Genomic DNA, 288,358 nt, shown 5'->3' with positions numbered 1-288,358 from the left:
AACACAAAAGTTCAATTATTCCAGGTGGGAGTTCATTAGACTTCACCAAAGTCATCAAATAGAGTCTCAAGTGTCAAGTTTTAGGAAAACATACCGGGAGGTCCTGGATTAGGGACCCGGAGGCCTGGTTCTGACCCCTGCCAGGGCCATCGCTTACCTAACTACAGCACGTGACTTTGGACTTAACCTCTCTGTCTCCGACCGAATTCTCCTTTATCGGAACAAGGAGGCGCTGAGCGGCCTGGGAGCGTCCCTCCCCTCTCCCTCCTTCCATCCTGGACACATCGCCTGAGCCCCTCCCGTGGGTCAGCCCCTGGGGTGGGCTGAGGTCATAAGGAATGGCTGATGGAAGGAAGAGAGCGTCCTTGTTTCTATTTCTGGATGTAGCAATGGAAACTCTCAATACGACACAGATGTTCTGGGAGATCAAAGTAGGAATCACTGTTAGTATTTTCCTTGTCCCTGCTTCCAGAAAGGCAGATGGGGAGGAGCTCACCAGAAGGGGCTTTGTCGCGAAGATGAATCAGGACCAAAGCAGCCTGGGACTGTTCTGATTCTCAGAACTCGCAAGGCCGCGGTTGTGGGGAGAGGTAGTCAGCACGACTGACAGCCGTACGGTGGGGCCTATCTGAGTATCTCAGCATCCACGTTCTGGTACCGAATGAGGCTCTAAAAAATTTATCTCGGCCCAGTCGCGCCGCCAGCAGGCTGAGGGAAAGGAGCAGGTATGGGGCCCGAGAGCAGGCTACAGGGGGGACTGAAGAACACGCCGCCCCTCCCGCCCCCCTTCCCAGGGCTACCCTAAGAAACAAGCCAAAGTACACATGGTGGAGAGTCCCAAATACCACTACGAGTAGGGAAATAAAATAACCAAGGTCTCAACAAGAGACACCGAGAGATACCATTCAAAGAACACTTCCTGAACAGACAGGCCCTGGACAGTCAAAGAGCCTCATTTAATACAGCAGTACTCACAGGTGCAGAGTGAATAACAAGCTTTTAAAACTAACAAGAGACAGAAAGCTAGCCAAAATGACAAAACGGAAGAATTCTCCTCTAAAGAAATTCCAGGAAGAACTGACAGCTAAAGAACTGCTCAAAACAGATATAAGCAACATAACTGAACAAGAATTTAGAACAATAGTCATTAGATTAATCGCTGGGCTTGAAAAAGGCATGGAAGGCATCAGAGAAACTATTGCTGCAAAAAAATTTATCTCAAAAAGAAATAAATATTTCTCTCAAGTAACTTCTTAGTCTTATAACGGAAGAAATAGCACCACTCAATGCCCGGAGCTGAGATTTAGACAACAGCCTTATTCCTTTTTAGTATTGTTGTTAGTGTGGTGAAATATACATGGCATGAAGTTTACCATTTTAATCATTCGAAAAAAAATTTTTAACCATATATATATTTGGCTCATGACCTGAGCCAAAACCAAAAGTCGGACACTCATCCGACTGAGCCACCCAGAGGCCCCCAGCCCTTTCAATCACTTTTAAGTGCACAGTTCAGTGGCATTAAGTACAGTCGCACTGTTGTGCGGCCATCACTACCATCCACCTCCAGACTTCGTTCATCACCCCCTGGAACTCTGGAACTCTGGAACTCCGTGCCCACGAAACTAACTTCCACCCCCGTCCCCAGCCCCTGGCAATCCCTGTCCCGGTCTCTCCGACTGACCGCTCGAGGGACACATGGCATTTGTGCTGCAGTAGGCAGGAAGCAAGGAGAGCAGAGGTTCCCCGGGGGTCAGAGCCCAGGAAGGAACCCACTGGGAAGGAATGAATAACTGTGCGAAGGCCGCCCGTACACCCACAGTGTCATCACAGAGAACCCCCACGGGACAGCCTCAGGGAGGGACGGCTGTTTTGCCCCGGTGACCCCGTGCAGGGGGTGACCTCGGCGGTCCTGGAAGAGAGGATTATGGGTAACTCTGGACCTGGCAAATGCTCTCCTTGGTGACTGGGCCACGATTCAAACCTTCAAATCTCCAGTCCCTGCCAATCTTTACAGCTGCCTCTCGGGGCCTGTCTCCTCCCAGCACACCCTTTCCTAACTACTGCTCTGCCCGAGAACTCCTGGCTTAGTGTCTCTTCCTCCTGAGAGCCCGTTTCCCGCCGTGGAGACCCAGCCTCGAGCTTTCGTGGTGTCTCAGAGCCGTGTCCGTGGGATGCCTCACTCTAACCTCTCTTAGCTGGTCACCCACCTCCCAACTGACTAGCAGCTCCTTTGGGCAGGGACCACTCTGTCTTCGCTGCTGTATCACCACTGTGCCTGGCAACGGCAGACCCCCGGGTGGGCACCCAGAGACGCAGAGTCTGAGGCAAGCACTGCACTGATGGCGGAAGAGCTCTCAGGGCGAATCTACAGGGGGTGCGGGGGGGGGGGTGAGAGAGCCGAGGCAGGAAAGATGAGAGCAAAAATGTGGCTTCAGTTGAAGTCCGGCCTCCGTCCGCCCCCATGGAAAGTTCTGAAACATGAACACCGCCACAAAGTTATCCTACTGTGTGTAAGGGGGCAAGGCTCTTGTATGAGTCAGTCAGTCGGTTATTTCCAGGTTCCCTTCAGTGGAGGGCAGTTCCCTGGTGGGGGGAGCAGCCATGTCAGCCGGCGACACACTCTCGGGGCGCTTGTGCGGCACCCAGAAGTCCTACCACAGAGCTGCGTGCTTGTTGAGCGAATACTTGTTGACTGCAGTGTAGAGAACAACATTAGTTGCCTTTTGTGGGACAGTGGCCGTATGCCAGGCACTGTGTTCTCTGCCTTTCACCGGCACAAGCTCAGTCTGTCTCCGCAGAGACCCTGTGAGGCAGGTACACCTGGTGAGACTGACGTCCGGCAAGGTGAGGCGACTTGCCCCAGACACACAGCTAGGAGGTGACAGCATCAAGGCTCAGACCTAGATCTGCCTGCCTATCTCCCAGGTGATATGCACATAGAGTTGTCTGAGACACGCGGGACTAGACAGTGTGCGCTAAGACTTCTCTCTCTCTCCAATTTTTATTTGCGTTATTTCCTCTCGCCAGCTTGCTTGCCTGAGATCTGAGCCCACGCTAACAGGCAAGGCGGTTAAGCCGGCAGAAGCATTTCAACGACGCCTTGATCAAAGGCCACCCCCACCCCCTGCCAAGTGGCCTCCACCATCCATCTAGCAGCGCTGTCCCCCCTCAACCCTGGAGGTGTCAATGGCTTCAGAACGATTTCCTCTTCAGTCCTGGCCCTTGGGTCCTCGACAGCAGTGAACTCACGATTGAGGAGAGAGGACCTCTTGCGTTCCGGGGCCGCTCCTCTATTTCCTTACGTCAGCCCATGGAAACATCCATGTCAACACGCCCTCGCCGCTATATCTCGCCCAGGCCCCAGGCCACAGCACTATTTGTCCAAATTAGAGTCCGTTTACTTTGCAAGCCACACTCGAGCTCTCCGAGACACTGAGCAGCTGCTCCCCTGGCGTCCCCACCAGAGCCCTTGTTTGCACGGTGTGTTGTCAGCAAACAGACCGCCCTGAGCGAGCCGCGGAAGACGACTTTCCGGCCCGGGCCCCGAGCAGCAGGCACACGGAAGGCTTTCCTGGCTTCTCCTTATCAGACGGCCACTCGGTACAACATTTGAAACACATATACCAAGACACAAGGCATCACACGAAAGTGCCCCAAAACATCTCCACACGGTACAGAGCACAGTAACATAACTGCGGTCGTAGGCACCTGGGCCTTGTTCTACCCAACCTCCCTCTCTTTCTTGGCGGAAAGATGTTTACCACAGTCTCTCAGCAAGGCTTCTGTATTTATATCCCCTGCGAGGTGACTTAACATCTCTGCAGCTCAGTTTCCTCACCTGTACAACGGGGCTCTTGTTGGGAGGATTACGTAAGCTAAAATATAAGGTGCTTAGGACAGAGTCTCACACACAATCAATTCTCAGTAGATGTTAGTATTTAGTTGTCTTTCCGCAAGCTAACACAGCACCGAGTTGTGAGGCTTTCGGTGGTGGTGGTAGTGGTGGTGGTGGTGGTGGTGGTGGTGGTGGTGGTGGTGGTGGTGGGTTATTTACAGCTTCAGTGCAGGACACTGGCGGCCATGTCAGGACTCTACGCAATAGGCGTAGCGGTTTGGTTGGAGCAGCCCTTGACCCAGAGGGGCTTCATAACAAGATAACCGGCTGCCAGCCTTCTCGTTCTGGTCTCATTTCTGTTGCATTTAACCCCGTTGAGTATCCAGCATGGCCCATCGCCCATCCCCACCACACCCCAGGGACCTTTCTGGTTTCTCATCTGAAGGGGCTCCTGTGGAAACAGACTGCTTTCCGGCCCAGGGAGGGTAATGAGTGTCTGGATTTCCGATGACTCTTACATTTGTGTAGCTCCTTGGCGTTTACAAAGGTTTGTCCCCCCTTGAAAGTACCAGGCAGATATTTTTGTGCTAAGCTGGGTCTTCCTGGCAGACTTCCAGGGCTCCTGCCCTCCGGACAGCAGGCAATGCCTTCGACCGTCGCAAAGCTTTAATCAGCCTCATGATAACATAGAATTCGTTGAACAAGGCCCACGAGGCTGGCGAACTCCTCCTCAGACTTGACTTGCCTGCAGGGACAAGTTGCATCCTGCAGGCCCTTCCTCGGCCGTCCTTCCCTGGGCTGTGAGGTCCTCCGGAGGCTGCGCACCCATGGGGGGAGCGCCCTGCGGAGTTCTGACTCGGCCGTGGGGCAGGCAAGGGAGGGGTCGGGAAACTCCCCAGTGAACCTTCTTCGGAAAGGAGTGGAAGATGAGGGCACACTGTCGGTGAGCAATAGGCTTGTCACACCCGGGTTCTCAAGGCTGGCCCTAGACATTCTGGTGCCTACAAGTGCCATTTCCTGGCAAAGGTGAAGAGAGGGCTCGTTCCTACCTGCAGTGGCTGATTCAATCAGGAGCCCACGTGAGCAAACACACGGCCGGCCTCTCTGGCAACAAGGGGAGTGTTCTCTCTGACTCTAGCCCAGACCGCGCTCTGGCAGAGTTAGCACCTGCTGCGAGCCGCCCATTTGGTTTGATGGCTTCCATTTGGTAGGTATTTATAGATGCAGCCAAGTCCCTGGAGGTATTATGCTCACAGGGTGCAGAAAAATTAGTCCAGCCGCCCTCACTTCTCTATTTCTCATGGGCTCAGGAATCAGCGCCTTCTCGTCCTTACTTTCATTAGGCTTTCTGTATTCCTGCAGTGACCAGGAGGGGGCGCTGTGTAGCCGCTGTGTAGACGCATCTTCTCAGGCACCTGTTGGAACGGGTTCCCCCTCCCCCCCATCTTCCGCGACCAGGCCGTCCCTCTACCTGCAGAGTGGTGCCACGCTCTGTCGACTCCCGAAATCTAATCTACCTTTTACCTGGACCAGAACATCTTGATGAAACTGCTGTGTAACAACACCACCTTCACAAGGTCACGGTAGCACGTTCAGCAGGATCTTTTCTGGTTAAAGCGACAGATGACTTGTTCTTTGGGGGCGGAAGTGACGGTGAATGTATGGATTTGGATAGAATCACCGAGGGATGTTGAGCCAACTCTTTATACTCCTGCAGTTTCTCAATTAATTTGAAAATTGGTTTGTTTTCCCATAGAGCATAAAGCTTTAATTGCATGTGTGGGTGTAGGTACTGTTAGGAAGAAAAAGTATACTGTATAAAAACAAAATATCTTGTGGGCATTAAAAAAAATCCAGATTTATTGAAGAAAAACACTAGAAAGCAATATTTAGGAGTTTTGTGTCTAATTTTTATAGTGGCCTAACACGGAATGGAGTAAATTTTGGTAAGAATAACAATAATATTTTGTTTATCAACAACAGAACAAAAAAAGCTTAAAAAAGGGGAGGGGCTGTGTGGTGAAGAACTAACTAATGCAGGGGTGCCTGGGTGGCCCAGTCAGTTGGGCTTCTGATTCTTGATCTGGGGGTCTGGAGCCCTGCACTGGGCTCTGCATTAGGCATGACATGAAGCTTACTTAACAAAAAATAGGGGTGCCTGGGTGGCTCAGTTGGATAAGCATCCGACTTCAGCTCAGGTCATGATCTCATGGTTTGGGGACCCGAGCCCCACGTCAGAGCCTGGAGGCTGCTTCAGATTCTGTGTCTCCCTCTCTCTCTGCCCCCTCCCGCTCTCTCTCTCTCCAAAATAAATAAAACAGTCTTTAAAAATTAAAATAAAATAAGAGAGCTAACTAATGGGCTCAGTGATGCAAAACAAATGTTAGCAGAAATGAAATAAAGTTAGGTATGTTTTGCAAACCATAAGCTGATATGCTAAGACCAGGAGAGGCGAGTGGGAGTTGAAGCAACAACGCTTTCTAAGAAAAAAGATAATCCTGAAAAATAGCTTTTTTCCAATTTCTCTGAGGTTTATGTCCACATCTGCTAAGGGCCCTTGGCCGTTCCCTGACAGCTCTTACCACGTCTCCCCACCAGGTGGCTCTACTCTTCTCTTCGGCTACAATTTCTTAGACCCCTTTCCCTTCCTTTCACCCTAGATTCGCCGCCCCCCTCCACTATTACCGTCACAGAAAAGGATTTCCCGTGCTTGTCAACCATCCAGGCTGTGATCTAGCCATGAAGGTTTTGGGGAGCAACAGAAGAAATAAAGCCCAGCCCAGCAACACCACTGTAATGAAACTGTTTCTGTGTCTGTCTCCACATTCAGGGGAGGGGGTAGGAGTTATACTTTTGTGTATTTCCAATGTCTAACACAGTGTGATAAATCAGAGGCTGTCCACAAGTATCAGGGACCTCAACTAATTTGGTTGGGTCCTCCAAAGAAACGTGATCAAGGTTGTGTGGAAGCAATACATTGAGAATGCACTTGCTGATGGATTTGGAAAATTTAAATATCACACAAGAGGAGACTCAGCCATCAGGTTTGACAGCACTTTTTTTGGTATTTGTTTTTATTTTATAACTCTTTTCCTTTATCGTAACACAAAGGAGTGCTTGGCAATAAGTCATGCCTCTCTTAAAAATATTTAAATCTATTTTATACATGTTTAAATTCTATGTATTTTACATAACATGTATTATATATTTATTTTATATACCAATTATTCAACGTTCTTACTAACTCTGTAAGATATGTTATTGGCCTTATTTTGAAGAGGGAACTAAATTTCACATAAATAATAGCACTGAAAACCACGAGGCATAGAAGTGAATATTTATTTAGAATAAGAAAAGAAATCATAAAAATTGTAAGAGCTGATACCGTAAAAACTTCAAAATCCAGGAAAATAACATAATGTTTAAATAAATGAACTAAGATACCTCTATAACACCTCTTCCTTCATTTAAAAAAAATTGTAGGGGCGCCTGGGTGGCTTAGTTGAGCGTCTGACTTCAGCTCAGGTCATGATTTCACGGTTTGTGGGTTTGAGCCCTGCATTGGGCTCTGTGCTGACAGCTCAGAGCCTGGAGCCTGCTTCAGATTCTGTGTCTCACTCTCTCTCTAACTCTCCTCCGCTCTCTCTGTCTCTCAAGATAAATACACTTTTAAAAAATTGCAGTAATAAATACACAAGGTAAAATTTACATTTTAACCATAGCTAAGTGTATAGTTCAGTGGCATTAAGTGCTTTCACATTGTTGGCATCTGTCATCACCATCCATCTCCAGATACTTTGGGTCTCTGTGAATTTACCTCCTCTAGGGACCTCCTAGAAGTGGAATCCTACAGTATCCTGGCCTTTTGTGACTGGCTTACTCCAATTAGCAATAACGCCTTCAAGGTTCATCTATGTTGTAGCCTGTGCCAGAATTTCCTTCCTTTTTAAGGCTGAAGAATATTCCATTGTAGGACTGTCTATCCATCTATCCATGGACATCTGGGTTGCTTCCTTTCAGCTGCTGTGAATGATGTTGCTCAGGACTTCGGTGAGCAAACACCTGTTCCAATCCCTGCTTTGACTTCTTTTAGGCGTACACTCAAATGTGTAAGTGCCGGATTGTGTGGATCATAATCATAATTCTACGGTTAACTTTCTCAAGAATTATCATGCCACACCACCTTATATTCCCACCAACATCACACAAGGTTCCCAGTTTTCCCACACTTGTTTTGTTGATAATAGCCATCCTAATAGATGTGAGTTGCTCCCTACATTTGTTGACTTCGTACTTATTGATCTCCCCCCTATCTGTCACTGATTTTGTTTTATCATTTTTTTATAGAAACACAAATCAGTCTCTTCTCTAGCATGGTGGTTGGGATCCATAAAATATGTGACTTCACACAGTCACTGCGCATAATACTGCTACAGATTTATGTCCTAAGTCCTGATAAACCCTTCATTTTTATTAAAAAAATATAAATGATGCATTCAGTTTATAGTCTGCGTTGTTGGGCATGTTCCTCAGCATAGAGGACTTTTATTAGGCTCAGTGTCTCTGCGAACCAACTCCACTGAAAATTTTATGTGCCTGGTGGATGTTTCGCTTTTGTGTCTTGATGCTAAGCATGTAAATGCAGTGGGAAGGGAACATATTCCTAGAAGCCATTCTTGCACCAGCCCCATACACAGTACTGTGCACAGACGGGTGCGCAGAAGTGACAGCGAACCACAGAGATACATCTGGTAAGTCCAAATGAAAGGTATCCTTGCTCAACTTCTCCTTAGCAGGATCCCCAAAGTGCCTGTCCCTATTGCAGCGCCACGCATCACTAGGGGGCCATATGAATGCTCTTTTACTTGTTGATTTGTGGGAGCTCTTTACATATTATGGATACACATTCTTATCTGTTATATGCTTACAGATATCATCTTGTACTCTTGGCTTGTTTGCTTTTTCACTCTCCATTATGTTTTGATGAACGGAATTTCTTAATGTTAATACAGCTCAACTTATCTATTTCCTTTATGGTTCATGATTTTCCTTTAGGGTGTCGTGTTTAAACTTTTTTTTTTTCCCCAAGCTCAAGGTCAGGAAGGTATTTTCCTGTTTTCTTCTAGAAACTTTGTTTTACTTTTCACATTTAGACAGTCAGTCCATCTGGAACTGATTTTTGTGTGTGGTGTGAGATGGGAGCCAAAATGTGTTCTTCTTTTTTTTTAAATATAGATACCCAGTTGCTCCAGTGCTGACTATTGAGAAGACCATCCTCTCCACTCCTTTGTGCCAGACCTTTTGACGTAAATCCAGTGTCTGCTTATATGTGGATATTTTTTGGACTCTATTCTGTGCCATTGGCTATTTTTCTATCTTCGCATTAATACCACATCATCTATAAATACTGTATGTTTGTAATAAGTCTTGACACCTGGGAGTACAGAAGCTCCAATTTTGTTCTTTATCATCGTCTTAGCTATTTGGGGGTCTTTATATTTCCACATGAACTTTGGAAGCATCTTGTCCATTTCCAAAAGAAAATGAACCGCTGGCGTTTTTATTTAGATTGTATCGATCTACAGATCAGTTTGTAGACGAACTCATTTGCCTAGACCCCCTTCTATAAAACAAAACAAAAACAAAAAAAGACAAAAATACAACTACTGTAGAAATGCAGGACTTTTGTTAGACAAAGTGAAGAAACCCGTACAAGCACTGGGGCAAAGTCGGCCTTCATCGGTTTGAAAATGTTGAAGCAACTCAGGAATCTGGTCACAGGTGGGCTTCTCACTCAGGGGCTGGAGTTCAGGGACAGGGTGAGAAAGGGCTGCTGAGATTTTGCTGCCCCGGTCCCTCCCTGCCCCCCCTGAGCAAATACCTCTTTCCTTACGACCAGGGTCTGTGTGTTTGCCTTCTCACCTCTTTCACTGCACTGAGGCTAGAATCACGTTATGATTTATTTTTCAAATCCGGTGCCGTGTGCCAGGTCCCATCCAGGGTACATGTGCCTTTGCACGGGTTCCGTGTAGAAAGTCACACTCGGAGACAAGGGAACCCGGCCCTGCCTGTGGGGAAAGGACTTTTCCTGCGGGACTGTCCTTCTTCTGTTCCCTGGAGCATGTTCTGAGTTGAGCAGCGACCCTTTGTGTGTGTTTGTGTGACCGGGGCACGCACAACACCACCCTCTCTCTCAGAGTCAGCTTGTTTAGAAAACTCGTGAGTCTGAAGCCCCCTCTCCGCACCCTCACAGCCCTAGACCCTTCCTACAAAGGCTTCCTGGGACTCTCTTGAACAAATACTTTCTGCCAAAGGGGAATCCCGGGCGGAGACAAAAGGAGGTGGCTGGGCCCCTGCAACATTTCCTTTTCATGGGTCATTGCCTTCCCTTCCGGCTGCACCTTCAGGGCCCCGGAGGGCGCCCCCCATGGGCACCTCTGGTGGGAGGTGTCCCCAGAGCCACAGATGTCACCCACCACGGCCAGCCCGGGGCCACTCTCCCAAGTGCTGCTGAGCCCCGTGACCCTCAGGGAATTTCCACATCCTCAGACCCTCAGGGTCCCTCCGAACCCACTGTCCTTTCCACGTCGCCAAGGGCCAGCCCCGGCAAGGGGACTTAGCATTGACCGGACAGAAAGGGTTGGCCGGTTCGTGCCAAGAGAGAAGGATGTCTGCTTGGAGCCAGTTTTCAGCCCCCTGCCCGGGGAGCCTGCGCCCGTGTCTGCACCAGAGGCTGGGTGTCCCCACGGGGGGCACAGTCCCCAGCTGACCTTGGGGCAGCAGCTGAGCGCAGGGTGGGTTTGCAAGGATGGCTGAGGGGCAGGATGGGCTGGGGTGTCTGTTTATGGCAGCAGGCTGGGCTCCCCGGAGGCAGCGTCACAGAGCTGCAGGCCAGAGGTCCCCCTGACCTGGGGGGCGGGGGGGTCAGGGTGAGCCGGAGCCTCGGAAACACTCAGGCTCTGGGTCCTTTCATCCCCCACCTCCTGTCAGGCCTGCCAGCCCGCAGCTGAGGGGAACCAGACGGGGGACGCGGGAGCCCCTGGCCACCAGCTGCTGGAGGCCTCGCCTCGGAAGACCAGGGACCTGGCGCTGGGGGGTGGGGAGGAAGGAAGACAGTGAGGGGAAAGTGAGACAAAGGAAGACCACCATAAACCCAGCAGCACGTCTGTAATCAGAGGGCCCTTTGTTTAGAGCTGGTTTAAACAAGTTGTGGCCCCTTGGAAAGAGGGGCCATAAACTGAAGTGAAAATAAAAGTGTTTACAGCGCGGGAGAGCCGAGGGCCGCGGGCTTTCGTTTGGCCCCGACCAGCGGGGGAGACGTGGCCCGGCGGCCTGGCCTGCGCCCGGACAAGGGGGCCCTTCCAGCGTCACACACGGGAACGCAGATGCAGGGGGGCGGGGGGCGTCCCACATCTCCACCTGGGGACAGAAGGGAGCAGGGTGCCGGCCTCCATGACCTCCAGAGCTCAGCCGGCCTCTCCACTCCTCCAGGCATTCCTTCATAATGGACTTGGGGGGCTTCCATTAATAAGAGGGCTGCAGGGCAGTTCTTTCTAGAAAAAATACCTCCGGGGCCCAACTTATCAGCCTGGAAAGGTGTGGCCCCAGGCAAGGACATTCCTCAGGGCAGTTTCTTGGAGGCGGTGGGCGGTGAGGAGGAAGACAAGTTTGTTCAGGTCAGAAGGCGGTTATGCCTAAAAAGTCCCAGGGCCCCAGGCCCAGAGCAGGGCTCTGCACACCTTTTACCGCTTTCCACCCCCCCGGCTCTGTGTAATGGGTACAACACACAAACATCTCAGAGCCATTCATTCGACCAATGTAATGAATGGCGCACTTACGGGAGGCCAGGCAGTCAGGGCAGGGCCATCCAGGATAGGACACGGTCCCTGACCTGAGGCGGGCCATCCCATGCACGCATATACCCCCATTTTATTCGCCCCAAGAATACATGCATCCAGGTAATGTCACTTTTGGGGAATGGTAGTGCCGAGTAAAGCTAACAGGATTCTTGGCAGTCCGCCGTGTTGTGAGGAAAGAGTGCCCGACTCTTCTGCAAAAAAAAAAAAAAAAAAAAATTCACACTTAAAGGGGCGCCTGGGTGGCTCAGTCGGTTGAGTGTCTGACTTCGGCTCAGGTCATGATCTCGCTGTTCATGAGTTCGAGCCCCGCGTCGGGCTGTGCGCTGACAGCTTGGAGCCTGGAGCCTGCTTCAGATTCTGCGTCTCCCCCTCCCTCTGCCCCTCCCCTGCTTGTCCTCACGTGCTCTCTCTCTCAAAAATAAACAAACATAAAAATTTTTAAAAATCACACTAAGGTCCCGTTCATACTAATAAGGAAAATGAGGCACCAGGCGCACATAGAAGATGCATCAGGTAGGTCCTTTTCCCCTTTAAACATTTGTTATAACCCTTCCGCTGACAATATTTGTTGAAATGGGGTCCCCCCGGAGCAAGAGGCCGGCTGGAAAGGTCTCAGACACTCGTGTGCTTCCCCCCCCCCCCCCCCCCCCCCCCCCCCCCCCCCCCCCTCCCAGCTCAGTGCCGCCACTTAAGGAGAAGAGATTCCTTCTGTGACACTCAGCAGGCCGTCTTCACCAGGAGAACAGGTAAGGAAGGAGCAGCGAAGCCTGTTCCGTCTGTCAAGTGCCTTCCTTTTCCAGAATTTGATTTCGAACACCCCCTACTACAAGCTCAGTCGCTCTGGTGTGTCCCCTAGGGTGGCCTTCTTATTTGTCAAAGTGGCTGTTTTATGATCTGTGAGCTCCCTTCCAGGAAACCACCAAACTGAACAAGTTAGATTCCGATTCTGAGTCATAAAGGAGCGGGATTAACAGTACCCCCCATACCGTGGGGATCACGTGGGGATCACGTGGGGGTCACATGGGGGTCACGGTATGTCCCCCTGTCGGGAGTGCTTCACGCCCTCTGGCCATTCAGTACCGTAACCATTCGTGGGGGCCTCGTGGAGGGGATGGGTCTCCACGTCTCGGTGCTTGGAATTGCCCTGTTCCCCCAGAGGTCAGCTACCTGGGGGACAAGGCCCCCCGGCCCCCCCTCCCTGAACTGTGAGGTCCAAAGGCTGCCAGCAGCTATCTCTCCTGGGGACACCGTCCGGGGGACGTCGCGAGGGGAGGTTCCCGCGGGTCAGCGCTTTGGTTGAGCCTTCACCCATAATGCTGAGTCACCGGGGCTTCCTGTGAAAGGTGTGCAGGATCCAGGACCAGGTGGCTCAGGTGGAGAGCCACCAACCGGGCAGGGGTGCCACCATCACGAGGACCTGATGGAGGTCAGCTCACCCAGCCCAGGTGTGAAGGGGAGCGAGGCTGTGCCCCACCCCCCAACCCCGTGCTGACAAATCAGGTCTTTGTCGGAGGAGAAAACAGAGCAGGGGAAAGTGGGGGGCTTTGAAATCAGAGAGCTGGTTTTGAATCCCATCCCCTGGACGAGTTACTTAACATCACAAAGCCTCTGTTTTGTCATCTGTAACATGGGGACAGTCATACCCTCCTCCACAACCCAAGATCTTGTTATGACGATTACCTGAGATGATGTAGGTGAAGCTTCAGGCTTCATGGCTCCCCCCTTCCCCCTGGTTCCTTCCCCCCCCCCCTTCTCCCCAGCAAGGGAAAGCTTAGCGTCTCTCCCCACAGCTTCTAAAAAAATGAAACAATGATGGCAAAGAGCAGCCTTTCTTGTTTCTTTATGAGCAGGTCACATTCCTTCACCAGTGAGATACAGTTTCATCTCCCATATAATCTGAATGGGTTTGGTGTGGGACTTTGGTACCTGCCTGTGCTGGCCCTGATGTAGAAAATGGAGATAGGAAATGAATGACATGGCCCCTAACCACAAGACAAATGACCACAGAAGCAAATTTTATTTTAAAAAATTGTTTTAACGTTCATTCATTTTTGAGAGAAAGTGAGAGACAGAGCAGGAGTGGAGAGGGGCAGAGAGAGAGGGGGACAGAGAGTCCAAAGCAGGCTCCAGGCTTTGAGCTGTCTGCACAGAGCCCGACGCGGGGCTTGAACCCCTGACCCGTGAGATCATGACCTGAGCCGAAGGCAGAGGCTTATCCAATTGAGCCCCCCAGGCACCCCAACAGAAGCAAATTTTAAATGCACGAAGGATTTTGGAGGAATGGAGCAGAGGGCCACTTTTCCTTGTTTAGGGGGACACCTGCGGGGAACAGAGTTCCCGGTTAGGTAATCTGGAGAAAACGATGCCTTCCATACAAACTAGGTCTGTAGGGACTCCTGGGTGGCTCAGTCGGTTAAGTATCTGACTCTTGGTTTCGGCTCAGGTCATGATCTCTGCGCTCACAATGCAGGAGCCTGCTGGGGATTCTCTCTCCTTCTCTGCCCGCCCCCTGCTCTCGCACTTGCTCTCGAAATAAATAGATAAACAAATAAACAAACAAGCAAATAAATAAATTATTTACCTTAAGAACAAAATAAATCTAAAATGTCAAGGTATGTCAGCTAAATATCAGCAAGAGTAACATAGGAACACTTATTGGGAAGTTGAACAGGAATTATTTCAGTGGTAAGTTCTCTTTACAAACGTTAATTGGAGTTCTGTGTTTGAAACTGCCCAGATGTGGAGACACAATGCAGAAAAAGAATAAGAAGTGACTTTTTTCTCATCAAAGCTTGAGTACTGATGAGTAAGTAAAAAGCCGACTGGCGTTGTGCTAGAGGCACATAAAAGGTATGGCGAGAACGTGTGGCTTTTCATTTACAAACCCCCTAGTTTGAGAAGCCACTAAATTCCTTTAGGGGGCACCCCTCTTCGCAGGTCAGTATTCCTCCCTGTGCTGACCCTACATCAGGGCTACAACATGTGGGCCTGGTGAGGCAGCAACGACATTTCTCTTGTGAAGAGTTGGACCAGTGCTTAGCAGAGTACTGAGACTCTTCCCACAGCATTGATTGGGGAGTGGGTCCAGGATAATTGAAAAAATTTTTAAATGTTTATTTATATTTGAGAGAGACAGACAGACAGACAGATGGACAGTGTGCGAGGGGGGAAGGGGCAGAGCAAGATGGAGACAGAGTCCAAAGCAGGCTCCAGGCTCTGAGCTGTCAGCACAGAGCCCAAAGCGGGGCTCGAACTCACACGCTGTGAGATCACGACCTGAGACAAAGTCAGATGCTCAATTGATCGAGCCAGCCAGGCCCCCCTAATATTCTTCTTTTTAAGTTTATTATTTATTTGGGGGGGAGGGGGAATAGGCATAGAGAGAGGGAGAGAGAGAATCCCAAGCAAGCTCCATACTATCGGCAGGGCTCGAACCCACAAACCCTGCGATCATGACCTGGGCCAAAGTTGGATGCTTAACCGACTGAGTCACCAGGCGCCCCAACTTTTGGTATTCTTCAGGAGGCTCGAGATCCAGAGGTAATCCCTCATGTTGGCTAACTTTCTACCTACCACTTTATATACGTGATGATTTCTTTTCTTGAGCCTCCTCTGAGTGTCCCTGCCTGATGGTGCTTTGACCTCAGACTGAGCTCCAGGGGAAAGAGAAAAATGAAGAGATTCAATATTTGGTGAGATCCAGTCTTTACCTACTGCAAGCCAGATGAGATCCCACGTAACTGTCACATGGACCCTGGCAATGGGTGTGTCCTTCCTGCAGTCAGGGAAGCTGGGACGTGGAGAAAGCTGTCCCCAAGACCAGGTGTGCGAGGGGCAGTCTGGAAACCGAGCCCAGATCCTGCCTGCATGCTCTGCCCAGTGCCTGTGCTTCCTGAGCGAGCACTTCCTACTCTTCAGGACATTTGCATGGCGGGGTGCTGTGCCAGGGACCCAGAAGCCCACCGGCTTATGAATTCCAGTGAAAGATTTTTCAAATGAACTTTTGATCAGTTCTCTTTTCTTTCTGGCATATTACATAAACTTAAATTTTATACTAAATCAAACATGAATATAGTACGGACTAGAATGCCGCACGAACGTGGCTGTTAAAAATGAAACATAATCTTTCAAAGACCCTTCGAGTTTTCCTGGAGCCCTCTCAGGCCACATCCTTCTTGTTACCCAAAGTGCGTTCCTGGTCCCCACTCTGGGACCTCTGAGTCGGAGCCAGAGCCCACACACTCAGGGTGGCTTAAGCATCACAGGACATATGCATCAGCAGGCATCAACCACGTGATCAAGCGCGGGATGATGTGACAAGCATTAGCAACCCCCAGGGGACTTTGGAGAGCAAGAGATCTGGAGGTCAGTCATCGTCAGAACTCTTCCCAGGGGAGGGGGGTGTGATTCGAGGAAGGGGACGGGCCTTCTGGGCTGGAGGCAGCATTCTCATTGTGTGATGTGTGCAAGGGACAGTGAGAGGCAGGCTGCAGGGGGAGAAAAGGCTGTTTTGCAGGGCAGGGGTGGGTGGAGATGAACGGCTAATGGCAAAGCAGGGGAGCTGGGCACGGAGTTGGATTTGGTGAGGGCGGCAGTAGGGAGCCACAGCTGGCCATGGGGAGTGGCGAAGGGTTGGGAGCATGACCTCAGGAACAAAGCCCGGTCCAGGAGCCCAGCCTGGACACTGCATGGAAGTTTACCGAGTTTTCACCCGCAGTCGAAATAACACGATGCGCCACTTGTTTCGTATCCACTTCCGAGTCGTGCGTGGTTGGAGTGTGGTTGTATTTACCTGCCGGGGCTGCCAAAACAAAGTGCCGCAGCTCGGATGGCTGAACAACAGATGTCTGCTCTCTACACAGTTCTGGGGGCTGGAAGTTCAAGATCAAGGTGCTGGCACACTCTGTGCATGCGAGGCCTGTCTCCTTGGCTTGTAGATGGTCATCTTCTCACTGGGTCTCCTGTGATCTGTCCTTGGCTCACATTCGGGGGCCCCTCGTGACCTCATTTAACTCAGTCACCTCCTTAAAGACTTATCTCCAAATACAGTCACATTGGGAGATACTGGAGGTTAAGATTTCAATGTCCGAATTTGGGAGGAGACGATTCAGCCCATGTAACCGTGAGCTCTGTGAGCTGCAGCCACCAGCGCGTGAAGATCGAGGGGCTGGGGCCGGAGGGTGGGGAAGGCAGTGCAACATGGGGGTTTTGTTTCTTAAGCTGCTTTCTGCCTCTGCCCCACCTGGCCGGGCTCCTTCTGCATGGACGGCAGTGGGTGCCCGTGGCCCAGAAGCCAAGTGTGGCTGCGGGGACATGTCCTCAAGGCCTCATGCTGCCCTTGAGGCCCACAGGGTTAAGCATCTCCCGGAGGCTTTCCTGATCATTTGTAACATGCCCATCGCAGCTGCAGTAACACCAGCAGCTCTAAAAAGTAAAGAAAAGGAAATAAAAACCATGATGAGATACCACCTCACACCAGTCAGAATGGCTAAAATTAACAGCTCAGGAAACAACAGATGCTGGCGAGGATGCGGAGAAACGGGCACCCTCTTGCACTGCTGGTGAGAATGCAACCTGGTGCAGCCGCTCTAGAAAACAGTGTGTAGGTTCCTCAAAAAATAAGGGGCGCCTGGGTGGCTTAGTCGGTTAAGCGTCCGACTTTCACTTAGGTCATGATCTCGCGGTTTGTGGGTTCGAGCCCCGCGTCGGGCTCTGTGCTGACTGCCAGCTCGGAGCCTGGATTCTGTTTCAGTCTGTGACTCCCTCTCTCTCTGACCCTCCCCTGCTCACGCTGTCTCTCTCTCTCTCTNTGTGACTCCCTCTCTCTCTGACCCTCCCCTGCTCACGCTGTCTCTCTCTCTCTCTCCTAGAAATAAATAAAAATATTTAAAAAAAAAAAAGAATAGAACTCCCCTAGGACCCAGCAATAGCACTGACAGGAACTTATCCAAAGGACACAGGAGTGCTGATTCATAGGGGTACATGCACCCCAATGTTTATAGCAGCACTATCAACAATAACTAGATCATGGAAAGAGCCCAAATGTCCATCGAGTGTTGAATGGATAAAGAGGATGTGGTTTACACACACACACACACACACACACACACACACACACAGACACACACACACACACACACACACACTGGAATACTACTTGGCAGTGAAAAAGAATGAAATTTTGTCATTTGCAACAACGTGGATGGAACTGGAGGGTATTACGCTAAATGAAATAAGTCAGTCAGAGAAAGACAGATATATGATTTCACTCATATGTGGAAACTGAGAAACTCAACAGAAGAACATAAGAGAAGGGAAAGGAAAATGGGAAAAATGCAGGGAGGAAGGCAAACCATAAGAGACTCTTGAATACAGAGAGCAGGCTGAGGGTTGCTGGGTGATGGGCATTAAGGAGGACACTTTTCGGGATACGTAAGAGATGAATCACTGGGTTCTACTCCTGAAGACTACATTGTATGTTAACTAACCTGAATATTTAAAAAAAAGGGAAAAAGAGGGCGCCTGGCTGGCTCAGTTGGAAAAGCCTACTCTTGATCTCGAGATCTTGAGTCGGAGCCCCACGTTGAGTGTAGAGATTACGAAAACAAATAAACTTAAAAATACATAAAATAAAAAAGGGAAAAGGAGGAAAAGGGAGATCCGGAAAAGGAAAAGGAGACTGTGCTTTGGGTTTGTTGGAACTACAGCTTCTCCAGGGTCTAAGATACGTGCGCAACCGGATGCCCGTGCTGGGTGGCCCGGGAGCCGTTCCTGGACAGCAGAGTCCCTGCCTTTCATCCTGGATCCTCAACGACATGTTCTCAGGAGAAACAGATACACAGAGAGAAAAAGACCGAGGAACAGAGACTCGCCCTCAAATCTGTAAAAAAAAAAAAAAAAAAAAAGGTGCTTGAACATCTTTCCCTGCCCCCACCTTGCTCAGGACCGGGGTGTGGAGGAAGGAGGGGAGGGGGCCGGGCTCTGGTGCCCTTGCTGCTGTGGGGAAGGGGTGTGAGGAGAGAGTGGGGGACAGAGAGAGGGGAGAGGGGAGGTGGGGGAGGGGGGGAGGAGGAAAGAGCGGGGAAGAGAGAGCGTGGGGGGAGAGGAGGGAGGGAAGATGGAGAAGGATTGGGACTTGGGGGGAGGGGAGGGGGAGAGGGAAGTGGGAGAGAGGAGGTGGGGGATGGGAAGCACAGCTGGAGCAGAGCCAGAAAAGTGCTGTTTCTAGCCCATAAAAAACCAAACTGAGTTTTTGGTATCTGTTTCTAAGGCAACTTTGACCTATTTTACTTCATCTGTAATCAGCTCTGGTATCTAAATAACACATCTCAGTGGCTGAGCTAAGATCCTTGTCCAAGTAGTTAAGATCTGTTATCTCTTGATTGAAATATGCTAAATGGGCTTCCCATCCCCCCCACCCCCCTTGGTACCTGGTCATCCCTTCATTCAATTATTTGTGTGTATGTGTATCTATGCTGGGTCCCAGGGAGCTCATCGTCTGTATTTCTAAATCCCAAAGACTCTCAAAGAATATAGCTACCATAATATACATCGAAAAAATGAATAATACTCCCCCAGGATCACTCAAATACGCAGTCAGTGTTCACATTTCTCCGACCGCTTGAAAATTCTTTCCCAGTTTGTCTGATTTGGGATCCATGTGAGGTCAGTGCACTGAGATGTCTCTTGAGAATCTTTTCATCTGCAGGTCCTCACAGCCTCTCCTCCCGTCAGGAATTAACTTGTCCCAGGGCGCCTGGGTGGCTTAGTCGGTTAAGCGTCCGACTTTCGCTTAGGTCATGATCTCGCGGTTCGTGGGTTCGAGCCCCGTGTCCGGCTCTGTGCTGACTGCCAGCTCAGAGCCTGGAGCCTGTTTCAGTCTGTGACTCCCTCTCTCTGACCCTCCCCTGCTCATGCTGTCTCTCTCTCTCTCTCTCCTAGAAATAAATAAAAATATTAAAAAAAAAAAAAAGAAATTAAGTTGTCCCTTCCTTGGAGTTTCCTACAGCCTGAATCTTGCTGATGGAATTCTTGCCATGTCCTTTGACATGCTCTTCTGTCCCTTATATTTGCAGATCTGAGGGCTTGGATGGGGGGAGGGGGTCCTGTGTGTGTGTGTGTGTGTGTGTGTGTGTGTGTGTGCGCGCGCACGCGCACACGCAAGGCTGTTTCATAGGCGGTGTATATTTCCATTAGCAAGTATGCAAGGTCCATTTTCTTCTTGTAAAATGTCACTAAGCATCGATGACCACTGTCTAGATTTATTAATTTGGAGCTGCGAAATGCTGCTATTCTAATGCTATCATTCCCTCTCCATCTCTCGGCCGACATACTCGGAAGTAAAACCTCCCTCATCAACTCTGTGGGTATCCTGAAGTCCAGATTAAATAGGAGGCGGTAGGAAATAAAGGACAGATGCTTGGTTCTTTCGGGGTTCAAAGGTGAATGAAGATTTGGTTCCTTAACATCATCCAAAAGTAACCACGTGAGTAGTTACTGCTTTGGGCTTTTGTAACTCTGTGAGCTCAGGGACTGAAACAAATGGACTTACTTCAATCCACTGCACTTCTCATCCTAACCAAAAATATTTAAATCGTCCGATGTTTGGCCAGTGAGAGCCTTTTCAAGCTGGTTCCGAACACTTTGATGTCACCTGAGTAGACTTGATTCTGTGCTTTCTGTTATGAAAGAATATGGCATATTTTCTGCCCCAACCCTGCAGTGGGCCACTTCTTCAAGGATTCGTGATTATTTTTAGTGGATGACTCTACCTAGAGATCATTGTCTGAGTGCCGGGAATGCTAATTCCCATGGGGGAGGCCTTTGTGTCCAGGCCTTCCCTATGGACAGAGCTGGAAGACTCAGTACTCTTTATTTAAGATGAATCACAGGGGCGCCTGGGTGGCTCAGTTGGTCAAGCTTCCGACTTCAGCTCAGGTCATGGTCTCGCAGTCTGTGGGTTCGAGCCCCTCACTGGACTCTGTGCTGACAGCTTGGAGCCTGGAGCCTGCTTCTGATTCTGTGTCTCCCTCTCTCTCTGCCCCTCCCCCGCTCGTACTCTGTCTCTCTCAAAAATAAACATTAAAAAAATAAAAATAAAGAAAGATTAATCACAGGCGATTTTCTGGTACTTCAGTTCAGACCTGGGATTACAGGGATTTGACTTAACGTCATCAACCACGAAAAAGTCATGGAAGCCACCAGTGCACTTATGCATTTGATTGAGCCCACGGCACAAGTCTCAGAATTAACAATATGAAGACGACAGTCAACAGCATGATTCCTGAAAGCAATTTAAGGCTTTGTTTCCAGTTCTTTCTGTCCTTGGAGTATATCCCACTAAGAGTGTAGCATCAAATGATGGTGCTTAAGGGGCGCCTGGGTGGCTCAGTAGGTTAAGCAACTTTGTTCGGCTCAGGTCGTGATCCCGCTGTTGGTGAGTTCGAGTCCCGCGACTGGCTCTGGGCTGACGGCTTGCAGCCTGGAGCCTGCTTCGGATTCTGCATCTCCCTCTCTCTGCCCCTCCCCCACTCATATTCTGTGTCTCTTTCTCTCTGACAAAGTAGATACACATTAAAAAGGTTTTTAAATGAGAGTGCTTAAAAGCCACCTGCAGCAGCTCCTGTGGTCCCGGGTGGCACACCCTTTGGCTCACCTGTTCCCTTTTACTTTCAGTTTTCAGCATTGGGTTTTGATTTGGTTCGTAAAATTACATAAAATACTTATAGCTCCAAAATAGATTTTGTAGAACCTGGTGTATGAAAAAAGTCGACCTTTATCCCTGCCTTCTATAGCTGATCCTCTCCCTTCCTCTCTTTGTAAATATTGACCATTTATGGCTTATTCTTCATTAAAATTTTTTTTAATGTTTATTTATTTCAGAGAGAGACAGAGCATGAGCAGGGAAGGGGAAGAGAGAGAGACACACACAGAATCTGAAGCAGGCTCCAGGCTCCGAGTGGTCAGCACAGAGCCTGATGTGGGGCTCGAACTCACGAACTGTAAAATCATGACCTGAGCCGAAGTCAGATGCTTACAGACTGAGCAACCTGGGTGCCCTGTTCTTCTATTTTTAAACGCTTTCATATATATTTTTTTGTAAGAGCTGTATTGAGATATAATTTACACACCACAAAGTTCATTCTTTTATGTGTGTCATCTTTTCTTAAGCAGGGGCATAGAATGAACAATTCTTTCTGCCTTGTGTTTTTGTGTGAACAATACCGCCTTCTGGGGCAGTAGGTACAGAATTTCCTCTTTCATTTGTGCGGCTGCGCGGGCTCAGGGTACCATAATTCAGTCAACCAATCGCCCACTGGTGGACATTTGGGTCATTTTTAGATTGTTGCTATTGCAAATAGTGCATATGTATTTTTGTATTTTGGCCAGTCTACTCTTGGGATAGATTCATAGAAGGGAAATTGCGGGGTCAAAGTGAATGCATATCATTTCCCCCCACCCATTTTCCAATCTCCCTCCCCCATGAATGTATGAGAGGCTGTTTCCTCACAGCTTTGCTGGCTTTGCGTAGTGTCAAATGACTGTCTGTCTGCTAACCGGCTAGCAGAGAAGTTATATCTCAGCACAGCCTAACTCTGAGGTTCTCTGCATACGAGTGAGGTTGAGGGTGATGGGTGATGGAGTGACTTGCAGTTTGTGGGAAACATTTTCTAATATCCTGTCCATTTTCCCCCAGACTTGGCCTTTCGAACCCTCTGTGATGTCGGTGCAGATGTTTTTCCTTTTGTCTTTTTACTTTATAATAGGGAGTCGGGCGATGTAAAAAGTATTTTGTTGTTGTTGTCCTGTAGAAGCAAATTTATCAATCCTCTGTTACTTCTGGGTTTAAATAATCACTAGGGAGCTTTCTCCCATTTCTGCCTTGTGTACTTGAGACATCTCCATCACGGCTGACTAAAATCTCATATGCAGTTGGATCCATTTCTGAATTTTCTTTCTCACTCCTTTGGTCTGCCCATCTATTCTTGGCCCACGTTAAAACTGTTTTATTATAGAAGCTTTCTAATATACTCTCATATGTGGTCAGACTACCCTTTTCTTCTCCCTAGTGTGGTTCTTTCCCCGGGTTCTCCCGGTTATTATTGCTTGTGCACAAACCATATTTTTAAAGTTTTAACAAGGATTTGCATTATTGTAACACATGGATCTTGGTTAGACCCTCACTCAAACAAAAAATTATTTAAAATAAAGGTTTGTATCAAAACCAGGGAATTGCCCATATCCTGCATTTAATGAAGTTAAGGAGTTATTGTTAATGTCTGTGTGTGTGTGTGTGTGTGTGTGTGTGTGTGTGTGTGTGTGTGTGATAATGGTATTGGAGCACCTGGGTGGCTCAGTTGATTGAGCCTCCGACGTTGGCTCAGGTCCTGATCTCACGGGTTTGTGAGTTTGAGCCCCGCATTGGGCTGTGTGCTGACAGCTCAGAGCCTGGAGCCTGCTTCGGATTCTGTCTCCCTCTCTCTCTGCCCCTCACCCTCCCCTCGCACACATGTTCTTTCTCTTTCTCAAAAATAAACATTAAAAAAAAAGGTAATGGCATTGAGAAGCTATTTTTTCAGTTCTTATCCTGTGATGACAAATTAAATCATGATTTAGATTTGCTTCCAACTAATCCTGGTGGTGGTGAGAAGGGATATAGATGAAATAAGATGGCCATTAGTTGATACTTATTGAGGCTGAGCGATGGGTACTTGGGGCTCATTTTATCATCCTATTGACTTTTATGCTTGTTTAAAATTTCCCATAACAAAAAGTTTTAAAAAGAGAAAGGGGTTTCAAGTTCTAAATGTTTTGAAACATGGAGCAACATAAGACTTTTTTAGGGGCACCTGAGCGGCTCAGTCGTTTAAACGTCCAACTCTTGGTTTTGGCTCTGGTCGTGATCTCACAGTTCATGAGTTCGAGCCCCACATCGGGCTCTGTGCTGACAGGACCCTGCTTGGGGTTCTCTCTTTCCCTCTCTCTCTTCCCCTTCTCTGCTCATGCACACACACTCTCTCTCCCAAAATAAATAAATAAACTTTAAAAATATATAAGACTTAAAAAAATCAGATTTACCAAAGAATGGGCACTTTATCTAAGGAAAGTTGCAGTCAGAAGTGGGTACAACAGAAGTCACAAGTAGAGAGAAAATGTGTTGCAGCGGGCAGAATACTAATGTGGCTCAAGACAGGTACATTTGCTAGTCATTCTCACCATTAAACATTCACCTATAACCCAACTATATCCTTTCCTGGGTCTTAAAGGTCCAATACAGGCATGCCAGATTTACCCACCCAATGAGTTCCCGAAAAGTTGGGTTTAAATATTCCGTTGGCCTAACATGTTGTCCCGAATTTCTTTTGGGTGGTCCTTGAAGTTCTTCAGTGTTTCCAAAGTACAGAATAAATAAGATGTCACACGTGTCATGTTTATCAAACCCCTTTTACTTCTGAGCAATGTATTTTCTTCGAAACAAAGAACTATTACAGATCGTTAGATCATAGACCTCCTAATTCATCCTTTCCACACGTCAGCACTTAGTGAGGTGATTTTTGGTCAGTGTTTCCTGCTGATCCGTACCCTCTGTCCTTTGCACAGTCTGAGGACTGGGAGATTGAGGTCTTTGCTGTCTAGAAGTTAGCACTTTGCCCGTCTTTTTCAAAACTTAAGAGATTGTGTGAGAAAAAAAATACAGATGGAACTCAATGGCTAGAATTAGGGAGGAGGGAATCATTGTGGCACGTGGCCACAAGTAGAATAGAATGTGCTAGCAGTAGCTTCACAACAGCCAGATACTGGAAACAATACAAATGCTCATCAGAAATGAAAAGGATAAATACGTAGTTGAATATTGATGTATTGAATGATCATACAGCAATGAGGATGAATAGACCGTGGCTATCATGAGTAACACGGATCATTAGTACAAAAGTAACGTTGGTAGAGGAAGTAAGACAAACAAGAATGTAGTTATATTATTTATGGACTAAGTTGCTAGTGGATGCACACGCAGACATTACAGTAGAGAAAACAACAATTGGAATACTGAAGAATAAAAATGTGTTAAACTCTATAATTAGCTACAAAGAATGTGGTCATCGCAGAAGACAGGATGGTGGTTGTCTTGTGGGGAGGGGGAAATAAATGAGAAGGGTCACATGGACACATCTGGGGTTCTGGAAAGGTTCAGTTGAACATCCCGGTTGGTAAATGCATGGGTGTACAATGTAAAACAAGTTATTAAACTGAACACTTATTTATATGCACCTTTATGGATATGGTTTTATATCTCTCAATTAAAACGTTAAAGTAGGCAGTAGGGGGCCTGGGTGGCTCAGTTGGTTAGGTGTCTGACCTCAGCTCAGGTCATGATCTCACGGTTCGTGGGTTCGAGCCCCGCGTCAGGCTCTGTGCAGGCATCTTGGAGCCTGGAGCCTGCTACAGATTCTGTCTCCCTCTCTCTCTCTGCCCCTCTCCACTCACACTCTGCTTCTCTCAAAAATAAATAAACATTAAAAAAAATTTTTTTAAGTTACAAAAAAGTAAAGGAATCTCTAAAAAAGTATGGAAAACATAATCAACACGGTAACATAACCTAATACATAATAACGTAAACATTGTTTATAAATAATACATCACTTATAGAACCGTCACTGTGCTCGAAATTGTCACAAAGTCACTAAACTTCTGAGTCATATAAACCACACTTACACAGTAAAGCATATTAGCGAGAGCAGAAATATGTAAAGGATGTAAAACATCTAAATGTGTGAACAACGGTGCATTTTGCGGAATTAACACTTTGGAAATTTGCATCTCCGTGTCCAGCTAAAATAATGATTTGTAAAGAGAAAACAGAAAATGGAAGCAAATAGTAAGTCACAGAGGTAGACTGAGATATTTAAAGGAAAAATCCCCTGAAATATACTGCTTTTTGTGGGGACAAGGGCTTGGGATGAATCCCCTGTTTTTGGCCGTGTGTGTGTGTGTGTGTGTGTGTGTGTGTGTGTGTGTAGGGCAGCGCACAGGGGACTGTCTTGGAGTAACGGGAGGAAGTGACTTTAGTCTTCTTGTCAGGGCTGCCCCTGGAGGCCTTACGGATTTGCCAGCAGCCAGCAGGGCCCTTTCAAGAATCAAATTGTCCCAGCGATCGGCCAGTTAACGGCTCAGTGGAGGATGCATGTCTACATTTGAACATTGGCTAAGACAGTACCTAGTCCCTGAGTGATGGATCATTACAGGGCGATGTAGCCTTTCGCACAATTTTTGACTTGAGAAACGAGAGCAAGTGGCAGAAGTCTAAGGAACAAGTCCATGTATTATCGGCATAAGTACCAGAATCGCTCTGAGCAAAGAGAAAGGAGAATGGGAGCGTGTAATCTGTACGGCGCGCCCGGTACCACGAGCATGGCTTTCCATGCCGTCTCACACGCTCTTCCTGGCGGTGCCTCCCACAAAGTACGTACAAACTGCAAAGGCTGGATGGGTCTCCCCCCTTTCACACGTGAAGAGACGGGGACCCAGACTGGTAAAGTGACTTGCGCAAGGTAAGTGTCCGGACCCAGGGGAAAGTGTGAATGTCCATTAAAAAGCACAAATTGTGCCAATAGACAAGATGTCAAGAAAATGTCATTGCTTTAACTGATACATTTCTTATGAATGAAGACTGAACACGTAGGTATGTAAAAACATTTTCAAAATGCAATTCACTGCAGTCTTCCTGATTTCAAGGCTGGCTATCCAGCTACGATAATCAAGAATGTGACTGGGGCGCCTGTTGATTAAGTGTCTGACTTCGGCTCAGGTCACCATCTCCCTGTTCATGAGTTCGAGCCCCATGTCAGGCTCTGTGCTGCCAGCTGGGGCCTGCTTCAGATTCTGTGTCTCCCCCTCTCTCTGCCTCTCCCCTGCTCATTCTCTGTCCCTCTCTGTCTCTCAGTAAATAAAATGTTATAAAAATATAAAAAAATAAATATTTATTTATTGGTGGAGGGATAAATACTTAGCTCGATGGAACAGAATAGAGAACCAGTAAATAGACACACACAAATACACTCAACCAATTTCTTTCTTCAGTGTTTATTTATTTATTTATTTATTTTTTGAGAGAGAGAGAGAGAGTGAGAGTGAGCACGAGAGAGGGAGGGATGGAGAGAGCAGGGGGGTGGGGAATGGAGGATCCTAAGTGGGCTCTGTGCTGACTGCAGAGAGCCCAATGCGGGTCTCAAACTCCCGTACTGTGAGATCATGACCTGAGGCGAAGTGGGATGTTTAACTGACTGAGCCCCTCAGGCACCCCCCAACTAATTTCTGATAAAGGACCAAATGCAATTCAGTGGAGGAAGAATAGCCTTTTCAAATAATGGTGCTGGAGCAATGGTTCATCCTTCTATAAAAGTTAACTCAAGTGGAAAATGAATTTAAATGTAAAATATAAAACTAGGAAACTTTTAGAGAAAATGTGGGAGAAAATCTTCAGGATCCAGGGCTGGGCAGAGTGCTTAGACTTGACACTGAGAGCATGTTCCATAAAAAGAAACACTGATAAATTTGACTTCAAAATTTGAAATTTTGTTGGCGAAAGACACTGTCAAGAAGACGAAAATGTCGGGGCGCCTGGGTGGCTCAGTCGGTTAAGTATCCAACTTCGACTCAGGCCATGATGTCATGGTTTGTGAGTTTGAGCCCCGCATTGGGCTCCATGCTGACAGCTCGGAGCCTGGAGTCTGTTTCAGATTCTGTGTCTCCCTCTCTCTCTGCCCCTTCCTTGCTTGTTCTCTCTCTTTCTCTCTGTCTCAAAAATAAATAAACATTAAAAAAAACTTTAAAAAAGAGGATGAAAATGCTCTCTCTCAAAAATAAATAAACATAAAAAAATTTTTAAAAACAGGATGAAAATGCTCTCTCTCAAAAATAAATAAACATAAAAAAATTTTTAAAAACAGGATGAAAAAGCCAGCTACAAAGTGGGAGAAAGTATTTACAAGCAACATATCTAAACAAAAGACTACTATCTAGAATATATAAAGAACTACAACTCAACAGTGAGAAAAGCAAACAATCTCATTAAAACTGGGGCAAAAGACACTACACTGAAGACAGGCAGGCGGCAAACGAGCTTCTGAAAAGATGCTCAACATCAGTAGCTGTTAGGGAAATGCAAAGTAAAACCGCAGTGAGTTCCCACTCTGCATTTACCAACATGGTAAAAAAGAAAAGCAGTGCTAACACCCAGTGCTGACGAAGTCGCAGAGAAACTGGATCACTCTTACAGTGCTGGTGGGAATGCAGAATAGTACCCCCACTCTGGAAACAGTTTGGCAGTTTCTTAAAAACGAAACATGTAACCAACATATGACCCAGCAATTGCGCACCTGGAAATCTATCCCCGTGCAATAAAGACTTACGTTGACACAAAAACCTGTATGCCAGCGTTTATCTGTAACAGCCCCAATTTGCAACCGACTGGATGTCCTTCAATGAGCAAACAAGCAAACCAGGCACGTCCACACCGTGGAATTCTACTCAGCAATGAAAAAGGAACAAACCACTGAGACACACAACAGCTTGGTCATCTTTTTTGGGTCAGCGACTTACCTTGCTCTTTGCCGTTTCCCTGGGCTCACCGGCCTTCTATAGTTCTTCTTCTGTGCACGTGACATGTCTCTGATCACAGGCTTATTTTAAGGCTTTGGCCTTGGTGAGCCTTAGGGAGAAGTTTGAGGAAACATCCTATTCTTTCGTCCACAGCCTTAAAAACGGAGATCTAGAGCAACGAGCAAGGTTTACAATGAAAGGCTCTCAAGTCTTTCTCGTGCGGCGGCACAGAAACTACTCGGTCTTGGGAACCCTCGAGATCCCTAAAAGTTACCGGGGACCCCAAGGCAGTTTTCTTTATTTGGGTTCTGCCTACCCATATTTACCGCATTAACACAAAAACCAAGGCATTGACAAAACATTTTATTAATTTGCTTAAACATAACAGTAATAAATCCTTTACACGTTAGCATAAATATTTTATCAAAAAGAGTTCCATTGTCTGAAACAACTTGACATTCAGCAAAAAGAGAAGCAGTGCTTTCCGTTTTCCGAATCTCCTTAAACGTCTTGCTTTCTAGTTTGCAAATGTCTAACAGCTGGATTCTCATGTCTGCTTCCATCTGTTCTAACCTGTTGCTTGGGTTGATATTTTATGGAAGAAAGCCCGACCCCCCACTGCCAGGCAGCTGGAAAAGGGGGAAAGCCTGAAGGACCCCCTGAAAGTGAGGGCTCCCCCGAGGATCCGTGGACCGCACTTTGAGAACCGCGGATCTAGTGGATTTCCACAGATCTCATTTATGTTTTTCTTTCCTCCACGTTGCAGAATGCGCGAAAAGCTTGACGTTTTGTCCAAGTCTTTGGAGGACTTTGTCCTTGTAGACGACTTGGGGCGTAGTACGCTGCAAACACGGGGATGAAGGAACGTGGCACTTCCTTACGGCTTTTTGTAGGGAGAGACTGGGATGTCTGCTTTTTTCTTAAAAAGAATACTCTGGAGACAGGGTCTCAGTGAGCCCGCGAGGCCCCAGCATTTGGCCAAAGGGAACAATGCAACAAACCCAGCCCGAGCCCCCGAGGATGCACAGGTGACCCAGTCCTGGGAAAACGGGGCGTTTTAAGCAGCTATGTAAAAACAGCGTCTATCTGAGCTTTCCTTTTAACGAGATTAGTCTTGCTTTTCCCCTTCTCTTTATTTCACTGTCTGCAGGCCACCTCTTGGCTCTCACGGTAATGTGATTAGCTGGCCTGTGGCCCACACCGAGACCACTGTCACAAAGATCTCTGCTTACTTGAGTGCACCTCTTTCCTGAATGCAACATCTTGTGTTTATAGTCGCAGGGGTATTGTTAACTCTTGGATTCCAATAGAATGGGATATTTACGACCTCCTCTTACCTCCCCCACCCCCATAAAAGTTGATTCAGGGAGACATTTAGGGAAGAAATAGACAGAAGACAGATGTGTTTCCTTCCCCAGATCCTGAGGAGCCTCAATTGTTCTGCATATGTAATGACTTTTTATGGCTCCTTGCAAATGCCTCTTTTGACTTTTAAAAAGGTGCCAAAGTCAAATATAGGTAGTTACTGAGAACATTTTAGTAGTCTCACCAGTCGCTCCAGCTGGCTAGAAACCCTCCAGCTGAGGATATATAAGAAGCACATGCGTGCCTTTCACAGTTTACGAATGGTAACCGTGATTTCTTTGCGTTTATATTTAAGATCAGGCACGTACAGACAGAAAGGTACAGATATCTTTCATAGACAGTAATGATTCAGTAATTGTTTTAAAAGCAGTTTAAGTAATTAAGGCAAAAAAGGAAATGAAATGAATGAAGAATATGGACCCTCGCTGTTTTTTTTTTTTTTACAAACATGTTATTATCATGTTTCTGATTTTGTATAGCGCATTACAAGGTACAAAACTCTTTTGATGTACAGTCAGCTCACATGATCTTTGCAACAGCACCGTTTGGAAGAAACTTCTTTTCTCTTAATGCAAATCATTAAATCCGATCATCTCTGCAGGGAAAGTGTGGTTTTAGTGATTTTGATCATTTAGATTAAACGGAACCGAGAACATCCGGGAGTGGGAAAATTTTTCCGTCCAGAGTGCAGCATCTTTTTTTTTTTTTTATTAGTTTTTGCTGGGTTTCTCTCACCTTCGAGATGGTCTGCTCCTAGTTTAAAGCACTTGGTTTGATCCCAGCACACACGGTGATCAATATGCACTTCTGACTTGATTTCAGAGGGACACGTACAACAGTTTTGGGTGCTCCAAGACCTATTCTTACTGTCATTTCGCCTTCAGAGCCCAATCAATCAAATCCATGATTGATGAAAAAAAAATGGCAACAGAGAGCAGAGTCCGTGAGTAGATTTCACCAAGTACGCGCATCATTCTGCCTACAAGACGCAGTTCAAATATCTTCTCATTGGTGAAAGTCCCCAATATCCCCCCGTCCAAAAATGCTCTTTTCTGGGCTCTTCCTTCATTTATGTGTGCTCAGTGGTAGGCTGGCAAATGTGTAACAACCAGCTCTTGGCGGTGGTGTTGGGGGGGTGGGGCAGAGAATGAGCCCTGATGTGTAGTGTTTGTGATGCTTGTGGAATAAACCCTCTGGCTGACTTCATACCACCACTGAGACGTCACTGAACCCAGAGCCCACGCCCTTGCTTCAGCACCCTTCTGCGTGCCCTTCTGTTTCTTCTGCCCAAATTATGAGTTAGATGCCCACATGTTCATCTCTCCAGAGAGATTTATAGCTATGGTGAAGGCAAAGAGAGTGCCCTATGCTTTTACGTGATCCATAGTGCCTGGCACAGTGTCCCGCAATAAAAACTCCCTCTAAGTTGTCACTTAATTGCATCTTTACTGTTTTTAGTGTTGCTGTGGTTATTGTGACTTAATATGTATTGAATTTAAATTTACTCTTACAAGACCTTCATTAGTATTATCTTATTTGCTGCTGATGCACATAAAGATGTATGAGAGACTACGAAAAACACTATGGTCATTTCTCAGAAAATTAGAGATAGATTAACACTACTGACCTGTACACTTAGAAATTGTTAAGTGATAAATTTTCTGTTATGTTTTTTTTTTTTTTTACCACCAATAAACATTTTTTAAATAGGATTTCCATATGATCCAGGAATGTACTTCTGGGAATATCCCAAAAGAATGGAAAATACAGACATGAAACAAATATTTGTACACCCATGTTCATAGCAGCTTTATTCATAATAGCCAAAAAGTGGAAATAATTCAGTTGTCCATTGACAGACGAACGAATAGACAAAAATGTGGTACATATACAATGGAATATTTATTATTCAGCCTTGAAAAGAGAATTCAGACGCATAGAATCTCATGGATGAACCTCAAGGACATTATGCTAAGTAAAATAAGCCAGTCACAAAAGAACAAATCGTGTGTGATTCCACCTATATAAGTATCTATCTATCTATCTATATTTTTAAATGTTTTATTTATTTCTAGGAGAGAGAGACAGCGTGAGCAGGGGGGGTCAGAGAGAGAGGGAGTCACAGACTCTGAAACAGGCTCCAGGCTCTGAGCTGGCAGTCAGCACAGAGCCCGACGCGGGGCCCGAACCCACGAACTGCAAGATCATGACCTAAGCGAAAGTCGGGCGCTTAACCGACTAAGCCACCCAGGCGCCCCAAGTATCTATATATTTTTTAATGTTTATTTAGTTTTGAGAGGGACAGAGTGTGAGTGGGGGAGGGGCAGAGAGAGATGCAGAGGGAGACACAGAATCCAAAACAGGCTCCAGGCTCCAAGCTGCCCGATGCGGGGCTTGAACCCATGAACCAGGAGATCATGACCTGAGCCGAAGTCGGACGCTTAACCAACTGAGCCACCCACGCACCGTGTGATTCAATCTATATAGGTATCTAAAGTAGTCAGAAAGTAGAATGGTGATTGCCAGGGGCTGGAAAGAGGAGGGAAGGGAGGCGCTTAGTGTTCAAAAGATATGGGGTTTCAGTTTTACAAAATGAGAAACTTCTGGAGATGGTTGGTGGCGATTATTGCGCACGATTGTGAATGCACTTAATGCCACCGAGCTGTACGGCTGCAAATGATTAGGATGGTAAATGTTATTTGTATTTTACTACAATTTTTAAAAATAAAAAAAATTATAGGATGTTTTAGAATACATGTATTTGTTGAAAGAGCTGTTTTCAAAAATATACTCATCCAATGTCCGGAGCCCAATACACAATGTGTATTTCGGAATCTCTCCTCCTCTTCTCTTCCCCACTCCATGGAGCAGTTTGTCCCCCCTTCCCAACCTTTCCCAACCTCGTCTTCCACAGCCATTGCTCCTCTCCGTTCCCTGTTATATGCGTGCATATATGATCCTTCACAAATACTTCTCAGTCATCGGAGTGATAACGTTCTTCATCTCAACTACAGTGATCAACGTCTTCCTTCTGCAAAAACCCGTCTTTCATGGCTTCCATTTCCAGGAAGTCAGGGGGCAGCCACAGAGCTGTCTGCAGGGAATTCCACTGCCCTCCTGGCTGGGTCTCCCAGGATGGCAGACACAGGATAAGTCAGACGGGGTGTGGGGAAGGCCACGTCTCTTTCGGGCCCCCACCAGCCTGTGAAGGACCTCAGGGGAGTGCTTTTGAAGCACCCCCAAGGTTTCTGTGGGCACAGAGCGGGCAGTTCAGCGAACTGGAAGCCTGGAGATTTGGGTTATCGTTTCGCCTCCACCACAAAATGGTGTGTTTTCAGGCAAATAATTTCCCCTATTTAACATTTAAGAAAACCTCCATATCTGAACTTATCTATGAACTGGGAATCATACATGTTCTCTGGTTTTTTGATAAAATGCAAATGTATGAGGTTGTGCTTTAAGTAAAGCGTGATACACGCCTTCATATGTAGAGAGCGTGTGAGCCCTAGAGTGTACTCTGTAGACACACTGATAGGAAGTATTATATTTCTTCGGAACTTAAACCGGTGAGCTCATGGCTGATATAGACCTATAGGTACTTTACCATACTGATCGAAATATGAAAACACTTGTTATCATTAGCATGAAAAATGTTTATTAAATATTTATTAAACTTCCATTTTTGTTGCGTGTTGGTCCTTGGAGCCCGGGTATTATTAGAGTTGGGGTGCCTGGGTGGCTCAGTCAGCTAAGCATCTGACTCTTGAGTTTGGCTCAGGTCATGATCTCACAGTTCGGGAGTTTGAGCCCCGAGTCGGGCCCTGCGCTGACAGTGCAGAGCCTGCTTGGGATTCTTTCTCTCTCCCTTTCTCGCTGTTCCTCCCCTGCTTGTGCACACACTCTCTCTCTCTCAAATTAAAAAAAAAAAAAAAAAGAAGAAGATAGTGAAGAGCTATGCGACCAGGGATCATAATCCTACTCAGCGCTACCTATTCCTAACGTCGTAGTAAATGCTCTCAATTCCAAGTCCTGTAGGTGATGGTCATCAATTTTTTTTTTATTTAAAAAAATCTTTTTAATTTTCATTTTTGAGAGAGAGAGAGAGAGAGACAGAGTGTGAGCAGGGAAAGAGCAGAGAGAGAGGGAGACACAGAATCCGAAGCAGGCTCCTTTTCCGAGCTGTCAACACAGAGCCCGACGTAGGGCTGGAACTCATGGACTGCGAGATCACGGCCTGAGCTGAAGTCAAATGCTTAACCAACTGAGCCACCCAGCCAACGAGTCAGCAACTTCTTGTTAAACAAATGACATTTTAAGATTCATAGCTAGTCTTCCCAAAGCACTGCTAGTAGACTGTCTCACTCAGTTCCACAGCTCAGAAAAGAGTCCCACCTTCCCCCTCCTCCTCCTTACCCACCAGCCTCAGAAGGGAACTTGACTTCTGGTCTTTGAGGACAAACATACTGGGGCACCCAGGTGGCTCAGTCAGTTAAGCGTCCGACTTTGGCTCGGGTCATGATCTCACAGTTCATGGGTTCGAGCCCCATGTCAGGCTCTGTGCAGACAGCTCAGAGCCTGGAGCCTGCTTCAGTTTCTGTGTCTCCCTCTCTCTCTCTTCCCCTCCCCCACTTGTGCTCTCTTGCTCACTCACTCTCAAAAATAAACATTAAAAATAATAAAATGAATACATAAATTATTAAAAAATAAAGACAAACATGCTAAGTGTGGCCCCACACTGGACACCTGCATAAGCTCATAAAAATGTCTTGTTCGCATAGCTAGTTTTATGTTCTTGGGTAGTTGTAGAATGCCGCCCCCACCTGGGCTGGGGCTGTGGGGAAATTGGAGCCTGGCATGTTCCAGATGAGGCATGCTCACACACCCTGTCCTACGGGTCTCTCACAGCCTCTCCGGGAGCAGGAGGGAAGTGACTGCTATGTTAAGGTGCCCATCAGACAGATGTGGAGGTGGAGGTACAGAGGGGGCAGACCCAGGTGGGTGGAGACGGTGAGCCCCAGGGAGATGTGGGCGCTTTGCAAAACCCGGCACTGCCTGTCCCCTGTGCCTACACGCTGGTCATTAACAACAGGACACGAGGTGAGAGCTAGATTTACTAGGAAAAAAGGGGACATTGAAACCTCATCAATTAAGCCCAACGAGGAATGCTTCCTCCTTCGAAAACTCAAATGCTTTTGTCGTCAAAAGACCTTTTCATTAAAGCGGTTATGTCAATACGCTACCTGGGCACAAAGAAAAGAGTTCACCTGAATGTACGTAAACGCTATTAGTGTTACAGTTATTCAGACTGTAGGTGACAGTTGTGTTTCAGCCAGGGCTGCCTGCATTCCTGCCTCTCCGGGTGCCTCTTGGAAACCAGATCATTCTATCTCAACATCGCCATTTCCCCGGACTAATAAAAAAAGGAGGTTATGAGACTGCCGACTTTTATCTGGGTTCTTGGGTCAAGAAGAGTTTGATCTTATTTTTGTCTTGTTCTACCTATAAACTAAATATCGGTTCTGAATAGAAGGTGTTATAGAATAAAACTGCTTCTTAGCATGAGTGTTTCGATGTATTTTTCCAGTCATGCCTTTCACAGAGCAGATTTTCGTGTTCAAAACTCTAGGATGGCTTCCAGATTGAGAACTGGCTTTCAATCTTTTCAATTTTTTCTCCCCAGAAGGTCAGAGGTGAGGGTTCTTCTGAGAAGAGAAGAGTTTCAAAGCCTAGGACACTTCCTTACTGGAATGGGGGTAAGAAGGGAGGCAGGGAACGGGTCTAAAACAGCCCCAGGCAGGGGCGCCTGGGTGGGTTAAGCGTACGATTTTGGCTCACGGTTTGTGGGTTTGAGCCCCGTGTTGGGCTCTGTGCTGACAGCTAGCTCAGAACCTGGAGCCTGCTTCAGATTCTGTGTGTGTGTCTCTCTCTCTCTCTGACCCTCCCCTGCTCACGCTGTCTCTCTCTCTCTCTTTCTCAGAAATAAATAAAACATTAAAAAAAATTTTTTTTAACAGTCCCAGGCAGCAGGAGGGCAAGGACACCACTTCCACTGGCATCTCTAGGACCCCCATCCAGTTCAACAAAAAAGCAGGGGTGAGAGACGGAGAAAAACGTTTTTGTCTTGTTATCTTTTTAAACGAGTGGACCCTTTTCAAAAGGCATTATGAGGTCTGTCGTCACTGAGAATTAGATATTGTGAGAAAAAAACCAAAACATTCCACACTTGACCGATAAAAGTGTGAATACGTTATTCACACGGGGTAAAACAAACAAATAAACAAACAAACCAAAAACCAAAAAAACATTTTTAGTGATTCGATAAAACATTCCAATATGTGGGAGTCATACATGCATATCCTTGGACATTCCATGTCTCCTGACATTGGAATTTTGGGTTTTACAATCTGCCTGTAATCCAAGTTGCTGGTTAAGTTTTGAAGGGGGAGAAAATGAAACACTTTAAAAGCCAACACCTTGCTTCTCAAAGACATAACCTGGGGCAGATTTTTATGGCTGCACTAGGCTTTTTAGTCACTGGTTGGCACTCTCTTCCTAATTCTCAAACTGCTCCCAGCGCTTCCTCTTTATGGTGGGGGGCTGGGTTTCCGGCGGGGCAGGGCGCCAGAGCAGACCTGCCCGGGCCCATCTCCCTGCAGAAGGGCAGCCCCTGGTGGGGGAGGGGGAGGGCACAGGGCCTCCAGGTGAGGGGCCGATCCTGAGGGTGGGGGGTGACCCCAGGCCCAGCTATTGGCCACATTATAAACGGAGGGACGTGAGAATGGGAAATACGATCACTGTGTCTGGAAAACATGACCAGCCTTTCTTAAATCACAGACATCTTCGTGCCGGACATTCCCTGGTGTGCCAGGGCGGCTGGTACGGGCTCGCAGGAATCTTCCAGTCATTCAGCCCATCGCTGAACATCGCCATTATTGAGAATTAAATTAGGTACAAACCAAGGGAAAAGAATACTCAAAGATCATCACTTCCGGATTTGCTTTGACTACATTTATTTCTTATCATCTCTGCCCCCAGGTTATTTGGGTCGGGTGGCAGTACCAGAGTCACACTCTCAGAGGGTGGATGGGGGGGCCTCTTCCCACCCGCTTGTCCATGACGTCACCACAGTCGATCGAAACCCGCCAAGGTGGGAGCCGCTTATGGCACAGAAGTCCGCTAAATGCTATAAATCAGGGCTCGGTTTATCGTTTTGTTGATTGTCCAGACTTAAGAAACTGATTGAGAACACAGTGCCGCAGATTAAACTTGAAAGCATATCACGTTTCTGTGGATAGCTGAAAAATGGAAAATCTATTCTGGCATTCGTAAACATTATCTGACTTAGCAGTCACACACAGCCTTGGTAAGTGACTGACGCTTTGACATGGTCTTTGTTGTTTTACTCTTGTCCTCAACCTGTCTCAACCTAACCCTGTCTCAACCGGGGGCTCCTGGGGGCTCAGTCAGTTGAGGGTCCCACTTCGGCTCAGGTCATGATCTCATGGTTCGTGGGTTCGAGCCCCACGTCTGGCTCTGTGCTGACAGCTCAGAGCCTGGATCCTGCTTCAGATTCTGTGTCTCCTTCTCTCTCTGACCCTCCCCCACTCACACTCTGTCTCTCTCTCTCTCTCAAAAATAAATAAACATTAAAACAAATTAAAAAAAAATCAACCAACATTTGTGTCAGAACCACATTTGTTCAGTTACAACTATAGTTTGAACAGGAGTTCAGCCAACATCCACGGAAAGCTTTCTGTGAGAATCCATTGGCTGCGTGGAATTTCCAGTGAGAGTGCCGTGTATGTCCTTCTTGGTACGGTGCGTGTCACACATCTTCAGCATCAGCAACATTTATCTGAAGCCGTATGTTGAACATATACACAGACGCACGCGCACACGTGCGCACACACAAACTGGTTGCTAAGTCTACTAGCACACTGTGTGACTACGCACTTCTAGAACGGTGGCTCGAGAAACTTTGGACAGCAGCCCACTTTGACAAGTGGAAATCCATGGCCTGCCTACTTCAGACAGTTTCTGCAAGGTAGAGGGAAAGATCTCCTCAAGTCTGCTCTGCAGAATTACGCGCATTTTCGATTTAGTAATCAGGGCATGGATGGTTAACATCTGAACCTCAGTGCGTTGACGTGTGCACATGTAATTACGGGGAAACTAGAGGCAGATGCTGAAATACACCCACTGCACATGGCGGGGCTCATCAAATGGCCCACAACAAGCTAAATCGATAGTAAAGAAGCGAAACCAACAGCGAGTTATAATTTAAAAGCAAGAAAAGGGCCGCAATTGTAAAGCCCGACCACATCAGGTGGTGCTGATAACCAAGTGCGCCTCCCCCAAACTGCAGGAATCCCAGCTATGCCGCACACCCCGGGAGCTAATCCCTGCTCGGCCCCCAGAGCTCTGGGAAGGAACCCAAGTAGACCTGTCAGTATATTCCAGCCCGGTGCTAATTTTGGTTCGTGGATAATGAACGGTGTTGACTCCTCAGGACTCACTGCTTGGATCCCAAATAATTACACATTAGTCATCTATAAAAATGTAAGTGTCTGGAAGGGCCTGTCATTTACCAGTGAGAAAGGAAGGGAGGAAGGACCTGACCGGTCCCCTCAGTTCCCGGCCCAGAGCACAGGGCCGTGTGACAAGGTAAGCCCAGGCATCCCAGACGTTTCCCACGTAAATGCTCTGTCCACCAAATTTGACTCAGACTTTGGAGCCCTGGTGCTACTTTAAGATCCTTGCTGGTAGTTACTGGCGGTGAGTGGGGATCTCTGTGGAAGCATCGAATCCTTCAGGTCATCAAAGAGTCCGTTGGTCCCAGGGCCAAGTCCATCACAGAACGTCTGCAGTTAGCGCGAGGCTACCTTCTTCCCCAGGAGGCCGACGGGCTTCCTTCCCTCCGGTCACTACAAAGGCCCGAGTCCGGGCCAGGCGCTTAGGCAGACAGGCCCCGATCAAATGAGGGCTGAGCGGCCGGTTATCTGCACTTGAGGAATTCTGGGTCTGCTTAGCGGCGCGCTGTAAAGAGCTTATCTTTCTGTTTATTTGTTTTCCTGGTGGAAACCGCATCGGCCCAGTGACAGACGGCACCCAGAACTGACCCAGGGGCCTGGTCTCCTCGGCCTCGGTCCAGGGTTGATTTGGGGGTTAAAGGTTATACTTTTTGAGAAAGGTAGTAAACCATTAATGGTGAGTCAAGTTCTTTCTCTTTCGCCCCGTAAGGTAACTGGGTGATGCTGTTTGCTCTGTAAAGTGAACTGTATTTGCCAAGGGGGATGTGAACCCTGCAGCACAGATGACCCTGACTTCCTCCTGCTGCTGTGTCGAGGTGAGCGCGGCAGGGTGTTATCAGGTGGCTGGAAACAGCCCCATGGCGCCCAGGACCACTGTAATCCCGTCCCCCTGGTGGGACAAACGCTGCGTGTGAGAACTGCGAGGTTGGAGACCAGAGTGGCCACCATGTTAGCAAGGCACCGGCTTCCCAGTGCTAAAAGCAGAGCCCGGGGCTCAGTGAGGATTGGGCTAATGACCAGATGAATCCTTGCACTTGTTTCACACTTGTGGCCACCCCTCCCCACCGCCATTGCGGGACCCTCCCCGCCCCCTGGCAGACATGGGTGTTAGGTGGCACTCTACGACACGATAAGCTAGCACATGGGCTAGGCTGGCACGCCTTGGCGGGAAGTCATCGGGCTCAGAGGCTCTTCAGGGCCAAGGGCAGGCGCCTCCGTGTCTGCTGGGCAAAGATCGGGTTGGTGCGAGGTCGGGGCTGGATGAGCTGGATGAACAGAAAATACCTCCTAGGTTGCCCTAAGGAGTGAGGAAAACTGCTAGTTTTGAAAATCGAACTGAATCCTGTCTTTGCTGACTTCAAGGGCATGGCCAAAGCCATTTCTCAGGGACCATCCGCCGCCTGGTAGGAGGCTGTTCCTTCGTGCCCGGAAACGTCTATCACCATGCTGAAGCTCGGACCATTCTGCTGATTGTGGTCCTGAGTCCTGGCCGTGCTAAACACAGCCCAGAAGGCCTCTTCCCAGCGCTGCGCTGAGAGATCGCCCAGATCAGCGCGAGCATGTAAGCAAGGTGAGACAGACCCTTATCGGTCATTGCATTAAGAAAAAAAAAGTCTCTCTCTTATAATGAGTATCCAAGATGGGAGCATCTCCTGAGTTAGGCAGGAGGCTGTTGGCTTCCAGGGGGCCTGAGGTTTGCATGCAGACAAGCGCATGTACATCAGCTGTCTCAGCAGACGACTGGGGGAAGCTCTTCATCACCGTCCAGGCTGTTCATAACGGTCCTGGAGATGCAGGGGAGACCAGCCGCCAGCGACCTGGCTTGGGAAACAGCCGCTTGGCGGTCCGCACTCCGGAAGGCTGTCCCAGACGCCTGATGTCAAGCTCCACGCGGTCTCAAAAGGTGGCGTGTGTCGCTGCTGTTCGCAGCGTGCTAAAAGGCCTGCATGAAACGACCGATGCGTCCAGAGGGGGCGACGGGAATCCACGCGGCACACGCACCGATTTGTCTGCGCCTTGCACCGTCTCTGACAAATTAGGCTTATCCTTGGCACAGACGGGTGGCCGCCTGGCGTTTGGCAGTAATCGGACTCATTTCTTATTTTCTAACAATATAATCATCAAAACCACATAATTGAGGCAAATAACAAATCTTTCAGGACCGTGATTACACCACTTGGCTGTTTACTTTAATCAAATCACAAACTAATGATCAAATTTGGATTTGATTATGTGCCTATAAAGATAACCAAGGAGCCAATGTAAGTGACTGTAATTCAAAGGCTTTTCAGACAATGGCCGGCCTTACAACATGCCAATTACATTTTTATCAGGTAGTTAAGATAATTACCTGTGGTAAATGTGTTAGCAGCACAAGTATAGATTGCTGTAAACATTTGCTGACCACTTTAAAACGCTGCCTGGCCGTATGGGAGGAATCAAGGGTACAATAGTATGCAGATGTATTTACACCGGCTGATGTCATAAAATCCAATAAAGTTCTCATCCGGAGCCTGTGTGTCTCTTTTCCACCACAAGATGGCTCTGTACCATTTCTCCTTAGAAGCAACGTGGGCCCCAGGGCAAATGCAGGTGTGCAAATCGTGCAAGCCCTGGGCGGTAGGGGCCGGGTGGGCACCATTATCAAAACGGGACAGGCAGCTTGAACCGGCGACTTCAGCTCCCTTCCTGGGCCAGTGAAACCCCGTCATCTCTCCCTCTCTCCTGTCCCTGATACCCTGGGCTTTTCTCCATCAGCCTCCACATGGGGGTGCACTGCCTGAAACCCGCCCCTCCCCCACCCCGGGTTGGTGAAACTTTATCTAATTTTTAATATACAACTTACTCCCTTTGGCTATTTGTATGAAGATGGTCCTTTTCCCTACCCCCCAAACTTAACGTGATATAAACTTGCTTTCCATTAGGAATGTGAGCCAAACCCCCTCCTTTTTTTTTTTTTTTAGGAAGTCTGTGGCTGTATCTCATGATCTCCAACGTACTTTCTTTTCCTCTCAGCCTAAGAGCCTCCAAAATGGCTTTACTGCATTTGGCTGGTCTGAGTGATTTCCATGTATTAACCCATCTGATTTTCCCTTTGGCTTCCTGACTCTGCTAAATCAGTTACCAGCCACACTTCCTGCCTTGCAGCATCCAAAATTTTGCTTCTACAATCTTGTTACTTGTTTCTTGTCCTTCTGGGGTAATATGCTTCTGGAGGGAAAGGTCCATTTTTATTAGGGTTTCAGAAGCAAGCAGTAAATGCTCATCCTTAGTCACCATCCTTATTAAGAAGCCCAAAGTGAGCCTTCTGCATGTAGGAGTTCATGTACTGATCATAATAACCCTGTACTGTTAATATCCCTGCTTTTCAGAGGAGGACACTGAGGCACAGAAAAGTTGAATAACTTGCTCAAGGTCACACAGCCAGGAAGTGGAAATGGAGCCAGAATTAATCCCAGGCTGACTTTGTAGCATTCATATCTACCTTTGGAAGGAATAGAAGAACTGACCAACAGTCTGTTTAAGAAACAGTCAGAGCAGGGCGCCTGGGGTGGCTCAGTCATTTAAGCGTCCGACTTTGGCTTAGGTCATGATCTCATGGTTTGTGCGTTGAAACCCTGCGGCGGGCTCTGTGCTGACAGCTCATAGTGGAGCCTGCTCCACATCCTGTGTCTCCCTCTCTCTCTGCCCCTCCCCTGCTCAAAAATAAATAAACATTAAGGAAAATTTTTAAAAATGTTAAAACATGGTAGCAGAAAGTATAAACACATAAAAATAGGGCAGAAATTTTTAAAAACTCAACAGACAGTTTAGAAGATAGAGGTGGGGAACTCTTCCAGAAAAGAGAGCAAAAAGAAAAAGAAGTGAAAAATAGGAAAGAAGAGGTGAGAACAGGGAGGCATTCGAGGGCATCATTTTGGAAGTGATAAATGGTCCAGTGGTGAAATAGGCCACAATAAGACACAGCACACTGCATATCCCTAGAAAGTTCCAGAACACTGAGGGGAGGAAGAAGAAGAGCCTAAAAGTTTTGGAGCACTTGAGGAAAAACAAAATCCATGCATAAAGGATATGTATACAGTATACGTATACGTATATGTGTATATAATATATACATGTATCACATAAAGGATCAGGAATCAAAATGTCTTCAGACTTTTCAGCACAAGGCTAGAGGCTAGAAGGCAATGAAGCCAATGTCTTCAAAATCCTGAGGAAAAAATATTTCCAATTTGGAATTCTATATTCAGCCAGATAGTATAATATGAGGTTAGACAAAAGATATTTTTCTTTTTTTAATTTTAATTTTTTTTAGGTTTACGTATTTATTTTTCAAAGAGAGAGAGCATGTCAAGCACAGGAGGAGCAGAGAGAGGGAGACAGGATCTTGGGCCGGCTCTGCGCTGTCAGCGCACAGAGCCTGACGTGGGGTTTGAACTCGTGAACCGTGAGTGAGATCATGACCTGAGCTGACATCAAGAGTGGAGGCTCGGGGCGCCTGGATGTCTCAGTTGGTTAAGCACCCGACTTCGGCTCAGGTCATGATCTCACGTCCGTGGGTTCGAGCCCCACCTTGGGCTCTGTGCTGACAGCTCAAAGCCTAGAGCCTGCTTCAGATTCTGTGTCTCCCTCTCTCTCTGCACCTCCCCCGCTTGCTCTCTGTCTCTCAAAATAAAATAAATATATAAAAATTTTAAAAAAAAAGAGTGGAGGCTTAACCAGCTGAGCTACCCAGTGATAAGTTCTATAGAAGAGAAATCTAGTACTGTTACTTTATAACCTTTCAGGAGAATGGAAGGAGGAGTGTGTGTGCATGAGTACGTATATGTATTAACCTTCATATTCCGTTTGGGGAAATCAAGAGTAAAGGAAACAGCCCTGTAAGACGGTGGTTGAGAGATATCATGTAAATGAACATACCAAAAGAAAAAAAAAAAGCTGAGATGAATGTGGAATAGTTGCTTCTGGAATACAAGAAATTGGAGGGAGCCGGGGGTTGGGCAGGCTTTTCCATGCCACTCAGAGGCATGTTGCTCTGTTAAATGCAATCAGCCTTGTTACATGATTACCTCTCGGTTCCCCAGAAACAGATGGTGAGACGAGGATTTGTGCACAGGATTTAGCAAGGAGCCGCTCCCTGGGGAAATAGCAGGGCAGGGGGCAGCTGGGGCCGGGCTCACTCTGCCCCTGCTTCAGGCAAGATCGCTGGGCGTGCCTCTCCCAAACCTCTGGCTGAGCTCCTCCCCCAGGCCCATGGTGGGTGAGGAGGTGGGTGCGCCTCTGGAGAGATTCCCGGCTGCTGGCACCCAGAAGGATGGTGTCAGGCCTCAGAAATGTAAAAGGACCTGGGTGGTGGCCTTTAGATAGCTAGAGGTCCTAAAAATAGAGTTCACAGCTCTCCAAGTTGTATCTCCAGCCAGACTTTTCCAGACTTCACTGGGACGGGCAATAAACCCACTTGTTCAATTACGGGGGCTCTTGTAGGTCTGGGGCTCGAGGGTGCTGAGATAGCCGTCTCCCAGGGAACATTTGTTTGTTTGTTTTTCACGTACTCAAATGCCTCAGGGTATACTTTTAAGCACGGGGTGCAGCTCGCCCTTGAACCCCTGAAATCACTCCAGGTAGACGGCTTTGCTTTCCTGGTTGGTCTCCATGCTGTGCATGGGCCGCAGCTCAAGAAATGTATCCTTGTTATTTTTAATTTTTATTCTTTCTTTCTTTCTTTTTATTTTTTTAAATACATATTTATTTTTGGGAGATCGCAAGCAGGGGAGGGACAGAGACAGGCGGACAGAGGATCTTACAAGCACAGAGCCGGACGTGGGGTTCAAACTCACGAATTGCGAGATCGTGCCCTGAGGTACAGTCAGACGCTCAACCGACTGAGACCCCCAGGCGCCCCAGTTTATCCTTATTATTTACTGTCATCCCCCTAAAGCAATTTAAATAGAAACACCAGCGCTTAAGTAAATTTTAGTCCAATTATAATATTCAAACAACACTTTTCGGCAAATACAACCAGAAACCCCAGGTTCTTAATGGCTCAAGCTAATTTGAAAGAAAAGAAACCAATCCTTCAGTTTGCTCCAGAGGACACTGAGGACCCTACTTCCGGATTTACATACTTTCATTGACTGCTGAATAGAAGCTTAATACAAATTTTGTGTGTGATGACATGACTAAAACTCACAGTCTTTTTTTTCCGCAGCCTGGCTGTAACCAAGGGGAGATCTTAGGCCAATGTTTTTATACTTTTTACCATTAAATGGCACTGGCCCAGGTGGCCTGGTTGTCAGCTCCAAGGCTCCATGGGACACCCCCAAGCATCTCACATGGAGATCCCCAATAAATGTCTGAAAGAATCAACCTGAAGCCAAGGTGCCTGGGTGGCTCAGTCGGTTAAGCGTCCGACTTTGACTCGGGTCATGATCTCAGGGTTCGTGGGTTCGAGCCCTGCATTGGGTTCTGTACTGACAGCTCAGAGCCTGGAGCCTGCTTTGTATTCTGTGACTCCCTCTCTCTCTGAACCTCCCCTGCTCACGCTGTTTCTCTCTCTCTCAAAAATAAATAAAACGTTAAAAAAAAAAAAAGAAGAATCAACCTGAAGCCATTCTGAGCAGGCTCACTCTTGTTACTGCAGATACTATAAACATGTGTCGCTCTGTGGCAATGGAACCGTAAGTAACAAACAGTAAATCTTTGTGGGAGGGGAAGGAGCAAGCCACTCGTTTATGGTCAAGATTTGTCGTCACATGCAATGGCCCAGGAGAACGTGCTCCCTTCTAGGCTGACGGTGTGCCCTTCCTCCTCTGGGATGTTGGAGGCCGCCACTGCGCTGGAGACGACCCATTCGAAATAGTCGCTAACTCCAGGACTTAAAAATGATGACGAGAAAAACAAGGGAAAGATCTAAAATTCTAAACCAAGTTGCCGCCTCTAGTTAGTTTCAGCTGCCCTGAACGTTTCTTGTGGAAAATCTCTTTCTACTCACCCTCTGGAGCAAGACATTCTCTTTTTTTAAAAAGTTTATTTGTTTATTTTGAGAAAGAGAGAGAGAGAGAGAGCATGTGAGTGAGGAGGGGCAGAGAGAGAGGGAGAGAGAGAATCTCAAGCAGGCTCTGAGCTGTCAGCAAAGAGCCCGATGTGGGGCTCTAACTCATGAACATGAGATCACGACCCGAGCTGAAATCAAGAGTCAGACCCTCAGTTGTCTGAGTCTCCCAGGCACCCCTGGGACAGGAATTCTGAATGTGGGATCCAACTCCGTGACTCCATGAGATTGTTGGACAATTTTTTTTGCTTAGAGGTGTATTTTCTGGGGACGGGACCCTGGAGATGACCTTCGTGTTGTAGGGGTGGGCAGGCGGGTGCCACAGGGAGAGCTTTCGGTGTGCAGTGGAATATGTTCTTGTACATTTGCTAGAGGAAATACCTGTATAAATCGGCTTCCTTAACCTCATCTCCACTGGGGGAAAGAATGACAAAAGACTGGGAAAAGCCAAACAGAACCCCTTCGTCCACTCTAGCTGCGAACGGATGACGGCATCTCTCTTTATATAGGGACAGGGACTCATGCAGGAGAGGTACAGCTGTTCCTACAGGTGCTCAGATCCCTATTTTTGGAAGACTAACATTTCAGACCAGCTATTTTCTCTTCTCCCCAGGTAAAGGAACATTAACAAAGGTCCCTGTCAGGTTCCGGGCCAAGTTTGTATCATCCCAGACTTTGGAATATTGGTTTTCCATGATACGTCCTGCACATTCACAAACACAGCCCCAGGTGCCCCAAGGAGTGGAGACCCTTCGCCCTCCCACCCCTATCTGCATAGCTGTCCACCTGAAGAGACATGGCTCCCATCTCTGAAGCTGGCCCCAGAGAGCAGCGAGAACGGATGGAGCGAGGCGGCCCCTGTGATTTTATCACTGACTTTTGTCTTGTGCTGCTGGTCAGACCAACGTAGAGGCTGGGCATCTCTTGAAGATGAACTTTGGAATAAGACAAAGCCAATAGTTTGAAAGCTCCAAGACAGAAAGAACCTGCCTCCACTTTATTTTTTTTTTTTAATTTTTAATGTTTATTTTTGAGAGAGAGAGAGTATGTGTGTTGGGGGGAGACAGACAGACAGGGAGACACAGAATCTGAAACAGGCCAATAATGATTATCTATTTTTGAGAGAGAGAGAAAGAGAAAGCACATTCACATGAGCAGGGGCAGGGGGCAGAGAGGGAGACACAAAATCTTAAACAGGCTCGAGGCTCTGAGCTGTCAGCACAGGACTCGAACCCACGAACTGGGAGATCATGACCTGAGCTGAAGTCAGATGCTTAACCAACTGAGCCACCCAGGAGCCCCTAATAAATCTTTTATGAGTAAATGGATGCCCTAGAGAATATTTTAGAAATTGCCACACACCTGCTCTGTGCCGTGAGGTAAGAAGTACAAATGATTGATTCTCTAGCCTCGAGAAGGGTGCAGGCGCCACTCTAAAATGTAGGTGATGAATAAACATGCCCACCTATGAGTAAAGGGGCTACTGAGGCAGGACCCCGAGGCTTCCTCACTGGCGAGTGGGAATAACAGTCTGCCTCACGGACACAGGGGATGGATGAATGAGATGGTGTATGTGGAGCACTACAGAAATGGGCCAAAACTTGACCTCAGTGATTGAGAAGAAAAGGGGAAATGGTTTTTCAAAGTCAATTTATAGGGTCCAGGGAACCCATGAAGCAAGTGAGAGAAAGGCAGAAGATCAAAATGTCAGCAGCATGCTAGAAAGCGATAGTTCTATCTTTTGTTCAAGGCAAAAATGAATGTTTCTATGAAATGCTTTCTGGACCGATACCTGTTCAATGGAGTGAAATGTCACAAAAAAACTCTCACTGTCATTTCCGCTGCTTCTTGGCAGTAGTGGGAAATACAGTGATTTGGCTCAGAAGTATTTATTGGCATCTACCATGTGCCCGGCCTTGTGCTGAATGCCGGGGTCACAGGGGTAAACAAGGTCCACAGAGCCCTCCAGAGCTTGCACGCTGCTGGGGAAGGTGACTTAAAGAATTTCAGTGAGGTGTGTCCAGTGAAGAGAGTGGGGACTTGCCAAAGACTGGGCGGCACGGAGCCAGTGAGAGACGGGCAGGGGTGAGCAGTGAAAGAAGCTTAGCTGGGACCGAACGGAAGTGGTGAGAAATAAGGCTGGGAGATATTGCTGGCTTCTCTCGCAAGGTCTAAGGCATTGGGACTTTGTCGTGAAGGGACACCATGGCAATGCCTGGCACGTGGGAAGGACCCGTTGGCAGTCATGCAGAGAAAGGGTTGGAGAGAGTGAGCCCGGATGCAGGATGCACCTGGAGATAAGGTGAGATGATGGTGGGCCTGACCTCGATGCTGGCAGTGCGGGTGAATGGAGAGGGATGGACTCTGCCCCTAACGTAAACCCCAAATCCCTAAATGTGCTTGCTCACCTCTGCCGGGGGTGTGTCTGGTGGCTCAGGGAAAAAAGCTGGTGGAAGGATTTATCAAACACAAAAATCTTGCATTGGGCGTTGGGTGGAAACTGCTCCATTCAAGCACCTGTCCCCGTGGGTACTCAGGGAGCAAGTAGGTCTCGCTCGTTAGATGGAATCCGGCCACTCCAGACTAAAATGGATTTGAAGTGAGAGGGAGTGATTAGGCCCAGCCTGTGGCGGGACCCTGGCGGGTGGGTTACAGCTGCAGGAAAGTCGATGGTCAGACCAAAGCTGGAGGAGGGCTAACTAGAGACGCCAGGTTGGAAACGCATGGTGAACAGACAACCAAGGAGAAGGTGCTGGGCTTAAGCACCGTGCACGGGACGATTCCAGGGGAGCGTGCAAAGAGCTGGTGCTGAGGGGGAGCTAGAAATCTGCTGACACAGCCCAACTTGGAGCAAGGACAGGTGACAGCCTGGGGGCCTCTTTTAACTGGGCAATGAGACAATCAGTGACTGAGGAGTCGGGCGAGCATGTGGCCGAGGGGCGGAATCTCCCTTGCTCAATCCAAAGGCAAAGTGGCGGGAACTGTACCTAACCATTGACTTCCCGCTTACTTTGGGTTGACCTTGGCCAATGTAATCACGTTCAGCCATTCATCCACTTTTTGTTTGAGCCAATATTTGAGAACCCAGCGTCAGTAATAGTCTGCGGGTGTATAGCACTTCATGGTGTTCACACGGATCGCAGTGATGATGGCGACGAGAGCTAACATTCACTGAGCAATTCGGAGCCACGCGTTTTGCTAGGTGCCTTACGTGCGTTTTCTTGCTTACTCCTCACAGCCAGCGAGGTAGGTGCTATTGTCCTTAACTGACTGATGAAAAAACTCAGGGACAGAGAGGTCAATTAACTTGCCAAGTTCTCCTTACAATAACTCTGTGAGGGAGGCAGGGCAGGGTCCCTTCTATGTTATAGATGAGGCAGAGCAAGTTGGGAAGAGTTTTCCAATGTCAGACTTGAGTCATTAGTTGTGATGGTGATGGGGACCCAATCTAAAGGTCTTTCTAACCACATGCCCACAAAACAAAGAAAGAGCATGTTGTTCTTCTTCTTTAAGTGAAAGGTGTGTTTGCCTGATCCAAAGGGCAATGGCTCGAGCTAACCACCTCGGCTGTGCTGGACCAACCCAAGAGAAGTAAACCCTATAGACAAAAGTAAAATTGGGGTGAAAGGGACCACATACTGAAGGTCTTCCTGAGCAGGACACATTTGAGCTATTTTGTCCAGTTATCACCACGACTACACCAATTCTTGTCACCACATGCATCTGACTTGGTTAGGAAGAGACTTGTCCAATGGCTGGGCGCTGTGTCAGGGTCCCCTTTCCTGTCAGGACCGTCTTCGTTCAGACGCTCTCTCCTTAGTGTGAGTTGAAGACCACCAGGTCTAGAGTAATCTTGTGTCATGAAAGATTCTGACTCTATGTGTTGGTTATACTGCATAACAGATTACCCCCAAGCTTAATGGATTAAACCAACACATATTTATTACCTTACAATTTCTGGGGGTCAGGAATCTAGGCAAAGCTTTACTAGGTTGCCGGCTTCAGGGTCTCTCCCAAGCTCCAATAAAGGAATCAGCCAGGGTTAGGGTCTCATCTGAAGGTCTGACCAGAGAAGGATCTGCTTCTATGCCCATATGGTTGTTGGCAAGATTCAGTTCCTATTCAGTCCTGTTGGATGGAGGTCCTCAGCTCCTGCTTGGCTGTCGGCCAGAGGTCACCCTCAATTTTTTCTGTAGGCTTCTCCAACATGGCAGCTGGTTCCATCAAAGAGTACAAGCCAAGAAAAGGAGGGGGGGTCTGCTGGGAAGATGGAAGCCCCAATATTTTGTAACCTAATCATATCCCACCACATTTGTTTTATTCTGTGAGTCAGAAGCAACCCACAAGGTCCAGTCCACACTCGAGAAGAGGCGTAACTGCACAAAGACATGAATACCAAGAAGCAATGACTACTGGGGCTCTCACAGAGGCCCGCCAACCACAGGTGTGACTTGAGAGCAAAAGGCATAAGTCAGCAGAAAATGAGGAAAAAATCAAAGGCTGCTAATTTTTGATGACTTGCATGCTAAGCGAGTTCTAATTCTTGCTACCTCTTGCGTGCTAAGCAAGCTGCTAATTCTTGTGCTGAGCACCACGCAAGAATTAAATGCCTCATATAATTCTCACAACAACCCTGTGGCATATGTATTATTATTCCCATTGTACAGATAACACAAAGTTCAGAGGGATTCAATAACTAACTTAAGGTCAAATAATAAATGGTAGAGCCAGGATTCAAAGCTAGATCTGCCAAACTACAAAGTCCATCCATCACCGAGCTGCCTTTTTACCTGCGCACTCAGATGTCTCCTACTTGCTTCCTTCTCTCTGGCCCCATGGTCACCCCCTTGAGCCCGGACCTCCCACTCTGTTGACAGTAACATACCTAAGGGTGTACCTTTCTGACTCCAGGGCTCTCTCTTCTAATCCTACTCTCTTTTCCTTTAGTGTCCTATTTGTTAGTGTTAGAGGGTCTCAGTCTTACTGCAATAACTGAGGGAGCACTGGGGAGATCTGGAGCAGTTTTGGGGAAGATGGCTCTGAGAATTCTCTCCACATGGTTGGGGAGTGGCCTCATTTGACCCCCAAACACCCCTCTTCTGATAGAATCGTAGTTGACCATGGCAACTAGAAGGATCAGGGCCTCCGTTGGCTGTAACTGAAGATGGGAAGGTGCCATCAACTTTGACAGGCCTTTTAATAAACGCAAGGATGGGGCACCTGGGTGGCTCAGTCAGTCGAGCACCGGACCAGCTGAGGTTATGATCTCAGTTGGTGAGTTCGAGTCCCACATCAGGTTCACTGCTGTAAGCCTGTCAGCATATAGCCTGCTTCGGATCCTCTGTACCCCTCTCTCTGTCCCTCCCCTACTTGCGCTCCCCACCCCCACACACATAAAAATAAAATAAAATAAAAAATAAGTGCAGGGAGTGAGAGAAGGGAAGAAGCCATGGGTTCAGTCAGCTGGGTGGGTGGTGGTCCCATTCACTGGGACCAGAAGACTCTGGAGGCAGGGGAGGGGAAGAGGAGAGAAGTTTTCAATAGGCTGAGTGTGAGGGTCTGTGGGTGTTAGATGATTTTAAGGATCGACTGTTCATTTTGCTGGGTATGATAATAGAATGAAGATATAAGTATAAAATTATAATTAGCTGGGCGCCTGGGGGGCTCAGTTGGTTGAGGGTCCAACTTCGGTCAGGTCGTGATCTCGCAGTTTGTGAGTTCGAGCCCCACGTCGGGCTCTGTGCTGACAGCTCCGAGCCTGGAGCCTTTTTCAGATTCTATGTCTCCCTCTCTCCCTGCCCGTCCCCCACTTGTGCTCTGCCCCTCTCTGTCTCCCCAAAATAAATGAGAAACATTTTTAAAAATTGTAATTAGCAGTTAGAGCTAATTCTCCAAATGAGGTGATGTAGGAGACTACTTTAAAAGAGTCTAGTGAAGGGGCACCTGGGTGGCTCAGTTGGTTAAGTGACTGACTCTTGATTTCGGCTCAGGTCATGATCTCACGGTCGTGAGACTGAATCCCATGTCAGGGTCTCTGCTGACAGTACAGAGCCTGCTAGGGATTCTCCCTCTCTCTCTGCCCTTCCTCTGCTCTCTCTCTCTCAAAATAGATAAATACACCAAAAAAAAAAAAAATACTCTAGCAGACTCTTAAATACAGAGAACAAACTGAGGGTTGCTGGAGGGGGTGTGGGGGGGTGGGCCAAATGGGCAAGGGACATTAGGGAGGACGCTTCCTGAGAGGAGTGCTGGGCGTTACACATAGGGGATGAATCACCGGAATCCACTCCTGAAATCACTACAGCAGTAGATGCCAACTAACTCGGATATAAATTAAAACATAAATAAACAAATAAAAATTTAAAAAGTAAAGAGAAAGTAAAGAAAAAACACTAGCAAAAAAAAAAAGCACAGGGAAGGTTGGGGATGGAGGAAGTTAGAACGGCAACAAACTGATAGTTGTGGCAGCTGGGTGATGGGCCCATAGGGTTCTCTGTACTCTTCGCTCTATTTTTATGTAGGCTTATAATTCTGATGATGATGAAGACAATGACTATGGTGGCGATGCTCAGGGAAAGAGGAGGAAGGGCACAGAAGCTGGCTGTGAAGGAAAGAGGTGAAATTGTGCCATGGCTAGGAGAAGCAGAGGGACATAAAGGAATTTTGTGTAGTTGGTTTTGTTGTTTTTAAAATAAATTTTTAAGTGTTTTATTTATTTTTAAGGGAGAGAGGCACAGCGCGAGTGGGGGGAGGGCAGAGAGAGGGGGGAGACGGAAGCGGAAGCAGGCTCCAGCTCAGAACCTGCTGTGGGACTTGGACTCACAAAGGGTGAGATCGTGACCTGAGCTGAAGTCGGACATTTAACCCACAGAGCCACCCAGATGCCCCAGTTTTGACTTTGGTTTTAAAGACGAGATATTGGAGCATGTTGATCGGCCGAGGGCCAAGCGCCAGTGAAGAGAATGTACAACCCAGCCATTGCCCCAGAACCGCTGCATGATAAGGTGTCCTACAGCACAATGGCTCGCAGTCGTTTATGGCCAAGATGTATAGATAGGCACAGGGTTAGCTGATAGGCGGATCGGCGCTCCGCTCGGCTGGGATGACTCAGCTTTGTTCTTCCTGTCTCCCTTCCCCCTTGCCAGGCTAACGCAGAAACGTCCTTGTGGCAACGGCGGAAGCCTACGAGAGCAATACACAAGGTGTCTTGTGTCCCAAGCTTGGAACCCTCACACTGTCACTTACAACTTCCAAGGCCAACGCAAATCACACAGCTAAGCTTAGTGTGGAGGAGAGAGAAAACATCTCCAGCCCCCTTCATGGGGGAAACAAAGTCCCATGGCAAAGAGTGGATAAAAAGCAGAGGCTGGTGAATGCCATTGTTTAGCTAGAACAGGTATAACAGGTCTCTGCTAACCTTTCGGCTTGACCTACAAGGTACATCTTCTTATCCCTTCCAGGCTGATGCTGTTTGGGCTTGGGGGGAAAGAGCCTGGACATCAGGCGGACCTAAGATTCTCTTTCAGGAGTAATTAGCCATGGGGAGATAAAGGGCCGGATTATGTAAGGTCAGGGCTGCTCCTGTTGAGCCAAAGCTTTTGGAAAAACCTCAGGTAGAGGGGCAGAAGCTCAGAGTCTTATAGAAGAGGTGATCTGTAGAGAAGAGTGAAGAGACATGTAGCCCAGAGACCTGGGGCTGAGGGCATGAAGCCTGGGAGAGAAAGGGGAAGGGGAGGGAAAAACACATGCACACGCAGACACGTAGATACACAGGTGCACACACAGGCACACACATACACGGGAAAGCAGTCGTTTGCTGGAGTAGCCTGAGAGAGGCCTGGAGAGGGGCTAAGGAGGAGAGCACACCCAAGGAGCCACAGACTGAGAAACAGACGGAGATGGTTGTAACCTTAGGAGGTCTTTCTGCAGTCAGTGCAGAGAGATTCCCTTGAACGCTTAGCCTACATCTCTTTTCACATAGATTAGTTTGAGTGGGATTACGTTCCTTGCACAGAAAATCTCTGTGGTGAAAATGTTCGTGCCGAACTTTTAAGATTTCACATCGGGGCGCCTGGGTGTCTCAGTCGGTTAAGCGTCCGACTTCAGCTCAGGTCATGACCTCACGGCTGTGAGTTTGAGCCCCCCGTTGGGCTCTGTGCTGACAGCTCAGAGCCTGTAGCCTGCTTCGGTTTCTGTGTCTCTTACTCTCTCTGCCCCTCCCCTGCCCACACTCTGTCTCTCTCAAAAATAAACATTAAAAAATTAAAATAAAAAAGATTTCACACAGTGGTTCATGGCTGTGCTCGTGTAACTAACAAATAACATTAGCACTCAGCATATGCAAGTCACCTCGCTACCAAGGATTCAAAATATGATCCAGACTCTGCCCTTATGGAGATGAAATCAAGATGGGGAAACAGGAAATTATATACCTGAATAGTTCCAAGATAGTCCAGCCCATTTGAAAACTGTCTACTCAGTGCTACAGAAGGAAAGGGTTGGAGAAGCTCAAAGGCAGAAAAGGTGGGTGGGGGTTTCAGTAATTAAGGAAGGCTTATCGGGAGAAAGTAGAACCTTATCTGGGCTGAGAGTTGTGTCCAGAGTAGGAAGGTGATTGGCGAGGGGCTGAGCTCAGGACCCCCATTTCCCACCTGCGTGCTGTTACCTGAATTGCAGGCATAATTGCTAAGAGGACAAAGAAGGCTTTGGAATCGCCAGTCTTACACATTTAAACTCGCAGAATCTCAGATGGTTTAGGGAGATGATGCTGGCAGCCGCACGAGAGGCCGTTTCGGGTGCCTAACCCAGAGCACAGAAAAGCCAGACAGAGCATGAGGGGAATGGACATGGTGGGTATACAAGTCAGCGAGGCCAGTAACGGGCAGAGGAATAGGAGGACCCGGGACTCTCATTTCACAAGTGTGGGTGGGGTCTGGTAAGATTGTCTGACTGCTTGATGTTAAAGTAAAAAAAAAATGCACTTGTCTTTTGGAAACGTGGGACGTGGGAAAAACACACTGGGGAGCAACGGATCTAGGTGTTCACAGGAAAAAAAGAGAAGAAATAAAGGCACAGCCTGGATCCTCTCAGCTGCTTAACACCCAGTGTTGCTGGGAAAACTGAAAGTTGGTGGTCAACGGGCCTGGCACAGGGGCATGTAATACATGGGACCGTCAGTTCATGCAGCGTCATGCATTCCAAAAACGACGGTAATAGGTGGGTATTAACAGTCCACTTGAAAGGTGAGAAAAGAGATTCAAAGAGCCTTATGAATACAGTTGGAATCCAAAGTTAAGTGACAAAGTCAGGCACAGTGGGCCGCCCTCCTGTCACAATACATCCCGGGCACAGGGCTGAGCACGAAACCGTGGGGGCGGAGCTAAGAAGGTGGGAAGAATAAGAGAGGTCAAGGTCAGGAAGGCAGGAGAGCCATGGGCGCACCTTATGGGGTCAGGAAGGTACCCACGTGCCTGTGGCACACGGGGGTGGGGGGTGAGGGGCAGAAAGCCAGAAGCAGCACAAAGGAAACCATGTGAGACCCTGGGAGATGGCAGACCCAGGGACTGTGTGGCCTTGTCCCATGGGGCGGGGCCAGAGCGCAATCAAGAAAAGCAGCAGGTGGACCCGCTTCCCGGACGCCCTCATACAGTCCTCACGACACCGAGGCAGGCGTTAGGATCACCATCTTCACGGCAAAGACGGCGGACCGAGCTCAGGCGTGGTGAGGACCCCAGCTCAGCGCCGGCCCGCGAGCCCGGAAACCGCACTTGTCTGCAGAGACCCGTCGCCACCTTCTGAGAAGGACCTGCTCAGGGATTTGCAGTGATGCGCGGTGTGAACATCAGACCATCCCTCCTGTCCCTGTTACCCGCATCCAAGGACACCCTTTAAACATGTGATCCTGGTAAAACCTGGACACCTGTAGCCGTTCAAGCCTCCGAACAGCGCTTCTCAAATCTGAATGTGCGTCACTCCACCCGGAGACGGCTCCGGTTCGGGGAGGTCTGTGGTTCTGACTGTATCGGTGCTGCGGGTCCGCAGGCCACACTCGGGGCAGCAGGGCCTTAGGGCACTGGTTCCCAGTTTCCTGAGCCCCCGGAACCCCTAGGGGGTTCCCAAACCTTCTCATTCCTGTTTCCCGTCCCCAGAAACTGTGGCTTATCTGGGCCGGGGCATGCTCTGGGCTGGTGATTTGTAAGGGATCCTAACGTGCAGACGAGATTTGGAACCAAGTATGCAAGGAAATCTGTCCATAAAAACGAGAAACCAATAGTGTAATTTAACTTAGGCACGGCTGGTGCTTTATGGAGTGCGGGGGGGACGGAAAGCTGGTCACACGGATCAGCAGCACCGCGCTGCCTCCGCCGGGAGGCCGGCTCCTCCCTGCCGTCGGGCAGGAGTGCCTTTTCCTGGGGAAGGGAAGGGGTGGGGCCCGTAGGCCCCGCGCGCACGCCCCACCCTAAGTGGGTGGGCGCGAGCCGGCGAGCACGGCTTCCCGGAGCATGCGCAAATGCGGCAGCGCGGCGCGGGGCGGGGCCTGCCTTCCGCGCGCGCGCGCGCCGGCGCTGCAGTCCCGCCCCTCCTGCGTCGCGCTCCCGGAAGTACGGCGAGGCCGCGCGCGGGAGGCTCCGGGAGTGGAAGGAGCTGGGCGCCCGCGGCGGCGGCCGCGCGCAGCCGTTCGTCGCACCTGGCTCGGCACGTGGCCGAGCGCCGGCCCAGGCGTCCTGGAGCCGCTGGCGTCCTGGAGCCGCAGGCCTCGGTCGCCGAGGCGGTGTCGTCCCTGACCATCGCCGACGCCTTCACCGCGGCGGGCCAGAGCCCCGCCCCGCCGCCCTCCTCGCTCAATAGGAGGTTCATCTGCTCCTTCCCTGACTGCAGCGCCAATTACAACAAGGCCTGGAAGCTAGACGCCCACCTGTGCAAGCACACGGGGGAGGTAACGGGGCGCGGGCCGGCCACGGAGGGTGTGGCGTCCAGGCGCAGCGGCTCGGGACGGGGTGGCCCGCCAGGTGGGCAGCGCCCCCGAGGCCCGGGGCAGCACGTGGCTGCACCCGCCTTTGCAAGACAGACACAGTCTTGGCACCCGGATCACAGGGGCGCACCAGCTCCGCCTGAGGTTCGGGAGGGGCTGGCAGAGGTAGACAAGTTCTAAGACCGAGGCGGCCTTGCCGCGGAGCACCCCGAGCCGCTTTGATCCTTTGCCGCTTCTCCTTTGATCTTGAGTCTTGGTCTGTCACCACCTCCTGGAAATCTTTTTTTTTTTTAAGTGGGTTTTTTTTTTTAATGTTTTATTTATTTCTGAGAGAGAGAGAGAGAGAGAGACAGCAGGGGAGGAGCAGGGAGAGAGGGAGACACAGAATCTGAAGCAGGCTCCAGGCTCTGAGCTGTCAGCACAGAGCCCGACGCGGGGCTCGAACCCATGAACCATGAGATCATGACCTGAGTCGAAGTCTGACGCTTAGCCGACTGAGCCACCCAGGCGCCCCTTGAAATAGGGGCGGAGGAAAGATTCGTTTACTCGCATGCTTTCTACGCCCCCCACCCCCAGCAGGCACCTGCCTTGATCCCTGGGCTCCTGGCACGGGCCTGCGTTCATTCAGTCATAATTCTGGAGCGAGAGTCGTCAGCCAAACAGAAGAGGTTTCTGCTAACCCGACTTGATCCTTTAATTGGGACAAAGGAAGTAGGAATGAGACGCAGTAAATCGAGGGCTCCAGGAAAGGTCTCTTTTGACCTGAATGAGAAGGAAAGTGATCCAACCTTGCAGACTCAGGGAAAAACAGTCTGGGCAGAAAAAACTGCCGAAGGAGCTGGTGATTGAGCGTGATTGGCCTGTGATGGAATGTGATTGAGTTGGGGATCGTATAAGAGGAGATCTGAGAAGCAGGTCTGGTGGGATCATTTGTAGGCCAGGGTCAAATAGGGCTTGGAGTTTGGGTTTTATTTTGAGGGCAATAGGAAGCCTTTGGAAGATGAGTAGGGGCAGGGAAGGAAGTTCATGGAGGCCAAGGAATCTGCCCGGTTTCCCAGGGTTTGGCAGAGCCTGGCTTGACCCTGCCTCAGCTAAAGGCCCTTTAATTCTTCTTCTTCTTTTTTTTTTTAATGTTTATTTTTGAGAGAGAGAGTGTGATCAGGGGAGGAGCAGAGAGGGAGGGAGACACAGAATCCGAAGCTGTCAGCACAGAGCCCGACTTGGGGCTCGAACTCTCAAGACCATGACCTGAGCCCAAGTCTGACGCTTAACTGACTGAGCCAACCCCCTGAAGGCCCTTTATTCTCAATCCTGAGACCGGCAGCCCCTGCCTTTGCTCCAACACCTACCTAACTTCCAGGCTGTTCACACTGCTCCTCTCTGCCTGGGCTCTACCCATGCCCCCAGCTGTATGGCCGGCTTGCCCAGGGACCAGCTCCGCTTAGAGCATCCAGTATGTTCTGCTTCCCTGTCCTCTCCCTTGCCCATCCTGCCCCTCAGCTTCTGGGTTCTGAAGCCAGGAAGGCTGGTGAGAGAAGCCTGTGGTCACTTTCATGTCCCTTCCTGAGGACCCCTGGGGCCACGGGAGCCTCCTCTCCCTTCTGTGGGTTACCCCCAGAGCCATGGCCCAGGGGAAGGATAGATTGTGTCCTTGGGGTATGGGAGCAGTCACCCGGTGACCCCGCTCTCTCAACTGCACCTCTTGCAGACCATAAATTGCACTCCTTTTTATTTTTTATTATTTTTTTAAATGTTTTAATTTATTTTTGAGACAGACAGAGCATGAGACAGGGAGGGGCAGAGAGACAGGGAGACACAGAATCTGAAGCAGCTCCAGGCTCTGAGCTGTCAGCACAGAGCCCGACACAGGGCTCGAACCCATGAACGTGAGATCATGACTTGCGCCGAAGTCGGAGGCTCAACCGACTGAGCCACCCAGGCGCCCTTGCACTCCCTTTTAAACAACAACATCAAAAAAAAAAAAAAAGAAAGAAAAAAGAATCACAAATACTGTGCAAAGTTCTGTGGCTCTTCGGCTGGTAATACAACTCTTCTGTCTGCCCGCCTACTTGCGCTGCTACTAGTACTGACATTTGAGGCCATGGTACCTCCCTCCCAACTGCCGGGGGGCTATGGTTTTCATAGTTAAATACACAAAACTGGTTATTTGGGGGATGTGTTTTGACTTTTCCTATAGGTTCAGAGTGGACACCCCACAACCCCCTTCCCCCCACTACCAACTCCGGGGTCCCAAGCAGGGGTTACGGTGAGGCTGTGAGCATTTTCTGTAGGGGGCCGGGCACTGTGTTAGCACCGACTCTGGGTGGGTCCGGGATGAGGGAGCCCACACGTTCGGTGGGTAAGAACATCTCGGTGGTGGAGATGTGTGCATATCGGCCAGAGCGGACAGGTCACCTCTAAGGGTTGCTGTTGGCGCTTGCCATCTGGGTGGGAGCCGGCTACTGGTGCTGTTACTGGGAAGGCCACCCACTCTCACGTGCTGTTCACAGAGCAGAATCTACGGCATCGACTTCGTGGGGATGTTGTGGCATTTGTGTAACTTACCGAGTGGAAGCCGTCCCTGCAGAGCTAAAACGTCCCCTCCACACTCTACGTCTTTAAATAGGACCAGAGACAGTAGCGAGGACAGGATCAACGTGTTTTTTTCTTTCCTTCCTGCTAGCGACCCTTTGTTTGTGACCACGAGGGGTGCGGCAAAGCCTTCGTCAGGGACTACCATCTGAGCCGCCACATCCTGATTCACACTGGGGAAAAGCCCTTTGTGTAAGTAGAGGACAGTTTTTTGGCCTTTGAAGGGGTTGGTTTCGGCATATCGACCTGGGAAGAAGATGCACTGTCAACGTCGTGCGGTCCAGAGTGCACAGCGCCCTTCATTTGCACCTCCTGGTATAAGAGGAGACTGGGGTTTGAACGTGGGGAAGAGAGGAGGGGCCGGTGGGTCATTTCGAGGGCTTCAGGAATGAGCTTATCTGAAGGTCCCAGCAGTTTGCATCGTCTCCTCTCCCTTTAAAGTACGTACTCAGTGGGAGACGCACCTCGGAAAGCACTCCGTTCAGACCAGATGGGGTCGTGGCTCCGCATTGACCGGGGTCTTTATGAGCCAGTAAGCGGCTGGGATAAGAGACAGAAGCATACAGAGGTAGAGCTTTTGAGAATTTATCTTGTATTTCTTCAGAGTAAGCCGCTTCACTTCTCGCATACGAGGCTTAATTTTATTTCCATTGGAGCTGCTGCTGATCTAAACGGGTGGAGGTATTGCTTGTCTTAAATCAGCTTCTTTAGATGCTTTCTTTTTTTAAGTTTTTAAACATTTTTTTTTAGTTTTTACTTTTTTACATTTGTTTATTTTTGAGAGACAGACAGACTAAGCGCAAACAGGGGAGGGCAGAGAGAGAGGGAGACACAGAATCTGAAGCAGGCTCCAGGCTCTGAGCTGTCAGCACAGAGCCCGATGCGGGGCTCAGACTCACAAATCGGGAGATCGTGAATGAGCCTCGTTGAAGTCAGACTCTTAACTGACTGAGCCTGCCAGGCGCCCCGGAATTCATTCTTTTGAAAATTGCCATGTTTCAGGCCTCTGTGGTAAAATAGATTTTTGTACTTAAAAAATTTGTTTTTAACATTTTAATTTATTTTTGAGAGACAGAGACAGAGCACAAGCAGGGGAGGGGCAGAGAGAGAGGGAGTCACAGAATCCAAAGCAGGCTCCAGGCTCTGAGCTGTCAGCACAGAGCCCGCCCGATGTGGGGCTTGAGCTCTCAAACCGTGAGATCGTGACCTGAGTTGAATTTGGAGCTTAACTGACTGAGCCACCCAGGTGCCCCTGAATCAGCTTCTTTAAAGCAGTGGTTCTCAAATGTAGGGAGCATGAGAGTCCCCTGGAGAGCTTGTTAAAAAAATACAGAGTACTGGACCCCACCCCGGAGTTTCTGATTCAGTAGGTATGGGGTGGGGCCCGAGAATTCATATTTCTAGAATTTGCTAGAACTGCAAATTCTCAGGTGACGTTGATGCTGTTGGTCCGGCTTCCACACTTTGAGAACCACTGAACAGAATGTTCCGTGAAAACACCGAGGTTTCATTGAGAAAAGAGTAATGACTTAATGGATACCCAGTGCCACATCGAGGAGACCATATGGAGAAATAGCCGGGTGACACGTTTTGTGGATGTCAGAATTTGGTCTCGTAAGCCTGTTCTCTGTGACAGCTCCTCGACCAGGGAGGTTTTCCATGGATCGGAGATGATTTCTTTTAGTTTTAAGATGATGATGATGAATGTGAAGTGTCTCAACGTCTCACTTCTAAGGCCCAAACAGTGTGAGGAAAGTGAGATGTCAGTTGTTGGCACGGGATAATCTTCACTGTCCCTGTCCACGCAGAGAGCCACCTCCATGTGACCCGCATGCCAGCCGGTGTGAACAGGGCAGAGAACCTAGGGGGCAGGTGTCTTCAGTCCCTGTTCAAGCACTGAGTGTATCACCAGAATCCGTGGCCCTAAGGGAAGCCTAATGTATTTCAAACTGTAGTTCAGCTGGCCTGGCACAGCGTAACTGAGCGCGGTCGGGAAAATGGGGCCTGATATAGGCTTCGGCCTGGAAGCTTCGCTTTGGGGAATTTGTTCTGCAGACGCACTTGTGGCTGAATGAAAGGCCGGGACAGGGTTCTGTGCAGAGCATTGGAGTCAACCCACGTGCTCGGCAGGAGGGACTGAGAGGCAGAGCAACGGCGCACATCCCCAGCGGCTGGGAAAGCAGGCGCGTCTGTGAAGCCGTGAGCGGGTCTGCGGGCGCATTGGGCAAAGGAAGAGCGTCCAGAGGGCTGCCTTTCCCTGTATGAAAAGGAGCACGAGAAGGTTGTGCACTTCGATTTGCTCCTGTCCGTAGAGAGGCCGCCTGTTCTGACTGGGAGCGGCAGGGGTGAGGGGTGGAAGGAAACACGCAGCTCTTTGGTGTCTGAGCTGAGTTGCTATATACTCTTTCAAAAACTGGACCTTACAAACGGGGGCTGGATACAGACTCCCAGGGTGAACTGGAAAGGGAGGGCTGTTCGCACTGGAACAAGGCAGCTCTGTGGTCACTGCTTCCGGCTCTCGGCCCCAGGTCCCCAGCTGGACAGTGTGACGTGGCTGTCTCTCTGGCCTCTTAAACTCCACGTGGCCAGAGTCTCTTGAAGTGCAGTCGAGCTCTGCTTCCTGTGGCCTTTCCCTCCCTCGTTCTTGTCGCTGGCATCCCTGTCCACCGATGACCCGCAGCAGAGGCAGGGCCGCCTCCGCGCATGCCCCGTCCTCCTCTCCAGTCCTCTCGTCCGTCCCCTGCGGGAGGCGGGCATCAGCTTCTGTTACTTCCCGTCGGGCCCCTGTCCCCCTCCAGCCGCCACGGTCGTATTTCCGATGCTGACGCCCACCTGAGCGGGGTTTGGCGTTTCCTCTGCCTCCAGACCGCCTCCCTTCTTCAAGCCGTGCAGGCCTGAAGTGTTGCTTTCATCACGAGGTCCAGGATCTCGGACTTTGTTACAAAATATTGCATCAACAACCTCTGCGATCTGGCCTTTCTGGGATCTTGCCCTGTTTGCTTGACCCTCAGACATAAAGTGTGGTCCGTGCACCACCCTGCAACTTGGTCTTTGTTTTCGGTCCCCCTGTACCTGCTCGGGGCTCCCTGTCAGGACATTTCTGGGCCCTGTCCAGTGTCAGGATTGAAGTCAAGAGCGACAGGAAACCCAGCACGACAGAGGCTTACACAAGACAGTCTCCGTTTCTCTTGTGTGACAAATGCAGGGATGGACAGTCGGGGGCATTTCACAGTCAGTAGGATTGGGCGCCTTATAACTTGCCGCTGCCTCCTCATCTTGGGGCTTCAGCGTCGTGGTCCGAGATGACCATTGGTGTTCCAGCTGTCAGAGGCATTCCGGCCACCAGGATGGGTGAAGGAGCACGAGAGGCGTGCCCCCTTTGGGACACTTTGTGGTTGTCGAGCAGCTTGGGCCAGAGACAGCTATGTGGCCAGCCCTAACTGCAGGGGAGGCTGGAAAACGTTCTATTTCTGTTGACCATGTACCCAGCTAAAACTCTGCCTTCTGCCTCTGGGGTCAAAAACAGCACCTGTTGCCATCCATCATGTTCTCTGCCCCGCAGCCCGCCTCCTGTGTGCTCCCACTTCCCCTGCGCATGGTCAGTCCCCTGTAGTCGGCCCAGCACCGCATGGTGTTACTCAGTGCTTACTGGTGAGTGATGGCTAAGGTCATGGAAGTCCTGCTTTATCCCTCAGGCTGAGCTCTCTCACAGAAAGAGCACACATTTAAAAAACAACTTGACGGGCGCCTGGCTGGCTTAGTCGGTTAAGCGTCCGACTTTCGCTTAGGTCATCATCTCGGGGTTCGTGGGTTCGAGCCCTGCGTCGGGCTCTGTGCTGACTGCCAGCTCAGAGCCTGGAGCCTGTTTGGGAGTCTGTGACTCCCTCTCTCTCTGACCCTCCCCTGCTCACGCTGTCTCTCTCTCTCTCTCCTAGAAATAAATAAAACATTAAAAAAATAAATAAATAAAAAATAAAGAACTACTTGACAAAGAATTTGGATAATTCAAGGCCAAGATCGGAAACACTCTTTAAGGAGAACCAGAATGGCTTGGTGATAGGCCAGAGGGCATTGTGGTTTGTGGTTTTGCTCCAAATATCTGTTTTTACCTCTGAACATAAGCTAAAAGTAGTGTTTTGAGGTCTTCTTGGAAATGCAGTTTATTGTGACCTTTCATGGAAAATTAAGGTTCTCAGATCCTAAATTAAGAAACAATTTAGCTTCAACATCGAGTTAAGCCTGAGCAGGTTTGGGCGTTTGAAAGTAATGTCTTCACCTCCCGTCTGCCCAGCTCATAAAGGATGTGCGATGTACATGCCTGATTTCAGAAGCCATACGTGAAGATGCATCCTTTCCACGGTAATCCCATCAGAGGGAGAGGCTGACACTTGGGCCTAACGCTGTGGAATTTGTTAGAATCTATTTTACACTGTACCTTGGACAGCACTTTTATAAAGGAGGAGGACATATATGTCTTAAAATTTTTCCCTCGGTTTGTTAATATTTTGATTTATGCAATTCCTTACAGTTGTACAGCTAGTGGCTGTGATCAGAAATTTAACACAAAATCAAACTTGAAGAAACATTTTGAACGCAAGCATGAGAATCAGCAAAAACAATATGTAGTAAGTATGAATGATTTTCTATGCTTCCACCGTCTGCGTAGTTTGATGCTTATTGTCTAATATCCTTAAAGTGCCCATCAGCCAGATTCTGTCTATCGGATACCTGAATTTGGCCCGACTACTAGCTATCATAATAATGGCTTATTTTGAAAGCGTACTTTCTTGTGTGTATGCTAATGAAGTTTATGATGGTAGACCGCCCCCAAATGGGACAGTTTTGCTGTGTCAGATATGTTCATCTTGAAAGCTTCCTGGCATAGACTCTGACTGTCGCTCAGTGGGAGCAAGGAGCGAATATAAATCGTCACGGTGTGTTTATCTTGAGGGACTTCTCTTGTGAACTGTTCTTTGATCTGTCTGAGGACTCATGAACCTTTATCCAACAGTGCACTTTTGAAGGGTGTGAGAAGGCCTTCAAGAAGCACCAGCAGCTGAGAGCCCACCAGTGCCAGCACACTAATGAACCACTGTTCAAGTAGGTGCTTCACGTGGGCGAGGCCTCTCGTATTTCAGGTGGGGGGAAGGTCGACGTGCAGGGGCTCCGGGGGGCTCAGTCGATTAAACGTCCGACTCTTGAGTTCAGCTCAGGTCATGATCTCATGGTTCCTCATGGTTCAGGAGTTTGAGCCCGTCCAGGGCTCCATGCAGAGAGTGCAGAGCCCGCTTGGGATTCTCTCTCTCTCTCTGGCCCTCCTCAGCTCATGCAAGCATTCTCACTCTTTCTCAAAATTAAAAAAAAAAAAAAAAAGATTGAAATGCAGAGGTTGGATGCAAGTGTTCTGAAGCTATGTCTTAACATCGCTCTATATGGTGAGTGGCCGTATATATATGGGGGCATTTCAGGAGTTTGATTTTGCTTTTCTTTTCTAAAGGAAACAGCTGATGTGTTTCAGAAGGATTTCTGAGATTAGTACAGTGTGGCAAAGCTTGAGCGGGGAGCTGAGAAATGACGTTATTCATATGCCATGTCATTCTGCAGACACAAAGCAGCCCCTTCCTCCAGAGCAAGAGCGGCCGGGCCTGTCGGCTTGCATTCGAGAGGCCTTCAGGGGGGACAGGGACGGTGGCCGGACACACGGGGGTGGACTTGGAGAGGGCGCAAGGAGCCCCGGCCGCCTGCTCCGCTGTGGCCTTGACGACACGGGCTGGCGACCACGCGTCCCCACGGTGCTTCTGGCCCACGGGGTGGGGGGAGGGGAGGGCGGCCGCGCTTTGCCCGGAGTCACCACAGGGCCGGGGCCGTCCTTGCCGGAGGTGGGACGTGCGGGCCCCCGACACTGCTTGCCCGCCATGCCGTCCCTGGGCCGCAGCCGTGGAGACCCGCAGCGCAGGTGCCGCAGGGGTCTGCCTCGGCCGTCTCGCTGTCACTGCGAACAGTGTCTTTTCAGACGTATTGAGATGAAAACTATTTGATCTGATCACATGCAAAAAAAAAAAAAAAAAAAGCCAGTCCTGGCACTTTTCTCTCAGTATGTCTGGTCTCCAGGCTGGTCCAGTCCCTTGAACTTCACCTGTGATTCAGTCTCAGTTGGCTTGGTTGTGGGGTGAGCCTTGGGTAGCCGGAAGGGACAGTCACGCGCGCCCCCCCCCCCCCCAGCGGATGCTGCACAGAGACGGATCGGCTCACGTGTCGTGTGTCGTTCACGCAGGTGTGCCCACGAGGGATGCGGGAAGCACTTCGCCTCCCCCAGCAGGCTGAAGAGACACGGGAAGGTCCACGAGGGTGCGTACGGCCGGCCCTGGTGGCGCCAGCTCTGAGGGGACACTCAGCGTGTGTCGGTCTAATTCCTGGCCCGCAGAGTGCGTGCTGTTCTGCTCCACGGCCGTGCTGAGAATCGCGACACTGTCTAGGCGGGGGCAGCACGCTGGCCGTGTGTCGAGGTGTCAGACTCCCGACTGGGCCCTGTGTGTCGTCTGTTATCGCACTCCCCCCACCCCCTCCCCCTGTTGCCACCCAGGGCGAGCGCCTTGGCACCTGCCGCAGGGGCCTGGCCGGTGTCCTGCCCGAGCGTCAGCATTCCCGCCAAGCTTGGCTTCGTCACCACCATCGAAAGGCCATTCTCCTTCCTGGCGCTCGCGGGGCTGGGCGGGCGGTGTGGGGTTCTGGCGGAATCGGCCCGTGACTTTGCTCAGAAAGACTAGATTACGTTACTTGACTCTGTTCTCTGTTCCAGTGAGGGATTTTTGTATCTGTCTTCCAGTTTTCTGAGTACAGAGTATGGTTCTGGTTTTTTAAACCAGAGACCCGTAGCTGAAGGCCGAGCCTCGTTCCCTCGAGTTTCACTCTGGCATCTGGTTGCTGAAGTCCAGGTGGGCCGGTGCACTGCCTGGTTCTTCACTTCCGGAGCTCTGCACCGTGTCCGTCCTGGTCCGCAGGACCACCTGTTCCTTCTGGTTCTTAGGTCCTCCCGTAGCTGCACCCCGGGTCTCTCGTGCAGGGCGGAACCTACCAGAGGCTAAGACCTGAGGAGGCCGGGGCGGGCACACAACCACCGAGACTTCGTGCTGGTGGTTCGCCGAACCCAGAGGACCCCAGGGCTCTTACACTGAGGGAATCCAGAAGCAAGCAGGAAGCAGGGAGGGAAGGGGCTGCGGGCCAGCGGCGGGGGAGTGACAGTGGCCAGAGCCCCCATGTGGGCCGCCCAGCCTACCAACCACCGCGGGGGAGGGCGCCGCATTCTTCCGCGGAGGCTGCTCGGTGGAACCCTGTGCGCAGTGAGCACCTTGCTAGTGCTCATTATTTGGCTTTACTGTCAAACAGAACTTCCTTAGTGTTCGTTCCACCACTAGAGGCTAACAGCAGAAGGTTCTTGGGAGGTTGGAGGGCAGTGCTGTCGGCTTGTAAGCTTCCTTTCTGATTACAGTTGGTGTCCACACCGAATATTCACAAAGGGCAACGCGCTGATCTGTTTCTCCCGAAACAGGCTATATGTGTCAAAAAGGATGTTCCTTTGTGGCAAAAACATGGACGGAGCTTCTAAAACACGTGAGGGAGAGCCATAAAGGTAAGGCAGACGCGCACGGCGCCGTGTCAGCTTTGCCTCTGCGGTTTTGAGGAGGGAAGTACTCGCGTGTGCCCTAAAACATAGGCCTTTCTGTGACGCGCCGGTCCCTCCGCCGCCGTCGGGCAGCTGCGCACGGGGAGCCGTGGGCCCGGGTCGGCGGGGCCGCGTGGGGAGCCGCGGCGGCGGTCAGGGGTGGGAGCTCTGGGGGACGGTTCGGGAGGCGGTGGCCCAGGTGCTGGAGGACAGGGAGGGACACGGGTCTGCTCTGACTTCCCCCTCGCCCGCGGCCGCCATGTGGGGACCCCCGCTCCCCGGGCAGGGCACGGAAGGGCCTGATGCCATACGGGGCCTGGGGGACCTGGACGGACTTCCGGACAGTAAGAACCGTGCTGGCCTTCTGGTGTGTGATCATCAGGACCTTTGTGGCCTCAAATCCATCACTCGCAGCCCCCGTGGGACGTTTTCCTGCGTGGCCAGCCCCGGGGGGCCTGGCTAATGTGTCTGTCTGCCCCGCCAGAGCCTGTAAGGTGCGAAGTGTGCCAGAAGACGTTCAAGCGCAAGGATCACCTGAAGCAGCACGTGAAAGCGCACGCCCCGGCGCGGGAGGTGTGCCGGTGCCCCAGGGAGGGCTGCGGGAGGGCCTACACCACGGTCTTCAATCTCCAGAGCCACATTCTCTCCTTCCACGAGGAAAGGCGCCCCTTTACCTGTGAGCACCCTGGCTGCGGCAGAACGTTTGCGATGAAGGTAAGGCCTGGCCTCACGGAGGCAGTCCTTTAGACGTGCGGCCTCGCGTGGGGTTCCCGGGAGGCCCGGGTCCCAAGGCGCTGTCCCAGAGCGTGCGGAGGGGGGAGCGCGCTAGCCCGGGCTTTGCACTCCTGCTTCCGCAGCACCGGTTCTCAAGTCCGCACAGCAACCCGATCTGCCGATGCAGCGGTTCTCCAGTGGGGCCCTTGGCCCAGGGCAGCAGCATCACCACAGAACTTGCTAGAAATGCAGACCCGTAGCCCCCCCCCCCCCCCACTACTGAATCAGAGACCCGGTCCTTTGTGTTTTAACAAATCTTCTGGGTGATTCCTACGTTACCTAATTTGAGAACCAGTGGCTTTTAGTGGTACCACAAGAGCAGGCTGCTGTCCGGGTGCCCCTGAGACCCCCATCTGGGGACTGCGAGGACTGGGGTCTGGTCTAGATCCTGCTGTGGTGTGGGCGGGTGAGAACGCGACACTCCATGGGGGCCGTCAGTTCTGCGGACTCTGGCTGGTGCTCTCCCAGGCGCCATGGGGCGGGCGCAGCGGGGGTGCGGGCCGTTAGCCAGCGGCTCCGAGCTGCCCGTGGTCCTCACTGCTGTCATCCAGGACAGCGGGACCCGTCAGGTTTCCACTGGTGTCTGGGAAGGCCACGGACTAGTCAGTTACAGGAATGGCTCACCCTCAGCTGGTTCCCTCCCCTCAGGAGCAGCTGCGGTGCCCCCGGGGGTGAGACCGTGTGACTCCCTCACCGGCCCCCCTGTGGGAGAGGCAGTGACAGGTCTAGGGTGCGAGGGGGACTCTGCCCTGGTGGGAGAGCCTTTAAGCGGAGGGCGGGTCCCCCAACTGTGTAACAGAGACAGGGGTGAGGGTTTATTTAAATAACTCATGAGGTTTTGTATTAAAAGGCACCAAAATTGCAGCTTTAAAAATACCACCTTTTCTTTCTCCCCTGTTGCAGCAGAGTCTCAGCAGGCATGCCGTGGTGCACGACCCCGACAAGAAGAAAATGAAGCTCAAGGTAAGTGAAGTGCGGCGCGCTGTGAGCGAGAGAATATTAAACCGAGAGTGCCCCAGCGAGGAAAGCGATCGCTGGACGTCACTTTCTCATAAAGGGGTGCAAGTGGTGCTGGGGGCCCTCAGGGGCGGGCAGTATCCCGAGTTCTCACTGTCCTGCTCTCTCATTTCCAAAGGTGAGACGATCTCGCGAGAAACGGAGTTTGGCCTCCCGTCTCAGTGGATACATTCCTCCTAAAAAGAAGCAAGGACAGAGCTCGTCCCTGCCTGAAAACGGAGAGTCACCGGGCTGCACCAATGACCGCGTGCTCTCGACGGTGGCAGTGCTTACCCCCAGCTGAGCGCCAGGTCGCCTGGTCCAAAGGACGACACACCAGCCAGTTACCTCCTCTCAGAGGCACATTTCTCTTTATTAAAATCACGGATGCACAACATCGGATTCTCTGTCTTTTCTGTTCTCTTTGTTCAGAGTGTCCTCTTTTGGGGTCCCGTGAGCCTCTCTGTACGCATGCTCTTCCTTTTTGCTCAGAGGACGCAGAACACACATTACGGCCCGCCCTCCCCTAACAGGCTGTGGCCGGGTCGAGAAGGTGGCTATTCCGGGCACGGTTTGGAGTATCTGATGACACATCTCCTCCTAGAAAGGGAGAACGGCCAAAAATCAATTTCAGCCCACAGTCTTCGCTTCTTTCTAGTGCTAATGCGCTAATACCCATCCAAATCTGCATTCTTGGATTGCTGTTATTTAAGCGATTCACTAAATCAAATGTGCCTTTCTGGTTAAGCTCGTACGATAACCAGGCAGTTTCACAAACTCCATGTAACTACACTAATGCACGAAAAGTCGACAGTTGAAAATCCCCACTCGTCAGTGGCACCGAGGGGCCATGCTTGGCTCCAACTACCCTCTCGGAGAAAAGAAGTACAAAGCAGTGGGTGGCGCATCGGCGGAGGACCTCCTTGTCCCCAAACTGTCAGCCCTGTGGGTTCCTAACACTCGTCAGCAGAGTCACTTGGGGTGAGTCGAAAAACACACTGAGTTCTCTAGAGACGCAGGGTCAGCCGGGCTGGGTCCCACGTCTCAGTGATCCCAGCGGAAGGAGGGTAGAAACCACTGGACTTTCGGCTGCTGAGTTCACGGACTCTAGAAGCGAGTGGATCTTCTGTAAGCTTACCCTGGGAGTGTAAACTGACACTTTTCAGAAAGCCCGTTTAACTTTATCTATAAGAATTCTCAGAGGCATTTATAAACCAGAAACAGACTGAAAAAATGAATCTCTGTTTTTCTGTTTGAACGTTAGGTGCTGTAAAAGAAAATTTGTAAAAGAAGAGGCTACATTACTCTTAAAATTACGAAGTGCAATGTTTTCACATGACAAAATAATTGTTTCAATGGAAAAAGTACGTGCAGCATATGCTTCCATTGTGAAGAACGGATTGGAAAGCTACTGCCGGCACTGGGTAGAATTTGCCAGTTCCTTTTCTTTGCCTTTATCTTCTCCAGATTTTCTACAACCTTATTTTTAGAGCAGAAAACAAGACGTGCAATTACTCCTGCCTGCTTTTACTTACCATTTTATTTTCCGGCTCCTCGACGTTCTTCCCTTTCTTTATGGTAATTTGAACTTTGTATTTCTTCTCAAGCCACTGCTGAATCTGTTTACTCTTTGTGTCCAAATCATGTCGTCCGATATTTGAAGAAAAAGTTAGTTCCTTTGTCAGCGTAGGCACTAGTGTAAAAGAGAGACCTGGTGACGGGACTGCTCACCAGTCCCTTCGGGGACCTGAGCTGGGTCACGCACACTTCGGAGATGTCCGGTTGCCTCAGGGGCCCGGATGCTCCTCTCGCCTGACTTTGTTTCACGGACCAGGAAACACTTTTTTAAATAAGGAAAATAGATAGACATAAAAGTACCAATTTTTACCTATTAATAATTTAGATATGAAATGCTCCCATTTATTACCCTCATTTGATGAAAGTACAAAAGAATGGTCCTTTTAAAGGAACAAGTTTAGCTTCACAATAAACTTAGCCTTTTTCTTTCTGACTGGAGCAGCGTTTAGGAAGTAGTCTTAAAAAACACTTTTTTTGGGGCGCCTGGGTGGCTTAGTCGGTTAAGCGTCCTACTTTCGCTTAGGTCATGATCTCGCGGTTCGTGGGTTCGAGCCCCGCGTCGGGCTCTGTGCTGACTACCGGCTCAGAGCTTGGAGCCTATTTCAGAGTCTGTGTCTCCCTCTCTCTCTGACTCTCCCCTGCTCACGCTGTCTCTCTCTCTCTCCTAGAAATAAATAAAAATATTAAAAAAAAAAAAAAACAAACACTTTTTTTGTTTACTTTTGAGAGAGACAGTGTGAACCAGGGAGGGTCAGAGAGAGAGGGAGACACAGAATCTGAAACAGGCCCCAGTCTAGGAGCTGTCAGCACAGAGCCTGACGCGGGGCTCAAACCCATGAACTGTGAGATCATGACGTGAGCCGAAGTTGGACGCTCACCCAACTGAGCCAGCCACCCAGCTGCCCCTGGGAAGTAAGTACTCCTCTCATCTGACTCCTTTAGTGGTGCCCTTCTAGTGACAGTGGGGTCACCCAGACTGCATCAGACGAGAGGGAGTTCTTGACATGCTGTATCCAGCAACGGAAATCCTGACTCAGAAAATTACAGGGAAGGAACAGATTCCCTAGTAAAAGTGATGGGACACTTCAGAGTATTCATATGGGGGGAAAGTTAGGTTTCAACCCACACAACAATCACCTGAGGAGCACTGACTGACTGCACGTGAAAAAAAACTTTAAAATAGAAGAAAAGAATGGATATACTTGTGACCTCAGGATAGAAGGATTTTGTCAAGGGGCGCCTGGGTGGCTCAGTCGGTTGAGCCTCCCCACTTTGGACTTCGGCTCAGGTCATGACCTCATGGTTTGTGAGTTCAAGCCCCGCATCGAGTTCTGTGCTGACGGCTCAGAACCTGGAGCCTGCTTGGGATACTGTCTCCCCGCCTCTCTGTCCCTCCCTTGTTCACACTCTCTCTCTAAAAAGTAAACTTTTTTAAAAAGACGGATGTTGTTAAAAAATTGGTAATTGCCTCTATCAAAGACACTATGGTGTAATTCTGAAAAGTGCAAGAAAAAGAAATCTAACTAGGATAACGTATTTTGCGTCACCCAGAGAACCTTACAAATTGAAGGGGGCGGGGGCGGGAGTGGGGGTGGGACCATGCGAGTAGAGGAAAAGGGACCATAAATAGGCAATTCACAGAAGAGGCAACTCAAATGGGGAATGAAGTACAAATGCGTAATAAGACCGGGTTTCTCACCCATTAGCGTGACAAAGCCTGGATGGGAGAACCCAGTGTGGTGAGGGCGCACAGGAAGGAATGTCATACTTGCTGACAATTTGCCCCATGGACTCTGACAGACCTGTTCTCTGGTCCCAGGATGAAAGGCTGGAAACAAGCCCAGGGTCTATGGAAAGGCACTAACAAATCCACGGTATATGGATATTCTCAGGATTCCATTTAGGGATTCCAGTAAGTTAGCTGCGGCTGTTATATAAGCATAGCTTCGGAAAACAGCACGACGTGACTGTCATGTGCACGAGACCACGCTCGATACCGTGTTACGTAACCGAAGTTTAACAACGCAGCTCCACGCCCGTGTCCATGGCAGTGGGGAGGGAGGACTTCAACTTTCCTGTAATGTCGTACTTTGTTCAGAAATCTGAAGTACAACAAAGTTAACGCTTGTCCATTGTGGACGGTGGGTAACAGGTGTTTCTATTTCCCTGTCTGCTTTCTAGTTCCCCAGGGAAATTTTTCTAGAAAAACTCCTTGGATGAACACCCCCTGGCTGCCTCTAAGCTCCTGCAGCTGCTCCTATGTCTCTATCAGAACAGAATAATGCCTTTACCGCCTTCGGCCCCCATCTCTGCAAACAGCAACGCGTCTTCTCCGAGCTTCTCGGGGCTGCTCCCTGTTTTCTCTGCGATGCAGTTTGACACCCTCCCCACCCCGGCTGGCCTATTCTGAAGATGGTTTCTTTTCCGGCCAGTACTTGTTGAATGTGGTGCTACAAAACCGAGCCACGGAGAGCGCGTGCCTTTCCTGAGACACGTGACCTCATGGTGGCAGCTCTGGGACTGTCTGTTGCCCCCACCCCCGGGGCGTTTTCCGTAACACAGTCTTTCGTCAGGATCAGCACTTATTAGGAATCATGAGAATTTTCACCCCATTTCTAGGTCGTGGCTCCACAGACATAAAAGACAAGGGCGTGCAAGTGTGTCTACGAGCGTGACTACCATCAGGGCGTGCGGGGCACTCCATGAACCGCCTCGGACACGGGCAAGTGCTTCCAGAAAGCTGGCCGGGCACGAGGGGGAAGGAGGGGGACGTGGACTCGGTTCCGCCTCTTCCGAGGCTCATCTCCTTCTGGCTGCCAGCGGCCTTGCCACCCCCGGATCAGACCCAGAGGAAAAGAGGTCCCGTCATTTTGGGGGGCCTCCCTGGTTTCCCCCTCACTGTATCCAGGCCTCGAGCAAGAGGAGCAGACCACGGGGCATCAAGGACAAAAGACCAGAAGAGGGACGGAAAGGAAGCGAGAGCTGGAGACAGGTGTGGGCAGCGGCGGGGAGACCGTGAACTTCCCCGCTGCCCGCAGCCCCGCAGTCGTGAGGCCCCAGCCGCTGGTCTGTGGCCCCAAGGGCTCAGGGAGCCAGCAGCAGGCCACCTACCGGGTTTCGGGTGGGCCTTCTCCGACTCCCGAAGCCGCAGGCGCTCCTCGTGAATCTGCACCCCCGTCAGCAGCTGGTACTGCGGGGGCTGCGCGCCGCTGTCCCTTTTCACGAGCCTCAGGTCGCGCTCGTTCATGAGCCGGATCACGTCTGCTCGGTGCATGTGCCCCAAGTCGTTGCCGGCCTCATCCAGCACGTGGATAACTCGCTCGTGAATCTTCCTTCCGATGTTGCTGAAGTCTGAGTCATTCTTCTTTTTCTTCTTCCTTTCGTCCTGGGCGTCCGCCACGGTGCCGAGAGCTTCTGTGTGAATCGGGCAGGACGGCGTGGGGACAGAGGCTCTGGGGGACGGCAGCGCTGGTGCGGTCCTGTGCAGGGCGTATGTACCAAGACGTGTGACGCAGTTATTCTCCGTCTTCACGGTTTGTAACATCAGCCTCCTTAGGAGAAGAGCGGCCATCCTAAAAAGCAGGGAGAGAGGTGTGTTACGCTTCAGTCATTTCATCCCCGTGGCTGGATACCGTGGCACGTGGAGCGCGTGTGTGAGGCTGCAGGTCACCTGTAAACCTTGTGGATCCATGCGTGGGAAATTTACACCAACGACACGGGCTACCAGGCGACTGCAGTCGCACCGAGTCCTGGTGGTACCGTCTCCAGAGCAAGTTACGGTCAGAAGGAGCCATGTTTGCACAGTGCTTTCGTCTTCCATCGTTTCTTCCCCCATTACTACCTCCTTTGATCTCTTTCCCAAGGATCTCCTAGTGCCGGCTCCGAAAGCCAGTATCATCCTACAGGTTTATTTAGGAGAATGCGGTACATAAAGTCCTTGGAGATGCATAAACACCGATTTATTAATTTCTAAGGCGACCAGCGGTTGACAACTTGTCATCAGTGTGTCTGGTGACAAGAAAGAAGGCTAAGGCGCTATTCTGGGAAAGCAGGGAGCACGAACGGAGACGCTCGGAAAGGAAAGCTCCCGACAGGAATCAAAGTGCCGTCCTCGTACACAGAACGGGTGGCTCACAAGGTGAGGCGTTACGACCAGGCGCTCACCAAGCGTCAGACACGCGTGGTGCTGGTTTACTGCATGGGAATAACCACTGCTCTTATGAGCGGCATTCTGACTTCTGACTTGCTTCTCTCCCCCAGCACGTGGCTCTCCCCTTCTACTCGCACGTTAGGCAGAGCCTAGAGGTGCAGGCTGGGGGAGGGATGAGAGGACCCACTCGTGTCATCTGGGGTTTGCTGAGCAGCACAGGAACACAGGGAGGTGGCCCTGTCCATGACGAAGAGAGGACGCGGAGCCTTCAGCAGTGCTTCTCAAAGAACGGTCCCCGGGTCCCTGCATGAGCCACCTGGGTGTTCGCTACGACTGGAAGTTCCCTCTGGCCGCTAGCTCTGACCTCACTGGGCCGCACCACCACCGATCCCACCCCTCCCACCACCCCTCAGGTGACGAGTGATATGGGGAAAAAAAAAAGAAAGACAGTAAACTGGATGGAACGTGAAGGAACGCACACAATCCCGCTCTGTCCTTGCCCAGCTGGGGAACGCCTGCATTTACTGCGCTGGCTCCGGCCTCTCTCCTGAGTCCCAGACTTGAGCGTTGACTGCGGCCCAACCAGTCCACTTAGATGTCTCACATGTCCACCCCCGAACTCTCCCTCTTCCGCCTGCGCTGGCTCCTTGTCTTCCCTACCTCGTATAAAGACCACGTGCCCCTCCGGCCGCTCAAGGCCCCAAAGAGCAAAGTTATCCTTCCCTGTCCTTTATCTCTTCGCGATTCATCAGTCCCTCGCTGTTTAGCCTCTAAAGTCGCGCGGGACCCAAGCACTCCTCACCTCCCGCGCTGTCACCCCGCTCCACAACTATCATCCTGTCCCCTGCTTTACATCATGGCCTCCTCTCCTTTTCTGCCCTTACCCCCTATAATCCCTCACCCACGGGGCACACAGCGACCCATTTACAATGCACTTGGCAGATGACGCCTCTCCCCTGCTCGTAATCCTCCACTGGCTTTCATCTCCCGAGGGCTATCAGCCAAGCCCACCAAGGGGCCTACGGTGCCCCCCCGTCCCGCCCACAGCACCTGCCCCGCCTCCTGGGCTCTGTGCCAGCCTCACCGGGCTCTGGACCCAGGTAGCCTGGTAGCTCCCTTCCCTCACACAGCAGAGGGCCCGGCTGGGGGGTTCCTGCCCAGCGTGGCCTCCCCGTCCACTCTGTAGAGTACTGCACGCTCCACTGCTCTCAAAGCCATGACCCTGCCTTTAAAAAACCCCACCGCCCAATACACTGTATATTTATTTGCGCACATGTTCATCATCTTTCCTCGCTAGGATGCAAGCTTCGTGAGAAAACCTGATCGTGCATTCTGTTTGCCGCTGCGTTCCTAACGCTACAGCCTAGAGCCCAGCTCGGCAGGGATGTGCTGAGTGAATGAGACCAAGGAAACCGCTGCGAGGGGGGCGGGGCTGCCGGCATCCGACACCTGTCCTGCATCATTCCCTCCCAGTGTGCGCACAGGCGGGTGAACCCCGGGGTCACATTCCGGCTGGCACGTCCCATGTCCGCTGAGCTGAGGAAGATCTGCGCCAGACGGTCCCCCCCAGGGAATGGGATGCAGTCACTCTCTGTCATTACGTGGTGGCTGGAAGCTCCGCTGTACTTGTGCTAAAGGCTCTAAGACGGGAGCAAACTGGATTTTAAATAGCTGCGATAGTGCTGTTTCACCAAAAAGCTGGGTATTTTTCAGTGGAGGAAGCCCCCAAACCAAAAAAAAACAGGGCGGTCTGAAGAGACCAGAGACGACTTGTTTTTCCACTTATCGGCAGAAAAACAGCAGCGGCACCAACTGTGCAGTGAGTTGGGGTGGCTCTAGCGTTAACGGGCGGGAGCGGACCCGTCCTGTGTAATGGATTCTCGACACAGTAAAGCAGATGATATCATTTCAAAACGGAGGCAAATAAATAACAGGCAGGGCACAGGAAAAAAGAGGAAAAGAAATCTATGGAAACCCTGGTCGTCTGTGGTTGAAGATACAAATGATGGTTTTGCTCCCATCCTTCTTACCATTTTTTCTCAATCTTTTACAGGGAAGAAGCCTTTCTATTCTTACAGGGAAGAAGAATAGGCTCCACGCCCAAGGTGGGGCTTGAACTTACAACCCTGAGATCCAGAGTCACATGCTCTACCCACTGAGTCAGCCAGGAGCCCCTGTAAGAAGTATTTTTTATACTAGCACATTTATTTACAAATTAAAGACTATTTCTGAATAATGTTGGCAAAAAACTTTTTAAGGCTTCAAAAAACACTTTCCAAGAGGAGGAAAAGGTAAAGAGCGGAAAAATACCACAACTATGTTTTTCTTTAAGTTCTTTACCATTACTTAAATTTTAAAAAGTTTTAAGTTTCCTTGATTTCCACAGCAATTAAGCTCCAATACTGGCTCAATTTTGGCTTTATGTCAGCAAAGCTGAACGCGTACATACTTCCTTCAAAATAAGCTTTTCATAGATAAAAATATAAATACACAGTTAAGAAAAAAGCTGTGAGATCACGAAATCTGAACTGCAAATACCAACTTACATTCAAATAGTTAAAAAACTTCCCACTAGGAAAAGTTTCAAACATGTACTGGAAAAATCACATAGTAAAACCCTAAGCATCCTTCATGCAGCTTCATAATGAATAGTGTGTGGCCAAACTGCTTCCTCTCTCCCTCAGCAATTCCCTCCACCCCCCTCACCGCCAGCCGCCATGAACTATTTCAAGGTAAATCCTATCTTGCCAACAAATATTTCAGTATGTTATCTCTAGGAGGTTAGGACTCTTTTATCTGTTTTTTAACTTTATTTTAGAGAGGGGCACCTGGGTGGCTCAGTCATTTAAGCACCTGACTTCAGCTCGGGTCATGATCTCATGGCTCGTGAGTTGGAACCCCACGTCGGGCTCTGTGCTGACAGCTCAGAGCCTGGAGCCTGTCATTGGATTCTGTGTCTCCCTCTCTCTCTGCCCCTCCCCTGCTCACAGTCTGTGTGTGTGTCTCTCTCAAAAAATAAACATGAAAAAATTATTTTAGAGAGACAGAGAAGTGCAAGCAGGGGAGGGAGAGAGTGGGTGGGGGAGAGAATATCTTAAGCAGACTCCATGTTCAGCACAGAGCCCAATGTGGGGCTCAATCCTAAGACCCTAGGATCATGACTTGAGCCAAAATCGGGAGTCAGATGCTTAACTGACTGAGCCACCTAGATGCCCTTCTTTTACCTTTTTAATAACCATGATAACATTACCCCCACTAATAATCATTCCTTCAAACATCCAGTTTTCTGATTTCCCCGGTAGTAGTATAATACTGTTTGCTGACATGTCATTCACAGGTAGGCAGCATGGAGAAACCCCCAATGGCCGAATGTGTGGTAATTTCAACGTTAAAGAATAATGGCTGAAAGTTATTTTAACACACTGAATACGCAACCATCTACCCAAAAGAAAGATCCTTTGCCAGAACTGTACGTGACCATCACCCTGACTCCTGGCTGTGAAAATCGGTCCAGAAAAAGAACTAAGCATCCATCCTACCTCTTTAGGAAGAAGTGCAGCCGGTAATCATCCCCAGTTGGTGAAGGAAAAGCTCTTCGTTAGAGGAGAATGCCGGCTAACAAATGGAGAAGAGAAGGAGTTTAGAAATCACCGTATTGCCACCTTCAGCCAAATCATGGGTTCAGGTACAAAAATCATGAGCTAAAAAGCTAATGAGGAAACAAGGTGTTCGTATGGTGCCGGGGGGGGGGCGCGGGGGGGAACGCGAAGATCACCTGCAGATGGAAATGGGGAAGACACGCTGTGGCTGTCGCCCTGCCCACCCAAAGGTCACACTCAGCATCCCCGCGCACGCCTCCTCGCACAGTGCGCCACCTGCTCGGCCCTTCTGCGGGGCGGTCCTGCCGGAAGAGCTTCAGGGACCCGGTCCGGCCTCTAGACCTAGCCTCCGGTTTCTGGGGAACACAAGGGCCGGGCTCGGAGAGGAACAAATCAGAGAGATCCAGACTGTGGGACAACTGGCTCGGTGTCTTAAAAAAAAAAAAAAGTGTTATAGGGAGTGAAGGGGGGGCCCTAATCTTGATAAAAAACACAGAGGATGGGGCGCCTGGGTGGCTTAGTCGGTTGAACGTCCGACTTTCGCTTAGGTCATGATCTTGCGGTTCGTGGGTTCGAGCCCCGCGTTGGGCTCTGTGCTGACTGCCAGCTCAGAGCCTGGAGCCTGTTTCAGTCTGTGACTCCCTCTCTCTCTGACCCTCCCCTGCTCACGCTGTCTCTCTCTCTCTCCTAGAAATAAATAAAACATTAAAAAAAAAACATTAAAAAAAAACACAGAGGAGACACGATGATAAAATACAGGGTGTTTGGAAAAAAAGCAACTAAAAAGGAACATCGAGATACAGGGGACAAGCTGGATGTGGAGGAGATTCCTGACGGACCGGATGCTATCAGAGGAGTACTGTGCATGGCCTCGTCGACAATGCCATTCTTGGGAGGGGACTCGGTTGTTTTCGGGGTAGAGTGACATCTGCCACTTAATCTGACAAGATGTGGCACAAAACATACGTGCAGTGTGGCAACACCTGCTGAATCTTCATTATGGCTACACGGGTGTTATCAGTCTCACAACTTATCTGTGTGGTTCATTTTGTTCATCATTAAAACGTTTTTACGGGCGCCGAGTGGCTCAGTCGGTTGAGCGTCTGATGTCGGCTCAGGTCATGATTTCGTGGCTCATGAGTTCGAGCCCTGCGTCGGGTAGTGCTGACAGCTCGGAGCCTGGAGCCTGCTTCGGATTCTGTGTCTCCCTCTCTCTCTGCCCTTCCCCTGCTCATGCTCTTTCTCAAAAATAAACATTAAAAAAATAATAATAAAAATAAAAAACTGAATCAGGACCCCCTCAAAACAAGACATAAGAAAATAAGTAATAAGACATTATTTCCCTATTTTTTAAAGTGTATTTATTTATTTTGAGAGAGAGACAGAGAGTGCAAGCAGGGGAGGGGCAGAGAGAGAGGGAGAGACAGAGAATCCAAAACCAGGCTCTGTACCGTCAGTACACCCCATGCAGGGCTCAAACTCATAAACTTTGAGATCACGACCTGAGCTGAAATCAGGAGTTGGACACTTAACAGACTTAGCCATCCAGGTGCCCCACTAATAAAACATTATAACATTAAGTGGGTTCACATAGTTTAAGCTCTGATGTCTGGGGCTATGAGAACAAAGTTAAGAAAACTTTCAAGGTGGATGTAAAATAGGAAGACTTGCTCTCTCGTGAGAGATTACATGTCTTTATTTGTGTGTGTGTGTGTTTTTATTTCTGAAAGAGAAAGAGACAGCATGAGCAAGGGAGGGTCAGAGAGAGAGGGAGACACAGAATTTGAAGCAGGCTCTGAGCTGTCAGCACAGACCCCGACATGGGGCTCGAACCCACAAACCGTGAGATCATGACCTGAGCTGAATGTCTTTGATACCTCTGTCAAACCAACAGTAGGCAGAATGAGCCCGTGGTCTAAATCGAAATAGAAATGCTTAGGTTCTCATGACAGTATTGGTGCATTTAGTCACTTACTTCCACAGTTATCCCTTCTGAAACATCCAAAACTTCTTTTTATTTTTTTTATTTTTTATTTATTTCTAGGAGAGAGAGACAGCGTGAGCAGGGGAGGGTCAGAGAGAGAGGGAGACACAGACTCTGAAACAGGCTCCAGGCTCTGCGCTGGCTGTCAGCACAGAGCCCAACGCGGGGCTCGAACCCATGAACCGCAAGATCACGACCCAAGTGAAAGTCGGACGCTTAACTGACTAAGTCACCCAGGCGCCCCCATCCAGAACTATTTTAAAAGCCAATGATCTTAGACTCATCTACTTAAATCACACAATTTTATAGCATGAGGTATCCATTTCTGGTCTTGTGGTAACTCGGACCTTACCGAGATCATCTATGATCCCGCACCATAGATGGGTAAATCTGCCTCTACTGGTGGTTTTTAATTGGGTAGCTGGGGTTTTAATTGGGTACATCTAGGGAAAAAAGTATTTCTTTCTTTCTTTTTTTTTTTTTGGTTCCTTATTTACTCAAGATTGGATCGCTGAAAACATATCCTGCAAGCTCTGGAGGGTAAACTGACAAGTGCCCTCAAAAAGCCCCTTCACTGCTACTAATTTCAGTCCTCTCTCCACTGCGGGACTGACTTCACCGCCATCACTAACCTGCCTGGGACCCTGGGAGAAAAACGACAGCTGCATTAGTCCAAATGCACACAACGCAGAGTAGTTTCGGTGTTTGACCCACATATTCCATAAGAAATTGAAGTGATTTTAAATATTAAGCCATAAAGCAGGGCGTTATGAAATAAACATGTGGCTACTTCCATACGCTGTGTATTTCTGATGAGCTTAGTTAGAACTGTGTTCTTTATCTTTTCACATTAGCCTGCGGTCGTTTAAATTGAGTAATATTCTTTCAGGACTATTTCCCCCGACTTTTACTATAAAAATGTTTAAACATAAAGAAAAGTTGAAAGACTGTACATTGAACACCCCAATACCCATTCATCTAGATTCCACATGCTGGTATCCTTGTTTTATTTGTCTATTTATTTCTTTTTCCATCCATTTATGTTCTGATACATTTCAAAGTAGACTGCAGACATCGGTACACTTCATCCTCAAATACTTCATTCAGCATGCATACCCTTAACTAGGGTTCAATATCTTTTTGCGATTCCTTTCACTTTGAGGCAAATGTGCACATACAATGAAATGTACAAATCTTAAGCATATCTTTTAATCAGCTTTGACAAGTACAAACACCTCGGTAACTAAAACTCCCGCCAACCTGTAGAATACTACCACCCACCACCCCAGAAAGTTCCTTCATGCCTCTTCCAAGTCAGTCTCCAACCCCATCCAGAGGCAACGACTGTTCTGGTATTTTTCCATTTTCTTGGAGACTACACATTAGAACTTTGCAATCCCTTCCTGCCTCCGCACTGCTCTCACCACACACTGTGCCCTCCCCACCTTAAAACTGCCCCAAATTACGGCCAACATCTTCCATGAGGTCAAAGGCTCTTGCCACCTCTCTAGCATGTCCTATACCAAACTTCCTATTTCTCTAAACACTGGCCGTCCAGATTCTTGAAATGCTCTTCCCTTAGGCTTAAGAAATGCCAGATCGTTGCTTAATGCTCCCTTTCTCTGGGCATTCTTCGGACTACCTTCCAAACGAAGCCCATCAGCCACCAGTCCCCTTGCCCCCTCATCTCTTTGTTGAGCTCACCATTAAATGCTTGTATAGTATAGTTTAACTTTCCTTTATAACACTTACCACAATTACAACTTTGTGATTATCTACTGCTGTTTCTCTCCTTTACTAGACAGTGGGTTCCTGAGGCTGGGAACGAATCTCAGTTATCTTTTACTATATCGTCCCTGGCCCAATAGTCGTTGACTTTACAGACAGACTCCTCCCACTCTCTGTACTTAGACTGAAGCCTTCCACGAACATGAAACCGAGGCTTTTCAGCAGGGAAGCTATTTACTTATTTCAAGAATCTTAACGGGGCGCCTGGGTGGCTCAGTCGGTGGGGTGTCCGACTTCGGCTCAGGTCATGATCTCAGGGTTCGTGGGTTCGAGCCCCGCGTTGGGCTCTGTGCTGACAGCTCAGAGCCTGGAGCTGCTTCAGATTCTGTATCTCCCTCTCTCTCTCTCTCTGACCCTCCCCTGATCATGCTGTCTCTCTCTCAAAATAAACATTAAAAAACAAACAAACCATGGAGCCTATTAAGCAGTAAGCGGGGAAAACCGACATCCCGCAGTCGCTTAGGAACCCTCCGCGGCGGCTGCAGGTAATAGAAAAGGCGTGGGGCCCCCTTTCCTGCTCCGGTACAGGGACCAGGTACTACCGCGCAGGATGCTGGGCGCTTCCGCACCACGGACCGCGGTCACGTGTCTCGGCCGCGGCCACGCCCACTCCCGGAAGTGGGGGGTGTCTCTCGGCGCGCCGCCGCCAGAGAAGGGGCGTGGGGATATGCGGGGCGCGCGTGCACGCCACGGAGGGGCGGGCCGTCCAGGGAGGAGGCCGGCGTCCAGTGTAGGTTCCGCGGTTTCCGAGTGCGGGCAGCGTTCCGGTCCCAAAGGCGGCCCTGCCGGCCGGCCGAATCCCCGGCCCCGCGGCAAGGCCTGCGGCGCCTCTCCGCGCTCCGCTCGGCGGCCGGGGCGGCACTGACCTTCCAGGGACGCGGCCGAGCGCGACGCCGCCTCCTCCGCAGGTCTGCGCCTAGGCCTCGCCCTCCTGACACAGGCCCCCCCCCCGCTCGTCGCCCCTCGCCTTTAGCTTTACCTATGCCGCGCCGACGATTGGAAGGTCTGGCGGAAGAAGCCGCGAACGGCCCTGGCGGGGTGAACCCCTTCGCCCTCCGTAGTGGGCGGGGCTTCGGCTTTTAAAGGAAAGGTGACGTAGGGAGGCGCGCCTTCCCGCTGGCGGCCCGAGGTCCTCCGACGGAAAGTGCGGCGCGCGAGGGGCGGTTCCTCCGCGGCCGCTTTTTTAATTTAACGTCGAATAAGATGTTTCATAAACGTTCTTCTAGTTCCCGTGGCTTAAAGAGCACTGTCCCCGGTGAGCAAACAGATCCGGTAAATAAAAGACGGTCTTAAGCTTCCCGAGCCCTGGGTCACCGGAGGTGGGGCCGGGGGGGGGTGTAGGATTCAATTGACGTAACCGGGAGAGCTTCCAGCAGGCCGTCGGTTTTTCGAAGGCGAAGCCGGGCCCGTGGTGGGGAAGCGGTGTGTCCGGAGTAGGTAGGGCAGAGTCCCCTCCAAAGCTGGGGTGTGTCCCGGGGGCTGCAGTACCCTCCGCCGCCGCAGTGTCGCTGTCCACTCCCTGCGCTCGCCGCGTCTTCGTCGGAAGTTCCTCAGCGACCCAGTGGGACTAAGCCTAAGCCGTCGTGATTTAGGGAGGCCACATCATTAGGGACTTTACGGTATTGGGGGCAAACTACAGGATATTACCAAATTCTCCTTAAATGATTTCTTGGATCCGATTTTACCTGCTTTATTACAGATCAAAACACTAGTTCAGGTTTAAGTAGCTCCTCGAGAGCAGAGGCCCACGTTTCTATGTCCTCATCAAATCCCGGCGTCTGGCATGTTTTGTGCTATTTTGTTGAAATAGCGAAGTGGTAAACCCAGAAACAACTAAGCGGTGGAGGTGGCCCAGAGTCCAAGGTTAGTCTCTGCATGCCGGCCATTCCCAAGTTAAGAGTTAAGAGATTCTGTTATTCTACCAAAATTATTCCATAATACCAACGTATAAGTCTGTTTAGTGTAGAGTGACCTACTGCATACCTTGGAAATGGTAGGTGCTCAACAATTATAAATATGCACATTTATAGAATTTACTTGTGTGCCTGCCAGGCACCTTTCTAAGCGTTTTACTTCTCTCAAGTCACTTAATCCTCAAGCTTCCTACCCCATTTCACAGACGAGAGAACTGAAGACTACAGAAGTTCAGCAGTTTGCCCAAGGTCACACTAGTAGCGGACTCAAGACTAGGGACACCTGGGTTAGCTTGGTCACTTAAAAGTCTGACTTTGGCTCAGGTCATGATCTCATGGGTCGTGGGTCTGAGCCCCGAGTCAGTACAGAGCCTGCTTGAAATTCTCTTTCTCCCTCTTTCTCTGCCCTTCCCCTGCCCATGTGCTCCGTTTCCCTCTCAAAATAAATTTAAAAAATAAATAAATAAAGGAAGGCAAGCAGCCCAGAGCCAGAGTTGGTGCTCTTAATGCTAAATATTCCCTCTGCTGCTAGACTCAAGTAACGAAGCAGTAGAGTTACAAGTCTGTGAAGCTATTTGGTGAAATGCGTAAAATTGAAGCATTTCAGTACCCAAACTAAGGACTTTGAGGAAATTGTCATTTGAATGAATTCACACAAAGTAATCGTTAGTAACCAGAGCTACCTTCCAGGACCCCTTTGGTATCCCCTCTTTGAGGCATATGTCCTGAGCAGATGGTTCTGGAAGTTTTCCAGACTGTCATCATCAGGTGTCTCAAGAAGGAGGTGCTTCCAGTCTTCCTGGAAGCAGAGGAAAAGGCGCAGGTTGCAGACCTGCCCTCAAGAGAAAGTTTTTGTTTGTTTTGTTTCAAATCTCTTCTCTTAAACTCTGCTTTGACCTCCAGCTGAAATGGGGTGTGGCAGCTTTTAAAGAGTCATTGAGTCTTGGATTCAGTTTCATGGTGGCTGATTTTGAAGACCCTTGAATAATGATGGTAAAGCAGGCAAATGGCTCTTTCAGGTCCCTCCTGTATTTATGGCCTCTACTTCCTGGTTTGGGGGAAGTGTTATTATTATGCCACGAATCCTCTGTAAACCAACAGCATATGTGCATAGGACTCTCAGAAATTACACAGCTTTCCCAATTGCAATTGTTTCTACCCATAATTTACCAAAAACAAACAAACCCCACCCCAAAACATAAAAGTAACTCAATAAAACTCAACCCCAGGTGACTCTAAAACTTCTACATTTTCCTCCACAGAGTAATTTCCATGTTAATTTCCACAGTTGGTCCCCAAATGACAGTTTCTCATATACTGTGTATATTGGCGTTTTGCTCTGATAAAAGATTAAAGGCAAATTCTGCCCCTCGCTTTGAAAGTCCCCTCTCTCCACAGGCGTGGTGGAAATCTTTGGAACAGAGAGGCCCCGAGACAGTCTCAGCCTGTCAGTGAGGTGCAAAATATCTGTTCCACAGAGTAGTTCTTCTAAGGGCGATTCCTTCAAAAAGCTATTTGCACTAGGCTGTGTCTTCATCAGGCCACTGTCGCTCCAAACAATTACTTTAAGAGGCTCATCATATACTCATCAAATCCTGTGTTCATTCTGAGGTCACCAGATGAGTCATAGCCTGCGTGGCTTCCCATATTCAGGAGATTCTTCCACAACTAGTTGTTAATGGGTTACAGCTAGCATATAAATCCCCTCTGTCGTTAGACTGCAAGCTCTCATCGGGACAGTTTTGCTGAACAAGGGGAATCAAAGTCTCTTAATGTGTGAGGTCCTCCGTAGGGCCTACCAAATCAAGCTGACAGCAGTTGTCTTAAACGGCAGCGACTTTCCCATTCCATCACCTTCTTAACAGCTGAGAGGGTCCATGCTCTCCTTACTATGTTCCCAAGCTTGTCACAAGGGACATGGAAAGCAGGGTGCCCAAGGGGCTGTGGCTGAATGTGAGGGAACTCGTCAAAGACATCCTGAAGATGTCCTCAGCACTACACCATGTGGCCGCGATCACAGCACACAAACGCACAAAGCCTTTTCATAGTCTCTACTCTTTACCCCCAGGGAGAACTGTGATTCATCTATTCCAAGCATGTAAACATTCACATGCTTAAAAAGAGAAAACTCTGAGGCAAGGGAGGTTTAGCCTTGCATAAGTAGCTCATTTCAACGTTCAGAAAGGCTGAGGGACTCTCTTCTTTTAACCTGAATGCCTCATGTGGCTGTGTGTGCTGATTCCCCAGGAGAGCGGGAGAACATCTGGCCACCGCATCTGTGTTCAAACCCTTTACATCCTCTCAGACTGTGACTAGATTCAGAATCAGGTGACCATGTGTAAAGTTTCCCGACTGATCATTCCTCTTGTCAGAAAATGGCACCAACGATGAAAACGTGGTGGTGGTTGTGAACCAGTGAAAAACATTCATCTAAAATGAATGACGTACTGTAATAAATTTTGGGAAAGCTTTCGTGTCTACTGAATAAAAGAGAGTTCTGTATGGAAGATCCATTTATCTTCTGTGAAAAGTCTGGTGCAACTGAACGAAGCAGAAAATTGGCTGGAAAGTCTCTGTTGGGAACACGATAGAGCCATGTGCTTCCATTTCAAATGGCATTGGATTTTGGGAGGATCCAGTGAACTTTGGCCATATTTTTAAAATCTTTTTTAACGTTCATTTATTTTTGAGAGATGGAGAGAGACAGAGTATGAGAGGGGAAGGGGCAGAGAGAGAGGAAGACAGAGAATCCGAAGCAGACTCCGGGCTCTGAGCTGTCAGCACAGAGCCTGACGCGGGGCTCGAACCCATGAACCATGAGATCATGACCTGAGCCGAAGTTGGACGCTTAACCGACTGAGCCACCCAGGCACCCTGAACTTTGGCTGTTTCTAAACACTTAATGAACATCATTCCCGTTACATCCTAGGATGTTGTGCAGAAGTACAAAGACCTAGTTTGGGAACCTTTTACAGAATGTACAGTGCATACTGCGTACATCCAAGCCAAGCAGGACCGAATTCTTAGCCTTTTATATTTTAAATAAAATCCAGTAACGGTTTTCAACACATGAGATTTTCTAGTTAGGCTCTTCAAGAAAGGCAGGACTGAAGGCAAATACGGTGTTAATAAGACAAATTTGTCCTCTCACTTTGAGAAGAGCCTCAGATGTGGCATTTTAACACGTTTACTGTATGAGGAAGACTTTCCACTGTACGTTTCCTTGTTTGGCTGCTCCCCACCCCCTCCCTTAAAGTTGCTAGGTTCTGCCACAAAGATGTTCAAGTCTGTTTTGTTGGCAGCTTAGGACGCATCTGTGACCTTACCAAAGTGGAAGTGAAAGCTCTCAGTTTTTCTTCTTTCTTTCTTTTTTTTTTTTGCAACAGTAAATCTATTAATTTTACAGTCAGTTGAACAGCAATAGGTTAATTTGTTTAAAGTCTGCATTCACAAAGAAAACCTGAGTCGCAGCAGCTTGAATGCCTGGAAACTGCGGCGTGGTGGCTGAAGGGTAGACACGCTTAACAACTTGCTGGGGACGGATGCCGGCGACCACTGTCACCTGCTTCTCCGCACAGGTGCTGACCCCTCGGTCGATCTGGGGCCTCCTGACGGGGTAGCAGGAAGGCCGGGCCTTTTGTGTGCTACAGAGAGTGCTTTTCCAAGGACTGGGCCCGTTTTCTCCAGCAACCACAGGAAGCAGAAGAAAGAAGAGGTTAAGGGCCACCGTGAGGGTCAGAACGGGTTAAATTTAGTTAACATCAGAGGTTATAGCTTTTAACAAGAGCTTCAAGAAAACTTATTCGAAGACGCAATTTGTTTCTTCTTTGTCGACTGTTATTATTATTTTTGGCCCTATTGACAGTGGCAGCTTAACAAAGTTTTTATAGGCTGGAGGTTTTCATCCTTTATAGAGAATAAAGGATTGTGTTCCTAAAGAGAGTTGCAGGTGGAAGACTTTATAAAGTTTCCATGATTTTCAAATTGGGAGCTTTCAAATAGGCTCCCTGCTTGGCTAAGTCAAAAATAATCCATGAGGGGTGTTGAAAAAATTCCCCATTAGAAATGGAGGAATGCCTCAGCCGTCAGATGCAGGGGCTCGAATGTCTAGAAGCTTCTTTGTGTGTGTTTACTTTCAACCATCCTTGCATAGTTTTCCCAGTTTTTTTCTTTCCAAAATTACCAAAGAGGCCCCCTCTTAAGTTTCCATGCATGTGTGTCTTTAAATTTAGAGCATAACACTGGGCATACCTAGCTGTGTATTATTTCTCTATGCAAGCAAAAGAGATCACCATAGATTTCTGCATGTGTCCTTCATGCTCTTACCATTCTAGTACTCCATAGTTTCTACCCAAAGATGGAAATCTTATGGAAATTGGTCTTTGGAAAGAGAGTCGTTATCAATGCTCGCCTTTCAATTGGAAAATCACACCCATCAGGAGGTATGATTTACCTAGAACTGACGTTGAATGTCTTGTGATACACGAAGGCTTCAGGTATTATTTAACTGCATTTCTATGATAAGAGGCTCGATTTCTTTTTCATGAGTTTTATGTATGCATCATGTGGTTGAGGTGTTAGAATCCCGAACCTGGGTTTCCAGAGCCTCGGTTTCTATCTGATGGTCAAGGGTAAGTTCAGTCAACACATCTACATGCTGTACTGTACTACGCCTTTGACAACATGTTTGCTTTAAGTACAGTGAGGACGCATTTAATTATTATTTGGGAAATAAGACATTTTGCATAAGAGAATCTTCCAGATACCTAAGCATGCCTTCCAAAAAAACACAGAGCTTCTAACCATTTTGAATAAAGGTATTTTAGATAACGTATTGCAGAGTATTGCATCCTGAAGTGTGGCATAATGAATTTTTTAAAGAACAAGGGCTTCATTATGACTAGACATTATTATATGGTCCTGTATAATATCGTCATCCCTGTATCAAGTGCCACTGCGCTCCATGTACCAAACTGTAGTGGCTTCGAATTAGTGATTTTTTTAAAATGTTTTATTTATTTCTGAGAGAGAGAGAGAGAGCATGAACAGGGGAGGGGCAGAATGAGAGGGAGACACAGAATCCAAAACAAGCTCCAAGCTCTGAGCTAGCTGTCAGCACAGAGCCTGATGAGGGGCTTGAACCGTGAGATCATGACCTGAGCCGAAGTCGGACTCTTAACTGACTGAGCCACCTAGGTGCCCCTTGAAATTTGTGATTTTTACTTGTCTTAGGCTTTCTCTCTCCTCTCTTGCCATAATACTGTGAATGTCCCCTTCTTGTTGCCATATGGCTACCTAGCTTTATAGTCCTCCCCACCTTCTAACTAACGTTCTGCTCAAAGTCAAGTTCAGTCTCACCTGGCCAAATGCAGGGATCGTTTAAGGAGACTTCTACTCTCTGACTGTCCTTATTCTGAATCAGCCCTCACACCGCAGCCAGGCTAACCACCTTTGAGTAAAGCTTCGGCTACACCACTCCTTCCGGTAGGTTCCCTCATCCTACTGCTGAATTGGATCGTGAGCTTCCACTCTAGCATTTGCTGCCCTCTGCAGTGTATCTCTACCCTATTGGAGTTGACAGGACAGTCAGTTTGCCTGCTTGGCCCAGGCCCCTTCCTCAGCCCCTGAAAGGGGAGCCATACAAACCCAAAGACCTGCCCCCGTTCCCTCTTGCTGCCCACGCCCGGTTACGCCAGGGGAGAAGCCTGACCTACGGGAATCTGGTCCACAGACCGTGCCGACATGCCCGCTTTCCCAGTATATAGCTCTCTCACCCTTCCATGGCACATCACGTGGGCACCCTAAAATAGCAGCTGTGGTACCTGCAATTTCTGAAAGTGTTCTTTGAAGGAGAGTGTGTTCTTCCCTTCCTCCTTTCTGTCGGCTGAAAGGTGGGCACGATGGCTGGAGCGTGGATGGCCTCTGGAGCAGGAGGGGCTCATCGAATGGACACCGTGCATAGCAGAGCCATGAGATAGAAGGAGCCTGGCGCCTACACCCCAGCACACCATGCCTTTGGATTTACCAACTGTGTGAGAGAAACAAGCTTTTATATTCCTCCTGACGACACATTGCTGGGACGAAAGTCTCATAAGGTTGTTTATTTCACAAGTCAGGTTCATGGCGCGCGCAGGCCAGCATTCTTCCTGCAGGTGAGCTGGGCTGCAGGGAGAGGCGGGAGAGTGAAACAGACATGCAGAAAGAACCACGCAGAAAAACAGGAGATTGAGGGGCTCCGTGGGAAATGGGGTAGGAGCCTTCCTTTCTAACTTTCTAATTCCAGTCCCCATGGAGTCCACGGGTCTGCATATACCTCGTAGGTGGATATTCTTACGATAACTTTCTGTTCAGGGCAACCAGACAGCTTCATAGCTTTAACTCTCCCTCCTCCCCCACCACTGCCGAGCAGCTAAATGACCACTTGCTGTTCCCGAACTGTCTTTTGTGCTGTTCGGCCTCTGTGCCTCTTGGTGCCCTACATTCTGCCCGGAGCACAGAGCCATCTTTCCAGTCTTAGCCCAAACGCTGCCTCTTCCATGAAGCCTTCCCTTAGCCCAACTGGGTGGCCCCTGCCATTTTCTGTATATTTATTCTGTATGTAGCATTTATTTTTCTGTGCCTCCTCTGTTGCTCGGATACTTGGCATTCCCTGCCCTCTACGTTGTCAGCCCCTAAAAGGCAGGACTGCACCCTTGCCACGCGGGATGTAGCTCCAGCCCAAGGCCTGCATACCGCTGGTGTGCAAATACTTGCGGAACAGTTGCAGGCTGTCAAATACACAACAGAGCCTTTTCAAATGGTCTCTGAAATAAGAGAAAGCAGACTCTCATGGATAAGGTGTATGAGCTTTGGGGCAGGACTTTGTGTCTTGTAGAGGCCTCCCTTCCCGTTTTCTCTGGCTCTGAGCTGAGAGTACTTAATAAGAGACCACTAGGTGTTTTATTATGGCTTTAGGAGGTGCCTTTCTAAATCACTATGGGAAGCTCTGCTGAAGGAGGCATCTTTTTTTTTTTTAATTTTTAATGTTTATTTATTCTTGAGAGAGAGAGAGAGAGAGACAGTGTGCACAGGGAAGGAGCAGAGAGAGAGAGGGAGACACAGAATCTGAAGCAGTCTCCAGGCTCTGAGCTGTCAGCACAGAGTCCCCACGGAGTCTTGAACCCAAGATCCATGAGATCGTGACCTGAGCTGAAGTCAGACACTTAACCTACTGAGCCACCCAGGCTCCCTTAGGCATCTTTTGTTGAAACAGGCTTCCATGCTTACTACTGTAGTGATTTACCATCACTGAATTAGAAGCACAGAAAGTCTGGGGGCGCCTGGGTGGCTCAGTGCGTTAAGCGTTGACTCTTGATTTCGGCTCAAGTCATGATCTCATGGTTTGGGGGTTGGGCCCTGCGTCGGGCTCTGAGCTGGCACTTTGGAGCCTGCTTGGGGTTCTCTTTTCCTTTTTCTCTCTGCCCCTCTCCAACTTGCGCTCCCTCTCTCTAAATAAGTAAATAAATAAACAAACTTAAAAAAGAGAAGCATAGAAAGAAAGTCTAAGCAATATGTGAAAAATATCATAAAGGGCTAGTAACAACTGTTCCATAAAGGAGTCACAGCTAAGTCTTTGGATTTCCTTGTATTAATTACTACACTCGGGACTCTCTCACTGTAGCCCACAGCCCAGATAATCATCATCCTTATTTTCAAAAGGATCATCAAATGATCACAGACGAGTAACACTGGGTTCACCTTGCTACCACTAAGGCAGGAAGTTCCCAGCACAGTAGAAAATCCAGTTTGACGATTTCTTTAATTTTCTATACATAATTGATGGAGTTTATGACTGACTTGGTCAAAGGTTTTGGTAGTAATGCTCACAGTGGAAAAAAACAAAACCTGGCATCATAAAATGTGACCATGTAACTGCAAATTTATTATAGTCTAGAAGTGATGCATCATAAATATGAGACATGCCACAGAATAATGTGAGATAATGGAGATAAAGGTGTGTGTGCCTCACATTTATGATATGTCTTTTAGAGACTATAATTGATAGCCTTTGGTATTCATAGTATCCCTTTCACACTCAACCATCAGGTCATGACCCACTGGGTGCACGTAAGTTTATATTAATAATAGCGTAAGTCATGGAAGTGGGCGCTGATTTCACTTATTTAACATTATTTTTTACAAATTAGGATAGATTTGAAGTTATTCTTTTTATAATTGGCCTCTAGCTCACTTGCTTTCTTTTTTCTTTTTTAAAATTTTTTTAATGTTTGTTTATTTTCGAGAGAGACAGCATGAGCTGGGGGAAAGGCAGAGAGAGGGGGACACAGAATCCGAAGCAGGCTCCAGGCTCCGAGCTGTCAGCACAGAGCCCGATTTGTGCGGCTCAACTCACGAGCCGTGAGATCGTGACCTGTGCTGAAGTCGGACGCTTAACCGACTAAGCCACCCGGGCGCCCGGTCACTTGCTTTCTTGAATAGGGGACAGAGCTGCTGAGTTACAGGTGGTGTAACAGCAGCTGCATCGTAGCCCGCATCTGGGGGGCCGGGCCCTCCTTGCTTCCTGGACACCCCGAGTGTGGCCAGAGGGCTTACGTGCAAGCTTCAGGCAAGAGTGACGGCAAGAATGAATGGCTCTATGGGCTAAGAAACACATTCACGCTGTTAATGCAACAAAGCCAGAGAAGGAAACACAGGGCAACAAAGACTTCTATGTGCGTAAAGATGTGCAGAGAGTCACACAGCCACCCACCCGTTACCAAAAAAACTCAGCATCAGAGTGCAAATGTGGACCAGTGACTTAAAGTTCTGCCTATTTGGCCACCCTGTGCCTTTGCTCAAGTTATGTATTTGCAAAGCTATGTTGTGTCGTGGGCCACATAGGGACAGCACAAGTATTTTACGTGTGGGCTTGTTAACATTCAAAACATACTCACGACACATATGCAAATACGCTCGGTTCCTAGCACATAGGGGTGCTTGGCAAATGTTACCTATTAAAGTAATTCACAGAGGGCACCTGGGTGGCTCAGTCAGTTAAGCAACTGACTTCGGCTCAGGTCATGATCTCACGGTTTGTGGATTCGAGCCCCAGGTCGGGCTCTGTGCTGACAGCTCAGAGCCTGGAGCCTGCTTCCAATTTTGTGCCTCCCTCTCTCTCTGCCCTTCCCCTGCTTATTCTCTGTCTCTCTCTGCCTCTCAAAAATAAATTAACCTTAAAAAATTAAAAAAAAAATAATACACAGAAAACATACCTATGGAAAATGTGTCATTCACAGAAAAGACAGACACGTCTTTTAGGAACAGCAGTAGATGAGACTGTGTTGGCTGATTCTTCCCTGATCCCAAAAATCTTTTTCTATCATCTTTTAATTTTCTTAATTTTTTTAATTTTTAAAAAATGTTTACCGTTTCACTTTTTTATTCATAATGTGATTTAAAACTGGATGATAAAAGTAATTGTCCTCATTTTCTTTCATTTTAATCCATTCTTCTTAATACCTGTAGCATTGCTTAATTTTTCTAGGCTTCTCTGATTGAGCGAATCTTGATTATGAGTAACCTATGGATTTGTATGCCTTTTTTATTTAATACCATTTCAAGGAAACGGAGTTGTTGACTTCAAAATGGATGTGTGATCACAAAAAGCATTAATAAAGTCTTAAATGTTGACTATGGATGAATTAAGGATTTAAAAACTGAGGGAGAAATACAAATCAAAACCATAATGTGCTCCCTTTCCTTACCCACTGGAATGGCTAGAATTAAAAAGAAAACAATACCAAGCATTGGCAAGGATATGGAGAAATTGGTACCTGTATAAATCGCTGGTGGGAATGCAAAATGGCGTGACTACTTTGGAAAACAGTTTAAAAGTTTCTTTGAAAGTTAAATGTAGACTTACAATACGATCCGAAAATTCCATTCATTAGGTATCTAAGCAAGAGAAGTTAAAACAGACGTCCACACAAAGACTTGTATCTGAATGTTCATAGCAGCATTATCTGCAATAATCCAACTGTGGAAATAACCCGGATACTCGTCAATTTAAGAATGGTTAAACAGCATGCCGCATATCCACACAATGGAATACCATTGGGCCATTAAAAGGAATGGAGGACTGACCTGTGCTACAACATGGTTGAATCTCAGAAACCTTACGGTCAGTGAAGGAAGCCAGACAAGGAACATTTGTCATTTTCCCATGTACATGAATTATAGCAAATATTTGGAGACCAAAAGTAGAGTCTGCTGCTTAGGGCAGGGGATGAGAATGGGGAATAATTATCAATAGAAAAGGGTTTTGATTTATTTTAGGGTGATGGAAATGGTCTAAGGTGAGATTGTGATGCTGGTTACCTAACTCTGTATGTTTGCTAAAGCTCATTGAATTATACGCTTAACATAGGTCGATTTTGTGGTCTGTAAGTATTAGGGTATGTACCAATACCATATGTCAATAACGTTATCTTGTAAAACCAAAATAAAATACTGTTTTAATCATAAAGCAATAAAAAGACTTCTAGGAAAATCTTACTTAATAGGATTGTCATTTTACCAAATCTCCATTCTGAGTATTGCATTTGTTTTGCCTCAATCAACTGTAAAATCCTTACTGCGATATTAAATATGAACAACATTTCTATTTTCTAAAATGATTATTCTGCAAAAGAACAGTTTGTATTTGTTTCAATATCTATGGTAGTAGGTAGAGATGTATTTTCCCCAGTGTGTCAGTATCTCGTGGGATTGAGGGCATTCAAATTTTATACTTTGCCTTAGTAATTAAAAAATACAATTAAAGCAGAGTTTTTACAAAGCTTATGTTTAAAAGCTGTCATAACTTTAAAATATCATTACGGTTTCTGCGGATAGACTATTATGTAAAATGAAAACAGAAACACAGCTAAATTTCGCATTAGGTTGTCTATGAATCAATTCTGGTGACAGATATGTTGTGAATTCAGCCCATGTGTAAATGGAATTTCTTTTATAAATTAACCTGTATGAACAGTAAAGTTTACCGTTCCATTATTCCAAACAGTAAAGCTTATTATTCCATTATTCTAATAAGAACAGAGATTTCTGACTTTCACCAATTGTCTAAAATACTCTCATGAGAGGAGGCCGGATTCGAGGTGACCCTTCATGTTCAAAGTGCTCGAGTGTCTGGGATGTTCTGTAGAAGCTGGAGAAGAATCCTGTGGATTCCAGAATTTCAGTTCTGTCATTCAAAGTCTTGTCTTCCGGTTTAAGGGTTTGTGTCACAAAATAGTGTTACTATTCAATGAATTTCATATGCCCTGAAGATTCGAGGCAGGCTCCTGAGGAAAGGACCCCCCGGGGTGCTGAGTTCCGTCCTCCGATCCGGGACAAGTGACCCACGGGTTTCCTCAGGGGGGCAGCACACACAACCGTTAGGAAAGCTGCAATGGAGAAATCAGTGCGGGGTTTGCAGCTCAGAAGGCAGGAAGAATTTGCCAGTCGAGAGAAGGCAGTGAGAAAAAGGCCCCAGGGCCACGTAGGCCAGGGCAGGTAGAATCAAGCCCGGGAAGTGACTTCCCAGAGCTGGGGAAGTCGGTGCACAGCTGGCTCAGACCGGTGGCACGCCTTCGGTGGCCCATTGGCACCTGTGTTGAGTTCTCGGGCTGCCTAATTTTCAGCCTCGGTGCCTTCTTGGGAGCGTTGCTGTAACAGCCAGGAAGCTGGCTGACCGGTCAAGTGCAGGTATCACCGCAGAGGGGCGGGGGCGGGGAGAGAGGGCGAACCAAGGTGCTCAGCCAGCGAGGACCGCCTGTCGCCATCTCTCATCCTGGTCCCCTGGCTGTCCCACACCCACTCTCCCTGGGACCCCTGGGCTCTTCTCCAAGACAGGTGCTGGGTCCGAGATGCTTCACAAAGTCTTCCTTAATAATCCTTTCCAAGAATGACTCCTCTCTGGTCTTATGGACGGAGGGATTCTGTCTTGGTTTTGAGAAAGATAATTCTGGTACAGAAAACTGAGCCTCAACACCCAGGAGTCCTCGCCTGACTTGAGACTTCCCCTGGCCCCACCCTGAAGGTCGGATGCCTTCAGGACACGTGTCAGCAATAATGATATAATATGTAACAATATGCTCACATGCGTACATGGATATATGGCTTATCACGTGTGCCAAGGACTCTTCTTTTTTATTTTTATTTTTTATTTAATTTTTTTAAATTTTTATTTATTTCTGAGAGATAGAGACAGCATGAGCAGGGGAGGGTCAGAGAGAGGGAGACAGAGAATCTGAAGCAGGCTCCAGGCTCTGAGCTATCAGCACAGAGCCTGATGTGGGGCTCGAACCCAGGAACCGTGAGGTCATGACCTGAGCCTAAGTCGGACGCTCAACCAACTGAGCCACCCAGGCGCCCCTGCCAAGGACTCTTCTCAGCACTTTCCGTATATTGACTCATTTTGTTCTTATAAATAACCTTATGATTAAGTGTGGCTATATTCTTATATATCTTTTCATAGTTAAGGAAACTGAGGCAAGAGAGGTTAAGTAACTTGTCCAAAGTCACACAGCCATAGAGTTGGTATTAGAACCTAGGAGATCTGTTTTCAGAGTTTATACCCCTAGCTACTGTACCATAAGTGATAGCTGAAATCATATTGTGACATGCTATTTACTGATAACACTTTAATAGTAATTTATTATTAATTATTATTATTAAACTGAATATATGACCAAATTTTACTTAAAGTGAATTACAGTCCCAGAACTTCCTTCCCTTCTCACAAACACTGCTGGGAAGGCCGTACTGAAAATCACTCAACTTGAGTAATCTTTCTATTACTACTTACTTTATGCTAATAATTCCCTGTGTTCAGTGTGGAGGACTTCATGGTGAGGATCAGGGGGCCTGGATGTATTTCCTAACTCCATATTTTACCTGCTGTGCTTCCTAGAGCAATTAATTAAATTAATTTTTTTAATTAAAAATTTTTAATGTTTATTTACCTATTAAATTTTTTTAATGTTTATATATTTTTGAGAGAGAGAAAGAGAGACAGAACATCTGCTGGAGAGGGTCAGAGAGAGAAACACACACACACAGAATCCGAAGCAGGCTCCAGGCTCCGAGTTATCAGCAGAGAGCTGGAGGCCGGGCTCAAACCCACCACCTGTGACATCATGACCTGAGCCGAAGTCGGAAGCCTAACAGACTGAGCTACTCAGGCGTCCCCTAGAGCAATTAACTGTGATTCTCTGGATCCTTGCTTCTTCATCTGTAAAATGGGGGTAACGATGTCACAGGATCAAACAAAACATATTAAAATATTTTTGCAACGAGAAAGCAAGCTACAAATGTGAGATGTTATTACTCTCCTGATCCAGGTGATCCCTTGAAATACTTATCTCGGAGTATTTTCGCATAAAGTGAGGAGATCTGCCATGTAAACTGCTACTTCTCAAAGCATGGCCTGTGAGCCAGCAGGTCAACAGCCCCGGGGACGTTAGATGTGACTTCAGAGCCCCCTTCTTTGTCTACTGGCTCAGGAACTGTGGGCCTGGGGATCACCAACCTTGTTTTGATGAAACAAGTTCTGCAGGTGATTCAGGTGTGGGCTAAAGTCTGAGAAGCACTGGTGTGGACAGCTTTTCATTCATTCATTCATTCAAATACTTATGGAATATCTCTAGCAAGGATCAGTCACCCTGTAGGGAAGGTAAGACACAATTACTATCCCTAAGAGAGAATACGCTTCTTAATGAAATCCTTTTCGTTCTTCTAGACTCTGCTCAACGTCTCCTCTCAAGAACCCAATAGGGGCTCCAAACAGGGACTGTTTCCACCAAGCCCTCCAGGAGCGAAGCGCTCATCGCTGGAGTGTCGTGTGTACGGTTATATTTGAGCAGACCACACGGCGATGGGTTTAACTCCTCAGTCCATAGTACAGACTCCGCCATGCTCAGAGGCCTCCTGGGAAGGGCGGGATGGGGACCCTGCTGAGTGCTGCTAAGGTCCGTACCTGACGTCGGTGACCTGACTCAGGTGATTGCTGCCAGATTCTGGGGCACAGAGGAAGAGCAGGTCGACGACTTTGCTTTCAGAATATTGCTTCGAGGGAGCTCGGTGTTGACAGTGGGCTCTGTGTGACACCTGCTTTGCAGTGCCTGCTAACGTCCGCCGCTGGCCGCTGGGCAGACTCCATGTTAATAGTTCACATGGGTCATCACCTGCCCACGGAAACCTTGAACCTGCGTGGCATCTTATCTTAAAACCATAATGGCAATGAAATTGTCACACCTAATATTTATGCAGCATTCTGGCTATGTATGAAAATCCTTTGGGGGGCACCTGGGTGGCTTAGTCGGTTAAGCGTCCGACTTTCGCTTAGGTCATGATCTCACGGTTCGTGGGTTCGAGCCCCGCGTCGGGCTCTGTGCTGACTGCCAGCTCAGAGCCTGGAGCCTGTTTCAGTCTGTGACTCCCTCTCTCTCTGACCCTCCCCTGCTCACGCTCTCTCTCTCTCTCTCTCCTAGAAATAAATAAAACATTAAAAAAAATTAAAAGAAAAAAAAAAGAAAATCCTTTGGGGCCCCTCTGTGGCTCGGTCAGTTAAGCGGCCGACTTTGGCTCAGGTCATGATCTCGCAGTTTGTGAGTTTGAGCCCCGCGTGAGGCTCGGTGCTGACAGCTGAGAGCCTGGAGCCTGCTTCCGATTCTCTGTCTCTTTCTCTCTCTGCCCTACCCCTGTTCACACGCTCTGTCTCTCTGTCTCTCAAAAAAATATATATATATATTTTTTTATTTATTTCTAGGAGAGAGAGAGAGAGCGCGTGAGCAGGGGAGGGTCAGAGAGAGAGGGAGACAGAGACTCTGAAATAGGCTTCAGGCTCTGAGCTGGCAGTCAGCACAGAGCCCGATGCGGGGCTTGAACCCACGAACCGTGAGATCATGACCTAAGCGAAAGTCGGACGCTTAACCGACTAAGCCACCCAGGCGCCCCTCTGTCTCTCAAAAATAAACATTTAAAATAAAATAAAATCCTTTATGTCCATCTGGCAGAGGAGTAAGCAAAGACAGAAAAGGTCAGCACTCTGCCCAACATAACAGCTAACAAACAGGCTTCAGCAGGCGGCAACCGAGGTGGCGGTGGCCAGGCGGGGGGGGTGGTGCAGCCACGTGTGGGGGTCCTGACGTTGCCTGGCCACGAGGGCTCTGGACCCTCTCCCTATCTTACTGCTGTCTTTCCCCTGTGACTCAGCACTCTGCACTTGAACCTCCAGGGAGAATTTCCAGTCAGCATGGGGGAGGGGGGCAGAGGATTTTTTGATTGGTGAATCATGGGAGTTAGTCTCATGACATTCTTTTTTTTTTGGTTGAAGTTTAGTTATTTTGAGAGAGAGAGAGAGAGAGAGAGATCACATGTGCGCGTGTGTGTGCACTCGGGAGGGGCAGAGAGAGAGGGAGACAGAATCCCAAGCAGGCTCCGCACTGTCATTGTGGGCTGACGTGGGGCTCCAACTCGCAGACCGTGAGACCCTGACCTGAGCCAAAACCCAGAGTCAGAAGCTTCACCGACTGAGCCCCCCAGGCGCCCGCACCTCATGACATCCTTAAGCCTCCGCTGACTTCCTAAAAGTAGGGCTGAGATCAGAGCCCTCTGTTGAGTCCCGCATTCCTCACCGAAGCTCTCTGAGAGCCAGGACATGGCTGGAGACCTTCTGCAATTATATATGAGCTTTTCCCAGTCCCCCCTTTTGTTTGGAGGTGGGCGGTGGGAGGGAGAGGAGGTGTGGAATGCTGAGGGCACAGCGCAGTGGAGGGTGGGGCAGGGGCCCGGCCGAGAAGGCAGAATTATGTTTCCAGAAGCACCGAGGCTCGTTTGAAATATTGATTCCTCCCTGGAGGTCACAGCCCAGCCTTTGTTGTGCTTTCAGAGGGGCTATTTATACATTCTGGTCCCCGTTTCAGAGCTGCCTCCTGTGCTGGTGACACGCCCACTTTGCCGAAGTGGTGTTTAAAGAAGAAAGTAGTAATTACTAACTGCACACCCAGATGTGGGGATCGGGACGGATTCAGAACAAAAGCTTGCACAGAAGCCTTCTACTCCCGCTGCTTCTGGGGGAAGCTGGAATCCTCTTTATTTCTAGCTAAGGCAAGATTCTTGGAATGAATTAAATAAGGACTTTCGTGCCCTGGAAATCCGCCCATGTCTTTGGGTTGGAAGTCGACACTCGGACTCTTGCATTGGGATGCTTTATCCTTCACCCAACCTTCCCACATACCTGCGGGGGGGGGGGGGGGGGCGAGGAGGGAGAAGATGTAGATCGAAGTGTTTGATCTTAAAAGCAAAGTTCCCTGCTCACACTTCTGCATTCTCTGCCTTCTTCCCCACGCCTAGCTCCGCAGTCTATTTACCAGAAGCCTGGAGATTTCACACCAAATTCTCAGGGCGTGTCCAGCTGCTTGCTGACTGCGGCTGCATGGAAGACCCCAAACGAGCCCAGCAGAAGAACCATCCAGCTGAGCCCTGGTCAGCCGTCTCAGCCACAAGAAATAATGAAATTGCTGGTCATGTTAAGCCCCTGAGTTATGGGTGTTAAATGAATATTAAGGAAGTGGAAATATCACTCTTTTGGAAAGCAGACAGTAACATGTCACCAAAATCTAGAAAGGTGTTTGGAAGCAGAAACCCTCTTCCTGGCAAAGTATCCTTAAAAAAGATATTCAAGGAGAAAAAAAGTGCCCAAAAAGGGTTCATTGTTGTGTGATTTTTTTTTTTTGAAATTTACAAATAACGTAATGGGGCAAGAATTAACGACCCCAGAAATCGATGATGTGCTACATTATGATGTACGGGAATATCAACTTGCTTTTGGATGTCATACAAGGGAATCTTTCCCCTGCAACTCACTTGGAACCACAGGTGGAAAAAAAAATACATGTTTCAAATACAGGGTTTATTTTTACTTAAAAACACACACACACACACACACACAGTTACATTTCTTTTCCTCCCAGCCTTCGGCGGCGGAAGCCAAGCCTTTGTCTGAGCGAGTCCACGGCATTGGGACCCACGTTGTCCTGTGTGCAGTCACACCTGCTCCACACCGTGCCGTGAGCAGTCAGAGACGTCTGGGGGGCAAAAAGAACGCGGAATCATCTAGATCCCTCCCGCCCCAGGTTTTTACAGTTATCTCATCGCATTGATTTCAATGGTGACTTTATTTTCAGTGGCTCACTTTTCCTGAGATTTTCACCTTGGTTTTCGTTGCCTTTTCTATGGTCGTATTTCAGTAGTTTTATGTACCCTTCTCTCTTTTTTTTTTTTTTTTTTACTTTATTTCTAGGAGAGAGAGAGACAGCGTGAGCAGGGGAGGTCAGAGAGAGAGGGAGTCACAGACTGAAACAGGCTCCAGGCTCTGAGCTGGCAGTCAGCACAGAGCCCGACGTGGGGCTCGAACCCACGAACTGCGAGATCATGACTTAAGCGAAAGTCGGACGCTTAACCGACTAAGCCACCCAGGCGCCCCTATGTACCCTTCAATTAAATTGTGCGATCATAACATCAGGCGTGACTGGCAAGGACGGGCCTGGGGACAGAGCGGCTGCCTCTTGTCATGGTCTCTGCAAGTTGGTGGAGGTGACTCCAGGAGCTCCCCGGGTGAGGCCTCTGGGTCCCGTGGCATTGACACCCCCCTGGGGACTTCCTGGAAACGCAGGCCATTAGGCTGTCCCGGAGACCTGCAGAATGGGAATCTGTGTTGGAGTGTGAGGAAGTCCGCTCAGGACTCAGCTGGTAGGAGGGTCCAAGCCCACCCCCTGCTCTCCTGGGGAGCAAAGCACAGCCTTGTGGGCGGGGGCTGCAGCGACACCCTCTGCGGTGGTCACCGGACCTCCCGGAACAGCTATCTCTGGACGGCCAGGTGACCAAATGGCCATTAACCACCAGTGTCCCTGTAGGAATCCCAGCCCCCAGGGAAGGCCACACCCCGGGGTCGGGGAGACCCCAGGGGTGAACCCCGCCTTGTTTATTGGAGATGGTTCACTCCTTCTGAAGTGGCCGCTCTTGGGCGGAAGCTGGGAGCCTGGCTTTCTGGACACAGAACCCAGGAGCTGAAACAGTCTTTTCACAAGAGAAGACCCTATGATTACCTGGTGGACGGAGCTTTCGATCTCATCTGGGGGAGGGTTATCTACATAATCTCACTACCACTGGTGATAACTGCCCCTTTCGGTTCAGTTTCCTACGCCCTAGTTTTGCAGCTCAGAGCTCTGTAGCGCATTGTGACTTAGGACTACTGTCCTTGAAACCCACCTGAAAACAAGAAGTCCTTCTTAACCTGTACATGAAGCTAGAATTCCCCCCCCCCAATAATCGCAAATAATAATAATAATTCCTATTGAGTGCTTGGCGATGATCTCCAGGCAGAAATGATGAAAGTGGACTGAAATCCAAGTCTGAGCCCAGAGGCTGAGCTTTTGGCCATCAGCCTACCGTGTATGTGTGTGCTGGGTGCTGGGTGCTGGGTGCCTTCTCCGTTACTTCTCATCCTTCCGAGGGCCTGACAGATAACTCTTTCGTCTCCATTTTCCAGAAGAGGAATCGGGGCTCAGACGTCACAAAGCCAGCCTGGAACGTGGAGGAAGTGAAGTCCTTTCTGAGACGCTCAGGCCATCACAGCTGGGGGAAATGACTCAGTGGAGGGCCTTCCAATGTCAGGGTCCATGGACAACCAGCTGGCTTGTGGCGGGGAGTGCGTGACCCCCGGACACAGCTGGGAAACCGAGGCCCCCAGTGTGACTTGACCTGCGCGTTGTCACAGACCCGATTGGTGAGGGCCTCAAGCCCCCAGCCTCCCCTCTCCTCTCAGCAAAATCAATCACCAACCCCCCCAGGGCATGGAAAACCGCCCTGATGCCTCACTTTCTGCTGACTCTGGCGATGAAGCCCCACATTCTCCATGACCTTGGCCCTTGATGCACAGACGCTTCGGTTTCTGAAACGGAGAGGCAGGCACAGCCTCCTCCAGTCTGGGCTTTTGTGCTGGTTCATCCAGCCCTGAAACAAAGGGAGCCCTGTGGTTTGTTGGAATGGGGAGGGCTGCGGTTCCAAAAGGAATATGTGTGTTTGTGAGCCAGAACATGTCTTCTGTAAGAACAGGCCTTACAGAAGTATTGAACCCCATTCCATAACTGTCTCCCTGCCCGGAGGCCAGCCTCGGGTGCTCCCCCCGGAAACATCGGGGGAAAGGGCCATCACCAGGACACGCCCAGACCCTGATCTGGTAAAGTAAGGGGGAAGGAAAAGAGATGTTTCTGACCAGGAGCCCACCACAGCCCCCATCACGACAAACACCAGGCAGACATTCTGGAATGTTCCCCTGGTGGGTTTTAGGTGGAGAGGTTTCCGTGCAGGGGTCACTGAAGTAGCACCTCTCTCCTGCTCTACTGAAAAGCTTCGTATCTGTCTCATCGTCCTTCTAACCTGCTCTCCGCCGGGCACTTGCAATGTCTCTTGTTTGTGAGCGGTAAGGATAGAGTACCCGAAAGTTCCCATGTAGCCACATTAAGTGCATAGTTCAGTGGTGGTAGACACGTTCACTCTGTTGTGTGACCATGGCCACCACCGTCTCCAGGACTATTTCATCGTCCCAGACTGAAACTCTGTTCCCGTTAAAGGACGCCCCATTCACTTCCCTCCCCTGCCCCAGGCAATCACTCTTCTACTTTCCGTCTCTTTGAATTTACTGCGTTCGTATCTCAGATAAGGCTTTGTCCATTTGTGATGGATTTGCTTCACTTAGCATCACGTTCCCAAGGCTCACCCCTGTGACATATGTCAGATTTTCTTTCCTTTTGAAGACTGAGAAACATTCCATTCTTTGGCTATACCGTGTTTGTCGGATCTACTCACCCCTCGGGGGACATTCGGGTTGCGTTACAATGTTTTTCCTTCAGTGCTAATCTGCTTCTATTCCTGAAAGGTGGGATAAGCTCCCAAATGTTTAACGAGCTGGCAAGGCTGCGCTCCCTTTCCAGAATCGTCTCACCGCCCCACTCCCCTGGGACGGCACCCCTGCAGCCTCCTGCCGAGGCCGCCTGGGTCTCAGTCTGGGCGGCCGTTCCCACCCTCCTCCCCTGGGTCGGTCGCTCACCCTGTGGCCTCCGCCACACTGTCACCTCCTCTGGGGTCCCATCCAAATTGGGAGGGCAGCTCTCCTCGCTCAGGGCACCTTCGGGTTCCGCGTGGCGCTGTTCACACCTGTCATCACGCATCTGGGTCTGCTCTGAGTGTGAGACTGGTTTCCGCTGCTAGAGTTCAGGGCAGGGCTTGGTTTACCTGTGCCTTCCCCGTGCTTTGCGGAGTGCCCGCCAGGCAGTGGGTGCTCCCCACGTGTGGAAGGAAGGAAGGACTGCCGGAAGGAGCTCTGAGGCAAGCGGGCCCACGCAGACCTGAGCCGGAGCGTGGATGCCCTTAAGCTTTGAGTTCTAGCTTCCTCGCCTGCAACAGGCTCACTGCGTGCACGTGGCAGGTACATCGGGAGAATCAAGGCAACAAAGCACCAGGCGCTCAGCAACGGCCTTGCCCTTCTTGTCTCTTAACCAGCAATCCGGCCTGAGGCTCAGGACACGTGTGCTTCTATAAGCACCCCCAAATTATCCTGGCCGCCTGAAAGAGGGGGTGGCGGGAAGGTTTGAGGCTCCGGGCACCTTATGGGATCCAGAGACCCTCTTGCGAGTCCTAGACCTCCCCGCCTGGTGCCCATCGGCAGTTCCATTGCGGGACCCCATTCCCAGCCGGAGGCGCTGATGTCAGCAGGGATGGGGTGCAGCAGTGGAGGCTGGCAGGGCGTGCCTGGGTACAGCAAGCGGCCGGAGGCGACACCTTCTCGGGCTCTGCGGGTCCCTGGCGGAGCTAGAGCAAACGTGAGTACGAACACACAGCCGAACAGAATGATTTGCGCTGGTCGCAAACGCCGCTGTGGAGTCTTGCGGGCCCAGCTGGGCGACAGGAACCACGAAGTTGTTTTTCTAGATTCAGACACTTCTCTCTCTCCCCCCCCCCCGCCCCGCCCCCCATTCAGGGCTGACAAAGAAAGGGCCATTATGTGGGACATCTCCACTGGGACTTCCTCTTCAAATATGGGCTGGGTCAGGTTCCTTCCATGCAAATCGTTTGGAGCATTTATCCTGCTTTTCATTAACATAATATCTCCTCGGTCATCACCCTGGCCTCTCTCTGAAGCATCTCCCAGGAAAGAAAAGCGCTCGGTGGGGGTGGGGGTCCCTGCATCGCTGCCAAGGAGGCGGAATTTTTATTCACATCTCCTCTGGCCGCCATACATTACTGTCTGCAATACCCACGTCTAAGAGGCTTTATTTTTTCCAATAAAAAAAATGAAGCTGAGATTAACTGCTCCTGGATTAGGAAGCCCCGGGGTCCCAAGGGGGTTCTGGACTCTGTGTAGCGCACTGTGCACAGCACCGTATCCCGGAGATGGGCCAGATGCTAGGTGAAGCACAAAAACAAATCGCGGGGAGGACGTGCTCGTTGCAAAAGACACTTATTACCGAGGACCCGTGTCTTCCGGATGGGGGGTTCACTCTGCGCAGGAAGGCTGCAGCCGTGGTTCTGACCCCTGCCTCCTCCTCCGGGAGACCATGCTTTCTCTCTCTGCCAGGTTAAGAAGGAGGCAGACGGGGCGGGCACCACCATGGCCCCATTCCACTGCTGCCCCCAGGTGCCACGGGTTCAATTTGTCCCTTGATTTGCAGGCACACACGGACCCCTCTGGTGGATTCTGGGTGCCCTGCCTGTCAGTCTGTCTCCAAACCCATTCTTTCGATGTACCATGACAGTCATCAGGAGGGAGACCTCGGGGAGCGCACAATCAGTGTTCCTTAAATTGAGTCAATTTCATGCGTTGGGGCGGGAGGTGGGGATTTTCCGGCTTCGGGGAGCCTTTGTTTCTGAAGTGATAGAAACGAGGGCACAGAACCTTCGACAAGCTATCACCTCAGCTATGCTTGAGGTGCAAGTAAAGAAAAAAAGACCACACGTCATCACCATAATTAGAAGAGGTTACCTCTGAATAGCTGGAATCATCATCGGGTTTTAGATTCCTTTTTGAATCTAAAGACGTCTTTCAAAACGCCCATAGGAGACTGTATTACTAAGCAGGGAAAACACCACCACTTTATCTCCTCTATAAAAGGACCTTGGAAACTGGTTAATTCTTAAGTAATCGCCAGGCAGTATTTTCGGAGAAATTAATGAAGAGCCAGAACAAGGCCTTGGGGAGGTAGAGCATGACATCGGTCTCGGAAGTGGGGAGAGGGGGCGGTGGGGACAGGGAGGACATGTCACGGCTTTCTGTCTGATGTGTCCGGGGTCTGCCTCTGAGCGTGCTGAGCAGCTAGAGTGACCCCCTTCTTGGGCTTTAAGGTGACAATTTATTATCAGTCAAGGTCTAACTAGGAAAGTGGAAACATCTCCAAGTATTGAAAACAGGGAAGTAAATATAAGAAAACTGCTTTCACCGATGAGGGGTCAGTGGGGGACTGTGAAGTCCCCGAGTGGTTAGCACCTGCTACTGTCACCACCTCTAGGCTCCAGGGACAAAGGGACTGAAGGGCGCAGAGCCAGAGCGGTGAGGGGCGAGGAAGGCGCAGGAGGAGAGTGCCGGCCTCTCCCTTCCTCCCTCCAGTCTCCTAACCAGTGGCTCCCAAGCCAAACTCTGCTGGAAGCAGGTGAATCTGATGCAGGTGGGTTTCAGCCCCAGGGACACTGAGGGGAGCAGGGGAGGGGAAGGAAAGGGCCTGAGGGCAGATGGGCCACACATTGGCACCCTCTCTGTCCTTGGGCCCGAGGAACCCCCCTCACCCACTTCCCTACCTATTAGCTGCATGGACCTGAATGGTGCCACATAAGTATTTCCTGGTCTACGTAACCTACCAAACTGCAAAGACAGAAACATCGAGTCAGTGTAAAGGGACCTTCTAGGTGTTTTATGAACGAGGGCACCTCATTGTAGGTTGTAGGCTTCCCATCACTCGTGGCCCTGGCTTCTGAGAATGGCTACAGGCCCAGAGGATGAGCTCTAGAACAAGGAGCTGGCTTGAAAAACAGCCGGCCAGACAAAATGAGGGCCTGAGGGTGTCATTTTCTCATGGGGGGGGGTTGCCGTGGGGGCGGGAGATCCAGACTGAGGGAACACTCGCCTGAGGGCAAACAGGTCCAAGGGAGGAGAGGAAGCCTGGGGCCTGGTCTTGCTTTGGGGTCACGGTGACCTTACCCTAACTATTGACGATCAGATTGTCGCTTCCCCTTAGAGGGAGTGAAAAAGGGTGAAGTATCCCTTTGTGATACCGCCCTGAGTGGTAAAAATGTAGACAGAAGGTCTGATCTTGGGTGCCAAGGCAAGAAGTAAAGGAAAGAAGGAGAAAGGATGCCGCCTCCCCCCTCCTCTGCAAATCGTGCGATTAATAGGGCTTGGGTGCTTTGGTCTGAAGTTTTGGGTGACAAGGAGGTCAGTGTCACTGGGTCACTGGCAGGTGTATATTCCGCAGGAGAACATATGGCTACAAATGGGAGCTAATTTGGAGTGCACTTCTTGTTTGTATTTATTTTCATTTCCTCATACGATGCAAGTTTTGGATAGATAAATATAAGTGATCGTACATCTGTACAATTTTATATTCTGCTTTTAAAAATTAACATATATTTTTAATCTTTAAGTATTCTCTTAAAACACTGTATCAATAGGGGCGGCTGGGTGGCTCAGTTGGTTAAGCATTCGACTTTGGCTCAGGTCATGATCTCACCACTCGTGGGTTTGAGCTCCGGGTCAGGCTCTGTGCTAACAACTCAGAACCAGAGCCTGCTTTGGATTCTGTGTCTCCCTCTCTATCTCTCTGCCCCTCCCTGCCTCAAGCTCTGTCTCTGTCTCAAAAATAAATAAACGTTTAAGAAAACAACAACACTGTATGAATGGGTTTATGGTAGCCTATCTAATGGGTGTTCAAAAATGCAGATGTAGATTGCAAGACTTACTCTACACAGAATAAAAATATGGCCACACCTCTTCTATATTCTTTTTTTTTTTTTTTTTTTTTTTTGAGCTGGGGAGGGGTAGAGAGAGAGGGAAAGAGAGAATCTCAAGCAGGCTCTGTGTCAGCGTGGAGCCTGATGTGGGGCTCGAACTCACCAACCTTGAGATCCTGACCTGAGCCAAAAACAAGAGTCGAAGTCTTAACAGGCTTAACCGACTGAGCCACCCAGGGGCCCCTCTGTATCCTTTTTAAAATTAATTACTAGAACACCGTGGGCCCTTTAAGCAGACAGCCCTTTGCGTCCCTCTCGAGATTCCCTGCCTGTCCACCTCCCACCCAAGTTCTGCAAGAACACTCGATCCCTCCTCACCCCAAGAGAGGAAAGGACTACTGATACCAGCGAACAAAACGGGGGACCCAGTTCGCCAGCGCTGCAGTTCCTCGAGGCTGCCACAAGGTGTCAGTGTTGAAGGGTAGTCCTGTACCCTCCAGCCGGCCGTAACCTGCTCCCAGGACATCCCGGTGCAGCCACTGGTAGTTGATATTCCCACTCTCGGCCAGTGTTCTCCGAGACACAGCCACTGGGAAAGGCTTACGGGTCTTGGGGCACTTCCAAGATCAGCCGCATCCTGTTCTGAAGTCAATTCCTCTACCAATACTTGGGCTTTTGTTATGAATTTGGAACATGAGCCTCGACTCTCTTCCTTAAGGATAACTTTATTCCAGGGTCTTGTTCATTTTCTTGCCACTAGATTCGAGCCACCCCCTCCCTTTGTTACTGATAGATATTGCTAATTTCACATTTTAAGGAGCAGTGGCTGAATCTTTGAACCCCAGGCTTCTTAGGCAAACAGACTGGATCCCTCCCCAGCCAACAGCTCTGCAGATCAAAGAGTGTGTCAGCTCTTGCTAAACCATTTGCGGAAACAAAACGTTTTTTTCTTCTTTTCTTCGGGAACATGGGTGCCCCTTTGCCCTAAGTCTATTGAAGACTAGTGCATTGACCCATGTTTTTGCAGTTTGAAGATCTGCTTCAAGCCGCAGATCCACCTACCCTGAAATGTCTTTCTACATTAAAATCCCATCCTTCAACCCCCCGTGATCTGACTATTGCCCTATGGCTGGGTGTTAGGCTGTTGCCACTTTTTAAAAATCACGATCAATAATGTTGATTTGAGGTTTAAAGATGTCATGTGTTTATCTCCACTGCCTCTCAATACCTTGTTGGAATAAATAATAGCACAAAAAAAAATAAACAATAGGGGAAAATGTATGGCAATGGTTGATATTAGGAAAACGCACCATAGATAGCAATGCTGAGAAATTCTGATGTGATTGATAATAAAGACCATAAGAGCTCCGTGGACTTACTACCTACCCAGAACCGTGCAATGTGTGTCCAGGCATCGTGTCATTTTATACGCGTAGGCAGGCCTGTGAGACGGACAGGTGGACTATCAACTAGAGGGAACTGGGGTAATGGGAAGGTCAAGCCACTCAGCCGTCTGTTTCACACAGGGAGAGAAAAGCAGAGCTCTCTCAAGAAACCACTGGACCGTTTCCCCAAGCAGCCCAAGCTTAGTCTGGTCATGGGACAGTGGTGAGGGTGGGTAGAGGGCTTGGAGGGCGAAGGGGTCAGGACCACTCCCAGGCCCCGCCCACCCCCTCCCCCCTTCCTCCCTCCCCCCCATCACCAAAGGAAGCAGCCTTCTGATGAGGGTGATGCACTTGGAGGCCACAGCCAAAAAGTTGCGGCTGCCCCACAAAGGTAGAGCTCAGTTCAGAAAACCCCCAAGGGCGTAGCCTTCCCAGGTTTCCTTCCCAGGGAACCATGAAGGGGAGACAGGACCCTCCTCATCCAGGCCAGACTCGAGCGGGACAGGAGCTGGACTCCCCAGCTGTTTGGGAAGCACCTGGCTGTGTATTTTCTGCCCAGGCTTCTTACAGGGGAGGAGGAAGCCACTTCTACAGCCCACTCCTCCCTCCAGCAGGTGCCTGGACCTATTGCTACACTATTTCACTTGCCCAGACCTCAGGGGGAAGTCATCTTCCCCATCTAGGCCTTTTTCTTTTTTCCCAATGAGCCACGGGGTGAAAATTTCAGGACTCCATAGACCGGCAAGAGGCTCTTCATGTTGTTGTTATTACTGCTTCTTTATTTTCAATCCAAAGCCATACTCCACAGTGGGCTACCATCACCCGCAATGGCATGGCCGTCTGCTGGAGAGAGAGCCTGAACGATGCATGATCCTGATGACCTGCCTTTCAGGGGTGGACCAAAGGTTTTGCTGGCAACCAAATGATGGCCTCAAAGTGGGGAGATGTTTTTAATCCTTTTATAACCTGTCCCAGGGCATCAAGGATCATTAGTGGTGAGGTCCAGCCATAATACCACTGCCCAGTCGGGGCAACTGTAGTGGACAGGCCCCTTCTGTTCTTTGGTGGTAACATCACACAGCCGACTGATGACCCTTCGGAGCAGGAAATTTACAATGATCACAGTGCAATCTGTGTGTTTCAAACAGAGACACATAAGCCTGGGTATATGTTTGTTAGTTACTTTTTGTAAATTTCACCTTTACTGAAAAATAGAAAGTTACTATTTTGAGTGGAGGAATTTCAGTTGTTAGTTATTTCTTGTAAGTTCCATCTTTATGGCAAAATAGAAAGTTACTATTTTGAGCGGGGAGATTTCAGGCTTGTTAGTTACTTCTTATAAGTTTCATCTTTATTGCGAAATAGAAAGTTACTATTTTGAGCAGAGAGATTTCAGGCTTGCAAACAGGAGCTTTGCAAGTATATTAAGAATAAAAACCAGAGCAAAAGCTGCTCTCCGCCACCTGCAGCCACACATGATATGAGTTGTTGGGGGGGGGGTGGTGAGGGGTCCTCTGGGGACAGCAGACACCGTTGCTGAGGGAGCTCCCAATACTTGCTTATATGGCATGTGATCTGAGGAAACTGACAAAAACAGAAACAGCAGCAGCAACAAAATCATTGGTTGTTTGTGAAGAATCAGCACCTTGAAGGATCGAAAGCATTCCAAGTCATCAAAATAAATGCCTGCCGCCCCATCGAACACAGTTGATTTAGGAAACAAGAGGTAAAACACTGTAAGCTATCATTACATTCTCTGAATATTCAAGCAGACTTTCCTTCAGTAAAGCAACAGCTTCACTGGCAAGGCATCTTGGAACAGAGCGATTCTGTAATGAGCTAGAAACACATTTTGGAAATTAAAATACTGAATTGGAAACAACGTGTGGTGGATCCACACAGCGGAATACTGCTGAGCAATAAAAAGGAAGAAATTATTGTGGGAATACAGTAGTCATCCAAACCTGTGGCATGGATGAGTCTCAGAGGTATTATGTGGAACTTAAGAAGCCAGACCCAAATAGTACACAGGGTACAGTTTCATGTATATGAAAATTTACAACAGGCACAATTAAGCTATGGTCATAGAAATCATCAATGGGCTTCTGGAGACAGGTTGTGAGTTGGCTGGGAAGAGGTATGAGGAACTTTCTGGGGTGATGGAAATGTTTTATATCTTTATTGAATGGTTCTACAGGTTATGTGCATGCACTTGCTGAAATTTATTTTTTATTTATTTATTTATTTACTTACTTACTTAAATATGATTTATTGTCAAACTGGCTTCTATACTGTGGTAGGAACCCCTCCCTAAGGAGAAAGAAAAAAATTGAAGAAGAGAGAAGAGAAGACTTCAAGGTCACCTAGATATGAGTCCAGCTGCCTACATCCCCCATGTTCTTGTAAACTGAAACAACTTAATCAGACTACATGTTTATGTGTTTTACCATATATGGGAGACAAAGAAATAGAAAATGCATAAAAAACCCTATGCCATATGATGTGGGCCGCTCAGTTCTTTTGGGTACGAACCCAACTGAGCGGTGCCGGCAAAATAAAGTTGCTTCCTGGAAAGAAAAGTCTCGGTGTCACGACTCTCTGAGCGAGAATCCTGCAACAATACAACACCCAGTGCTCATCCCAACAAGTGCCCTCCTCAATGCCCATCACTCACTTTCCCTTCTCCCCCACCCCTATCAACCCTCAGTTTGTTCTCTGTATTTAAGAGTCTCTTATGGTTTGCCTCCCTCCCTCTCTGTAACTTTTCCCCCTTCCCCATACTTGATTCAATTGAACTTTACCCTTAAAAAGCATGTATTTTGTTGTATGAATATTACACAGCAATTTTAAAAAGATGTGAAAACCAACATGAATGGACGTTGTCTCAAAAAGAAAAAAAATCTATTGAATGGACACACTGACCTCTTATGCAACTGAAACTTGAACTGTGAATTAGAGAAGTGTTAGAAATCATAATCATAAGAAGAAATTAGAAAAATGAATCCCAAGTAACCAATACGTAAATAATAGGAATTTCATGAGGAGAGGATAGAATAAATAGAAGGAAAATGAATCAGTGAAAATATATAATACATTTTTATGAGTGCAGAGAAAGGGATAATTGAGTGCCAGGTCGGAAAAAATTAAAAAAGAAAACACTGAGACATCGTCTGATGAAATTTCTCAATTCCAAGGTTAAAGGGAAGAATTTATAAGCTTCAAGACAGAAGAAGGAGCACCTGAGTGGCTCAGTTGGTTGGACATGGACTCTTGACTTCAGTCCAGGTCATGATCCCAGGTTGTGGGTTCGAGCCCCGAGTTGGGCTCTGTGCTGAGCGTGGTGCCTGCTTGAGGTTCTCTCTCTCTCTCTCTCTCTCTAAATTAATAATCATAGAAAAAGAAGGAAGGAAAAAAACCACAGAAAAATTAAGAACATAACCAAAGAAAAAAGAACCGACCATCTTGCCTTTAACACCAAATTCTGGAAGATCGTGGAATGATATTCCAGGGTCCTGAGAAGAAAGAACCGAGAGCTGGAATCCCACATCCACCCAACTCATCCATCACATGTGAGGGTAAAGGGTGGTGGGGCCACAATGTCACTGTCTCTCCTCTGTTAAAACAAAACATAGACACTGAAGAAACTCTGGGAAGTAAGAGAAAATGCACCAAAAGAAATACTTCAGAAGAGATGAAGAGAAAAAACAGTGCTAAGCAGTAGAAGCTGTAGTTGAGTTTAAATCATTACTGGTAACAAGATTGTTAAGTGTAGTTGATTTTTTAAAGTATTCTTAAAATAGAAGAGACATAATGTAAAAATTAATGTTAGCATAAACGCGAACATTTAGATGATTTTGACCACGGCTGAAATCCTGGGGAAGGGAGGTAGAAAAGAAAAGTAAAAGTGCACTAAGTATTGCATCCTTTTTGAAACTTGCGGGAGCTACACATATTTTAAAATTATTAATAGTGATGAAAATGCATATTCATACATGTTTGTTAGAATAGAAATGGGACTTAAAAAAAAAACACCTTCTGGTGTGTCTGGGTGGCTCAGCTGGTTAAGCGTCTGACTCTTGATTTCGGCTCAGGTCATGATCTCAAGATTTGTGAGTTTGAGCCCCATGTCAGGCTCTGTGCTGACGGTTCAGAACCTGCTTGGGATTCTCTCTCTCCCTCTCTCTCTGTCTCTTCCCTACTTGCACTGTCTCTGTCTCTCTCAAAATAAATAAATAAACCTTAAAAAAAAAAACCTTCCAAAAACTAAGGGATAGAGAGAAGACTACATTTCTTTCTTCCTTCCTTCCTTCCTTTCTCTTTCTTTCTTTCTTTCTTTCTTTCTTTCTTTCTTTCTTTCTTTCTTTCTCTCTCTCTTTCTCTTTCTTTCTTTCTCTCTCTCTTTCCCTTTCTTTCTTTTTCTTTCTTTCTTTCTTTCTCTCTCTCTCTCTCTCCCTTCCTTCCTTCCTTCCTTCCTTCCTTCCTTCCTTCCTTCCTTCCTTCCTTCTTTCCTTCCTTCTTGTTTCATAGTTTATTGTAGTTGGTTTCCATGACACCCAGTGCTCATCCCCACAAGTGCCCTCCTCCATGCCCATCTCCCCCCTTTTTCTCTCCCCCACCCCCATCAGCCCTCAGTTTGTTCTCAGCATTCAAGAGTCTCTCATGGTTTGCCTCCCTCCCTCTCCCCTACTATTTTTTCCCCTTCCCCTCCCCCACGGTCCTCTGTTAAGTTTCTCCTGTTCCACTCATATGTGCAAACATATAGTATGTGTCCTTCTCTGCCTGACTTATTTCACTCAGCATAACACCCTCAGGTTCCATCCACGTTGCTACAAATGGCCAGATCTCATTCTTTCTCATTGCCATGTAGTATTCCATCGTATAGATGAACCACATCTTCCTGATCCATTCGTCCGTTGATGGACACTTAGGTTCTTTCCATGTTTTGGCTATTGTTGAGAGTGCTGCTATGAACATTGGGGTACATGTGCCCCTATGATCAGCACTCCTATATCCCGTGGGTAAATTCCTAGCAGTGCTATTGCTGCGTCATAGGGGTGTTCTGTTGTTCACTTTTTGAGGAACCTCCACACTGTTTTCCACACATTTTTCTATAATTAAATAATTATTCACAATGAGCCTGGATTATTTCTGCAAAAATCATTTTTTCCCCTTAAGATTCTTTTAAAGACTTTTAATGGCTTGTTTATTATAAAATTAACACATCCCCACCAGAAACATGAGAATTTCTTTGGTCTCAGGGAAGAGGTGTAGAGATATTTTTCACTTAGAAATTGTGAGAAACATTTTTTAGTTGTATGCACCAATTTTTGAATGTGTCTCTGATTATTTCATTAGGAGAAATTTCTTGAAGTATTATTGATGAGGTCAAACGGCAGGAGCAGTTTTAAAGCTCTTGGAAGCTATTGCCAAATTGTGTTTCAGAGAAGTTGTGCCCATGTGTGTTTTCATCAGCAGTGTATGATAACCATTTCATTGTGTCTTCACCAATACCTGTATTTTAATTTTAAAAAAATAACCAACTTGTAGATAAGTATATGAGGGCAGCATTTCATTAATGAAGGGAAACATTTTTCCTATATGTTCATTTTTGTCTATTGATTCCATTTAAACAAGAAAACATATAGAATGGTGTTTTTTTGGCCTATTTACTCATTTTTCTAATGGAGACTTAATATTTTTCTTGTTGATTTTTATGAGCTCTTTATATGTTAAAGATAGTAATTCCTTATCCCACTTAAGTATTTTCCCAGTTTCCAATTTGCTTTCCAACTGTAATTTTTGGCATGCATTCAAAACATTTTTAAAATGCCTTACTTTATGCTTACATAAGTTTTTTCCCCAGCTTTATTGATATACTATTGACATAAAACATATGTAAGTTTAAGGTGTACAACATGATGATTTGACACACACGTATACTGTAAATGATAACCCCGATAAGGTTAGTTAACATCTCCATCCTCTCACATAATTACCACTTCTAAATTTTATGTGGTGATAATATTTAAGATCCACTCTCTCAAATTTCAAGTATATAATACCATATTGCTCATTACAGTCACCATTAAGTAAATCCATTTAGATATCAAGTACTCTATTTTCTCATGTTTGTGTATATTTTACTGTGTGTTCCATGTGAAATTTAGTCTACATTGTGAGGTAAGAATGTAACTTTTTGCCTCCAAATAAGCAATAACTTGCAAAAACAGAGTCCTGAGCTGAAATCCTGGCCCAGGCAGAAATTCCTGTCTGACCTCAAGCAAGTTCCTTAATCTCACTACACATTGGTTTTATCATCTGTGAAATGGAGATAATAACATCTACTTTGCAGAATTATGATGATTAAATGACATAATATATGCAAAATTCCATACAGGCAGCCTGTTGTCAAGAACCGTGAAGAGTCTGAGATTTTACCCTGCTTTCCAGCTAATAAGTTACCTGCCACACTTTCAAAGATGCTGACAGAAGACACGAGACTCCTGTATCAGAAACAAAGGAATTTTGTTACTCAGCAGCAGGAGCAGCCCATATTTGTATCAGCTCCCTGTCCCCAGGTCCCATGGCAGTGAGTGGGTAAGCACAGAGGGTTGCCTGTACACACGGTGGGTTGCATTCTAGAAAAGGAACCCTGAGCTTAGGGAATCCAAAGTTTCTATAATGTTCAGTAAGCAGGCCTGCCCTTTGCTTTAAGGGATCCCTCTGTCTTCCAAGGTTTTTTGCTATATGACCATCCTTAAAAAGATGGTCTGGAACAAAGGACAGTTAGTGCCTCTACTGCAAGACATGCAGAAAAGTCAGAGATGCATGGAGAATTGTCTCCCAGCACCTGCGTATAGAAAGTGTGCAATAAAGGGGCGCCTGGGTGGCTCAGTCGGTTAAGAGTCCGACTTCGGCTCAGGTCATGATCTCACGGTTCATGGGTTCGAGCCCCGCGTCAGCTTTGTGCTGACAGCTCAGAGCCTGGAGCCTGCTTCAGATTCTGTGTCTCCCTCTCTCTCTGACCACCCCCCCAACCCCCCCGCTCATGCTGTCTCTCTCTCTCTCTCAGAAATAAATAAAATATTTAAAAAATGTGCAATAAAGACAATCAGGTTGCTATCACCTACTAATCGATATCGTATTTACTGTATATACTTTGGTCTCCCTCTGGGCTCTTTATTCTCTTTTATTCTTCTATCTGTATGACTTCGATGTACCTAATCTTATATTCTATGAGAAAAATCAATGTCAATTTGAAAAATCACTTTGGTATAAAAGCTGAACAAATCACTAACTTAGATAAGGTTGTGAATCGCACAGCTGTTTTAGTATGTCAAGGCAGAAAAAGTGGTTCACATGGAAGCCATCCCCCACTTCCTTCTGTGCTCCAAACATTCCAATGACAGATCAAAACATCTTAAAAATTTTTTTGAAACATCTTAAAACAGTTTTTTGAATAACTGTCTCAAAAACAAGGGAAACACATCTTCAAATCAGAACCGGCATAGAAACATGAAGGTATCATCATGTAAAGTTGCAGGTCTACTTGGCTCAAGGTCCAGAAACAGGCAGGCCATTGGACTGTTTCCTGACAACACTAGGTGGCAGCATTCACGTTGGTGTCTATGTAAATGGCTTCCCAGGAGGTCAGGGGGCCTAAAGGGCTCCAGAAGAGGATCTTCTGTAAAACAGTTGGAAGAGGTTGAGAACGCTGCTCAGGACTGTAGATGGTATTGAACTGCATCTGCTGGAGTAAACACTTGTTATTCATGGCTGCTTACTGTTTTGACCACCCTCTCCACATTGTGAGAATTCTCTTTATTAAGTCTTGCCTTTCCAAAGTGGAAGCCAGAAAACTTTATATTCCAGGAATTCCTCGAAATTAGACTCCATGTGTATGGCCTGGGCTCTGCCAATCAGGCAAGTCCCCGTGAGGTCTGGACACAGTGTTGAGCCACATGTTATGGGCTGAATTGCGTGCACCCAAAATTCGTAGGTTGAACACCTAACCCCTAACGTGACTTGTTTGGAGATAAGGCCTTTAGGGAGATATTTAAGGTCAAATATGGCCATAATGGTGGCACCTTGAGTCCTTTTTAGAAGAGGAAGAGACATCAGGGACTGGTGGCCAGAGAAGAAGCCATGTGAGGACGCAACACAAAGACGGTTACCCACAACCCACGGGGAGAGACCTCAGGAGAAAGCAAAGCTGCCGACACCTCCATCTTGGAAATCCAGCTTCCGGAACTGTGAGAAACGAAGTCCTGCTGTGTAAGCACCCCCAGCCTGTGGAGGTATGTTGTTTGGTCACGTAAGCCGACTTCTAGAAGGCATCCTGTATGTTGGCAGAGGCATCTATTGCTTTTGGAGATGGCGGCGGTGAAGGGGGTAGTTCTGAGAAGCCCCTGCTGTATTTCTCTGTACGCGTCCCTGCCAGCATTGGGCCACAGGCCCAACCTCAGAGAACACGGTAGCAAAGAGAAAAGGAGATTGGTAAGAGACCAGTCACATGTCAGCCCCCATGACTGAGCGGACCCCACTGACCAAATGGGGTTCCTGTGATCGAGAAAAAAGGAGGAATGGCCCCCGGGTGGGTAGCCCCGAGTCATATTCCTCAATGCCCTTTCCTTACAGGTGGACCAAGTTTCCTGAATGCAGCAGAGGTCTTTTTCATCTTTTTTGCAGTCCACTAGAGTGGTCCGTCCAAAGGGAGACCAAAGAAGTACTTTTTAAAAAAATACGAACCCATGTGGAAAACTACTCAGCCATCAAAGAGACAGATGTACAGAGCAATGTGGCTGAATGTCAGATGATGTTGAGTGAAAGAAGCCAGACACCAAGACTCATACTGATGATTCTGCTTATGTGAAGATCTACAATGAGCAAAAATATTTTAAGGAGAAAAAAGTCAGATCAGTGGTTACCTCTGAGGAAGTGGGCATCATCCACGAGAGGATAAGAGGGAGCTTTCTGCAAGAAGGGCCATACTCGATTTTGTGACAAGGTGTGGGTTACAAGGTGTGTCATTTGTCATGTGCAGTCCAAGGTGCACCTTCTACAGGGAGTAGGGGGGAGAGCGTGGATGTGTGGAGATGGAACGAGACATACAGAATGTGCCCTTGGCCCAGAGCCCTGCTGGGAGTGGGTTCTCCCCAAATGTCTGGTGCGTGAACAGATGAATAACTTCATGTAACCGTTGAGCCAAATAGATTATCATTGTAATAGCCGGTAACCCTTTCAAAAAATAAATATAATGTAGACAGGACCTAATGTATAAATGGTACTCCAGAGATTCACTTGTCAGCTGTTGGGATCTCCTGATGAAAACCTCCCAGATCTGCTCCAAAAGATAGTGGCTTACTTCTAATCACGGTGCGTAACATTGTCTCCATGCAAAAACGGAAACAGACATTCCGAGATCCACTCCGGAATACCAGCCTTCCATGGAAAGCTGCAAGTGTGCGAATATTAAATAGTCTGTATTTACTGAGCGGCAATGACCCTGAGTGAGGCAGACAAAGAGCCTCCTTGAAGCATCTCCTCTCCCAGCCTGGGTGGATATCTGTTCCCTCAGTGCCCTGTACATCCCATCACTGAGGGTGGCTTCAGAATTGCTATCCAGAAAGGGCTCCGAGGCCTGGACTAAAAGCAGTATTTGCTTTAGCTTAGATTATAGGCATATTTGGAATTGCTCGGAGGGGACTGCAGAACGCCCTCCATCCCCCACCCCGGCATGCCTTGGTCTGTCCCTATGTGTACAGAAGTAGTCATAACACTTTAACTAAAATTTATCCTCCCCAGTAAAATGTCTGCCTGCTGGGCGCAAGCCTTGTGTCTGTTTTTCTTGCCATTAACCCCAGCACCTGACCAGCACTCAGTAGTTACTGCTGGATGTCGAATGGGTGCACGGATACCTGAGAGCCAGGCAGCCAGATGTGGTATGCGCGTGGGGCGGAAGGTGTTTCTAGACTCCCAGAAGAACATCCCCAACCTCACTGGCTGGGGCTGGGCAGGCCTCATACAGGGTGCGAAGAAGGCTTCTCCCTCAGGATACTGAAGGAAAGCTCTCTAGAAGATGGTAAGACCTATTCCTTATTGAAGGTCTCCCATGTGCCATGTGCTCGAAGTTGGATGGACACGATCTCATTTGACTATGGTGAATTACATAAATATCCCCACTTTACAGATGGGGAGACAGAGGCTTGGAGCAGGTTCTGCATGGAGATAATAAAGTGCACTAACTCATTCAAGATGCCTCATACCCAGTGCCCCAGGGCCAAAGTCCTCAGCACCATCTAGGTAACTAAATGACTCCTGCGCCCAAGCTCAGGGACTATGATGTTTCAGTTACTACCGCGGGTGCCAAAAATGTCATCTATAGTCATCTGGACTGTGTGAGGCAAGAAAGTCAGAGCATGTCATCAGGCTTCCACTCAAGGAGAGCCATGGATTCGTTTCCTGTGGCTGCTGTAACATATCAACCCAAACCAAGTGGCTTAAAACAACACCAATGGACTCGGTTACCATTCTAGAGGCCAGAATTCAGAAATCAGTTTCCTGGGGCTAAAATCAAGTGGTGGGTGGGGCTGGTTCCTTCTGGAGGCTCTAGAACAGAATCCTCCCGCCCCACCCCCCTTTTCTGGCCCTGTCCGCCCATCACTCCAGCCTCTGTGTCTGTCATAGCACCCTCTCCATGACTTTGACCTTCCTGCTTCCCTCTTCCAGGATACTTGTGTGTGATCATATTTCAGACAAACCAGAATAAACTCCCTTATCTCCAGATCTTCAAGTTGGTCATATCTGCAAAGTCTCTGTTGCCGGGTAAGGTGGCCTTTGCATGGTTTTAGGCCATGAACATCTCGGGGGACCATTATTCAGCTGACCCCAGCTGTGTGTCCCCAAGTTTCTGGTGTGAGTGAGGCCAAAGGGATAGGGCCAGCACGGCCAGCAGCCAATTCACTCAAAAACGTAAGCTTCAACATATTAGTGGTAAAAGTACAGAAGAGAAGAACCATGTCACCACCTCTTGGGGAAGTTCAACAACTATTATTTCTCCTGTTCTCCTCCATCCCTGGCTAACTGCAGACATATTATCCCATTGCTGCTGTCATAGGCTTAATATAATTTCTCTTCTGCCTTCTCCATTTAACGTACTATGTATTTCAAAGCATTTGTGGCGCGCCTGGGGTGGCTCAGTCGGTTAAGCGTCTGAATCTTGATTTCAGCTCAGGTCACCATCTTGTGGTTCACAGGATCGAGCCCCGCGACGGGCTCCATGCTGACAGCACAGAGCCTGCTTGGGCTTCTCTCTTTCTCCTTCTGCCCCCCTCCCCTGCTTGTGCTCTCTCTCTCTCTCAAAATTAATGAATGAATGAATTAAAAAAATAACGTCTTCATACTGTAACTGATAGCTAATTTTAAGCTGTTCTTGCATGCAAAAGAGGGTGTGGTAACTAACAGATTTTTTTAAATACCAGGGGACCACGGGCATGAACAGGCGTTCCAGGCTTCAGTTTGTATCATGCTTCTTCCCTCAAAGCCAACATTAAGGGCTGGCTCCCTGGTCCCCTGACGCCTCGCCCCCAAGACAGCTAAAGATGCTTTCAACTGACCTTAGAAATGTCTCTATCCTCTCCCTTTTTATTTATTCATTTTTAAAAATGTTATTCTTGAGAGAGAGACAGAGCGTGAGCAGAGGAGGGGCAGAGTGAGGAGGAGACATAGAATCTGAAGCAGCTGCAGGCTCCGAACTGTCAGCACAGAGCCCGATGCAGGGCTCGAACTCACAGACTGCGAGACCATGACCTGAGCCGAGGGAGGACACTTAACCGAGTGAGCCACCCAGGCGCCCCTGTCCCTCCTTTTTAAAAATTATTTGCAGCCCCCTTGCTTTCTGTTGGATTGGAAACAATACGTGGGAGCCACATGGACGGCAGGGAAGGAGAGAAGAGAGAATGAATGGATGAGAAAACCATTGAACAGACCCTGGCTTGTGTCGCATTCCCAATGTATTTCCTCACTCACCGCAGCCCCACAGCTGGGCTCTTAGAAGACTGCAGCGCTGGCTAGACATTCAGGCCCCTCTTATTCTGGAAGGATTTCTTGCTGAAATAGCAGCTGCATATGCCTCCTGCAGAGAAGCGAGAGACAGCCAGCGTGAAAGTTTATTCAATTCCTGGGTCCAGAGGTTATTCTGATCCCGCCATCTTTTCTTTTTAAATCCTATAAAGGTAAGGCAGGAGCAAATTTTACTGTAATAGAAAAAAAAAAAAAAAAAACCAACCCTTGGGCCTGTGGTTTCGGTAATTAGCTCAATGTGCTAATGAGAGTCTTCAGGGAGAACAGCATTAATTAATGGGTGAATTTCACTTTAATAAATGTATAGGCAATTTTCTAAATGCAGATGGCAGAGTGTGCTCTGATGGCTCTACCTAGAGCCACTCAATATGGTAAGTGTCTGAGGAAAGTGGTTAATTTGTAAAATGCTTCATGATCCTGATTAGAAGAGAAATAATGCTTATGTTTGCTTTCCAATGTATTATTCATCTCTTCCAGGCTGAGAACCTGTCCTTCCCCCACCTCCGTGGTGTCCTTTATGTTGCTCCTATTGTCCTGCATGGGAAGACACCTCCCTCCCGCCCTCCCCGCCCCCGTCCCCACCCTCCCCCCCCCCACCCAACTGAGGGCTTTCTCTCCCAAGGCCAGCCGCCATGTTTTTATCTTCCCTACTCTGAGTACCAGGAAGAGCCAGAATGTGGTCCAGGCAAAATCAACATCACTGTCTCAAGGGGGACATCTTCCAGGAAGTGTAACAAGCCAAAGTCATCGTTTCTTTAGGAAATAGTTCGCTAATTAGTACTTGGTTACGGACACTGAGAAACACCAAGTCATGACAGGGAGGTAAGAGACGTGAATTCCTCTCCTCTTGTAACTAACCTTCGGGGTCCCATGTATCTTTCTCCTTCACTGTCAAGTGAACCTGGGCTCTGATTTACAAACAGGCTTCCAGGCCTTCAGGACCGGCTCTCGCTTCAGGATTTCTTAGGCACTTTCTTGGGCGCTCCTACTGGGAAGTCAAAAGCACAACAAGATTAAATTGCTCTGGATCAATAAGCTTGAAACATCGTAAGAAGTCAGAATTCATTGCAACCATTATCTTGACAGTGAAATCTCAGTTTAACCAATTCTCTGTTAGCTCAGATCGAACTAATTGGAGAGCCCAGTTAAATGGAAATGGCTTGTCCTGTGATTTTTAATTTTTTTAAAATTTATTTCTGAGGAGAGAGAGAGAGAGGGAGACAGTGTGAGCAGAGGAGGGTCAGAGAGAAAGGGAGACACAGAATCTGAAGCAGGCCCCAGGCTCTGAGCTGTCAGCACAGAGACCAAAGTGGGGCTTGAACCCACGAACTGTGAGATCATGACCTGAGCCGAAGTCAGACGCTTAACCGACTGAGCCATTCAGGAGCCCCTGATTTAGCCTTTTAAGAATCAAAATGGGGACCTGGGTGGCTCACTTGGTTAAGCATCCGACTCTTGATTTCGGCTCAGGTCATGATCTCAAGATTTGTGGGATTGAGCCCCATGTCAGGCTCTGTGCTTAGAGCATAGAGCCTGCTTGGGATTCTGTCTCTCCCTCTCTCTCTGCCTCTCCCTTGTCCCCCCTCTCTCAAAATAAATAAATACACTTAAAAAAAAGAATCAAAATGGGAGCCTGCTCCATGATGTTGCTATTGCTTAGGAAAGAGAGAAAGGACAAGATCAGGTACTGCACAGGATTGAACTGCTCCCTCGCTGTGCGTTTCCAACCCTCACTGGAGACTCTGTCACCATTGTAGGCCCCATAAAGCTGTGTCGACCTCGGGAGGCGACTCTGAGGGACGGCAGGAGCCTCAGAACTGAGCCCTCCCAACCCACCTGTGCATGGCACCCCCCGAGGGCAAGGTAAACCGCCACACTCCAGGATTGCTTCCCCCCTTCAACCCATGATGAGTCATAAACCAGGTGAGGTCTATGTTACCTTCTCCTAAACAGATTCTGAATCCAGCACAGAAATTGAATACAATCATGGCATCTGTATGGTCCTGAAATTACAGGGGTTTTTAAGGACCAGAGTGGAATTTGGGATTATTGAGTGTTCACAGTGCAGATGAGAAGAGCGAGTCCTGGAAGGGGGGTCGGGGCGGACATGCCCAAAGTCGGCCAGATAGTGCAGAATGAACCATGGCCCCAGCTCCCAACCTACGGAGGGAAGCACCAGCATCGAAATGGGAGGAAGCCAGCCTCTGCCCCACCCCCACCAGTGCCCTGCTCTTGCCAGCCCCTCAGCAGTCAGTCATACTCTGATCCGGCCACTAATACGCTGGTGTCCTCACCCTGGGCTTGGCTGGATTCTAGCCTTCGGAGTAAATAGGCTGCTAAATGTAGACAAGTGGAGGAGAGCTAGCAAAGTCGAGAAACCAGCCTTTCTGCATCGGGGGCACACGGCAGCCTTAGCCAGATATCACGGATTTATCTGCTGGAGATGTATCTGCCCTCTTAATTCACTGACCCTGGGAAGGCAGGAAAACGGACATCCACGTCCCACTGTTACGTGAGCTGAAAAGAGAAATGCGTGCCTGACACCCTCCCATGACATGGGTTATTGAGACTTGGATAGTTTTGAAGAATGGGCTTCGAAAACTCTTGCTAAGAGTCAGAAGAGTGTGTGAAGGGCCAGAGACATATCGACCTCTCCTCACTCCACCTGGACCCGGTTTAGAGTCTCTGACTGGGACCAGGCATGCCCCTCCCTCTCTGCTATGAGAAAGCTAGGACCAAGGACAGGGAGCTTCCATGGGGGGCTGCGTCATTGCTCGATGATCTATTCTGACGAACCCATTGGCTCATGAGAGCACTGAGAGGGAGATCATTTACTGATCCGCTCTGAGGGCAAATGTTCGAAACTGCCTAGACCCTGTACGTGACCGCAGTGGTGTGCCCAACTGGTGGGTGATTTTCATCTCATAAGCAACTCCTTTACTTACCCCATAAACCTGTAACTGACCACCTTCTTTCTGCCAGCTGCATACCCCAGAGCAGGTCATCCCTTACAGAGCATACGGTTTAGTGGCAGAGAGGAAGTGAAATACTAATCCCCACCGTCAATCGATTAAGTCACTAACATCCTCTTGGCCCTGTCTAGTCCATACCCCCAGCGCTTTGTTATGGTGGCCCTTGGGTGCTAACAGGATAGGTCAGTCTAGCTGAGGCCAGGATCAGGGGTCCAGCTAGGCCACGGATTCTAGATGGCGGAGAGATCAAGAGTGCCACTCATCAGTTGTGTGACCTCGGATAAGTACGTTGAGCACGTCTGAGCCTGTTTCCTGGGTCGCACAACTGGGTTTATCATCTGCGGGGCAGGACCGCCGTGGGAACGTTCCAGAACGATGCATGTGCAGGTGCACCGTGCCCATGCACAGGGTCTGGAACATGGCTGTTGGCTTGTCAAGAGTTCTTGGCCAGAAATTCAGATAATTGAGAGCAATTCCGTGTATTTGATTAACACGAACACCAATAGAAGCCACATGGAGGGTCTGGGAGCCTGTCGTAGACATTTGGTAGCAGAGTTCAACAAGTGAGGCCCTTCTCAGGCAGAAAGGCCATGCAGGTCAATGGGCTGCAGCAAATTGAGCTGTGGCCGGTCGTGACCCTAGGCTGACCCTAAGTCTCTTTCTTACCTTTACTGTGGCAGTGATTTAGGGATTGTGGCAGGATCTAGGGTATGTGGAAGATCCAGGGAGAACTACTCTGAGTCCTGAAATAAGAAGATTTCCCTGAAATTTTCCCTCTCGCTCACCTTTACGCAGAACAAGCCCAGTGGAGGTCACAGTCTTGTGAGCCCTGCTTGTGAGCCCAGCTCCTTGGAGGAGCACAGGACCCTGTGTTGTTTCCTGCCTCGATTTTCACTGGAAGCATGAGAAGTGGGGGCGCCTGGCCTGAGCATGTCTGCAGGAGAGTTTAAGTTCATTGTTTAGGTTTTGAAACTGCAATTTGAGCCCATTAGAGAGATTGGGCTGTACCGACACCCACGGGAAGCAGTGCATTAGCCTATTTCCTTCCCGTAAAGACCTGTAAAAGCCAGTGTGATTTCCGCAGAATGAGGTCGTTGCAGCCAGTAATCGGCTCCGGCAGCACCGGAAAAGCCCTGGAATCAACCAGACACGAGGTCCAAATAGGCAGCTGCACTGGCCAGAGTGGGAGCGAGGCTCTGGGCCCCGTGTGGCAGGTGAACCGAGTAGCTGAATCTTCTCAGGAAGCAGATAGGGTCACCATCAGCCCAGTCTTATGGAGAAGGAGGCTGAGGCTGTTCAAGGTCAAAGGGGAAGGATTTTGCTAGCTCCCATTAGGGGTGGAGAAGCCCCAGAGAGAGAAAGCCTCTGAGGAGAGCAGGGAGCCTCTCAAGCACGACAGACGGATGCGGGACACGATCCTGCCTTTGCACGCATGAGCCACACGTGGGCATGTTTCTTGACTTGTGTGACCTCAGTTTCCTCATGTGAGCAAGCATCCTTCACGGGGCCCTGGGGACAAGTAAAACAGACAATGTACGGTGTGTTTAACCCAACGCCTGTGTCTAGGCCTGTTTCAGGGAAAAAGAACAAAGCGTCTCAGTGCCTTCTCCCCGTCCCCTGTGACCTTGATGAGAAGCATCAGGGCTCAGCCTGAGTCCAGGTGCACCTGCGCCCCTCCAGCGGCTGGGCACACCGGGCACACCAGCACCTCCGCAGGCAGACAGCTCAGAGGACGGCGGCCTCCAGCCCGGTTCCGAGACTCTTGCCATTTTGGGTCACTCAGCTTCCTCATCTAGAGGTAATGAAGTGGGTCATCCTTTGGGGAAACTTTGAGAATCATTAATGTGATGACTGAGAGTGCTTTGAGTTCTTGGAGTTCAAATTTGTCACCATGATGACCGTCACTGGGATAGTGGCTATAATTCATCCATCATGTGTCTTCCCCGAGAACCATGTCTCTGAAATGCGGGATTTGTAATTTTACAGACCAGATGGCCCCATCCTGATCACCAGCCAGCCAGGGGACGTTGGAAGTAAGCCCAAGAGGGTCCCAGGCTGGCAACTCCGGGCCTCCCAAGGGCAGAGTGGGGCAAGCCACCTCCTGGAGGGTCCTTCGCTCCTGAGTCAGCAAATGCCACAGCCACAGAGACTTCAGAACAAAGGAAGGATTGGGCGACAAGTCGGTCTTCCTAAACGGTGCCTGCCACATGGCTGGGCATTCCCGGGAAGCTCACTTCTCCCCTTTCCAGGTCCACGGCGCACCCGCATCTCTCCCGTGTCTCTGTAGTCAGACACCCATCCTCGGTGCTCTTTGAAAGAGCGCTTATTTATGGAATGCTAGCTCTGTTCTGGGTGCTTGGAAGATAAGAAAGTTAGACATCCTCTCTGCCTCTCATAGCGCAGGTTATGGCTGTGATCGCAGAGGGGGAAGGGCTGCAGACCATTTGAGGTGGGAGAGGGGAGACCCGGGGCAAGAAGGGAGGGGAACTGTGGTGCATCTGAGAGGGGTGCTGAGGGCCATCTTGCCTTTCCTTTAGGGTCTCGGCGGCCCCGAGGCAGGAGTCATGCCTTTTCTTATAGGATCCCCAGTTGTGCAGTCCTGGAGCTAAGGGGTCTACTCATGACTGTGGTTTGCCATCAATGAATGTATGGGGCCGGGGCTGCTCGCGGGGGAGGGAGCCGGGACCACACGCATGTGCACACGGGCATACACGGGTGTGCACACGCCGGTGCAGATACCCGCCCTGCTGTGCAGGAGGAAAGAGGTCCTGTAGGAAGGATATGGGTAAGGGAACCGAGATACCGGCGGTGGGCCCCCCTCACCTCTGCTCCCCAGCTGGCCATTGGGAGAGTTCCTGTCTGTCCCCTGCTGGCCGGTTCTGTATTTCCCCCACCTTGGCAGACGTCCCGTTATGAGGCTGATCCGAATCAAAGCTCTTGTGTCCAAGGGTCTCTGAGATGCCGTGCACGCTGCACCTGTCGCCCTGCGGGTGGGTCTCTTTCTAGCGGTTCTGTTGTGGCCTGAACTTATGTGCTCGGGGTTCTTTGGAGATATGGCACATGTGCGGGGTGTCCTGTTTCCCGACAACCTGCAGGTTTCCTGAGCGGAACTGAACACAGGCGCCCTCGTCTCAGCGGGAAGAGGGGAGAGAGCGGAGATTGGCCAGCGGGCCGATTCCGAGCGGTACCCACAGAGCCGTCCACTCACAGGCCCCGTGGACAGGAGTCACCATGGCCGGGAGCGCCCCGAGAGGCCCCGCGAACCACGCCTCTTCATTAACTGGGGTGCTGCCGGATGCGGTTTACAGCACAACGGGGGGCTCACAAGAGAGAGCAGGATCACGTGGCTGTTTCTTCCTAATAAATGGCTCACTGCGCTGTCGGGGACAATGCTTTCCCGCTGCCCTCTGATTGAGGGACAGCAGACCTCTGAGCAATTTGGTCCCCAAACAGAGACCCGGAGGCAACCTTTTGTGATGGGTCTTTGAAGAACTCTGAAATCATGGACCGAAGCAGTGGGAGAGGAATTCCCAGGTTCAGACCGACGAGGTGGGCTTGACCCCTCTGGGTGGCCGAAAGACGTGTCCCCGACCCTTACCCCCAACCCCCATCTCACCCCCGTCCCCACCCGGCCGGGACAGGAGTGAGTTGGTGAGTGTCCAGCTCCACCCAGGGTGCTCTCCGCACAGCTTTTCACCTGTGCTGTTGATGATCCTGTCTGGAGCTCCTTTAAATTAAGACAATCCCCGCCAGCATGCGACTGTTTCTGTTGCCTCTCGTCTGTTTACTCCCAGCTCTCTGCATGGAGGACAAGGCTGGAAACTGCCTCCTAATGGCCCAATTAGTCCTAATGGTGCATAGTGTTGACTGTTTAGTTAACACCATATTGTGTACAGAACTAATTGTGGTGAAAGCAAATGAATGGTCAGGAAACAAACAGGCTACTAGAAAATAATTACTTGGAGTGTTTCTCTTCAGTACCTGTGCAGCGGATTTCATTATAGTCAACAGCCTCTAAGCTGCTCGAAATAGTGGTATTTGTCATTTTCATAGAAACTTGATAATGACATTAATTTATCTTAATGGCCTGTTCTATTGTTATAAATAGTAAAATTAGCTCAAATTGTCTTGCTTTTGCTGGTTTTGGATGGCTGCAGAGGGCCCCGCAGCCGCCGACGAGTAGATAATTTGGTGTGCTTGACAGATTTCCAATAATTTGTTATGTGGAACATGAGTAATGCTAGTACCATTAATGTTCATTTTCCTCTAAATTCATTACTGCCCTTTTCCCTTTTATCTTTTTTAATGTCTGGGCCATTTTTCTATATTTCAAGTGGAGCCACGGAACCCTATTCGTATTCAGCCAGCTATTAACATTCTGCACATAGCGGCCATCCTGTAGAAAACAACTCTTTATGAAATGATGAGCCCGGTCGCTGTGTGTGACAGAAAAACAGACAAAATGGGGGGCTTGCTGGTATCGGGGCCTGGGTGTAATTAAGTCAAATGTAATTTTAAAGAAATTTAAATGTTTGCATTTTATGGCAAAGGTAAAACATACTCAAGGGAGACTCTAAGAAGGCGGAAATGCATTCATCATACTCCCACGTCCCTTTCCTGTCACTCGTGTTTCAGCCTCACGTGGCGTTCCATCAAAGGTTAGTATGCCATGTTGCCCATCAATTCGATTCTAATTAATCCATAAAAAAATGTGACGTCTGATTTCATCTCGGCAAACGGATACGCTGCCGTAACGTCCGGAACCAACGTAAAGGCTATTTTCCATCAGAAAAATGGCTAGGATTGAGTTTCTTTGCTCTCAGGTCACCTCCTTGTCTGCATTGCTCCAGAGATTGGGAAAGACCACAAAATCAGTTGCTTCCGCCTCTCTGCCTTTCCCGACATCTCCCCTTCTGTCACGTGATATGAGGTCTACCAAATCATGACAGCTGATGGGGGCCTTTTGTAATTTTGACAATGCACACATGTTGGCTAACAAACACGAAAAGGGGTGCCATGTTTACCCGGACAAGGGAAAGAACACGGCCGCTCAAAGCTGCTGTCTTTTGATCATCTCTTGCAGAGTGATGTTGAAGGCTTGGCACTTGGATCTCCTCATCCTTAGCCTGAAAGCCACGGCCCGCCTCGCCGGCACCGCCACCCCAGGTTAAAATGCACATGCGGGGCCCAGTGCAAACATGAGCAGGTTTGGTGAGAAATAGGCTTTTTTGTAAAAGTTTTTACTCAAATTCCATTTAGTTAACACACAGTGTTATATTAGCTTCAAGTATACAATCTAGTGATTCAGTGCATCCATACATCACCCGGTGCTCATCACAACTGTCCTTCTTAGTCCCCTTAGCTGTTCCCCCCCCCCCCCCACCTCCCTCCTCTCTGGTGACCATCTCTTTGTTCTCTATAGTTAATAGTCTGTCTCTTGGTTTGTCTTTCTCTTTTTTTCCCTTTTGTTTTGTTTCTTAAAGTCCACATAGGAAATAGGCTTTCATATTAAAAACTGTGTCTTTTAATAAATGAACTTTGGGTGCCTGGGTGGCTCAGTCAGTTAAGTGTCCAACTCTTGATTTTGGCTCAGGTCATGAGCTTGCAGTTCATGGGTTCGAACCCCATCTCTGACTGTGCTGACGGCAAGAAGCCTGCCCAGGATTCTCTGTCTCCCCCTCTCTCCCCCCATCCCCTGCTCACGCTTTTTCTCCCTCTCTCTCAAAATAAATAAAGAAAAACATTTTAAAAAGTAAAAAAAAAAAAAAAAGAAGAAAGAAAAGCTGGACTTAATAATAAAGAAAACTTGACTTTCGTACATTGCTTTGTTCTCAAGATAAGGAAAATGTCCCTTGTAAAACTGTGCAAACCTCATCCCTGGGCCGATGGTCCCAGTGGGTGTGTCAAGGAAAGACAATGTATTGAAATTTTTTAGAGATGCTCTGAACACTCCGTCAAGCCAGAAGTCCCCAAACGGGTGACTTTCACACTAAAATAGCAAATCAACATTTAAAGAACTTTTCCTGTTCATGAACAAAAAGTATTCCTTTTTTTCTACTGATACGAACAGATTTTAAAAGCATCCCATTCAATAACATCACCCAAATGTACTCCTGAGTGTATGCCCAGGCCCTTCAAACCCTGGGGAGGAATGAAGGATAATGTACTAATAATGTGATGTATCAGAGGGGCAATTCATAAAATATTTATCCTAAAGCAGAAAATGTGTCTGTCTGCCTTGTTCATTTATAAAATAATAGTTTAGGGGAATTAGGTACCGGCTCAATCCCTTAGTCAATGTGGTTGATTTCACCCAGAGTCCATTAGACTAGGTTATGTATCTGCGAAGGAAGACGCAGCCTGTCAGTGGTGCATAATGGATCATGAAAGATAAATGGAATTAGGCAATTGAATAATTAGAGTAGTGCCCATTGGAGCGGCTCTAAGTAAAGGGCTGCACGGATTTCCATTAGAAACCTCCATTTCAATGGTTAGAAATCCATCTGGGAAAATTTGGCTGGTGCTGAAAGTTAGTGCCTGGTGGGGGAAGTAAGGGGGAAAGACTCTACCCAGGGGGCATGCTGGTACCCAGAAGCCAATGTTGGGTGATTTAGGAAGGACTTGAGCCCTGCACCCTCCCCCAACTAAGTCTCCCAAGCACCAGATCGGATGGAATTGAACGTTTCCCTGAACAGGTTGAGATCTGGTCTGCTCCTCTGTCCTCAAGCTCGGAGCACTCAGCGATGCCTCAGGAGAAGGCTGGGCTGTGGATGGTGTACCCTCAGATTGTGCAGTGTGCAACCTACACAACCGCTCAGGCCACCTTTCAAGGGCCGCATCTCTTCACACAGCGCAGCACCTGGCAATTAGGAGCTGCTTAACAGTATCTGATTAATGAACAAACAAATTACTATGACCTTTACTGAATCCAATGAGAAATAAGAGAAGACAAATCGCAAACAAAGGCGGCCCCCAGCTTGACAGACAAGGTTAGAAGGATAGGTGCAGCTTTCCACAGATGCGTTAGGGGAAGAGAATCGAGTCTCTGGGCCCTTTTAAAGAAGACCCGGATGCATTTCTTCACTCAGCAAGTATTCACCGAGCAGCCACCATGTGCACAAACATCGAAGTGCCTGTTTTAATTCAACAGGATCTAGCTCCGTCCTGAACACTATTGCTGGACCGGAAAAAAGGGTTTTTGTTAAAGGTGGAGAGGGAAAGGCAAAGTCACCTGACTCTGAACTTGGCGTCTTATTAGCTGGGCAACCTTGGGCAACACTGAACGTTGTCAAGCCCGGGTTTTGTTGAACAAAGTCTGTGCAGCTTTCATTCATGAAACACGTGTATCTTCTCCTACAGCGCACACATCTGAAATCCATCACGTTGGCCCTCTTTTATAGGGGAGGAGAGCATGATCTCAGAGGCTCAGGAGTTTGTTCTAATTTGATGGCTGGTGGCTAATGACACAGGCAGGGCTCAAACTCAGCTCTACCCAGCACCTGGGCCCCGGGGCAGAAGGTTTGCTCGCCCTGCACGGAAGGGAGAGCCTGGCACACGGGGAACGTGCTGGCCACATGCACGCGGACACAATCTCCCATGGAACCCCTGCCTTGTAGAGAAACCCCGGGGGACAGACACTCCTAAGGAGACGCTGCTGGGGCAAGTGTGTGACAAGGGGTGGCTTCGGAGAGCACGCCCTGCTCCCAGCTTCCTGGGAGGGCCAGATTGCCAACCCCCCCCCCCGCCCCAATCTTATCGACACGTTTGCCCGGAGTCTGCCTGCCATGCACGATTCAGTACCTCTCGGGGTCCCATTCAATGGAGACACACTTACATTCCATGCTTTCTCCATTTTCATTTCTCCTTGCCCCTCCCCTACTCCTCCGTGAAGCCTTCCCGTCACCAGGCACCCCTCCTCTTTCCGCTTGCTGCCTCCATGTCTGCGCACCTTCAACCACTTGTCACTTCTCCATCTCCAATGGGCTCTTCCCCCCCCTCCCCCAGCTCCTGCAGAGCAACTTAAACAGGTACTCCCTCTATCCAATCCTAAAAATGGGTTACTGGAAAGACAGCCCCTCAGCCATTCTGTTCTGATGGTCCCGAAAGCTCCTGCCTTAACTTGCTCATCTCCCAGGGCCGCTGCTTTCCCAAGAGAATGCCATGCTGTTCGGCTCCCACCTGCTCCTTGTCGGTCCCGTTCGACCTGAAGCATGCCCAGGACTCGGCACGATCGACTTCAGCTGTGGTCGCTGGTGACTTCTGCCGGGAGCCGCACCGGCCTCTCTGGATGGCAGTCACAACAAGGAAATGGCAGTGTTTGCACAGCGCCTGCCATGAGAAACAAAAACTGGTATCTCCTTCTGCTACTACTGGCTCATGTTGGAAATGAGCCTGCTGGTATTGACCAGGCCTCACAATATTTCATATCAGACCCATATTCCCCTCACAGATTCCTCATAAGGAAGAGCATATTCCTGCCTTTACAAAAGGGATTTTAGACAAAAGCTCTGTGGATCATTGTCAAGGGGCTCTTCCTGTGGGCCTTGCAGATCCAAGACTTAGCTATGACCGGGATATTCATCCTCCTGAGAGCCAGACACAATGACTCCTAGCTTATCTATATACAACTTAACCTATGTGTTATCCTGTTTTTTAATAAGAGCATCCTGTTATTTCCTTGGTCATGAATTCACTATGACTGGGATAATTCTGCAATTGTCATCGCAAAAGACCTTCCACTGTAAAAGAATTCCTTTCTCTGAGCTAACATTGTTTTTGAACCTTTAAATAAAGACACCAAAACTGCAGGACAGAGATGTCTGCCTGGTGATCAGAAAGAATCTCGGGGCTCTCTCACTCACTCTCTCGCCGACACCGTCCATCCTTCAGGGACCCCTGGACCTGCTGGAGCCGGCCTCCGATATACCTCCTCCTCCACATCCAAGGCCATCAACCCATCTGCAACATGGCGGTGCCCGCCGTTGTCCTCTCTTGCCGTTCTCTTCTCCCCCCAACGCCCCTTCGTTCTCCTCTACGTGCCTGTCTACATCTACAGGGACGCCTCCTCCTCCAGCCAACGATGTGGTATCCCCAGGGCTTTGTGCTGTGTGCTTGTCATGGGCAGCCTTGTCCACTTCCAGCACCACCTCTCTGCTGATGACATCCAGGTCTGTGACCAGATTCCACTGCCCTCAGTCTCTCCCTTCCAGCACGTTCTTGCCTCCTTCTTTCTTTCCCCTTCTAACATGTATTCAGCGCCTGCCATATGTCTGGTGCTGCGCTTGGCTCTGGGTTCAAAGAAGGACCAAAGGATGGTCCACTCTAGTTCCAGCCCAAATGTTCCTTCCGTGTGCGGCCACCTCCTCCAGGAAACATGGGCTCCCCCAGGCACCCCGCCCCAACGCGTGCAAGCCGTCTCACTTTCCCCCTCTCCCCCACGCACCTCCTCTAATCCACCAAGCCTGTTCAGCCTTATTTCGGAAGCTTGCGTTCCTCCCTCTGCCATTGCCCCGTTGCATCTTCCCATAATTCCCCAACCCGGGACTCTCGCGAAGTCTCCCGGCTGGTCTCTCTCTCTGCGCCAGCTTCACCCTTCGTTCTGTTTTCTGCACTCTGCCCCCTCAAAAAAAAAACCTTTCTAAAATGCAAAATACATGAATTGCTGTTTGGAACCTGCTTTTGCGAGCCCACTCTCTGCTAGACATTGTGCCGGAGACGCTGCGGTGGAGAAGCAGGTGGGGTGCCTGCCCTCCCGGCGCTTACAGTCTGGGGAGGAGACGACAGACATCGTAGTGGTGGCGGATTTCACAAGGGAGAAGTGCCCCGCGCCACACTCTTGTCTGCGAGCCATCTATGGCTCTGCCCAGTTCAAGCCCGAACGTGCCCATGACGGTCCACACCTTTCACGACCCAGCTCCCACCTTCGTTAACTGGGATCGCCAGGTCCCATCCGCCACTTGTGTCCTAAGCACTCACCTCACGCCGCGTGTCACTGTTCCCTGAAGATGCAAGGCTCTTCCAAGCTTCTGAACTTTGGTATGGCCTTTTTGGCCAGGACGTTCAATACTCCTTTCATTTCAACTGTCGCGGAATACTCCCAACGTGTAGTTTACCATCTTAATGCTTTTTAAGTGTACAGTTCAAGAGTGCTCAGTACACCCCCAATGTTGTGCAGCCAGCCTCCAGAAGTCTTTTCAGCCTGCTAACCTGAAACTCTGCGTCCATTAAACAACGCCTCCCTCCTTCCTTCTCCCCACAGCCAGTGGCAGCCATCATTCTGCCTTCCCTCTCTGTGAACTTGACTGCTTGAGCTACCTCATGTCAGTGGAAATCATACAGTACTTGTCATTTTGTGACTGGCTTATTTCACAAAGCATGACATCCTCGCGGCTTATTCGTGGTGTAGGTGTGTTGGCATTTCCTTCCATTTTAAGACTGAATACTATGGCATTGTATGGCTATAACACAGTTTGTTTATCCGTTCGTCTCTGGACCCTTGAGTTGCTTCTGCCTCTTGATTATTGTGAATAATATTGCTATGAATATTGGCATACAATTACCTCTTCAAGACCCTGCTTTCGATCCTTTTGGGTATATACTCAGACATAGAATTGCTGAATCTTGTTGTATTTCTATTTTCAATTTTTTGAGGAAGTTCCACACTGCTTTTGCGTACGGCTGCACTGTTTTACGTTCTTACCAACAAGGTGCAATGGTTCCAATCTTTTCGCATCCTTACTGATACCCGCCATTTTCTGTCTTTATATCTATCTGTATCTATCTATCTATCTATCTATCTATCTATCTATCTATCTATCTATCCATCTATCTACTAGGCATCCTCATGGGTACAAGGTTGTATCTCACTGTGTTTCTACTCATCTTTTAAGACTGAGCTTAAACCTCTTCTCTTCTGCCAAAATTTCCCCGGTTTTCCCAGAGTTAGTATCCTGCGGGCACCTCGATACCTGTTCCCAACTTAATCACACTTAATGAGGTTCTGTATTTATTTGCTTATCTGTGTCTCTTGCAGCATTTGAGTTCCTAGACGGTGGTCTTTCTCGGTCAGTGAGGTGTCCTCAGCACCCAGCTCACAATAAGTACTTCATGAATGTTTGTTGAGTGAATTAAAAGAAAGTTCTGCCATTCATATTTACCTTAACATTTTTGTTGACTTACTAGTTTTATTTGTTACCGAGCTGTAACTCACATAAACGGCACAGGTCTGAAGTGTGCAGCTCAGTGAAACACAAGCTTATACTTGTGTAGCCATAATCTGGGTTAAGACGGAACATTTCCAGTACCCTAAAAATTCCTTTGGGTCTCCTACCGGTCAAATACCCACTCCCCAGAGTAACTCTGTAGAATGTTTTTAACCATCAATTGCTTCACCTGTTCTTGTAGGTCATATAAATACAATCACAGGGTATTTACTTGTCAGAGTCTTATTTCTTTTGTGGCACCAAGTATGTGGAGAAGCGTCTACGTCACTGCCTACCTCTGTGATCCATTCCTTGTTCTTGCTGAGTGGTAGCCCATCACTGGAATACATTACAGTTCATGCAACTATCCCCCCGCTGATGGACACTTGTGTTGCTTCCAGCTTTTGGTTATTGTGATTAAAGCTGTTAAGAATCTCCTTGGCCAGGGGTGCCTGGGTGGCTCAGTCGGTTAAGCCTCCAACTTTGTCTCAGGTCATGATTTCACGGTTTGTGGGTTTGAGCCCCGTGTCAGGCTCTGTGCTGACAGCTCATTCCAATTTTAGTATATGTGCTGCCGAAGCGAGCACATGTGCTGACAGCTCAGAGCCTGGAGCCTGCTTCGGATTCTGTGTCTCCCTCTCTCTCTCTGCTCCTCCCCTGCTCAAGCTCCGTCTCTCTCTCAAAAATAAATAAGCATTTAAAAAAAATTTAAAAAAAGAGAATATTCCTGGCTACTGCAAATAAAAATGCCGTGTCTTTTCCATTTTTTTGAGAGATATACGCCCTCCTTTTTGGCTGGGTCACATTCTACGTGCATGGGTAGCTTGGGTAGTTAGTCCCAAATGCTTTGTCAAAGTGGGTAAGTGAATTCACACTCTCACTGAGCAACGTGTGAGAGTTCCAGGCATTCCCTGTCCTCACCTACAGTTGATATTGTCAGTCTTCTGATTTCAATCATTTGGGTGGTTGAGCATAGCTTTTTCATGATCTCTTACCCGGTTTCAAAGTTTTGTTTTGTTGCAAAATTGTATTTTTGCACAGATATTTAAAAATTTATCCATCACAATTTCTCCCTTTTATTGCCAATGCGTTTACTTCCTTCTGCATTTGAGATTGGTATTTAAGATTTTTTTTAAGTTTTTTTTTAAGCAGGGCTTTTATCTGTTTTTTTATTTAATGTTTTTTATTTATTTCTGAGAGAGAGAAACAGCACGAGCAGGGGAGGGTCAGAGAGAGAGGGAGACACAGAATCCAAAGCAGGCTCCAGGCTCTGAGCTGTCAGCACAGAGCCTGACGTGGGGTTCTAACTCACTAACGGTGAGATGGTGACCTGAGCTGAAGTTGGACTGGGTTACCGGTGCCCCGACTGAGCCACCCAGGCGCCTAACGTCAGTTGACTCTTGATTTGGGCTCAGGTCATGATGTCACGGTTGGTGGGTTTGAGCCCTACCTTGGGCTCCATGCTGACATCACACAGCCTGCTTGGGATCCTCTCTCCTGCTCTCTCTGACCCTTCCCTGCTTGTACTCTCTCTCTCTCTCTTTCAAAATAAATAAATAAACTTAAATATATAGAGATGAAGAAAAACAGTTTGACAGTGTATCTGAAAGTTAAGCATGGAATTACTATATGACCTGGCAATTACACTCCTAAGTATTCATCCTGAAGAACTGAACACCTATGTTTACACAAAAATTTGTACATGAAGGTTCATACCAGCATTTTTCATAATAGCCAACATGGAAGCCATCTACATGCCATCAACTGATGACTAGGTAAACAAAGTATGGGATATCCACACAATGGAATATTATTCAGCTGTAAAAAAGCAATGATGTACCGATACATGCTAAATGTAAGTGAACCTTGAAAATATAATGTTAAGTGCAAAGAGCCAGTCATAAGAGACTGACAATTGTATAATTTTATTTATACAAAGTGTGCAGGATAGGCAAATCCACAGAGATAGAGAGTAAATTAGTTGCCGTCTGGGGAAGGAGACAATTAGGGATTGATCATTAAGAGGTACAGGGGTTCTCTGTGGGGTGATGAAACAAATGTTCTAGAATTAACGGTGACAGTTGTACAACTTTGTGAACGCCCTAGATTGTACACATTAAAAGGACAACTTCAATGATTTGTGAATTTTCTCAATTTAAAGAATTAAAACAACGTATTGGATTTCTATACATTAGCAATAAACTTAGAAATGTAATATAAAAATATATTATTTACAGTTACAGCAAAAGCATCAAATGTGTAGGAATAAACCTAACAAAAACACATTTTTTCTTCTTGGAGAAAAAATTAGAAGTCATTGAAACATTTAATTATTCATTTTAGCGATTTTTAAAAAAATGTTTATTTACTTTTGAGAGAGAGAGAGGAATTGAGAGCAGAAACAGGGGAGGGGCGGGGGGGGGGCGCAGAGATCAAGAACAATGAGATCATGACCTGAGCCAAAGTTGGACACTTACCCCACTGAGCCACCCAGGCGACCCTCATTTTAGTCATTTTTAATACAAGTTTAGGATTACTCTATTCCTGCATCTTCTCAATTGTTTCTTCTTTATATTTCTTCTATATATTTCCTTTTCATTTCCTCTTGACAAGATTTGACTTCACGTTCAAGGATCTTTTGGACATCTTTGTCCGGTTTTGGTCTAGTGATAAGCACTTTGCTGGGGTGAATGCCACACGGACAGCTGTGCCACTAGCCTTCTGCTGCGTGTGTTCAGTGTAGATGACATAGCCCTTGTCATCCCGGACAATGCTGCCAGTTTGCTGACCTTTGCGGTGTCCTTGCACAACCCAAATGTAATCCTCCTTTCAGATGGGGGTGGAGGGAGCCCTGGACATCTGTCTCAGCTCTTTGGGAAGAGGGGAGACAGAATCTTTCTGCAAATGTTGGAAGGGGCACTGCCGTGCCCTTTATGGTCCTTACATTGGTCAGAAGTCACAAAGGGCTTAAACTTCGTTTTGGCTGCTGGTACTTTAGTAGTGGCCACAGAAAGGAAGACTCAATGCATACTTTAAAAGACCAAAATTGGGGTGCCTGGGTGGCTCAGTTGGTTAAGCGTCCGAGTTCGGCTCAGGTCATGATCTCATGGTTCGTGGGTTCGAGTTCCCCTTAGGCTCTGTGCTGACAGCTAGCTCAGAGCCTGGAGCCTGTTTCAGATTCTGTATCTCCCTCTCTCTCTGACCCTCCCCCGCTCATGCTCTTTCTCTCTCTCTCTCAGAAAGAAATAAAGCATAAAAAAGCTTAAAAGACCAAAATCAATGTAGAAAACATGAAGTTCATGGGTAGAAGATATTGGCATTGTAAATGTAATATTGTAAAGATGTCAATTCTCTCTAAGTAATCTCAGTGCAATTCCAATCAAAATCCCAACAGGTTTATGTAAGCAAGCTGAATCTAAGATTTTATATAAGCATAAAGAGCCAAGAATAGACAAAGAATTCTTAAAGAAGAAAAAAAGCAGAGGGGCTTTCAGGTTAAACATATAGTCTCATTATGCAGCTATTATTATAGGGGGGGAAATGAAATTGGATCTCCATCTGACACGATACACAAAGATCAGTTCTGACGGAAGAAAGACTAATGTGAAAGGCAAAACCTAAGTATAGAAGAGCATCGTCATGGCATAGGTACAAGGAAGAACTTCTTCAGCAAGTTCCCCAAAGTACTAATTATACATGAAAAAGGCAACTACATTACAATTAAGAATTCCATTCATCAAGAGACAACATAAAGGGAATTAAGACAATTTGCAGGGAATGCACAGTGGTATCTTGGACTGGCTCCTGAAACAGCAAAAAGACATTGCTAGAAAAATTGGTGAAATCTGAAGAAAGTCTAGAGCTTAGTTAATAGTAACATATACCAACGCTGGCTTCTCAGTTATGACAAATGCACCTTGGGGATGTAAGATGTGAACAGTAGGGAAAAGTAGATGGTAATTCTCTCTATTATCTTTGCAACTCTTTTATAAATCCATATTATTTCAAATAGAGTTTTGTTTTTAAATGTTTACTTATTTTGAGAGAGAGTGAGAGAGAGCCCATGCACCTGTGTGTGCACATGGACGAGTGGGAGAGGAGCAGAGAGAGAGGGAGAGAGAGAATCCCAAGCAGGCTCCATGTTCAGTGCAGAGCCCAATGTGGGGCTCAATCCCATGAAGTATGAGATCATGACATGAGCCAAAATCAGCAGTTGGATGCTTAACTGACTGAGCCTCCCAGGTACCCCCAAAATAGAGTTTATTCACAAGCTGGAAATTGGTTTTCAGAATTTATGTAATTAATAAAGGATTTATTTATTTATTTATTTATTTATTTATTTATTTATGTTTTTTATTTACTTTGGAGAGTCAGAGAGAGACAGCGTGAGCAGGGGAGGGTCAGAGAGAGAGAGATACAGAATCCAAAGACAGGCTCCAGGCTCTGAGCTAGCTGTCAGCACAGAGCCTGACGCGGGGCTCAAACCCACGAACTGCGAGGTCATGACCTGAGCCGAAGTCGGACGCTTAACCGACTGAGCCACCCAGGTGCCCCAATAAAGGATTAATTTTAAAGAACAATTTAAAGGGGCGCCTGGGTGGCTCAGTTGGTTAAGCGTCCGACTTCGGCTCGGGTCATGATCTCGCAGTTCGTGGGTTTGAGCCCCGCATCCGGCTCTGTGCTGACAGCTCAGAGCCTGGAACCTGCTTTGGATTCTGTGTCTCCCTCTCTCTCTGACCCTCCACTGCTCACTCACTCTCTCTATCTCTGTCTCAGAAATAAATAAAAACATTTAAAAAAATTTTTAAAAATAAAGAACAATTTAAAAACATCAATAAGAAATAGTCATATCTGCACAGCAAAGAGTTGATAAAGAGAAAATTTAGAAAAGTGGTTACCTGAGGGTTGAGGATGAGGCAGGAGGGTGCATTCAGGGATGGACATTCTTGTTCTTGTGACCTTGGTGACCTTCTTGTTCTCAGGCTTGGTGGTGGGTTCACAGTGTTCATTTTATTATTACGCCTCAATCTTACAGGTGTAGTTTTGTTTCTATTACATATTATAGAATCTTTAAAACAGAAAGGTAGGTTTAAAAAAACAAGCCAGGGGCAGAGCAAGCACGTTCCCAAAACTTACAAGAGCATTTTTTTTTTAACTCTAGTCTTTCTAGAGGAAAATGGAATCTTTGAAGGTTTTCAAGAGACGGCGGAATGTCCACCTTCCTTCTCAGCTGGAATTTATGCCAAAACAGAGGAAAGATTGCTGACCTTAGTTTGTCTAGAGGGCATGGTGGGTGGATTAAACGTTCAAGGCTGCTGAGCTCCCCCCCCCCACCCGCGGACACTTCTGCTAAGTGTCCCCAGGGGAGGGACACCGCCCTGCCCACAAGGAGCCCACAGCAAGTGGTAAGGGCCTTGCTGCACTGAGAACGTATCCAAGAGAGCCAAAAATGATCTGTTTGGAGCACAAGCAGATCATGTCATGCTCTGGGCTTACTTGCCTTCAAGGGCTTTCCCGTAGCCCTGGGATAAACTCACCCTGGTTTGGGGCAAGAGCCTCCCTTCTCTGATCCCAACCCTTCGCAGCCACAGGTGGCCACCCAGGTCTCCCTGCGACTCTCTTACTGAGTCCCCTGCTTCCTGGAACGTACCTGAGCTCTTCTTTCCTTGGGCTTTTTCACACTCTCTCTGGACCATCTCCAGCCATTTGCTCGACCCCACTGAGTCCTCCTCAAAGAAGCCTTCTGTGAACCTGGACTCCGATTCCCCTTGGCTACACGCGTCTGTGGGGCCCAACCCGTCAGCTCCACGGTGAGAGCATCAGTCTTGTTCACCGCGGGAAGGCCAGCAGCGCCCCATCAATGTTTGCCAGGCTAACGGCGTACAGTGTAAGCATCCCATGCGGATCACACAGGAGGAAGCGGTCATCTGTGGGCGCAGGGAGGAGATGGAGGGCTTTCAGGAGGAAGTGGCAGGGGATGTAGGGGCAGGTCTGTAACTGGCGTCAGCCCCCAGTTTTCAGGCTTCAGCTGCACGGCAGGGTGTCCTCGGTGGGTGGGCTGAGTCTCCCCGAGGTGCAGCGAGGCTGGGGAGAAATGAGCTTTCTCTCCGGCTCAGTTCACCAGCTCCATCTCCGTGATGCCAGAGGGCAGGAGCTGCTGTCGGCTCCATCCTTCCTTGGTTCTAGCTCAAGGTCACCATATCCAAGGGGGCCTTCCCGTCTGGACAAGCTCTGCGTCAACCTGGGAGGACTCCTGGCCATTGCACTGCCCCGTCAACCCCACCCAGGGCTAGAGTTTCTCTTCTTGGCCCAGTCAGGCCTGATGCGTTCACAGTGGCGACTCCCAGGCTGCAAAACCCATCCGGTGCAGAAATTTCTGTGCTCAGGAAGGAAAGGGGCATAGGCACCTGGGAAGCACACATACCCATTAGCTCAGCCAAATTAAGAGAAAGATTAGTTGTGGCAGTGCCCTTGGGCGTGGTCTCTTTGAAATTCATCAAGTCATGCATTGATGGTCTGTGCATTTTTATTTGTGTATGTTATATTTACATTTTTTTAAGTTTGTTTATTGTGTGTGTGTGTGAGAGAGAGAGAGCGCATGAGCAGGGGAAGGGCAGAGAGAGAGGGAGACAGAGAATCCCAAGCAGGCTCTGCACAATTTAGCATGGAGTCCAGCATGGGACTTGAACCCACGAGCCATGAGATGGTGACCCGAGCCGAAACCAAAAGTTGGATGCTTGACTGGTGGAGCGAGCCAGGTGCCCCGATTATGTTTATGTGTTTTAAATGTTATAAAAACATCATGCTCCATTGTCAATCCCTTTTCTAGCTTAAAATACATTGAAGAAGTTGGATCTAGGGATGGTCAGGCTGAAGGTCCTAGACTTCATTGTTGCTGAGGGCTGATAGGCTCCCCTGGCTGAACCGGCGACTGGCACCTTCCTTGATCACTGCCATGAGACATTCTCCCCCCAGGGAGGGGCACACTCCCCAGTCAGTGGCAAAAGCAAGCCATGGAGCCAACCCGGGGCCAAGGAACAAAATATGAAGAGGGTCCCAAAGCCCCTCCACACGTGTCCTGTTCCATCATCTAGTCTTCAAAGTTTTGGAAAATGTTCATCGTCAGGGAAAATAAGTAAGGAGGACCACAGAGCACACGACCACCTGTCCATTCATGCACCCAGACACCCATTCTCAGGGTCCCTCTGGTCTTGGCACACAACTTAGCTCAGTCACCGTGCTTCAGATGCTTTAAAATCAGAGAATGAGAGAGGGCAGAGCTGCATGGTTTCTTGGAGAACATCCTGCCCAAGACACTATCATGGACATTGGTCTTGATCTCAAGCAGTGTTGAGCTAAAGCTGGGTCCTACCAGCCCCCAAGAGCCAACTCTGCGTTCAGTGACACCATGTTGATGGCCGGAAGTTGGCCACAGATGGAGTATTTAGACCATGGGCAGTGCGAGGCGCTCCCCATCAGGGCTCCCCCTCAGCTCCTTTGCCGGACCCAGGTTCCCAGAACACCACTGACAAGTCGAGTTCAACGCATGAGTCAGAAATCAATTCGCCTTGGTGGAATGCCAGTGTGGTGACTCTCTGAACGAGTAACCTCTTGGCTCACTTTTCAAACAAGGTGTGGCTCAGGAGGCTGTCTGCATGGACTGAGGCGTCTATGTGGTGTGTTTCGAAGGTGGTGTTTTCCAGACGTCTGTCTTGGTCAAGTAATAGAAGACATGCTGGCTCGGGACTGGAGGATAATTTGCAGGCTGTCACAAGAGACTGTTCAGTCACGCTGGCACAGATGGCTGGCCACCCAGAGCCCCAGGTGAGGGAGGGGAGCATTGCAATGAGGAGACAGCCAGGCAGGCTCCCCTAAACGACTCGGCATCCCCGGATGGCTTGTGGGTGTCAATTGCGGACCCTTGGCAGGTGACCTTCTACCACGAGGAGATCCCATCATGCCTTTGGCCACAAAGCTTATCACAATCATTATCTGGCTAACAACGGACCTCTAACAGCAGACCTTGAAGCAGGCGCCATTACTGGGCAAGGAAACCAAGGCTGAGTGTAGAAAATGGCCGCCACAGGTCACATCTGGCTCCAGGTTCCCTTTTCCCAGCTCCACCCCATGCCCAGCCCATCTGGTGCTCTGCCCACGTTCCCTCCTGAGGATCAGCAATATTTACAACACGGAACCAGCCCCAGTGCAGGGAAAGGAGGGCGGGTAACCAGCGCTGCGGCAAGGAGACATCAATGGTCATGACAGGAATGGCCGATGTCCCTCTGTACCCCCAACAAGGCTCGTAGCTCTGCATTAGATCATCTTGACCGCAATCCGTCACCGTTCCCCCAGACCTCGCCACCCCCTGTCTTATCTGTCAGCCTGTGTGGTGGGGACAGTGAGGAGGCGGGGACAGCACTGGATTGAGACTGGGCGTCGGGACCCTGGTCTTGCCTCTGCCCAACTCTGGGAAGTCACTAAACGGGTGGTTGGTCTTCACCTGCCGCTGTCCCGGGCTCGGACACGCCTGTGGTCCACAGCTCCCCACTCTCTCCTACCTTCCGCCCTCCATCCCTTGTTGGGGAGCAGACCACGTGGCCCACGGCCCTGTCACTATTAGCCGAGTTCCATTAATAAAGGCAGCTCCAGCCCAGAAAGTGCCGAGGGACCCCACCGTAGGGACCGTCAGCACAGCAACGGGCTCTGTAGAGCTGTTCTCTTTTCCCGACAACGGTCCCCGGTAATCGTGCTTTGAGCCGATTGCCACCAGGGCCCTACAACAGCTAGCTCGGTTCTGTGATGCTTTTCTCAGTCAGACCTACCTTCCTTCTAGAAAGAAAGGAGAGGGGCGGGAGGAGAAGCCTTTACCCTTGTTGCTGTGACCTCAAGTGCGAATGGTGCTCCATCACTCTTCCCTCAAATATTCCCCACCAGAAACTTCTCCGCAAGCCCCGGTGCTGCCCAAAGGAGCATGGAGGACTTGATGGAGATGGTCCCTGAAAATACTTCTTGGTCCCAGCAGCACCAGCCAGCATCTCACAGTGAGCAAGGCCCTCAGATACCATCCCTTCCAGCTTCTCCCCCAGGGCCGGTCTCCTCCCTATACCCACCTGGTCTGTATATGGAACTTTCCAGAGATTTGGTTACATGCCAAAGTGCCTGGGATTGTAAGGGACTCCCCCTCCCTCGCCCCGAGTCCCAACCCACCTCCCCATGATTCCCAACACCAACCCCCACCCAGCACTCGGGAAGATGAGGAACGCATCCGCTCGCTTCTGGAAGGCAGCCTTGCATATGACCACAGCAAGGTGTGTGCCCTGGGCTCTCCCAGCATGAGCAGGTCTACTTTCCTCAGTCGTACCTCAGATGACACAGTTTTCAGAGCTGCCTTCTGGACACAGTGCAGGCCCCACAAGAACTCGATGCCGTGGGCCCAGGACAAAGGGTGCCATGCCCGCCCTTCTATAGCCTCTGCTCCAACGGGCTTAGTACAGCTGGAAACTGCATGAGAAATGAGTGACACGGTAATTCACTCGGGATTTGTGGCTGCCTCGAGTTTCCAGCGGTACCCCCGTCTTGTCTTTATGCAGTTAATTCTCTGAAGTGAAACGAGGCGTTTTACTTTTTAAAACTTATCTGTTCGCTATCAACTTATCAGGATCTTTCCCTGGTCCTGATATTTGGTCATCTAACCTATTAACTCCCCCCTCCCCCCCCCCGCCACACACACACACCTACATTTGTGCCGTTTTGAGGTAAATAGTCACGGAGAGCTACCCCAAAGATAGAGCTCTGACTCACAACATTATACCTCTTCTCCCTTGACCCTCAAGCACTGAAAATTGGGTAATATCATTTACCAACCACATCTTTTTTTTAATGTTTTATTTATTTCTGAGAGAGAGAAAGAGAGAGAGAGAGAGAAAGAGAGAGAGAGACAGCGTGAGCAGGGGAGGGGGGCAGAGAGAGAGGGAGATACAGAATGAGAAGCAGGCTCCAGGCTCTGAGCTGGCTGTCAGCACAGATTCTGACGCGGGGCTCGAACCCACAAACTGGGAGATCATGACCTGAGCTGAAGTCAGGCGCTTAACCGACTGAGCCCCCCAGGCGCCCCTCCAACCACATCTTAACAGCTCTGAGTGTAACAGCATTTATTCCACATCTGAGAAATCTTGTTTTAAAAATCATTTTTGTCATGGGGACTGATTGAGGACCATTTGATCCCCAGTTCGGAGAAGCTGGGGGAGTTCTTACAAAGGTGTTTGTATTGGGCTGAATCCCCATGCAGTTGAGCCTGTGCAATGTCCATAACTGCCTCTGACTAATATCTCCAGAATGTTCTACCAGGTTCTAGATGTAATGTTTCTATGTTGCTCATTCTATGACACTCTTCCTAGTGTGTCATGGGTGAGTGACGTAAAGAGTGAGTGTGAACACCTACAGTGTGCAATGTCACAAGGAGACACAATTGTCCTTCCACAGTTGAATTTCTGAGTGAGGAGAGCCAGAGAAGGGTCTTCGCCTCTTATGCGTCTTTCTCAACAATTGTTTAAATTCTTTTCGTCCTTATCCCTCTAAGTTTTCTTTTAACCACCAGCACCCTGACTAACCTAATTTTGAAATTTCTCCCTATGCCTACACCTTATAAAGACCTGTGCCTCCACCCCCTGACCCCCCCTCCCCCCGGAAGCAGGTCGGTTTGGGTTTGGTGGGGAAAGAGTCAAAATTGAATGTCCTAAGCCGACCAAGTGTCCCTAAGGTCCCTTCTCAGCTCCAGGACCAGGCATGAAGTCAGGAGCAGGGGTGGGAAGAGCCAGACGATGGAGGAAGGATGGAGACACGGGCATCCTGAGCCTATATCTGTACCGCAGGTGTCTCAAATCTGGAGGGACAGCCTGGCCGGAGGAGGAGGAGGTACATCAGGCAAATTACTTGACTTAATTCTACATCTATAAAATGGGAAGGAGAGGGGCGCCTGGGTGGCTTAGTCGGTTAAGCGTCCGACTTTCGCTTAGGTCCTGATCTCGCGGTTCTTGGGTTCGAGCCCCGCGTCGGGCTCTGTGCTGACTGCCAGCTCAGAGCCTGGAGCCTGTTTCAGAGTCTGTGTCTCCCTCTCTCTCTGACCCTCCCCGGCTCACGCTATCTCTCTCTCTCTCTCCTAGAAACAAATTAAAAAAAAAAAAACTTAAAAAAATAAAAATAAAATGGGAAGGAGAACGCTCACTTTGTAGGGTTTGGTTTGCTCTGGGTCAGTCGGCCGGACTCTACTTCTAGCTCTTTCCTTTTCCAGCCCTGTGTCCATGGAGGACACATGCTTGAACATGACTCTCCATTGTCGGGCGAGGAGGTCTGTCTCCATGGCCCGTAAGGTGTCTTGCAGCGCTCACCGCCGTGTGCTAGATTACTTACCTGAGTTCAGTTTTCAGTAGAGTACCAACGCAGACCGGGGTTCGGCTGATCATTCGCTAAATAGCTCCGTTTTTATTTCAGAGAAACACCTCCTGCTCGGAGCGTGTATGAGACAGGTTTGCATTGTATGAATTATTTTCCCATTTGAAACCCAGAATCTCGCTCAAATGGCTTTCCAACCCATATTGCACTGAAGTATCCTGTTTGTTCCATTAACTATTCACAGAGTCAACTGGGGAACCGTTGTTATTAATTTCAATGGAAAGCTAAAATGCAGTTCATTTTCTATAATTGCAGGCCCGCGGTCTAAAGAGCCAGCAAAAGCTTTTAATCTGAGGCATTTTTAGAGGAGTATGATCAGAATTACATTGAACATCTTTTGAAGGTACATAATTATGAAAACCTCAATAACACTGACATTCAAAGAGCCCTATAGCATGGATGCGAAACTCACATGCGGTGCCCGGAGAAGCGGGGCTGCTGTCTTGGTTACTGAGATGGAGAGATGCCCGCGGGGAAGGTCGACCGTGTTTGCACACTTTGCTTTTCCAGTGTATCCGAGCCGAGGAAGCTCTGCAGAGCCCGGGGGAGGGGGTGAGCCCACTCCCCTCCATGCCTAAGATGTCCGCAGCTTCAGAGAACCTGCACCGGGCAGGGGGCTGCAAACGCAGGGGCGCAAGCGAGGGTGGGCACTCCCTCCCTCCAGCCGCCAGAGGGCGGGAGAAGGCGACATGTGTCTTTGCATCCCCCACCCCCGACCCCCTCCGCCCAGCGCAGAAGCGCATTCGGAAGGCACCGGGCTCCTGGATTCTGATGCTGGTCCGCTTCAGTTTGTAGAAAAATCGAACCGGTTCCTCCGCTTGCTACCATCCCCCCGGCTACTCCGGAGTTGCCCGCGTTTGGTCAAGGCTGTCACCCTGTGGGTCACAGCTCCTTGAGGATGCAGCCCCACATCTTCTCTCCCCCCCACGGAGAAGGACAGGAAGAGAGGGAAGGGGAGGGACCCCGAGCAGCCTCTGCCCCCAGGCGACACATCATGGGGCTGTGGGAGACCAGGTGCAGGAGAGAGTCCGCTTGTGTTCAAAACTGAAATCCACTGTACAGACACACCCGCCAGACCTGGCTGCCGAGGAAGGGGATACAGAGATGAGAGAGGGCACCAGCCCCGTTCCGCTCAGCACTGACGCCTTTAGAAAAGTTTTTAAAAAATGTTTACTTATGTTTAAGACAGAGAGGCAGAGAGCGTGAGCAGGGGAGGGGCAGAGAGAGAGGGAGACACAGAATCCAAAGCAGCTCCAGGCTCTGAGCTGTCAGCACAGAGCCCCACACGGGGCTCGAACCTACAAACCGGGGTATCGTGACCTGAGTTGAAGTCAGCGCTTAATCGACGGAGCCCCCCAGGCGCCCCTGCTCTGATGCCTTAGAGCCGAGGGACATGGGTAGTCGGGGAAGGGTACGGGGCGGTGAGCGCTTGCCCTGCAGTCCTGGGTGCAGGGATGGAGGGAACCGCAGGAACACACGTCCGGGCGGCACAAGCCGCAGGTGGAGTTGGCAGGTGGGTGAAGTCCCCAAGGCCGTGGGTGGTGGGGCTGCAAGTGGAAGTCGGACCAAGGGATCTGGGCTCCAGTCAGTTGGCCACGAGGAACCAGAGGGCTTACAGAGCGGGAGGGTGACACGGTCAGCTGTCCCATCGAGGAGGGCACCCTGGGCCTTGTCACCACAGCTGGGTGGGGAAGAGGGGACAGTTCAACCACTGTGACGCTGGGGAGTTAGTGCAGCAAACGCGCACGCCCCATGGTGCCCCTGGCGCCCCCCCCCCCGCCGCCCCCAGGGGGCCGCCCTCAGCAGGCTCTTTGGATGGTGGGGAAAAAATTAGAATTCTATCCATGTTTTCCTAAAAACTAACCCCCTGAAAACAAAACAAAAAAAACCCCCAAAACAAAGAAAACCTTTGCAAATAGTTAAAATACCGATGGGTGCGGGCACCCTCACCCACCCCTCATGTCAACCTCACACGTCGTGTGGTAGGTGAGAAGAGCCACTCAAAGGAGAGGGTGATCCTCAAAGAAGGATGTGGGGGGAACCCTCCCATGTCCGTCCGTTTGCAATTACATTGTGACTTATCGCAGTTCGTGTGGGTCTGGTTAAGCGGACTTAAGGATTTTATTATTTAATGTCAAGAATGCGGAACCTTGAAGAGACCGACAGCTGGCTTTAAGAAAATCGCAGCTGGGTGGGAAGGGGGGACCTGAGCACTGACAGCGGAAGTGGACACAGAGTGGCAGCTGAGACCCTCTGCGGCTCCCTGGGCGAACCCTCATCAACCACCAGCAAGGGAAGCAGCCAGGCCCTGATCCCGCCTGGCAGGCCCAGGCCCCCAGCATTTATTCTAGAAAAGCCAGCACATCCATCATTTCAAGAGAAAGATGCTTTAACAATAAGTGGAAACAGAATTCTTTTTCTTTTCATGTTTATTTATTTTGAGACAGAGAGAAAGAGCGTGTGTGTGTGCTTGTACATGAGCAAGCAGGGGAGGGGCAGAGAGAGAGAGAGAGAGAGAGAGAGAGAGAGAATCCCAAGCAGGCTCCTTGCTGTCAGTGTGGGGCTCCGTCTCATGAACTGTGAGATCATGGCATGAACAGAAATCAAGAGTCAGACGCTGATTGAGCCACTCAGGCGCCCCCAATTCTTTTTTTTTTTTTTTCCCCTAGAGGAAATGTGTGCTATTGAGACAGAATTTTGAAAATGGGATGTTTGGATAAATGTCTTACTGTTAGGTATTTTTGTTGGCGAAAGGTGAGATTTATAGTTGCAACCTACCAAAACTCTCACACATGACACTGAAAGTGGAAACAGAATTTTCTAATTACATGAAAATCTACCACATCTTCTTACAGTGTTTTGAAACCATTCATCAAAAATGTAAAATTGGAGGGCGCCTGTGTTGGTTAAGCAGTTGGTTAAGTGCCAACTTCGGCTCAGGTCATGATCTCATGGCTTGTGAGTTTGCGCCCCGCGTTGGGCCCTGTGCTCACCACTCGGAGCCTGGAGCCTGCTTCGGATTCTGTGTCTCCCTCTCTCTCTGCCTCTCCCCTGCTCGGGCTCTGTCTCTCCGTCTCTCAAAAATAAATAAATGTTAAAAATTTTCTTTAAAAATGTAAAGTTGAAAGAGCTCTTAGTTAGCATGCAAAAATGGACCGACATCAGAGAAGGTGGGAATTTGTAGCTAAATTGAAACAGCGCCGTGTATCGTTGGTGGGCGGACACAGAAGTGAGCATGGAGAAAAACCAGACTCAGAGACGCTGACAGCCAACAACCAACATAAGCTAAATTCCCGAACCAGTTCTTCTAGATACTGTGTTACCAAATACGAACATAGGGTCTGGGGGGAAAAAAAAAGAATGATGTCTATACAGTCAGACTGCATTCACTAAAAATTATTAATAAATACTTTCGCTCAGTTGGTAGTGCACGCGACTCTTGATCTCAGGGTTGTGAGTTTGAGTCTCACATGGGGCCTGGAGATTATTTTAATAAATTAAATTAAAAAATAAATAAATAGTTGAGCAAGAGAAAAGGTGTTTTATCCTTTTAATAAGCTAAAGCCATTTAAATGTTTATTTCGTGTTTTTCTTCTATTTTCCCATTCTGTCTGACAACAAATGTTTTATTATTAGCTGGGTCATAGATATATAGTAATAGATTGATGTATATACATCGAGGGGGTGCGTTACCTAATTCTTTACTGAGGGGGTACACAACCTTAAAAGTCTGAAGAAACCTGCTTTGATGAGCAAGTATGGTTTGTGTCCCTTCTGATGTCCCTCATGGCAGGTCTGCCTGATCCCTGGGACACAGCAGCCCTAGAGAAGGGTCACTCCCTCTCCCCGACTACCCCCTCCCTGCTCTCCTTTGTGTTTTGTATTGGGGGGGGGAAGAACCTTGGGTTCCGGCCTGGGATCGGTGAGGCACGCTCTTAGCTAGGGAGGGACTCAGACATTTCAGCATGGAGAAGGCGTCCTGGACACGGAGAGGGCCAGGAAGAGGCATGAAGGCGAGTGGGACCCACGGGGCCATGAGGGACAGCACGGTTGATAGAGGCCCCTCCATTCGGCACATCAGGGAAAGACGAGGGGGGGAGGGGCCAACGGGAGCAGGTGGGGGACGGGCAGGGCGGTCAAGGCTGCAGAAGGGGACCTGGACGGCCACCTGCACAGGCGGGGCGGTGATTTGGGGACTGAGAGACAGAGGAGCCCGGGCCTGTCCTCAAATGGCTCCCAGTCCTTTCGGCCAGGTGTGGGTTCCACAAGTGAGAACGTGCAGCACAATAAAAAAATAAATAAATAAAAAGAGAACATAGAAAGAGAAGCCAAGCTCAGGTGGAAGGTGGGGCGCTAATGTGGGCCTTCCCTGGGGGGTTGGGGGCCTGAGGAGCCTGAGAGCCGGGGTGCGGTGTAAGAGGAGCATTTGAGGGGGGAAAGCGAGTGGCCCCGCAGGGCTGGGGGAGGGGGGGAGGATCAGATACGAAAGAGAAGAGAGAAGGATGGAAATGAAGGGAGCAGGACTCCCGTGTCCCCAGGTGGAGGTGGGGGGGAAGTACACAGTCAGACCCTTGAAATTCAGCCACCAACGAAAACCCAGCCAAAGGGCGACAGAAGAGAGCTGTGGGAAAGGGATCCAAGAGACAAAGAAGGTGCAGTGAAAAGCAGTGTGGCTTTCGGGCCGGGAAGCAAATAAGAAACAGAAGGAGCAAAGAAAGCCAGGAGGAAAGTGGAGGAAAGGAGGGGTGGCCACAAAACCGAGACAGAGACGACGGACTGGGGGGCGGGGGGCGGGGGGCGGAGGGCGGGGAACCAGGTGAGGATTCTCTCGTTAGCTTGGGGCTTTGCTTGGACCGCACTGTGCCAGTCCCTGCCCGGTTCATCCACAAACCTCCCTGTGCGAGGCCTCTGTGGGTGTGGCAATGCCCAGGACAGGCACTGACCCTGACCACATGGGGTCTACACATGTGGGCTGAGCAGGGGCTCTGCCCCTTCCTGGCGGGATAGCCCTGCACCTTGCCAGAGAAAGCCATGCTTCTTAGAGACCCGCAGGCCTGGCGCCCAGTGTGACCACTCAGGGTGGCCCGGCTGGTGGCACCTTTGGAGAACAGGCATTTTTGTCAACGATACACGATGTTTCTAAGAAGTCCGTTCTTCTTCACGATAGGAAATCCCACCCATTAAGTTATGTGAAAATAATCCCGCACTGAGCACAGTTCTTTCCCAAAGTGGCTGGGACAGAGCGTAGGGTCCTCCCAGGGGCAGGAACCGGCCTGGGAGAAGCTGATTCAACTCAGGGTCTGGCCCACGGGTCCTCCAGTTCTCTCTTCCCTGGCTGCCCGGCCACGTCAGATGTCAGATGGTGACAAGGGAAATGTGACAAACGGGGAGGCAGATGTCAGACCGGAAGACAAAGGCAGAGACAGGGTCAGAACACACATTTCTGATCGCTGGTAGGTGCCCGCACACAAAATCGCAGGGGGTGACCCCTGGTCCGCTCCGGGATCAGCGTGGGCAGAATACAGAAGAGAGGGTTCGAAGCTGGCAACTTACATCTCCCCCCGCCCCCCGCCCTGGGACCCAGCGCCCCCCTCCCCCATTTTCTCTGTGGAATCGGGGTAACTACAGTATTTACTCTGAAAGTCTGGGAGGAGCGAGTGGACAGACATGTGAATAATGCCCGACATAAAGTCGACGTTCAATAAACGTTAGTCGCAATTTCACTCGACCGCGGAAACCAAAGAAATTGTTTCAGGTGGAGATTGTCCCAATCTCTAACCGAATTTCCATGTCAAGTTCTCCAGCCTGCGGTGTATGAATCCCGAAGGACACGTGAGACTTTCTGCCGAGATGTGTAATGTTGGATCCAGGGACCAGAACGGAGAGGGCCCCACGGATGAGGTTCCCTGTTTAGAAATTAAAACGGAAATTTGAAAGTAAACAGCTCGGATCAAGAGGATGGCTGGCACGGCTGGTACGATAGCATGAACCAAGAACGTCGGTCTCGGTCAAGGTCAAGGAGAAGAGTAACCAGAACACAGATGTAAAACAGTTGGCAACCTTGCCGAGTTCCTGCTTGGTAACTTCTGGTCTCTCTGAAGGTCGCACAGAGGAAAGCAGAGTGACTCACCTTCATCGGACTCGTACACGGAAACCTCCCAAGGGAGGTTCGTTGAATGAATGTGGCCTGTTGTGAAGCCCCCTCCTGGGGAGGGCAGGTGCGTGGCCGGGGGGAGCAGCCCTTTTCTGTGCTTCCAGGACGAGCCGTGTGATCCGCGCACAGAGTGTGCCGAGGCAGAGTGCGGGTGTCGGCGGCGGGTGGGGACCCTGGGGTGCGCGTTCTGGTGTCTGGTGTGCTGTTCGCCATTTGCCAGCTACATGCGAGGAGGTAAGTCCCTTCACCTCAGTTTGTCTTCACGTATCAGACGGGAGCGGTCTATGCCTCTTACGTCCCATAAGGTCGTTCTGAGAATCAGATGGCAAACTTGTAATGAAGGCGACATGTGCGAGAGCAAAGCGCTACCGCGGGGACGCAGGGAGACAAAGGCGCGGCGCTGTCACGTGGCCAGCTGTCACGTGCGCTCCCCGGACAGTCACGTGCGCTCCCTGCACAGTCAGTCACGTGCGCTCCCTGGACTCGGAGGGAAAAGCTAGCAAACGAGCCTCACGTGACACCACACTAGGGAAGCGGCATGAATGAATCCGGGTCCCGTGTTTCCGGGACGGACCCCTCACTGCCGCAGCGCCCTCCCCGCCCTGCTTTCCGCCCGCCCCTCGCCCGCCCCTCGCCCGCGGTTCGCCCCGCGTGTGCTGGGGCGCCTGCGAGCCGGGCCCGGGCGCGGTGCCGGTTCGGCCGCAAACACGTGCACGTCCGGCCCGTCTCCCGGGACGAGCAGCCTGCGCGGCGGGCGCCCTGCGTCCGCTCCCGGCCCACCCCGCTGCGAACCCATTCTCTCGTTTTCTTTAGTTCTTTTTTTTTTTTTTTTTTTTTTTTTGAGAGAGGGTGCAAGCGGGGGAGGGGCAGAGAGAGAGAGAGAGAGAGAGAGAGAGATGGGGAAGAGAGACTCTGAGCTGTCAGCGCAGAGCCCGACGCGGGGCTTGAACCCACGAACCGTGAGATCGTGACCTGAGCCGAAGTCGGAGGCTTAACCGACGGAGCCCCCTGGGCGCCCCAGAATCATTCTCTTAAAAGTCACCAACGGTGTAATCCAGAGGCGCCCCTCCGTCCTCACCGTCTCTGCAGCTCGGACGCTGTGGAGCTGGGACGGGGGTGGGGGTTGGGGGGGCAGGTTCCCGCGGGCCTGGGGCTGCTCGTACGTGGGGGGCCGAATGGCCGACCTGAGGGAGTTCGCAGCCACTGGGGAGCGCAACGCTTCGAAGGCTGCAGGTGGCGGCGGGCGGACAGCAACGTCAGAAAAGCAGGCACAGCGGAGGGGGGAGGGGCGGAGGGGGCACAGCAGGGAGGCGAGGCACGGACTTGGAGGAGCGGGGCTGGGACCCCAGGGGTGAGCAGGGCTTGCCCGGCTGGGACCAGGCGTTCCTGGGGGGGTGGAATTCCTGGTGGGTTGGGGGGGACAGCGTGAGCCACAGCCCGGCCTGGGGAAGGCGAGCGCCTACGTGGTGAAGGTGCGGGACGCAGGACTATGTGCCGTCGGGGGGCGGGGGGACCCCTCAGCACAGAGCGCACAGAAGCTGGCGTCGAGAGGGGCCTCTGAACGCTCCCAGGGCTTCTCGTTGGCCCCCGGGCACGTGCAGCCAGGCTCTGCGTGTCCACACGGACCCACAGCCTACGGAGCGCACGCGGCGGCGGCGCAGCCTCTGAAGCCCGCGACTGCCCAGGGAGGTGAGCAGGGCAAACCGAGGGTCCGAGATGAAGGAATGGGTTCGGGTCTTCCGCGCTGGTAAGCGGCGAGCACGGACCTCGGCCTGCTTGGTTCCATCCGCTGTGTGACCCAGCCGGCCTCCCTCTACATTAGTAGCGTGTGAGCCCCGGGGCGCTTGGGGGGCCCCGTCGGTCAAGCGTCCGACTTCGGCTCAGGTCAGGATCTCATGGTTCATGAGTTCGAGCCCCGCATTGGGCTCTGTGCTGACAGCTCAGAGTCTGGAGCCTGCTTCGCATTCTGCGTCTCCTTCTCCCCCCCCCCCGCTTGTGCTCTGTCTCTCTCTCTCAAAACTAAACATTTAAAAAATTAAAAAAAAAAATTAGTGTCATGTGCGCCCTAGTATGTATCAGTGCTTTTGTTGCAGGAAGAGGGGAGTGGAGGTCCGGCCAGCTCGCTCAGGGCGCATCGCCCCGCACAGCCGTCCTCGGTGATGACCACCAAAGGAGATGTGTGGTCTCTCAACAACCCACACAGGGCACCGAGTCCCTGTGCTGCCTGCCACGCCTCCCCGGAGAAGCCTTCCTTGACCACCTCCCTCACACAGCTCGCTTCAGCCGCGTGTCTTCCGTTCACCTGCGTTTTTTCTCTTCATAGCATGTATCGCCATCTGAAAGTATGTCATTTCTTCATTTTACTGTTCATTCTCCCCCTCCTTAGAATGTCAGCTAAGAGAGACAGCCAACAAGGTAACTGATGGATTCCGAGCACAGAAAACAGTGCCTGGCCTGTAGCACACGCTGAAGAAATATTCACTGAGCAAAAGGGAGGAAAAAAAGTATCCATATTGCGTGCATTGTGCTGGCCTTAATATTCACGTAGAGATTAAAGATAACAAATGAAGAGACGGTCCCCCTCTGCCGAGTTTCTGCAGTCTGGCTGGGAAGAAAGGCAGGGACAAATCACCACCAAAAGCAATCATTTACAGTCACAAGTGGAGTAGTGAGGTCCCCATCATGGAAGCATTCAAGCAGGGGCTAGACAGAAGATGGAAGCGATCCTTATATCAGAAAAACATGGATAAGGACTTTCCAACTCAAGCTTCCGTGATTTTGGGTCGAAATCATGATACATTGCATGATACATGGACATGGTATCCTTTGGAATGACTTACAGGTAAGAGGAAATGAGAACCCTCTTTCTTCTTTCTTTTTTTTTTTTAATGTTTATGTATTTATTTTGAGAGAGACAGAGAGAGACAGAGAGAGTGCGAGCAGGGGAGGGGCAGAGAGAGAGAGAGAGAGGAAGAGACAGAATCCCAAGCAGGCTCCGCACTGTCAGCGCACAGCCCAGTGGAGGTCATGATCTCACGGTTCATGAGGTCTGTGAGAACCGTGAGATCATGACCGGAGCCAAAATCAAGAATCGGACGCTTAACCGACTGAGCCGCCACCCAGGTGCCCCGGAACGTCCTTTATTTTTAACAGCTGCCTCCACCCTCAGGACCTTGACATTGGACAACCGTCACTACATCAGAGTGTGAGCGGTAGATATTTCTAAGGTGACCTCTCAAACTGGTGATCAGGTTTTGGGCCATCCAAGGAAGGGCTGTCATAGGATTCACCCTTAAAACAGAAAACGTTTCAGGATCAAGGTGGAAGTTTGCACAGCAGCCCAACTTCAAAGCGTGATGTGCAGGTGAGTCACCAGGGCTCAGATGGAAATCCTGAAGCACGTTGTGTGCCGCCACCCCCTCCTGGTTGGAGGCATGGCCTCCGCCGTGTGCTGGGAGGTGCCCGGTCTGGAAGGGCTAGCCTTCGCCTCCCGTCCGATTGCATCGTACCATCTCTCACCCTGGGCGTTTTGCAGCCGGTAGGCGCTGCATTTACACGTTCAACTTCTAAAGAGCTTTTGCGTTGCCATAGAAATTAATTGCTAGCATAGTTCAATGGAGTAGATTTACACTGTACGACGGCAGAGCTTTCTAGCCAGGACCCTGAAGAGTTGCAACCTCTCCTTCAGCGGGCGGAGAAGAGGGACTTGAGAGAAAAAGCTCTCGCTTTGTGACTTGCAGCCTGTGCCTGGGTAGGAGTTTGCTCGGCTGTGTAACCCAAACGCCTGGATTATGAAAAGATAAAATCAGGCGTTGCAAAGGAGCGGTCTGGAGCCTGCCTGTGCATCATGCACACTGTAGGTGCTGGGCAAATTCTTGTTTCAGTGACCACACAGGAGAGCAACCCATCGGTCAGTGGAAGGTGCCGGTGCGTCCTACAAGGGCTTAAGGCAACTTGGAAAAAGCACACTTCCGCCTACAGCTGAGATATCCCCCCTTTCCATTTTTAGATGGTTTTTTTTTTCATTTTTAGCTGTTGATGTAAGAGACTTATTCCTTATGTAAAAAGTGCCAAGTTAACTGCAGCTCCGTTGAATCGAGTGCATCCCAAGTCAGTTAAGTCTGAATTCATGGGACTTCGCTGTAACTGTAACGTGGGTGCTACAGGCGTGGCGAACAAGCGAGGCACCCTTAGGAGCTGAAATTCAGGTTTGTTAATGAAAATTTAAACCACCCACTTATCTAAGGCTTCAAACATTTGAGGACTCATAAAGCAACAGCCCGCTTTAACATACCAAAGAATGGAAACCGAGTTCGGAAGCGACAGCTATAGAGTTTGCAGACGGCATTCTCTTTTCGCCAGAAAGTACAATAGCTAGTTTGCAGCGTGAGGACTCCAGTGTTTGAAAATCTGCTCATAGTGCACAGTATCTTTTTTAAAAAAAATGTTTTATTTATTTCTGAGAGAGAGAGAGAGAGAGAGAGAGAGACAGTGTGAACAGGGGAGGGTCAGAGAGAGAGAGGGAGACACAGAACCTGAAGCAGGCTGCAGGCTCTGAGCTGTCAGCACAGAGCCCGACGCGGGGCTCGAACCCACGAGCCGTGAGATCATGACCTGGGCCGAAGTCGGATGCTTAACCAACTGAGCCACCCAGGCGCCCCCATAGTGCTCAGTATCTTGAGAGATACTTCCAAATCCCCTACAGTCCCTTCTTTCCACCCTAGAGGCCTCCCTAAGCAGCACCAGAGACCCCTCATTTCCCCGCCAGCTCAAAAATAACTGGAGCAGAGACCTGCCCATGCCTTACATGTGGGCTGTGCATGTGACTTCTGCCCAGCGACTGCGGTAGAGAGGGAAGAGCAAGCAACTTTCCTGTGGAGGAACCTGACAAACACTACGCTTAGGCCAGGTGGACAAGGTCAACGGCAACAGCCACAAGTCATGCTGACAGTATGCAGCCTCGCTATGACACGAGAGAAGGGCGCTTTACCTTGGCGATCTTCCTCCCGCAAACCCACAGCCCTGGTCTAAAAACAAGAAGAAAGGTATGCCAAGGAGGCATAACTAGATGAGGTGTGGCATCCTGAATGAATGTTCATTCATCTTAGAGAGAGAGGGAGAGAGTGTGAGAGTCACAGAGAGAGGGAGACACAGAATCGGAAGCAGGCTCCAGGCTCTGAGCTGTGAGCACAGAGCCCGACGCGGGGCTTGAACCCACGAACCGTGAGATCATGACCTGAGCTGAAGCCGGATGCTTAACCAGCTAAGCCCCCCGGACGTCCCTAGAATCTCTGATGTTTAATGTCTGATTTTAAATCAAGCACGTACCTGGCAAGTTTTTCTTCTTCCCAGAACATATCCATGGCCATGAAAGTAGAATTTAATAAAACCTTTCAAAAGAGAAAAAAGTGCTCAGCCCTGGGGGTTGGTAAAGATTCCCCAAAAAGAGGTGATGCTGCATGGTGGCACGTCCCCCCACTCCTTGCCCTGTTTATAACCCACCACCGCACCAGAGAAGCGCACGAGAAAACAGAGGTCAGCGTTGCAGAAGTGACACGAGGTGCCCTCAGTCCGCGGACGGCGCGAGCTGCAGACGCAGGGCACGAGCGGGCTCGAAACTGCAAGGTGCTGATTGAAGACGGTTCTCCGGACTGTGAGGGTGGCTAGGTCAGAGACATAATAAAAGCAAATATGGAGGCCTGCTGAGATCCACACTTACGAGGTGGGTAGTTCTCTTCAAAGTGGGGGGTATGAGCCAGAGAATGGCAGCATTCAAGCGATGCTTCCAAATATGGGACACTGTGGCCACGCACGGAAGGGAGCGCATCACAAGCTGCAACGGGCACGTGTGCGGAGGCAGGGCCTGGGAGCGTGTGGGTGGGGGAGGGGAGCGGCCGGAGTCACACAGGGTAAATGGGACCACAGAGCCACCCAGAAAACCTGAGTAGGGGTCAGACCACACTGGTCTTGGTCTGAACTTAATTTACTAAGAAACTGGGAACAATTTCTTTAATGACAAAGTCTTTCTTTAATGCAGGTAATGATCAAAGCCGTCGGAAGACCAGGAAGCACGACGTCAGGACGGTCTGGCCCGGAAAGTGCTGTGAAGCGAAGAGGTGAGGCGACAGGTGCTGTGGTCTGACAGGAATACGAGGTGGGACGCAGAGTGTTTCAAATTTTCTGATAACCACATTTAAAAAAAAGTAAAATGGGGCACCCGGGTGGCTCAGTCGGTTGAGCCTCCAACTCTTGATCTCGGCTCAGATCATGATCTCACGGTTCCTGGGATAGAGCCCCATGTGGGACTCTGTGCTGACAGAGTGTGGAGTCTGTTTGGGATTCTCTCCCTCTCTCTCTGCCCCTCCCCTGCTTGTGTTCGCATGCACCTATGCTCTCTGTCTCCCCCTCAAAATAAACTTAAACTAAACTGGTGAAATTAATTTTAGTAATATATTTTAGGGTAAGGGGAGGGGAATTTGGAGGAAGGTGGTCAAAAGGTACAAACTTGCAGTTTTGAGGTAAAGAAGTCCTAGGGGGTGCCTGGGGGGCTCAGTCAGTTTAGTGGGTGTCTGACTTCGGCTCAGGTCATGATCTCGCAGTTTGTGAGTTCGAGCCCCACGTCCGGCTCTGTGCTGACAGCTCAGAGCCTGGAGCTGCTTCTGATTCTGTGTCTCCGCTCTCTCTGACCCTCCCCCTTACTCCGTCTCCCTCTCTCAAAAATAAACATTAAAAATTTTTTTTTAAAAAGTCCTAGGGACGTTATGTGCACCATGACAAAACACAGCTAACACTGCGATGTGATATACAAGAAAATGGTCAAGAAACTAGACCCTGCGAGTTCTCAGCACGACGGGAAGTTTTTGTCTTCTTACGGTGTCTATGAGAAGATGGACGCTCGCTGAACCTCTCGTGATGTCCACTTCACAGCATACATAAACCCAACCATCACGCCATGTGCCTTAAACGTACACAGGGATGTTGTTAATTGTTTCTCAAGAAAACTCGGAAAAGAATGCACAGAGAAAGACTGGCAGGAAATGCACCAAAAAGAAAAATGAGAGAAAGACTCTATTTTATATGAGCCTCTATATCCAAGGTATTATCATTGTAATACGTAGCCCAGTCTTGTTTCTCACGTGTGTAGCCACACATATTGGACGTCGTCAATCTAGAGGTACTGCGTGGGCAAAACTTCCCACCATCAGCAGGGATGCATGTGTTGTGGCTACAGGAGTAAGAATCAGAAGACGGACATGTGACTCTGAGGCCCGAAGCGTGGGACGTGGTAAGGACGACCACGAAGCCATGAACGTACACAAGAGTGGCCTATGAAGTCAAGAAAACAGACAATGAGTGGGGTGCCTGGGGGGCTCAGTCGGTGAAGTGTCCGACTTCAGCTCAGGTCATGATCTCATGGCTCGTGGGTTCGAGCCCCGCGTCGGGCTTTGTGCTGACAGCTCAGAACCTGGAGCCTGTTTGGGATTCTGTGTCTCCCTCTCTCTCTGACCCTCCCCTGCTCATGCTGTCTCTCTCTCTCTCAGAAATAAATAAAAAAACATAAAAAAAAAAAAAAAGAGAGACAACGTCGCTATTATGGAAAGGATGACTTTTATTCCCATCCTGAATGATTATCACACCAGTATTTCAACACATTGGGAAAAAAATCCGGAAATAATTTAAACTAAAGGCACAGAACAAATCAAAATATTTGAACTATTTAGGCTTAAACTGAGGAAATTCAAATATGTCAACAGTAACCATAAATTATGAACAAGTTTCCATCACCAAATACCATTCTGACCAAAAGCTATCGCGTTTTGTAAGAAAACCAAATTGGCTTCAGCTGAGGCCGAGCTCTCCATGATAAAAAATAATGTTGAAAAAAGTGTCTTCTTTCAAAATACTCATTATATCCCCAGGTTCAGTGTAAGTTATTTTACATATAACAAAGTAGCCATTAGGAGATTTGTTGATGGATGGTCGCTCCCCAAGAAATGACGCGTTCTTACAAAATGTTTAAAAAAATAGCAAAGTAGGATATAAAATTCCACTTAGGGAGCAGGAAAAAAAAACACAACTTGTTCCATGTCAATTAGAATATCAAAGCATTTCAATACCAAATTGCTTCAAAAGCCAATCATCACATAACAGTAATATACTGCATGGGCCATGCCACTGTATCTTGGTTATATGTCGACCATACAGTGTAGCTAAAGGGTTGAACAAATCAGTAGCAATTATTGTTGCCATTTATTTCTCCAAAAGAGATCTGTTTAAAAAAATCACTAAAAAGCTAACGGGAATAAACAGGGACATGCGACTGCCACAAGAAGTCCTAGTGATGCAACTGCTAGTTTGAAAGTAAAGTGGTCACACTCGTCATCTACCGTAGTATTCTCGAAATACATTCTCTGATAATCAATACCATTTATTACTACAGAGGTCCCTTGTAAACGAGCTCATGTTCTGAACTAGGTTTCTAAGTGAAACTTTTTTCAAGTATGCATCATATTAATATGATAAAGATATATATATATTTTAATCTTATTCACTTCTTTAGGTGTTCTTCCAAAGGACAACCCAGTGGAATGAAAGACTAACAAAATGGGTTGGTCGTAGTTTTCAAAAACATCTAGAAAAATCAGAAATAGCCTATTGACCAAGAACTGACTGGAAGATACTACACATCTAAAACCCGCTATTTTCGATAAAACTCCGGGACTTTTCAGTCTTTTTCCTGAAATAGGTACGTTCACGAGAAATAATGGGGGGGGGGGCGGGGAATCAGAGTGTCTAACACACTGAAAGCTCGTCTGAGAATGAAATTAAGCTAGTATGCCTTCTACATGGACTTGTGATATATACGAATGTAGATCGAGTACAACATGGTCTCATCTTTATCTATTTTGACTGCATAAATCACAGAAACCATGTCCCATCAAGACTGCTGAGGAGTACAATACAAATGCTAGAAAATGAATTTCATCAAAAAAACGCTTCAAAATATTCCTGCAGAACAAAACATTCCTTTGGAAATGAATCTTTAATGCTCCTGGACTTCTTCAAGTAAGTGCAGCTTTTACACGGAACTGTAATTACCTCCCAAATTCCTTTGTCCCTGGAAAATGTGATCTTTTATTATCTAGTATTCTGATTCCTGGAACATTATTTTGTAGAAAGTGTCAGACTTCTGTCTTCATCATCTACGAGTACTGAGAGATTAAAGTCGAAATAAAGTCAGCCAGAAAAATCACTTTATCGACAGCATGACGTTCTGAAATGTTGGCACCGAAGGGGAAGATGGGGGAGGGGTACCACCTCAATTTAAAATGGATCCATTCGTGACACTCTGATGACGCCAGGGACAGCAGGCACTCCTGCCACTGGCTTCCCCGATTCCGGGGTAGGGGCGCGTGGGCCTCATTCGCGAGTCGGTGACTGAGACCGAGCCGGTGCCACGAGGCCTCCCATCCAGCTGGCCGGGTCACAGTCTGGGAGGCCTCGTACGTTACTTCAGCTCACATTCTGACAATGGAGGGTCCGAATTCTAAAAATGCGAACCTATTACCAGGGTCAGGGAAAGACTTTGCAGGCTAAGGGAGATGCGGCTAACTTGAGGAAAGCCATTGAAATAATAACGAAAGGACAATCTCCATGGTTTGGGGCCCAGTGGACACCAGCTGCGTCAGGAGCTCCCAGCCACAAACATGACATGACGAGGGGGTTTCTTTCCGAGGCCCAAACGAGGAAGGCGTTGGCCGCGAGCCCTACACCAGGCTGCCCGGCCAGCAGATCACGGTCAGAGTGACCTTGCTTCTCTGCTCCTTCAACATGGGGACCAGTGCGGAGTGGCTCATGCCCACAGTCGACAGGCCATTGACGGCCACGATCATATCGCCACATCTGGACAAACAGAAACAGAAACGGGCTGTTAACTGTCTTCATGGGATTAGAAAACTATCCTGAGATTCCTAAGCACGAAATTTCACAGCTGCGCTTAACCTTTATTTCGCTGCCGATGGTGAGGGTGTGTGATCTACTTTGCAAGACATCTGGGCCCATTTTTCAGCCTCGACTGGGCTTCCCTTGCCAAAATTCAAGGACACCTCCCCTGTACCTGCTGGGTGACTTCGAGGACAAGCAGAGTAACTTTCATAGAAGCTTAAGCAAAATGTAATTCGGAGAATAAATGTGCTGCCCCGTTAAGAAATACCAACTAATGCATTTGGAGGAGACTGCTTATTATTTAACTGTTCTCTCTTCTCTTAAAAAAAATTTTTTTTAAACATGTATTAATTTTTGAGAGACAGAGAGAGGCAGAGCATGAGCAGGGGAGGGTCAGAGAGAGGGAGAGAGAGAATCTGAAGCAGCTCCAGGCTCTGAGCTGTCAGCACAGAGCCCCACGTGGGGCCCGAACTCCTAAACTGTGAGAGCATGACCTGAGCGGAAGTCAATGCTCAACCAAATGAGCCACCCAGGCGCCCCTCTCTTCATTCTTAGAGCCCACACATTTGAGGGCTGAACTGCATTGAGAATAAGACAGACACCTCCTCTTCTTTCAGCTGCTGACGCTTACTGTCCTCGGACAGGATTATCCCAAGTGGATGACAGATCTGAAGGCCTTTCTATCCTTTATGATTTTTGCTCTTTAGTCTGTAACACCCGCCAGCTATCTTACTGTTAGCTACTTCAGTAGAAGACGGAAAGCAAATAAACTGATTAACTAACCGAGACCCAGAATGGTGGAGTAACGTAGCTAAGAGAACGGTTAATTCATTTTGCCCCTACTCCTTCTGCCTAAAATACTGATTTTCCCCCCACATCTGTCAATACATGACCCATCAAGAGCATAATGACCCTGATCAACCTCTGACAAGATTATCTGAATGGCACTCTCTGTCAACAGCACAGCCTCCTCATGCATGTGGCCCCCTGGCTAGGATGCCCACATCTACTTTTTACGAACTGGCTCTTCCCACAAAAATCAAGCACTAAGAACTTCGTTGCCCATCTCCTCTCCGTTCACAGGATCTCATGATGTAACCCCTCTTTCCTCTCCCAGCACCTGAGCTTTGAAAAAGGAAAGAGGCTATGTGGGGTTGGCTGAGGGCTTCCAGAAGGGGGTTAACAGCCGAGGCTCTGGAGACACAGCCCTGGGTGTGAGCCGCGGTCAACCATTTCCAGCTGTCTGACTGTGGACAAGCTTCTCACTGTTCCCGACACTTAGTTACCTCGTTTATCAGAGAGGAATAGCAACACTTACCTCACAGGACTCTTAAGGAGATTCAATAATACCATCTCAAGCACTCAGCACTGTCAGATATTCTCAGATAGTCACTGGGACCTTACTATATACACAAGGCACTGTCATGGCGGCCAGGGATATAACAATAGAGGCAACAAAGTCCCTCCCACCCCCCTTTGCAGAGCTTGCATAAATAGAGAAGGTTAGGCAGACCTAAGTGCTGTGGAGGAACACAGAGCAGAGTCATCTAATGACAGGACTGGACCTAAGGGGCAGGTGTGGAGTGACGGCTCGGTGCTAGCTGCCCTATCAGTCTGTCTCATCAGACGACTAGGGTTGGGTTCCTGGCATTACGTTAACAAAACAGCAATCAGAGGCAAGATGGTAAAGTGATGCTTCAGTCTAGAGATGGTCTGGCAAACTGTTTCCATAAAGGGCCGGTTAGTCAACAAATATTTTAGTCTTTGTGAACCACACGGTCTCCGTCACGACAACTCAACACCACCACGGTGGCTCAGAGGCAGCCATGGAGGATGGGAAAACAAACGAACGCAGCCACGTTCTGGCAAAACCTTATTTACGAGAACAGAGCACAGGCCGGGTGTGGAGTTGACCCCTGGTCAAGATGGCGTCCATACAATAAGCATGAATCACGTTATCACATATAATTAAGACTCACTTCAATCTTCCATCATAATAAGCAGGAGTTCCCAACACAATGGTTTTAATGAAGAAAGGCTGATTGGTGTGGTTCTCTTCATATCCACCAACAATACTAAAGCCCCAACTTCCCAAGTAGCTTCTTCGTAAAACGATGTCGTGGCAGCTATGAAGGGAGCTACAGTAAACACAAAGATCAAGAAAAAATTAATGCGGAGGCTTTAATACCCTGTTCGCCTCTGCCGTTAACTCCATACCGAGTTACACCATCACTGCCGGGGAAGGGAAAAGGGCAAACTGACAAATGACGTCCAATCATTGACAGATGAATTCCAATCATCCTTGATTTCCTTCCAAACACATTGTGCCGACAGCCCATTTTCTGGCACAGACGCAGTTCTCGGTGGATTGCAGTTTCTCCCACTTTCTTCAGTCTTGTTTTTTCCCGTGAAGACACCACACACACCCACACGCACATACACGCACACACGCACAGCGAAACACACCTGGTTACAAGTTGCACTGCAGACATTTGTATAAAGTTGTTCTGTGCCTACGTTTGCTCACTGCACTGTCAACAGTGTCCTCGGTTCTGACATCCACCTGTATCTACAAAATTTGTATCTATAAAAAAGTGGCACAGAAGGGGTCTGGTAACCCTGACCTCAGCACTCTAATGAAAGGCAGTATGGTGCAGCTTCCCAAAAAACGTAGAAAAGTCTCTCTTTTTAATCTATGCAAGGAATTATTTGTTGTTCTTTCCTCCTTCATTTAAAATGCATTTTAAGGGAGACTCTGACAAAATAGGGTACTCAAAATAGGGAAAAAACAACCAAAAACATCTCCACCCCCCCCCCTTTTTTAAAACTAGGGACACTGAGATGCTCCAGTTAAAATGTTTGGAGGATACGGGGCACCTGGGTGGCTTAGTCGGTTGAGCGTCCGACTTTCGCTTAGGTCATAATCTCGCGGTTCGTGGGTTTGAGCCCCGCGTCAGGCTCTGTGCTGACTGCCAGCTCAGAGCCTGGAGCCTGTTTCAGTCTGTGACTCCCTCTCTCTGACCCTCCCCTGCTCACACACTCTCTCTCTCTCTCCTAGATATAAATAAAACATTAAAAAAAAATGTTTGGAGGATACAACACTTCAGAGTTCTATGGATCTGGGAACAAGCAGTGAATAAAAACTTAAAAATGGAAAAAAACTCCATCTAAAAGATACAGGAAAAAAAAATCTCTCTTTAAGAAACAAATATCTTGGGGCACCAGGTGGCTCAGTCGGTTAAGTGTCCAACTTTGGCTCAGGTCGTGATCTCCCGGTTTGAGTTCAGGCCCCACTTCAGGCTCAGAGCCTGGAGCCTGCTTCAGATTCTGTCTCTCCGTCTCTCTCTGATCCTCCCCTGCTCACACTCTCTCGCTCTCTCAAAAATAAATAAACATTAAAAATATTTTTAAAAAAGGAAACAAGTATGTTTCCTTTTTAGATGAAATTGGATATAAAGTCCTCTAAAGCAAGGCTTCCTGGTTTTAATCTATTAAAAAGATTTCTTAATAAAACTAATTCTGTATGTGATCTATGAAATGCCACAACTTTTAATCTGGTCTTGTTTCTTAGCTCACCATTAAGAAAGGGCTTTTGAAAAGGCTTCTGAGGGGCGCCTGGGTGGCTCAGTTGGTTAAGTGTCCGACTTCGGCTCAGGTCACGATCTCACGGTTCGTGGGTTCGAGCCCCACATCGGGCTCTGTCCTGACAGCTAGCTGAAACCTGTTTCAGATTCTGTATCTCTCTCTCTGACCCTCCCCTGCTCATGCTGCCTCTCTCTCTCCCTCTCAGAAATAAATAAAACATTTAAAAAAAATGAAAAGGCTTCTGAAAGCGAGCAGGGTCCCCATGCACTGGCCTGGTAGTTTAGGAGGAATGTGGGTTAGTTACTTTCATTTTTCTGAATCTTCTGCACAAAATGATCACAACAACGCGAAACAAAGGGCTGTGCTGTCTGGTATGCAGACGTCTGGTGCGCCTCTAGCACAGAGCCATGCAAGAAGCAGCAAAGCTGCTTACGCCTGTGCCCAGAGTAAGTGGCCCTTCTGACACGTGCTTGTGAGTACAGGTTTGCACACAACAGAGACGCCCCCTCCAAGACTCCACAGAACAGTGACCTTTTCCTGATAGATACTCTTGATACTGGATACAGGTGGAGCCCAAAATAGACTTTACTGTCCCGTGCATTTTTCATCTGGAACATTCATTACCCCTCCTGGGACGCCAGAAGATGCTGGGGACACAATGGGCGAAGCGCGGACCCCAGAACGAGGAGGGGGAAACAGATGAGAAACACTGGGAGGGGCACTGGGGCAGCTCGAGTGGCTATGCAGGGGTGCGGTCCCCGCCCGTCCACCCGTGGGGGTGTGCCTGCTGGGTCACCGCAGCGCAGGAGAAGACCCCTGCCCACCCGCTGGTGTGTGAGGGGGCCTTCCTGACTTTCTAGGATTCAGGTCAATGTACTGGGCTGACTATTTCACAAGAGGAACGAGCTTCCCTCTTGTGGCTGAAGCCTCACCACTGAGAGAGCATGCCTGCCGTGTAACCGTGACCATTCCAGTCTATTCCTACGGGTCCCAGGGACGTGAGTTCTAGTAGCTGGAGGCCTTTTTACTCTTTTTCAACCAAGAGGACAAGTCAGTAAGTCAGATCACTGACAGATAAGTTCCAATCATCTGTGTGCTTGCTGGTTTTCTTTATGTGAAAGTACTTTTGTTTTTTTTTTTTAAATAAATCATACAGCACTATAAAATGCTAGTTATTAAAAATTTAACCCACATGGAGCTAGGTGGCTCAGAAACCGGCATTCCCAGTGCTGATTTTTATTTTTAAAAAAAGTAGTCATTTTCATACTTGGCCCAGAGTCCAAATATGTCGTCGGAGTTGAGTTTTAGGGTTCTTCTGGACATTAAGAATCTACAGTGATCTGGAAACAAACACAGTAATACAACCCTTCCGCTCTCAATGCCCAAGGAGACGGGCGTCACCAAGAGGGCGTGCAGATCCTGGCTGGCAACAATCAGGAGGCGGCGAACTCGTCACTGAGGCGGTGAGGCGCTCTCAGTCCTGAACACCAGCGGGGTGGCTTACAGACTCTTCTGTCCCGTAAAAACTGCATTTCACCTCCTGACTTTTTAGGGAGTTGAAAGGATTAAGAAAGGGATTTTAGAAAAGCTTCTGGAAGAGACAAAGGCCCCACACTTTGACCTGGTTTTCCTAGTGAAAAATGCACATGCAGTCTAAGCATGTATCAGAATGCATGGTGGTTTTTGACAGCTTTTCTTTCTTTCTTTTTCAGTGTTTCTTTATTTTTGAGAGAGAGGGACACACAGAGTGTGAGCAGGGGAGGGGTAGAGAGAGGGAGACACAGAATCGGAAGCAGGCTCCAGGCTCTGAGTAGTCAGCACAGAGCCCGACGTGGGGCTCGAACTCATGAACTGTGAGATCATGATCTGAACCGAAGCTGGACGCTTAACCAGGCGCCCCAAATGACAGCTTTTCTAAAGCAAGAGACTGAACATCCAAATCTCATGGCTCACCCACTTATGAACCCTAACAGGAATGGACAGATGGCTTTATTCATTTTTTAAAAAGGTTTATTTACTTTGAGAAAGAGAGAGAGAAAGAAGGATAGTACGCATAAGCGGGGTTGGGGCACAGAGAATGGGAGAGAGAGAATCCCAAGCAGGCTCCATGCTGTCAGCACAGAGCCTGACCATGAAGCATGAGATCATGACTTGAGCTGAAATCAAGAGTCAGACACTCAGCCAACTGAGCCACCTAGGTGCCCCTATTCATTTTTATTTGTATAGATGTATTTATTTATTTTTGAGAGAGAAAGAGACAGAGCGCAAGGGGGGAGGGGCAGAGAGAGAGGAAGACAGAATCTGAAACAGGCTCCAGGCTCTGAGCTGACAGTACAGAGCCCAACACGGGGCTCGAACTCACGAACCGTGAGATTATGATCTGAGCTGAAACCAAGAGTCGGACCTTAACCGACTGAGCCACCCAGGCGCCCAAATTCATTTTTATAGATAGATATATTAAGTCTTTCTAGCCTCATTCTTCTTGTTAAATTTACCTTTTAGAATATAATAACCTAAGAAAAAATGCCATTTTCTGTTGTCACTTGATCTGCTATTGCCACTTTTATCGGAGAGAGCCTCTCTGGCCCTGGATGAGTGAATTTACGGTGTTACACAGGGAGAATGGCTGTAGGTCTGATTAGTCCTCAGGAGTCAAAGGCGGCCCATACCTTGGAAGCCCGAGCCACATGACCCACGACGGGGACCAACTGGCGTCATACTCGTTCTCGCTGAAGGCGCTCGGCTGCTCTTCCGTGGCCTGCGTGGCGTCCTCCACAACCTGGACCTCAAGGGCTTTCAGGACAACAGCGGGGGACGCAGCACTGGCTTTCAGCATGGCCACAGCCTCACTGTGACTCAGATTGGTCAGATCGATGCCATTGATATTCAGCAACACGTCGCCTGTTCAGATGAAGAAACAAGAAAAATGGGACGTGCTACCGAGTGATTACCTCCCTGGACAGCCTCTTATTTGTAAATTAACCAACAAAGGTGAGTTCCAGTTAGCTCACATAAGGTAAAAGACCACTTTCTTACTTGTTTTACGATCCTGAGGAAAAATCTAATTCATGGAGAACATTCCAGAATAACCCAAAATGTTAAGATTTCATAATACACACGGAAAAGTGTGGCTCGAGGCACTGTGATTCGACTGGAAGTCCAAATCATTAGGCCAAGTTTGGCTAGGGGCAGGCCCTGGGCACACTCCTTTCTCTTCTTTGAGATTCAGTGATTTATAGAGTTCTTTTCTAACCAAAAATTATTTGATCCTTTGCTGTTAGAAATGAATTTTTAACATATTCTATTTTATAGTCACACAGTTTTATAATAAAGATAGCCCTACGCAGTTTGCTCGGTGTGCACATATCAGAATATGTAAAGAGAAGATATCCTGGGGCCTACAAAAGAAATGAAACTTGTGATTTGCACACCTTCTCTTGCTTGAAGAAAGAAAAAAAAGTATCTGTTACCCTGACAAATAATATAATAAATAAAGGGCAAAGGTGAGGAAGGAAAAAATTAGTTTTGTAGGTATAAAGAAAGCCTATGGAAAATCTTTGTCTCCCAACTCATCACATATTTTTCAGATTATTCAAGCAAAACATTCTTTTTAAAAACATTTTTTAAATGTTTTATTTATTTTTGAGAGAGAGAGGCAGAGTCCGAGCAGGGGAGGGGCAGAGAGAGAGGGAGACACAGAGTCTGAAGCAGGCTCCAGGCTCTGAGCTGTCAGCACAGAGCCTGACGCGGGGCTCGAACCCACGAACCATGAGATCATGACCTGAGCCGAAGCTGGATGACTAACTGACTGAGTCACCCAGGGGCCCCAAAGCAAAACATTCTTAATGTAGAAAACTTAGAAAACATAATAAAATAACCAGAAGGAAATAAAATTACCCCAAAGTCCACAATTGGGCAAATAACATTCTTTCAAAAACAACAGCCGCCTTATTAAGGTATAATTCACATACCACTCATTTCACCCATTTTCAAGTATATAGTTTTATGGTTTTTAGCATAATCACATTGTTGGGTAGCCAGCACACATTATTTTTAGATCCCTCTCCCAAGAACCCCGTATTCATGAGAAATCACTTCCCAGCACTGAGTAACCACTCTCTCTCTACAGATTTGCCTATTCTGTACATTTCATACAAATGCAACCATACGAGGTATTTTGTGCTTCTTTCACTTAGCATAATGTTTTCCAGGTTCATCCATGACTAGCTCGTGTCAATACTGCATTCCTTTGTACGGCCAAATAACATCCACTGCATGGACATACCACATTCTGTTAATCCATCCAATGGTTGGCATTCATTTGAGTTGTTTCTACTTTTTGACTAGTATGAAAAATACTGCTTTGGACCTTTATGTACAAATTCTTGTGTGGGAAGTATGTTTTCATCTCTACAGGAATGGAATTGCTGGGTCATGTGGTACCCGTTTTTAACTTTGAGGAGCTGCTAAACTGTTTTCCAAAACATTCCCACTGGCAATGCCTGAGAATTTCAGTTTCTCCACATCTTTGCCAATATTTGTTATCATCTGTCTTTTCTACTATATTCACCCTACTGGGTACAAAGTGGTTTTGATGTGCGTTTTCCTAATATGAACTGACACTGAGTATCTTTTCATGTGATTTTTGGCTCTCTGTATATTTTCTTGTATATTCTAGACAGGAGTCCTCTGTCATATACACGATTCACAAATATATTCTTCCATTCTGTGGATTTCACTTTCACTCTCTTTTTGCTTTCTTGGTGGCATCCCTGGCAGCATAAAAATGCGTAATTTTGATGAAATTCTGTTTATCTATTTTTATTATGTTGCTGGTGTTTTGTTGTCACATCTAAGAAAACCACTGACTAATCCATTACTTAATCCAAGGTCATTAAGATTTATGATGAAAAACAAACAACCCAGTAAAGAAATGGGCAGAAGATATGAACAGACACTTCTCCAAAGAGGACATCCAGATGGCCAACAGACACATGAAACGATGCTCAGCATCCCTCATCAGGGAAATACAAATCAAAACCACACTAAGATACCACCTCACGCCAGTCAGAGTGGCTAAAATGAGCAAATCAGAGAACTCTAGATGCTGGCGAGGATGTGGAGAAACGGGCACCCTCCTACACTGTTGGTGGGAATGTAAACTGGTACAGCCCCTCTGAAAACAGTGTGGAGGTTCCTCAAAAAATTAACAACAGAACTCCCCTATGACCCAGCAATAGCACTGCTAGGAATTTACCCAAGGAATACAGAAATGCTGATGCATAGGAGCACATGTACCCGAATGTTCACAGCAACACTCTCAACAATAGCCAAAACATGGAAAGAACCTAAGTGTCCATCAACAGACAAATGGATCAAGAAGATGTGGTTTATCTATACCATGGAATACTACATGGCAATGAGAAAGAATGAAATCTGGCCACGTGTAGCAACGTGGATGGACCTTGAGGGTGTTATGCTGAGTGAAATAAGTCAGGCAGAGAATGACAAATATCATGTTTGCACGTATAGGAGGATTAGGAGGACTTAACGGAGGACCATGGGGGAGAAGAAGGGGGGAAATGGTGGGGGAAAGGGAGAGAGGCAAACCATGAGAGACTCTTGAATGCTGAGAACAAACTGAGGACTGATGGATGTGGGGGGGAGGGGGGATGGACAGGGAGGGGGGCACTTGTGGGGATGAGCACTGGGTGTTATATGGAAACCAAGTTGACAATAAACTATTTGTAAAAAAAAAAAAAAAAAAAAAAAGATTTATGCTCTGCGTTTTCTTCTAAAAGTCTTAGTTCTTACTTTTAGGTTTTGGGTCTGCTCTAAGTTAATTTTTATATATGGTGTGAGGTAGGGTTCCGACTTCACTCTTGGAAAAATACCTAGGAAGGAAAATACTTTCCCAAATGAACAAACCAAGTGTGTGAAGAATGCTATTTTTACCACCCCTACTGCTATGTTACTGATGGAAGGTGGGGTAGGGAGTGTGAAATGATAAACCAATGAATCCCTAAAACTATGCCTTTTTATTAACACTGTTTTCCACTTCACCTCCTCCATGACACCCCTCCCACATAGGTACTTTACTATATAAGCAATATTTGTTATTTTAGCAAGACAGTCCTTCAGGGTATCCAATCTGCCATCACGTGAGGACCGTTAAATCTTTTAGAGGGTCTTTTCCAACATAAAATAACCCAACTGAGTGACTGCTAGAAAATAATGGAAACATCATCGAACTTCAGCAATTTTCCTTTACATCAGGCATTTTTCTAACCTGATAATAAGAGAGGCTTTGTCCTTCCATATGGAAAGGACATACCCAAGGAATAAAAAAGGCCACCTTTAATGGGGAATACTGTAGATATTTGTTACTTTTTAAAACATGCGTTGAATTCAGGGAGAAGCTTAGTGAAGCTGTCTGAGAGCCCTTCTTACCTCTCTTGATGCGGCCGTCGCGTGCCAGGCAGCCGTGAGGGGGCACGCTGGTCACGAAGATGGGCAGCTCGCCACTCTTACTGCCTCTGCCCCCAGCTACCGTCATCCCAAGGGATTCATGTGGCTCCTTCTTCACCGTAATGTGTTTCTCTTGGCACGTCACACACTGGGTCAGATCCTAAAACACGAGAGAAAAGTTTATTGGATAACAAATAATAGGGGCGCCTGGGTGGCTTAGTCGGTTAAGCGTCCGACTTTCGCTTAGGTCATGATCTCGCAGTTCATGGGTTCGAGCCCCGCATCGGGCTCTGTGCTGACTGCCAGCTCGGAGCCTGGAGCCTATTTCAGAGTCTGTGACTCCCTCTCTCTCTCTGACCCTCCCCTGCTCACGCTGTCTCTCTCTCTCTCTCAATTAATTAAAACATTAAAAAAAAAAAAAACACGAATAGATAGCTGAAGAAAAAACAGCTTAAACTAAAGGAAAACATTCTGTGGCAGTTATAAAGTCATTTTTAAAATCACTTGCTGGGGCGCCTGGGTGGCTCCGTTGGTTGAGCGTCCGACTTTGGCTCAGGTCATGATCTCATGGTTCGTGGGTTCGAGCCCCGCGTCGGGCTCTGTGCTGACAGCTAACTCAGAGCCTGGAGCCTGCTTCAGATTCTGTGTCTCCCTCTCTCTCTGACCCTCCCCTGCTCACGCTGTCTCACTCTCTCTCTCTCAGAAATAAATAAAACATTAATAAAATTAAAACCACTTGTTATAGAAGTAATATACAGCTCTTCATGGTACAAACACAACACTGAATGCCAGGGCCCCAATGTCGCACTCTGGACTGCTGCGTTTTCGTACGATTGTTTCTGGGACGGAATACACGCGGGACTGGGGCATACGGAAGTCAAAGTAAAATAAGCACATCATCTGTATGGTTATCTTGGGCTCCAGGATATGGTCAGTTCTATAAAAGTAAATAAACACATTTGAGTTTTAAGATTCTGAAGACAACCCGATTCATTTTATTTCCATCTCTCTCCTGTATTCTTTGAAAGAAAAGTAGACAGAGTAGTCGACAGGAAAGTGTGGACTTTGTTCACTGCCAGAAGAGAGCTACCGACCTATCTTCTGATTCTTACTCATAGGATTCTGAGAATGCTCAATCGGGAAGCAGGTGCAAATTGATCTTCAAAACTTTCATGAAAAGCTAAAAAGATATGCTGAAAGGATATGAAATAACTGAATGTTTGAAAAAGCTATTGAAGAGAAATATATTCCCAGCAAACTATGTTCTCAAAAAGGCAAGTTTTAGTGACATTTATTACTGCTACTTATTACTGGGTCACTTCTAGAAGAAAGGCAGAATTTAAAACATCACTTCTCTTTTGAATTAGAACTCAGTAAAAAACAAGATGTACATATGCAATACTGATATTAAAACAGCCATAGTAACTAACACTTACTGAAGATTTACAACGTGTAAAACTAACGGCTTTACAACCATTATTTCATTTTAATCTTCACAATGATCTTGAACATAAATACTACTGTTGGCCTCATTTCTGTTTTAAACACTTAGTATCTTTTTTTTAACGTTTATTTATTATTGACAGAGAGAGAGACAGAGCATGAGCAGGGGAGGGGCAGAGAGAGATGGAGACACAGAATCCAAAGCAGGCTCCAGGCTCTGAGCTGTCAGCACAGACCTGACACAGGGCTCGAACTCACAAACCACGAGATTGTGACCTGAGCCGAAGTCGGTGGCTCAACCGACTGAGCCACCCAGGTGCCCCAACTGTTGGCCCCATTTTACAGATGAGGGAACAAACTGAGAGAGGTCAGGTAACTTGCCTCAAATTAGACAGTGTAAGTGGCTGCACTGGGATTTGAACTGATGCAAGCGCGTGTATATTGATGATATGCGCCCACAGTACAAGGGTACTACCCTATCGAGTGTAATATTGGAAGCTAATGCCTCAAAAGATCCCTAACACGTTATCGACTATAAGAGAAACTGTAATAACAAGATAACTGTTAACATGATTAACAATATCAATGATAGATCTATATGAATTCTAGTTACAGAACTGTGACATTTCCTTTAGTGGTACTTCTTTACGGCTGACAGGTACACGTTGGTTAGTCAAGCCTTGGAACTCCAGGTCTCTTGTCCTGGAATCCACTCTTGAAATTTTATTAAGGGAACTACTTGTAGTCACAGCTGAATGTTCCTAGGACTTTGTGACCTCGTAGAAAACCTGTAAATGTCTAACGGTGGTATCCTATCCTGTGAAATCTCCGTCAGCATCCTTCCAAACTGGGCAAGAGCCATTCATTATGGAGACAAGTCCCATAAACTCAGCCTCGAGTACATCGACGTGAGAAGTTTTGGCCGTCAGGGATTCAATCAATTAATGGTGGCTGTTTTATTCCTCTAGGTCGCTGAGATGTATGCATTTTAGGCAAATTTCCCAGATTATACTTGGTATCCTTCATGAAACTTCGGAGGGGCTTAACACCATATGAATGTTTATTCAAGCAGCTATGCAGACTAGCGTGCACTTTAATTTTTAACAATGATTATCCGCTGAACAGGTTGTTTTGATGAATTTGTGTCTGTGTCCCTAGGAGACCTTTGTTTTTCTAAATCAGGATTTGACATCACAAATGCTTGTGTTTGAGCTAAATTAATGCTTGAAAGGATACTTCACAGGGTTGTTCCCACCAAGCAGCTGTGTGAGGGACCCAGAGTAAAAATGAATTCAGTGTTACTATTTAAAACGCAGCCGCATAAAATTAAAGACTAAGAATGAGCAGAGTTAAAAGAAAAAAAATAATAATTTATAAAGCAAGGATCAGCTATATGAACAATTCCTTTTCAAATTCCTATTAGAGGTTTCCTTCACACATCTCGTTTTCTGTTCAGAAATGAGAACAAGTCTGTGGTTATAATTTCTTATAGGTATTAACTGAACCAAAGACCAGTGACAGGTCTGTACTTCGGCTCCGAGAACCAGATGAACCTGATGGGCCAAAAATACTCGTGCCTTTAAGTGGGTGCTTTCTTGGGGCACCAGTGACATTCCAGAGGGACCCTCTCAAATGGTACTTACGTGAAGGGGCTGCTTAAGCTAACTCTGAGCTTCCAAGGTCATTCTCCTTAAGGAAAATTAAACCACCCTAGTAAATAAAAACTTATTTATTGGTCTGCTTAAAAACTAGAGGGGGCGCCTGGGTGGCTTAGTTGGTTAAGCGTCCGACTTTTGCTCAGGTCATGATCTCGCGGTTCGTGGGTTCCAGCCCCGCGTCGGGCTCTGTGCTGACTGCCAGCTCAGAGCCTGGAGCCTATTTCAGAGTCTGTGTCTTCCTCTCTCTCTGACCCTCCCCTGCTCATGCTGTCTCTCTCTCTCTCTTCTAGAAATAAATAAAAATATTAAAAAAAAAACAAAAAAAACTAGGGGAAGTTTCCTATGTGCTATTTTCACACGGTTGAAAAACATCATTGTTTTTAAAATTCTGGCCTACCGGAAGTTGAGGTCAAATGAAAGATCGAATGAGGTAAATAAAACTGAGAATGCAAGGAAGTATCGCTGTTTTATTCCTACAACTAACATGAGACAGTCCTGAAATTCTTCAGCACAATCAATGACCTAGGAGCAGATTATAAATCCAGCAAAATACTGAAGCTGAAGCGGAAAGCTCAACATAGGGGAATTTAAAATAATTTCGGTGATATTCCTAGAAGCTGTAACATAGGAAGAAACGTGCTATGCACGTGCCTCTCAGAATGTGGCATTTATGTTTAATATTCATGCACCTAATTCCATTGTTGGCCCAGTGGCTAAGTGTCAACCTGTCGATCATGGTCTTCATTACGCTTTTTCAACCACATAGTCAACTATTAAATTTGAATGAGCAAACCAAGACAACTCACACTTGCAGGCAGGACCAAGCAAATAGAAATTGTTCTAGAAGATCTAATTCTCACCAATCTAATTCTCACCTTCTTACTAAGAGTCCATCTCGACTGGCTGAGGAACAGACTACAGAGTGGCTGCACACACATTTCACATCCCAAACGCCTGGGTTCACCTTTTCCGACTGAAGAACAGGCCTCATTTAGAGTTTACCAGCTTGCGCCCATGATCCCTTGAGGGCAGGTGGTTGAAAACACACAAACACAATGCCTCACCTTATGTGAGCTGGGCCTGTTGTGATACAGAGGCTGTACGTGAGGCTGGCTGCTACTCTGAGCTCCTGGGTCTCGGACAGGGTTCCCGGGCTGGGATTTCCCCACTCTGGCAATCGTTAAGTCCACCCTCTCTCCGCTAGCCTGGAGAAAACACACATACATAACCAGCAGTCATTAACGATGCCTCGCGTTTGAAACACCGTAGGCAGCGTAACTTTCAAGGCACCCATCGTCGTCACTGTACCTCACCCGAGGGGTGACTGCAGGCACCTGCTGGGAGGGAGGAAGGGGATTCATCTCAGGAACTAATAAATGAAGACTTCTGCAGTGAAAACACCCACCGGCGCACCTCTCCGGCAGGACCTCCCCAGCCCCAGAAACGCCAAGGAAATTACCAAGGCAAAGCAAGCAAGCTGCCTGTGTTCTCATCTCCCCAGGATTTCTTGAAGGGTCCTTTTCTTTACATACTTCTTTCCCCTTCGAGATTGGCCTTGGCATTGAGAGGGAGGGCACAAAGGAGAGAAAATACAAGGAAGAACGGATTCAAAACCGAATCAGAAGGCATTGCGACTTGAGAAATAAATTGCATGGGGGCTACTTTGAGAGTTAATGATCGATGAAGCTATGCACAGCTTTGTTTCTGCTCGCTGCAGATCTGAGTCAAAAACAACACATCAGTTCAAACAGTTCTGCAAAGAGTTAACAAAGATCCTGTAAAACGAGATTAGTACTTACATACACTGTGTATTATTCATAGTATTTACAGTGTTTACATACGTTGCATACTGGGCCACACACACACATACTGCATCATACACACACATTTATGTCCCCACACATGCATTTAAATGTGACACTAAATTATTTTAGAGGTTCATGACCATCACCTTGAATTTAGAGGTCCATGATTTATATTTATATACATATACTTTAAACACAGATTCACGTCTATTATATTTTTTAAAGCTACTTTATCTTTGCCTTTAAATGTACAGGCCTGAGCTAAGTGATGCTGATTCTTGGTCACGAACACAAGTTCCCAAGTTCACTATGATTCCCGTGGGAAAATTTGACAGCCTGCTTTCAAGGGGCTGCGGTGGAAAGGGGGGTCCCCCCACCACCACGATAATAGTCAATAATGTTCAGAAGTCAACCCATTTTCAGTTATTAAGTTCGAAAGTGAGTGATAACCAATCTTAAGGCCCTACTGAAAATCACTTGCTTATTCAAGCATCTCAGTAAACTAAACAGTTTCAGACGAGTTCTTCCAAAGAACTGAAAGAATAACTTGCACAGCTGGCCAGAGTCTGGGGGCTTGATCTAAAGGACAATGCCAAAGTAGGATGTTTCAAATCCCGATGTTTAAGATCCTGACACTTCAGGTGATTCGATCATATGGTGTTTAGAGGGAAAAGCCCCTTGGTGATTTCATTTCAACATACAGAATTGTCTTCTGTACTGTGTAACCAAACACCCTACAATCGGTATTTCACCTTTACTAGAATACCCCTGTTGATGCGGACCCATTAACAGAAACAAATCCCTGATCCTTCCTGACTGCCTGAAAGACCACATTCTGGGGGTGTAACATAAGTGGGCATCTAGGCTTTAAACGATGGACCTACATTTAGATTTAGATTAATTTTGAATAGACTGTACATCTAATACCTCATGGTTTCAAACACAGCAGAAGAGTTCTGTGCAAGTCTAGAGTTTTAAAAATGCAGGACGGGGGCGCCTGGGTGGCTTAGTCGGTTGGGCATCCGACTTTCGCTTAGGTCATGATCTCTCGGTCTGTGGGCTCGAGCCCCGCATTGGGCTCTGTGCTGACTGTCAGCTCAGAGCCTGGAGCCTGTTTCAGTCTGTGACTCCCTCTCTCTCTGACCCTCCCCTGCTCATGCTGTCTCTCTCTCTCCTAAAAATAAATAAAAATATTAAAAAAAAAATGCAGGACGTAGAAATGACAATGCCTATAATTCACAAAGAGGCAGGCCTACCGCAGGGAGCAGGTATCAGTACAGTCTTTCTAGAGGGAAGTTTAGCAAAATCTCTTAACCTTGAGAATAAAACCTCGAAGTCTTTTAATGGGGATGATTAAATAAGTTTTAATGCAACATGCTTACTACACAGCTATGTGATGAGGAATCTATTTTCAGGGTAAGAAGTCTGCAACATACTGCTGACATAAAGGGCTGCACACTCAATTTGCAAGATGAGTGCATAGCTAAGTATCTCTTTAAAATGTTTGACTTGGGGCGCCTGGGTGGCTTAGTCGGTTAAGCGTCCGACTTTCGCTTGGGTCATGATCTCGCGGTTCGTGGGTTCGAGCCCCGCGTCGGGCTCTGTGCTGACTGTCAGCTCAGAGCCTGGAGCCTTTTTCAGTCTGTGACTCCCTCTCTCTCTGACTCTCCCCTGCTCACGCTGTCTCTCTCTCTCTCCTAGAAATAAATAAAACATTAAAAAAAAAAAAAAAAAAAATTTAAAAAAAAAAAATAAAAAAAAAAAAAAATGTTTGACTTATCTGCGAACATATACATAACAATGTTTGCAATGGTGTTCTCTAAAATACTAATGTTGCTACCTTGGGGTCTTTGGATTGAATGGTGATTTTAACTTCCTTCTTTTTTTTTTTTTTAATTTTTAAATGTTTATTTGTTTCTAAGAGAGAGCGAGAGACAGAGTGCGAGTGGGGGAGGGACAGAGAGAGAGGAAGACACAGAATCCCAAGCAGGCTCCGGGCTCTGAGCTATCAGCACAGAGCCTGACACAGGGCTTGAACCCACGAACTGTGAGATTATGACCTGAGCTGAAGTCAGATGCTTAATGGACTGAGCCACCCAGGCACCCCATTATTCTTAATAAGAAATTATTCCATCCCCTCCCCCCATCTGTATGGAGCCTGAAGCATGGAGGGGGAGCTGGGAGGGCATGTAAGTCACAATCTTAGAATCATAGCTCCTTCCAGCTTGACTTTTCTCCGCTGTTAAATGTGGACACCTTCACATGTTTTATGCCTAGGACTGGGTGGAGCCCAGGGAGCAAACGAGAAACCCATGTGAAATGGTGGAGCCTCCACTCTATATAGCGAGCCAGGCTAAACGTTCATTGGGATATAGTTTACCAGAAAGGGCTCTATTGCTGAGGAAGTTAACCTCTTGTGCATTCTGAAGCATTTGGGGAACCGTGCTTGATGTCCCCGCAAAACAGCAAATGTCCCCTGGGTTCCCATGCTCTGGACACAAACACTGACTCAGGGCAACAAGAGGTAAGCAACCGGAACGAACGTTGGACGCGTACCTGAATGATCTGGGCGGCGAGCTCGGGTGTCCCGTGCTTCAGGTCATGGCTGTTGATGGCAAGCACTCGGTCGTTACTGCTCAGCCGTCCGTCCTGCGCAGCCAGACCCCCCTCCAACAGGTCAAGGATGAAAACGCCTGGCTCGTCCGTCCTCCGTACGAGCTTGATGCCCAGCTGCTCCCCAGAGTCCCGCTTGTGAAGGACCACGTGGAAGATCTCTTCCCGGGGACAGGTGCCGTCCACGTGGCCGTGAGTCCGGTTCCCAAAGCGCCTCTCGCGCAGCACGGTGAGGTGCAGCGTGCTACAGGGCTGGGAGAGGACTGCCCTGGCGTAGTTGTGGGACACATTGCTGATATTGCAGTTGTTGACCTGGAAGAAAGAGTGGTGACTACCGTGTGACCATCTTCTCTCTTCTCAACTTGTACAAAGGTTCACGTACCGCTTCCCAAAGAAACTAACTTTGTGAAGATGACATGTGGTCACTGTGTACAAAGGAAGGCATCCCTAAGGATGTTTTAAAATACAGTTCCTGGTGCGCCTGGGTGGCTCGGTCAGGTAAGCGTCTGACTCTTGATGGGCTCAGGTCACGATCTCACAGGTTTGTGAGTTCTAGCCCCTTGGCGGGCTCTGGGCTGACAGCCTGGAGCCTGCTTGGGATTCTCTGTCTCCCCCTCTCTCAAAAATAAGCAAACATTAAAAAAAAAAAAAAAATACACAGTTCCTAAACTTAACTTAGAATGACTAGCACTAAGTAGAGAACAGGAGTTGGGAACATGGGCTTCAATGACAGTCTTGATTTAGAGTCCTTGGTTCTGCCACATACTCGCTGAATGCCCTCAGGCGAATTACAGAACTTGTCTGAGTGTGTGTCCTCATCAGTGAGCTGTGTTCACTGTCTACTTCACGGGATCAGGGTGGAGGGTGAGGCACAGAGAGCAGCGGCACACGGCAAGCGCTGATGAAATAAGGCTACGCTAGTGGAACAGAGACTGAAGCTTTACTGGACTGAATTTGCATTTCCAAACGAAATACATGTAAGCTATCCAAAATAAACCAAGCATTATTTTAAGGAAAGTGACACATTCTAGGTACACACGCCTATTTCAGAGCCGTGATTTCTACTTTAGAGAAGAGCAGGCCAATTGTAGTTTCACTCTAAGTCTTTAGCACGCAAGTGTAGTATCGAACACAACGTACATAACTCAGTGCTCATAGGACGTTTATTTATTTATTAGACTTTATGATCTTGCAATGAGTATAGTGAATCACTGGACATGTAACATCACAAAGAAAATATACTCAGCTTCAGTGATTCACCAAGTCAGAGGAAGGGGTTGGCACTATCGATAATTATCACAGTTAGAATTCCTCTCTTTATCTATCCAAGAAAACCGCAGGGGGAAATCGACGTCTATGAGTGTCAGTTATGTGGCGGGCTCTGGATTAGGTGCTTGTGACCACCCAAATCCTTCGATCTTTTCCACATGAATTTATTAAGAAGGCCCTCCCCGCTTCCTATTCACCTAGGGTTTACAGTTTTGAGCACCATGAACTTGAATTTTGTTGATCTGGGCCTACTGATCTCTTTTAAACCTCAGGCATTAAATATCATAGATATCACACAAAGACTTGCTCCCAAGTTTGCAATATCTGCATTTGGTAGCCATCCAAATCCTTGATTAAAAAGTTGAATCACTGAGGGTCAAGAACAGAACTTCAAGGCAGCTTCTAAAAAGCCAGCCTGATGTGGACTGGCTAGTCAAACATCGTTGTTTCAGGCTATTCAGCTAAAAAGCTACTTATCTCAACGTATGTATTCTTTCCATCTTAAATCCAGAGGTAGCACAAATGACTTCATAAACATCTGGCTGGAACCCAGCTCCAGGTAGCCTCACACCAGCTTCATGAGGTGGGCTGTGGAATATCCTACGGTGAGAAAAAAGATCTTTCCCTCATGAATGCGTGGCTGCCAGTGAAATTCAGAGTAAGCAGAGACCAAATAAAACGCTGTTTCTAGATTCTGTAAAAACAGCACTATAGTAGCCTCTCCCACATCTTTAGCTAAATGCTGTCAACACATGACCCTACTTGTTTTTCTTCAAATCCAAAAATGGGACAAATCGGGGACAGTTGAAATCACACTAAAAAGACCTACGCTTAATAATGTTCTACAATGTATATTATTTTTAATAGTAATACTGATGTAAGTTATAACAGTACGTTTTCTCCTAACTGCTCAAAATTCTGCGCAGCAAATGGCCCTGAAGGTATATGGTTCTCCTTTTCAAAGAGGCTAAATAAGAGAATATGTGTGTGTGTGTGTGTGTGTGTGTTAGTGTGGGAAAATGGAAGTCACACACTGTTACTGCATATGGTTTGCTGAACTGAAAGCATAGGCTCGCTAGCTCTTTGGTCTGGAAACAGACCACTGTAATGACTCTAAGGTATTTTCTTTTTGATTTATTTTATTTTTTTAAAATTTATTTCTGAGAGAGAGAGCGTGAGCAGGGGAGGGTCAGAGAGAGAGGGAGACACAGAATATGAAATAGGCTCTACGCTCTGAACTAGCTGTCAGCGCAGAGCCCGTCATGGGGTTTGAACCCATGCACTGTGAGATGGACACTTAACTGAATGAACTACCCAGGCGCCCCATCTAAGGTATTTTCAAACTGGCTCATGCTGTGTTATTTATGCAGCTTACACAAAGTGGAAGATAACCAGGTAGTAAAACAAACGAACAAACAAACAAAAAAAAACCCCAAACTTCTTTCCAAGTGTTTACATTTGAATGATCATGATCGTAAATACTTCTCCATATGTGGGGAGGTGGTGTGGCTTTACTCACTGAATCAAGCATACCAGTTAAAGGCCAACGAGAAGTCAGGGCTCAACAGGAGAGACTCTGAATTCACTAGTAAGGTTATGTGCTCATCCTTTTCTTTCTTTCTTTCTTTCTTTCGTAAAATTATCAAATTGACTAACATACAATGTATAGAGTGTGCTCTTGGTTTTGGGGGAAGATTCCCATGATTCATTGCTTACATACGTATCAATTTGAATTCACTAAACTGGATTTAAGATTGCCATTATTAGAGTTATTAGTACGTACGCCTCCATAAACAATTATAATGCACTGTAATTTCTACAGTGCAGATTTACAGCTTTGAGTTAATGTCCAAAATTACAGCCAATAATCTCAGATCATTGGATTTTTATTTGAGGTATAGAGACTCAGTTATGTTATTAAACGAATCTCCAAAGTAGACGGGGTAAAAAGCCTACCGATGAAATATATTAGCAAACGAAACCTGGAAACTATTTAACCTCAACTATATTCAAAGAAATGCAAATGAACACAAAGCATTGTTTTTACCTTTAAAATTCAGAGAAAGAATGAGAAATGTATAAAAATGTTAATACCGGCACATTGCTGGTAGCAGAGAACGAAACACAAAAATAAATGTACATTAGAAAGGCCACAAGTAGGAAAGAGAAAGAACACTGTGTAAGCTGCAGGAAAGGGCAGTCTGGCTCTTCTGATCTTGGCCACCAAGGTGTCAGAATGTCAAGGGCAATACACCTGGGGAACTGACGACAAGATTTCCTCCAAGGAGCAGCAGCTTTGGAGCCGGGAAGGCGGGAATGCAGGTAAGGTGTCCACGGAGCTGTGTCAGCTTCATGTGACCAGACCAGAGCACTGACACCATAAAATGACAGCAAGGACAGTAATACAGTAAGTAGCTGGCTATGGTAGGATCATAAAGTGGATTTTTCATAAGCTGGATTAGTTATGCTTCCTGTATTCTATTTCCTCTTAGGATTTGGTAAAAAAACAAAACACTGGAAGTTCAGTCCATGTCAGCCAGGCGAAGGGCAAAGGAGGAGGGAGGTCCGGCCGGCCCGGCTGTTAAAGTGGAAATAATATACTGCAAGACGCAGCATACAGACGAGAGTGGAGACCGAAGCCAGACGCCCCCAGGAAAGGTCAATCCTCGCTGCTCTGGGAGCCTATTTGGTCCTTTTCCCCCATCTGGACATTTCTTTTCAAGAGCTAAACTCGTAGTGGTTCTAGCTATTCCTGACAGGATATTATATCCAAATCTGCTCTTGCATGGATTCAGCAAGCATTTCCTGGGCACTTACCACATGCACAGCGCTATGTGAGATCTGTACCGTAATGTGTCCCATCAAGGTGGCTGCAATCCCCATAGAAAGACAGTACATGTAAATAATTTTCTGTGACCAATTATGTGTTCAGCGGTGAAGAGAAAAGCAAGGACTGTTGTCAGCACCCAAAGGAAGGAGGGGTGAGAGCTGGCGGGGCGGAGCTGGGTAAGCTGCAGCACCCTGGGGATAGGCAGGATGTGGGCAGAAGCTATCTGGAGGGCAGCAAGAAGACTGGTATGTCTGGCTTTCCCTCTAGATCACAAAGTCCATGAGGGCAGGAGCTGGTTTTTGCTCTTACCTGTATCCCCAGGCACTAAGCACCACGCCTACAAGATGTCAGTCATAAATGGCTTTGCTCAGAAGAAAAAGCGAGGGTTAAGGCTGAGGGGACAGGTTGTGTAAGAGACCACAGGGGACCCTACTAGTCAGTCTGGACTCAGTCCTCTGGTCGAATCTTCCCGAGGAAAGCAGAGACACAGATGGGTGAACCCGGCGACGGTCGTGCCTGGTTTCAGAGCAGGTGAGGGGTCGGGGGGGCTGATTCTACTAGATTAGATGTGAAGCAGGGGGCAGGGAAAACCGAAGGAAGGGGTGGACACGCCCGAGCACAGCCAAGGACGCGGCAATGACACTGAGTCGGGTCCCTAAGAGGCACCGTTTCTCGTTCACGACTCTTTCTTCTCTCTCCTGTGTATCTGTTCTTTTAGCTTCCAGTATCATTTACACTCGCATGGGTCATATATGCAGGCCAACATGCACAGAAACTCCAGTCCTGCACTAGGATGCTGACCCCTCAGTGTCAACAAGCCCTCTCACATCAGTACATCTCATCCCGAGCTAGATCTTCTGTCGGAGTAGCTCCTTCTCCTTAAAGAGAAGAGGGAGAAGGTAGCATCAAGGTCTAGCATAGAGTCGGGTTGTTGGTGGAGGAGGAAGGCGCATCTGGGAGCCAACGCGAGACGGCCCTTTCTGATTTCTACCTCAAGTTCCACGGTGTAAATTCTAAGTAGCTAGTGCCGCATGGTCTGTCTTCCCCAGATTACACTAGTCAGTGTCGAGAAGGATAAATGAGACGAGGAAGGTAACCGACGGGCGGTGTACGGGGCCAGGGATAAAGCCGATGGGGCGGGAGAAAGTCAGCAGTGACGCTGGCCCTGCAACAGCCCAGCACGGAGTCCGAGCCGGGACTGGCCCAAAGAGGACAAGCACTGGGTCACACGCGGGGTCAAATTTAAGACCGGGAGGAAAAAAAAAAATTCCATGTGTGCGAGGAAATAGGAAAAATGACCGACAAACTGATCTGATGTGCACAGAAAAGCAGGAAAGCTTACCTTCACAGACTGCCCGTCCCACAGTACCACAGTTTTCTACGTTTAAAGTTTACGAGTAAGAGCAAAAAGATACAGGTTCACAAAATAATGAAGACAGATACCTGAAGAATCTGGTCTCCAGCAAGGAGTCTTCCGTCTCTCGCTATTATTCCATCCCGGTAGACTTCCTGGATAACAATGTTAATCAGTGGGGTTTCATTGCCGCCCACAATGCTAATTCCTAACTGAATATAAGGATTAGACCGGTGAATTTCAATCGTGGTAATTTCGCCTTCTGGTAAACTAAGTGGCTGTTGGGTAGCTGCCAAGTTAAAAACGAGAAAGAGAAAAATAGACGGAAAGAAAAACGTTTTATATTTGGAATTTTCTTCTGGTAAAGTTATCATCTACTGTAAGCGATCACCTTATACTATTAATAGATGATTAATAACAAGGCAGTATCATTGGGTAAGAAGAAGAGAAGGATCAAAAACATCTACAGGTTAAGATGATCAAAATGCTTCCGCTTCGGAAGGTGATCAGTAAATAATCAACATATAACTATTACGTATCAGATCACTAGGGACAACACGGCGATCTGATAAAGAAATATACAGACAAGGGGCGCCAGGGTGGCTCTGACTTCAGCTCAGGTCATGATCCCACACTTCATGAGTTCCAGCCCCGTGTCGGGCTCTATGCTGCCAGGTCAGAGCCCAGAGCCTGCTTTGGACTCTGTGTCTCCCTCTCTCTCTGCTCCTCCCCACTCTCATGCTCTGTCTCTCGCTCTTTCTCTCTCCAAAGTAAATAAAAATATTAAGAAAAAAAAGAAATATAGAGACACTGTCGTCTTCTAATAATTGTTCAGAGAAAGTCTGAACCATGAAACTGTAAACAATGCGAGGCAGCACATATTTTTTAAAAAAAACAGTAATCACGTCAAGCTCTGAGAAGGGGAGGGTTCTGACCTGAGTATTAAGAGACAAAATGTGTCATAACCGTGTCAGGGAAAATCTGAATTTGTAGCAAACTTCAAATTTTTCATAAAAGAAAATCCTACTTAGAAGTAAAGACACAGGGCCAACCATCAATATATGCCTGAGATGTGGGCCTACAGGCTTCCTGTGTATTTCCTGCTGGGCTGTGTGACAGACCAGGGGCTGCCACCCGAGGACAGCAGGAGCGAGAAGCCCGGCCTCTGGGGCACATGCGTACCCGGACATTGTGTGGCTCTCGGGCTTGGACCCACTCATCTCTCAAGACTCAGGCTCCTTCCTCACCATTAAAAAAACCAATCTCCTAATAATGGTACAGTTAATCAGTTAATCTGCATAACGTGCTTGGCATGGTGCTGGGCGCAGAATAAGCACTTAAGCTGAGGTGTTATTTCTGTTGTTCTCGATGCTGTGGATTTCTTAGTCAAGAGGTGACAGACTTTAAAACCCACAGACTACCGGTAAGAAGCACAGTAACGACCGGTGACTCGGTTCCAGCAGAAGAGGGGCGGGGAAGGACAACGTCTTTTGGGTGGGCTTCCCATTCTGCTTCTGAACTGCAAACTGTCCGAATTGGACACTTGAAGGGTGAGTATGTGGTATGTGGATTGTACCCCAATAAAATTATTCTCTGAAGGGGGAAAACACTACCTGTCGCGTAAGTAACAGGGAAGAGTGGGAGGGAAGGACAGGTGTGATTTGAAAAGAGACAAAAAACAAAGGGAAGGTGAACAGCGCATACTGTCAGCAGCTGCATTTTCCTCGAAGGCGGGGTTGTCCAGGCCAGGTTCCTCTGTCCACGCGGGAAGGGACGCCGGTGTCACGTTCCGCTCAGCGGGCGCCGTGCCCGACCCTGGACAGTCCGTCTCAGGGGAGAAAGTACCTGGAGGGTCTATTCTAGCGGGTCCATTCTCATTCTCAGCCTCTGTCTGCGTTTTACCGGTTTTCCTCGTCTCCAGGGCAAGTCTCCGATGAGAAGCTCCAGGACACCTGTAGAGAGAGCGCCAGGTGGTTTCCAGACGATTTGAAAGGGGGAAAAGCGATTAACGGCTCAAGCCACAGCAACAGAACAGCAGTGGCTTCTCTGCGAAACTTACTTAGAGGTAATCCACAAGCAGTGTGTGATTTGGGCTTCAACCTCCACTCAAACCAAGTTCTTACCACTCTACAGAGCAAATTTAAAAGAAGGCACTGGCACAAACCGTGGTTTTGGGTGTATCTCAAAGAACACCTCAGTAAAAAAACTGTATTCAGGTATGTACTCTGGGACCAGAAAAATATACTCTGATATCGTTGACGCCACACTCTGAATTCAATTACTCTGAAATTTTGATCACGGACTTCCCGTTCCTACAGCTCAAAATGGTTTAACCGCAGAGTAGAAAGAACAATCTTCTTCCACGGTGTGCCCTTCTGTCCCCACTTGGACCCTGAGTGGCACCCTGCCTCTCCGCTCTCACAGCCGACATTACACGCTCGTTTATGAGTGAGCAGCAATACATCTGAGGCTCTGCCACTTGCCGGAAAGCACAGCAAAGGCCCAGCAACTTTTGACAGACGTGTAAGGAGATAAAGGCACATCTCCTGGTTTTTTATACATATATAGGTATTCTAAGTCAGCTGAAGAATATACTCCAAGCACTTGGGAAACTTGCACAAATACCAAGAAATAAGAACTGTTAGCTTGCTTGTTTTTACTCATGGAAGCAAATAAAAAGGGCAGACAGATGCTTGTTTAAACATGTAAATATGGTCTTTGTATACAGACATTAGACTGCCAGTTCTCTCTTTTTCTTAATTTTTTAAAACATTTTTTGATTTTTGAGACAGAGACAGCATGCAAGCAGGGGAGGGGCAGAGAGAGAAGGAGACACAGAATCTGAAGCAGGCTCCAGGCTCTGAGCTGTCAGGACAGAGACCGACGTGGGGCTTGAATCCATGAACTGCGAGATCACGACCTAAGCCAAAGTCAGCCGCTTAGCTGACTGAGCCACCCGGGCACCCCTAGAATGTGAGTTCTTGTGCATGTGATGTCCTGACTGGACAAAGTGACTAATAATGCCCAGTCTGGAGAGCAGGAGGAAGAAGAGGGGGTTAAGGAAGAAGAGCCAGACACATGCCCCAGGACCCTGACACGGCTCTACGGACACTGCTGAGGTTGCATATGGTGGGTGACGGTCTTACAGCTAGGGCTGCAGACATCACTCAGTGACAATATTGTTAAAAATCTAAAATTTCAATAAAACTTCAATATTGGGTTAAATTCCATTAAAACTGAAACCTAGCTCTTGGCTATAAAAGTAACAAATTTTCCCTCACAAACGGAAGAGAAGTCATGGATTTCCAAGTTTTTGGAAAGGATCTTTCTGGAATTTCTCTCTTCAACTTTCTCTCGTTACTTGCTTTCTCTCCACCTCTGTTAAGAAAGGGGACAACTGGGGCGCCTGGGGGCTCAGTCGGTTGGGCGTCCGACTTCGGCTCAGATCATGATCTCACGGTTCGTGGGTTCAAGCCCCATGTCGGGCTCCGTGCCAACAGCTCGGAGTCTGGAACCTGCTTCTGATTTTGTGTCTCCGTCTCTCTCTGCCCTTCCCCTACTTGTGCTCTGTCTCTGTTTCTCAAAAATGAATAAATGTTTAAAAAAAAAAAAAGAAAAAAAGAAAGGGGACAAGTGAGTCTCCTTCCTGCATGGTGGTGCAGCACTCCAGGAAACGTACCTGCAAGGGCCTGACGACGTTTGGAAAATTCTATCACCGAGAAAAATGATTTCTGTCAAGTAAGCAAATTTGGTGAGAAATGGATTTTAAAAATATTTCATCCAAGAAAGAAACTGAGACCACAACAAAACTACAGGTACAGATCGAATCCCCCGAATACGTGTCCCGCGTTGCTGTCTACAGGGGCGACAGCCAGTCTTCCATGGGGAAACGGACGAGGCACAGGAAGCGGGATGGGAACACGAGCAGAACGTGCACGGCTGGGAAAGGGCCTCGCTGACGACTGTGAGCTCCTACACACTAAGTAACTGGGCGCCTGGGGGGCTCAGTCAGTAAGCCTCCGACTTCGGCTCAGGACATGATCTCACGGTCCGTGGGTTTAAGCCCCGCATCGGGCTCTGTGCTGACAGCTCAGAGCCTGGAGCTGCTTCCGATTCTGTGTCTCCCCCTCTCTCTGACCCACCCCCGCTCGCTCTCTGTCTCTCAAAATAAAGACATTTTAAAAAATTAGAAAAAAAAAACTAAGTAACTATAATGCCTCTCTTATCTTATGCAGTAATACATTTAAATAGGGAAAACTGAAGTTGTTCAAGAGGTAAAGACACAGGAATTCTTCCATCCCAGGGGGTCAGTGAATTACTGACAAATAAGAGGAACAAAATAAAGGTATTGAACATGATCTCACGCAGGAATATGGCAGCACTGGACGGCGGTTCCCAGGGGACTAGCCTGGGGGAGAACATGAGAGAAGGACTCTAAACGAGGGAGGCAAGAGCGTCAACAAAGAAAGGGTGACCGACAGAGCAAATGCCACAAAGAAGGCCGGTCACATAAGCACCAGAAGTTGCCAGTTTGATTTGGCGACTAGAAGGTCGTGGTGATGGGATAGAGAAGCCCAGACTACAGTTCGGCATTTCTGTTCACACCGCGAACTGCACACGACTCACAGGGCTTGAGGGGAAAGGGGACCATTCACACCCTGTGCCCTGGGAACAGAGCATGGCTGCTGCCAAAGGGTCCAGGCTTTCTTTCTGAAAATGCTCTAAAAAAGAGAGGGTGAGGATGGCTGCCCACTTCTGCAAATATGCTAAACACCACCTGCTCGCACATCTTAAAAATAGGTGGGTTTTATGGTAGGTGAAATATACCTCAATAGAACTATTTTTTTAAGAAAAGGCTGTTGGGGACTGAGTAGATCAGAGCAGACTTGGGAAAAAGCTCATGACCACAGAGTGCTCAGAGCCGTACCCCCTCACGTCTGTAAACACTTGGAACTGAAAAAGAAGGAAAGAATCATCTGTTGACTGTCTAACAAATGGAAAGACCTAACATGCCATATTTCACTGGGTTTCAAACCATCCTGTCATCCCCATTTTACAGATGGGAAACTTGACACTTAATGAAGGCAACGTCACGCAGCTACCGAACTGCAGGGCCCAAATCCAAACACACTCAGATCTGACGCCAAGCACACTTGCTCTTTCCACGGGATCAGGCCGAATTCATTCTCATGGAGTTCTTTTTCCAGGCCTTAGGAAAACACAGAGTGAGGCTGCTCTACAAAGCGGCATCCAGAAACACAGGCGGAGAACATTAGAATGAGAAAGACCTCAGTGAACTTTAAAAAGCAAAGAAAAAGCACAGACACTGATGCGTTTCACAAACCACACTTGGCCTCAGGGGGCGGAACCTGGATTATTCCAGCAGGTGAGTCAGTGCAGCAGGCGGCTAGTACAGAGAACAGGAGACCTGAACACAACCAGGATGGCTGGAAAGCTCTGCAGGGCTGACGGCAGGGCGCTGAGAGCTCCGGTGTCTGGTCTGGGGAGGGAACGGACACCTCCCTGCCAGCAGCAAGAACCTCAAAGCTGCCAACGTTCAGCCTTGAAAGAGGCCAAGGTGTGGTCTGTGCAGCGTAAGAAACCAGCCAGTTCCTCACAGTATGAGGACTCTGGCTGCAGGGGCAATTTTGATTCTGCAACTGCACCTTTAAGTAAGAAGAACACCACCAAAGACGTCAGAACTAGGAACGCCAAAACCTTAGAGTGAAGGGGCTCCGGAAAGAAGACAGCCCGCTACAAAAGGAAACCCCTGGACTGGGCCGGCTTCGGAGGACAAGCTCGGCCGGAGAGCCTGGGGTCACACTCGCCCTGCCAGAGGAGGATCTCTAATCGCGGAGGGCGCTCAAGATAAAACCAAAGAAAAACATGGCAACAGCGAGGTCTCCCCATATCTCCCACCACAGCGTAGCGCTGATTGTCTGGATTTGGGCAAGATGACAGGAGGAGGAGGATTCTCGGGTGCTCCGGGGAGGAGGAGGAGGATTCTCGGGTGCTCCGGGGAAGAGGAGGATTCTCGGGTGCTCCGGGGAAGAGGAGGATTCTCGGGTGCTCCGGGGAAGAGGAGGATTCTCGGGTGCTCCGGGGAGGAGGAGGATTCTCGGGTGCTCCAGGGAAGAGGAGGAAGAGAATTCTCAGGTGCTCTGGGGAGGAGGAGGAGGACTGTGGTAGGTGCTAAGGACCCTGAAGTGGACCCTCCAACTGGCGGAGAGTCTGAGGATGCCTCTGATGTCAGGGACAGGGAAGGTATGATGTAGACTTCTCGATGGGAAAGGTAAAGTTAAAGAAGTAAAAGAAAAAAGAGAGAAGAAACCTAAATCCAAGTGTAATGCTTTGGAGGCCACCAGGAAAACGTAACAAATGCGCAGTCCGTCAGCTGGAAGGGAAAAACCCAGGCGGGTCCCACGAGCGCTGTGCAGAAGCAGCAGCAACCGTGGGGGCCTGGTGGCGCGAGTGTCCACTAAGTCTCCAAATCAGTCCCCACTGTGGCTTGGCCAGATGGGCAGCAGTGAAACCTCTGCATCCAAACGGCGCTGGTAGCTGAGTGTGGTAGTGAAGGAGCGTTTGATTAAGAGAATCAGTGTTTGAAGCGTGTTTCTATTGAAGGAAGGTATTATATAAAGGGGTCCTTTAACATCAGATCAATCATATCCACCCTTTCTGTGATGAGGCTCTTGGAAGCTATTTAAGACTTTGCTAAGAGGTTTATGTTCAAGAACTATCTTCTAACGTCATTTCCTTCTGAAGAACGTGTTCTATTTTTTTTCTTATGTATAATAAGCCATTGCCGTTAAGTGGCTGTCGGTCACACGGAGGAAGTCCACGTTACAGCTGTGTTTTCTAGTAACATGATGTTCCTTTTTAGCTTTGTCTCATTGACAAAGCTCCCTTTCCCCTTGCAGGCCCCTTCCTCCCTAAGCGGTTCTGAGTTTATCTGGCAAAAGGAAATATTCCCATTTTTTCCAGGAGACACTTCTGAAATGTTACTTAAGTTACATTGTCAATTTTGTTCCAAAGATGTTTCATAGCTTAGCCAAATATTTTTATAGAAAGAATTCAGAATGATTTTACACATTAAAATGGTTGCTATAAATGGTGTATGTCTCCTCCTAAGAAGTAGCAAATCGACTTTAATGACATTTTATAAAGCTCTCATTGTCAAAACCTTTAATGAAAGTGAAAAGGTTTTGATATGCTCTTTTCCTTGATACCGATGCATCCATCTGTTTCGTGATTAAATGAATGCTTGCAAAAAGAAAAAATAAAGAAGCCTCAATATAATTTATTTTATTTTTTAATTTTTTTTTTTTTTTTTTTTTTCTGAGAGAGGGAGAGAGACAGCATGAGCAGGAAAGGGTCAGAGAGAGGAGACACAGAATCCGAAGCAGGCTCCAGGCTCTGAGCTAGCTGTCAGCACAGAGCCTGACGTGGGGCTCAAACCCATAAACCGTGAGATCATGACCTGAGCCGAAGTAGGACGCTTAACCGACTGAGCCCCCCAGGTGCCCCAAAAGCCTCAATATAAATTTAAATAAGGATTGAATTATACACACCATGTTCTCCAATCACAATTAATTAAAAATGGATCAAAGACTATCAGAAAAGTCTTAGAAGAAAACAGGTGTAAATCTTTGTGACCCTGGATTAGGCAGTGATTTCCTGGCTATGATACCAAAAGCATAAGCAAATAAAACACAGAGAAACTGGACTTCATAAAGATTAAACCTGCTTCTCCTTCAAAGGGCACAGGAAAGTGAAGGGACAAACAGCGAGACAAAACACCTGCAAATCACGTATTTAATAAGGGTCTAGTATACAGAACAAAAACTATATACAGAATATAAATATACACATGTATACAAACATATACACATATCTGTGTGTGTATACACACATATATACACATATACACATATATGTATACACATTTATGTATATATGTGCGTGTATACATAATGTATATATGCTTACAACTTATAAAAAGACAATCCACTATAGGAATGGACTGATGATGTTGAGCGCTTATTCATGTGCTCACTGGCCATTTAAATATTCTTGGGAAAAATAGCTATTCAAATTATTTGCCCTCTTAAGATTGTGGATTCCTTGCCTTTTTGTTGAGTTGTAAAAATTCTTTCTATATTCCAGATAATCTTGTCAGGTATATGATTTGCAAATATATATCTGCTTTTTGTATTACACATAAGAAAAGAATGCAGGTAAGAATGTGCCAAACACGAACTTCCCTCCAAGCTAAACTGTGAACTTCACAGAGCAACCTTGCCTCAGCCTACCTGTACCCCTAAAGGCTGTGAAACCATTTGGTGAGCTAGAAAAGTTCTTGGCATGGGAGAAAAGACTTCTTTAAACATTTTCTCTTTATTGTAGTAACTTTTTAGAATAACATTAAACTGTAAGTTTTAAGAGGGAAAGAAGGGTTCGGGACTTTGCCATAAAGGAGGACACAAATCCTCAATTTAACAACAAAAATATGAACATGTACAATTACCATCAGGTTTAAGTGCTAAATTATTGGGGGTGAGGCAGGGAAGAGGGGTAGAGGAGGAGAGAGGTAAGGTTTCGTGGTTGATATCGCCAGGCAGAATTGCACAAAGTAATTACAAAAACGTTATATACTTAATGGAGAACATTCTTACGACCTTTATTTCTCCAAAGATGAGCACGACCCCATGTCTTTAAAAATTCTTCATGGCTTATTAATATGTAATCAGTTAATAACTAATAATTGTAGTTAAGAACAAATTCACCTTTCATAAATATCTACTTTTTGCAGTAGAAGAATGTATCAGCTGTTCTCAAATTGAGGCAGATTTCTTAAGAGCAGAATTTTATTCAGACAGGGAAGATAATTTTAAACTCAAAATTACCAGATTTATGCAAACTACTCTGAATACCATATTTCTTTTAATAATTAAGAGATTTCCAAATCCTGGAGCGCCTGGGTGGCTCGGTCAGGTAAACGTCTGACTCTTGGTTTTGGCTCCGGTCACGATCTCACGGTTCATGAGTTTGAGCCCCACATCAGGCTCTGTGCTGACAGTGCAGAGATTACTTGGGGTTCTCTCTCTATCTGTCCCTCCCCGTGCTCTTTCTCTTTCTCTCTCAAAAATAATTAATTTTAAAAAAAGGGAGAGAGATTTCCAAATCCTAAAAAGCTTACAAAGGCATATGATAGTCATGTAGCTTTAATACAACGAATCACTGCTGCTGATGCTGAAATTCTATGAATTTTAATGAAACCTGTCAATTGCTATCAAATGAGTGAGACTGTGTGCAAAGATGCTACAGTGACATAATTATATTCTGTGACTCATGGGATCACTCGTTTGCCTGTCTGTGTGGGTTTGAAAACCCAGCCGCAAACGTTTGCCTTCCTCCCGCCACAAGTGAGGCCCAGGGTGGACAGCTTCAAACAGAGTGACAGCAAAAGGGATGCTATGTGGCTTTGAGGCTGGTTCATACAAGGCCTCGCAGGTACTGCATTCTTCACTGGAACACTGAGTGCCGTGCACCAACGTAAAATCCCGGAGGCCAGCCGGAGAGAGGCCACCTGCAGGCTCGCCTCGCCGAGCCTGGACCCCTATTTAGCTCTGCCAGGGTCCCGGACATGAGAATGAAGATTCTCCAGTTCCAAATGCTGCGGTCCCTGGCCTTCAGCTCCTCTCAGCTGTGGCCCAGATATCACATAACAGGGACAAGTCACCCTCGCTGCGCTGTGTCTGAATTCCTGCCTCAAAGAATTCATGAGCAGAATCAAAGGCTTGCTTTATGTATGTGGGCTGGTTAGTCTCTCAGCAATGGAGAGCCAGAAAACAGATGAACAATTTCACTGAAGAAACATTAGCTGAGTGTCAGTTTGGGGCAAAGGAATGCAAAGAGGAGGGAAGACATGGGCTGTGCTTAGAAGAATTTAGAACCGAGCACTAGATTCCAACTTGCTATCAGCTTGCAGGGACTACTTAACTTCAACATTTTGACTGAGAAATGAGAAGAAGGTAGGGCTGTGCAACACATATCTATTCAAACGGGATATAAACATCATATTTTAAGGGGCGCCCGGGTGTCTCGATCAGTTAAGCATCCAGCTTCAGCTCAGGTCACCATCTTGTGGTTCGTGAGTTCGGGCTCTGCAACGGGCTCTGTGCTGACAGCATAAAGCCCACTTCAGATCCTCCATCTCCCTCTCTCTCTGCCCCTCTCCTGCTTGCATTCTCTCCCTCCCTCTCTCTCTCTCTCTAAAAATAAACAAACATTATTAAAACAAATTATATTTTAGGGACATACGGTGGCTCAGTTGGTTAAATGTCCGACTCTTGATCTCGGCTCAGGTCATGATCTCATGGTTCATGAGGTCAAGCCCCACATTAGGCTCTGTGCTGACAGTTTGGAGCCTGCTTTGGATTCTCTCTCTCCTTCTCTCTCTGCCCCTATCTAGCTGGCACGTGCTCTCTCTTTCAAAAAATAAAGCTTAAAAAATATTACATTTTATAATTTTTATCTTTTTATTTTTGATAATAATAGTCACTCTTAGCTGGTTAGATCAAGCAAGTCACTCACCTTCTCAAATCATTCACCTTTCCAGCGTGTCGCTCACTGTACAGGCCTCAGATGTTTTGGAAATGATTAAATGGGTAGCTCAAATATTAACAAGTTTACCTGGAAAATGGAACTTCCGACTGGACGTAACTGCTTAGCCTTTATCAACTCACAAACAAGGACGGTCTACAATTCCCAAGGTTTTACATCACCAACGTAATGTAATGCTTGATCCAAAATACTAACGATATTTCGACTACGTATCAAATTCTTGTAGGCCGAATTCTCGTAGGCACTTCAGTTACGTGAATATTCCTAAAAGTCTGTGCAATGTCTCCCTCACTGCTCTCAAAATAGTTAGTAACTAAACTGAGACTGTGTTCAGTTCTTTCAACATCTGATAACTGATGTTCCTAAGAGACTCAAGACAAACCTAGCCTGTAAAAAGAGTAGAGTCCGACAGAGAAGTGAGATAAGCCTAAAACATCCTTCAACCTCAGCCATGAGTAAAACCGACCCAGAATACCATCTGCAACAGCTTAGCATCCATTTGCACAAGGTCCCCGCTGTTTTGGTCCAATTCTACCCCTGCTCGCGGGGAGGGTACACAAAAACCTAAGGCCGCTTGCACTTTCTAAGAGTCTGTATCGACCCTCCACTTTTTCTTGGCTCTTCCTAGACCATACGGCTTAGGTTAAACACTTCTTCTACAAGTCTTCATGTTTCGGACATTTTAATAACATCTTGTTCTTTCCACATATCGTAACGATCTCTAATAAGTGCCCTTATTTTACAACACTGAGGTGCAGGAGCAGAATGACCCCACATACTCAGGTCTATAGGAGACTTTTATTCCCACCTGGTTGTAGGGGACCTGGTCCAGCCTGCGGTAAAGTTGGCATGGTGTATCCGAGTGGCAAAGAAGAATATTAGGTTAGGCCTTACCATACCGTTAACTGGCTCTAAATCTTTGGGGCTCTGTTTCCTGATTTATAACGTGAGGGGATTAGGTTAGATAATCTCCAATTCTGATTTGAGGTGGGAATATAAAGCTGAGCTGTTCCACACCATTCCTGTATGATTATTTCTAAGCCCCGTGTGTTGTACTGTGAAGTTTTCCACAGCAGTCACGGCTCTACACTTTACAGGTGGCTTAACTCTGAAACCTAGAAATCTCTACATTTACTTCTGTCATATTATGTGATCCCACACAAGACAAAAGAGATGTATTTCAACCCTTCCTAAGGGTATAAATTATTTTTTAAAATTATTTTTAATGTGTATTATTTTGAAAGAGGGAGAGACAGAGCATGAGCAGGGGAGGGGCAGAGAGAGGGGGAGGCACAGAATCTGAAGCAGGCTCTAGGCTCCGAGCTGTCAGCACAGAGCTCGATGTGGGGCTCAAGCTCACGAAATCATGAGATCATGACCCGAGCCAAAGTTGGACATTCAACAGACTGAGCCGCCCAGGTGCCCCAGAGTATAAATAATTTTAAAGATCAAGTCTTTTATCAAAGCCAAATTCTAAAACTCATTAAACAATCAGCTACATAAATTACTTAACCTTTTAAAAAGCTTTCTTTGTACAACAGAAATCCCACTAAATGCTTTAAAGTTTCTAACCCCTAGTTCTTTTCCAGTCTAGTTCTTGAACACAGAATCTTTAGAAGGCCTGGGCAAATATAATCATGCATGCTCATTTGCATTATGCAACAAAATCACCATTTGTACTGTCTGCCTAACAGCCCATACAAGTGATGTACTTCCGTGGCTTTAACCCTTCCCCGAGTATAATTAGACCCCTCTAATGTACTGAGCTATGCACAGTGCTACAGTGAACACATCTTTATATACAAATTTTCCTTCTTCTGAATTATTTTCTTAGGATAATAAGCTTCTTTCACAGTTTTTGAAAGAAACCGCCAAAGTGCCTTGGAAAAAGTCGATCGCTATATCCTGCTGTCCATGCGAACCTAACAGCCTCATGTTATACCAGCAAAAATGTTAGCAGGCTCTAACTCTGTTACTCTGGCTTTTGTATTCAGATTTTTGATACACTATAATATAAAATACTGTCCACCCAACTTACTTATTGTCTCTCTTGTATTTGGTTTGTCCCTGTACTGGGGTGCCCAGGGGGCTCAGTCAGTTGAGCATCTGACTTCGGCTCAGGTCATGGTCTCACGGTTCGTGAGTTCGAGCCCCGTGTCGGGTTCTGTGCTGACAGCTCAGAGCCTGGAGCCTGCTTCGGATTCTGTGTCTCCCTCTCTCTTGGCCCCTCCCCTGCTTGCGCCCATCTCTCAAAAATAAACAAACATTAAAAAAAAAGAAAAAAGATTTGTCCCTGTACTTACGGATGCCTTGGTTCTCTTTATGAAGTTTCTGCTTGTCTGAGCAACGCTTTGACGAAACCTGGACTCGCTGCTCTTCCGCCCACAGGCTCTGCTTACCTGTTTTTAAGGTGCGCCTCCAGGTCACAGCGCTGCACCACGTCCCGGCACACCGAAGAAAACGGACAGGACACTAACAGCTTGTCCAGCAGCTTATGAACTAGGATACTAGACTTCTTACACAACTTGAAGTGGAGTCTCTTCCGGTCCAGGGGACAGAAATCCTTCTCCTGTAAGAAGTTTCTGAGGCACTTGCAGCAGAACGTGTGTCCACAGGGGGTGTCCAGGGGCTGCAACAGAGGCTGAAGGCAAATATGGCAGACCAGATCGTCATCCACTTCGTTCTGGTAATTGTAGAGATGGTTCTCCCTCGTCCAGTGCTGCTGGCCGCACTCGAAACACAGGGGGTTGAAGGAGGAGGAAGAGGTCTGCTCCACAGACACCATCTCGTCACTCGCCGTTCCCATCCTGAACCAACCAGAGCCGTTTCCGTCTCTTCATACGGTAGCCTTCCACGTCGGGTGTGGTTTTCTTCACTGACGGCGATGCATTTGACTCAAACCGAGGATTTTCTGGATAAACAGAACCAAAAAAGTAGTTGATATCAATCAAGATAGGCTAAAACCATCGATACTGGTTGACATCCTTTTTAGTAAAATAAAGAAAGAAATAAAACAAAATTTAGATCAGGTGAGAGATTAGCCATAAAACCCCAACAGTTACATTAACTCATCTGCCAGCTGGCTAAGAACGACTTACGTTGCCCAGTTCTTAGTGGGATCCGGAACTTGTGATTAAAAGCAAAGATGCCACGGATGGTGTGACAGAAGAAAGAATCCATTTGTTTCAACGGACTGAAATCCTCCAATACTTCACTGCTCAATGCCAATGAATCTACACAGTCTGCTAATAATGCACTTTGAGGTATTTTATGCGATGCGTTTGCATCTGCCGTTCCAGCCACGGCTCTTTGCTTCTGATTTTACACACTTACAGCGCTAGAGCAAAGACCACGTCTTTCAAATGTAGTCTCAAAGATCATTCAGCGCCTGTTTAAAAAATGACCTTTGCCCTCCACTGTTTAGAAAATACGGATTTCAAAACATGCATAATTTGAATATTCTCTCTCACAGATTACAGAAATATACAACTGCACAGCATATACAAATAACATCTGTGCAAACTCGATAAACTCCATAAAGTGCAATCCTATTTTATGCCATTAGAGGAAAAGGCCCACTGTAATTCCATTAGATAAGATGTGTTACAGACTATAATTCTACACTTTGATTTGTTCTTGCTTGTGCGTGCGCACGTGCGTTTTGTGTGTGTGTGTGTGTGTGTGTGTGTTTGTGTCTCCTCTCCGACCTTAAGACTCGCACAAGAACTTCTCCCGTTCAGTCCGCGGCCAGTAAGGAGTGCTCCCCTCACCCTCCCCAGCAGCACCCGGGGTTACAAATCGACTCCAAAAGCAGCAGCTGTCTATACTCATCTTCTGTAAATATTTACAGCCTCTAGTATGCGCCAAATGTTGAACAAGGAGACAGGAGAGGTAGAGAGAGGACAGTTAAGAAAACTCGTTTTTAAAATTCAATACAGTCGGGGCGCCTGGGTGGCTTAGTCGGTTAAGTGTCCGACTTTCGCTTAGGTCATGATCTCGCGGTTCGTGGGTTCGAGCCCCGCGTCGGGCTCTGTGCTGACTGCCAGCTCAGAGCCTGGAGCCTGTTTCAGTCTGTGACTCCCTCTCTCTCCGACCCTCCCCTGGTCACACTGTCTCTCTCTCTCCTAGAAATAAATAAAAACATTTAAAAAAAATTAAAAAAAATAAAATAAAATAAAATTCAACACAGTCTACGAAAGCCAGGTGCAGGATGCTCGTATGCGAATACAGAGAGGGATGAGTTACACGGCATCTAACTCAAGCTTGGCTTTATAGCCGGAAATACTTTCAAAATGGGGAAAACATGGACTAGTGACTTGGGACGGGGCATGTCAGCAGACAGAACTGGGCCAGAGCCTGTCCGCAGAGGGTCAGAGGCTTCGAGCACAGAGCACACTTGAGGGAGGATGGGGCGGATCAAAATATCTGAGGCATGCCCGCCGTACTCACAGCGGGGGTGGGGAGGTCCTAAAACGCGGGTGTCCCCACCACCCACAAGGACGAGAGGGCAGGACGCCAGGTTAATGGTCCCAACATCTGTTTCAATGACAAAGTTCTCCTCCTGTCGTGTTTATGTACTTTCTCTTTTGTTTATTTAGAGTATTTGGTAGAAAAATGACATTAACATTTTAACCAAGTGGACAAGAACTCCCATAAATTATGAATGGATGGGACAGGATTCAGAGGGGCTAGCTGACCTTCAATAAACTGGTTTTAAAAATTACTTAATAAGGGGCACCTGGGTGGCTTAGTCGGTTAAGCGTCCGACTTTCGCTTAGGTCATGATCTCGCGGTTCGTGGGTTCGAGTCCCCGCGTCGGGCTCTGTGCTGACTGCCAGCTCAGAGCCTGGAGCCTATTTCAGAGTCTGTGTCTCCCTCTCTCTCTGACCCTCCCCTGCTCACGCTGTCTCTCTCTCTCTCTCTGTCTCCTAGAAATAAATAAAAAAAAATATATATTAAAAAAAAAATTACTTAATAAAATAACAGCAGGGGCGGCCTGTGATCTAAACCCGTATCGGTACCAACATTAAGAGAGCAAGTGCTTCCTGTATTTTGTAACTCACCAGGCTGGTTTTTCACCCTCTGGGGATCATAACTTTTTAAACGTCAGCGCAGGCATGTGAGATTCAGGAGAGAAACATCATTTATGCCAGGCAGACAGAGTGGGTATCTTACTCTGGAATGTCCTGAGACTCTTATTCCTGACCCAACTGGCAAGAAACTTCACATCTCCTTAGCTCTTCTTCCTCTGTGATCGTGCTCACTCTCATTTTTCTCTTCCTCAAGAAAATATACTGCAATTCTAGCCTCCCACATAATGACTAAGAAAGCATTTCTCTTAAGACGATTATGTTTTAGCTATTTTCAAAAGCTCTAAATAACGTTTAGTTCTTTGATTATTTATCACACAATCTTTTTCATGTGGAAAAATAACATGTTCCCATTTAAGAACAGCATTCTCTCCACCCCCGAAATACTTCTGTTACCATGAAGCAAATATGAAGTGAAAAATGATCACGTGTGGATCGCTGACATGTGCACAGAAATACCGATTAAAAAACTGTGAGGCTGTATAGCGTAAGCAGTAAAGAGCACATACTCGGGCCAGTCTGGTCCGCGAGGGTTCAGATCTTCACTCTGCCACTTACTAGCTTTGTGACCTTCCTAAATGTCTCTGTGTCTGTTTCCTTCTCAGATGTAAAATGGGGGTAATAACAGTGCCTATTTCAAAGGGTTGACATAAAAGAATAAATGAGTGTATATGAGTATACAACAGAGCCTGGCACATAATGGATGCTATAAAAGTATTAGCTATTATTACTATCATTAAAGAAACAAAAGTTCAGACAGATTATATGATTTGCAAAAAGCTGAACAACTTATAATTACTTGGTAAGAAATATGGAAGATAAATCTGGCTCTTTCTTGCTTCAAAATAACCCAAAAGTAAATCAAGTAATTATAAGAAAGAAGAGAGGTATTTCATGGAAGCCTGAGTGTATGAATTTTTAAGGACAAAGGCAGCCTCATCTGGTCTTTCCAACCCCTGATCCCATCCCTCTACCCCCAGCCGGGGCAGATGATTTCATTCCTTCTTTGTGTGCAGGTCCACTCCACCACCTTATGGACTGCTTCTCACACTAACCTGTGAGGTCCTTAAGAGCTGGACCCCCCACGGGGGAACTCAGGAAATGCTCAGTGACTACATGGTGACACGTGCTTGCGCACTCTTGCTACATTCAAGGGGCCAGAAGCACATCGATGTTTATAGGAGGATATGTCCATGTTTATACAGAATTTTGATTTCGGATAGTCTATGAGCACAAGCTGAAATATTAAAATACAAGTTAAATAAATAATAGCCCTAAGTATTTTTCATAATACAAAGATAAAATGTAGTATAATGCATATCTTCACAAACTACATTATCTGTTGAGCTAATATTCCAGGCAAAGTAAAGAGATGGAAGCCACTAAGTTGGCTGGGAAAGTTACAACATGTTTTAAATAATATCTTGAAAAATAGCCAGTACAATGGAAAGGGAGCGAGAAGACAGTATTTTCTGCCGAACTCCAGTTACAAGGGACGAGCTCGCTCTTCCTGTTAACAAGGCAAGTATATCCTCGTACATCACAGATACTCTCGAAGGGCTATGGCTTTTCATAGTCAATCTGAAAACTCCAAAACTGTCTATTATTCAAATTGTTTCTCTTGAGGTTATTTTTAAGTCAGACTGAAGGAGTCCTCGGGGTCCCTGACCTAGGAGATCCAGCCCAGGGAAAGAGACGATGAGCTACAGATGGTGAGATGGGAAACCCCTAGGTTCCTTTGGCTCATCAATGCCAAGAAGCTCAGACTCCTTACATGTCCTTCTGGCAAACTCCTACTTAACTCTACTTGCTGTGTCGAATCCCATCGGCCTCCTTCCTTGTCTTGGGCATATCTCCCTTCCCGTATACCTTGCTGCTATTTACGCATACCTTCATTTCAGCAATTACAACATTTGCCTTCTTGCTTATCTGTCGTCTCGGCTCTTTGAGGGTAAAGATAGCATCTCCTTTATCTCTTGTATTCCCTGTTCTTGGCCCATATTATGCACTAAAAAAGATTTTGTTCTCAGGCTCGCTCATACTTGAGCCTGAAATGTTTAAGAGTCCTGAAACGTGTACTGTCACCATATAAATATCTAGGAGAAAACCTTGCACATTTATTCGCGGCACTGCAAAGCAGTCAACATATTGGACCCTGCTCTGTGACTACAAAGAATAAGAAATTACTTCCTTTCACCTTCAAAAGTTGGAGAATTTTAAGAAGTTATTTCCTTACTTGATGCTATCAACACAGGAAACTTTTCTCCTTGTGTATGTTATATACCAGCTTTGAAAGCCGCCTTCTTATACGGCAGTGGATGTCAGACTTTGACACCTAAGGAACCCTTCATCCACTCTGGACAAGTCTGGCGGTTTCTTAAAGAACAAATGTGCAGCTACTGTTCCGCTTATTCCAGAGAAATGAAAACTTATGTTCCCACGTAAACCTGTACAACTTTATTTGTGATGGCCCCCAACTAGAAACAACGCAGGCATCCTTCACCGGCTGGGTGGATAACCGTGGTGCCTCTGTATTACCGAACAATTCTCAGCAATAAAAAAAGAGAATGAATTATGATTGCTATACACAATCGGATGAATCTCCAAGGAATTATGCTAAAAACAGCTGGTCCCCAAAGGCTGCATACTACATCATTCCATTTAGGTAATACTCTTGAAATGACTACTGACCTGTTGAGATATTCATTGGTTAATAAAACAATAAACCCATTACATGCCGGGATTCTTATGAAAAATCACATCTCTTTTTCCAAAATGAAAAATACAGTGAGAAGAGAGGCAGTTGTTTTCCATCTTTGTCAAGCCTGGAGTCTCAAATCTGTTTCTGTTTTCAATCTGTTGTGAGATCACATGTATCCTCTGGAAACTCCATAGGATCCTCATCAGAGAATGACCGTGAAAAAGGCAGGCAATGTCTTAGTATCACTGGGGAAATAGCTCTGACCTTGTGGACCCACTGGAAGAGAGTAAGGACTCTTGGGTCACACTGTGAGAACAACAGGTACCGAGCACTGAAAGGTTCTAGCAGCCTTCTTTCATAAGAAGTACCAGTCAATAACCAACATGACTTTTAACAAAGACAAAAACTCAAAAAGGTAAATTGTTGGAAGGAGCCTGTACCAGAGGAGTCTTGTCTTTCCCGGAATAAAGTTCTTGCCCCAGAGCCTTTACGTATTAGAAGAAGCATGTCTGAATATTTATGAAATGCTTCGCATCCTATATGACAGCCTGACATAAATCCTATTCTTCAATGAACCAAAACGTATTTCCTATGGCATGTCACCAGAAAAGTGACCAAATAGCAATTTCCCACAACTCCACATATACGATTCTCTTATTTTTCTATATAAAACTGTGATTCAGCACACTTAGCTATTTGTCTATCCCTTACGGTATTTGAGAAACCATTTTAAAATTCTTAAGATGCAAAAAATAAAATATTCTTAAGATGTTACTTGTAGTCACATGTACTCTATTGAATAATCTAGAAAATTAATAAGGTAAGCAAAAAATGCTAGAAGCTACGAGACTTAGGCTCTAAGCTCTACGCCAGCTGGGTAACTAGGTCACAATGCAATTAATTCTTTCATTCACCAAATGTTTATCCAAAGTCTACTATGTGTTAATATATCATATATATTCTGAAGCCTTGACTTCCTTTGTATAAACTGTCAGCTTTGCCTAACTAACCTAACCATATGGAATGTTAACCACATCTAGACAGCTAAGTATCCAGATACACTTCTGCCAGTAACGACAGACCTCTGTGCAAAGACCTTTATTCCAGGAAAGACGAGGGCTCTTCCCACCAGCGCTCCTTATCAGCCCGCGGAGTTGGGGCAATGTCTAACATCCTAGTGTCACAAATTCCCAGGTCTTGCCCATACCTGAAAGACACAGGCTGGCTGGGGAGAGGGAGCTACCGTTTTTATTGGTTCGGTTTTACTGCAGAGTTTACCTGCTGGGTATCACTGAAATGCTTCTTTCTATTACATTCAGAGGCAAGCGTTGCAACTGTATTAAGTTAAATCATCTGTATTCTTCCAAAGGATGAAAACTTTCCAACATTTAACTTCTTGCACAGGAAATATAGAAAACACTTGTTTTCAAGCGATTGATACATTCATAACTTTAAGGTCTTTTCAAAAATGCCTCGTTTCAATGATTGTGCACCGCAATTCTGCCGCTAACTCTCAATTATCCAAGGGAGTGAAAAGCATCAGAAGAGTCCCTGGAGTTAGAGCTTGCAGAGTTTGAGGTCTGGGTTCAAAATTTGGCCCTGCCACTCACTCACTAGCAATGATGTGCACAGCACTGAAATGTCTATAAATCTCAGGTTCCTAGTGTGTAAAAGAGCAATGGTATCTTGCTTACTTACGACATAGGATTACTGGGAAGCTAAAAACATGACAACAGCCAGAAAGAAAAAGCAAGTATGACAGGGAAGGCAGAAGGGCAGCTTTTTAAGTGGAGTCATCAGGAAAAAGCTCACTGTGAAGGTGGCACTTCAGTTAAACCAAAAACAAGTAACTGGAAAGCCACGCAGGTATCTGGTCTATAAACGTCTGTTACAGATGAGTGCAATAGTAAATATAAAGGCCTGGGGGACAGAATGTGCCAGGCGTGTTCAGTGAGCAGTAAAGAGGCCAGCGTGGAAGAAACGAACAAAGCAGACGGAAGAAAACAGGTCAGAACGGTAACTGGGGCTAACTAAATCTCTCAGGGCTTATACAACTTTGGCTTTTACTCTAAGTACCTTAACAGGATCACTGTGGCTGCTGTACTGAGAATACAGCGAAGGGGCCAAAGGTAGAAGCAATTAGGAGCCCACTGAAATCGTCTAAGCAAGAGATGACTGTTGTAAGACCCAGGTGGACATGACTGAAATAATGAGAAGCGACTCAATTCTGGACGTATTCTGAAGACAGACCAGTATGATTTGCCAAAGTATAAAAAGAGCTCATGGGCTGATGGGGGCGGGGGGAGGGAGGTCAAAAACGATTCCAAGGTTTTTGGTCTGAACTGGAAAAAGAAAACATAACTGAGATGCAAGTCTGTAAGAGGGTAGCTTTAATGGCTATAACTCAAGTCTGAACATCTTAAGTTTGAAATGGCTATCAGATCACTAAGTAGAGGCTCCGACTAGGCAGTTAAACACACAAACCCGGTTCAAGGGGGAAGACTGAGCCGGTGATATAAATTTAGGAAGCATCAGTATATGGAAAGCCATTAGATAGGAAAAGATCACCAAAGGAGAGTGGATGAGTATAAGCATCAAAGAGGTTGGCAGACTGAGTCCTAGGACATTCCAATACTATGAAGTCTACGAGGTAAGAGGGGACTGAACTGAGGGGGAGTGGACACTGTGGTAGGAAGGAAATCAGGAAAGCATGGTGTGGAGAAACCAAATAAACAAAGCTCTCCAAGGAGGAGGGAAGAAATGACTGCGTCAAATCCTGCCGACAAGTAAAATAAGATTAGGACTGAGTAAGCCCTGGATTTAGCAACATGGAATTCACCAGTGACCTTGATACAGAGTTTTGGTGGAATGAGAGCAAACGCTTCCTGGAAAGGGTTCAAGAGAAAATTGGAAGAGAGGAATTAGAGCACAGACAGTTCTTTTGAGAAATTACGCCATATGGAAAAGGGGAGGGAAATCTTGAATTCTGGGAGAAATTGAAGACTATCAAAGGTGATAGCCACCTCCTCCTCCTGAACAAAACCTCCATATGTACAAGTTTATTACCATATCTGTATACATCCTTAATTCCTTTCTTCTGCAATAGACATTGTCCTTCCCCATCTGCAGGTGAACTTCCCCTCTAGCTGGGCTCAATTCCCATACCTTTGTCAATCTTTGTCATTTTTCTCATCTTCCACCTCTAACTCTCTCCCTTCCACATAAAGTTCATGTCTCAACAGTTTTAAAAATGAAAACAAAAGATTTGTCTACAATCATTACCACTTCCCCAAACCTTCATTTCACCTCCAATATTTCTGGAATATAAGACCATGAGTGCAATCTCCAGTTTTTTACACAAAGAGCTTCCACTCTCTGCCAGCCCACAGTCGGTTCTGTGGCCAGAAGTGTGTCCCGGTCAGATTTCACGATCAGTTCTCAGTTCCAGCATCTGCTTTACCTGTATTTAATTTACTAATTCCTCTCCTTGAAGCTCCTTGCTCCGTGGGCGTAAATCATACCAGTCTGTTCTGGGTCTCGTCCAACTTAACCACTCCTTTGTGAGTCTTCCAGTTATTTCCTTTAGGCAAATTCGAAGAAAGTGAAGTTGCCAGGCCCAGTGAAAAGGTTTCTGATCTACATAACTAAACTGTCCTCCAAGATGGTGAACAAAATTCTGACTCCTCCCAGCAATGCATAAGCGTGCTAACTTCTCTCAAACTGTTCTAATCCTGGCTAATTTTATTCTTTTTAATATTTATAAATCTGACCATTGAAAATACAAGTGTAACATCTCATTTTTCCTTTAATTTGCATCACTTTGACTGCAGCTAACTTCATATGATTATTATCCTTACTTGTGAGCGTCTCTATATCTCTAGCCCCATTTTTTTTCTATTTAATTTTAGGGTCTTTCTTGATGTGAATTTAATATGTTAAGATAAAAGCTCTTTATCAGATCATAATTTCTTTTCCCAGGCATCTGAGGGCCTGTGTGTCCAATAACATAAAGAAGCTGGTCATTTTCATGCAGACGAACACATTCGGTTTTCTCTTTAAACATTCTTCCACGACACTCCCTTTCATTATAGTTTATTGTCAAGTTGGTTTCCGTATAACACTCAGTCCAGTGCTCATCCCCACAAGTGCTCTCCTCTGTGCCCATCTCCCCTTTTCCCTTCTCCCCCACACCCATCAACCCTCAGTTTGTTCTCAGTATTTAAGAGTCTCTCATGGTTTGATTCCCTCTCTCTCCTTAACAATTTCCCCCTTCCCCTCCCCCATGGTCCTCTGTTAAGTTTCTCCTGTTCCACATATGAGTGAAAACATATGGTATCTGTCCTCTGTCTGACGTATTTCACTTAGCATAACACCCTCAGTTCCATCCACAATGCTACTCCACTCCCTCTTACGTAACACGATGAGATAAAGATGTACCTCTATTTTGTTTATATAGTCTTTAATAAAATGGTTATCGTTTGTTCTGTACACAATCTGAGGACAGATCTACCTTTATTTTTCTCCCAAGCTATTAAATAATTGTCTCAGTTCCTGTATACCTGACTCATGCTTATGTTTAAAAACCATGTCATTATTTCCCTTTAAATGATCCTATCACTGCCCTTCCTAATGGCCCTTCCAGCCTCCTAGGACCCTATAACCAGAACCAGAGAACCCGGTTTCTCCCACTCTCTGCCTCATTTTCCAGCCCCCCGTCACCAAGTTCCCACTGACTCCCCCTCCAGGACATGTTCTGGAGGATGTCCTCTATCCTCCGTCCCCACCGCCACTCCCAGATTAGGCCGCAGTTACTTGCTGCCCCCGTTTTTTTAGGAATCCCTCAACAGGGTTCGCAGCCCTGTTCCCCCTCAACTGTCTGCCGTTGACAGCACCAGCGTCCCCAGAGCGGTGATCGTATTTGCTTCATGTTCTTCTGCAGGCTCTAACTGCTCCTGCAAAGCGAAAGCCCAAGTCTTCAACCTGGTACTTAAACCTTCCACGTCTGCCTTCTTCCGTTTCATTTCCTGACATGATTCTCCACATTCCACCCTCTGGCTACACCAAGCCTTCCGACTCCCTGACCTCAGCAGGCTCTTCTCTGCACTTGGAATGCCCTCTCCTCCCTTGCTGGCCTGCAGAACTCCTGTCTACTCAATGGCCAATTCAAGTGAACCCTCTGCTACACAGCCCTTTCTCATCCACCCGACCAAAATCACTCATCCTGTCCCTTACGCCAGCATTTTATTGTGATCTGCTCCTCACGGCTGTGGTGAGCGGCCTACCCCACTGGACATCCCTTAAAGGCCAGGTACGTGTCTTACATCATTCTTAAGCCCAGCATCTTGTAACATACCTGACAGCACGTGGTGAGTAACAATCTCAAGACTGAAAGACAGAGAATGAATGAACAAGCGAGGCCTCTGCCCTCAGCCGCCCCACCAAATCTGGGATCCGTCCCTCGCGTTTCCATTCCTCCCGGCTCTGCGCTCAACCAGGTCCCTGTTACTCCCGTAATCGTACCTCCCGTCTCTCATTTCACCTCCCCTCACAAACGGTGACTTCGTAATAAACAACTATGATTCTATCATTTCCCCCCAGAAAAAAAAATCTGTTTCTAGAAGAAAGGCCTGGTATCTTAACAGGATACGTCGGACTCTTATTCCCACTGCTAAGCCTCCAAACCGTATGTCCCAGCCAGAAGCTGCTGCAGACCACTCACAGAACACGTACTTCACGCTACTATGTGTCCAGGGGCCGCTGGCTGGTCTCTCTTCTCTGATAATAGCTTCGTCTCCCTTACCTGCCCCTCGTCCCCTCCTCTCTCCTTCTGCACCCCCATCCCACTCCCCCTACTCTTCCCACCGATTTCCTAAGCCTCTTCCCTGTAACATTACACACTTCCTTATCTTAAATAGAAAGCACTAGCCATTGATTTTTACCTAATGTTTCATGAATCCACGTATCCTCGATTCTTCCACAAAGAGCTCTACAACGGTGTCGGCTTGGTGTTCTTCTGATACCTCCCTAAATGTTTGTCACCTGTGACTTCTCTCTCACTCACATACCCACACTCGCAGCTTGTGGCTGCTAATCTGCTCTAGGCCGGGCATTCACGTACCCCAACTTACGAGGAACCATTTGTTAAAAGGAGCCAGGCTTGGTGAGGCTTGGAAAAAAAAAAAATCAAAGGCACATGGCTTCAGTGACACCAACTGGACACGAATGTTTTTCACATCTTGAATTTCACCATTCAGGGCGCCTTTCTAAAGAATGAGAGAACTTGGTGGAGTAAAGGGGTTCTTCTGGAATCTAAACGTTAATATTGGTCAGGATGCTAGCCCATCTCAAGAGTGACAGGGCTCAGGTCAGTTACCAGTGCTGCCAACGTAAAAACACAGCTGTATTTGTTTACTCAAGAATGGCTGGCCCCAGTGAAACAAATCACTCTATCCAACGTGTAAGTAGGTCGTTCATAAACCCAAATGCCAACCTTTTAAGGTATCATAAGAAACTTTAAGTGTCCAACAGATCAGGCATAAGGGATCAGATTTCTACTTGTTCGGTCAGCGTCTCACTCTGGATTTTATATGTATGTATATATATACCTTTATATATATTATCTGGATTACATAAATATGTATATCCCTTTGGTGATGTTTCCCATGATAGCATCGCCATGTGTCTTCTCAATGTACTTCTGTAACATTCTACACTTTACAGATATACAGGTTAGTTGTACTTGTAAATTTTACCGAGATTTACCATTTTCAGATACAATCTGGGGAGAGGAATTACAGGGAGATGAAAAAAATCAAATCATACTGCAGAATAGGGTTACTTCTGGAAATTTTTTTTGGTAGGACATCTATTCTTAAATATGAGATGTAGATTCCTGCTCAATTTCTCACAGATGGACAGTTTTTGAACTTGTCCTTAAATATTGTGCTTTTTTGCCCTCTAGCTACAGATAAACATGATGAAAAGCTTTTGAAAGGTGGTAATAATTACTATTAGATATTTCAGTGGTTTTATTATTCATATTGAGACAGTTAGAGACAATCTAAGAAACAAGAGATTTCACAATTTTTTTATCATTAACTTTTTTTTAATGTTTATTTATTTTTGAGACAGACAGACAGACAGACAGACCAGGGAAGGAGGAGAGAGAGAGGGAGACACAGAATCCGAAGCAGGCTCCAGGCTCCGAGCTGTCAGCACCGAGCTCAACATGGGGCTCGAACCCACCAACCGTGAGACCATGACCTGAGTTGAAGTCGGATGCTTAACCAACTGAGCCACCCAGGCACCCCGAGTTTTCGCAATTCTTAATGGTTCCTATATCCTAGCCCTAAATAACACCCCCACAAAAATCTAATGGTTTTGTTGAAAAAAAACTTAAAACTTTAGAATCACACACACACATACACACACTACAATTTGACAGTCATTTTCTACTCCAACATTTTATATTGTTGCTTCTTTCTTCAAATTTATTAAGAGAGCAGAGGTAGAATTTTTTACTTTTAAAAATATGAGTTGCTTAGCAGGCCAATATGGGAATCTACCCTGTTTCTAGAAGTGATTTGATTTAATCTGAATTAATCTATAAACTATTTTATACACACATACATAAATCCTAACACTTTCAGAAAAGAAAACCGTAAATTTGGACGGATATGCAGCACAAACTAATACAAAATAAATTAAGCAGAACAATATTTTTGCACAATTATGGAGCTGAGCCATGTATCTTTTCCCTTGATGTGCTACATATATTCAGAGTCCATCATAACACCTTAGAAATGTTTCTTCGCTTTTATGAATGCCTGTGGTGTTTTGACCAGTAGGAAACCTAGTTTAGGAAACATGAAAAATATCCATATTTCCTAGGGTTTTTACTTAATACAGAAATTTAAAAATTATACTTCCCTTTAAAATTTTTTAAATGAATTCACATAACAAGTAAGCAATTGTAAGGTAGTTACCAAGCACTTTATATTTATAGCACTTCTTGTTATTAAACACATCAACATATGGTATAAACAGCTCAGTACCATATGCTTATTACTTCTTCTGGATGCTTTGTCCTTCTAGCTATATGTTTGCAGTAGCTGGAGAAGTACAATAATACACTTGAAAAGCACTGTGTTATGTACATGGGGGAGTGAAATGTACGATATACGAAATATTTAATCATATAACAACTTTTCGTCTCAGTATAATTACATTAAAGATACATATATTGTTTTTAAAATAGATGAAATGTTATTAACTACTCAAATGTAAATAGCAAATATTAGCTGTGGCGTGCTAATTAATAACTGAAAAGGGCAATAGGTGAATCAATTTCATACCATATATTCACAAATGCCCCAGACTTCTAATCTCAAACTTCAAAGTTAAGGGAAGAATGAAAAAACTATAAGTGATCTTACTGAGTATATTAACTTCTGATAGAAAAGGAATTAATATAAGTTAATTATTGATTTTAAAAGTATTTTCCCTCACACACTATCAGCTTCTAACTACCTAATCTGCTCAGGCAACTATCTTTTTTGGGGAGTGGGTGCGGGAGAGACTAAATACGATTATCATTTAAAAATATTTTTACTTAAAAAAGTTTAAGCCATACATTACACTAATTTACATCAGTTAATTATAAATCATTGTCAAACTGGTCAAGTAAAAAAAAAGTAGCTACTTTAGACTTAACATATTTATTCTTTAACTTAGAACACAATAATCCAGAATGTTAAAAGCAGTAATGGGGACCATGAGTGACTACTTTCTAAAGTTTTCTAAAATGGCCATGTATAACTTATAAAAATCAAGTTCATCTGTTTATTAAAGAAGCAAGGCATACTCTTCACATTAAGACAATAGTGTGTGAAATTGATAAATGAAGAGAAAGAAAGAAAATAAAAGTGTACCCAGGGACGAGGCATGTGAGGGCCGGTGTCCCAGCCTCCTGGCAAATTTGCAGGTTTCCTACAATTCAGTGGTGGGACAACGACATGGGTGGAGTATAAAGACCTTCAGGACCTCTCAGCATTATTATTTCTGTCCAGATGCTAAAGATAAATGTCTAGGTTAAACTTCCTTGAAAGTGGAAGATTTTAGTAACATATCCTTATGAGGCATTAAGAGGGGGGCTAGTTACACCAGGAAGATTCCAGAGCTGGGGCGACTGGGAGACTGTCAGTTAGGCATCTGACTCTTGATTTCAGGTCAGGTCAAGACCCCAGGGGCATGGGACTGAGCCCCACAGTAGGCTTTGTGCTGAGTGTGGAGCCTGCTTGGGGTCCTCTCTCCCTCTCCCTCCCTCCCTCCCTCCCTCTCTCCCTCTCCCTCTCTCCCCCCTCCTCTCCCTCTCACACATGCTTTCTCTCTCATTCTCTCAAATATATATGTGTGTGAATATATATATTATTCATATAATATTTATAAATATATTCATATATAATTTATTATATATAAATATGTTTATATAACTTATTTGTTATAGAATTAATATAATATTTAATTGATAATTATATATTAATTTATACATTACATATAAATATATATTATATATTTTTATATATATATAACAAAAGGATTCCAGAAAGGAGGTCAAATAAAACAGCAACTTCCTGTTACAGGAAATTCCTATCTCCATAAATGCGCTCACTCAGAGACTACCACCCCAACGAAGCCAGGCACGTGAAATCTGAACAGAGCCTGTCCCTCCATGCCTCCCAGGATAATTAACTGAAAGCTCAGAATTCGGCCAAACACTAGAGAAAATTAATAAAAGGAAAGCTCACTAAGTGGTGAGGAGGCCAGAAGTAGGAGCCATACCACACATTGGCCAATTACAGGAAGAACCATCAATTACAGACTCCGACAGAAGAACCGTTAACGGGAAAGACCCGTCAACTCCAGGGCCAAGAGGAAAAGAGGACGTTACATCTCCTACAAGCAATCAGCTACCCCTGCAAGTCAGCCAGTGAGAACTGGTCATCACCTTGAACTCTAGCTTTTCTCCAAGGGGCTTTTGTTCAAAACAACCCCTCCCCACTTCCTCCTTCTCCATATAACAACACTCTTTTCCTTTGTGGGACTTGCCTATTGTTTTGCCAAAACTTGTATGTCCTGAATTAAAATCGTCTGCTATTCCCAAATAACCCAATTTTTGTGATTTTATTTCTAAGGTTAACACATATGAGAGTACAAAAAGAGTTCACTCAGTTGTATCTAATCTTTTTACATGAAAGGGACTCATTAGCCTGTGGAATTCTATCTGTGAAGAAGTCCCTAAAACCAAAGGGTCCTATTTTGACCTTCTCCATCCCAATGAAGAGCCTAATGGTCAAATAGTTGTTGATCAGCTCAAAACAAGTAAGCCTCATTACGCTATGACCCTATAACCCTATACTTCACCAACTAACTTTTCAGCCTCTTTACATCTCAGATATAACTGCAACCATCTACGGTTACTATTTTTGGACCATTTGGACCATTCTAGTCCATTTAGTCCATATCTATCCCAATCTGCTCACCACCACAGATCCGATGACTCTTAACTTGCTTCCCCCCAATTCTTCCATTTCAAATACAGGATTCCTCCACTATCTGAAAGCAGAGGATTCCAATGAAATCTTCTGTAAGTGGAAATGGCATAAAGCAGAGAAGCGATCACCATTAATTTATACGGACAAAATGTGGGGGCATTCCTGGATCCCCAAAATAACTTCTCTTAGGCTTTTCTGATACCTTAGGACACATTTCGCCAACAGATGCACAAAAGAAACCGAGTCGAAGCACAGATGCTCACAGACACGGTTCAGAGCTGTGGTGGCCTTGACGGCAAGATGCTAAGCACAGCTTTCCGAGAAGGGCTGTGGGGCCACTCTGGCCAATCTGAAGTCCGCTGTCTCTCTGACTGCTCACTGCAAAACAAACGCTGAACGCTATTTTCACTTTTCTTTTTCCTTTCTCCTTCCTTCCTTCCTTTGTAAAAGCAAAAATCCTCTTTGGATTTCATTTGGCTGGTGAAAACAGGTCCTGCGTCAAAGCAAACTGGTGGAACGTGAACTTCTGAAGAGCTGGGAGACCTGTAATTTTGCTGGTAGAGCTGCTCTTATTAATAAAATATACACAGATATAAAATTACTCATGAGAGCTTCAGTTAAGCATGAGACAGCCAGTTTTTCAAATGTAAAAGTGTTATTCCATGTCTCTCTTATTCCATGTTAAATAATTCTACCCACATACAGAAGACAAGGAAATTTATGGCTTTTGAGAAATTCATTCATCTTTTCAAAATATTACCTCATGATATTGCTTCTGAATGGATCGAGAATTTTATGGCCACAGATATTAAGTTGTAGCCTTTAATTTAATTTTTAATTACATTATTTACATTAATCTTCAATGTATTAAATTGTACCTAACAAATATTTACGGAGTGCCCACAATGTGCTGGGCCGTGTACAAGGCAAATAAACCTGAGTGCCTAATCCACAATTCTATTGATTGAACACATTTAAGTCTCCATTTTCAACCTATGTATTTCAAAATAGTTTTTAAGAGAACAAATTTGATCAAAGCTGGAAATAATAACGAATGAAAAATTTAGTTATATTTGTGGCTCCTGGTGGATAAAATGTTTTCAAAGTACATTCTCTTCATTGTAATTCATTTCATTAGGATGTGAAAAGCAGAGGCACACGTTAAATGCCCGTGAAAGGAAAACTTCTGGCTTAGGGAACCATCTTAAAGAAGGTCACAAATCCATTACATAAAAATATTTTCAATTAAATAGGATTTGTGTAATTATATGTACTTATAAGTTGTGAGGACGCCTTTTAATCTACGTGGGTACTTAAGAATCTAGTCCACAGAGTTTATAGATTCATTATGTAGCTAGATCAACTTTCTTTCTTTCTTTTTTTTTATATTTTTTATTTATTTCTAGGAGAGAGAGAGAGACAGCGTGAGCAGGGGAGGGTCAGAGAGAGAGGGAGACACAGACTCTGAAATTGGCTCCAGGCTCTGAGCTGGCAGTCAGCACAGAGCCCGACGCAGGGCTCGAACCCATGAACCGCGAGATCATGACCTAAGCGAAAGTCGGACGCTCAACCGACTAAGCCACCCAGGCGCCCCAGATCAACTTTATTTCTAAAAACAAGTTCTAATAGAAAAGATGGTGAAAAGGAAGGACCCACTGAAGGGACGTTAAGCTGACAGGGAACACCAGAACCTTACATCAGTGCTATCTCATACATGTTACTTTCTTAGTCTTCTCTCTCTCATCCATCTCCTTCCCTTTCTCTATTTTGATATTACATTCTCTACCTTTACCTGTCTTTTCTTTTTCAAACAGAATTCTTTTAAGGAAAGAAATCGATAAAGTGATTTGTGTACAATTCATAAAAATTCATATATTACCTGTTCTACGGACATCCTGTATGGACATTCTGTATAACAGAAGACAAAATGAAACATTAAAGGAATACATCTCTAATTAATTTAAGGTACTGCCAAAGAAGCAGATCTGAGAGCAGCTGACTTAAGGGGGCTTGGCCAGCATACTCCTAGGATCATTATACACTGGATAGATGCCTCTGCAAAGTTTCACTGGCTGGCAGGAGACTCTCTAACAGTGTGATTCAGACCTTCCTCTCCTAAGTAGGTCTTCCCTCCCCCCCCCCAATAATCAGGCTTCTGTTAGCCTTCAGTAAAACTCTATCATTAGATTATTGCTAGAGGGAAATGATGTGAATAGGTCTGCGTGTCAGGGGAGAGGACTATGGGCGGCATGTTTGGTACAGGTGACGGGGGATGGCAGTAATGCAGGAAGGCAGAACAGAAAGAAACTGCAAGGGCCAAGATGAATGGCGATGAGAACTTGAACTAATGCAATGAGTAGGAACAGTCAAAAGAGCAGTGGATTTGAGCAACACTTCGGGATGTTCAAAAGAGAGAGAGAGAGAGAGAGCGTGCGCACGAGAGAGAGAGGAGCCAGAGGTAAGGAGTCAGTATATCAAAACCAGCACAGACATTATCAAAGAAAAAAAAAAAAGCTGTTAAGTGAAGTTTCCTTGTATTTCCCATCAAAATACAACTACATTCCCTATAACTCAAGATTAGTTTCTCAGTCATAAATATAAAAATTTCGTGACATTCTCCAAAGCCCAAATTTAATGACCTTTTTAATATTTTACTCTGTGTATTACATTCTGTTGAGAAATGTCTTTCAAGATTTATAAAATATGCCTTCATCAGGACGAGGTGGAGTCTTAGGCTCTCATATTCTGCTTCGAACAACAAAGGCGCTGGGCTAGACCATCAGCAAAACTTCTTACGGCTCAAACATGTCAGCACAGCACTGGGTAGAGATTGGGGGGGGGGAGGGGTCGTCTGGAGGAAGGAAGTCTGGCCACTGTTTAAAACTAAAACACAAAACAACCACAGTCAACACCTATGGCCCACCCTGCCTGAAATTCAATGCCCAATTGGCTACAGGAAAATACAGTGTTAGCCAGAAAAAGATTGAGAGGTAGTCAACTAACATGAGAACAAGTAAAAAGAACAAGAACATGGGGAGAAGACAAAATAATTAGGATTGTTTTGTGGTTAAACAATGGAGATACAGGACTGATATCGTGAAGAGACAAATAGTGTAAATTAAGCAGGGATTAACTCAGGAGAGCCATTTTGACGTAGAAAAGCAATGATTGAGGAAATAGTTATAAGAGCTGATATTTATTAAATGTTTACGATGTGTCAGGCATGGTATTAACGGAGATGGGGAGTCAACAGATTTAATCCTCATGAGTTTGATATCATCATTAGCAGGACCAACCTCATTTTTCAGATGAGGAAGCTGAAAATAAGAAACATTAAGCAACTTGCCCAAGAGGCCAAAGTGAGTAATCGAATATGATTCAAACCAGGCAGTAGTCGGATTCCAGAGCTTTCATTTTTTAAGTATATGCAGTTAAAATAAATATATGGAGGTTGCACAAACCAAAATATGTACATCCTCATAGACATACACATGTATGTTGATATAAATAAGTGGATGATAGAGCCACAGGGAAATTATTTATCTTCTGTTGTTAGTTATATTATGTATATGTGTGTGTGTATATATATATACATATACATACATATATATATATGTATATTATAGAGACTAACTTCCAATAACTAACTACTGTTATTTGTATAAGGGCCAAAATGCTAGATGGTCCTCACTCTTTATTCTCACAAGAATGTCTAATAATTTTGCACAGTAGTTTTCATTTTTACTGTGATAAAACGGAGACTTCAAAAATCAACATTCCTTTTTACATCCACAGAATTCAAATGGCTTTTTGCTTTGGCACGCAGGTATCAAAATCAATTTCAATGAACATAAAACTCAATTAGCATCTCAATTTTTGAGCTGTCCATCAATATCTAAAAGCTTCTTGGAAAATATTCACTTACATTTACCATGGTGCATAAAATTTTTACAAAGTTCTGAATGCAACCTTCATATATAAAAGGATATATAAAGAAATGCTTGAACCATGCTGATAGCTTTCTTCTTGGGCCTTTAAGGTATAAAAAGGAAACTTTACATTCTTTTCATTGCAATGATGCGGTCATCCAAGGCATCTACTCCTACCTCATAAATTAACGTCTCAAGATCTGGAACCCCACCTGCTTTTTCTTTGATGCGGTCATCCAAGGCATCTACTCCTACCTCATAAATTAACGTCTCAAGATCTGGAACCCCACCTGCTTTTTCTTATCAGTGGCTCTGAGTGGTAGAAGTAATTTGGATATAAATGCCTCCAGCCCAACTAGCATCTGGAATGAATCTGAACTTCTGATTCCTGATAAGACCGGTTCATTTATGTTACAGGCAATATAATTATGTCCTAACTATGTAATGGTGTGTTAGTAATACTACCAACAAAGCGTTCATTAGAAAAGAAAATAAGTGATAGACAATAGAATAAAAACAGAGTTATCCAGTAGAAACAGAACAGGACCCATGCGTTACAACTCTTGTAGAACTCCCCAGCAAACTATTTTAATGGAAGGGAAGCCCTTCAAAAGATTACTGAAAAACAGTATTTTTTTCTCTCTTTTTTAAAAATTTATGAGAGAGAGAGAGAGCGAGAGCGAGCGAGCATGAACAGGGGAGGGTCAGAGAGAGGAGGAGACACAGAATCTGAAAGAGGCTCCGGGCTCTGAGCTAGCTGTCAGCACAGAGGCGTACGTAGGGCTCGAACCCACGAACCGTGAGATCATGACCTGAGCCGAAGTTGGATGCCCAACCAACTGAGCCACCCAGGTGCCCCAAACAGTGAGTATTTAACAACCCTCCCTCAAGTTAAGTTTTTACACTTTGGATCTTAAAGTCAAGAAACATATATCTAAGATGAACTTCTGTGTCTTAGTTAACAACGGCAGCAGCAAATATCACCCACAGAGCACTGCAGCAACCCCAACAACATCTTGGTTGCTGTTTCCATGGAAACCATGGAAATGAAGAAAACCTAACAGTAAAACATACAGTGTTTAAAAAAAGAAAACACTTTATTTCATTTCCCCTATAGTGAATGAACACGGCATATAACAGGTACATAAATTAGGCACTGGAAAGTTCATGATTCATTCAACAATCATTTGTTGGTCATCTGCTGCGTGTCAGGCACTGTGCTGGGGAGAGGGTTACTGCGGAGATCTAAACAGTCTTTGCCCTCACAGATCTTAGTCTAGTACAGAGATTATTTTATTAGCCAATGACACAAGTATATATAAAACAATAAGTATACATGATATATCGTTAAGAGGAGCCTAACAAGGAAGTTCAAAGTAAAGCTTCCCTGGGAATGTGAAGTTGCAGCTGATAGCTGATAGCTGAGGAAGGGCAATTGAAAGGCAGCTCATGAGAGAGCACAGCAAGCTGGGAAGTCTGCAGGGGTTAAGAGTAGTTCACAAAGGGCTAGGGACAATGTCAAGGATTTGGAGGTTTATAAACAAAAAGATATTGAAGCATTCTGCGAAGGACAGTAAGATGAAGTTTGTACTTCAAAAACTTATTCTGGATATATTGTGAAACAAGAATTAAGGGGAAATTTGAAAGGGTGAAGGGAGTCCAGTTAAAAAGCCGTAAGAGGAATCTAAGAGGAAAAAAGAGAACTTGAACTACACGACACTAGTAGTGTAGACAGAGCATGATTATCAGACAGGTAAGGACTGAGGAGACTCCCACATTATGTTACACCTACAAGATTGAGCTACAAAGAAAGAAAGGAGCCACAAAAGGGAAACTATCTGGGGGGAGGTGTTGTCCTTCACAGCCTGATAAAATAAAACACAAACCTGGTTGTTTCAAAAACACTGTAACAGGACCAAAATCAAACCCAAGATCGTTTCCGCCAAAATTTGGTCCTCCCCTGGAGAATGGGCTCCCTGGCACCCGCCAGACAGGCACATAAGCCAGAAACTCAGAAGTGACCTTTGATACTGCCCTCTGCCTCACCTCCCACACCTAGGCCGGGGTAAAGTCTAATTCTCCGCTGCAGATCTGACTTCACTCTCCCACTTTGATTTCTTATCACAGTTCTCATTGATGTCACTTCTCTACTCCACAGATTTTCCATTAGTTCCTTTAAAGTGTCAGGCCCTGTTTTGACTCAAGACCTTTGCAAATGTCATCTGCCCGGAATATTCTTTCCCACTCTCCTCTCCTAACTCCTTCTTGTCTTTTAAAATGTGATGTCTAAACAAACAAACAAACAAAAGTTCTGTATGGCACCCACGACTAGGACAGGTCCCGGGTTACTTGGCCGAGTAACACCCTATCCGTTTCCCTCTTAGTGCTTATCACGGTAATTACTTATCTGTATGATTATTTAATGTCTCCCCCACCAGAAGCAGCACTGTGAGTGCTGGGCTTGTGTTCTGCTTTTTGGTTTCTCTCTTTTTCCTCTGTTTTATTTCTTAAATCTCACATATGAGTAAAACATATGGTGTTTGTATTTGACTTATTTCTAGCGTTATACCCTCTAGGTCCATCCGCGTTGTTGCAGATGGCAAGATTTTGTTCTTTTTAATGGCTGAGTAATATTCCACTGTGTATGTCCACCACATCTTCTTTATCCATGTATCTATCAGTGGACATTTGGGTTGTTTCCATAATTTGGCTATTGTAAATAATGCTGCAATAAACATAGGGGTGCATATATCTTCAAATTAGTGTTTTCCTATTCTTTGGGTAAATACCCAGTAGAAAATGTATTTTCATTTAGTGTCTTAGGAAGCAATCATGTTGTCATCAAATATTAGCACTTTTACTTAGGAAACTGGTGTCAAAATGCTAACTTTCCTTTCTGTTCATCTCTTACTACTTGATACAACATCAACGATTTATGGCTCACTTAACAATCCATAATTTAGGATTGATAATATGAAGTGAAACACATTTGTTAACCAGAGTATTGCCAAAGTCTCCCTTTAAAATATAATTCCTGGGGCATCTGGGTGGCTCGGTCGGTTGAGGATTCAACTTTGGCTCAGGTCATGATTTTGCAGTTCGTGGGTTTGAGCCCCGCATTGGGCCCTGTGCTGACAGCTCGAGCCTGGAGCCTGCTTCAGATTCTGTGCCTCCCTTCCTCCCTCAACTGAAACACCCAGGAGTCCCCTAAATTGCCATTCTTTAAATAAAATTTTAATGGGGCAGAAATTCCTTACCCGAAAACATCATACAAAATAAATACACAAACCATGCAGGTAAACATCTCACTAGGTAACTATTGTTACAAAAAAGATTTGATAAAACAGTAAAATCAGATTCTGTGCAGATAGTCCATTACAAAGTCAAGATGAATATAAACTTTTTAGGAGCCAATCTCTGCAAAGAAGCAATTACTATCTCCCAAGAAACAAAAGTCCAAGACCAGATGGCATCACTGGTAAATTCTACCAAACATTTGAAGAAAAATTAATGCCAATCTCTTCAAACTCTTCCAAAAAACAGAAGAGAATGGAACACTTCCAAATTCATTTTATGAGGCCAGTATTACCCTGATACCAAAACCAGACAAGGTCACTACAAGAAAATTATAGGACCGTAACCCCAATAAAAACAGATGCAAAAATCCTCAATAAATATTAGTAAACCAAATTAAACAACACATTAAAAGAATCATATAGGGGTGCCTGGGTGGCTCAGTCGGTTAAGCTTTCCACTTTAGCTCAGGTCGTGATCTCACAGTTTGTGAGTTCGAGCCCTGCATTGGCTCTTTGCCGTCAGCTAGAGCCAGGAGCCTGCATCAGATTCTGTGTCTCACTCTCTCTTTGCCTCTTCCCCACTCGTGCTTTATCTCTCTTCCTCTCTCAAAGATAAACATTAAAAAAATTTTTTTAAGTAAAAAATAAAAGAATCATACATCATAATCAAATGGGATTTGTTCCAGAATGCAAGGATGGTTCAACTCCACTAATCAATCAGTGTGACAGATCATATAACAAAATGAAGGGTAAAAAATCACACAATCATCTCAACAGATACAGAAAAAGCATTTGACAAAATTCAGCATCCACTTTTGATAAAAACTCTCAATACAGGGGATACAGAAAGAATGTATCTCAACATAATAAAGGCCATACATAACAAGTCCACAGCTAACAACATACTCAACAATGAAAAGCCAAAAGCTTTTCCTCTAACATCAGAAACAAGACATGGATGCCCATTCTTGCCACCTTTATTCAATGCAGTATTGGAAGTCCTGACCAGAGCAAGTAGGCAAGAAAAAATAAAAGAGGGGCATTCAAATTGGAAATGAAGTAAAAATGTCCTTATATACAAATAACATGATATTTTATATATAAAACTTGAAAGACTCCGTCAGAAAACTATTAGGATAAGCAAAATCAGTAAAGTTGTAGGACACAAAGTCAATATACAAAAATCTGTTTTGTTCCTTTCTATATACTAATAATGAATTATTATTAGTATTATCAAGAAAACAATTCCATTTAAATCAGAAAAAAATAAAATACTTAGAGGAATATATCTAGCCAAGGAGATAAGACCTGTACATAACTAAAGCTATAAGACATTGATGAAAAAAAAACTGAACATATAAATAAATGAAAAAATATTCAATGCTGGTGGGTTGGTAGAATATTGTCAAAATGACCATATCCGACACAGGGCTCAAACTCACAACCCTCAGATCATGAGCCAAAATCAACAGTCAGATACTCAACCAACTGAGCCACCCAGGTGCCCCTCTAATATCATATTCTAATTGCACTCAAGGAAAAGACCGTCTTTCCCCTTCTCCTCTCTAGAACAAAATGGATGTACTCAACACTTGTCAAAATGAAAGCTATTCAAAGAGTGCCCACCAGAAACATTACTGCAGTAACGGTACAATCTGCAGAATTGATGAATACTGTAAAATGCACCGAAACACTTCTGATTAGCAAGCAGATTTGTTAAACAATTATTAATTCAGCATAATTTGTACTACAATACAGTAAAACCCTGGATTGCAAATAACTTGTTCTGTGAGTGTTCCACAAGACAAGCAAACATTTCTTTCTTTTTAAAAAATGTTTTTAATGTTTGTTTATTTTTGAGAGAGAGAGAAGGAGAAAGAGACAGAGCGTAAGCAGGGGAGGGGCAGAGAGCAAGACACACACAGAATCAGAAACAGGCTCCAGGCTCTGAGCTGTCAGCACAGAGCCCAATGCAGGGCTTGAACCCACAAACCATGAGATCATGACCTGAGCCGAAGTCAGACACTTACCCAACTGAGCCACCCAGGCATTTTAATGAGCAAACATTTCTAATAAATTTTAACTTGATAAACAAGCAATGTCTTCCAATATGAGTAGTACATGAATCCGAATGTCACATGATCACAACTGAGCCAATGGTTCTCTCTCTCTCTCTCAACACAGGATTGTGGGTGATCATCACCCATGCTCGATGCTCAGTCTCAGGCCACACAATGTTTGGCAGAAATCAGTGATTTTTCAGAACGTGGAAGGTGCCCACAACTGGCACTAGTGTATTTTTGTCACTTCAAAGCACCTATGGACAGTCGTTTGCTTTTCCACACAAGACTGAGCTTAGGAAGGCTTTGCTTCCTTCTAGGTCAGGCTGCCTGCATATACAGACCCTTTCCCCTGCCACCTTATTGCCAGTTTCATTAACTACAGTAGATGACAGGCGTTTATCAACACTGTACTGTAGTCAGCGTCCGTGCAAGCGTCTACAATGGTCCCCATGCAGGAAAAGATTCTGTTGAGTCAAGAGATAGCAGTGATTCCATTAGTGACAGTGAAAGTCATCCTAAACAATAACTCTCCTCTCTTGTCTCATACCAACCAAGAAGGTTTCAAAGGTAAGCGCAGGTTAATTTATTTTTCTTTATGTTTTGTGTTTTCTGTATTATTTTGTATTATAGTACAGTATTGTAATCATTTTTACATGAATGTGTTTGGGTTGTGGAATGAATCATCTGAGTTTCCATTATTTCTTATGGGGAAACTCACTTCGATATACAAGTGCTTTGGATGACAAGCATGTTTCTGGAACGAATTATGCTCACAAACCAAGGTTTTACTGTATTCCCTGATAACCAAGCTTTCCAGCAAAATGTAAAGCAAACTCAATAGATATTTTTCCATGGTTGCACTATGTTTGCTAGAACAAAGGAACACAGCAAATGTTCCATTTTTCCCTTAAGTTATTATCAAGATGACCAAATTTTTATTATGTTTGGCTATCCCTTTAAAAAAGAATAAACAACAGGGTCATGACTTATAGTTTTTAAAAAGGCCAAATAATCCTTTTTTTTTTTCCTCTGTAACCAACAGAGTTGGTTTTTTTTTCCTCTGCATACCATGAGAAAACCCATGCATGGTAATACCTGTTCTTTAATAAAGACTTTTTTAAGATAACACAATTCCGGTGAGATCAGCAAACACAGTACGTGACACGTACTGTGGACTGTCAAAAAGGAAGAACAAAGGAATGTCAAAAAGAAGAGCAAATTAAAACAAATTTTGAGCTAATTTAAATCAAGGTACAGAACAGTATGTGTTTAAAAATATCTGTCCATATAGATACAGACATGAGTTTCTATGCAGAGGGAGAACAGTAGTCAACTCTGAAGGAACTAATGGCTGGGGCACAGGAGTAGGAGTGAGGCTTGTTTTTCACGAAATATCTATTTGTTCAGGGTTTTTTTTTAAGGTCATTTACTTGTTTATTTTTAAGTAATCTCTACAACCAACACAGAGCTTGAACTCACAATCCCCAGATCAAGAGTCACATGCTCTTCTGACTGAGCCAACCAGATGCTTCTGGGCAGATTGACTTTTATGTGTACGGAAGTATCCGATGGCAGGAGCATGTCCAAAAGGAAATGAAGTAGAAGTAGAATGCAGCCAAGCTTGGTTCTTATTCGCACGATTACATTAAGAAACAAAGTAAGCAAACAAAACATAGTCATCAAAACTGATGATTTTATGGAGCACTAAAAATGAAACATTGTGCCCAAGATGCTTTTTCTTCATTGCCTCATCTTCATGTTTCAAAAATAAATCAGGGAAACCCAAACCTAAATATTAAGCATTGTATTTATCTGCAAAGTGAGTTCATACCATAAAATGGGAGAAATGCAGTCACCACATAATAAAAATAGAAAGAATTTCATTGCAGGACACATATACAGTTGATACCTATTCTAGTCAAACTCACTGAAATGTCCACATTGTAATACATTTCTGAGAATCAATTTAACATCCAACCATAACAACACCCACAAAGATAGACACATTTGTGTTTTCTCGTATTTGCTTCCACTACTGCTGCTTCAGGGAAATCTGCCGTTGCATTCTTTGTTTCTAAAAATGCACCACAACGTCAACTGATGAGTCATGAGTCACACTCCAAATTCTTATGTACCAAAGAAAGCAGGGCACACAAGTCTTACACATCAATTGTAAAGATACTTAATCACTATGTTATAAATCAAAAGTTCTTTATAAGGGGACCCAGATGATAGGGGTTTTTTTGAAGCAATAGGAGAGACTTTATGATAAAACTGTGAATTCCATAAGGATTGCTAAAAATCATCTGCCCTTCTTCCCTCCTATTAACAGGCAGGGTTTGTTTTTGTTAATTCGGAACAAACGAAGAGGGAGCGCTCTGAGATACTGACAGGTACAAATCCTACAAACTCAGCTCCATCAAGAGCCCAATGATCTGAGAAGCAATTTTCCAGATGCCTTGCTTCTCCTCTACATTCCTTCCTCCTCTGGCCAGTTAGCAATTTCACTGAGTGAGACATGTCCAGGAAAGGACAAGGCAAAGGGCAAGCAGCAGAGATGCCATGGTCTTGTTTCTCTCTGGGAGTGTTAGAAAAACTGTTTTCCTGGTGAGGAAGACAAACGGATGGCGGAGAGAAGTGTGAGGAGCAGCTGCAGACTTCAGTCCCCCGTGGAACGGACCCCTGAGAGCTGACCATGTCATCTTCTCTTCTTCCTGGCCTTTGTCATGACCCTTTTCATTCACCTGCCTACCTGCTTATTGTTCCTCTCTCCTCCTGCCCCCACGGCACGTAACCCCCTTAAGAACAGGGGTCCCACTTGTGTTGCTCACTGCTATATTGCCACCATCTGGATGGCACACAACAGGCACTCAACAGAGATCAAGTTAGGGCGGGGGAAATACACAATCATTACTTAACTGTCCCGGGATCTGAAAAATCACAAAAACACTTACGTTCTTTTCTTACTCGAGACTATTCTTCACCTACAACGTATAATACTGATAATTACTAGCGACTGCCTTGCGACAAGACTCTATACTTAAGTTTGAGTATTTAAATATCATATGTGTATCAAAGTACAGTAACTGTAATAGAACTATAATCCGACTAGTCTTAATTTCTAAGAGCAAGAACTTTTATAATTCACTTTCATATCCCAAATATCTAGCATGGTACCCAAATAACAGAGTAGATATTCAAATACTTGAATAAATCATTTTACTTTATTTTTAAATTTTTTTAATGTTTATTTCAGAGAAAGAGCAAGTGGGGAGGCCCAGAGGGAGGGAGAGAGAATCTGAAGCAGGCTCCACACTCCGAGCTGTCAGCACAGAGCCCAACGCAGGGCTTGAACTCACAGACCATGAGATCATGACCTGAGCTGAAGTCGGACACTTAACCGACTGAGCCACTCAGGTGCCCCTGAATAAATGATTTTAAAAGAACTGTAACTGTTGGCATTATTAGCCATTTTCTATTTTCTTCACATAGTTTAGAAATTCATAAATTTTCTATATTTGGCATTTCTGAAATTATGAAAAAATGCAGTGTTAGAAGAAAAAAGGAAACGACATGTACCCTGTGTCCCCCATGTTCTAATGTATGCAACAAGGCAAATCAAGCAGATGTACTGTTTGCTTCCCAGGAGTTATTGGATTAAAAAAATATTCTTTAAAACAGAAACATCACCATTTTTTAAATGAATTAGAATTTTTAAAGTTTAAATTTTTAGTTTTTTGAAGTTCATTTATTTAAGACACAGAGGGAGAAAGAGAGAGAGAATCCCAAGCAGGGTCCACAGTACCAGTGCAGAGGCTGACGTGGGCTCAAATTCACAAACCGTAAGATCATGACCTGAGCCAAAACCAAGAGTTGGATGCTTAACCTACTGAACCACCCAGGCACCCCTAAGAAATATTATTTTTACAAACAGTAAGCTTTATCTTCCAGAAAGATATCATTTCAAAGACCCTAATATACTGTAAGAATAATTTCTTTTTTATTAACAGAACGATTTTCTTTTCAAAAGGTTCAAGTAACCAAAAGAGTAATTTTTTATGGAGACGTAAAGAATGCTGTCCTATGAATAAACATTTTAAGAACTACTTAATAATCTACTTTGCTTTCTCCAGCACCAACTCTGATTTATTGCCTCTGGCAAACCCGAACTATAAATAAAGGAAATTCAGTCACATCGTCACACCTAGAAAGACTAAAACCATACTGAACAATTTCATAACACATAAACCCTTTATAATAAAAAAAAGTTAACAGAGTATACATTAGCTGAAAGTTAACTTTAACGTTTAATAGATTTTATCATCCTTCTGTATTGTGCAAAATAGATTCACTGAATTTTGTTTAGTCCTTTCTGAAAGAAGCTACTGGAAGATTAAAAAAAAATCCAGACTCACAGAATCAATCCCGAAAGCTTTCTTAATGTTATTATATGCCTTTCAAAGGTGGAAGACATTATTCAAATGTCTGGAAAAAGGAAAGGTCAGAAAAATTATTTTTAATTTTTAACAAACTCTGAAACTAGTCTACTGAAGTCTCATCTGTAATGGAAGCCCAAAGCCTAAATTATAAAATTTAATGGGGTCAATAAACATTTCGTAGGAGATCGAATTGTTATGGATTTTTTGGAAATCTTAGTAAATGGTTCTGACAGAATGGTCTTACAAGGTGTGCTCAGTAACGGCTGAGCACATGCATCACACACTTGTAACAGAAACATGGGGTGCAGTGCATCCTGATACCTGGCTGCTTCTCAATCGTTTTACTTTTTACTGCAGCTAGTCCTAGACTGCTAATTGCTTCCATATCGGTGTCTCAATATTACACTACCAATTGAGAACCGTCTCCTAGCCTAATTACTGTCATCAGTACCCCCCCACCCCCAATTAAAACTAGTCCGTATATTTCTGACCTTTTCCTCTTGTTTCCAAAAGCAAAGTCTCAGAAGTAGGTTCAAAATATTTTGTTTGGACCCTTATCTTAAACCACAGCCAAATATTGATCTAGGTAATGAAAGGCCGGAGATTATAAAACTCCTAGGAGAAAACAGGAGGAAAACTTCAGGACACTGGATTTGGCAAGGATTTCTTGAATACAGCACCAAAATTATAGGCAACAAAAGCAACAACAGGCAAATGGGACACAGACTCACATTTGTCACATTAAAGGACACAACTGATAAAGTGAAAAAGCAACCTAAGGAACAGGGGAAATATTTGCAAATAATATATCTGATAAGTGGCTAATACCCAGAATATATAAACAACTTCTACCAGTCAACAAAAATCAGAGGGTCCAATTAAAAAATGGGCCAAGGACTTGCAATGACATTTCTTCAAAGATGCTCTACAAATGGCCAACAAGCATAATGAGAAGATGCTCAATGTCACTAATTATCAGAGAAAGGCAAATCAAAACCACAATGAGTTATCAATTTATACCTGGTAGGATGGCTATAATCAAAAACAACAACAACAACAAACAGAATAACAAGTGTTGGTGAGGATGTGGAGAAATTGGAACCCTTACATACTATTGGTGAGACTGTAAAATGGTGTGGCCTTTATGGAAAACAGTATAGGAGTTCTGAAGAAATTAAAAATAGAATGACCTTATGATCCAGCAATCCCACTTCTGGTATGTAAAGAATCAGGTTCCAAAAGAACTGGAAGCAGGGTGTCAGAAAGATATTTGCACATCCATGTTCGTCGCAGCTCTGTTCCTAAGAGCCAAGAGGTAGAGGAAAGCCAAAGATCCATCAACAGATGAATGCACAAAATGTGGTGTATTCATCCAATGGAATATCATCAAGCCTTAAAAAAGAAAGAAATCCTGTCACATGACATAACATGGACGAACCTTCAGATCATTCCACTAAGTGAAATAAACCAGTCGCCAAAAGACAAATACCATATGATTCTACTTCTACGTGGTACCTAAAGTAACCAAATGCATAGGAACCAGGGGGTAAGGGAAGGGGGAAACAGGTGCTCTTGTTCAGTGGGTATAGTCTTAGTTTTGCAAGATGAAAAAGTTCTAGACATCTGTTGGTACAACAGTATGAATATACTCAACGCTACCAAACTGTACACTTAAAAATGGTTAAGACGGTAAATCTTATGTTACGTTATTATTTTGATAAGATTCCTTTTACTTTAACCGCTGAAAATTTGGTGTCTGCCTTGAGATACATTATAGCATATCTGACTTCTAAGTGTAAAATATAACCAGATTCCAAATACTTGATATGGAAAAAAAAAGCAAATATCTTACCTTTACGCTGACTACACGTTAATACATTTTTTAAAATACTGTTTTAAATAAATACAATGTCAAACACACCGATGGGAGTTAACTGACGAAAGCCTCTCCTGAGAGATTTTGAAGGATGGGATCAAGGGCACATGTGGAAAAGCTAGCCTTTCACAGATCTAAGACTTCCATACATAAGCTGGGAAGGGGACAGGAGTTTGAGAAATCAAACCCGATCATTACGGAGGGGCCAGACTACTTGGAAGACTGTAGAAGTGGGTCTTGGACAGAAGGGTTCATCAATGATGAAGGTCCAAAACAACCCACGAGTGACGAAGAACAAAAGTCCTTACATCAGGCCAATAAGGCCCATGTGATCCGGCCCTTCCTCCCTTCCTGGCCTCATCCCAGGCCTCGCTCTCCTAGCTCTCTCATCCATCTTCTCGTCCTCCTTCAAAGAGCTGTCTACCTCTGACTGCTTCTTTTGAATTATTCATTAGATTATTAATGAATAATTTTACTATTACTATATTTACTTTACTATTTAACCCAGTATGCCCAGAATATCACCACCTTGTATCAACATGTAAGCAATATAAAATTTTTTTTTTTTTAATGTTTTATTTATTTCTAGGAGAGAGAGACAGCGTGAGCAGGGGAGGGTCAGAGAGAGAGGGAGTCACAGACTGAAACAGGCTCCAGGCTCTGAGCTGGCAGTCAGCACAGAGCCCGACGCGGGGCCCGAACCCACGAACCGCGAGATCATGACCTAAGTGAAAGTCGGACGCTTAACCGACTAAGCCACCCAGGCGCCCCTCAACATGTAAGCAATATAAAAACCATTGAGATCTTTTACCTTATGCTGACACTAAATCTTCAGAAATCTGGTGTGTGCTTCACATAGCACATCTCAGTTCAGACTGGCCACGCGTGCTAGTGACTATAGTATTGGACAGCATAGCTCCACTCTATTCCTCCAAAGCCCTTACCATACTTTGTTACCATACTGGGTGACATTACTTGTTGAATGTCCATCTCCTCTGGAAGGTAAGCGATGAGGAAATGCCAGCATTCTTAGCTCAGTGTCATAGCACTCAGTAGGTGCCAAATAAACATACCTGACTAAGGGAATGGAGGGGAGGGGCTGTTCGAGAGCCAATCACCTGCCTGCGTTACCAGAGCAACTCGGAGAGAGAAGACAGGGTTAATGGAACAGGGACATTATCTGGCAGGCACAGCACGAAAACAAGTTCAAGAGAGGCAAAGGCCGCATGGAAAGCATATTCCAGGTGCTTAACAATGGATTCCACACTGGAGGAGGAAGAAGACCTCCAGGCCAACAGATGTTAATACAACAGGGAACGGGAGGGGGAGTGGAATGAAGAGACTGCAAGCGGTCGCTGTCAGGAGGAAGGGCAGTGCAGTATACAGTGTGGGTGTGTGAAAGCTGGGTGGATACAACCAAAGCTATGGTCAGAGAACAGGATATATTTAAGATTTCTCATGTGGATATCCTGGAACAATGTTAAAATACGGTAGAAGTGAAGGTCACTGGCGTTGAGGGAAGGTACCAGAAGCCAAAGGTACTAGTCACCTGTGCTTGGAACGATTAGCTCCTTGACTGCAAGTCTTTTAAGATTTTCAGGTGTACAAGGGCAGAGGCGATCTTGCGTGGTCCGTATAGCCCAGTGCTGATCACATCAAGTGAGCTTATATGAATACAGTTGAAAGTCAAGGCCAAACGTTAAAATCATGCAGAAGAAAAGTGGCGAAGGGATTCCAATTCATTTGTTCCATAATTATTTATGTAGTTTCACTGGACAGTGTTAAGAATTCTGATGATCCACTAATTTTTTACATTGGGAGCCAAACTCCCAACTTGGAGGTGTAGGAGGGTGGCAGAAAGGGTATAAATATTTCCCGGACTGACTTTTACCTACAAAACAAAGTAATAGCCAACAGAGCCTTTAGAAACTTTCTTGTAACCACTTTCTTGTAGTAACTTTATTTTACGTGAGATATAGGTCCTCATAATCTTGGAAATACACATATGTTTTTGCAATGGTGCTTATTACACACTTAAGGGCAATTTGTTATTTTAAAGGAACTCTAAGAGGAAAAATTAAAACCTCATTTGTTTTACATATGGCAATTGGTATGCTTTTTAAGTGTACACACGATTGTTTATACTATCTCACATATATAAAAAAGCACACATATACTACATCAAACTATCAAAGTAAAATGTGAAGGAAAGAATTGTGTAAATAATTACTGCAGTAGGTACTAAAATCACAGAATCAGGAAGAGCCATACCAAAAAAAAAAAAAAAAAAAAAAAAAAAGGACGAGCCACACATTCTGTTATAGTTGCTATGTCTTCCTATCAGTACATAAAGTGCTTTAAGTTTCCTTGCCGGCTCAACTCTCTCTTTCGTTTTCCTTCTGACCAATGATTGTTCCACAGATTCAGAGGAATCTGTGAGCCAAGACATTTCAAAGCCAAAGGACCCATTTCATTCACTCATGCACGAACTCTTCAATAAGCAAAACAGACATATAATTCTTGCTTGTCGGAAGCACACATTCTAAAGAATAGAAATTACAGTGCCTGTAAAAGCATACTAACTCGAGGACAATTATTATGATGGGGATCATGAGCAATTGCTTTCTAAAATTTTCCCTCAATAAGTTTTTGTTAGACTAATACACAAAGTAGCCATTTCTCTGAACTCCAGGCGGCGAAAAAACTTTATACCATCATAGATTTTCCTGCTGTTCCGTACTTTCTGGAGAAAAGAGACTTAGAAACTGAAAACTAAAAGAGATTTTCTTTGTAAATTTCTCAGGCCCTGTAACAGGATCATTTTAGGCCTAGCCAAGTCTAATACAACCATAATTCAACATGCAATATATATGTACATATTCATGAATATGTAAATATATGTAAGTGTATATATGTATGTTTCGCAAGTCAAATGATATATATACATACATGAATATTTTTTTCAACCAACACTGCTTCCTGAGTGGAACCTATGAAACAAGACCTTTGATTCTTCTAGAAACCTTGTTGGATTTTGATATAGGAAGGTGGGCAGGCCTTGAATGAACTTTAGCCCCATAAGCAAAGAAAAGTTAAAAAAGACACTGAATAAAAAGATTTTAATTTGGTGCGGGGGCAATTAGAAAGGAAAGAAAGAGGAGAGAAGGGCACAGAGCCAACCAGGTTATATGAGCCCAGAGATCCCCCGTGAGTGTGGCCAAGATGCATTTTAAGAATAGAGATCCCCGGGGGCCCCTGAGTGGCTCAGTCAGTTAAGCATTTGACTTCACCTCAGGTCAAGATCTCAAGTTCAGTGAGTTTGAGCTCCGCACTGGGTTCTGTGCTGACAGTTCAGAGCCTGGAGCCTGCTTTGGATTGTGTCTCCCTCTCTCTCTCTGCCCCTCCCCAATTCTCTTTCTCTCTCTCTCACGTACACACACACATGCTGAATAAATATTAAAAAAATAACAATAGGGGCGCCTGGGTGGCTCAGTCGGTAAAGCGTCTGTCTTTGGCTCAAGTCACCATCTCACGGTTTGTGGGTTCAAGCCCCGTGTTGGGCTCTGTGCTCACAGCTAGCTCAGAGCCTAGAGCCTGTCTTCAGATTCTGTCTCACGCTGTCTCTCTCTCTCTCTCAGAAATAAATAAAACATGGGGCGCCTGGGTGGCTTAGTCGGTTGGGCGTCCGACTTTCGCTTGGGTCATGGTCTCGCGGTTTGTGGGTCGAGCCCCGCGTCGGGCTCTGTGCTGGCTGCCGGCTCAGAGCCTGGAGCCTGTTTTGGTCTGTGACTCCCTCTCTCTCTGACCCTCCCCTGCTCACGCTGTCTCTCTCTCCTAGAAAAAAAAAAAAAAAAGAAAGAAATAAAACATTTAAAAAAAATTAAAAATGAATAAATAAATAATAATAAAAAAAGAATAGAGATGCATATAACTCAGTATCCACACTCCTGGCACTGCCATATTATAAATCTCTCCTCTGCCTCCCTTTCCCCCAAATCTTCCAAAAAGCTAGCCACACCCACAAAGGATTTATGTTCACTTTTTCTTTTCCATTCTTTCCTAGCTCCTGCCCAGCACATCTACCCAACATCTTCATCCCAGACATGTCAACCACTCATTAGCACCTCACTGGAGTGGCCTGAAACGAATGATCTCGTCCCCATTTCTACCATCAGTTGCTTGTAACTGCTTCTTCTCGTATCTTCCAACATTCCACAAGCTTGTGCATGTCGTCATCACTAAAGGAACAACTAATATTTATTGAGTACTTGTAACATGCTGGGTACTCTGCCAAGGGCATTACATGCGTAATTTCATTTGATCCTCAAACCCTACTAGGCAGGTACTATGATCATTTCCTGAATGTTAGGAAACCAAAGCTCAGAATGGTAATTCTATGGGTAAGCAATGGACTTGAACTCCTGTGCTGACTCTACAGCCAGCTTAACCAGTACGCTCCAACGACTCAAGTCAAAAACCTAGGAATCCTTTCTCTCTTATTAATCATATCTAGTCACTTACCTAATCCAACCAAATATACCTCCTGGATACCACGTTTGCTCTATCTCATGCAGAGAAACAACTAGAATCTACCAAAACCTCACTATGTGCCGAGCACTGTTCTAAGTAACATGCATGTTTTTTTCACCTTTTATCCCCCAAACCCTGTGAAATGAAAAACCCAAAGAAGAAATAGTGAGTGGCAGAACCAGATTCAAACCCAGACAATGTGAATTGAGAAGCCCTGAGCTCTTAACCTCTCCAGTGTAACAGTTCCCACGCAGTCTACCCTCTGGACCCCCGCCATCCTCCAGACAGCTCTCTGGAATACAAATGTTATCACCATATTCTCCTACTTAAAATCAGCAGCTTTGTATCACTGAGTGGATAAGGTCCACCTTTCTTAATCTGGCAGATAGAATTCTCCACGGTTCTGTTCAAGTCTGCTCAACAAGTATTTGCGTGCCTGCCGTAATCAAGGCAAAGTGCTAAGTCCTCTGAAAGGAGTAATACCCAAGCCCTGACTACCACTCCAGCTCCAAACATTGCTTCCTTGGCCAGAGACCACAGCGGGGGCTCATAAAGCAACACCCTACATGTTTGTGTCTTTGCTTAGAAGGTACCAGGCAAAATTCCACAGCAATTTCAAGAAGTGCCTAGATGGGGCCTTCCCTACCAGACTTCAGTCAGAAATGCTCCCTCTTGTAAGTCCCCACAGCACCGTGTTCAAAATACTTCAGATAGCTAGTGGAACCGGTATGGACCAACTTCCAAATAAGACCGTGATCACCTTCAGGGGAAGAACTGACCCTAGCCATCCATGGCTAGCAGGCAGTGGGCGCTCTACCATGTGCTGAATGAATAAAGAATGAAATTTTTCTAACTTGATGAGAAGAGAGGAGCAAGATACAGAATCAGGAATCTTAACACATACGTGGGCCAAATTAAAAGTACCGTTATTGTGCTTGGGCTCTGAGTCGGCCTACATTTTACCCCTCCGGGAAAACTCACATGTGGGACTTGGACAAGCTAATGAGGCAAAAACTTTTGTTCTCCAGGACTCCACAAAGCTTTGCCTGGCCAAAAAAGATACTAGATCAAAGTCCATTTTCTAAAGGATTGTGAAGGTGGGAATCAAATCTGACAAAGAAAACAAACTGATGTCCTGAGATCCAACTTCACCAGTGCTGCGACACGTTGGGTGCAAGAAAAAAAAAAAAATCAAAATCTGTACTGGGAGGAAGGCCAGCTGACAAATAAGTATTACTGCTATAAGAACGTGACATTCTTAAAGTGAAGGCAGTTCCTATAAACCTGAGTTCACAACTGTGTCCTCCTTCCACTGCTCGACGCTCAACTTCTGGTTTCTGTGATTTAAAGAGAAACCTCTCTACCGCAGCCCCTGGCACATACGAACGCCTTCATTGATCATGTTAATTGCAAACTGAAATATCAGAAGAAACACTGCCGTATGTCACCAGTCCCTCGTCTGAAACATATGGCACAAAGCTCTGAAAACGAGTGATGTCTCTCCTGAACAGTGCTTGGGGTGCAACTGCTTCCAAATCGAGAGCCACATTTGGAAATTACCCCCTCGAAGTCGTGTGATCTCCCACCCTCTCCAGCCTCAAGGGAAAGGGGAGAATGCCTGGGCAAGAGGCTGGGACGGTGGGTACCCCTCCGTATTCCTTTCCTGGAGAACAAGATCCAATGCAAGGCAGTTAGTGCCACTCTCGTTTACAGCGCGCGCGCACACACACACACACACACACGCACACACACACGAAATAAGAAACTCAAGCCCACCTCTCCCGGCCTGAAAACAGCAAACGACGCGAAGAGCGGCAGCACTGCGGCCGGAACGACCAAATGCGAACAGCCGAGGGCCTCCCGCCTCTCCCCGGCGCCTGGCCGGCGGCGGGCACCCCGCGCAGGACACCCCGTCCCTTCGTCCCCGGACGAGCGCCGCCAGCCCCACGGCGGCTCCGGGTCCACGCTCTCCCGCAGCCCGCGCGGGCCAGGAGCAGAGCCGCGGAGGTCGGCCGCCCCGCCCGGCGCTGCCCCGCACCCCGCCGACGCCCGCACCTGAGGCGGCTGCCGGGACCCGCGACAGGGCGCGGGGCCAGGCGGGCAGGGCAAAGTTACTCACCGGGAAAGCGCGGCCGCCCGGGGCGCGCGCCGGCTGCCGGCGCCGCAGCCCAGCGCCGGCTCCGCGAGCCGCGGCCCGCCGAGGGAGCCGGGAGCCAGGCGGCCTCCGCTGCGCGGGGAACCGCCGCCGCCGCCGCGGATTTCCTGGCAAGAAGCAAACTCTGGCCAAGACTTCACTTCTCAACCGCCCCTGCTGCCTTCCCGGGGGCGAGCGCCGGGGCCGAGCCGCCCAAGCCGACACGCACCCGGGCCAATCGGCGGCCGCACGGGGCGGGGAGGAGGCGGGCCCGAGAGCAGCCCCGCGTATCCCCGGGCTCGGGGGGCGGGCCCGGCCGGGCCGTCGCTCCCGGGTTAGAGTGAGCCCGCCCCGCCCCCGCCCCCGCCGCCCGCCCTCCCCCACCCGGCGTCGGCCGTCCGCGCCGCTCGCCGGACTCCGCCGCCCGACACGCGCTCCAGAAGTGCCCCTGCGCTCCGCGCGGGCCGCCCCGACCGGAGTGGGGCGGCGGGGGGAGGCGTGGACGTCCAGGGCCGTCGCGTGGGGGCGCGAGGACGGGTGGCGCGGGAAAGCAGGGAAGTGGGTGCGCTGGGGCGAGAGGACTCCGGGGTGAGGTGATAGGGACGGGGGGCTGGTCGAGGAACGGAGAAGGGGTTGTTAGCGGAGAAGAACAGCCGAGGGGGAGGAGAGGGGAGAGGTACGGAGGGAAAAGGAGGGCGGGGAGCGAGTCTGGGTGGTGAAAGGCTGCCGGGCCGGAGGCAGGGACACCTGGGAACGAAGGTAAGCGGTTCCGCAGGTGAGGAGGTTTAGGAAGCCAGAAGGCTAACAGGAAAAGGAAGGCCGGGGCACAGGACGCGTACGTATTCCAGTGTAGGAAGGAGCCTAGGAGAGAAAAGACGGGAGGCGGGGGGAGAAGAGCAGTTTTCTTCCAAACTCTCCTCCACGACCCCTCGACCTTTGACCCGTTCGAGGTGTGCAGCCGCAAGATCCCGGATGACGCAAACGCAGCCTCAAGCCCATCCTAGTCTGCTGTGAAACTCATCAAGGTGTATCGATCAACTGTAGTCTGAATCTAACATGCCGTCAACAGCCCCCCGCCCCCGCCCCCCGCCAGGCTTGGGGTCTCGCCGGGGAGGAACAGGGGTGGAGCGGCAAATCCGAAAGAGGCCCGATTCCGCCCTCAGAAGGAAGGTGGTTTGGGGCCGGCAGGTAAGGCCCCGCCCCTTCACCATCACCTGGGGTGAGGTGCCGAGGGCGGAACCCAAGCGCCCACAGGCGGTTCTCGGCCTCTAGAGGGGACCGAGCCCGACCCCACCTCTCCCCGCCGGCTCAGCGGGCGGCTAGCTCCGGGAACTCCAGGTGAGCGACTCGGCCTCGCCGCCGCCCTCCTCGCGCCGGGGGCGGGGCCTGGGGGCGGGGCCTCCGGGCGGACCGCGCACGCCCCGCCCAGCGGCCGGGCCGGGCCGCGCCGCGCCGCCGCGGCTCCTCCTCCCTCCTTCCGTCTTCGGCGCCTTCCGTCGGTCGTTCCTTCCTGCCTGCTTCGCCTGCACGTTTCGCGATATGGGTTGGAGCCTCCGGTCCGCCAGCACCACCTGAGGATCCCGGAAGCCGCCCCCGCGATGGAAGAGGACCAGGAGCTGGAGAGGTAACGGCCGAGGGGGCGGGGGGGCGGCGGGAAGAGCGGGCCGCGCCCTGCGCCCGGAGCCGGGGGGCGGAGGGGCCGGTGGCCGGCCGGGGCCTCCGCCTCCACGGCCCGGCCGAGCAGCGAGCGCCTGGCTCGGAGAGCGGGGGAGGGGAGAGAAGTGGGCGCCGGAGCGGGGAGCGGGGGCCCCGACTGGGAGGAGAGGGGAAGACGCATGGATGTTCGGAGAAACGCTCCGTACCACCAGGTGTCCTGGAGGGAGCGCAAGTTGTGAGGCCGGAGTTAAGTCCCCACGTTGCCCACCGCCAGGTAGAAAGCTAACGTCAGTTCACGCACCAGGCCACTGTGCCCCGAGTGCTGCTACTGGTGTGTTCAGTTAGGCCTAAGCCCCTGTAACTGCGGCCCAGCTTACTCCTCTGTGCGCTCAATTCTTTTCCTCCCTCCTGCCTGGTTGACATTTCTCAGAATGTCCATTCTCGTTTACTCCTGAAAATGGAAACCGTAGTGGGGCCTGCACGATGGTCATCCACAGTCTCTGTTTTTAAAAAGGTCTGTGTTTTCCTACGCCTTTCTGATGTTTTCTAACACTTCTACGCCTTTTCATTCGCTAGCAGAGCGCACCCTATTGTAATCTTATCCCTTTCTTACGACTGTACCAAAAGAATATTTTAGCAAACGTTTGTGTTTGAAGGGGACTCCCCTTGTGGCCATGTGGATGGTCACGTCGGGTGGGGAAAAACTGGAGATAATAATTCTGTACTTATTAATAGAACATGTGGAGGCAGGAAAATAAGGGGCTAATACAGTTCTTTGTAATTGGAGTGCATTAGAGTATAATGTGTTGCAACTGTGATTTAGTAAGTGAAAAAAAAAAGCTAGTTACAAAACCATATTCAGCATGATCTCATTTTTATAAAAAATATGTGTGTAGAAAAATATCTGGATTGAAGACCTCAATGGCTGAAGGCGAGAGGAAGACAGCCCTGGAAATGGTCCAGGCAGCTGGAACAGATAGACACTGTGTGACATTTGTATTGCACGAGGAGGACCATACCCTAGGAAATTCTCTTCGTTACATGATCATGAAGAACCCGGAAGTGGAATTTTGTGGTTACACTACAACCCATCCTTCAGAGAGCAAAATTAATTTACGCATTCAGACCCGAGGTGCTCTTCCAGCCGTTGATCCATTTCAGAGAGGCCTGAATGAGCTCATGAATGTCTGCCAGCATGTGCTCGACAAGTTCGAGGCCAGCATAAAGGAATACAAGGATCAAAAAGCAAGCAGACGCGAATCCACATTCTAGTGCCTTATGCACTGTACGTCCTCGAGGCTGTTCCCTTCGTGATCTTGGAAAACCCAGAAGTAGAAGTTTGTGACTACAACATGCTCTGTTCTTCGGAAAGGTGTGCTTTCACCCCAAATCTGTCAACCTTTGAACCCAGCTGTTACCCTGCTACTGCTGTTGGGGGTTCCCGCAAGAACCTTTGTATTCATCGAATAAATTCCCTCTTTCACTTAAACTAATTTGAGTGGTTTCTGTTGCTTCGTCTGGAAGATTGGCTCTTTGAGGGTTTGTTTTCCTTTTGAGTCAACAGTGAAAGGAAGGAAGGTATGAGAAAATTACAGGCCTTGGAAGGACTTTGATCAAGGGAATTCAAAAGAATGTGCAACATGCATTCATGGCTGTGATGGGGAAGTGGGAGAGGTGCAATAGAGCGTGACCCCAGATCGACTGTGATTGGTTTAAAAGGGGGGGAGATGGGGAAGTGGGAGGAGGATTTGGCTTCTTTTTAGATACTTTTTAGTAATTCATGGGAGAATTGCATTCTTTGCTATGACTTAGGTTGGACAAGGGGCAAGGGTGGGGAATGATTTGAAAGAATTGTGAGGATTATGGTTTCACATGTAGCATTTATAGGATAGATACCAGTTTACTGCTTTAATTTCAGGACGCTAATAAGATGTTTTGTCGGAAATGGCCTAAGTAGGTCGAGAGAGTTTATATTACAAAAGGAGATAACGTTTTCAGTTCTTAGCTGGGTATCTAGGTATAGCCCAGGGTTACATTAAGGATGGGGAGAAGGAAATTCCATGTTGGGAAAAAAATTTTTTTCTTAACTTAAAATATTAGTGAACCAGTTCTCAGGTGTCCTGTTAATCTCGTTAACCTTGTCTCATACCTGTCCTACCCCAACTTGACTCTTAATTCACCCTAAATCTGCCAACCTTTGAGCCTAAGCACCCCACCCCCAGCACTCTGTGCTATGGGGCCTTTGTTTTTGCTGTTCCGTCTTCCCAGAACATGCTTTCTCCACCATGCTCTAGTGTAGGTAAGAACTTAACGTCGTTTGGGTACTTGTCTGTGCTTTCATTATACTCTTGTGTTTCCTGGTCTTGGATTTACTATGCTATTGTTAGTGCTTATGTTGTGTATGGTGCAGTGCCTGATAGGTAGTAGACAGTTAGAAAATACTCGGTAAATCCGTGTAGGTAGTTACGACATGTAGCCCTTTATTCGTTCCAATCAGACTTCTTTCTGCTAGTCTTCCGTAGAGCCTATATTTCCTGCACTCAGCCAACTTTTTTGGGTAAATAGATTTCTGTATTTACTGAGCAGCGGGTATATAGCAGGCCCTGGAATAGGTTCACTATTGGATGAGACACAGGTCTTGTTCTCATGGAGCATACATGAGAATAGTAATTTTTTTTTTTTTTGAAAGTTGTAATTCTGTGAAAACAAATACAGGGCCAAGATAGAAAACATGAGGGGGAATCTTTTGGTAAGGAAGTCAGGGAAGCTCTTGCAGAGATTACAGGAAGAGGAGGGGCTGAGAGCCAAAAGGAAGAACGCATTCTGGTGGAATAGCTGTGCCAAGGTCCCAAAGCAGGAAACTGCTGGTCTGAGGAATTAGAAGTATTGAAAGATTTGCTTATCTGTAGCATGGTAAGCAAGGAGAAAGAAGGGCCTGTGCTGTGGGTTTGGTAGGAAGAAGAGCTGGGGTGGTAAGGGGTTTGGATTTTAAGTATAATGGGAATGACATCAGAATACTTTGAATACCGTGTGGAGGAGTGACTGTAGAGCGGCCACAGTAGAAGCAGAGAAACTAAGAGTGTCATTGGCCTGTAAGGGCAGCAAGCTAGCAATGGAGGGTTGATTTGGAATATACTTTAGAGCAGAATTGATACAGAATTGGTAGACCTCAGGAATTGGAGGTGAGAAAACATGACTGCCACCTAGGTTTGGGGCCAGATTCCTAAAATGGGAACCTTAAGGGGAAATGGAGGATGGGAAGTGGAAAAGGTAACTGGAATCAAAAATTCCGTTTTGAACGTGGTAAACAGTAAATATGTGAGTTGGAGGCCCTGAAAGACCTCTAAGCTAGAGACTTTGTGAGTTCTTCGGGTCACGTTACCAGGGTTGTGGGATCGAGCTCCGCGTTGGACTTTGTGCTGAGTATGGTGCCTGCTTAAGATCCTCTCTCTCTCTCTCCCTCTCTCTTTCTCTGACTCACTCAAATTTTTAAAAAGTGAGTTCTTGCCATAAAAATGATGTAAATCCATAGAAACTGGAGTCTGATAAAAGAAGTGGGCCCAAGACCAAGCTCTGGGCGAGTTCAGTACTAAAGATTGGGTACAAAAGTAGCAACCAATGAGGTGTGGAAGCCAGTGCTTTCAGAGAGGGAAAAGTGATATTGAATGAGTCACATGAGGACATGAGGACAGGAGAGTGTTGATTGACATTAACAGGGAGGTTGTTGGGCACTAGGCATATTAGTTTAGTGCCTAACAAGCCTAAACATTAGCACTCATTGTACAGGAAAAGGACTTAGTTTGGGTTTTCCAATCAAGAAAATGCACTGTAGGGCATTGGGGAGCTAAATGTTAGTGAGAGCAGGGATGAGGGAAGGTCAAAGTCATAGGGTCAGGATAGTGTTCTACAGTGATCCAGAAGAGATTCTGGAAAGCCAATGTCATTGCAAGGAAATTAACACTTGACAATGTAGGGAACGTCTAAAGGGATAAGTGAGAAAGAGTCAAAAACTTTTGCCTTTGAGTGTTCCTATGGGGACAGTAAACAGGATTATTTAAATGAAGGTTAATACCCCTGAACCCAGACCTTCAGGAAATGAAAGCAAACCTTAATGAGTGGACATAGAGGTGTAGGGTGATGATCATAGACTGAAGTAATTAATAGCCATACATGTGAGAAATGCACTCATTGGTGACTACCGCCATATCACATGGCTTCAGTGCTTATAAGATTTATCATCGCTGATCTTGGGGCTTGCGGTCTTGAATCGGTTTAGATTGGCCATAAATGCACAGGTTGATACAAAACACCTTTAGAAGGCAGATAGATGGAAGGAAAAGACTGAGGGCAGGCAGGATAACCAAGAGTTGTGTATGAGTGGAAAGAATGTGAGTAAAGTGGAACCTGACGGAAGACTGAATTGCTCCGTAAAAAGGTGAGGGAGATAGGTAGGAGTCAAATATACTTCTGTAAACTGAAAAAAATAACTTGATCAGTACCTCTGATTTGCTCTCTAACAGCTTTTCACTCTAAATAAACTAATATGAATGATTTAAAATCAGAAACCTTGTTCAGCTGTAAAGTACTATGCCTTTTAAAGAGCCAATTATTAAATAAAATGATTACATACCAGAGGCTTTTAATATATAATAATTTGAGTACTTGCGCAGCACTTTCTATTTCAAAGCACTTTACAAACTAATTATTTATAAATTGCATATAGCTGTAACACGTACATGCTCTAATTAGTTGGTGTAGCACACAGGTGCCTACCAAGTCTCTGTAGGGATTTAAAAAGAAGAAAAGAAAAAAGTCTACATAAAAAGTCGACCATTTAGTGCCATTCTGACCAAAGAGTATCTTGCATTTTGAGAAATACGAAAGCATATCGAGTTCTCTGGCCCACCATTCCCCACCCTTCTTTTTGCGTCCTTGAAACATTAAAATTGTAAATAGTCCCCGGATCACTTGACAAGTATCTTTTTGTTTGCATAATTTAAAGTCCGGGACCATTTTTGTAACATCCCTTAGACCAGACTCCTAGGAAGTATACCCAGATTCACCAGTGTGCTTTCAAATACTCCTAGAGACCCCAAATCCAGCCTTTTGTGCTCAAATTCTTGGGGTTTTTTGCTGTTGTTCTCTATTGAAACTTTATAAATTATCTAGGTATAGTTACTGTGTGATTTGTTATTTTTTTAATGATCTCTTTCCATATCTAGATTATTGGATCTCTGTATAGCAAATACGGACCTAGTAGGGACACAGCCCTAAGAAATGGTGGCGTCTGTCCTACAAAGCCTTATGTGGTTTGGAGAGGGCAGAGTTATACACACGAAAGAGTAATAAACAAATTGTATTTATGATGAAGTGCCTTAACGTGCAGTGTAGAGGATCATGTGCTGAACGCAGTCCAGAATGGGCAAGAGATGCTTCTGAAATGGGTTGTTCCATGAGCGTCCACTCCACCAGCCACCATCCCGGGCACTAGAGATTGCAATCAGACAGGCATAGTCTGCCTTCCAGCACCTCATGGAGTATTGAAGCTGGCAGACTTGAAAAATAGAGTGTTCCAGGATAAATCATTTTCTCTTTCTCAGTATGAAGGAACCATTAAAGATTCCCAATCTAGGGAATGCCCTCAAGGTTTGGTTTTGTTTTGTTTTCCTCCCTTGCCTGTGCAGAATGGATGAGTGGAAGGAAACATTGTAAGACAGTGCGTTAGGTGGCATTTACGTAATGTAAGGAGTAAAGGTAAAATAAAGATTGAAAACGGCCCCGGATCCGTGTCTTTTACTCCTTTGTTTTCCTACCACTCCTTCACAACCAAAACCAGTATGGCAGGATTTAACATCTCCACTCCTCCCCGACTTGCCCTTGCTTATAGAAGTCAGTGTATGCAGCCACCTTTACCCCCTTTCCTCACCCGTGTCAGAACTCACATCTTTAACAGGGCTGAGAATCGGGGGCGACAGGCAGGAAGATTGGGGGAGAGGACGTCAGGGCACTGAGCGCACTGGCTCTTGCTGCTGTCTGCCCTCAGCAAGTTGCTCTCCTCAAAAACACATAAAATAAATAGTAAATACGTGATGTGATTTAAGGTGGTGTTATAAACAGAAAGTGAAAGAAGGATGAGGATGGGAAGGATGAGAGATGGAGAAGAGTGAAGGCCTTTCAGAGAAGGTGACATTTGAGCAGAGAAGTAAAAGAGACCAAGGATAAATGAAACTATACCCAGGATTTTCTAAAAACTGAGATTATTCAGCAATGAAAAAGCTAAATTATGAACCTCTTGAATAAAGTTTTCAACGTTGTGTCTTTGCGTACGTGTAGTTTTTATCTGTGCCTAAAATTACATCTCTTATATGCGTGTGTACTTACGTAGTAAAAGTTAATTGTAGTAAAGAATACTGAGGTCCTGGCACAGTAGGATATTATAAAAGTTTTAGATTGGCTAATATGTATGTGTGTGTGTGTGTGTGTGTGTGTGTATTAGGGGAATTGATTTTAATGGGCTCCTTTTTTCTTTTTTTCTCTTTTTTTGTATTTTTAACAAAAGTATATGTTAGGAGCAGAAACCATTGTGCTCGGGATCCTGAATATCTTTTAGCTGATGAATTAAGAGATTGCATTGTTGGAATCACACTGCCCGGGTCTTGTTGGCTGTAAACTCTTTAACTATGTGACCTTGGACAAGCTAATTGACCTCTTTCTGTCTGAGTTTCCTCATCTGTAACATTGAGATAACAGTAATATTTGCCATATAGAAATATTAGAACTATTAATTTAGATAACCTATCAAAAGTGGTTAGAACATATCTAAGAGCATAGAGTGTGCTCTCAATCAGTGTTAGTTACGAATGTTATTGTAATAGCAGTAATTATGTCAAACAAGCCGATCTCACTCAGATTTCTTACAGGTGACAACTCGAAAGCAAAAATTGCTGTTAGTTTTGTTTCCTCTAGCCCAGGGCAGCACTATAATATAAATTTGTAGACCCCTGCATGGAAGATTATCAGTCTGCTAGAGCCATTGCTTTCAAGAAAGATGTTTTAGGGGCACCTGGGTGGCTCAGTCGGTTAAGCGTCTGACTTCGGCTCAAGTCATGATCTCATGGTTCGTGGGTTCGAGCCCCGCGTCGGGCTCTGTGCTTACAGCTAGCTCAGAGCCTGGAGCCTGCTTCAGATTCTATGTTTCCCTCTCTCTCTGACCCTCCCCTCTTCACGCTGTCTCCTTCTCTCTCAGAAATAAAAACAATTTTTTAAAAAAAAAAAATTAAAAAAAAAGAAATGTTTTAAAATAGCATTCCTATTTCTAGAATATAGATAAAAAGAAAGAGAAATTGATTGCATTTCCCCTTTTTTCACAAAGAAATTGATAATGGAACATTCATAATCTTTTCTAAGTTTCAAGACAAGGGTTAAGAAGCAGAAAGGAAAGCAAGTTCTGTAGCAGATGGTCATCTGGGTTGGTACTAGGTATCTGACTAAGAAACCAGGCTAAGCTTAAAATTGCATGGAATAGGAGGATATATTGATATTGTATCTAATAATACAAATTCTCAGTAGATTCCATATTTGTTACGTAAGGCATTTAATGTATGTCACAAAGAACAGCCACCTGTGTGCCTCTCTGTTTGCCAGGCTGACTTGAGTCAAACCTCAAAAATTGTAGATAGCGCCTCAACCAATTCGATTAAAAGAGTTCCATAAGAAAATCAAACTTCCAGAGCATCTAGCGGATGGCGACCGCACCGTTGGCTTAAACAGCATCTTGGGGTTCGAGTTGGGTTTTTTGGTTTGTTTTTGGGTTTTTTCCCCTCGTTCAAGGGTGAAAGAGGCTTGCTTTCTAGAGGCCGCCCTTTCAAGAGAGTACTATGTAGAGGTGACGGGGAGGAGCTCTGAACTTGAAGGCCTGATCTAAATCTCGGCCCTACCGCTTTCGAACTTGTGAGTACAGGAGCTTCGTAACATTTCCTGACCCTCCGTTTCCTTACCTGTAAAATTGGCTGATGATAATACCAACTTTATAGAGTTATTGTGAAGAATGAGTGAAAATAAGCACTCAGCGCAGTTCCTAGTATACTCACATACTCAAATATTAGCTATTATTGTAATATTGGTTATTGTTCAGGCCAATTAGTGGTGATTAGAATAGTGGCCTTCCTCGTATGGGTTATGTCTCCTTATCCGTGACAGACCTCAAAGCTGGCCTGTACTACCTGGTCCCTTTCTTTCCACGTCATCACCTGTGACTGTCTGCCCACTGGCCGCCTCACTTCTTTCATCTCCGCCTTTCTTATTTCCATTTCAGACCCTTGGCACTTGCCCCTTATTTATCCCTACGCTCCCTTCCCTAAAGTCTTCACACGGCCTATCCCTTTTCAATGTAATTTCCTTAGAGAAACATCCTTGACCAGTGTATTACTTACCTGTCGACTGCATAACAAATTATCCTAAAACTTGCCAAAAACAAAGCATTTCTCACGGTGCCCATGGGTCAGGAATCTGGTTGGAGCTTGGCTGGAGGAACCGTGCTCACAGGCTGCAGTCATCTCAAGGCGGGAATGGGGGATATTTGCCTCGAAGCCCACTCACCTGAGACTGCCTCCTGCCATGGCCTCTTCCCCCAGAGCAGGGGATCCAGGGAGTAGAGCATGAACTCAAGATGGAAGCTGCAGTCTTTTTATACCCTAATCTTGGACGTGACATCCATCATTTCTGCCCTATTCTCTTTGTTAGAAGTGAGCCAGTGAAGTCCAGCCCAAGCTGAAGGTGGGATTATACAAGAGGGTGAAAGTCAGGAGGTGGAGCTCCTTAGGACAATCCAAGGGGCTGCTTAACCACCACTGCCCTCTCTCAAACAGCACGTGCACCTACGTACAAACCTCCATTACTTTCTATCCACTGACCTTGCCTCATTTCTTCATGGTACTCACCGCCAGCTGACATCGTATTATATGTTTATCTGTTTGTTGTCTAACTCCACTTGAGTATAGGCTCCCTGAGGGCAGTGTTTTTGTCCCTGTTTGCCTTTGGATCCCCAGCACCTGAAACCATGGCAGCCACGTGGAAGCGTTCATTAATATTCAGTACATGCATGACCCTGAATTGCTGAATATCAGTGTCAGTATGACCTGCACAATAGGGACGGAAGGAAAACTTCAGAGCAAGACTGAGGATTTGTAATGCCATGATTTTTTGTACACTCATCAGCCGACACTTAACATACTCAGCCACCACAGTAACAAGCCTCGAGGAAAAAAAACTTTGGGGGCACCTGGCTGGCTCAGTTGGTGGAGCATGCGACTCTTGATCTCAGGGTCTTGAGTTCAAGTCCCACGATGAGTAAAGAGATTACTTTAAAAAGAGAAAGAAAGAAAAAATCCTGAGTGAGGCAAGAAAGCGTGCCTATCCTGTGTCTTCAGTGGAAGGAAGAGCTGGGGTGATTGGCATCTTCGAGAGCCTAAAAAATAAATAAGGGTAGTTATACCTTGAAGTCTATTTCATTAATGTCTTCTCTCCATTCCCCAAGAGCTTTTGATACTGCCATTCCTTAACACCTTTATCCCTTGCTACATTTATCTTTTTTATGATTGGTCTAAAGGAAAAGGTAGCATATACCCCACTTGAAGGTGAAGAGGACAGTTTTATTTGTAGCAGCAGCAGTATGGAAGGGCGATACCGATTTTCCTTGAGATCTTGTGTCCACAGAATTCTAGTGGGGCCAGAGGTGTAGGATTTTTGTTTGGGGTACTATGAGATGGAATTGAAAGGATTTGATTTCTAAGGTATGCTGTTCTCTCAATACCATATCCGTTTCCTGATCGGCTTGTCTAATAAATATGTGCCTTTATTACAAATAGGATTGCTTTGCCAAAATACAGAATATGGCCATTTTCTCCTACTATTTTAAGTCCTGCTATGTTTTAAGTACTAGGGATGCAAAGATGCATCTCATGTGGTTCCTGAGCTATGCGTTACTGAACTTACGAAGGAAAAGTATCATTTCTCCTAATTCTTAGACCTTGTTTAAACTTGCGTCCATTCTTACCCTCAGCATTTTCTTGATACTGGCACTTAATACCTTTTAAGATACATAGGATTTACCTATTTATTGCATTTATTCTATGTTGTCTATTCCTCCCTCACTTTCCCCAACTACCACCACTATAACGTAAGCTCCGTGAAGGCACATGTTTTGTCTGAAGGCTCACTGATGTATCTACAGACTCCGGCCAATAGTAGATGTTCGAAAACTATTTGTCAAATGAAAAAATAGAAGATTGACTCTGCACTTTTTTCCATGAATATTCTAAGAGCTTAATTTTCATTTGAAAGGTTAAAATCTCCTATAACCTTCGGGATTGTCAGGGAGGAGACACAGACCTTGGATTTCATTTAGGCAAAAGACACTCATGAACACTGCTGGCAAAGATAGAGTTCCAGGGGGTAGCCTGCACACTGGAAACCAAGATGATCTTCCCAGGTGGGTCTACCAGGTGGTAGGTGGGTCCACAGAGCTCACTTAAGCCAAAAAAACCTGATATGTTATTTATACACGTCTAAGAAGGTAGGGCTTTGGTTCTGGAAGACAGCTACCGTTGGTTATGTGAACACCTGCTCCACCTTATATCCCCACTGCATGGTTTCAGATTTGGGGAGCTCACAGATGAATACTGTTTCAAAAAGTAAAGTCTAATAGGTCAAATAAAACCTATGCAACCTAATATAGGATTGCATAGGTTTTATTTGGCCATTGAATATGGACTTTCCCTTGCTTTGATGGAACCTATGCAAATAACGTCTAATAGAGTCAAATAAAACCTATGCAACCTAATTCAGGGTTGCATAGGTTTTATTTGGCCATTGAATATGGACTTTCCCTTTCTTTGATGGAAATTTATCAGAAATCCCAGTCTTTATATGGCCTGAGGGCACATAAAAGCTTCCAATGTGTGTTTTCCAACACCACTACACAGTGGACTCAATTCACTTTTGACACAGTCTACCTGAAACAGCGTCCAATCTCCCTGGTTTGGGACTTAACTCCCACAGACTATGTGCCCCCACGTCGTTGCACTTGGATCGCCATCATGAGTCCAAACTATTGCCTGTGCTTCTGACCTACTGGCTGTTATCCCTGTAACCCCCTGCTTGGGTTCAATTAATTTGCGAGAGCAGCTCACAGAATTGAGAGAAACATGTACTTAGGTTTACCAGTTATTATAAAGGATACAGATGAACAGCTAGAGGAAGAGGTAAGGGTGGGTTATGGAGTTTCCATGCCTTCTCTCTGCATCTCCACATGTTCGCCAACATGGCTCTTTGAACCCTGTCCTTTTGGGTATTCGCAGAGACTTCATTAGGCATAACTGATTAAATCCTTGGCCTTTGGTGACTGAGCTTAATCTCCAGCTCCTCTCCCTGCCCCAGAAGTCTGGGAGTGTGACAACCAACCCCCAGCTTTAGAAGGCCAAAGTCACTGGGGCGCCTGGGTGGCTTAGTCGGTTAAGCGTCCGACTTTCGCTTAGGTCATGATCTCATGGTTCGTGGGTTCAAGCCCTGCGTCGGGCTCTGTGCTGACTGCCAGCTCAGAGCCTGGAGCCTGTTTCAGAGTCTGACTCCCTCTCTCTCTGACCCTCCCCTGCTCGCTCGCACGCGCTCTCTCTCTCTCTCTCTCCCTCCTAGAAATAAATAAAACATTAAAAAAAAAAAAAGCCAAAGTCACCTCATCAACATAACAAAAGATACCTTTATTGCTCTCCTCATTTTGGAAATTCCAAGGGCTTTAGAAGGCTGTGCTAGGAACAGATAGAGACCCAATATTTATTTCTCATAAATCACAAAATCACAAGGCCAAAACAAAGAATAAATGGAGCATTCTATAATTGGACGCTGGTGTGTCTTCTTTTTAAATCATATTAGCTCCACAATCAGATGAGTAGACACTTGTCAGTTTTTCCTTGGATCCTCAGCTCTTAATTTCTACACCACCATGCTTGCTAAGTTATGTGGGATCTCAGGGCCCATTGTAGTTGGAACTTGGATTTCAAGTTTAAGGATCACACATCGTTGAGATTCTGCAACTAAAATTACTATCCTGGTTGGCTTGCTTACTCTGCATACTTACACGTAAATCCTGGGGCTTGGAATACTTAGCAGGATTTTTAGTAAGAAATGATTAGTCTAAAATATCAAATATAAGCATCAATTATCATTCATTCCCTGAAAATGAAGAATAAAGAGTAGAATCATCACGTTCTTTGTGTGGCCAAGTAAATGCGATGGATTTATATTCTGCATCAGATCTGATCATCGACGCCTCCAGGACTTGGTTCTACAAATCTGTCGTGTTTGTTTGTTTCTTTACTTACATGGCGAAGTTCACACTCTGGAAATGGATGGAGGAAATCGGAGGTTCTAGGGCCTCTGATTAGACACTCTTCTGCTGAAAATGCCTGTCCTTTTAAGTGGCAGCCTCCAGGTGTGTCCCTGCCTGCTGCCCAGACATGCAGCGAGCAAGCCAAGGGTTCCCTTTCAGTTTTTCTGTTCTAATAAATTGGTCCCCACCTGAGAGCCGTGTGCTTCCGAACAAGCCGGGACATGAGGAAGCCAACTGGGCTGCTCCGTAGCCAAGAGCAGATGGCCAAACAGACACGTAACTGTGACTGTAAAGTAAGAAGACTGATTTGGCTAGCCACATGGGAAAACCAGTTTATTCCTCCTTGGCCCTTTATAGAAGAGGAAACCGAGGCCTGGAGAAGCAACCAGGCTAAGGGTGTACGGGTAGTAAGTGGCTATGACGCAAGACAGCCTGATTCCTCAGGCTCAACTTCTTATGTCCATAATGTCACCTGTGTTATCTCCCTCAGGTACATATGAAGGTCACAAGGCTTTGTCAGAACATACGCTCCAGAGGGTTTGATTTGAGAGCCACAACTGTGGACCAATCATTCTTGTTTATTTCCAAGTTCAGGCTGAAATATGGAAATGACGCTGCTCTGTAGGTACCTCTTAACCATGAAAAGAATCAAAGAGAGAGTATCTGGTTAAGAATCCAGATACAGGTTTACGAATACTTGGTTTGTGAAAGTATCATTTTCCATATTATTAAACTTCATTGGCATTATCTTTATGTTCTCCTTAGCTGTTTAATCCATGTTGGACCAGAGCAGCACTTGATCGTCCTGAAAATGTAGAAAACATCTTCACAGATGGAGTGAAATAAGGGTGTGTGTTAATGGAAAGGATTCTGGATGTGGAGTCCAAAAGGTCTGGGGGAGAATCAGGTGTGCTCTTTCCTGGTTGACCTTGGATGAGTCAGCCTTCTTAATTAAGCCTGAGTTTCCTGACAGAAAGGGAACAATAACCTCAACATTCTTCTGAGCATCAATGAGATAATATATTATGCTGTTAATCACTATGCACTTGATAGATAGTATCATATAATATTTTTGTGTTTTAGTTAACGCATAACTACTAATACTTTATAACCATTTTTTTAAATTTCTTTTTTAAATATTTTAGGAGTAGATTTCTTAAAATAATGTCTTACACTTGTTTAGTGCTGTATAGGTACAAAGTAACTGTATGTATGATTTGATCTCCGTAAGAACCCTGAAAGAACAGAAATATCTTTATTTTATAGATAAGGTAGCCAAGATCACTGATCACGGAGCTAGTAAGTGGCAGGACTGGGACACATCCTTTTCTCTACAGTATTGTAGCCACTTTCTCATTTTCCTAAGGAGACTTGAACATGTCCTTGATTCAGATCTAGAAAGTAAGAACCTCATAATCCCTCTCTGAAAAGCATCAAGAGATGGAGTAGGGAATGTATAAAGATAGAACAGTTACCCCTTAACTCTACTCAATCTGGATTTTTCAGGTAGGAAACTCTGCTCTTCAGCTTGAATTATCCAGAATGTGTGTTCTTGTGTTGCACACATTCACTGGGAAGTTACCTGTCTGCCCACATTGCCTGGAGCAGACCTAGTTCAAGAATGAATGCAGTGAACTCTGAAAAGCTGAAGAACCCAGACCACTGGCTTTTTTTGTGTGCATACGAGATAGGGGGCTTTCGTGGAATTTGTTTCTGGTCGTGTATTTCATGGGTCATGGCCATTTGTAGTAGTTATCTTCTGACTGGTTCTCCACCCTTTAAAATCTTAACTCGGTTTCACCAAAGGACTTGGTTAGCTCTGTCATGCAGGCTGATTATTTGGATATTAAGTACTCTGTACAAAGTAGAAAGATACAATTTCCTTGGATTGCCCATGCGGCTCAGGTGGTTAAGGATCCAACTCTTGATCTCAGCTCAGGTCATGATATCGCAGTTCATGTGTTCGAGGCCCACATCAGGCTCTGTGCTGACAGGATTCTCTCTCTCTCTCTCTCTCTCTCTCACTCTCTCGCGCTCTCCCCCACCTCTCACTCTCTCCCTCACCTCTCACTCTCTTCCCCCCTCCCCCACTCACACTGTGTGTGTGTCTCTCTCTCAATAAATGAATAAACTTAAAACAAAAGAATTTCCTTTATTATTTGGACCAATAAATAGTACCTCCACTTTTCATCAAAACAGAATAATACAAGGGATTAAAAAAAACATTCTGGAAGCTTTTCTTTATAGAATATAAATTAAAGAAGGAGATACTGAGATTTTAAAAAATGTTTTGCCAAATTCAGATCCCTAGGGTGAACTACGTTGCCCCTCCCAAGAAAGATCAATACAAAGAAAGCCCTTTGTACGTCTCATCTTTTTCATTCCTCACAGTGCATCTGTGAGTTAGTGCTTAATCTATGGAGAGAAACACACTCAGGGAAGGTGTATAACTTGCCCAAGAACACCCACTACACCCCAGTGTTTTCCAACATAAAACATGGGTTTGCGTGTTAAAAGGTTTTGATCTAGCAAAGCCTTTGAAGTTAATAATTTAGGTAATTTTATGTAGGTTTTCGGTTTTATATGATTAAGCAATCATAGTAAATTACTTGACACATTTGCCAGGCCAACTGAGTTCCTATTGCGCCACTCCTGAATCCAGCCAGGACCAAGGTTCCCATAAGCCATTGCTGGGCGGGGCTCACTTCTTGTGCAGCTTTTAGAACATGGTGATGGACGCGATCGTGTCGGTGCTGCTCTCTGCAGTATTGTTCTCTAAAGGCAGTGACCTTGGGCTAAAATATCATAATTATAGTCTATTCCTTTATAATCCTTGCCAGGACGATGGAGAAATGCCATCGTCGGTTGGGAGGGAGGGTGAGAAATACTGAGAATTTTGAGTTAAATTTTCCCCAAAAAAAGAAAACCATAACTTCAGTCTTAGGCAAGTTGTTAACCTCTCGAAGCCATAATTTCCTTGGCTTTAAATAAGAAACTTAAACTCTTAACATTTGGGAAACTTTTACTTTACATTCTCATAACGTGGTATTCTATTTAAAGGATCCTTTGGGGCGCCTGGGTGGCTTAGTCGGTTAAGCGTCCAACTTTTGGTTTCGGCTCTGGTCATGATCTCATGGCCTTGTGGGTTCAAGCCCCCACATTGGGCTCTGTGCTGGCAGTGTGGAGCCTGCCTGGGATTCTCAATCTCCCTCTCTCTCTCTCTGCCTCTCCCCTGCTCGTGCTGTCTCTGTCGCTCCATCTCGGGTTCTTGCCTTCCATATTATATTAGAAAGAGCCTGTAAACACTTGGGATTGAGGCCTCTCCGGAAACACTGTTTAGGAATTAATATAGAAATTTAGTGTAGGGTCCACTTGTTTTTTTAATGTTTTATTTATTTCTGAGAGAGAGAGAGAGAGAGACAGTGTGAGCAGGGGAGGGTCAGAGAGAGAGGAAGACACAGAATCTGAAACCGGCTCCAGGCTCTGAGCTGTCAGCACAGAGCCCGATGCGGGGCTCAAACCCATGAGTCGTGAGATCATGACCTGAGCCTAACTCGGACGCCTAACCAACTAAGCCACCCAGGCGCCCGCCGGATCCCCTTTCTATAAATGCTAAGAGAGAATTGTGAATTTGGAGGCTTGATACTTGAAGTGAGTTGTGAAATTGCGGTTCTGAGCGTTTATATTGAAGATACAATGCCCTTTTCTGTAAGCCTACCAGCATATCAGACATTGGAAATGGGCCAAATCACACTGTTCGGATAATCAGCATGGTATATCTCTCTCAGAATTGTCCCCCGCCGGCTCAGTCGGACACCTATTCCATTTTTAACACTGTCCTAACCTCTTCATTCGCCTTGCTCCGTCCAGTTAAACTGCAGCTATCCCAAAGGATGGATTCTATGTCGGTAATAGATGCGATGATTCTTGTACGTGCAGCTCCTTAAAAATATAGCAGCGATAAAGGGACAGGCCAAGTCTGTGTTTAAGTTTTCTGCGATTTCATAAAACACATAGTGACACCTTTGCTCCAGAGTGTGCTTCTCTATTTCCCTTCTCGGTTAAATCATCATCAGTTCCTTGCGTATGAATGATCTGTAGGTCTCCGTGATAAAGTGCTGCTTCAGATTGGCTAGTTCTCAGGTGTCTTGTAGCCGATGCCCAGATCACCAGTAATATTGCCCTGTATGGGTTCTGGCCTTTGGTAGTCGATCTATTGTTCGTATGGTAGGAGATGAACCTAAAGGTTGGGTTAATCAGTAGTTAGACTTTCCATGCTCTGGGCTTTCCCCAGTAGCAGTGAGTCCTCATGCGCTGGTTCTTCCCCTTTGGGCACCTCCACAGGCTTTCTGGGGCCCCCCTCCTGTGCCTTGATTTCACCGTCTATAGGAACGCACGTTTGCATTGCACCGGAGCTCTGCAGGCCCTAGGAAAGCCTCTCTGGGGGCTTCAGAAGGAAATGCAAAACCTTATTTGCACAGTTATGCGGTTTGGGCTGACTTGTCTGGGTGAGCCGTCTAAGTTGACAGTACCTTGAACTTCTTATATTCCTCAGAAGGACACTACTCCCAAAGGTAGGGTCGCGTGTGTGCCTACGTGCTTAATGCCTTTAGGCACTACGTTCTAGAAATACGAAATTGTTTCCCCCAGTGCACTTGTATGTACAGTAACCAAGAATTTTTTCATTTGGAAAATGGGATGGAAAATTGCCTTGTTCTCCTTCAATTCATTGTCCTATAAATTGGCACCTGAAACTTGAAACACTGGAGAGCTTATAGAGTCCGGAACATAACTGATTGGTTTCAATAAATTATTTTGTATGAGATTCTTGTACTTAATTACTGATGTAAGAAATATTGTCTGTGTGTAGATGTACTTTCCCCCTGTCCCCCCTCCGCCCCGAAACTCTGCCAGTTTTGTAAGGGGAACTGCTATGTCTCACAAAGTACTCTTTGATACCTCGTGTGAAAGATCAGGGAACATGGGGCGGTGAAGGTCAGGCCCAGGGCCGGCAGTCCACACAGCCTGAGAAAAGCACCTCATATGGTAGGGTCCCCCTCTTCGATAGGCTCTCCATCGTATCTGGCCCCTTTAGTGGGGACTCTGCCTTGCACTGAGAGCCCCGGGGTGGTCCTGAAGCTTATGTTGATGGCTATGAAGCACAGGCTTTCTCTTCCTCTCAACTCCTTGTGCATTGCTGGACCTCTAAGAATTAGACATTTTCTTCCTGTCCAGTTCCTAAGAATTGCTTGATTCCGTTGATGACACGTAAATTTTACATCGTGAAACAGCTACTTTCAAGAAATAGTTTCTAAGGTGTGTCTTCAAATGAAAACACCTTTCAAAGAGCATGAAATGATTAGGAAATCCTACACATTCTGGAACTTTCTGTCTTCATTCTTTTCCATTCCTTGGTTCTTGGCTTTGGCTCTTAAGTGTGCTTCATCGCCTCATGTTGAATCAGACACAGATCTATAAGGAGGGGAAAGCTCACTGCAGCCTTGACACCGCTGAGGGAAATAGCTTCAGCGGGCTGACCAGACATTGTGCTGACGAGGCTGTCCTTGGGGCCGCGATCCAGGAGCTCTGAGGCATTGTCTAGGACAGTCTGCAGAGAACTTCAGATCGCTGTGTGAAGTAGAGCTCCCTTAGGATTCAGAGAGTGATTTATAGACCACGCTCTTGGTGAGGTGGTTTTTCTGGAATGCGGTGTATTATCAAAGGACAGCCTGCCAAACTCCAGCCCTCTCTCAAGAAAGCTATGCAGACATACTTTAGAGGCTTTGGACGATAATTTTTTCCTTTGTACACTGTTGTGATTTTTTTTTTTCTTTTTTGCATTTCAAGTGGCTCTTTGATGAGAGTCTGAATTTCATTTTATATTTTGGATTTTGTAGCTTTCTGCCAGGTTTTCCTATCCTTTACCAAATTTACGCAGCCGCCGTATTAGCTTTTCTGTTGCTCTCTTACTGGCTCCCTCCCACAGCCATCTTCCTAGACGTTAAATACTTTCTTGCAGTTTTCCTTCAGTTTTGTTCTTCAGTGTGTCTCTTCTCTTAAGGACATAACAAAATGCTTTCATTGATTAAAATTGCTCAGTAATAACTTTGACTTTAGATTCTCTGCCTAGGTTTATTTCTCCCTACTAATATTTCAGGAGAGCACGCTTATATCTTTTAACTTAGCATCTGCCCTATCAAAGAGATATGCTGGCATTCCCAGAAGGGTAGAATTCATGGGCTTTCCTCGTTAGAGTTTATTATTTTCTGAGTTCATCCTCCACTGTCCCCACCCCACCTCCACAAAGTTTTTTAGTAACAGATGCTTTTCTTCATAACATACACAATTTATGTAATCAGGTCTTATGGTATGAACTGAAAAGGAATCCCTGAATTTTCTGCATGGGGCTCCTGAATCAGGATTGAAGAGTAAATATTTGTAAAAGACGCCTAACTCCTTTGGAAATGAGGTCATTTCATTTAGAAGCCATTCCTGCCATGCGGTGTCTTATGAACTGAGCCGTAAGGCTTCCCTCTAGGAGTCAGTCCACATATTAACTATTAACTGAGTGGTCATCTCTCTATAATGATAACCCACCCTCAGGAGTCAATATAACGGGAGCTGCGGAGATTCAAAAATGTCCAAGTCTAGGTGAAGGCTCTCGCATGTTACCTTCGCTACAACAGCTCTTGTCAGAAATACAGGCCAATATAGTAAACTTGCTGTCTTCCCTTAAATGCTTCTCTCTCACTAGACTGAGCTCCTTCAGGGTTGGGAACCTTCTTTGTTCTAGTACAGCAGTGTAAGGGTTAACTAAGATCCTGGGCCCCATCCCTTACTCGCTCTTGTGGGGCTTTTCCCTATTTTTTCCCTCCCTCTTGATCAGTAAACTAGTTACACAGTGGAGTTGTGAGGATTAGGTGTAAGATACACGGCATATAGGCACTGTTGCCATTATTATTTTTCATCACATCCCCAGAGGTGCATATGAAGGGCTAAGTTATGTCAGTTTGCGAAGGAGACTTTCCTTGAACCCGGGCAAGAAGACCGCCCCATTGATCCTACACACCGGCCCCGCTGGCGCTAGGTATCTGGCACTCAGTGCAATTCATAACCTGGGGAACACCCCCTCGTGTTTTGGCCTGCATCCTCGAATGACAGGAAACCGTTGAATACGTGGAAGTCAGTGAGTCGCACCACCGTCGAGTCTGAAGCAGAGCCTGCTTTCGCGTACAGGAAGGATTTGAACCACAGAAGTGGTTGGAACAGAAAAGACACGTGAACTTGTTGAACCTTCTCACCATGAAAGCAGATTATACCGTAAGAATACTGTTCGGAGCTTGTTTTCCCGCTCGCCTTAGGGTTTCCGTGCGTGGTCCTACAGGTTGTCAGGACTTGGTACAGTACTAGGCACGGGGATGTGGAGGCTGGATAGCGCCTGCAATGTAAATCCTGTTACTTGTATAAATGTACATGTGCAGGTGTGTATGGAGTGTACAAGAACTTTGATACTGACTCATCATTTTAGTATTTTACAAGGAAATTTTAAAACATCCAAAACTTAGGTTTTTAATTTTTGCATTTAAGGGAATTCACCTTCTGGCAAATATATTAAAATTTCACCCACATTATTTTTTTTTAATGTTTTATTTATATCTGAGAGAGAAAGAGAGGGAGAAAGGCAGTGTGAGCAGGGGAGGGTCAGAGAGAGAGGGAGACACAGAATCTGAAACAGGCTCCAGGCTCTGAGCTGTCAGCACAGAGCCCGACACGGGGCTCGAACTCACGAACCATGAGATCATGACCTGAGACGAAGTTGGACGCTTAACTGACAGAGCCACCCAGGCACCCCAGAATATCACCCACATTAAATGCAGTTATGTATTGTTTTTTAATACTTTAGATTATTAGAACATGATAGAGCCTAACGTATGTTCATAGAACATAATTTACAGAAAAATCTTGATTTTAATGGTATAGTGAGTGATTCTGCTGAAATCAAGGCAAGAAAATACATTTTATAATATAAATGCATAACATGAATTATGTATATCTTTATTTCTGTATTCAGCCAAATATTACCAACTCATCAACAGAATTATCAATGTGTGCAATAAGTTGATACCGCCATCGTATTTTGCTTTCAGCCATTAAAAAAATAGTTTTACACATGTTTTTTATTCTTATTATAATAAAGGTATATTCATCTTAGGAGAAATAAATATATTTTCTTTAATGGTTTTTAGCTTAGTTGATAACTTGTAAGTATTTAGAAGTGTGGTCTGTGGGACTTTATTTGTCCCTCAGTGGGCCTCAGAGAAAGGAGTGGTAACATCTATTGATCGGGGAGCAAACAGGCAGATCGGGGAAGTCTTGCAGAGAAGGTCACATGTGATCTGAATGTCTGGCGACAAGGGTGTGGCCGGAGTGCAGAGCAGTTTGGACTGAGAGCGTGGCCTGAGCAGAGCTGTACCGTGCGTGTGATGGCAGCAGAGAGGCTGGCTGTCTGGGGCACGTGATGTCTGGTGAGGCTGTGCGGAGGCAGGCCTGTCCCCCACCCCTCACCCCCACCGCAACATCTTAGGATCCCAGAGTTAGTGTGCTCAGACTCCAACACTGAGGACTTTTTTTTTTTTTTTAAATACTTTTATTTATTTCTAGGAGAGAGAGAGACAGCATGAGCAGGGGAGGGTCAGGGAGAGGGAGACAGACTCTGAAACAGGCTCCAGGCTCTGAGCTGGCAGTCAGCACAGAGCCCGACGCGGGGCTCGAACCCACGAACCGCGAGATCATGGCCTAAGCGAAAGTCGGACGCTTAACCGACTAAGCCACCCAGGCGCCCCAACAACACTGAGGACTTTTATTTCAAAGCGCAATTAGCATCTCCACGAAGAGATGGAGTTTAGAGAATGTTAACAGACAAATGAAATGGGCCTTACCCCGTTCGCATAATAATGCAAAAGAATGATAACCGAAGCGGAAACAAAGATCATTTATCTCTGGTAGCACACAAGGGAAAAGTGTTTTCTGGATGTGAAAGCTTGCCGAGATTTTCAAGCAGCCCCAGAGGAGGAAAGACTTCCATCTTGATGGGAAAACTCCAGCCGTGTCTCATTCTGATAACTGCCCCTGCGCCTCCGGTCCTTGGCCACCGTCTCCCGCTCTGACCTGAGACACGATGCCACCCAGGCTCTGGCGCTTGGGCACCCCTGTCCACGTCGGGCCACTGCAGGAGATGCCGAGGAGCCCACGGCCATCAGTTCTTCCATCACACTTCTGTGCTCCCTGACACATGGTCTCACTGTTTCGTCTTCACCATCCTATCTCGCCGCTTCCTGTCCCCCATCCTCTCCTCTTCTTGCTACCGAAACCGCATTTTTACCTGTAAGTCCGTGCGTTACCGTCCTGTCCCGCTCACACCCGGAACCCACTCCTTCCCCCACACTATTTAAGTGCCTACCATGTGCCAGACATAGGGAAATCTCGGACGAAAAAGACAAGGTCCCTGACCTCTAGGAGTTGAGTCAAGCAAAACCAGCTCTCCTAGGTCTCGTGCTTCTTATCAGAACACTCCGATGCAAATAAAATACTTCTTCCTCAGGGCAAACTTGTGGGGTTATGATCGTTAGAGTAAAAAGCAATGCACGTCTTTGATTTTTCTAGCATTGCTTGAAATACCACTTTCTTATTTTTTGGTCAACGTTGGCATGAAATCGTCAAGTTTCTTTAATCGTGCAAATTCATGCTCCTCCATTGACCTCTGGTGTTTTATCGGCCTAAGTTGTTTCTAAAAATGAAGCAGCTTTTCTCATAACGCTCCCTGTTATGTTATAAATAAAGATATATTGAGGCTCCCTCCCCATGTTCCCCTAAGTAATTTGGTATTTATTTCTAATGTACACATACAGGTGTCTGTTTGATATACAGCCACTAATATAAGCCTCTACAGGGAAGGGCGTTGATCACTATAAATCATCCTATAGAGCATGTACTTGATAGAGGTTGGCCACATTGAATACAGTCTACAGAATTAACTTCTCGTGCCTCCATCTTTTATTTATAATTATTCTGTTCATTTCCCCAATGATCCCAATGGGCCTATTGAGTTTTTTCTTCAAACACCTTCTCTACAGTTTGAATCCTCTTACCTTCCTTTACAGCTGATAGGTGAACCCAGACAATGTGATGTTTTCTGAGAGTAAATGAGTTGGGCCTCAATGTCTTCATCTGTATCTATGATCAAATCACTGAAGAATACAGAACACAGTTTTTCCTGTGGCTTCTGCCAATCCATATGGTCACTCAGCTAACTGCTCATTACCGCTGACTGATTATGAGCCTGTAGGCAGCAGTTTGCAGATGGCCAGCAGGGATCCGAATCATCCGTCTCTATTTTTTTTTATCAGAATGTTCTGTGGTGTGACATCAGATCCTTCTGAAGATCAAGTAAATGATTCCATTTCTCTCTTCAACACTTCTCACTCCCTGGGAAGACCTTGAGATTTCTGTAGTCAAGTTTCTTTTACATTTTACCCACACCCTGATGGACATGGACCAGCCGGGCACGAACTGGGGGCTTCCGCATTGATGATTCGCTGGGTCTGTCAGGTGCTTTCTCGGCAACAGCAACCAATGGCACCGCACTCATTTCTGCCAATTTTCTCAATCCGTGTGTTTATCATACAATCCTGCTTGTTGAAACAGCAGCCCTTCAGTGCACTCTTACACGACTTCATTGCCCCTTTTTGAGTCCCTTTTCCCATCCATCACGTGGCGGCTACTGTAAGTCAATCAAAGGTAACTTTGTTGTTGTTAATCATTTTTATTGGACTGTAATCGTATGTACAGGAAAGGGCACAGATTGTAAGAGTACAGCTTGATAAATAGTCATAAAGTGAACGCACCTCGATCACGAAACAGCATTCACTGCCAAAGACACCGCCTTGTACTCCTCCAGGCCTTGTGAGGGCTAACGAAGCCGCCCTCGTGAACTGATCACCTCCTGATACCGTCACTCTGGGAATCGGGGATCACACCACGAATTTGGGGGAACACACACATTCAGTCTGTCACACGCACTTCAGCATTTCTCAGGACACAGTATGTGCAGATCCACAGGCCTCTCTGTCTTTTTTGAACAATTGATGTTTTAGCTTTTCTGATTTTATTCCTTTAAAGATCTCATTTTCTTACGTTCTTATCTAGTTTGCCTCTCAATTTCTTTTTTATTTTTTTTTTAAATGTTTTATTTTTGAGAGAGAGAGACAGAGAATGAGCGGGGGAGGAGCAGAGAGAGAGGAAGATGGAATCTGAAGGAGGCTCCAGGCTCTGAGCTATTAGCACAGAGCCTGATGCAGGGGCTCAATGGGTGAACCATGAGATCATGACCCAAGCCGAAGTCGGAGGCTTAATCCGCTGAGCCACCTAGGCGCCCCGCAATTTCTTTTTTTTTGTTTTGTTTTCTATTTATTTTGAGGAGGCGGGGAAGGAGCAGAGAGAGATGGAGACAGAGGATCCAAAGAGGGCTCTGCACTAACAGCAGAGAGCCCAACAACATGGGGCTCGAACTCATGAATTGTAAGATCGTGACCTGAGCCAGAGTTGGACACTTAACCTACTGAGCCACCCAGGCGCCACAGTGCCCCTCAATTTCTTTTTTTTTTTTTTTAATTTTTAAAGTTTTATTTATTTCAGAGAGAGGGAGAGAGACAGCGTGAGCAGGGTAGGGTCAGGGAGAGAGGGAGACACAGAATCTAAAGCAGGCTCCAGGCTCTGAGCTGTCAGCACAGAGCCCTATGCGAGTGCCCCTCAATTTCTATTTCTTTCATTTCAGCTGCCTTGGTTTTCTTGCTACCCTTTTTATATACTGATATAGTTAACTCTTGGTTGATTTATGTGAGTAAAAGAAACATAGACCCAGATAACTCATAACTAATTTGTTGACTTGGGGCTTTAAGATGATTTTTCACCAGATTTGCACTCCCACTCGGGTTTTTACTTCAGCTGCTATAATCATCAGTTTACATTCCTTAAGCATGTACCAGCTGGCTAATGGAATGAACAGGCAGGCCCGGGAAAGCCAAGCTGGGATGCAAAACTGGGTGTAGATGATACACACATGGATTGTTGAAAATTGGTTTTCGTTTGTTCCCGTGCCCAGAAAACTGTCTGCCTAATGAGCTGGCTTTCTTGGACTTCTTGTTCACACTGAATTTTATATTCTAATATAATGAATTTGTTTTCCAAAGATAACTTGAAGATGTCAGGCACCTAAGTAGAAAATTGACCCAGAACGAAAGTTGTGTCTGAAGAATTACTTACTTGCTTGGGTTCTGTGTACTTAGTTCTACCATCTCCTGCTGGTTGCTTTTCCTGTATTTTAATGCACTTACCCTTCTGTTGCATCATCTCATTAAATAACTAGCTTGTTTCCTGAGGTTGATGTTTCATAATCTTTGGTGATTTGAAGGCTCTGTGATAACGTGTGGCAGAAGCTGTCTCCTTACCCAAGGATTCGTTAGCAAGAGTTCCAGGAAGAACTGGAGGCTACAGTAAGTAGTGAGGAAAAACTACCTGACTTTCCAATCTTTCCCTCTTAAGTTTGAAGACGATGTTGTTATTTCAACGCCACCTACGTGCTTGCTAGGAATTGTTTTTTTCCTGTTGGGAAGGAAAGCCCAGGCAGGAGAATTTGGGGTGGGAGGTAGCACATGCTCAACATTCTTGGGACAAAATAGTGCTCGGTCCTTCCTTCCTCGCCACTAGGCCGTGGCAGCCCTGGTAGCCCGGCCCCTCCCCCTTTATTTTATTTTTTGCCTTTAGTGATAAAGAGAAAATGACTTTCCTGGGGCTTGCTGGGCAAGTTTGTGGAGAACATAGGCCGCAGGACAGGAAGATCAGAGGACGTGTAGCCTTAAGCACATGCAAGGGTCGTTTGGTTTTTGTGGGTTTCTTCCCGTCTTCCCTCTCCCCTCCCTTCCACCTATACCCTCTCCCCCTTCCCTCCCTGCCTCCCCTTATCCCTCCCCACCCCCTCCCCGCCCCTCTCCCCCTCTCCATCCCTCTCCCCCTCCAGGATCACCAGCAGTGCAGTGTTGGGCAAGTTAGGCAGTGTGCCACTTTCCTCACCGGTAAACTACTGGCTGTAACTGTGTTGTGTTCAGATAGGACCGCACTTTGCCAAAGGTAAGGCTCCATGCCAACGGTAGCCATTGTTAAACCAATTACAGACACCAAGCGTGGCTATACCCCAGCCCTGGCAGTGGGGTCCCGCCACCCACGCTTGCTGGGAACTGAGTGCGGCTCATGGGGAATTCCTTCCACCCCAGCAGCCGTTCTCGTGCTTCTGCCTTCTCTGCTCTTTGATAGTGGCTGTAAGTCAGATCTCCGAAATCATGGCAGAGAGAAGGTAATGACAGTGTGGGGAATGGTTTTACATGAAATCAAAACTATAGAAAAATCAACGGCCACCCCCTTGAAGGTACCTCGACTGTGCCCTCAGGATCTCTGCAAGGTTCTGGACTAGTATTCTTGCCAGAACATGTACAGCATTTCAACCATAATGTGATACAAAGAGGCTTTTGGGGCTTGGTCAAGAAGAGCCAGGCAAACATTTTCACATGGGTTTTACGGGAAAATAGACCCTGGTTTATTTGTCACTGATATGCAGGTTGTTCATAATTGGGGAATTGCCCCAACCGGCTTTTTTCCTGAAGATTTTTAACTTTCTGTTGTCAGGAGGAGAGAGAGCACACACAGACGGATCTAAGTATGACTGGTTACCTGTTTGTATTTAGAAACTGCCACACTCGGGGGCGCCTGGGGGGCTGAGTCAGCCAGGCCTCCAACTTCCGCTCAGGTCATGATCTGGAAGTTTGAGAGCCCGAGCACCTGTCTGCTGTCAGCGTGGAGCCACCTGGGTCCTCTGTCTTCTGCTCTCTCTACCCCTCCTGCGTTCCCTCTCTCTTTCTTTCTCAAAAACAAATATATAAATATATATATTACATATATATTAGGTATATAAAATGTATGTATATAAAATATAGATACATATAATACATAATACTACAAAAATATATCTAAAAATATATTTTTTAAAATATTTATTTAAACAAAAATAAAAGAATGTACCACACTTACTGATGGGAAGGGGGAGGAGGTGGATTTGGAATATTTATACCGTTTCATTTTTTAACTTACATATATGAAGGTGAGAAAGGGTCTTTGGAGCGAGATAAGATACATTTTTCATGAAATACTGGAAGAGACAAAGGTCTCAGATCACATCCATAAGATGTATTGTTATTATTATTACTCTTGTTATACAGAGATGGAAGAAAGAATGTGTAAGGGTCAAGGGCAGGCTACCCCAGGATGGGCCACTTTGGCATAAAGATGATCTCAAGTTAAAAGAAATCAAAACCCAGCAGACCGAGGAAAAGCTCTCTGACTCCCCCTTAACTGCCTAAATCTGGGAAAACTGGAAAGGAGAGCCTCTATCAGGAAGAGAACTATTAACAAAGATTCCCCTTTATCAAAGAAACTGATCTGCATCATAAGTCAACCTTGTTTTTCCAAACTTAGCCTTCCCTCCAGTGATCTCCTCTCCTTTGTATCCTCAGCCCCACCCCCCTCATAGAAGCTTCACATTGCCTCATGGTCTTCCAAATTTCATGTCTGTATGGATTTCCCTTATGTACGCTATTAAATTCAGTTTTTTCCCTCTTACTTTGTCTCCTGTCAATTTGATTCCAAGTCCAGCTAGAATGACCATAGGGCAGAGGAGGGCCTTCCTCCCTGACAAATGGTATGTGGTAATCAGATGCACTTACCTATTCATGATGCCATGAGGCTAGGCTGTGAAGCACAATCTGACTGCACCAGGCCAGGGGGGATAAGTGGGCGCACAACTTGGTCAGTGTTTCTGTCTTTACTGACCCCATCAAGTGGCCTCTTGACGATGGAGCAGAAAGTGTCAAGCTGTTGAGTTAACTGAAAAGGCATTTTTTATTTAAAGATCTCACTATTGGGGCGTCTGGGTGGCCCAGTGGTTGAGTGTCTGACTTCGGCTCGGGTCATGATCTCGTGGTTTGTGAGTTCAAGCCCCACATCTGGCTCTCTGAAGACAGCTCAGAGCCTGGAGCCTGCTTCGGATTCTGTCTCCCTCTCTCTCAGCCCCTCCCCCGCTCATGTTCTCTCTCTCTCTCTCTCTCTCTCTCTCTCTAACATAAATAAAACACACACACACAAATAAAGGGCTCGCTATTAATGGGAGTTTATTTTAAAATGTGTAAAATATACAAGGATAGATAGATATGTTTGTTGAAGATCAAGAGGGTGGCAAAACAGTTTGACAGCACCATAATAGAGACATGGAGATAAATACCAGGATAAACAGATTTTTTTTAAAAAGGATTGAAATGGATTTTTTTGGTGGGTGGAAGATGATGCAGGGAACTGCTGTATTTTAAGTCCTTAAATAATAAGTTTTTTTAAGCTATATGCATGGTTTGATAAAATAATCATAAGATATTCACAGAATATTAACATCACTTGAGGATTATGTAAACAGTACCTATAGTAGTACTATAGTAGTATAATTAAATGTTTTTATACAGAATCTGTGTATAATGGCCAGTTTCAGAATGTTGTGATTAGATGTATAGTTCTGTCTTTGAGCTATATCTGTATCCAACTTTCTACCTCTCTTCTCCTTAACTTTACTACTTATATATTGTAAATAATATTAAAGTCAGAGATCATCATCTTCCTACTTTACTACCTGTAGCATCTTGTACAGTATCTTAAGAGTAATGTCTCAGCATGAATAGACACTTGAGCAAAGAAGGATCCAGATGGCCAACAGACACATGAAAAGATGCTGAACATTGCTCATCATCAGAGAAATACAAACCAGAACCGCAATGAGATACCACCTCACACTGATCAGAGTGGCTAAAATTAACAACTCAGGAAACAACAGATGCTGATGAGGATGTGGAGTAAGGGGCACCCTCCTACACTGTTGGTGGGAATGTAAACTGGTGCAGCTGCTATGGAAAATAGTATGGAGGTTCCTCAAAAAATCAACAGTAGAACTCCCCATGACCCAGCAATAGCACTGCTAGGAACTTACCCAAGGGATACAGGAGTGCTGATGTATAGGGGCACATGTACCCCAGTGTTCATAGCAGCACTCTGAACAATAGCCACATCATGGAAACAGACCATATGCCCATCAACCTGATGAATAAAGAAGATGTGGTATGTATATATACAACAGAGAAAGATTGAAATCATGCCGTTTGCAGCAATGTGGATGGAACTGGAGGGTAATGCTAAGTGAAATAAGTCAGAGAAAAACAGATATCATATGCGTTCCCTCATATGTGGAAATTTGAGAAACTTAACAGAAGACCATGGGGGAAGGGAAGGAAAAACAGTTACAAACAGAGGGGGAGGCAGACCATAAGAGACTCTTAAACACAGAGAACAAACTGAGGGTTGATGGGGGTGGAGGGGTGGGGCAGGGAAAATGGGTGATGGGCATGGAGGGCACTTGTTGGGATGAGCACTGGGTGTTGTATGTAAGTGATGTATCACAAGATCCTACTCCCAAAGCCAAGAGCACATTGTATATGATGTATGTTACCTGACTTGATAAAAAATATGTGTGTGTGTGTGTGTGTGTGTAATTAAAAAATAAAAAGAGTAATGTCTCAGAATATGGTTGATAAGTACGTTTTCTGGTTTGTTTTTTTGAAAATCTTGCTTAAAAGTGCACAAATAATACAGATTCACTCTAGAAGAAATAGAAAATACAGGAAAGCAAACAAAAAAACTACCATCAGCTAGAAACTCCTCTTTCCATCTTGATAACACTCCTCCAAATGTTTTCCTGTGTACTATATGCAAGCAAAGAAATTTGAAATAAAAGTTATCCTATGTACACTGTATTCATTTTCACAGGACAAAATAGAGTTTTCAGGTCAGCAGGTATGTATGATTTTGAAGGCTGTTTGTCATGTTGCCAAATTGTCCTAAAGAAATATTTTATCAGTTTTGGTCCCCATTAGTAGAGCAAAGAATAGTCACTTCTCAACTCTTTTACTAACTAATGGGCAGAAACATATTTATCAGAGTTGGGTTCATTAATATTTCTTAGAATAAGAGTGCATTTGAACATTTTAAATATGGATATAGTTTGTCATTTTGTCTTTGATTTTCAGTTTCCCCCCTTCGTATAGTGTTTCTTTTTAATTTTTGTGTGCTCAAAACAATCAACCATGTTGTTTTTTTTATTTTAAAAAAAGTTTTCCCCAATTTTGAAATTTTAAGTTTCAAATCACATGGGTGGAATAAGCTGATCTTTAAGAATCTAGTGGGGTGACTACCTCTCAAATTTATTTTTCTCCCCATCAGGAAAGCAATCGAAGAATTGCTAAAAGAGGCAAAACGTGGGAAAACGAGAGCGGAAACAATGGGACCTATGGGTTGGTAAGTTCTTGAGTGATCTTCCTTAAAACGATATTAAAGACAAAGTCTTGGCGGGAGATGTAGATACATTAAGTCAGTAGCAGATGGAGGGAATGTAAAACTGTGGCTGTAGAGGAAATCACCCAGAGGCAAGCCAGAGAGTGGGAGCCCTGTTTAGGGCCAGCTGCGGGGCGGGGCTCTGCCAGAACCCTGAGGAAGAGGCTGTGGGTACGGAGGGAGAGCATCTGCGAAGCCTCATCATCGCTTCAGTTCACAAATCCCTGGTGGATATGTAGATTCTATGCCCACAGGCACCATCTAAGAGTGATATTAGTGTTCATTGTTTAAGGGTCTCTGTTTTGTTTTTTAGTTTATATTTATTTATTTTCAGAGAAAGCCAGCAGGGGAAGGGCAGAGAGAGAGGGAGACAGAATCCCAAGCGGGCTCTGCAGAGCTCAGTTCCTCGAACTGAACCCTGAGATCATGACCTGAGCTGAAATCAAGAGCCTGACCAATGATGCTTAACCAAATGAGCCACTCAAGCAACCCAAGGATCTCTGGTTGCCAATAGCCCTTGGCAAATTGAAATGTATTTTTAAAATTCTACCTGTACATATTTTGATTATGTGACAGTTTAGCTGTGTAGAACTTAAGTGTGCCTTTGAAGTGTCTGTATGAAATAGAGCTTTAAAACTTCCAAGTTTAGAAACAAAAGAGGACTTTACCCTTAAGAATTTAATCCTAAGCATTTTTTTTTATTTTTTTTTTTAATGTTTTTTTATTTATTTCTAGGAGAGAGAGAGACAGCGTGAGCAGGGGAGGGTCAGAGAGAGAGGGAGTCACAGACTGAAACAGGCTCCAGGCTCTGAGCTGGCAGTCAGCACAGAGCCCGACGCGGGGCCCGAACCCACGAACCGCGAGATCATGACCCAAGTGAAAGTCGGACGCTCAACCGACTAAGCCACCCAGGCGCCCCAATCCTAAGCATTTTTAAGCTTCACTTTAGCAATAACGTATGCAATCATGTGTTAAATATGCTGATTTTAGATCTTTTATCTACAGTTTAAAATCCACAACAATGGAGGATTGTGGGTGATTAAAAAGGGTAGAATATAAAAATGAAGTAGAAGTTAGGCTTCAGAATATACCTCATTCTATAGATTTGACTCTTAGAACCATGCATATGATTTATATAAAATATAAAAGTTAAATAAGTAAAGGGAAAAGTCAGTCCTTAAAAATCAAGCAAAATAAAACAAACAGACCTAGAAAGCCATTTGGTGAATGACATAGGCGCAGACAAAGCAACTACATTACGTGATCTAAAATTTGACTGTATTTTGAAAAGAACTACCAGGAAATCTTAATTGTTTTCAGTCATCACATTGTCAATAATATGATGATGTTATTCTGAAAAATATTATATGACGGGATAAAACAAATATTTATTTGCTATAAATACCAAGATTTCCGGCATCAAAGGATACAAATGTAAAATCAAAGTTAAACCTGTAATCCTAAATGTGACTTGGAAATATAAGTACAGAGCCATGCTAGATTTTCTCCTTTAAAAAAAAAAAAGAGAAAAGCTGTTTCTAGCTCTCTTCATGGAAAAGTGCTAGAAACGCTGACCACCCACTCAGAAGTGCCGAGTGCTCCCGGCCTCCAGATGTGGTCTACACACACTCTCTCTCTCACTGAAAGAAGGCAAGATCCTTCGAGAAATAACTGACTGCAGATCTGAGGCAGTGTCTGGAGTTTGCCAAACTGCAAATTAGAGGTCACAGTCACCAAGACCACCCTCATTTCTTACACCGACTGCAAATTCAGGGAGTTCCCCAAAGCACCCTCAGCTTCCTTAAGGCACCAATGAATTCATACAATTCACGGAAAACTATGATACTCGCAGTTACAGTTCATTAGAGGGGAAAGGATACAGATGACCATCAGCCACAATAAGAGACATAAAGGGTATTGTCTGAGAGGGTTCCAAACACGAAACTTCTGTTGTCCCCTCCCCGTGGACTCAGGACACCTTACCCACCCACCATCGAGGTGTGACAGAGGGAAGCTCACCCAGGCCTCAGTATTCAAAGTTTTCATTGGGATTTCAGTACTTAGGCATGATTGAATGCTCACGTGGTTGGCCTCAGTCTCCAGGTTACCCAAGACCCCACGACCCAAAGCTGTCACCCTGAATCACATGGTTGGGGGGTTTGGGCCTGGCCAGCTTGCACTCTAAGACCATCAGGCATGGCCTGCCCCATCCTAAGATCCACGCGAGGCAGAGACTTTCCTGTCCGGTGTGACATACCTCCTAGAATTGAGATCCCCCCCAGAAGCCAGCCCTCTCTGTGGGCAAGGCTACAGTGTTACTGCGCAGACAGGGGACGTGTACGGGGAGCCAGAAAATCTTGTCACACCAGAAAGCAAAGAAGCTGTCGAAGCCTACGGTAGAGATGGCCGACAGACTCAGGAAGCAACCTGAAAGGCTCCCACCAGAGGGGATCATGTGACCACCAAGAAAAATAAAGCTATAATGACTGAGATTCATAAACCGTGTTCAGATCCGCAAGGCCATCGTGATAATCACAAGAAACCTAGTGGTCCCTCTTGGAGAGTGCTGTGGAACCAAATCATTACTCATAAAATCAGCAAATAGGAAGAATAAAACGTTTATCCTCTTCCCTGTACAAATTGTACCAAATCATTGATGAAAGAAAACTTCCTTGCGGAACTGCACCTATTAAATGTAAAAGGATGCTATGGGGCGCCTGGGTGGCTCCGTCGGCTTAGCGACTGACTCCTGATTTCAGCTCAGATCATGATCCACGGTTGGTGAGTTTGAGTCCCACATGGGTCTCTGCACTGTGACAGCGCTTGGGATTCTGCTTTCCCTCTCTCTCTGCCCCTCCTGTACATTCTCTCTCACTCTCTCAACATAAATGAATAAACTTTAAAAAAGTTTTTTTAATATAAAAGGATGCTCGAATAAGAGCACCATTTGAATTCTTAGCAACTCAGTAAGAAAACAAACAATCCAATTTAAACATAGACAAAAGATTTGAACAAACACATCATTAAAAATGATACAGGGTTGGCCAGTCAGCAGATGAAAAGAAGCTCACATCTTTAGTGATCAGGAAAATGCAAATTAAGGCCTCATTTAGTTACCACCTCAATGCATGAACTAAAATATCCAAAATAAAAATAAAAACAGACTGACAGTACCAAATAAAGATGAGGATGTAGAACAACTAGAATGTTCACACACTGTTGGCAGAAATGTAAAATTGTACCGCTGTTTTGAAAAGTAGCTGGCAGTTTCTTATAAATACCGTAGAGAATTCTTCTACCCAGTTACCAGAGAATTGAAAACTTAACCACACATACAAATCTGCTCAGTACTGTTCATGGCGCTTTTATTCATGACACCTAAACCTGGAAATAACCAAGGGGTCCCTGGGTGGCTCAGTAGGTTAAGTGTCTGACTTCGGCTCAAGTCATGATCTCCCGGTTCATGAGTTCAAGCCCCGCATCGGGCTCTGTGCTGACAGCTCAGAGCCTGGAGCCTGCTTCTGATTCTGTGTCTTCCTTTCTTTCTGCCCCTCACCCACTTGCATTCTGTCTGTCTCTCTCTCAAAAATAAACAAGCATTTTTTAAAAATTTAAAAATAAGACATTTATGAGACAATATTTGATGATATCAGGGAATTAATATTGATTTTTTAAGTGTGGTAACGGCTCTGCTATTACTTCATTTTTCAAAAGCTCTTATCTTTTAGAAATTCATTCTGATATATTTATGGATAAATGATGTTAAATGGAAATAAGTGAGTCAATCTGATGTAACATATGTAATCATCTTAGATTCAGTAAAATACCCACTTCCTGGAAGGATAGACAGATTCGGTAAGATAAAATGTATAGAAATATTGTCCCTGGTTCCTGGCATGGAGCAGTCAGTCAGCAATAGGTAGATCTGCTCTTATCTTTTTTCCAGCCCTCTGTCCTTTCCAGAGATAAAGGTGTCTCTACTAATGTGGATCAAGTTAGTACATACGTTGGTAGGGGCGGGCCACTTTGGTGTAAGGCAGGACTGTGACCAGGTTGACTGTAGCCACTGGTCCAGTCTAATACCTTGTGCGACAGAATCAGGTTGACTGTAGCCACTGGTCCAGTCTAATACCTTGTGCGAGAGAATCAGCATAGAGCTAGGTCATGAATTCAGATGGCTTGACAAGTGAGTATGAAACTGTCAGTCAGGGCTCTCGCTCTGTGAGGAGTGTTCAAGGGCATCAGTCATTTCTAGGCAGCTCTCCAAACAAAAGCCATTTATATCCCGACAACCTTTCTGCCCCTTACTGGCTGAGTAGAACTTTCTGATCATGAAAGAACTAGCTTATCCGCGTCAGCTCCGTTTCCCCTGAAGAGAGTCCCACATGCATGGTCATCTCGACGTTGGTGGGAGTGTGGACGTGCTCACTGGGTATTATATCAGTTAGGCCGGCAGTTCCACAGAGCAGTCAAGGACCCAGGTTCCTCCCAGTTTCTAGATCTTCCAGCCGTTGAGTATGATTCTTTTCCGCACAGTCTCATATAATGGTAACCATACAGTCCCCTCCACTGCGGTCAGCAGAAAGGAAGGGAAAAGAAGGCACGCCCCCCCCTGCCCTGTCCCTTTAAGGACACTGCCCAGAAGTGGTGTCCACCATGTCTACGAATACTCTACTGGCCCGAATTTCATTTCGTGCCTTCACCCAGCTACAAGGTCAGGGATTCACGCTTTGTTTTCTTCCAGGGAGTCAGGTGCCTGATAAATATCTGGGGTTCTCTTACCATAAAAAAAATGGAAAAGTGGATAGTTGGGGACAACTGATAGCCTCTTCCCGTGAAGGAAGCAGAAACATGTTTAAAAAAGGGAGTACAGGGTGGCAGGCTGGGGCACCTGGGCAGCTCAGTAGGCTAAGCATCCGACTCCGGCTCAGGTCACGATCTCGTGGTTTGTGAGTTCGAGCCCTGCATCAGGCTCCTCACTGATACAGTGCTTGCTCTCTCTTCCTCTCTCTCAGCCCCTCCTCTGCTCACGCTTTCTCTCTGTCTCAAAAATAAATAAAGAAATCTTTAAGAAAAAGAAAAAAGAAAAAAGATGGCAGGCAAAGTGAAACATTCCAGATTTGTAAGAGGTGGATCCTGGGAGAAGAGGACTTGAAACTTCTAAGTTCCCATTAGTCTGCAGGGCAGGAATTCCTGCTGACATTGCTGTTTTTCTCAGTTCCCTTATAACGGTGATCCTCAGACTTTTTGGCTTTAGGGTCCTTTTACGGTCTTAGGAAGTATTGAGGACCCCAAAAAACTTGTTTTATGTGGATTATATCTATCAATATTTACTGTATTTGAAATTTAAATTGAGCAACTTAAAAGGATTTCTTTATGAATTCATTAAAAAAATAATAAGCCTATTACATGCTAAAAGGAAATAATATGCCATTTTTAAAAATAACTACATTTGTGGAAAAACATATTGAGTTAGAGTGATATTGGTTAGTATTTTTGCAAACCTCCCTCATGTCTGACTTATTTTTTTTCTTTTTTTTTTTTAATGTTTTTTTTTTATTTATTTCTAGGAGAGAGAGAGAGAGACAGCGTGAGCAGGGGAGGGTCAGAGAGAGAGGGAGTCACAGACTGAAACAGGCTCCAGGCTCTGAGCTGGCAGTCAGCACAGAGCCCGACACGGGGCTCGAACCCACGAACCACGAGATCATGACCTAAGCGAAAGTCGGACACTTAACCGACTAAGCCACCCAGGCGCCCCCCCTCATGTCTGACTTATAAAAGACACCTGGAAGGTCATGTCTGCTTCTCCAATCTGTTGTTTTGCTTGAAGTGTTTGAAGAAAATCCGACCTCACACAAATATATACTTGGAAAAGGAAGAAGTATTTCAGGAACCTTTCCAGAAAATTATGGTATTCTTTAATCCTTCATCAGAATTTTGCAAGTAACCTCAGGGAGTAGTGATTTCTTAACGTGCTTTTTAATAATGTAGACTTTTCATGTTGTGTTATAATGAAATCCCTTGATCTAACTGGATCTTCCCCTCATACATGATTGTAACACTGGCCTTCTCAAAAATGTTGGTTCGTGAGTTCTCGTCCAACATTGACGCATTATATAATACTTAAAAAGATACATTTATAAATATCACCGCTAATCTCATCAGAAGAGTCTTTTAAATGTTGGGAACTTGTCAAGTTCACAGTTTCACAAGTCCAATTTCCTTTCACTTGGAAACTCCAGTGTTCTCATTGGCGGCGAATGCTGTGAGTTTTTTCCCTTGAATTGACAGGCTCACTCACATCTGAATAGCCAGCCAGTTCACTTGCGACTCAAACATTCACACAGGTGCCTTTCCTTGAGGCGGCTTCTGGTCCACCAGACAGACAGGGGCTGTGCAGAGAGGTCTGGCTGAAGGACAGCCGTGACTTGCTTCTGTCCCTGGTGCTGGGAGAGAGAACATCTTCCCCATCATGTTCATCCTTCGGGAACTCCTGGCTTACCATCTGTTTAAAGTGAGTGAGTGAGTAAGTGTGTGTGTGTGTGTGTGTGTGTGTGTGTGTGTGTGTGTGTGTAAATAAAAACTTTTAACCACTAATGCAGTGGTTCCCAATCTCATCTACACATGAGAAATCATGTGGGAAGCTTCCCAAATTCCTAATGTCTGTGTCCCATCACCTAAAATTATTAGTTTGGGGCTGGCCTGAGCCAAAGGGTTTTAAAAACATACCCAGGTGATTCTAAAGTGCACACTAATTTGAAAAACACCATACCAATGCCTGTTTGTTAAAAAGAATGAAACCAGCCTGCTCTGTAGGATTCACCCCTCTCCGGCGGGCAGATAGCACCATAGCACTGGGACAGCAAGAGGGCCCATGCGGGTCCCAATTTCCATCCCTGTCAAGCAGGCCTTCTTGCACAAATCTTAAAGGAGTAGACAATCTGTTGCTTACTAGTGGGCCATGGTTTGTTTTTGTAAGCATCTCGAAGGCCTTTATATTTGCTTTATTTTTTAATTTTAAATTTTACTTTAATATTCAGTGCAATATTGACTACACAGGTTGAATTCAGTGATTCATCCCTTACATACAATACCCAGTGCTTATCATAGCAAGTGCCCTCCTCAATGCCTATCACCCATCTAGCCCGCCTCCCACCCATCAACCCTCAGTTTGTTCCCTTATCATTAAGAGTCTCTTGTGGTTTATTTCCTTTTCTTTCCCCCCACTCTTCCCATATGTTCATCTGTTTTGTTTCTTCTTTTTTTTTTTTTTAATGTTTGTTTATTTGTTTTGGGAGAGCGCACACGAGTAGGAGAGATGCAGAGAAAGGGAAAGAGAGTCCCAAGCAGGCTGCACGCTGTCAGCGCAGAGCCCGATATGGGGCTCAGACCCACAAACAGGAAGATCATGACCTGAGGTAAAACTCAGAGTCAGACATTTAACCAACCACGCCACCCAGGTGCCCCTCATCTGTTCTGTTTCTTAAATTCCACATGAGGGAAACCATATATTTGTCTTTCTCTGATTGACTTACTTCACTTAGCATAATACATTCTAACTCCATCAACATCATTATAAGTGGCAAGATTTCATTTTTTTGGTGGCTGAATATATTAGATTGTGTGTGTGTGTGTGTGTGTGTGTGTGTGTGTGTGTGTGTGAGTGTAGGAATATATATACCACACCTTCTTTATCCATTCATCAGCCAGTGGACATTTGGGCTCTCTCCGTTGTTTGGCTATTGTTAATGCTGGTGTAAACATGGGGGTGCGTGTGCCCCTTGGATCCTGTATTTTTGTATCCTTTGGGTAAATACCTAATAATGCAATTTCTGGATCACACGGTAGTTCTAATTTTAGTTTAGTTGGTTTGTTTTTATTTTTTTGGAACCTCCATACTGTTCTCCAGATTGGCTACGGCAGTTTGCATTCCACCAACAGTGCAAGACGGTTCCCCTTTCTCCACATCCTTGCCAACACCTGTTGTTTCTTGTGTTAATTTTAGCCATTCTGACAGGTGTGAGATGGTTTTGATTTGTGGTTGATTTGTACTTCCCTGATTCTGAGTGATGTTGAGCATCTTTTCATGCATCTATTAGCCATCTGAAGGTCTTCTTTGGAAAAGTGTCTATTCGTGTCTTCTACCCATTTCTTAACTGAGTTGTTTGTTTTTTTGGGTGTTGAGTTCTTTATAGATTTTGGATACTGACTCTTTACCAGATATGCCATTTGCAAATATCTTCTCCCATGACCTAGGCTGCCTTTTTGTTTTGTTGTTTCCTTCCCTGTGCAGAAGCTTTTTATCTTGCTGAAGTCCCAACAGTTCATGTTTGCTTTCATTTCCCTTGCCTTCAGCAACATGTCTAATAAGTTGCTCCAGCCAAGGTCAAAGAGGTTGCTGCCTGTATTCTCCTCTAGGATTCTGATGGTTTCCTGTCTCACATTTAGGTCTTTCATCCATTTTGAGTTTATTTTTGTGTATGGTGTAAGAAAGTGATCCAGTTTCATTCTTCTTCATGTTGCTGCACAGTCTTCCCAGCAAGAGACTGCCTTTTTTCCATTGGATATTCTTTCCTGCTTTGTCGAAGATGAATTAACCATAAAGTTATGGGTCCATTTCTAGGTTTTCTATTCTGTTCCATTGGTCTATGTGTCTGTTTTTGTGTCCATACATACTGTCTTGATGACTACAGCTTTGTAATCTAGCTTGAAATTCGGAATTGTGATGCCTCTAGTTTTGTTTTTCTTTTTCAGGATTGCTTTGGCTCTTTGGGGTCTTTTGTTGTTCCACACAGATTTTAGGATTGTTTGTTCTCACTCTGTGAAGAATGCTGGTGGTGTAGGGATTGCATTAAATTTGTAGATTCCTTTGGGTAGTATAGACATTTTGACAGTGTTTGGTCTTCCAATCCTGGGTATGGAATGCTTTCGCATTTCTTTGTGTCCTCTTCCATTTCTTTCATAAGTCTTCCATAGTTTTCAGAGTATAGGTCGTCTTCCTCTTCAGTTAGGCTTATTCCTAGGTATCTTACTGTTTTTGGTATAATTGCAAATGGGACTGATTCCTTGATTTCTTCTGCTGATTCGTTATTGGTGTATAGAAATGCAACACGTTTCTGCACGTTGATTTTATATCCTGCGACTTCTCTGAATTCATGTATCAGTTGTAGCAATTTTTTTTGGTGGAGTCTTTCGGGTTTTCTGCATAGAGTATCATATCATCTGCAAATAGTGAATGTTGACTTCTTCTTTGCTGATTTGTATTCCCTTTATTTCTTTTTGTGGTCTGATTGCTGTGGCTAGGATTTCCAGTACTATGTTAGATAATAATGGTAAGAGTGGGCTGTGTTTGCTTTAAAATTTAAAAAAGAATTGATCACCATTTTTTTTCCCCTCTCGGACATTCCCCAAAAAGATCTTAGTGAGCTCGTTGGGCCATTGCCGAGAGATTGCTGAACCACTGAAAATGCAGCAGAATGCCATTTTTTTATTTTATAAAGAGACCATTTCGTGCTCTGTACTCCTGTGGATGTATTTCAGCAAAAGAATCTCTTCAGACACTCTTCTTCACAGAGACCTCAAGGAGGCTCAAATATCGGCCCATATGACTTTTTTTAGTCAATATAAAGGAATTTATAAGCACGCATTTCAGAAATTTGCCCGGCTTCATGGTCTACAAAGCTGTTTTTATTCTGGACACATTTGCATCAGTTGATCTATAGCCCAATGTCATTGTTGAGGCTAGGGCTTGCAGAACTTCAGCCTGAGCCTTCAAAGGCTTTATTCTGGTATAAAAAGTTACAAAGATCATGTTGGACGAAAAGGATTCTTCAGTTTTCTTAACCTAGTTGTTTCAAGGCGAATGGCATTTTTGGTTGCTTGTCTCTTTGGGCCTGGAGTCAGCCTGGTGATTCGGGAAAAAATCATCTACATTGTCCTTCCATTGTATGTAATCAGCTTTTTATCAGAAAGCATAATATCTCGAGCCTTTATGCAGGCTTTTTTTTTTCTTTTTAATTCATGTGATGGAGCATCAGTAGGTATAGTAAGAGGCCGGGCTCAGGCAGCAGTGAAGGCTCCCTGTCCCGGCTTTAGGGCGTTAATCCACTGGTGGATATGGACAAGCCAGCAGGTGAGCACCCCGCTGCAGAGAGGGGAGGAAGGCTCACATTTCAGAGTGACTCACGGATGAGGCTCTTGGCAGTATTTCAGGGCCATGAGATCCAAAGCCTTTATCTCTAGCTAAAGAACACAGGGCACAAAGGGCTTTCCTGAGCCCCCAGCTAGCCACTGGTGGATGAATGGGGCATCATTTGCTTTCCCGTCCCCTAGCTGAATGCTCGCGTGCCACTAGCTCCCTGCCATGGATCCCCATCCAGCGGAACGCCGATGTGTCTGTGCCATACTCCTTTCCCGTCCAGTTACGAAGGTGACTCAGAGAGCCCCGCGTGTGTTCCCGCTGGGTGACCCCGCCGCGGAATTGATGTGTGCAGCTAGGGGAGCAGGAGGCCGAGGACCACAGGCTTGTCCGGCATCGCAGGCCGCCACCATTCCCACGTCAGCTTCTGGGTTTACCTGCATGCACTGCCTGCTGGTCTCCTAAAGGGCACAGCTATGGAGACAGATAGCCTGGCCTTTATCTTTGCTGCAGGACCTAGCCTAGGCCTCACATATGAAGGCTTCTCAGACTTAAAAATAATAGCATAAATATGTATGTACGTAAAAAATATATATATATGTACATATATGTCAACTATTTCACGTTACTTTTAGGTATAGCACTGGGGACAGAGTAGCTGGAAACCCACTCGAGGCCTCAGGACTGTTGTCCGCTGAGTAATTAAGGATTAACAGCAGGCATTGGGGATTACGGCACTACAGAAGCCATGTTGAGGCATCTGACTGCCAAATCACAAACTGTAGGCCCCCCCGGGTGGGTGTGGTGGCCATGGCGGCATTAAACAACAAAATGACTCGTAATCAACCCCAGCGCCAAGATTAAAAATACTCCCCTTGTTTCCTGGAGTGCTGGGAGTGTCGTTCTCTCCACCGGTGTCCTTTTTTGCTGACGTCCACGAGAGCACAAAGGAAGGCACAGAGCGCAAAGTGGAGCGCTGCGCGCTGGCGTGGGAGTGAGTGTGGCCATACACGAGAGGAGCGACTTGGAGAGCATCACACGGAAACCCGGCCTCTCCTTCCCCACCCAGGAAAGTAAGACTCCTCCTCTCCCAGGGCCTGTTGTGCTTCACAGATCTCAAAATTGAGTGTGTTTCGGGCGTTCCCTGCCTTTGTCCTAGCCCTGCCCGTGTCCGTGACTCTCCACTTGACCCTGCGCACGGCTCCTTGGCGCCTGTGCTGGACAGAGCAGCCTTGGCAGCACAGAGCCCACGTGGGGCTCCATCTCACCAACTGTGAGATCATGACCTGACCAGAGATCAAACGTTGGATGCTTAAGGCTTAACCAACTGAGCCACCCAGGCGCCCCCATGGAACTATTTTAGGATCCAGAAGTGTGAGGCCTGGCTCTGTAGCAGGCTAGGCGTTACTACTTCTCTCCATCAGCAGTAGAGAGGCAGCAAGTATTAAAAATTTCGTATCTCTTCCCCTTTCTGTTCTCTAGGTTTGCTTTATAGTCTGCTGTCTTTCGTAAGTCGAGTATATTAACTGAAAGGGGGAAGTGCCTTATTTTGCAAATGAGGTTATATAGTGTGCCCTTCAAAATGAGAGAGAGGGAGATGAAAAACTGCTAATCCCAGCCTCAATCAGTCTGAGTCTCTCTACCAGCAGATTCTCGAGAAATCCCCCTCTGCCACAGCATGCAGGAGCCTTCCTCTCAGCTTCTGCTTGGACAGCCTTGCAGGTGAAGTGACGTGTGTCACTTTTAGAGTTGGCCAGAGAGAGGCTGCTGGGTCTTCAGCGTGTCAGTGCTGCCATGGGTTCTCTCCAGGGGACTTGTAACAGGTTCATTGTATTTAGAGTTTTCTATCCATTTATATCGCCAGCCCCTTAAATCGGCTCTCCCCACACGAGCTAGGATAGCTTTCTGAAACCCAAAATACAGGCAACCAGCCAGGGTGAGAAAGCTGACATCGTGTGGGTCACAGCTGCCGATAGGGTCCCCTGCCCCAGCAGCGCGTCCTGGACATAGCCAGTGACGGAGGCGGTGCAGACATGCAGAGCTGCCACGGCCCGGCCTCTCCGTCGGGCTCAGGCTTTCCCTCGGTGCAGACCTGAAAAACTCTGCGATGGTGGGTAACTAATGCTAGCTTCTGACGTCATCGCAAATACGGGGAAAAGTGGCACCAAGAGAGCTGAGAAGCTAGATGGAGAGATTGATGAACTGAGTTTTCAAACGGGATGAATGAGAAGAGTAGTTTCCTAAAGGGCTGACATATAGAACATGAGTGGAGAATTTCAAAACTGGGACGGACTTGGGACACCACCTACATACTTTGACCTTCAGGGCTCTGTCTGAAGAGCTTCTGCAGGGTTTGCAGAATGTTAGGAAATGCAGATTAGAAGCTCAGAGAGAATGCCGGTAGCCCCCTCCCCCCCCCCACATCAGTGGGGGACTGAGATGTCCTGGAAAGGGAAACTTCTGGGTATAGAAGTACCAAAACTTTCCAGTTCTAACCATTTTTATGAAAATTTCTAGAAAATCTCATTGACTTTTCTTGATGGCTCCAGCAGGTTTTTCCCTTCTTTTAATTTTTTTTTTTTTTCATTGAGAAACATTGGGTAGCCCGCTCTGTTCTTGATTAACTTCCTCTCCCAAGTGACTTGAGAGCTCAGGCTGTCCCCTTGACTCACCATCAATGAGAAATCCCTGTGAAATTGACGCATGTGCGTGTTACACATATTCTTTTTCACAGAGAGGATGAATAATAACCTAGGTCCACAGTCCCTTGTTTAAAGCCCTTGATCCTGATGAGTTTCTAAATTTAGATATTTTCCCATTTTAGAAAGGTACTTAAGCACACATGTGCTCTGCGAACACCCCCAGGAGTGCTTGCCCGTTCAACACGTTATCACTTCTGCCCCCAAACATCTGAATCTAGAAGAAATAGAAAGGAAATGGGATAAAGACCGGACATAGATATCCCAGTGTCCGGTTAGGCCACGTGTTGCTGCCAAACAAGTTTCAGCATCATATAAAGAACTTGATTTTCAGAGGTTTTAACATTTTGGAATTGTGGGTAAGCAATTCTAGACTGATAGGTAACTTTCATTGAAGATTTACCATGTGCCAGGCAGGTACTGTGCTCCGTGCTTTATGCATTGCCTCATCATATCCTCCCAGAAGATAGATACTTGTTACCCCTCTTTGCACATGGGGGAAACTGACACACAGCGGAGTTAAGTAACTTGCCCACGGTCACACAGCTAATTAGCAGAGCTAGGATATAGACCAGAGCTAACATGTACCAAGTGCTTGTCGTAGATGAGGTATTATTCTAAGCACTTTCCTTGTTCTCACTTTTGAACCTGCAGCCATTTCCCACGTTTAACAGGCAAGAGGCAGTAGGGAGATGATATACCAGGCCCAGGGGTCCGTCCGATGGATGGTGTGATTTCAGAGCCCGTGAGCTCAGCCGGTACCCTGTTGTATGCGTGTGCAGCAGTAAACGCCGGGCTGTGAGGTTCGGCAAAGTGAGTGACCACATGGAAGGGTGGAGCAGCTCTCTTCCCTGGGGTGTCCTCAAATGTCAGCAACACTGTTACGCACCTTATACTGTGATATTCTTGCTGCAGACTTTATAACTTCTTTATATGGAATCATTTACTACATGTACCTCCGCATCTGCTTGCACCCACCCCTCTGTCTCCTTGCTCTGCCTCTTTTATTAAGAGTACAAATAAGCGCTTGGTGTCATTTCTAAAGTGTGCCCTGGGATGTTTTGGGGGGGAGTCACTCTCACCGCTGCTCCCCACCCCCACCCAGCTCAACCCAACTCTGTCCACGCTGCCCTTGACTCAGTATCTGGAATAGACTCCTAGGCACAACCAGCATTAAAAATCCCACCTCTAATTTGAAAAAGAGCGGTGAAGGCCAGTGTTCTTGTGGACTTGACTCTGGAATGCCCTGTCATTCTCCAGACAGCTCTTCTGGTTGCCGTGTTGAGTCAGTGGGTCCTAGCTGGAGGATAGGAACGGTCGCCTCCCCCACAGCCCCCACTCTCTGGGCAGGAACTCTGCGAGTCCCTGGCAGAAAAGCCTTGCTCCCCTCAGGCAAGCCCACAGGGGTCAAGACGGCTGTTCGTGAAGATAGCAAAGTAGAGCGGAATCCACCAGGAGTTACCAAAGGTTTTACTTTGATGTCCTGGATTTTTGTCCCGTCTGGCAATACTCGCCTGTCCTCCTTGGTCTAAGCCAGAGAAGAACTGGCCGGTTTTATCAGCACTGGCCTGGCACGCTCCACTGAACATACCCCAGAATTTTCCGGAGCTGGCCGTTGGTAGCCTCCCATATGCAAGAGACCCGTGTGGTCCGTCGGCTCACACGAGCGATCCCACGCCTGCTGTAAGCACTGGGCACGCTCGGCTCGTCACCCTCCACGTCGAAGGGCAGCGTTCTCCCGCACACCAGCCGCATGGTGCTCTTTGGGACACCGGTGTGTCGTACTCTTCCACATCTTTTCCTGAGTTTGCAGGGGTGCAGGTTTCTTCGCCGGAGCAGAGCCCCTCTGATGCCACAGAAGTCCGAGCGGGGCCGCCTCTCATCGATGCCCCCCCTGCCCCCCGATTGTTCAGGGCTGTGTTTCCAGGACAGCCAGGTGGCTCTGCCCTGGGACCACTGAGGTAGCATAATGTGCTTGGTGTGCTCCTTCTGGAAGCTCAGCAAAGCCCCACGGGGCCACCGGGAGCTACATGGTGTTCTACACCCCCACCCCCACCCCCGTGCCTCAGATCTGGTTTTCCCTTTGCTGGTTGTCACTGCCCCCCTTTGCCCCTCATCTCGTGCGCTGTGGCTGCTAAACGCCAGCGCTAACAGGAAAACCAAACCAGACCTCCGGCGTTACTACCGCCTCCACGCGTCCCCACTGCTCCGACCGCACCCACTGTCCTTTCTGACCACATTTCTTTTTCTCCTGTTCCCATTCTGCCTGTCAACACTCTGGCCTGAGCATTAGCCGCGTGCTGCACATCGAGTGCTCACCACACCTTTGATTCTTCTCAGGTATTTTCTCTGTCCACGTAGGCTCCAGAGCTGCCCATCTGCCGCAGGAGACGTGTTCTTCTCTTTTTCTCCACCTTCCGTTTCACTTCCCGATCCGATGCCATTCTGGGTGCTTGAGGCGGCCTGACCTCCCTGTCCACCACAATAGGCTGACATCTGCGTCTGTTTTTCCCGATGGGGTACCAGCCAGGCTGCAAAGTCGCTCCAGTGGGGTGCCAGTATATTGATTTTGAAGTAATTGTGTGGGTCTCCCCCTGAATCGGCTTCCTATAAAGATGGAGATTATAGGAAACATCATCTCTACATTCATTTCTGTTGAATACCAGCCACCCTGAGAAACAGGATTTTGGGGATCAGCATCCTCCTAAAATAAAGTAGCCCATCACGTGGCAGGCAGCCTCAGGCCAAGAGAAACATGCAGGCTCTTGTTCACTGAGGGATTTAATACATTGCAAAGGAAAACAAATACTGTAGTGCACACCCAGGCATGTAAACTAATAATTTAATGAGTTACATCTTATCTCGTGGGTGAACTTGACTCACAAGCTACTTAAATATACCTGGAACAGGAATTGACCTGGAGGGTGGGCCTGTGTGAACTGCCCCCGCCCCCAACACAGACTGGAGTTCCTGACAGGGAAAGTGTAAGAGGTATTTTAAAGGTAAAAAGTGACTATTGCATTTTTATGGATTCTTTGGATAATTTCCGTTCCTAGAATAGAGCATTTAGCTCCAGTACCCAAGACATAGCAAGATACACTTTTTTGTTGCTCAGAGAGGGACTTTTTTTTTTTTTCTTCACTCTTTGGTCAGAAACACAAACCATGATAAATTTAACTCAGAGATGCAAGATTAGAGTCCAATCAGGCGCTGATGATTCACGGAGCAAAGGTTAAGTGATTCCTCTTTCACACCGTGGCGGACACACCGCAGTGCGGGGGAAGGCGAGTCCCAGTAAGGCAGAAGGGGGTGAAGTAGGCCGATGAGGCGCAGCCTGGCGGTCCCCGGGATTCTTGCCTTTCCCCCCTGTACTCAGAGTTTACACTAGGTGGCATGCAAGGAAAGCCGAACGGGCCCTGCCGCCTGCCGGCGTGTTCGCAGCCGCCTGCGGCCGGAGCGGTGACCCGTGGGTGCGGCTGCGGGGTCAGCCGTGTGCCCTGAGACCCGGCTCTTTATTTTTTTTCCTCCGCAGGATGAAGTGTCCCCTCGCCGGGACAAATAAAAGATTTCTGATTAACACCATTAAGAACACGCTGCCCTCCCACAAAGAGCAAGACCCTGAGCAGAAGGAGGCCAGCAAAGAACCTGCGAAAAGCCAGAGCCAGAAAGAAGAAAACCGCAAGAAGCACCGAGGCCACCCCTACACGCCCACCCTCCAGGGCCGGGGCGCGCGCGGCCACTCGCCGCCCCCGAAGCGCGGCGGCCACGACAAGTACGAGAAGCGGCCCCACCGGCGATGAGGGGGCGCCCCGGGGACGCCGCCCGGGGCGGGGGGTGCGGGGGCGCGGACGCGGGGTGCGGAGCACACGCCTGGGGGGTCAGAGCCGCCCGTCTGGTGCGGGCACAGGGCTGTCGGGACACGGGACGCGTCCAGGGTGTCTCGGCCGCTTCGGCGGCGCCCTGCACACGTGTGTGGTTTCTCTTCTCTCTCGTTTGCAAGTTGGTTTCAAAATAAACCTAAAACTTAAAAGTTTTCCAAGGTTGTTACGACTCGTTCCAGTTTTGGGGGTTTTTTTTCCCTCATGTGGTACAATTGTGGTCATTTCTCAAGGTTTCTCAAAAAACAAGACACTTGTCAATCCTGTGCTTTATCGTTTTGGAGGATGAGTTTCAAAGTCCGAAACGATCTGGCCCGTAACCTACTTAAGAGAACGTGTCGCCCTCCAACGGGCTAGAAATTTACCAAGAAGAAATTCACCAGGAAACTCCTTGCTGGTTTTGTTTTCCTGTGAGCAAGCAGGGTAGGAAATTCCCCAAACGGCCTTGAATTTGGTGTTCCGTGGCGGTAACCAGAGGATACTGGCTCTGTCGTTTCCTCGTGCATTCTCACACTCGTTCCTGAGATGAACAGCTTTTCTACATTTAAATTTGGGGGGCAATATGTAAGTTTTAAGTGGTGCTTTAAAAAGAACCCTCCAAAGTTAAAATTAACAAATTATTTCAGTGCTATGTCTTCCTGAGCAAAAGACCTCTAATACCACTCTTAGTATAGTTGTTTCAGAAATCTTAATTTTAAATAAAAGTGTATTTACAACGCCTTTTTCTGTTTGTTTTCCATATCAGTGTGTCTCTGTTTTAATGTACATTTACAGACTTTTCAAACCTGCATCCTTCCTTTCACACTCAGGAAAATGTCCCTAAGTCCCCTCGTCCCCAGTCTACAGAAGGAAGAAGAAGCTGTCTCTCCGTGCCCCTCCCCGTTTTCCATAGCGTCTGACCTTATGCCTGGCTGCTCTCACATAATCACTCGCCACAGCCCGTTCCCTGCTCCCTAGCAGCCAAGAAAAGCCCTTTCTCGGTGTTAGAAAGGAGCACATCCGAGAAAAGTTAGCTTTGGGCTGTTTATGGAGAAACCAGAATGGACTGAGAACTGCTCCCCCCCCCACCCCCCCATCAAGAGCTGCCGGCCACACCCTCAGTCTGCTGCTCTGAGCTAAAAGGTCCGGAGTGACAAACCCAAGTCCTTCTCGCTTGACCCTCCCACGTCCCACCCAGGGACTCCAGGGCCCCGTCCTGTGACTTTATAACAACACAGCAGCACACTTGGCTTTCAAACATACCAAGGGAATAATTCATTCGGTTCATCCACATCTACTTCTGCATTAGCTTATATTATTTGTGCTAAATGTGAAATGTTTTGTACTTAAATACCAGAAATAGTATAGAGTTGTGAGTTTTTGAAAATTCTTGTCATAATTAAGTAAAATAAAGTTGTATTGTTTCAATTGTCTATGTCCGTATTTAGAGCAAAGTGCCAAGTTCGTCGTCGTTCTTTACAAGAAGATGGTTATAAGGAGCACATTCTAACAAAGGAAGCCTTGGTGGCCTAATCAAACTTAACCTTTCTTACTAAATTGTGTTCGAAGATAAGTGCTCCACAGAATCACTTTCCCTTTCAAAGGAATTGCTCCAGGGGCACCAGGGTGTCTCAGTGGGTTGAGCTCCAGAGTCGTGGTTTCAGCTCAGATCATGAACTCTCCATGACTGAGATCGAGCCCCCCCGCCCCCCGGCCCCAGGCTCTGCACTGACAGTATGGAGCCTGCTTAGGATTCTCTCCCTCTCTCTGCCTCTCCCCCATTCCCGTGCTCTCTAAAAAAAAAAAAAAAAAGAGTCTTTAGAACTTTGATCAAGAGCAGCATGGTTTCCTGTGTATAAATGTCAAGACCAAATGTATCCGTTCCTATTCCATATCTGGACCATGGATGTTGGCAGAGGTGACTGGTCCTGAGATATCATCCACACCAGCTACCTGCTACCCCTACACTTACCATACAGCCCCCCACCCCCACCCTGAGAGTGTCGGAGGCCTCAGGTACTGTCTGCCCCTGTATGATTGTATGTGGAGCTCACAAGCCTAGCAGAGGAGTTCTAGAAGTGGAGTCAGCCTATCTCTGCAGGTGGCTGGGGGTGGGGGGGGGGCCCTACCTGGTCACTTCTCTGCATCTTCCCCATCCACACACTAAGATGTTTGGACTGAGCCCCTAATTTAGAAGTAGAGACAGAAGTACAAGTGGTTAGCCCTGAGCTTTATGAACTACTTTTTATGCTTCCACAAGGAAACTACAAGACTTGAGCACATGTGCGACTGAGCGGAGTTCTTTTCTGTTTTAGTTGGTTCAGAAAACACAGTCTTGGAGACACGTACACCAAAAGCGATGGTCTCTGCCATGGCCAGTGATCTGCTAGTGTTAGTCTTTCCAAACGCACCCCCCCCAACCCGTCAGGGCAGAGGGAGCCGGAGCGGGTGGTCTTTCTTAGAGCAGGCTGAGAATACTAAAAGACACTTCCTCAGGTCCATTCTGGAAGGAATCTGCAGTCTGGAAGGTGGTTGTGGAGTTTTGAATTTTCCTCTTTGTTTCAGGAAGGGGGTGGTGGTACAGATCTGCCTCCAATCTACTGGCAGAAAATTTATCATTTCTTTGCTGATTATCCATGTGACTTAGTGTGTCACTTACATTTTTATATTGTAATTACATCATCTCTGTCACTGCAGAGGTCACGCCATTGTTGATGGATCATAAGGCATATCTGGCCCACAGCCAGTGCTTGTTTAATAGACATGTGAGGTGAATCCCTGGGAAAGGAAAGCCTCACCCTCTCTCAAGGAGTGTTAAACTTGTGAATATTCTCACCAGGAGGAACCGGTCGGCTATACTGAAACTATGTGGGTAGTAACACTTCTGTAACACTGATCGTCTATCACCTGGGGGCCGAACTTGTCGGGCTCTTCCCCCCCCCAGCTCCACTGAGATACAGTTAACATATAACATTGTGTCAGTTTAAGAAGTGATTTGACATAAGTATATATTGTGAATGATTATAGTAAGGTTAATGAACACATACACTCCCTCACAGTTAACCATTTGTGTGTGTGAGTGTGTGTGTGAGTAGCAAGAACCTTTAAGAGAAGCTTCTACCTGTGTCCATGCAATCATCTCACAAGCGCATGAGGAAGGTGCTAAGCCCATCCTATAAATAAGGAAACAGGACAGAGTGAAGAGTTTGCCCCAGTCCCGGAGCTGGGAAGTGGCAGAGAGGGAGTCTGAAGCCAGGACTGTCAGAATCTACAAACCTATAGTCTTTCCTGTACGTTATGCCAAACCCGATCTGAACTCCGCTCCCTCAAACCACAGGACTGGGATGTCTCGGTGTGTAATGGGCCA

General features: G+C 46.6%; 4 protein-coding genes and 1 pseudogene across 6 annotated transcripts; 2 read left to right on the top strand and 3 right to left on the bottom strand.

Annotated features, from left to right (window-relative positions):
• The first annotated feature begins 55,753 nt into the window (after nucleotides 1–55,753).
• Nucleotides 55,754–68,642, top strand: GTF3A (general transcription factor IIIA). The gene is made up of 9 exons (XM_039254721.1): nucleotides 55,754–56,179; nucleotides 58,899–58,999; nucleotides 63,336–63,432; nucleotides 63,819–63,907; nucleotides 65,082–65,155; nucleotides 66,357–66,437; nucleotides 66,955–67,184; nucleotides 68,148–68,207; nucleotides 68,380–68,642. Exons 1-9 carry the CDS (start codon nucleotides 55,754–55,756, stop codon nucleotides 68,542–68,544), a joined length of 1,323 nt encoding a protein of 440 aa, XP_039110652.1. The 3' UTR covers nucleotides 68,545–68,642.
• Nucleotides 68,582–82,429, bottom strand: MTIF3 (mitochondrial translational initiation factor 3). 3 transcript variants are annotated; one of them, XM_039254932.1, is made up of 6 exons: nucleotides 82,319–82,429; nucleotides 77,744–77,998; nucleotides 77,508–77,583; nucleotides 72,930–73,390; nucleotides 69,776–69,933; nucleotides 68,582–68,840 (listed from the first exon to the last, which is right to left on the bottom strand). In XM_039254932.1, exons 4-6 carry the CDS (start codon nucleotides 73,387–73,389, stop codon nucleotides 68,622–68,624), a joined length of 837 nt encoding a protein of 278 aa, XP_039110863.1. In that variant the 5' UTR covers nucleotide 73,390; nucleotides 77,508–77,583; nucleotides 77,744–77,998; nucleotides 82,319–82,429; the 3' UTR covers nucleotides 68,582–68,621. The 3 variants fall into 3 exon arrangements, with proteins under 3 accessions (XP_039110863.1, XP_039110870.1, XP_039110856.1); XM_039254939.1 differs by lacking the exon at nucleotides 82,319–82,429 and adding an exon at nucleotides 80,184–80,296; XM_039254925.1 differs by lacking the exon at nucleotides 77,744–77,998.
• Nucleotides 82,430–137,450: 55,021 nt separating this feature from the next.
• On the bottom strand, nucleotides 137,451–140,608 carry LOC120247015 (annotated as a pseudogene).
• Nucleotides 140,609–160,106: 19,498 nt separating this feature from the next.
• LNX2 (ligand of numb-protein X 2) lies at nucleotides 160,107–236,868 on the bottom strand. Its single transcript, XM_039255558.1, has 10 exons — nucleotides 236,710–236,868; nucleotides 198,513–199,024; nucleotides 187,192–187,439; nucleotides 185,577–185,776; nucleotides 179,978–180,346; nucleotides 176,681–176,821; nucleotides 172,498–172,675; nucleotides 168,717–168,948; nucleotides 164,442–164,600; nucleotides 160,107–162,420 (listed from the first exon to the last, which is right to left on the bottom strand). The coding sequence occupies exons 2-10, from the start codon at nucleotides 198,917–198,919 to the stop codon at nucleotides 162,285–162,287; spliced, it is 2,070 nt and encodes a 689-aa protein (XP_039111489.1). The 5' UTR covers nucleotides 198,920–199,024; nucleotides 236,710–236,868; the 3' UTR covers nucleotides 160,107–162,284.
• A 1,360-nt stretch (nucleotides 236,869–238,228) lies between these two features.
• POLR1D (RNA polymerase I and III subunit D) lies at nucleotides 238,229–285,732 on the top strand. Its single transcript, XM_039255283.1, has 3 exons — nucleotides 238,229–238,348; nucleotides 268,187–268,261; nucleotides 284,667–285,732. Exons 1-3 carry the CDS (start codon nucleotides 238,323–238,325, stop codon nucleotides 284,932–284,934), a joined length of 369 nt encoding a protein of 122 aa, XP_039111214.1. The 5' UTR covers nucleotides 238,229–238,322; the 3' UTR covers nucleotides 284,935–285,732.
• The last annotated feature ends 2,626 nt before the right edge of the window (nucleotides 285,733–288,358 follow it).

The sequence above is a fragment of the Hyaena hyaena genome, unplaced genomic scaffold (genome assembly GCF_003009895.1).
Source record: "Hyaena hyaena isolate Hyena2069 unplaced genomic scaffold, ASM300989v1 scaffold_11, whole genome shotgun sequence".
NCBI classification, from domain to species: domain Eukaryota; kingdom Metazoa; phylum Chordata; class Mammalia; order Carnivora; family Hyaenidae; genus Hyaena; species Hyaena hyaena.
The sequence above is the reverse complement of the archived record's forward strand: the minus strand, read 5'-3'. Positions and strand labels throughout refer to the sequence as shown.

Bases quoted from the DNA above. Each gene is read 5' to 3' on its own strand.
- POLR1D (XM_039255283.1), top strand. From the start codon at position 238,323: ATGGAAGAGGACCAGGAGCTGGAGAG. The intron at 238,349-268,186 runs GTAACGGCCGAG...TCTCCCCATCAG, and splicing joins GAGGACCAGGAGCTGGAGAG to GAAAGCAATCGAAGAATTGC. The intron at 268,262-284,666 runs GTAAGTTCTTGA...TTTCCTCCGCAG, and splicing joins ACAATGGGACCTATGGGTTG to GATGAAGTGTCCCCTCGCCG.
- GTF3A (XM_039254721.1), top strand. From the start codon at position 55,754: ATGCGGCAGCGCGGCGCGGGGCGGGGCCTGCCTTCCGCGCGCGCGCGC. The intron at 63,433-63,818 runs GTAAGTATGAAT...TTTATCCAACAG, and splicing joins ATCAGCAAAAACAATATGTA to TGCACTTTTGAAGGGTGTGA. The intron at 66,438-66,954 runs GTAAGGCAGACG...CTGCCCCGCCAG, and splicing joins CGTGAGGGAGAGCCATAAAG to AGCCTGTAAGGTGCGAAGTG.
- MTIF3 (XM_039254932.1), bottom strand. From the start codon at position 73,389: ATGGCCGCTCTTCTCCTAAGGAGGCTGATGTTACAAACCGTGAAGACG. The intron at 69,934-72,929 runs GTAGGTGGCCTG...CTTTTACACTAG, and splicing joins GAAGGCCCACCCGAAACCCG to TGCCTACGCTGACAAAGGAA. The intron at 68,841-69,775 runs GTAAGTAAAAGC...CTCCCTTTCTAG, and splicing joins AGGAGCCGGAAAATAAAATG to GAGGAGATGTGTCATCAGAT.
- LNX2 (XM_039255558.1), bottom strand. From the start codon at position 198,919: ATGGGAACGGCGAGTGACGAGATGGTGTCTGTGGAGCAGACCTCTTCC. The intron at 185,777-187,191 runs GTATGCGCTGTT...TTAACTTGGCAG, and splicing joins GGAAAATGCAGCTGCTGACA to CTACCCAACAGCCACTTAGT. The intron at 172,676-176,680 runs GTGAGGCATTGT...CTCGTGTTTTAG, and splicing joins ACAGGCCCAGCTCACATAAG to GATCTGACCCAGTGTGTGAC.